This window comes from Myotis nattereri (assembly GCF_964212035.1).
Source record: "Myotis nattereri genome assembly, chromosome: 8".
NCBI lineage: Eukaryota > Metazoa > Chordata > Mammalia > Chiroptera > Vespertilionidae > Myotis > Myotis nattereri.
Window position 1 is genome coordinate 31,929,896 of NC_138083.1, and position 287,267 is coordinate 32,217,162.

Genomic DNA, 287,267 nt, shown 5'->3' on the forward strand with positions numbered 1-287,267 from the left:
CCCCCCACTCCCCGGAGAGATCGGGAGACGGACAGACCCCGAGCGCGCGAGAAAGAGAGCGGGGCGGCCGGCGAGAGGCGGCAGGAGAGGGAAGCAGACCAGGGTAGCCAGGCAGAGAGCCAGAGACACAGGCAGGCGAGGGGAGGGGGGAGCGAAAGGAGGGGGCGCAGAGAGAGGAGCGCGCGAGGCGGCGCGCAGAGCCAGACGCGCTGGAGAGGAGGACCGCGAGCCGGGGTCCAGGGCAGCTCCGCCGGCCGCCCCCGCCGCTGCCCACCTGCCCCGCCCGCACTCCGCGCGGCGCCCGCGGCTGGTCTCGCTCCGGCCGCAGTCCGGGCCGCGGCCCCCGCCCGCCGAGCCGGGCCCCCTCCCGCCCGCCCGCCCGCCCCCTCCTCCCGGCTCCCTGCTGCCCGCGCGGGGGCTGCGGGGCTCCCGCCGCCCGGCGCCCTCTCGGCGAGCGCCCGCCTGCAGCGCGCCCGGGGAGGGAGCGAGGACTGGGGTCTACCGCGCGGCCAGGAGGCCGGGGTCGCCCCTCGCCTGCGCCGCGGCCCGGCGCCCACCCCCGCCCGAGCCCACCGCGGCCGCCCCGGGAGGTGGCCCGCCAGCCCCCGCCGCCGGCGCGCCCCGCTCGGTTCGGGACCAGACCAGCCTCCGCCTACAACAATGTCCCAGTTCAGAAGCCCGCGCGGCTGTCAGCCGCCCCGACCCGCCCCCCTCCCGCTCCCTCCCGCCGCCCGCCGGACCCGGACCTGCGTGGCGGCGCGGGCTCGGCGGCCGCGGAGGTAGCGCCGGGGCGGCCCGGGTCCGAGCCGCACTCCACTTAGCGCAAACTTGTTTGTCTCCGGTCGGCGCCGCGAGCCGGGCACCGCATCCTCTTAAGGTGGACTGGGGAAGTTGCGGCCGGCCTCCCTGGCCTCCTGGCTCCGGCCGCGGTCAGTCCCCGCTTCCCTCTGCCGACCGGCTGGAGGCGGCGGAGGAGTGGGGGAGTGGTGGGGCCTCGGGGTGTCCGCCTTTGCCCCTTCCCAAGTGGCCCCGCCCCTGCTCCAAAGGAGGGCCCAGTTGGGGGTACGCTGGGGCCATAGGGGCCCCGATTCTGTCCGAGCTGGGCCTCGGTGAAGGAAAAGCAGGAAGTAAGTGAATGTGGGGGGAAGGGGGAGAGGAAGGAGAGAGTGATGGTACAAAAATAGCGTGTGTGTAGGAAGGATTTCAGTGCCGCCTGGAAAAGAGGCGCAGGGGAGAGGAAGAATGCGAGGAGGGCTGTGGCCAGGAAACTAGAGGGGAAGGGTCCTCACCTCCCTGGGGAGGTGGGCGCTCTCTGCCAGGTGCCTCCCTGTGGCAGGCTCAGGGGGTGCGGGGACCGGGGACTTGAGTCCTGGGCTCCAGGAACATGACAAGTAATGAGTAATCAATCATATGAGGGCAAAGGAGGGGGACAGAGGCAAGAGGCTTGGGGTTGGAGAGGACAGAGCCTCAGGATGTCTCTGTCTTTCAGGCTTTCCGTCCCCCTCCCCTCCTTCCTCTTTCTCTCCCCTTGTTCTTAAGCTGAGCTGTGTGCCCAGTGGCAGCCAGGTCAGTGACGGGAGTAGGAGTGCTGGTCACCTGGCGAAGGTGGCTCAGGACAGTGGGAGGGAACGGAGTCCAAGACTCTCTGCTAATGGGGCTTGGAAAGCAGCCACATCCCATTTTGCTTGGCGGCAAGGCTGTGAAGTAAAGAATATGAATGAATCCACAAAAGGGAGCCCAGAGAGGGAGCGGACTTGCCTCAGGCCACACAGCAAGGCCAGGGGTAGAGACAATTTTGACTTTCTGAATCCCAGGCTAAATAGAGACCTTTGCAAAGAGATACCCTCACTCCCATCCCAGCCTCCCTGTCGGATGCTGGTCCTGATCTTGTGCTAAGAGAGAGGCAGGCTGGGTACAGCTTGAGAGCAGGAACCAGACTCCCTGGTTCCAATCCTGCCAGCTACCTCTTACGAGCTGTGTAGATTTGGGGAAATACCTTAACCTCTCTGTGCTTCACCTTCCTCATCTGAAATGAGGCCAACCTGAGTATCTACCTAAAAAGGCTGGGGTGGGCATTGGGTGAATTAATACTTGCACAACACTTTAAAGAGTGTCTAGCATGTCCCAAGTGCTCCATAGCACTTGACAAATAAGTAAAGTGTTTGACAACAGTCCTGGGGAGCCCACAGGGTTCTGGGCAGTATTTAAAGTACAAGGCGATTTTTTTTTTTCCTGTGGGTATGGGAGATACAGCAGGAACCCTCACAATGTTCCTGTCCATGAGGCATTTACATTCTAGTGGAGAGACAGATAAGTAGACAAGTAGAAATAATTAATGAACAACAGAAGATTGAGCTCAGAGAGTGAGAAGGGTGTGCTAATTTAGATAAGGGTGAGGCCTCCCTGAGAAGCTGGGAGCTGAATCACAAGGGGTAACAGGGTGAGGATTTGGGGACTTGCTGTTCCAGAAGAGGGAGCAGCATAGATAAAGGCCCTGGGGCCAGTTTGGTTGGAGGGGAATGAGTGAGGGATGGGGAGAGTGGTCCAGGTAAGTGGTCTTGCAGGCCTTGGTAAAGCAGGCATTTATTCTGCAGATAGGAAGTCATTAGAAGGTTTAAGCAGGAGAGCACCATGGTGTGATCCATATGTGTAAAAAGCCAGGCCAGCCTGGCTTCCAGTGGAGAGCGGGCTGCAGGGAGGGGAACACGGAATCGGAGTACCAGTGAGGAGGTTGTCCTGGGGTCCTAGTATCTGAGTGGGAGGTAGCGAGTCTCTAACTCTTCAGGCCACATCTGGCGGAGACCATGAAGGTGACCAGCTGAGACTCCTGGGGAAATCCATTATTAGATTCCATCTGGGTGGGAATGGGGGCAGGGGCTGCTGATGAAGGTCAGAGATGAGGCAGACTCCTGGCCTTGGCTTCCAGAAGGTTCTGCCATTCCCCAGGGCAGACACACACACACACACACACACACACACACACACACCCTGCCTGGGATTAGGACATGGCGGATTAGGGAAGGATAATCATTGAACCACCTGCTATTTATATATAGCACCTCCTCTGGCAAAGGACCCAGCAGGGCTTCCCAACACTAGGGCAGTTTCACTGTCCCAGGAGGGGGCCTAGGCCTTGTTTCCTTGCTCCAGCATCCATAGGATCATCACCCTTGGCCAACCATCAGGCCTGGGAGGTAGCTGAGACCAGTGGGCAGCCGGGTAGCCTGAGGTCGAGGGGATTTGTTTTAAGTCACAGAGTGAGATTATGGCAGACATAGGAGGCCTCTGGGCTGCCCTGGTTTAAAATTGAATTGCCTCATACATATACAATTCATTCATGCAATCAACAGTATTAATTATGCGTCTACTATGTGCCAGGCTCTGTGCTAGGCACTGAGGATGCAGCAGGTGGGGAGAAAAAAAAACAACAGACAAAAACTCCTTCCCCAAGGGACTGACATTCGAGCGGGGACACACAAGCAAATCAGTTTGTACACTGTTTAGTCTGTCCGATGGGGATAAAGCTATAGGAGGAAAAAGAGCAGAGAAAGGGCCCAGGAGGGCCAATGAGAGGGAAGGGGGTCCGTGAAGGCCTCAGAGGAGGTGATATTTAAGCGACTACCAGAAAGACTCGACAAGGGAAGCCAGAGGCGGCCGCATCCCTGCATTGCTCCGACTCCTCTCTGTCACTCCTGGTGCGCCATCTGCCAGCAGCACATCCCACTGGCTGGACCAGCCCCTCAAATCCAGAACCAAACCCCTTCTCAGCGCCTCCACAGCTGCTACCGCCCTGGTCTAAGCCTCCACCATCTCCCTCCTGGGCACCCTCTTCCTCCATCTATTCTCCACTCAGCAGCCAGAGGGATCTTTTTCTAGAAGCCGGACCATGTCCCTGCCCTGCTGGAAAGAACTCTGGAATGAGCAGGAGGAGGGGAGCACCAAGGGCTTTGAAGCCAAGACTCTGCCCACTTGACTGATGAGACTTGGGGGAAACATTTTTATGAGCCTCAGTCTCTTCATCTGTGAAATAGGAATAACCAGGTCTCCCTGGTCCCAGGGGCAGTGCTGGCACAGGCTGGCACAGGCGTGAAAGCAGCCATAGTGGGAGCATCTAAGGAGTTTGCCTCTGGGGGGGGGGGCAGGGTGATGGTACCCCTGTGTGTGCCTGGCCCTTCTACATGCCTCATCTCCCTGATGTCACTCCAGTGTGCTCCCAGAGGTAGGGAAACAAGGCCAGAGGCGGAAAGTGACTTGACCAGGGTCACTCTGCCAAGGCATGCTGGAACCTGCAGGGGCCCAGTTCTGCCTGGCACCAGCCCTGCCCAGGCTCGGCTCCTCACTTCCTGGAACCCTGGGCTGGCGTCAGCAGGCAGGCCCGCCAGGCCGCTTTTGTCTGGGGCCTGTCAGGAGGCTGGAGCTGCCAACGACCTATTTTTCTGGGCAAGAGGAGCCATTTGGAGTGAGAGGCCTCAGCTTTGGAGCCAGAACAATAAAAATAAAAACAGCTAGGACTCCTGGGCAGCCTGGACCAGGGAACCAACAGCCCCAGAGAGGAGCTGCTGGCAGCCTGGAGAGTAAACAGGGCGGGGGCAGGAGGTGGGGGGGGCCCTACTGCACAGCGCCCCCCACCCCCGTTTCGGTTCTGTTCTCTGACTTTATCTCCAAGGCTCCTGCCCCCCATTTTACCATAAACTGCAGAAACCAACGTTCGGAGTGATAGTGACTTGCTGGGGACACATAGTTACGGAGGGGCTGAGCCCGTTAGGGTTGGAACTCAGTTCTTCAAGTAACAACAATTCCTATTTGTTCGGCGTCTACTGTGTGTGCTTCACAGGCATGTCCGGGGGACATTCACACCGCACCTGGGAGGGCTGCTAATAATTCGTTTTACAGATACGAAAGCTGCTTTAGAGAGAGGTCTCTGCTCACAGGTCACCCCCTCAGAGAGGCCTTGCCAGACCACCCACCCAGTTAAAACAGTCACCACCCCCACCCCCAACCCCATCCCAATGCACTCTATCCCCTTCCCTATGTTATTTTTTGTCTTCAAAGCACACATCATGACCGGCCTGTGTTGTCTGTCTGTATTGCATTTTGTCCATCTCCTTAACTAGCCACAGCTCAGTGCAGCCCCAAGGCCCAGCACCTGGCCCTGGAAACACATGTATGGCTCAAACCTCAATGCTGCTTAAAACTAGTGGTGGGACAGGTTACATTGCCCATCTGTGCCTCACCTGCCCAGAGTCAGGTAAGCATAGGACCTTGTAAGGGTTAAATGAGTGAATATAGGAAAAGATGTTTTCTCCCAGCAATGCAGCCCTAGGGCCTTCAACAGCAAAGAGTAGGTTTCAATAAATATGTATTCATTTTAAAAGTGACCTGTGCAAGATCACATGGTAAGACTTCAGCAAGTCTGGATTTGAAGGTGGGTGGGTCTCTCTGAGCCTGTGCTCAACGCACCTCACTTTATAATCACCTCTTCACAGCATGCCCCCCCCCCCCCCCGCAATCGCCACCACCATAGCTGCACAGGACTCAGAGCTGTGGTTTCCCAAGTGAGCAGGCATCAGTGTCACCTGGAGGGAGCTGTTAAACTGGGATCCTAGAATTGCTGATTCACAGGTCCCGGGGGAGGTCTGAAAATCTGCTTTTCTAACAGTCCCCAGCTGATGCAGATGCTGCTGGTCTGAGCTCAGCCTCTGAGAACCACTGAATAGACGGGTGGGGATGGGTCATGAGCCCAGCCCCAGTTTTCCTGTTTGTCCATCTCTCTGTCCCTGTTTTCGGTCCTCCCCCTGCCAGGCAAAGCAAAAGGGTGACAGTACTGGCTCAGAGACAGCGGCCAGTGCCCCGAAGCGGAGGGGCTGTGACAGGTCACAGAGCCAGGGCCCAGGGGGCCAGGCTGTAATTAATGCTTTCCTGGGGAAGTCGGCGACTCAGCGGCAAGCAGGCAGCTCTCCGAGCTCCTCGGGGGTGGGACCACGCTGTCAGGCCCTAAACACTGATCTCAGGCTCTAGGGATCTGACTCTGCCAGGAGCTGAGCCCAGCTGTGCAGAGCTGAGCCTCCCCCTATACTCCTGGTCCGGGGTCCCCTGCAGGGTGGTGATGCAAGAACTGTCGTCAGGACAGAGAGCTGATTGCCTCACTATACACTGGGAGACCTGAGTTCATGTGCTGACTCTGCCCAATGACAATACTAACCATAGCACAATGGAGGAGCACTTATTAAGCTCCAAGCCTAAAGGATTTTAGTGGCTTCTCCTATGCTTTCCACTCCCTATAATTCTTATCCCCACTTAACAGATGAGAAAGCTGAGGCACAGAGAGGTTAAGGGACTTGTGCAAGAGCACACACCTTGTGAGTTGCAGAGCTAGGCTTTGAATCCAGGTGTTCTCATTCCCCAGCCCCTGCCCCCAACCTCTATACGTTCTGACTTTGAGCCTGGGTGGCCCCACAGTGCCCGCTCTGGTCTCACTCAATCAGCAGGGGCTGGCTGGTGATTTCTGGGCCCCTCTGGCTTGACTGTTGCTGGGCCCGCTGAGGCGCTGTAGGCATGGAAGGATCTGGTGAATGAAATGATGGATGAACAAATGAGTCTCACTCTCTCAGTTGTGATGAGACGCCGGAGCTCAGGGCTGAGAGCTCCGGGCTGTGCCCCTCACCACCTGTGGGATCTTGGGTGGGTCGCAGCCTCCATGCTTCTCTGAAAACAGGTTGAGGGCAAGATTCATGGCTACAAAGGGAGGGGGGGCAGAGATGGAGGGAAGCGACGGACAGATGGAATCAGCAGACTGCAGCTGAGAACCATGGCTGGCGCCTGCCTCTGTCCCATCTTCTCCATCCCATTTTCACTCATGCAGTTGCTCAGGCAAAATTCCTTGGTGTCTCCCTTGAACCCTCTCTTTTTCTTTCTCTCCACTCACAGTACTGCCAGCCAATCACCGGGGCTTTGCCTTCAAAATAAACTCATTATCTGACCAGTCCTTACCGCTGTATCCCCTCTGGTCCCACCCACCTCCATCTCTCACCTCCTCACTTGCTTCCTGCTTCCTCACTGGACTCCCCAGCTTATCCTTCCTTCCACCTAAACCTCCAGGTCTTAATGTGGCCCACGAAGCCCCTATGATCCCACCCTCTGCCCCCTCTCTGACCTTGCCTCCCTCCTCTTTCTCTGGCTCACTCCATTCCTCGAACATTCCCCAGGGCCTTTGCACCTGCTGCTCCCTGTGCACAGAGTCCTCTCACCCAGCTGGCAGCCTGGCTTGCTCTGTCCCTTCCTTCGGATCTTTGCCCAGAAGTCCCTTCCTTGGAGAAGCCTGTCCCGACCACTCTATCTAAAGGGGACCCATCATATCTCACCCCCTTACCCCACTGGATTTTCTTGAAAGCATACAAGTCTGACAAATCCCTTGGTTGCTGTGCCTTTCCCCCACTCAAATGTGGGCTCCGTGCAGGGTCTTCGATCTCCAGCGGTGCCTGCACAGAGCAGGGCCTCCGCGAACGCGTGGAAGATGCCGCCAGAGCCAGCAGATCTGTCCGCCAGCACTGGCAGCTCCGCCAAACGTGCAGGCTCCTCTGCCCTGATGGCCCGGCTTGGCCTGGGTTTCCTGGAGGAATAGATGCCCTCGTTGAACTTGGGTTTCCTTCCCAGGCAGGGACGCCAGGGCTCCAGTTGGCCTCATTCCTGCTCCTGAGAGGAAGTATCTGTCCCGCGGCGGCAGTGGCCCTGCTCTCAGGGAAACCAAAGCAACTCGCCCGCTTTCTCCGCTCCCAGCTTCTGAGGAGCCCGCACTGTGGCCTCAGGGAAGCAGGTGGCCTTTATAGAGCCATTGCCCCTGGAGCGAGGGGGAAGGTGGGGGAGGAGGCGCCTCCAGAGGTCATTTCCTGAGCTCTTGGGCCTGTTACCTCGATGGACTCCCACAGTCGGCTGTGTGAAGGCTGGGCGTGGATGCTGGCCTCACCTGACTGAGGTCTGCACCATTCACGGCCCCCCATTTGTACAGATGGGCAGACAGAGGCTCCGTGATGGGCAGAGACTGACCACCTGGGCTGCATATTGGGTCCATGGCAAGCAAGGGGGATGAGCCCAGATCTTCTGCTACGAAATCCCTTATTCTCCTCCTTTTCCTCACTCTACCCCTCTCCAAACGCCAGGGGCACGGCGTGCTTCATACCTGCGATCCCACCTTTGGCGTTTGTCCGGCCAAGAAAGCAGTGACTGACCCCGAAATGGATAAGAAGACTGAGGCAGAGAGGGCAATGGGGCGGCCCTGTCTCACCGCCTGGAAGTCTGACGGGCCAGATTGGAACACGTTAGCCTGTGTTTGTCCTCCTAGTGTTTCTCCTCCCCAGTTTCAAGCAAAGACCTGGGCTTCGTACGTAGGTGCTGCGGGCGTTTGGGCAGAGGGTGCCATAGTAAGGCCTCTTGGTTTTTGGTAAAGTCTAAAACTAAAGGAATCACTAGATTTGGAAGAGACGGGGGAAGAGGCAGGACATGTTGGAGAAACTGGAGGGTCCCAGACTGGTGGGGGTGCTGCTCCTCCCTCAGTGAAACTGGGGTGTGGGGGTGCAACCTTGGGGCAGGCCTCATGATGGCCCCAGGAAGCCAGACCCAGGTTCCAAGGCCTCTGCCTCACCACAGGCCCAAGGGCCCCCCTTGGGGCATGGCCTTCATTCAGTCGACATATTTATTGAGCACCTACTATGCGCCTTGGCTGTTCTGCGTTCTGGAACAGCCTGTCTGGGCCCGGGTGGAGGAGGGAAATGAAAAATAAATACATGCATACTATGTAGGCAGTGAGAGCTGCTGAGGAAAAGGAAGCAGAGTTAGGGCCTGCGATTCTGCATTTCTAACAAACTCCCAGGTAAAGCCAAAGCCGCTGGTCCACAGACCGCACTTTGAGTAACAACTGTGCCCAACTGTGCCTGTGGCCCGAGAATCCTACCTGCTGCTCAGTTTGAAGGCCAAATGCTTTGGGATGTCATTTGAGGCTCTTGACAAATTTTACAGTCTCTCCCACTTACCTGAAGCCTGGAACCTTAACCGTGTGACTATTGCCTAAAAAACAGAATGGTTCTTCCCGCCCTCTGGCACGCCCCACCCCTTCCCTGCAAGCCCTGAAGCCTCTGGGTGGAGCACTGGGATCCAGAGCCAGCCTGGTGGGGTCCAGATTCCAGCCCTGCCAGCTATATGCTGCGTGACTTTGGGAAAGAGACTTTGCCTCTCTGTGCGTCACTTTCTCATCTGCACAAAGGAAACACACACACACACACACACACACACACACACACATTACAATTCTTTTCAGGGATATTTTGAAGATTCAAGAAATAATATTTATCAGAAGTCTGGTACACAGGAGGTACTCAATAAATGCTACATCACTCTCCTCCAATTCTCCCTGTCCTTTAGGGTAGCGATCTATGTATTTTCATCTCATTATTTCAAATTTTTCTATTTTTGTTTCTGTTCTATAAAGTACATATGTGTCCAAAAAGGATATAATGCATTTATAAATAGACAAATAAACATACATTGGGAGTGCATGTTGAAAATGTTTTTACTAACAGGGAATATGATTTTAAAAAATTCTGAAGCCCAGTAGGGTTGATAGGAAAAGAATATTAGCGCTGGGAGGAATTTTAAAGGCCTTCAGCTCCCCCCCAGCACTCCTCTCCCACCTGATGTGCAAACCTCTCTGTTCCACTAAATTGCCTCTAGCAATGGGGAGCTCACTGCCTTTCTGGGCAATCCATTTGTATTGTTCTGGGAGGGGTTTTCTGAACTCACTGCCCCATGTGTTCCAGCTGCTTCCATGGCCTCCCAATCCACCGTGTCTTAGCTCTGGGATGTCCCAAGGGCCCAAAGCCAGGCTATGTGCATAGAAGTCCTTCAATAATGTGCCATAAACAAGTGGGAAGAGTAATTCTTATTTGGAGGGTGCACTAACAACTCAGTATCCTGTCACCCTGGGAGTGTGTTGGTCTCTGTAATTTGCATCTTTATTTGGGTTTGTTTACATGTGTTTGTACATATATGTATGTGTGTATGCCACTGTGTTTCTCTGTGTGGCTTTGTCTCTATGGATGTGTGTGTGTGTGTGTGTGCACTACAAATATCCATGTGTGCTATGCATGTCTTTCTCTGGGTCTTTGCATATCTGTACATTCAGGGGTGTGTGTGTCACTGTGGGTCGTGTGTCTGCCTATATCTGTTTGGTTTGTTTGCATGTGTGTGAATGCGTGCTGTCTGCAGATGTCCATGTGTGGTGTGCATGTCTCTCTCTCTGTCTTTGTATGTCTGTGTGCCTGGAATCTTTCTTTGTGTGTTTCAGTGTGTGTGTGTGTGTGTGTGTGTGTGTGTGTGTGTGTCTGCATGACTGTGTCTCCCTGCTCAGCCCTTTCAGGGAGCTGGGGGTGACTCCTTGCAGCCTGGTCGACTTAAGGCCGTCTGACTGGCAGGCAGCAAGGGCCCCACACCCCTCCTCTCCTGCTCAGCTGTGCTAATCACTGGGTTATATGCAGATGGCAAATGTGTGGCTGCCAGGCTTGGAGGAGGGGTTGTGAGGGGTGTGTAGATGAGCAGACACTGAGAAGCGAGAAGACAATTTAAAGGCAGAGGGGGGAGATAAGCCTGCTCTGGAGTTAGGGTGTGGGGGTCTCTCCAGAGGCATGAATTTCATTAAGAGAATGTTAGCCCTCCCCAATCAAGCTCGTCTTAGAATCACAGAATTCTAGCATCCTAGAATGTTGGATCTAGAGAATTCTAGAATCTCAGCCTCATGCCACGCTAGGCTCTTAGAATCCTATCCCAGGACTCAAATCCTCCTGCAATCTTAGCATCTTCAAACATTGCTCTCTCCCTCCCCCTTCTCTTGCCTGTCTTTCTATAGAATCACGCCCAGGGAATGACCTGGAAAGTTCACCCCTCCGCCCCCTGGCGGGGGCAGGGCAGTGGGGGGGCAGCCCAGTGAGCTGGACATTCTTGGGATGTTGATCTGGAACCCTCCCTTGGCAAGGACTTGTCCCCTAAGCGGTCTGGGCTCTCGTATTACCCCCGCGACTTTCTGCAGCGACGGAGACAAAGGTGCCTGTGTTCTCAGGATGTGTTCTCAGCCATTCAGGAGCTGGCACAACAGGCTGCAGGTGTGAGGAGAGCCAAGGGGCGGGCTCCTCTGCGGCCTCACAGAGGAGGTTTAGGAACCCAGCGGGGGTGGGGTGGGCGGCTCACCAGGCACCTCCCCCAAGAAGTCCACTGGGTGTTTCCTTCCTTACAGGCTTCTCAGGATGGTGACTTAAAAGGCCAGACTAGCCCTATCTTAGGGATCTTGGGAGCCATGGATTGTCTCTGAGGGAGGTCACTCCCGTGTACCCTGACACCCACCAGGACTCACCCAAATTTTCCAATGTGGCAGCTTTTCAGGCCTTGACTGCTAGCCACTTCCCCTTCCCCCCTCCCCCATGTCCAGCCACACTCAGCCTTCAATATAGCTTACCTTTAATACATCACATGGAGCCTTTCATGGATCTTACCTTCAATATATCTTATTTTCTCATGCCTCCAAATCTTTGCAAGGGCTTTCCTCTCTGCCTTTTCTTTATGGTGCAAACCCTTGTCCATCAGTAGAATGCAGGCTCCCGCTCAATTAAGCACCATGAGAGAAAGTGTTTGACTTAGGTAATACTTTATTTCCCAGAATCTACAGTAATGCTTGGCACACAGTAGGGATTCAATAAATGCTTGTTGAATTTTGAACTGATTGCACATTTCCCCTTTGAAGCCTTTATTCCCCACTCCCGTACAGGTGTTTCCCCGGGGCCCACTCCACCCATAGGCTTACCTGCAGCCCAGAATTTACCAGCCTAGGCCGTCTTCATTGCCACACTGGGGACCCCTTTGAGCTGAGGCCATATCTGGTCAATCTTTATACCTGCAGCATCCAGTTCGGAGCCTGGCACCCAGCAGGTGCCCAGTAAATGTAGGGCTGCTATGAACAGCCTGGCTTGGGGACTTGAAATCCCCTGTTGGTCCCAACTGTGAACGCTGGTCCAAGCTGTTGGCAACATCTGTTTCAAAGTCTCATTTGCAATTATACGTTCCCAGGCTCTTGCCTCTTAATATTTAATAACCAGGCAGCTAGCCTGTTCTGGCAGCCACTTAAGCCCCTGATTGCCTCTTGTCTGAACTTGGCCATGAGTGAGGCAAGGGCCACACTGGGGTTAAGTATAAAGCATGTACCCTGATTCTGGGGCCAGGAGAAGGAGCCACAGGAAGGAGGAAGGAATACCTAGGTGCTGGAGGCTCCTGGATGGCCTTACCATCAAGGCAGGCTGGGCATTGGCTCCAGCTGGCTCCGCCCCCCACCCCCACCTCCACCCTCACCTGGTGAGGCGGTGCCTGCTCATGCCTTTGTGGGCTGGGGTAGAGGAGAGAGGAAGATGTCATGGGACCTTCCCTGACTCATGTCCAATCTGGGCGAGAGGGAAGAAAGGGGGATTCCGCTGGGCCGTGTCCCAGCAGGAAAAGTGGCTCTATCCTGTATGGCTCGGCCCCCAGGAGCCAGGGCCAGTCCACGTGGGGACCTGTGGTGCCACAGAGTGGGTGCTGGCAGCCACGGGGCCGGGAGTCCTTCCAAGTCAACTGTGGAGGGAGATGAGACAATGGTAACGGCCTGACCCTTGGGATGGCCGAGCTGCTGGGAAATCCTGCGACCGAGAGGCCTGGGTCAGCTCTGCAGGCCGACCTCGGCGGGACCGCGGGGCCGGGCGGGTGAGGAGCAGTCACGGGGAGGCTCAGGAAGACAGAACAACAAGTGCACAGGCTACGAGGCTAGAGGGCGGCCACTGAAGGAAACAGCCTGCAGGGCCAGTTTCTCAGCGGATGCGGGAGGAAGGTGCTGTCGGAATTCCCGCCCGGGAAGTCAGACTTTCCGGATCCCAGAGGGGATTTTACAGCATCAGGTGACTGGTTTCCAGGTCCTGCTCTGCTCCCAACCAGCCCAGTGACTTTGGGCAAGTCCCCGGCCGGTGCTCATGCTGTCACCGCACACCTTGAACAACAGTGGTCACCTGGTCCAACCCAAGGAACTGGGACCAGAAACATCCGCCTGCACGGCCTGCAGGGTTGATCCTGGGAGAAGGTCAGCCACGGTGCAGAGCGCTCGGTTCCTGTGGGCAGTATTTATCCAGTGTGTGTGCAAAGTGCCACCCTCAGTAAACCCTTTGCCCACATACATGATGTCACGTAATCCTGGTCCTCTTCGTCCTCTCTTTCCCTCACCCCCTTATCCATTCTCAAGTCCTGTCAATAGCACCTTTCAACCCCAGTTCCACCCCATTTGCCTCTTCCCACCTCCCCTGTGCCACCCTCACTGACCACCATCTGCACCAGGACGCCACACCAGCCTCCTCCCTCCCCGGCCCCTGCAATCCATCCCCCACCGGCAGCCAGGAGGCCTCTGAACAGTCTAACTCCATTCAGGTCCCTCCCCTGCCTTTGAACCTCCAGGGGCTGCCATGGCGCTTAAAATCAAACCCAGACCCAGACCCTAGAGCCCACGGTGCTCTCTCTGCTCCCGTCTTGAGGTCCTGAGGGTCATACCGTCCTCACTGCCCACGCTGCTGCAGCCACACTAGGCTCCTTCCTGTCCCCGGTGCCCTGGCCAAGTCCACCCCGAGGCCTCCGCACTCGCTGTTTCCTCTTGCTGAGATTCCCTGTGCCTGCTGGGGTGGTGGTGCCCAGGGTGGGGATGGGCTTCTTGATTTTGTTTCCAGCTGGGTCACCTGCCTTGAGGCTGAGGATCTAGGGTGGAGCCAGCTTCATCCACCCCGCTCCTCCCAAAGGCCACCCCTGTCCAACACCTTCCTGTCCAGGCTGTCGGGCCCTCTGGAAGCCCTGGGCCTGGTTGCAGGTCAGCCATCTCAGCCCCTGCCACCCTGTGGTTTCCAAATCTCCCTTCTCTCTGCGGCAGTCCGTTGCTACAGAAGTTAATGAAATAACAAGACCCATTATCTGATGCAAATACCTTTTGTTGCCAGCGCCAGCCCGTGGCTCAGATCTCCCTGAGACCAGGCTGCCTCCTGCTCCAGGCTCTAGCCCTGACCAGGCCCAGGCACCCTCCCACCCCTACCCTCACCTCCACCCCCCAACACCCCAGCCAGCAATCAGCCCCTGCAGCTCCGGCCCAGGAAGGCACCAATCCTTGTTCCAGCCACCTTACAGCAAGGCCCGCAGTGTGCAGGCCGTGGGCATATTTAATTTTCACATGATTCCATTCAGGTTTGACTCCTGACTGTGCAGACTTGGAGATGGAAGTCTGTGTTGCCCTCTAATGGGGTCCAGTGGTGTCTGGATATGCCCTCCAGCACTTGACCCACCCATCCATCCATGCCTTAGGGCTTCATCCATGTGATCCCTTTAGGCCCTGTTTCTCTATTAGTTACATATCAGCATCTCTATTTACAGATGAAGATGGGAAAGGTGGGTGGCGATGTGCTCGTAGCCACACTGGTGTAAGTGGGACTCTGTGCTTGTCTGGGAGCCAAGGAAGGTGGGTGTGTGAGTGTGGGGTGCGGCGGAGAGCTCCCAAAGCGTGCCCCCTTGAAAGCCTTCATCCCGTGACCCCACACCGCCAGACACACCCCGCCTGGTTCACCCTTAGTATCTCAAGCTGTACCGGCCCCCGGAAGGTGCTGAGGTCACTCAGAGAGAAGACGGACTTCGTCTAAGTGCGTGTGAGCCTCAGAGGACAGCCGGACAAGAGGCACCTCCCTCCTCCCAGCTGAGGCCATGGGGGGAGAGGACGGGTGTGACATGAGGCCGGAGAGGGGTCTGGTCAAGGCGGGACACCTGGTGTGCTCAAGGGCCTGTCCCAGGTCATTGCCCCTCTCAGCAGTGCCCTCACCCATCTCCAGGCTGGACGCTCTGCCTCACCCAATGCCTCCCACGCAGGCCTCTCTCTGGCTTTTCCCTGGACACCCCTCCTGGATGCCCCACAGGCTCCCAGATCCAACGTGCCTGTGAAGACACTCGCTGTCACCCCCACCTCCTGGGTGCCTTTGTCCCCCCAGTTTCGCACACCCTTTGCCTGCCTCCCTCTCCTTCATCTCCATAGCCACCCGACCTCATCCTGTCTGGTCTCTCACAAGTGTTCCTCCCAGCAGTCCTGTCCGCCCCATTCTCACTGTTGCTAGCCTAGCTCAGCTCCACCAGCCCCTGCACCATGGATCCTCCCACCTGCAGGCTCTCCGCCTCCAACCCCGCCTTCCCAGGCCACAGGTTGGGCTTTCTGAAGGCAAAGATGGCACCCTCCATCCTTCAGCGGCACCTATGCCATCCTGCAGTCTGATCCCTACGCCAGGACTGCAAAGTCGCCAAGTGTCCCCCAGCCCCATGTGACGCCACATGGCAATTGTCTGAGTGTGCCTCCTGATGTTTGCCTGGCCACCTCCTGGCAATCTGCCAGAGCCCAACCCTCAGGCGCCTCCTCTCAGGAGGCTTACCCAACAAGCTCCCTCCTCTGGGTGAGGGGTCCCTTTCCTGCACCTCCCAGCCCAGGCACGCCCCTCCCTTAGGGAACGTCCCCCCCTTAGGGAACGTCCCCATGAGGTTCGTGACCTGTGCATTCATCCTCCTTCCCCGCTAGCCTTTGGGTTCCAGGGTGGGGGTGGGCGGGAGGGCTGGGTAGGTAGAGGTAAGACCCTGATGTTAGCTTGGCGGCAAGAGAGGCAGCTTTGAAACCTTCACCGGAGTTGGCCTGGGTTCAAATCCTGGCTCTGCCCCTTTCTAGCTGCACAACCTTGTACAGGGGCGCTTACACTCTGTGGGCAACTAATCGCATTGCCTCCGCTGTGGGTCTGTGTGAGAATGAAATGAGCTTGAAGCACTTAGAAGAGGATTTAGCACACAGTAAACACTCAATAGACAGTAGCTCCTGTTGTCCCCTCCAGATCCCAGTAGGCAGCTCTTCTAAAGGCCTAGTCGCCTAACAAATAGAGTGACTTCTGTTTAGGTCAGCGTTGACCTAAGCCCATGGTTCTGAAACTCAGGTTGCGAATCAGAATCAGCATCCGTGGGCAAACTACGGCCCGCAGGCCGGATCCGGCCCGTTTGAAATGAATAAAACTATTGAAAAAAAAGACCGTACCCTTTTATGTAATGATGTTTACTTTGAATTTATATTAGTTCACACAAACACTCCATCCATGCTTTTGTTCCGGCCCACCGGTCCAGTTTAAGAACCCATTGTGGCCCTCGAGTCAAAAAGTTTGCCCACCCCTGAACTAGGATCTTGTGAGAAGGCAGGTTATCGAGCCCCCGCAATCCAGGGGGGCCCGGGAACGAGGTTTCCCACACACCCCCTGTACCCCGAGGTCAGGCTCATACCCACTGCTCTGAGGGCCAGGAAGGAGGCCTTTGCCGTGGAAACATGATTCCAGGGATCAGCCCCTCCTCACCCCCATCTGCTGCCCCAGCAAGGAAGGTTCGGGGTGTGGCCGAGTCATCAAGGCCCTGCCTCTGGAGTCAGGGGGGCCTGGGGTCTAACACTGACTCCCCATTTCTGGCCAAGTGGCATCCCTTCCCTGTGCCCCACGCCCCTCTCTGAGACATGGAGACCCCATAGCTCCCTGTTGTGAGGGTTGCATGCGTCCCCATTGGAGACGCCCCCGGAGTGAGACATCGTGAACGCTCAGCAGGCCACGGCGGCTCTCACCCTCGGCCCGCAGCCGTTTGTCTTCCGAGCCGGCTCTCCCTGAGTGTTTTATTTTCTGGTGATGGATTCCAGCTCATGTGCGGGGCCTGCACCTGCATACAAATGCCAAGAGGACAGGGGCCCTCGGGATCTGTCCTTGCCTGCTCTCCGCCAGGCTCAGGCTGTGAGTTCCCAGCGGGCCCGGAAGTCCCAGGGCCTCCTGCGAGGCGGGGACCACCGGGCCCTGTCGTGGCCGGAAGCAGCCAGCCCGCCGGCCCCTTTGAGAGCAGGCGTCCCTGTGAGACCGCGGCCACTGGGAGGTCTTCGGGGGACTTGGGAGCTGCTGGGACAATCGGTGGCTGTTTGGGGGAGGGAGGTTGGCAAGGCCTTGCCCCTTGGCACTGAGCCCCTTGCCAAGCCCCTGCCAAGCCTGGGTCTGGTTTCCCACCGCCTGCCAGTCCCAGGGCTCGGGGAGGGGCCAGGGCCACGCACTGCCCCTCTCTCCAGAGTCTCAGCTGTGGTCATGGAGGAGGCCTGAGCAGTTGCGGGGGGTGGTACGTAGGCCCCGCTGTCTGCCAGGCTAAGGGCAGAATGCATAGAACCAGCTGCTCACAGACACCTCCACTGGCTGCGGGGGATGCACAGCCACAGGGAGACAGAAGGCCTGTGTGCTCCTGTGGCCTTCTCAAGTGCCTTGGCTGGGGGAACAAGTCTGCCCTCCTGCAGCCTCTGCTGTTGTGCAGGGAGGTGGCAGTCAAAGCTGAAGATGGTGCGAGGGAGCAAAATAAAGCGCATGAGGGGACACGAGGCGATGGTCAGGGCTGGTTTTACCAGGATGATGGTCTCCTGAAAAGGTGATGTTTGAGCAGAGACCCAAAGAGCGCAGTGAAGTGAGAGACGTGCCTGGAGGAAAAGTGTTCGGGCAGAGGGAAAGGCTTGTGCGAAGCTGCTGAGCAGGGAGAGGACCTGGCATGTTTGAGGAGAGCCTGGAGGCCAGGGCGGTTGGCCTGGAGGGATGAAAAAAGGAAGGGGGAAGGCAACAAGGCCAGAGGGATGAAACTCCTCATAACCATCCTGGTCCCACCATCATCCCCATCTTGTAGACAGGGACTGAGCTCAGAGAGGTTAGACTACTTGCTTGAGGTCACACAGCCAATAAACAGAGGCGCCTGGCCAGATGCCCGCTCCTTCTGATGCCAGAGCCTTTTAGCACTATGTTAGTATGATGCTCTGCCATGAGGCACAGGCGGCACCTTATAATGGGCTCACTGGGAGCTTCCCTTTCGCATTCAGTGGGGCTGTGTGCTGGGCACCCAGGGGCTGGGCCATCTCTGAGGACCTTGCTGGAGGGCTGGAGGCTGGCCGGTAGGGTTCTTGCCCTGCTCTGCCTCACTAGTCACTGGGCTTTTCTGGGCCTTGGCTTGCTTACCTGCAAGCTGGGGCTAATTCTCTCTACCTTAGAGACCTGGCAAGAGCTCAGGACAGCCCTAACCGGTTTGGCTCAGTGGATAGACAGAGGATCGGCCCCATGGATTGAAGAAGGGTTCTGGGTTCAATTCCGGTCAAGGGCATGTACCTTGGTTGCGGGCACAATCCCCAATAGGGGGTGTGCAGGAGGCAGCTGATCGATGTTTCTCATCGATGTTTCTAACTATCCCTCTCCCCTCCTCTCTGTAAAAATCAATATAAAGAAAGAGCTCAGGACATGGTGGGTGATTAGAAAACATTTACCCCCACTCCCTCCAGGCCTCTAACTCTGGCCCTCACACCTCAGAGCAGCCTTCCCGGGCAAGTGTTCAGGAGGAAGCCTGCCCCGCTAGCCCGCAGGCCTGGGGGCTGCACCGGCCTCCCCAGGGGGTTCTGGTGCAAGGGGCTGCAGGAGCCCCCTGGGGCAAGGCTGCAGTAAAACCTTATACACATGGGAGAGATTGGCGGCTCCCTCCTGTCCCCTCCCAGGGCTCCGTCTGCTTTTCCTCAGTGGCATCCATCATGCTTGTAATTACTTGTTTAGCATCTGTCTGCTTCTCTGGGCTGTGCGCTCTCATTCTCGTCTGGCCTTGTTCATGGCTGGGTCCCCAGCACCGAGCAGCCTGCCTGGGGTGTAATAAGTGTTTGTTGGGGAAGCAAACAAACAGACGCCCGGCTGGCTGAGTGAATGTACGGATGCTCTTTGGAGCAGCTGGACTCGGAGTCCTCTTCCCACACCCCCCCCCCCGCCGAGGCCGGGGTTCTAGCACAGGCTCTGCGGCCACACACTTCTTGTGTGATCATGGGCCAGTCACAGTGTCCTTCGGGAAATTAGACGAATGGGTGCGGAAGGGTGGGGCTCTGGGGATCCCAGAGAGTTCTGGGGGACCGTAAGGGCGCAGATTCCAGGGAGAGGAAATGGCACAAGCAAGGACGGGAGGCGTGAAAGTGCAGGGCCAGGCTTCCACGGGGCCAGAGCTCGCCCTGCACTGCGGTGTGTGTGGGAGGGCGCCATGTCTCGGCGCGTGCAGGTGTGTGTTACACAAGCGCAGCGGGCGTCTCGGTGAATGAGGACGCGAAGGCACAGAGAGGGTCAAGCCCTGCCTAGCGCCCCTCGGGGGCGGGGGGCAGGCAGTTCTCACCCCCTCATCGGGACCAAGTTGAGGGGGTGATGCCACGGAGCAGGGAGGGGGCAGGCCTTCTGGAGGAGCCTTTCAGGCTGTGGCTGGGCGTCTCCAAGGTCAGGCTGATGGGCCCAGACTTAGGCCGGAAGACCCGAGGAGCTCAGCGCAGTGCCCTGGCTGCTGGTGCTGCGGTGGCAGCTGCAGATGGAGTACTCAGCCAGCCCTCCTGCTCACTTCTCCCTCGCTTCCTCACAGAGGAACCACAGCGCGAAGGTCCCCGCGCTGTTTGGGCAGCTTAGCTCAGTGGCTGGGGGGGGGGGGGGGGGGCGGTGCATGTGGAGGGAGGGGTGGGGGCTGTTTGAGGGTGACTCAGAGCGGACCCCACGCCCCTTCAAGAGGGAATTCTATCATGGAAATCGTTTCGTGGTCCTCAGGTGGCATGGGGTCGCACAGCAAGCTGGCACCAGAATATTTCGAGCTCGCAGTAATGAAAGCAAATGGCAATTTGCTGTGTCTTCAGGCTTGAAGGCCTCGGCGCGGCATTCAGTCATTGGCGGCCGCATTACCTGCCGCTAATGGGGGCTGCTGCTCCCCGGCTGGTGAGGGAGCGAGGGCTCAGAGAGGTTAAGTGACTTGCCCAGCGTCACAGGGCCGGTAATAGGAGGGCAAAGTTTAAGGGGCCGAGTTTGGCCTCTCCCCCTCCCCCAAGGCCAGGCTGCTCCCCGGAATGGATCAGCTCTGAGTGGTTCCTAAGCGCTGGTTTCCATAGCAGCAGGGCCATCCATTCCTGCACACGGATCCCATCTTCCGCGGGCTTTGCTACGGCGGGGCTGCAGGTGTGGGAGAGGCTCTGACTTGGAGGGCAGCCGGGCTGTGAGCCAGGAGGAGCTGACAGGCCATTTGGACCATCTTGGGGCCCCTAGCCCTTACCAAAAGGCCACTCTTTTCCAATTCTTCCATCAGTTCTGGGGTTGAGTTCACTTTCAGGTAGAGAGTGGTGAGAGAGGTGAGAAAAAGAAATTTAAAACACACACACACACACACACACATACACACCAGAACAGAGAATAGAGAGAAGACAAAGACAAAATAAATTCTACAAAAGCCAAGATGGGGGGGGGGGGGGAGAGGAAGACACATGTGCTATTTCCCAGATAAATCACTTCATTTCATCTTTACAACCGTGGAGGTAGATTCTGTTTGCTCCCATTTTACAGATGAGGAAACTGAGGGCAATGCAGTGCTTCCCAAAGGTTAGTGCAGGAGCCAGCCCACCTGACCTGGGAGGTGGGGAGAGGGAGATGGATAAAAGGCGGGTTCCCTGACCTGCTCTGGACCAATGGAATCGGGATCTCTGGAGCGGGGCCAGGAATCTGCATTTGGTGAATTCCCCGGGAGAATTTTCTAGAGAACAAAGTTTGAGAGTATCCACTGTCAGGATGACTGCTCCACACTCTGCCTACGTGTATGCAGCACATACACACAGAGCCAGGATTTAGGACCCAGAAGGGAGCAAGAAAGAGGGGAAAGTGACAAAGAGAAGCTTTACAAAGCAAGATAGATATGCTGCAGAAGAGAAGGCAGAGAGGCAGAGAGAAACAACATAGAAAGAGACACCTGAGGGCGCAGCCGGTGTGGCTCAGTGGTTGAGCATAGACCAGGGGTGGGCAAACTTTTTGACTCGAGGGCCACAACGGGTTCTTAAACTGGACCGGAGGGCCAGAACAAAAGCATGGATGGAGTGTTTGTGTGAACTAATATAAATTCAAAGTAAACATCATTACATCAAAGGGTACGGTCTTTTTTTTTTTTTAGTTTTATTCATTTCAAAAGCGCCGGATCCGGCCTGCGGGCCATAGTTTGCCCACGGCTGGCATAGACCCATGAACCAGGTGGTCACGGTTCAATTCCCCGTCAGGGCACATGCCCGGGTTGCAGGCTCAGTCCCCAGTAGGGGCATGCAGGAAGCAACCCATCAATGATTCTCTCTCATCACTGATGTTTCTATCTCTCTCTCCCTTTCCCTTCCTCTCTGAAATTAATAAAAATATATTTTTTTAAAAAAGAAGTAGACACCTGAGGAAAAGTCCACAAAACTCAGAGAAGGAGCAACTAGGTAGGACCAGATTGAGCTTTACCGACTATGACTGCCTGGCAGTCCACGCACAGCCCCTCCCCTGGTCCTCACTGTAGCCGGATCAGATGGGTCCTACGGCTCCCATTTTCTGGATGAGGAAACCGAGGCCTGAAGAACAAAGGGGCAGAGCCAGGCTTTGAGCCCAGTGCCTGGCTTTGGAAGAGCTCATGGCTGTAGCCATAGAGCGAGGCTGCCTCGTAAGTGGGAAGCTGCTAGGGAGAGAGGAGAAACCAGGAGGAGAGTCAGGCTTCAGCTCCAAGGGGCAGCAGAGCTCACCCACAGCCCAGGCTGGAGTCGGGGCTCTGCCTGGAGTCCCGGAGGCCCAGCTGGCAGGGAGCCGCAGGCTGGTGCCTGTCTGCTCTCACTCTCCCACCAGGCAGACAGCTCAGACCTTTGCCTAAATGTTGGCTTCATCACTTACTTTCTGTGTGACTCTGGACAAGCAACTTCGCTTTTCTGTACCTCAGTTTCTCCACCTGTAAATTGGAGATCGTAATAAGACCTACCAGTATCTCAAATGGTTATTGAGGGGCCTCATCTGAGATGGAACATGAGAAGCACAGCAATAGCTGGTCCTAGTAAGTGCTCAGGAAGCACCTAGAAGCCCAGGGGTCACATGGAGGTCCTCACAAATGGTGGGTTTCTTGGGGCTCTCTTTGCCCTGAACTGGGTCAAGGGAGGGGGAGAGGCTCCCTCCCAGTGAGTCCTGCCCTTCGCCGAGCCCAGGGCAAACCTACCAAATACAGAATCATCGGTGGAGCAGAAACAATGGCTCCACTCAGGCCCTGCTGCTGCCAGGCCCAGTCCTGAGACCCTCACCCGGTCTTACGGGGAGTCCTCAACCTGTCACTCACCGGAGCTCACACCCACGTCAGCTCTGCCCAGATGCTGCCATGGCTCCACTGCACGGCTGTGTCACCGGGGCCCCTGCAGGTGTCCCCCAGGTGTCTGGGAGAGGACCCAGCTGAGGTATGGGGGCCCAGGGACACCCCATCCACCTCCCAGGAGGAACGCGTCCTCCCATTTTATAGACGAGGAAACTGGTTCTGAGAAGTAGAGTGACTCACCCCAGATCACACACCAGGAAATGTGCAGGCAGGACACCCACCTACCTCTATTTGTGTTCTGTTGCCTCCAACAAGCATTTATGGAGCCCTTGCTGTATACCAGGCATTGGCGAGACATGTGAGCACGTTCACTACCCCCCTCTTACAGGCTGGGGGCAAGTGGAGGACGAAGGAGGTCTCCCCATGGGATGGGCAGCAGCTGGCATTTACCCAGCCCACCAGGGCACTCCCAAGGATGTTTCCTGTGCAGACTCACTACCCTATCCACAGGTGGGTGGTGATGAGCACCTTGGTCCAGCACCTGCTCTGAAACATGGGTGGTCTTGGGTTGCATGGGGAGTGGGGTGGGGAGGGTAGGAAACAAGCCTGTGGCCCCTAAGCCCTCTCCAGTGGGGCGGGGAGGGCGGGCAGTGAGAGTTTCCTGTCTTTGCTCTTGTGACAGTGCAGACCAGCTAGCGCTCTGATGTCCATTAACGCTGAGCTGACCCCTTGCTGCGTTCCGTACGATTGGACTTCCAGGGTTCCACTCACTACGGGAGGTGAGTCAGCCATCAGGGGTCACCCCATCGTACAGATGGGGACACTGAGGCACAGGGGTTCTAAGCTGGGAGGATTTGAAACTGGTACTTAGGTGCCAAGACCTGTCCATTGATCCTGCTTCTTGGCTCTCCGGGAAAGGAGGGACAAGGGCAGGTTTATGGCTCTGGGCTGGTTTCACTGAGGAGCTGGGATTTAGGCTAGACCAGGAGACAGGCAGGAGACAAGAGGAGGGAATGGGGAGAGAGCCCGGGGCCTGGGAGTGTGGAGTGCAGCTGGCAGGCAGAGGGCGGGAGGGCCGAGAGCCCCTCCAAGCGCCCTCCTGCGGGTGGAGGAGGCTGCAAGCGCATGTTGGCACTGGGCTGCGTTCTGTCAAGAAAATGACAGTGAGGTCATGCCCTCCTCTGCTCAGAACGCTCCTGTGGCTCCCTGTGGCTCGCAGAGAAAAACCAAAGTCCTTCCAGTGGCCTGCGAGGCCCTGCCCTGCTGACCCCCGCAGCTCCTCAGACCTACCCCGGCCACGTTCCCGGTGCTCACATGGCTCCAGCCACAGGCTCTGGAATGTGCAGGGGCTCTGTGGCCCTTCTGGCGGCAAAGCTCTTCTCTGAGCCATCTCTGTGGCCCCCTCACCTGGCCAAATTCTTTTTTAGAGAAGCCTTTTCCTGACCAGCCCATTTTATTATTTATTTTTTTGTTAATCCTCACCTGTGGATATTTTCCCCATTGATTTTTAGAGAGAGTGGGAGGAAAGATGGGAAGAGGAGAGAGAGAGAGAGAGAGAGAGAGAGAGAGAGAGAGAGAGAGAGAGAATTGATTGCCTCCCACATGCACCCTGGGGCCGGGGATCAAACCTTCAATCTAGGTATGTGCCCTTGACTGGGAATTGAATCCACGACCCTTCCGTGTGTGGGCTGACGCTCTAACCCAGGGGTCCTCAAACTACGGCCCGCGGGCCACATGCAAATACAAATATTGTATTTGTTCCCGTTTTGTTTTTTTACTTCAAAATATGTGCAGTGTGCATAGGAATTTGTTCATAGGTGTTTTTTTTTAAACTATAGTCAGGCCCTCCAACGGTCTGAGGGACAGTGAACTGGCCCCCTGTTTAAAAAGTTTGAGAACCCCCCCTGCTCTAACCGCTGAGCCACACTGGCGAGGCCCTGACTATGCTATTTTAAGTTGTACCTTCCCCACTCCCCATTCCTTCCTTGATTAACTTATTACTTTTCACAGCACTTATCACCATCCAAGACACTATGTATTCTACTTGTTTAGTGTATGGCTGCCCCTATGAGGTCATCTCCATCAGGACTGGGTCTTGTCTGTATTGTTTGCGGCTATATCCCCAGAGCCCAGCACAATTCCTGGCACACAGTAGGTTGCTCAGCACACACAATTGTTGACTTAATACAAACACCAACGATAATCTCACTTCATCGTCATCCCTCTATGAGTCATTTCCTCTATTTTGTTGATGAGGAAATTGAGGCTCAGGAAAGGACAAGGTCACACAGCAAGGAAGGGGGCATGGTAGGCGCCCACCTTCCCTGTAGGAAGAAGGACTTACCACCCAGCTGCCCGGACATAGCAGTGGGATCCCAAAGATCCAACCACGTGCAATGCAGTGTCGTGCCGTCACAGGGTGAACAAACGTCAGGGCTGTTGACTGGTCTGCACAGCTGAAGAGTAGAGCCTGGAAACTCACACGGCCCACCTCCAAGTGCCAGAGGCCCAGTGGTCACAGGGCATCATGCGCCTGACGTATATTAGCTCATTTAATCTTCCCAATAACTTCTAGTGCGGCTACTATTATCATCCCGCTTTATAGATGAGAAAACCGAAGCTCAGATGAGCTAAGTACTAGGACATAGTCCAAAATCTCACAGCTAATAATCATCCAGAACCAGGATCCGAGCTCCAGAGCTCAAGCAATTAACTAGCACATACTACATAGGTGGCGTGGACACCCCCCACCCCCACCCCAAGCACAGGCGTGCAGTTTGGACGAAATCCCTGAAGCTGGTCTATCCCTGAAGCAGATCTCCAGCAAATAGAACTGGATGCAAAGAGTTAACCTTTCCTGAGATGGTATTTCAACCTGTGAAAGAGAAGCTTCACCCAGAAGCATATCAGCATCCCACACTCACGTGCACGAGGCCAGGGTGAGAAGTCTGCTCCCACAGCCAAAGCCTTCAGAATGTGATTTCCTGACGTGGTGTCATCCCATCCCCACCAAAGCCCCAAAACCCTCTGAGGCAGGGCCTCCCTCTGAGAAGCACGTGGTCCGCCCCCCCTGTCCTGCTATGCAGGGCTCCGCCTCCCCGGTGGAGTCCGGGCGCAGCCAGGGACCAGAGAGAACAGACTCCGTTGGCTTTGGGGTAGGCTAGAATCTGCCATCCCCCTGAAAGCCTTTCCTAGCCCTCATTGAAGCCATTCTTTCGGCTTCAATGGACAAAAACCCAAGTCAAACTCACTTAAGAAATGAAGGGTATGTGTTGGGTCCGGTCAGGGAAGGCAGGTTCAGGAATGGCTGAACAGAGTGTCAGGTGTCTTTAGGCCGCTCCTTTTTACTCTATGGGTATTTGCTGAGGACCTACTGTGTGCCATGTAGCATCACAATCAGTACCTCACTTAAGACTTCCAACAAATTTGTGCATCTGGCCATTTTGCTAAGGCAATGAATTGATATTTATTGAGCATTTACTAGGTGCCTGGCATTAAACAAGACACCAGGGACACCACATAAAAGAAGGCAACGACTTGGCTTTGGGGACCTATGGTCCAGGCGGAGAAGACAGACAGATGAGAAAAGAGGCGATCGTGGGCAGAGCAGAATGAAGAGAAATGCAGGGGAGCTCTGTAAGCACAGAATAGGCAGAGCTCAATATATATCTGTGCTGAAATGCGAAGCTCTGGGATTCCTGCAGGATCATTGCTCTTGGGTAACTCTCCAAAGTGCCACCTTCTCGTGAAGGGCGGGACCACTGCGGTGACCAACATTCCCCAAGTCCCAGAGGCTCAGCACAATCTGCTTGTCACTGAGTCACAGTCCTCCATGGGTCAGCTCCTCACAGCCATCCAGAGATCCAGGCCCTTCCACCCAGTGGCTCTGATAGCCTTTGGGGTCGGGGTTCTTTTCTGGACCTTGTACATCCCCCATCAGAGGAGAGGAAAGAAGAGGCATGGAGGACCATGTGGGAGGTGTCATGGTCTTAGAAGGGACTCGTGGCCAACTCACCTGGGGTGTTTGGGGATCCAGGTAGTGCTGGAGAAGTAGAGGGAGTGGAGTCAGCACCCAGAAATCCCTCCAGATATTTTCAGGGGGAGAGACAGTTTTCCTAAATAATGAGGCTGCTTAGAAGGGTGCTTAGGGTATGAATTTGAGTGGCCACACACTTCCAACCAACAGAGGTCCACACCAGTGTGCGAGGCAGGATTCTTTCGGCTTCAGGGGACAAAAACCCAAGTCAAACTCACTTAAGAAATGAAGGGTATGTGTTGGGTCCGGTCAGGGAAGGCAGGTTCAGGAATGGCTGAACAGAGGAACTCAACAGAGCCGTCTTTCCACTGGGCTTTATGCAGCGACAGGCTCTCGACGTGTCGTAGGGAAGACGGTCACCAACACGCAGGCCCAGATTCAAGTGCCCCAAGGCCAGCAGCCGGGCTGGAGAGAGAGCTCCTTTCCACAAGTCGTCGGTCCATGCGCTCGTCCTAGCCAAGCCCAGAAAGTCGCTTTGGTTTTTGCTTGGATGGTCTTGATGGAAGTCCTGCGAGGCCCACATGGTGGTGGTGGTGGTTGGAGGGCGGGGGAGGCATTTCACAAAAAGGGACTCAGATCATACCATCAAGTCCACTATGGGAGACCCAGTAGAATTTTCCAAGAGCATGGGGCCTATCACATTGTTCCAGATGTCAAAGGGGATCGGGAACAAGAAAAATTGGTGGCTAATATCTGTATGAATAGGCAATTTCTCAGATCGAGGTGTGGACCTTGTGATTTTATGGTGTCAGCATAATTCTTTTTCTCTCCCACTTAAATTCAGAAACAGTAGAAGGAGAGCTAAGAGCCAAGAGATGAAGAACAAATGCCAGCGGGTAGGCAGAGCCGTGTAGGAAATGCAGGCAGACGCAACCGCCAGGCTTGCCCTCTAGGCACGGTCTATGGACAAGCACAGACCACTGTCCTCAGACCCCAGGGCCAGAGCCCGTCTTCATGGGCGGGCAGGCGGGTGGGTGGGTTGCAGGGAGCTCAACTCTCCTCTCTCCTCACAGATCAGTCAGGCCTCCCACCCAGGGACTCGCTGGGACCCTGGGACCCTGGGACCCTGGAACCCTGGGAAGTACCAATGAGCATCCCCTGATGGGGGGAGCGCTGCTTCCCGAGAAAGCAGATGGCATTTGTGAGGAGCAGGGAGCCAGAGAAAGAAGTGTGCTTGTTTCCCTTTGCTTTTGGAAAACGACTACTCAAATAATACAAGCTACTGTGAACTTTTAAAAGAAGAAAAAACAAAAACAAAACAAAACAAAAAAGAATTGTTAAGACATAAACCCCCTTTAATTCCACCATCCAGTGTTAACTGTCATTACATGTGGGTATATGCCCCTTGGGCCTTTGTGAGTGTGTGTGTTTAAACGAAATTAGAAACATGCTTTATGCACAAGTTCCCATTCTGCTCCCTTTAGCGTTCCGCATGAAGCGTTTCAGCATGCCCACAGGCTGCGGGCGGCACAAAGGCCGATCGGGGACCGTGTCTGGTGGCCACTGTGTCCCTGGGGCCTAGCACGGGCGCCACGCTCAGAAAATACTGTCGAAAATAACAGTAAGAACAGCCAAAGTACTTACTGGATGACTTTTAGGCTTCCTGGTGCATCATCTAACATCCTCGCACAAACCTATGCAGTGGGCACCTCTATGACCCACATCTTACCACGGATGAGGAAGCTGAGGCCGGGACAGGTCACACCTCCGGCTGCATCTCCACATGCCCACAGCCTTCTGTGTGCGTTTTCTCACTTGGCGCTTTCTTGCCATATTCTACTTTGAACCAGGGGGGCAACTGAGAGGCAAGTCTGCCCCCCTGAGCTAGGACTCCCATCGGGAAAGAAGGTCCGGCCCACCCCAAGGCTGTGCTGGGGCACCGGCCAGCATGTGGGCAGTTCCCAGGTGACCGGCCTTAGCCAGCCCAGACCCAGGACAGCCTTGGGTCCATCCTTCCTCGGGTCCTGCTGCCCTTACCTCCTCTCCCCGTATCAGGCTGCATGTGCCAGTGAGTCTGCCCGGGCTCCCAGGTGCTGGGTCTTCTGTTAGGCCCACTCACTACCTTCTAGAACAGCCGTGGGCAAACTACGGCCTGCGGGCCGGATCTGGCCTGTTTGAAATGAATAAAACTAAAAAAAAAAAGAGACCGTACCCTTTTATGTAATGATGTTTACTTTGAATTTATATTAGTTCACACAAACACTCCATCCATGCTTTTGTTCCGGCCCTCTGGTCCAGTTTAAGAACCCATTGTGGCCCTCGAGTCAAAAAGTTTGCCCACCCCTGCTCTAGCACCTCACGGGGCAGCTCCTGTGGAACCCCACCCACATCCCTGTGGCCTTCCTTTTCCATTTCAGGGCGCGCTGGCCCTGTGTGCAGCTGCCAGCACCCGAGTCTGTGTGGAGACTCTCTCTGCCAGGGCAGCCTGCTCACTCCCAAGCCTGCATGGCAGGTCAGAAGTGCCAGGGAATAGACCTTCTGGGAGCAGCCCTCAGCCACCAGCAGCCATTTAAATAGCCAGCTCCCTTGCCCTCAGGGGGCACAACTCTGAGGCCCTGGCTCCCAGAGCTCCCCAGCAGGGCTCAGCGTCAGTCAGTCACTGGATAACAAACACTCATGGGCTTCCTTCCCTTCCCTGCCTGCCTTCCCCAGCCCCTTCACTGCTGCCTGGGATGCTCCTACAGAAGCTTGAATCCTTGGCTCAGGGTCTGTTTCTTAAGGAACCAAGCTACGACTTCCCTGCTGCCGTCACCCACTTCAGGCCTCTCCCACCTCTATCCCCACAGGCTCTGCCTCCACTCTCTCCCCTCCAGTCCATTCCCCACTCTTGTCCCCAGAGCCACCTTTTTAAAATGCGATTTGTCCCCGCCCATGACTTTGCTGGTGTGCCCCGGCCTTGAAGCAGAGTCCACACATAGTGGGCCAGGCTCCGTGTGTTTCTGCTCCGCTGACCTCACTAGCACCCGCTGAGGCACACCCTCGCCCTGTGCAGGTGGGTCCTTCTAACCTGTCTCTTGCACTTGCTGTTCCCCTGCCCGGCACGCCCTTTCCTATCTTGGTCACTCAGAAAAGTTATACTCATTCAGCAAGACCCACCTCGGAAGTCACCTCCTCTCCGAAGCCTTCCTAGACCACTCTAGCTTCGACAACCCCTCCATTCTTTTGTGCCCATTTGTACATTATTCACCCAATTTATGCAAGACTTGTCTTACCTTATTATAATGATCTATTTATACGTCTTCCCCACAGGACTGTGGATTCCTTGAAAGTTGGCTCCGTCCTCCAGAGCTCTCCCTGCCTCCCATCCCGCCTTCCTCCCCCCGCCCCCACCACCCCCCCACCACCCCCCCAAAGCCCAGGACTGTCCCTGGGGCAAATTAAGCTTCGAATGAATACAGGTGTCCCTTGCTAGCCAAACTCTTGCTCTTATCTATTCAAAGCTTAGGAACCAAATCAGTGGGGATTACATGGAGTCCCTCATGCTTCCGAACCCATGGCCCAACCTCCTGCACCCTGCCCTTAGGAGTGGCATGGATTTGGATGGCAAGAGATACTTGTGTATGAATGAATGAATTACTTAATGAATGAGGGAGTTTGAAGCTGAGCATGTTCGTCAACTCTGGGCACAGACCTGCGGGAAGTTGGAAGAGAGGACGCAAGGAGAGAACATGGAGATGCCGAGCCAGAGCCAAGAAAGTTGTTTTGCTTTGGAATATATTATTTTTGCAGGTTGCTATAGTTACCGCTGTGAAATTAAAAATTAAAACCTTGTGAAAGAGAGAGGGTTGACTGAGATGAGGCAGTTCCTTGACAGGCTGAGTTATTTATCTTTTCTCCATGTAACATCTGGTTATGTGCTTGCAAATTTATTTTTAATTCAGAGCTCTAAAAAGGATTTCGTGGTGGTGCGAGGGGCCCGGATGAGCAGCTCCCGGGGGGAAGGTGAAGCGGGTGGTATCCTGGGGCTGCTGGTGACTCCGGTTTGTCCCAGGCCCTTGTCCCCTGATTCTGGCTCAACCTCTAGGAACCAGGGGCTTCAAGGCATTCCGAACCCCCTGCCAATCAAAAGGCAGCGGTAACCATGGTTCCCAGATGCAAAGCCAGGATGAGAGCTATTCTCTCTGTTTGGTAGTTCTCTGAGCAACAGCTGGGGGAGGAGGGAGACTTTGAGTTTTTCTCTCTCCAGTCTTTCTCTGAACCTGTGTCCCTCTGGGTCTCTTGGAATCTTCCTGAACTCCTTTATCTGACACCCAGAGAGGCAATGAGTAACTTCATGGAGACAACACTGGCTAGAATGAGGAGATGTGGGATCTGGGTCCAGTGCAGCCATTACTGGCTGTGTGACCTTGGGAAACCAGCTTTCCCTCTCTGGTCCCTGTTCTCCTAATTCTTAAGAGAGGGGTGAGAGTCTGGGAGAGTCTCTAACACCCCCAGGTCCCTATTCTAGAAGGCTCAGTGAGTGTAAGGGAGTTGGCAGGCATCATTGGTGCCTATTTTTATGCTTATGCCTGACTTCCCCCCCTGGCAGATTGGGAATCCTTGGGCTACCTTTCCTTGCCAACCTACTTCTTGCTTCAGAGCTTTGCATCTTCTGTTCCCTCTGCCTGGAACTTCCCCAGAAGTTCACAAGGCTCCCCCCCCCCCCCCAGGTCTCTGCTCAAATGTCACCTGCTCATAAAAGCCAATCTGAAATGGCCTCCCCACCTCACTCTCTTCTAGCACCCATCACATCTGGGGTATAGTGACCTGTCTGTCTGTCTTCCCTTCTGGGATGAAAACTCCATGAGGGCAGGGACTTCATCTGTCTTAGCTGCAGGAAGTGCTGACACCCTGTAGGACTTCATACATGTTTGTGTAGCAAATGAATGGGTGAGTGAGTGAGTGAGTGGATGAAGAAAACATTTATTGGATCCTGCTAAATGCCAGGCTAGGTTAGGACTCAGGGGAAATGAAGGAGACAAAAAACTCACAGGCTAGAAAAAACGAATGTTAAAGGCACTTCGAAGGAGGAAATAAATTCCCTCCAAATGGCCGGCGTGTGTGTGAGTGTATGTATGTGCGTGTGTGTGTGTGTGTGTGTGTGTGTGTGTGTGTTTGTATGTATGTGCGTGTGGGTATGTATCTGTGTGTGTGTTGTGGGGAATTCTTTTCTGCTGCGGTAAAAACGATCATACAGGGTGGATGATAGAAAATAATTGTATATATAAAGCCTAAATTCTCTTACCATAGCAAGAGTAACAATAACAACTGTGTATCGAGTCCTTATTACATAAGGGACACAGAGCTTTGGATATATTAACTCCGATTTTTACAAAAGCCCCACTGTGAGAGCAGGGACCGGCCCACTATTTCCAGTCTATGTTCCCTTCCTGGTGCATATTAGGGGCCCAGCACACATTTACGGGATAAATGAGTCTCGGTTTTATATTCAAGGTGCCTGATTAGGAAGGTGAGTGATTTGTCCAAGGACACATGGCCAGCAAGTGGCAAAGCCAAGATTTAAGCAGGTCGATGTGGCTCTGCCCATGTGGAGAAGAGAGGCCTTCTTGTCTGGTGGCTTCTTCGAGTCACTGCACCCACCCCGAAGACGTGACTCCCTCCATCTCTCATCGCCACCGATCCCCACAAGTGGCCTAACCCTCTGCTTAGCTCAAAGCCTGAGAGATCCTGGGCTGAATAGAATGGAAATCAGTCCAGGACATTTCAGCCATCAAAGCTGCAGCCCCACCTGGGCCCTGGTGTCGCTGAGGCACCCTGGCTCATCGTCACCCGCCGCCGTACGTGACGGGGCGGGTGTGGGAGGACCAGGGAACATGTTGTGGGCAGACAGATTCCAAACTTCTTGACAGGTCTGGACTCATTACCCAGGCTCCCTCATGGGTGAGATCCAAACGCATGGCTGAAGCCCTAGGCCGTGTTCAGTGGGGATGAATAATTAAAGAACCATCGGGTGCCAACCGCTTGACGAGGGAGTTGCTGTGTAGCTGGCAAGGCTGCGTCCCAGCCTGACTCTGTTTGGGGGCTGAGGCTGTTGTTCCCGACGCCTGTGTCAGTGGTGCCGGAGCAGCAGATCCCTATGGCAGAGGGGCCTGATTAGACTGTGCCAGGGGACAGAGGGCATGGCATGCCTGGGGGAGGGCGTTGGCAGCCAGACCAACCCAGGGCCACAGCCTTGTTGCCTCTGGACACAGCTGGTGGTCTTGGGGAAACCGCTTCTTAGTTCCCATTCGGCCGCCTGGGTTTCTTCCATCAAGTAGGGGGAGGGCCCCTACTCTGCAGGCAGGGTCATCGGGCGACGAGGTTGGGGGATGTAAATCGTGAAGGGCCTTGTAAAAGCCAGGGGCGGTGTTCAGAGGAATCGCCCATTTGCTTGCTTATTGTTTGCCTCCGTGGCTGGGAGGTGAGCTCTGACCGCAGGGCCTGTGCTGGCTTTTGTTCGCCTGTGAGCACCTGGAACACGGCAGGCCCTCCATCGATCTTTGTTTAATAGTCAAATGAAGGGTGGGTCCATTTGTCAGATGAATGTGGGTCAGATCAAATGTGGCGCCTGGGCGTTCGATGTGTTTGGACACTTGGAATGTTCATGGTGGTGGGGGCAGGGCACGACCCCTGCTCATTCCTGGGTTCCACTGACCATGTGGCCTGAGGGGCACTTGCTCAGTAGCCTCTTCTGAGCCCTGGTCCAGGCAGAGGTCCGATGCGGGTGCATCTGGCGGGGAGAGAGGAAGAGAGACAGTGCGACGCCGGGACACAGTGTGTGAGGTTCCACAGGGGAGCAGGCAGTTCTTGGCTCTCCTCTGGCCCCGCCATTAGGAAAGGTGGAAGTGCACGCAGCTCCCAAGAACAGAAACCTCACGCAGGAGGCATGGCCTGCTTGCTGCTGCTTGTCCTCGGTGGCAAGAAACCCAGGGGAGGCTGCCAGGTCCAATGTGGCTCTCACTGAGGCCAGTGGGGACCTAGGCCCTGTTTGCCAACATCGTTGCCATCTTTGGCAAGCAGCCCTTTGTTCTCATTTCTGGTGCCTCGTGGTTTCAAAATAACCACCAGGTCTCAGGCATTGCACCCTTGTTTCCTGTAGGAAGAGGCGGAAGGCAGGACTGCAGAGGAAAGGGCCCTTTACTTGTGGAGGGATGCGCTTTCTGGGATGTCTACCCAAACCTCATTGGCCAGGTCAGTGTCACATTCTACTCCCAGCCACAAAGGAAGCTGGGAAAACTGGTTTTCGGGTTTTTTGTTGCTAGTATGGCAGGAACTATTGGCAGCTGCCCACACATGTTCCGACAGCTCTCGAGTGGTTCCCCAGACCCCAAAGTCCCTCCTTGCTCACTAACGCTTGAACTTCCGGAAGGACGGTCCTCCCCCCTCTGACAGAGTCGCCATGCAATCCCGCTCCCCCAAGGACCAGCTGTGTGGTCGCAGGCAGGTCCAGCCTCAGTTTCCACACCTGTAAAATGGGGGTCATGGTCCTGCCCCGTGGGGTTGTTTTATGAGGACTTAGACTTGTGCCTTCCCTGCACCTCAAAAAAGTGTAGCTCTGAAACGATTGCTGTTACACATACCATGACTGTGGTGACGAGGCTAAGGCTATGATGCCAGTGGACAGTGAGGCCCCAAATGTCTGAGGGGTGGCCCCTCCTGCCCCAACCTGCCGTGTGGCTTTGGCTACGCTGCTGTCCTTCTCTGGGCTGGGGTCCCCTCTGTGCAATGAGGGTCTGGAATCCGATGGTCTCTACAGGCCTCCCCTGATGGGACGCAGACAGAATCCTCTCCCACATCACACCTCAGGCAGCCTGTGACCACCCTTCCCTGCAAGTGGGTCTCATTACAGAGGGCAGCAGGGGCCTGGGAGGGAAATTTAGGCAAATCAGGGGCCGGGGAGGCCTCTTCTAGGTTTGCTGATCCCAGGTTCCCCCCTCCCCGGCTTGGTGGTGCTGGGCGGAGCCTCTCTCTGCCTCTGGGAGGGTGAGCTGCCCACCCTCCTCCAGCCTCAGCCTCAGCCTCAGCCTCAGCCTCAGCCTCAGCCTCAGCCTTCTCTCCTCTTGCCACACTCAGTCTTGGCTCCTGCCACCCCGCTTTCCTTCTCTAAATGTTACTTCCTCCTGCTGCCTTCCCAGCAGCAGCTGAGCTCTGCAGCCGCTTCCTGCGTGGGAGGAGGGAGCCTCCTCAGGCCTCTGGGGCCTGTGTCTGTGCTTTCTGGGAGGGGGCTGACGGGCCCCCCGCCCTCCCGGGAACCTGTCCCTCGATTGGCTGATGGCCTCGGCGAGCTCCCACTCCTCTCCAGCCCTCAGTTTCCCCACCTGTGGAACCTGGCAGCGGGGTGCCATCATTTGAGAGGCCCAAGCAGTCCGGCCTTGGATGGTAGGGAGCCTGCGAGGTGGCGGGCCAGCGGTGGCAGAGGCTGTGGTCGGCCCCACAGCCCCCTGACGTGGCGTTGAGACTACCGTGGGAAGGGGGCAGATCTGACACACTCTACCCCCAGCCCCCACCTTCTCACATGGCAGCTTCTCTTTGATCTGTATTGGCAGCCACTGAAGTTTTGATTGGAAGATGGGACTCCCAATGTTAAAAGTAAAAGTTTGACAGTAATAGCTAAGGCCTTACAGACTTACCATGTGCCAGGCTCGCTGCTCAACGCTTCACCCATGTTAACTGGTGTCACCTCACAGCAATGCCACGAGATGGGTCCTATTACTAGTTCTGTTATAAAGGCAATGACATTGAGCAAAGAATAAGTTAACAACTTGCCCAAGGCCACACGGCACAGAAAGTGGGATTCGAACCCAGGCAGTCTGGCTCGTCACTGCTGTTTTCTCCCAGAAAGCCACCGAGTTAGCTCATCCTCTCTGCCTCCCCATCTGGTGTCGGAATCCGTGCTACAGCATCCCCCCAAGTTTATTGTCTGGCATGAGCTTACACACTGGCAGGGATGGGGAGCTTACCACCTCTCTGGGGATCTGTGGTCAGCTGCACCGTTTTGAAAACTCTTTCCTAAGTTCGTGGACTCCTTAGCAAGTCTACGGGGCTCAAGATGGTTTCCTGGGAAACACAGCAGTTTGCGCAGCCCGCGGGGACCTGGTGTGGTCTGGCTTACAGATGGAGAAATTTAGAACGCGCCAATAAGCCTCATGGTTTGGGACCATGGGAGAAGACGTGGGGTGTACATCAGAGCAGTAGTTCAGAGCATGTGTTCCAGGATCACTTCCAAGATGAGCTTTAATCTCATCTTCTATGAAATAGCGCTTACAATACCACCTTCTTCCTAGGGTTGGTGTGAGGATTAAAGAAGATAATCTACATTAAGCGCCTGGTACATAGGTAGCATTAAGACAATGTTAGCTAGTACTTGGTATATCTTCCTGTCACCACCACCATCATCATCATCATCATCACTTAAACATCTCGCTCCGAAGTTTAGAAATGACTCAGTCAGTGGTTTAATCATAGAACTAACGAGGTCCGGAATTTGATACTGGGGTCCAAACAGTCCTCTTTGGGACAGAGAAGAAATTGAGTCCCAAAGAAGGGTAGGTAGGTTCTTTATAAAAGCTCAAGGCCAGACAGTGGCAGAAAAGACTAGAGTTCCGTGTGTAGAGTGAGAGGTCAGTCCCACTTGATCCTCTTGGAAATATGAGGTCAAAGGTGAGAAGCAGGCCCAGTGGGAGGGTGACGCTGGCTCCTGGGTACTTGGTTCTGGGAGGAGCAGGGAATTGCCTTTAAACATGGCATAGGTGGGCTGGCCAGCTGACCAAACCCAAACACCCTGATGTGTTGTCTGACTAGGTGTTTCTACGCTATGTCTGGGGGTGAGACACCGTTTGGAGGCGGGTAGCCTGAATGGGACAACAGTCGTAGACTTTCTGGAATATTTTTAGATGCTTTGGAAACACAAGAGGCAGAGGCAGGACACCCTCGGGGTCCCGTGAAGAAAGCAAGAACTCAGGAAGCTTGAATCCCAGCTACTCCACCCACTTGCTGAGTGAGTGACTCTGAACCTCAGCTTCGTCATCTAGAAAAGCGGTTCTCAACCTGTGGGTCACGACCCCTGTGGGCGTCGAACGACCCTTTCACAGGGGTTGCCTAAGACCATCAGAAAACACATATATAATTACATATTGTTTTTATGATTAATCACTATGCTTTAATTATGTTCACCTTGTAGCAATGAAAATACATCCTGCATATCAGATATTTACATTATGACTCATAACAGTAGCAAAATTACAGTTATGAAGTAGCAACGAAAATAATTTTATGGTTGGGGGTCACCACAACATGAAGAACTGTATTAAAGAGTCGAGGCATTAGGAAGGTTGAGAACCACTGATCTAGAAGATGGAGATGGGGTTGTTGAAAGGATTAACTGTGACAATGGCACAGTTAATTAGGCGATTTGATACTTTAAATCCAGTTTACCTCTGTCTCTTGGAAAAGCAGGACCATCCTGGCACGTTGGACTTACCTCAAAAGGCCCAGCGGGAGCATCTCTGATCCCCTAGAACTGAGTGGGGGAGCAGTGCTCTCTGGCTGTCAATCACCCCACACCTGCACACAGGTCAGAAGTCAGCTGGCCCACCCCTCTGCCCCGAGAAGCCTGCCCCAGGCTGTGGAGGCAGCTGCCCTGTCATGAAGTCAATGACATTGAGCAGCAAATGCTCTCCAGGAGGGGGAATCCCTGGGACAGAACATGCCTCTGCCCCTGGAGGTGTTTGCTCAGGGCTGCTACAGGATGAATATTTCCTTTCATAATGTTGCTAATCACTTTCCCCTCCAGGCAAGAGTAGAGGCTCTCCCAAGCTCCGCACAGCTGCGGTGCCCTATGGGTTCTTAATCAATGTTACATGCTAATTAATAATAGATCCTCCTGCTCCAACTCCATCACTCCCAGCTCCTCGCTCCCTCTGACAAGCTGGCATCTTCTTGGCCAGATGAGGCTCAAATCAAAGGCCTGGAACCAGAGCTGAAACGTCTCCTCCAGTGGCTTGTGGAGGAGAGCTTGGACCCCGGCTGGCCCGGTGCTGGGTGAGAGTTTCACTTCACTCGCACCGTGACTCGCCTGGGACATCCCCCTGCTTTAGGGATGGGGCAACAGACTAGGGGTGTCCATTCATTTATCCACGTGGCTCCCACACTTTAGGCGCACACTGGTGTGATCCAATAGGTCTACAGCGGGACTCAAAAATCAACAGTCCTAACAAATTCCCAATGATGCTGCTGCTGGTCCAGGGCCCACACTTTGAGAACCCCGGATTTATTTCGGTCATCCCATCCAGAGCAAGTTACTCCGTGCCAGGCACAGGGAATGCAGGCCTGAATAATGCAGAGTAGCACCTGCCCACTCGCTGGGTGGAATCCACCTAGAGCTCCATGTGGTGGGTAGGGAAGTAGGTTCTACAATCACATGGGCTTGATTCAGGCTCTGCTGGCTACACTCTCTGATTCTGGGGGCTTTACCTGAGTTTTCGGAGCCTCAGTCTCTATCTAATGGGGCTAATTGTGTTTCCTGCCTTGGGTGGTTGGTGTAGGGATGACACGAGGAAAGGAATGTAAAATACGTGCTCAGAAATATGAGCTGTAATAATAATGTACCATTAATGATTATGTTATTACTGTTGTTGGGTCACCATCCAAGGTTGTGTAACCAGGTCCTGAGGGAGTTGGGATTCATTAATTCGTTCATTATTTATTCATTAATTCATTCGCTACATATGTCTTGAACATCAAGTACGTACGTGGTGTTAGAAACACAAAGGTGAATTAGAAGGCTAACCTCCCTACTCCCATGGAGCACACTTTCTTGCCATAAGCAAAGAGACATATAGCAGGTCCTGGAATAACGTTTCGTTTGAAGTTGCTTTGTTATAATGTTGATGAGAAAGAAAAATTATTCCCGGCGGGGCCACTGTCTGTGTGGACGTTCTCCCCATGCCTGTGTGGGTTTGCTATGGGTACTCGGGTTTCCTCCCCCATCCCAGAAGGGTGCACGTGAGGTGATTAGCCCAGTGATGGGGGGTGCCCCGTGATGGACAGGGGTCCCGTGCAGGGTGGGTTTCCACCTTGCACCCTGAGCTGCTGGGACAGGCTCCGGCCTCCCTCGATTCTGAGCTGGAATAAAAAGGGGCTTAGAGAATCATCATCTGACTTGTTTTTATTAATCTTTCTTAAATTATATAGCTCACATTTATTTCAGTGTTTAGTAATAGAAGTAATTGGGGTATTTATGTAGAAGTTTGGTGATGCTTTTGTGGCCAGAAATATGCTGTAGGAGCTTAACTCTCGTTTCTATTAATTAGCCCCGGGTAAAGTCGGTTCTGTTATATGTCCCCTTGCTTAACGCCACAGCGTGCAAGAACCCATCAACAACATTAAGGAGGACTGTATAGCAAGTCGGCGAGGAGGTGAGTGCTGTGAGGAGAAGCTGAGCCTGGTGGGGCAGAGATGCAGGGCTGAGAGGTACCATGCTCTCTTAGGTAGTCAGCTGAGGCCCCCCTGGCAGGTGACTTTGGAGCAGAAAGCTGCCTGGGGAGTTAGGGAGAGCCAATAGGTGTTACAGGGAGGTTGTTCTACGCAGAGAGCACAGCAAGTGCGCAGGCCAGGTGAGGACCACGGTCTGCACATGCATCCCATCTGGGTGTCTCATGGCAATATAACCGGGGTCCAGGCCTTTGAACTGGCCCATCAGAAGCACCGTTTCCTTGTACTCCAGGGCAGTCTAGTTCTGGTCCCAGACTGGCAGCTGGCTGATCCTTTTGGGACCTTAAGAAGGTCACATCCTGCCCTAACTGGTTTGGCTCAATGGATAGAGCGTCGGCCTGTGGACTGAAAGGTCCCAGGTTCGATTCCGGTCAAGGGCATGTGCCTTGGTTGCGGGCACATCCCCAGTAGGAGATGTGCAGGAGGCAGCTGATCGATGTTTGTCTCTCATCGATGTTTCTAATTCTCTATTCTTCTCCCTTCCTCTCTGTAAAAAATCAATAAAATATATTTTAAAAAAATAAAAATAAAAGAAGGTCGCATCCTTCTCTGAGCTCCATTTGACCCACCTGCACAGTGGGAGGATCTTCTAACCTGCACCTCAGGGTGTGGCGATGGTCAGAAAAGCTGCAGGCTGTGCAACTGCTTTGCCAGCTGGACACATGGTAGGTACTCAATGAATGATGGCCATCGCTACTCCTTCCTCTCCCACTTCCCTTCCCACCTTGGCTCTGTGAGACCCAGGAATCCAGGTAGGAATCCAGGTGGGAGCTTAGACCCAGCATTCTCGCTTACCCAGAGTGTGATTTATTTGCATAGATTTGCATAAGGCCTGGAATGTATGTACTTCTTCTTGCCTTTAGTTCCTGTGCGTTCACATCACCATTTAAAAATAGGGTGTTGATCTTCCCCTTTTCCCACCATTCCCTTTGGCTGTTGAAAGATTTCAGGCTATTAATCAGATGTGTCAGGTTTGGAAGCTGTTTTTCTTTTGGCCCCACGCTGACGGGGGTCACTCGCTCTAGGAAGCCCTTGATTATTTGCTTTAGTGGAGGGGAGAGGACAGCAATGGCCTCACACAGTGGAGGATCCTGCAAGCTTTAAAAAGTCAATTTTGTTCTTTCCGCTTACAAAAGCAGAACATATAGGCAAAATGGAAAAATGTAGAACAGCAGGAGAAACTTCCCCCCAAAGTACTCATAATAACCCCAAGCAGTCATAATCACCGTTACCATTCCAGTGCATTTCCTTCCCAGTTTATTTTTTCCCACGCAATCTTTGTATAATTGAGATCATACCATATATATATAAAGTGTTGCAGCTGGTTTTCTCATTAACAACTGGCTTGAACATTTCCCCTTGCTATTACAAACTTTGTAAACATCATTTTTCATGTCCATGTAATATTTCATCGAATAGTTTCTTAATTTCCCCCCTGTTGGAGGACATTTAGATTTGTCCAGTTTTTTGGGAGGTGGGGGGTGGGGTGGGGAAGGGAGGGATATTTTTTCAGGAGGGATCCCAGAAGTGAGATGACTGGAATAAAAGGGGGAAATAAATGTAAGGCTCTAGATAGATTTTGCTGTACCCCAACCAGTATCTGGATTCAAGAATGTGCTTTTGTGTTGGTGTCGCTGAAGGCCTTCGAAACCAACCTGAAGCAACCCAGAGGCACCCGGCAACGGGTTAGGTAAGGCAGTGGCTGCCTTCTGCAGCCTGCTGCCTCATGGCTCCTGGCCCCTCACTCAACACAGGGAGCACTCGACCCTCTGCTGGACTGGATGCAAAGCCCTGGGTACTCTGCCTTCTCACGAGCATTGCCGGAGGCAACATGTGTTTCAGAAACAATCTGACACTTGAGCTGTGTCTCCAAGTTTGCATAAAATGTTGCATTTGTTCGTTTTATGGTTGTTAGGGATGCCCTTGTCTCAAACAAATATGAATTTCTAATTTTTTCCTTAAGATGGCAGTCCAGCGTATGCTGTCTGGACCTCAGGCTCCATCCGTCTCTTCTGCCACCTCTGGGACCACCGCATTGGTTTTTTACAGTTGCTGCCTCATGGTCCCAAGATGGCTACCACACCTCCAGGCATCAAGTCTTCATCCTAGGTTTGAATATGAAGGAATGCTAGCTGGGCAACGGGCCATGCCAGCTGGGGTTGTTTTTATATCAGAAAAGCAAAAGATTTCCCGGAAGCCCACCCAGCAGATTTTTGCTTGCATCTCATACAGCCATTCTTGAACCAATTGTTAGTGAAGATGAGTAAGGTTATATGACATCAGACCAATCAAGATTAACCCCCCCAAACCCTCCACCCCTGGCCAGGGATCAGGCAGGGCCTACCTTCCTTGAGATCAGTGGATGGCTGGGAACAAATCAAATTGCTTTTTAGCAGAGAAAAATGGGGTGGGGGCAGGTGGAACGAGTGTTACTAGGTAGAAGATGTTGCCATACGCTTTGTGGAAGATGCTATGGTTTTCATCTCCGGGGTGGGCTCTCATTGGCCAATGCCCATGCCTCTTGCCCAGAGATGGGCTTAGGGGCGAACGCCACATGATCTAAATAAGGCCAGACAACACATCCACAACGGGGAGAAGAGAAGGTTTCTCTTTCTCTGTGCAGTGGGCACTCAGATGTGATGACCAGAACTGTTGCAGCTGTTTTGTTGCCATAAGAGAAGCCAGACTGAGAATGAAACTGACAAATACATGGAGGACGAAATAGAAATCCCAGGGGAATCCCCGAGACATCAAGCCAAAGCCTTGATCTAACTATTCCCGAGGCCCCCGTGTCTACGAGACTTTTAGTCACAAAAGCTAACATATGCTCCTCTTATATAAACTAGCTTGATTGAGGTTTCTGATGCAGCTGAAAGAACTGTAACTGGTGGAGATGCAAACAGGAACTTTGCAAAAAAAAAAAAAAAGATTTGTGTAGTTACATAAGTTTGAAGAACCAGATGAAGTGAAGTTTGACAATTTTTTTTTTTTCTTGAGTGGGTTCTTTTACACGCCGGTATGTAATGTGAAGCTTCATTTCCAGAACATATTATCCCCAGAATCATTTTATCACGGGACAGGGAGTACCATTGGGAAATACTGTCTGCCTAGCTCCTTCCCTATCGATCTTGGCTTGTAACTGAGATGGATATGTTAATGTGGACAGGGGTTGGGAGGAGAGTCGACAGAGGGTAAGGGTTTCGGTTCCCCAAATTTTTCTCCGAATGGTCTGCACGTTTCCTCTTGAAGGAGGCCCCAGTGTCAAAGAGGTCAAACACAGGGGGTAACTAGAACCCGGTACAAAGTGGATTCCAGGAAGCTCAGTGTAGCCTCAGCTGGGAAGGGGCGGTGGAGGGGACTCAGGGCTCTGGTCCTGGGAGGGCTGCTTGTCTTTTAGAGTAGCTTTGGGTGGATGCCTTCTCTCCAGACCTGGCCTTGTGGCTTTTCCACTAACTGGCTGTGAGCGCTCATACCCCAGGACCTCTGCACTAGCTGCTCATTTTGCCTGGAATGCTCTTCTAGATCATCACACGGTTCCCTCCATTTCCTCCTTTAGGTCTTTTCCCCAATATCACTCCTTACGGAGGCCTCCGGACTGCCCTATCTAAAATTGCTTGGGTCACTGCTGCTTTCCCTGACCCTCTCCTGTGCTGTCCCCGCCAAGGGCACATCCCACCACCTAGCATACCCTCTGCTTTACTTATTTATTAGTCTGACTCCCCCCTTAGGCATTTGCTCCATCAGGGCAGGGGCCTTGGTTTTGATCACTGGGAGATCCCAGTCCCTAGAACTCTGTCTGGTGCATAGTAGGAGCTCAATGCATATTTGTTAAATGAGTGAAAGTATGCTGGCACTGGGCTACAACCATCTTAACAAATCTAGGTAGCTCATACTATGAATTTTTATTCTCACTTTCTCTTTTCAGTTTGGAAAAGTTCATCACCAAGTTCACTTTCCTCTCTTGGGCCCAATCTGCTGAAAATCTCATCAAAAGAATTCTTTTCCTCTGATATCATATTTTTTCTAGGATAGTGCTTGTACTTCCAGCCAGTTTTTCTTTTTTTTTAATAGTTTCCTTCTTTCTTCCTAAACTTCACATCTGTTTATGCATGTTGCCTACCTTTTCTACTAGATCCTTTAATCGATTTATTTTAGTTATTTTAAATTCCTTGTTTGAGAGCAGATGATCATTTATTGACCACTCTGGGCATTGGGCAGTGACTTTCATCTCCCCAACAAATTAATTCAGATGAGAAACTTGAGGCTCAATAACATGAGGAGACTTGCCCCAAGGTCCCCTGGCCAGAAAGCAAGGGCACTGTGGTTCCAACCCCAGACCAACTGCAGAACGTTTGTTTTGACCAACTCTGTTAATCCACCTTCAGCCATGAGCTCTCCCAGAGACCTGGACTCAGCTCACCAATTTATCCACAAAGAAGGATCCAGGTGGCCTGTCCCCATGGCACCTCAACATGGCCAGGTCTCTGAAGAGTGAAGCCAGCTCCGATTCAAGCCCCTCTGCTTGGCCTTCCAGACCCCCACCATCTGGCCCCATCCACCTTCCCCTCCCTTTCCCGGGGTTTCCCAACAGGGTGCCAAGCTGGTCCCCTCCTTGGCCAGACTCACTTGCCACTTTTTTCTCAGCCTCTTCTTCCTACCCCCAAGCTCGTTCTTCTGTCTCTTGTTCACTGATGCTCTCATTTAACATATACTTACTTATTTGGTGAATTTAACGCAGCACGTGTAACTCAGTGAAGGCAACATGACCTAAGATTGCCGCTTCCGGGGTCTGACAACTAGGTTTGAATTCCGGTCTCTCCACCTACCAGCCGTGTGATTTAAGTAAGCAGTTCATCAACCTGTGTCTCAGTTTCTCCATCTGTGAAGTGGGCATGACGGGAGGGCTATCTCAGAAAACCAATGTGAAGACTGAGTTAGACCATGTATAGCGACCAGGGCCCGACACTCAGCCAGCCCTCGGTAAGTGTCAGCTGTCACGATGAGTGAGTGCTGTGATGTGGGGACACAGGGGGCTCAGACCTGACGCTGCCTTCTGGGATCCCCCACATCCCCAAGGGCATCAGCCATGTAAATGCAATCCTTGTGGTCAGCTAGAGATGACTCCAGCACAGGCCCTGGGCAGCCCCGGGGAGGGACCACTCCTTCGCCCTCCTGTCTAGCCGCTTGGCTGCTCAGAGGGACAGAGTCACTGGGCTGTGAAAAGTCCAGCTGGCCAGGCCCTGGTGGGAGCCTCTTCCTGCCAGCCCCGCCCCGCCCCCAGCCCAGTGGCACGTTCGCTCTCATCCACCAGGGAGGAGACTGAGCTGCAAATGCAGGACTGGGACGGAGTCTGCGCCCACAGACAGATACACAGACAGCACACTCTCTAATGTGCCTACTTGCATGTGATTAGGCAGAGCAATGTGAGTGAGCATGCTCAGACACACACACAGACAGACATACAGACATGCAGACAGAGCCCTAACATCATAGCAGCTCACACTTTGCTTAGAATGTGCCAGGTGTCCTTCCAATATTTCACGTATATTAATTTTTTTGCTCCTCACAACAACCTTATGAGGTAGGTCTCATTAATATCCCCATGTTACTGATGGGGAAAGTGAGGCAGGGAGGGGTTAGGTCACTTGCCCAAGGTCGTACCAAGTAAGCGGCAGAGCATAGATTCCAACCCAGGGAGTTACGCTGCAGAGGCGGAACTCTTCACCATCGCGCATGCCCATGACGTACACATACGATGACACACTCTCATTTTTAGACATGTGGACACAGACACCTGCTCCCTGATGGGCATGGAGCCTTTCCAGGATGCACGAACACTCCCAAGGGCAAGGCCAGGGTGCACACACCACCCAGAGGAGGGGGGCGAAGTGAACCTCTGTTTCCCCCGAGACCCCGTACAGCCACCTAGGAGCACGTGCACTCCGGGGACACCCTTAAGGGTTAGGCACACACAGGCTGTGAGCACCTGTGCCTGGATCCCCACCCCCAACCCCGCAGCACACACAGGAATGGAAAACAGCCATCACATGGATTCTTGTAGAAACTGGCCTAGCTCTCAGCTGGCTTCTGCCAGCCTCCTCCCCTCTCCCCTTTGGAGCAGCAGTCCCAGGGTGGTGGGGGCTTCACCCACGAGGTTCCCCGAGGTGTCTGTTGCGATGCCTGGCACCTAACACCTGCTTAACCCCTAGGCTTCCCTCCCCAACAACAGTGTCAGGCCCTTCATGGCAAAGAGGCCTGACAACAAGCAGACAGGCCCAAGATGCTGCCCTTGGCTGTCCTGCTTTCTGAGCATCCCTCCCCTGGCATGCCCCAGCCCCAGGGCCTCCTGGGTGGTGCTCCCACAGGCCTCAGGCCCTTTGCATTTACCTTTGCCTGCACAGGCTCCCTCGCTCCCTCACCTCCTTCAGATCTTTGCTGACATGTCACTTTCCCTGTTGGAGGTTTTCTTGCCTCTACTTCAGTTGCAACCCCTCCTCCCCTGCTCTCCCTTCTCCAGTCCCATCACTCTGTTACACTTACCCTACGCTATACACTTATGCTATGAAGAGCCATCAACTCAGGTAAGGGGATAAAAAATGTCAGGAATGGGGGTGGGGGGGGGGTTGTTATTCCAGGTGCTCCGGGGGCACCTCCACGGAGGTGATATCTGAACCAGGAGTTGGAGGATGAGAAGGAACAAGCCCTGTAGAAATCTGGGGCAGAGCCTTCCTGGCAGAAGGAACAGAGGGTGCCAAGGCCCTAAGGCTGGCATGAAATTAGTGGGATGGAAACAGAGCCAGGAAGCCAGGGAGGCCAGAGCAGAGTGAGCCAGGGGAGGGGGAGCTAGCTGGTCAGAGAGGTTGGGGGGTGCTGCATGTGGGACTGTGGGGGCTCAGGGAGCCACCGGGAGATGCTGTTTAATCTGGTGTGTGTGTGTGTGTGTGTGTGTGTGTGTGTGTGTGTGTGTGCCCGTGCGCGTGCGTAATTTGTTATTGTGATAAAATGTACATAACATTAAATTTATCATTTTAGCCATTTTTAAGTGTAAGGTCAGTGGCATTAAATGCATTCACAGTGTTGTGCAACCGCCATCCATTTCCAGGACTCTTTTCATCTTGAAAATCCAAAACTCTGTACCCATTAAACAACAACTCCCTGCTCCCCAGCCCCTGGCAACCACCACTCTACGTTCTGTCGCTAGGGATTGGACTATTCTAAATACCTCATGTGAGTGGAATCATACCGTGCTTGTCTTTTTGTGACTGGCTTATTTCCCTTAACATCATGTCCTCGAGGTTCATCTGTATGTAGCCTGGGTCAGAAAGTCCTTTCTTTTTCAGGCTGAATAATATTCTATTGTATGTATATATCACTTCTTCTTCTTTTTTTTTCTTTTTTGTCTATTCATCCGTCAATGGACACTGAGTTGCTTCCACCTCTTGGCTGTTGTGAATAATGCTGCTATGAACACAGTGTACAGATATCTGTTCCAGATCCTGCTTGCAGTTCTTTTGGATTCAGACCCAGAACAGCTGGATCCTGCGGTCATTCTCTGACCTATCCCGGGGCTGCCGGGGAGAGGTCCCCAGGGAAGGGCAGAGGCGGGAGACCAGCAGGCAGGTGGCCGCATGGCACTCGGCACACTCACCCTGTGGCCCACCTGTCATTTTTATGATTCAGGGCACTCCAGCCTCCACCCTTGAATTCACCTCGTCCTGTCTCTGGGAGTCAGGTGCGATCAGACAGACAGGAATGAGGCTGAGGGGTGGGGGGGCATCTCAGCCAGCCGCCTGGTACCCAGGGTCTGCCTTGGCGCTGATGAAGGAAGATGAAGTGGGGAGGATGAGGGGTGAGGGGGTGTGGATCCCCTCCTGTTTCCTGCTCCCACCGGGCAGGGCTGGGCAGCTGGGAAGCTCACAGCCAGAGAGGCTCTGCTTGGCTGTGCCAATACACTACTAACGAGCCTGAAATCCAACCCAGGGCATCCGGGGACCTGGGGACGACGGGAGGCAGTGCCCTAATTAACCACCTGCCGCCCAGGAAATCCGTTCTGCTCACTGGCAGCTTAAGGGGCTCACCCCTGGAGATCACCTGCTGCCTGCATCAAGGCTGGGGCGTCTCTAGGCAGGGTTAGGTGCCCCAAGCCCAGCCACCGCTGGCTGTGCACCCCATTCTGTGCCTTCGAAGGCCCCACGAGACCGGTCCACGGTAAGGTATCCCTTGGGTAATGGAGGGCCCCAGGCGTTCACTGAGCTGTGGGTCAGGGCCTTTATGTGCATGCTCCCACTCCATCCTGATACTCCAGGGAGGAGGGTATGGTCCGCCAGCAGCAAATGCGCTGGGGGTGACACTGGGAGAAAGAGCTGGCGGGGCTCCAGGCAGGCATCCTGGCTCTCCTCCCCACTTCCCCCATGGCCTCCCCTTTGCATCCTGAAGGAGGAGGGAGTCTGAGAGCCACTGGGAGAGTCCCTTCGGACGGGGCCGGAGGAGGGTAAGGGCACAGTCCCAGTAGTCTTCCATTCCTGGGGACAATATTGCCTTCCTGCCCCTCTTTTGTTTTCACTGTTTGACTGATGAAGATTTAGAGGATAAAAGGAAGAGATGGTGTTTTCTTGGGCCAGGGCCCCTTGGGCAAATGGAGACTGGGGCCAGGCCTGACCTGGAGCTCTCGCCTCCCCACGGGCTTCCCTCCCTCCTGCATCCCTCCAGGTCCCCTGATCTCTCCTCACCATTTGCCCCTCCCTTTCTCCTCCTTCCTTCCCTTCCCTGTGTGACCTGCCTCCACATCTTACTTCACCACAGTGACATGGACCTCCTTGCTTCCCTCAAACACTGGCTTTCCTCAAGCCCTTGCTGTCCTTGCCTGGAGGAATGCTCTTCTCTGGCGTGCACCTCCTTGCTTTCCTCAAACACTGGGGCATGATCCTGCCCCAGGGCCTTTGCACTTGCTGTCCCTGCCTGGAGGAATGCTCTTCTACACTCTCCCATGGCCAGCGTCATCTCGTCCATCTCAGGCTAACAAGTGCCTCCTCGACGAAGCCTTCCCTGACGATTAGTTCTCTACAACTCACTCTCATTTTGTTTTCTAGGCTCCATGGCAAGTCTCACAATTCAAACTTGTTTTGTTTATTGTCTCCCTGACTAGACTGTGAGCTTCCTGAGAGCAGGTCCTTATTAGCTCACTTCTTGCAGCTCAGAGGAGATACCCGGCACACAGTAGGTTCTCAGTACATACTGGCTGACTGTGTGGATGGAGGTGTCTAAGCACTTGTAGGCATTTTCCTTGTTACTCCTCCTTGTCCTCACAAGCTGGACATTGTGATGCCCATTTGACAGATGATATGACTGAGGCTCGGAGAGGTTCGACAGTGTGCCTGGGTCACACAGCTGGTGAGGAGCGTATGTCTGTATGTCCCTTGGTGTGTCTGTCTGCATGCGTCTCCGGGTGTCCTGTGTGTGTGACTGTCTGCATGCGTCTCCGGGTGTCCTGTGTGTGTCTCTGGCTGTCTGCATGCGTCTCCGGGTGTCCTGTGTGTGTCTCTGGCTGTCTGCGTGACTCTGGGTTTCTGCATCCCTCGGGATTTCTGCGTGTCTGTGTGCATATTTCTCCGAGCCACTGTGTGCATATCTCTGTTTCTGTGTGTGTGAGTCTGTGTGTCTGTGTATACCATTGTGAGGCCCTTCACGTGGGCTGCTCTTGTGTCTCTGTAGGTCCCTGAGCACGTGAGTCCACCCCTCCAGCTCTGTTGGCTTTCCGTGCCCCCACGGGGTGGCCCATCTTATCTCCCAGTCAGCCCAGCCCGCCCAGGGCTCCAGCAGCCCTGTGATCTCTCAGCCAAGCGGCTCTGAGCTGCGCGGCATCTGGGAGCTGAGCAGAGCAGAGGGGCGGGCGGGCGCCGTGCATCCCCGGGGCCCCATAGATCCCAACCCTTGGGCCCCCACTGGCCCCTGGGATTGGCTCCTGACTTAAAATTGCCAATCCCAGATCAAGCTGCCAGGAGTCCGCACTGGCTGGTTCCCATGGTAACACTGAAGCCGCCAGGCCGCGCTCATAAAACAGGTCATAAAGCAGAGGGATGGGAGGAGGAACAGGGCTGCAGGCTGAGGTAGGGGCCCGCTGAGTGGGAGTGGCGCTGGGGCCGCCTCTTTCAGAGACCTCACCATCCACCTGGCGGGCAGCCAGCCCCAGGCCCTGCTTCTGCCCTGTGCGAGTGCCCTGGGAGAGCTCCTCGGTGTCCTGAGCCTCAGTTTCCTTCTCTGTGAATGGGAGTTAGGGTCCCCAGTGCTGCCTCCGGGCACCACGTTGCCTGGATTCAGGAAGACCTGGTGGGTGAAAGGTCCATCACGACTTGAGCCTAAGATCAAGGTCTCTGAGCCTCAGCTTCCCCATCAGTGAAACAAAGAGCTGAGGGGAAACGGCATGGTGAGTGGACAGAACCAGGCCCGAGAGAGCTGCAAGCTGTGTGACTAGAGCAAGTGGCTTGTCTCTGAGCCAAACTTGTTCATCTCTAAAATGGAGACAAAATGTCATAGGATTTTGTGAGAATTCAGTCAAAGTTATAAAATACTTAGCTTGGTGCCTGGTCCACAGGCAGTGACTGCAACGATAAAAGCCACAGTGATGATAGTGGTTTTTCTGTGCCAAGCATTTGTCTAAATGCTTTGCTCTTAGATTTCATCCTCACAAGTTGTAAGTATTCCCATTTTATAGATAAGGACACCGAGGCACAAGAGATTAAGCAACTCACCTCAAATCACAGCTCCCAGAGGAAGAACTGCAGTTTAGATCTGGGATCTGCCCTCTCAGACACAACCTAGTACTGTCACCCCATCAGGGCTCCTCTGGACCCTCCCTCAGAGCCAGTGAAGATGATGGAAGAAGGCAGCATGCAGCTGAGCGGGTCCCTTGGCCCTGGGACCTCCACAGTGTGCTATGCAGAGGGTTTGGGGAGCATGGGTTTGGTCCTCTGGGAGGACTTGGGAGGCAAGCTGTAAGGACATTGGAGACTACCTCCTTCAAACCCCCTTCTCCCATTGCTCAGATGGAGAAGTGGAGGCTCAGAGAGGGCTACTGACTTGTGCAAAGTCACATGACAAGATGGCAGCTGCTAGGATTCAAGTCCAGGTCTCCTTTCCTTGAAGCCTCTTATACTCTTAACTAGAGGCCCAGTGCACAGATTCGTGCACATTGAAAGGAAATTAATTAGAAGGTGGCCGGTGGGGCGGGACTGGGTGAGATGGGTGGGATGCACCCTGGAGCCAACCTCCCATGGTCCCTCCCTGGATGGCCACACCTGGGGCAACTCTGGGGCTTGAAGGGCATCTGCAGAGTGAGTGGGGTCCCTCTGGCAAGTGGGGTCAGTCGGCCTGGCCTGCTGGGATCGGCCCCAAACTGGCAGTCCAACATCCCCCAAAGGGTCCCGGAGTGCAAGAGGGCACTCTACAAAGTTGCTGTTGCTCAGTAGCTCCTGTTGAGCATCTGCCCCCTGGTGGTCAGTGTGCATCATACCTACCGGCCAGCCACTTAGCCTTTTATATATATTGATAATCCTGCCTGCTGCCCAAGTACCCTAGGTCCATGGTCAGCAAACTGCGGCTCGCGAGCCACATGCAGCTCTTTGGCCCCTTGAGTGTGGCTCTTCCACAAAATACACAAAATACCATGTGCGGGCGCGCACGTACAGTGCGATTGAAACTTCGTGGCCCATGCGCAGAAGTCGGTATTTTGTGGAAGAGCCACACTCAAGGGGCCAAAGAGCCGCATGTGGCTCGCGAGCCGCAGTTTGCCGACCACTGCCCTAGGTCATTGGGTATTTGGGCAAAAGAGAGCAAAACAATAGCAATAGTCATAATAGCAATTCCTATGCCTCGAGTGCTTAGTAGATACCAGGTGTTTGTGCTGCACCCTTCACATGCACCTTATCTAGTCCTTGCAGCAGCCCTGTAAGTTATAAGGTACGCATTACCATCATATCCCCCATTTTAGAGATGAGAAAACTGAGATCAGAGAGGTGATGTGACTTGCCCAAGGTCACAGAGCTGGACTGTGGGAAAGTAGAGGCCTGAATGCAGACCTGCTGACTCCAGAGCTGCCCTGGAGCCCAAGCCCTTAATCTGGGGGTCCTTCTGCCACGTTAACTCTTGGGAGTGCCCAGGGGGGATGGCCTTGTGCTGGCTGTAGCCAGGGCTCTGCATGGGGCAACATTGATAGGAGGGGCAGGGAGGGGAGCCAGCATTTACCTGTTGGTTGGTGGTTTTTTAAATTAATTAATTAATTAATTAAATCACTCAAGAAAGATTCATTGAGGTCCTACCAAGTGCCAGGCAATTTTCCAGGCCCTGGGGATAGAGCAGAGAACAAAACAGGCAGTCCCGCAGTCCGGGGCCTCCGGGGGTGGGGAGAGGCAGACAACAAACAGAGACACAATAAAGATGTATGTCAGGTGGTGTCAGGGCTACAGCAGAAAACGAAGCAGGAGGAGGGGACACATATGAATGGTGATGTGCAGGAGGTGAGGGCCCAGCCGAGGGGCTCCTGGGAGGGGCTCCTGGGAGGGTGTGTGGCAGAGGAAGCAGCTGGAGCCCCCTCCCCCCCCCACCCCCCCAGCTGGGCGCGTGTCTAGCATGTTGGAGGAACAGAGGGCAGGTCGGTGTGGCTGGAGCAGAGGAGCCGGGGGAGGGCGTTGGCGGGGGAGTGGAGGGTCAGTGGGATTCGGACCCAGCAGGGCCCCGTAGGATCTGCAGAGTGAGATGGGAATCATCGGAGGTTCTGAGCAGAGGCGTGGAAGAGTCTGGTTTTGTTTTGAGAGAATCCTCTTGGCTCTGGGGTGAGGAGGTGCTGCAGAGTGGGCGGGCAGGAAGGCGGCTGGGAAGCTGCTGCAGATGGAAGTCCGGGGGAGGGTGGAGGCCGGGCCTGGGGAGTGAGGGACGTGGTCCATTTTAAAACACAGAATCGGGGTAGGAGAACCCTGGCCCAGGATGACTCCAGGCTCTTTGGCCAGATGAGCAAGAACGGAGTTGTGGCTTCTGGAGGTGAGAAAGCTGCAGGAAGAGCAGGTGTGTGCCCAGCTTTGCATCGCAGTGTGTCTCAGCGTCACCTTAGAGCAGCGCTTCTCACACTCGGGGGAGCAGCAGGCTCGCCTGAGAGGCTTGTTTAAAGCAGCGACTCCGGACCTCGGGACAGATTTCCATTCATTTCCGCGGGGCGGAACCTGGGAACTTGCATTTCCCATCCGTTCCCTGGCGATGCTGACGCTGCTGGTCCCAGGACCTCATCCCGAGACTCACACGGTGAGGAGACTGTTATAGCCGAGGAGACGGAGGCTCAGAGAGCTGGCGTGACCAGTCCACACGGCTGGAAGGCGTCTGGTCAGAAAGCCAGTGAGTGAGCCAAGACCTCTGAGGTACTTGGCCAGCTTCTGGTCCCGGAGAGGGAGAGGGGGAAACTCCTGGAAGGTTATCACCACCCCAATCCCTTGCACACACACATGCGTACACACACACACGCACACACACGAACACACATACGCACCCATGCACACGAGCACGCACACACATGCACACATACACATGCACACACACATACACACACGCGCGTGTGCACACGCACACACTTCAAGGCTGAGTCCTAAGGAAAGGACCCAGGGACCCTCTGGTCACAAGACTGTCCTGCCTCTGTTTCCAGAGACACTATAATAAAGAGGGGGCCAAGCCTGGGGTGCCATGCCAACCCTCCAGTTTCTCCTTCTGGCTTATTGGTCCTGCCTGGCTTAGCCTGCGCCCAGTAGGAGGTCTGGTGAGGTTCCCTGCAAAACACGGCGGCCTCCCTCCTTTGTTTCACCACGTTTGCCGCCTTCACCGGCTGCGGTTGTCAGGGGTGCTGCCCGCTGTCTACTTCGGTTCTCGGCCGGCAGGGCACATGGCAGGATTGCGCTTCCTGCCCCCTTGGCGTTAGGCCGGCCATGGGACTTGATTTAGGCAAAGATCCGTGCCCAGCAGTGAGGCATGCCTTCCTGCTGGGGGCGCTGGTGAGCACTGGGTACCTCTGCCCTCTCCCAGGGAGACGGTGGGCTCGCCACCTGGGTGGCTGACTGGGGATGGCATGGAGCAGGGCTGACTGAAGATGGACATGAAACATGAGTGAAAAGCAAACCTTTGTTTTTTGAAAGCCAGGGGTTGGCAAACGTTCTTGGCCCGTGATGAATATTTGAGGCTCGCTGTGGCCACTCAGCTCTGCCATGGCCGCAGGGACGCGATCCGGGACAATGCAGAAATGAGTGCTGTGGCTGCGTTCCAATCAAGCTTGATGGACACGAGTGGCAAGCTCGCAGGTCATGAGCTTTCTACCCTATTTGGAGTCTGGAGAATTGGGCTTGTTTCTGCATCATGACCCAGCCACACTGACCATTGTGCATTCAGCGGTGACCTTGCTGGTAGAGGCAACAGAACCCCACGCCTGTGCAACAGAGGCAGTAAATAGGGAAAGAGCATTTGACTTTGGTTGGGGATCACCCTCTTCCCCCCCTGCTCCCTGCTGTCTGTCCTGGGCGTTTGGCCTTCAGGGATCATGTCTGTGACCTCCCTTGTCCTCTGGTCTCCAGGTGGAGCTGGCCCACGGGAGCACATGGGAGGGAGGGGGGAGGTTGGCTTTTTATTCCCAGCTCCCCCCCCTGCAGGGTCACAGCGGCTCTTGGGGCGCTCTCTCTGTCTCCTGGGGACAGCAGCTTTTCTCTCTTCTCACCCCTTTGACTGATAATAGCGCCACTCACACCAGCCCTGGGGCCCGGCCTTATCCTTTATGGGTTCCTAACCCTGTCCACCCACTTATAAATAATCACTTTATTAAACTGGAATCAAATGACCCAGCTGGGTGGTGCCGTGGGCTCCTGCGGGGACCCTGACTGGGACCACTTTGAGGCGCTCATGTCTGGGTTCAAATGCTGATCATGCCGCTGCCTTGGGTGAATCATTTCATCTCTCTGAGCCCCTGGGTTCTCTCTTCTGCACAAAGGAGCAAAAATAACCTCCAGAAGAGGAGGAGGGGTTTCACAAACGATGATGTCTGTGCAATGTCAGGACGCATCAAAATTAGTTAGAGAAGATGGAGGGAGGGGGAGGGAGGGAGAGGGTAGAAAGGAGGAGGGAGGGGAGGGGAGGGAGAGTTGGAGGGAGGGAGGGAGGAATCCTCACAACAGCTTGAAGAGGGCAGGGCCATTAGCCTCCTTGCCTCCTGGGAACCGAGGCTAAGGCTGGGTGTGATGGCGTGTTTGGAGGCTTTTGAAGGGATCTGAGTCCTGGGAAGACACCAGGACAGCTATCTCTGGTCCCTTCTGGAGATATTCTTTTAAAAGGTTCCCTAGCTCTGGCCAGTGTGGCTCAGTAGGCTGGAGTGTCATCCTTTAGCACCAAAAGTTCACTGGTTCGATTCCCGGTCAGGGCACATACCTAGGTTGTGGGTTCAGTGTATAGGAGAGGCAACTGGTCAATGTTTCTCTTTCACATCGATGCCTCTCTCTCTCTCTCTCTCTCTCTCTCTCTCTCTCTCTCTCTCTCTCTCTCCTCTGCCTCTCCCTCTCTTCTTCCCTCTCTTTAAAATAAGTTGGCATATCCTCGGGTGAGAATTTAAAAATAAAAGTTTCCTAAAAGCAGAGGATGAACCTCAGCCAGGACCAGGCTCAAATGTGGGCTTTGCCCCTCCTTTGCTGTGTGACCTTGGGCAAGTGACACCACTTCTCGGTGCCTCATCTTAATATGGGCATAAAATGGGGGTGAAAATACCTGCCTCACGTGAGGATTCGCACATCAGGAAGGCAGGCCTCCCGCTCTCTTTCTGATGGCTGCATGCCCAGTGTCTGATGTGTAGTAGATGTCCGGTGTTTATGGGATAACTACTTTACACAGTCATTACGTGAGTGAGCGCATGTACACGGCGCACTTAGCACAGCACCTGCCTTAGCGGTGCCAGGGAATGGCAGCTTCACAGGAAGCGTCACAGGAGGCAGGTGCCTGGGGGTTCGCGGCCCAGGCCCTGGAGCCTGTCTGGGCTCGGTTCCTGGTTCTGCCCCCTCCGGCTCTGCAGCCTTCGGCACCTCATGTCAACTTCCTGTGTAGGGACGGGATTCACAGTCATACCTGCCTCATGGCTTGCTGAGGACTCCATGGATCTCCCCATGCGCCTGGCCCCGAGGCAGCACGAATGTGCAGGAGCCTTCGTCCTTCCCTCTTGCTCCTGGAGCAGGCTCCAGGAGCAACAGGGGGTTTGCTGGACTTGCCCTGGCCTGGGGGCAGGAGACCAGGGCCCCTTGCAGTGGGACATTGGACTATCACTGCCCTCCAAGAGCCTCAGCTCTGCCGTCTGTGAATGAGAGGCGGGGGTGCAGGAGGGGGACCTCGGACAGCGCCTGCAGCTTGCACCTGCACACAGGCCACTGGCCTGGCCAGGCCCGCGCTCACCATGCCCTCTGCATGGCCCAGGATGGAGCATCTGGATGCTAATGGCCCCTGGGCAGAGGGGACCAGAGCCCTCCTCGAATACCTGGCCCAGGGACAGGAGTAATGACGTCACAGTCAATGCTACTGATGGTAGCCTTGTCATCATTATCATTTCAAGGCTTTGAGGTGGGAGGAAGGCCTCTTGGGAGTGGGGTCCCTGCCCTTTCTTTTTTAAAAAAATATATTTTTATTGATTTCAGAGCGAAAGGGAGAGGGAGAGAGAGAAACATCAATGATGAGAGAGAATCACTGGTCGGCTGCCTCCTGCATGCCCCCCACCGGGGATCGAGCCCACAACCTGGGCCTGTGTCGTGACCCAGAATCAAGCTGTGACCTCCTGGTTCATAGGTCAACACTCAACTACTAAGCCACGCTGGCTGGGCCCTGCCCTTTTCTGGTCCCTCCTCCTCTGTGCCCAGTTCCCCCACCACTCCACCCGCCAGTGCCCACCTGCTGGGTGCAAAGGTAGGCGGCAGCCCTTGGCACCCCAACTGGGAGATGCGCTCTTCACAAGTGCCCACGGGGCTTCTCTTTTTACCACCAGGTGCTGACTGATGCCCAAGAGTGTCAGTCCCTCCTCCTCCGGGTGGCCGCCAGGTGCCCCCGAGAACAGGGGGGTGAGGGGGACTAGCCTGGGGGAGAGATGGCTGCGGCCTTCAAGAGCTGCCAGGATGAGTCCCAGCAGCTGAACCCAGCCATTGGACATGCGTGTCCAACCCTGTCCCTCGGTCAGGGCTCCTGTCTCCTGAGCCCCCACCCCCTTTTAAGCTCTCCTACTCCTCTCTGAACCTCAGCCTCCTTTCTGAGTCTCCGCATCCTTTCCTGGATGTCATCCTGCCCCCTCTCTGAGCCCCGTCCATCTACCCTCTCTGGGCATCTGCCCCCTTTTTGTTCCCCGCCCCCATCACCACTTCCCAATAGCACAGCCTAGGTAAGCGGTAAGCATTAGCGGGGTTGGCTATAGAGGACCAGCCATGCCCGAGGGTCTGAATCCTGCTCTAGACTCCGTTCAGCAGCTTGTAACTCTTAGGGGACGTTGTGCGACTCTTGTTGGCATTTGGGTCTCAGTTTCTCCATTCTTGTGATCAGAGGTTGGGCCAAATGAGTGAAAGGCCCCTGTCCACACTGAGCAGGGAAGTGTCCCTGGAAACCCCAGCCCCTGCGGTCGGGCGGGATCCAGGCACCCCACCCACCTTTCTCCATGATGGTGGCACCCTCACCAGTCCAGGTCCCTTGCACAGCAGGGCTGGCTCTCAGAGCTGTCTCCCTGGCGTATTTTTGGATTTGCCTTACTGTCACACGAGTATTTCCAGCGTCCCCTTCCGAAGTCAGCAGTGTGTGGTCCAACGGGGCCCTCCTTGGGTCTGGCTCCCGTCATATTTTCCATCTTGCACAACCTCACACTTGTCCAGGACGTGTCTCTCGTCACTGGCCAAGCACCTTCACCATAGTTCCCCAGCCAGTGAGCTCTTCATGCCGAGGGCAGAGCACATGGTGCGGACCCATCTCCATGGGCTGGGGCGGGCCTGGGGGAGTCTGGCTCTGGGGCCAAGTCTGTTTTGTGGCAGCTCTCCCGCCGCAGGGAGCATTTTGACTGACAGCCCCAGCTGCTGCCCCTTGGGAGGCACCACCTTGTTCTCACTGCGCCCTGCTTCCTGTGGCTGCTGCCAGCCCATGACTAAGTGATGGGGAGACTGAAGCCAGCCCGTCCCGGAGAGATGGAGCTCCTCCTGCAATGGCTTTGGCTCAAGGGCTCCGCGTGGGCACAGCTGAACTTTTATTGCAATGATGCTCCAGGCCAGACTCTTCTTACCCAACCTGCGTTCTCTCTCCTCTCCACCCCCAAGTGTCAGACCTGCATCCTCACAAGTCTGCAGACTCTCCCTGGCGCCTGTTCCCTCCCTGAAAACCTCTTCTGTGTCTCATCCAGTCTCGACATCTGTTTCTCAGTGGGCCACGCTAACAGTGATCAACGAGAAGGCTGTCGAAGGCATGTGACTCACCGCCAACGACAACAGCTAGTGTTTCATGAGCACATACTGTGGGCCAGGCCCGCTCTTCACTAATCCTCACGGCAACCTCGCGAGGGAAGAACTCCAGCCATTCCGTTTAATAGTCAGGAAACTGAAGCTCGAGAAGGAAGTCGCTAACTCAAAGCCGTAAATAGAAGGTAACGGCAGCGTCTCCAGAAATGCGTGCTATTTGTCTCACCCTCTGCTGTGTAAGCCAGTGAGTGCGGGTGCCAACGTCACTTTGTGGTCATCACTGTCCCCTGCTCCCCAGAGCCTCGCAGAGTCCCTGGCATGCGGAAGGCTCTCGATAAATATGTGCTGAAATTGCAAATGAGGAAATGAGCAGCAAGGGAGCTGCGGACAATGGCCCAGTGGGCCGTCCACATTGCAAGAAGGCTGTGTGTGCTCAGGCTGGAAAAAGAAGCAGCTTTTGTGTGAGAGTCCTCAGCCCCAGTCAAACACGAGGATGCGAGTTTGCGTTTCTATATTTATTAAAACACACTTAGCTTCTCTTTCTTTCTCTTTCACTCCCGTTGTCTCCATCCTTAGGAGGCAGAGGAGAGCAATGCAAGGAATTAGTCAATCCTAGTAGGACTCCTGGCTCTGCCACCCACAACTTTTGGGGCCTCGGTTTCCTCATCAATAAAGTGGGGATAGTAATGTCAACTATCAAGTGCCTGGCGGAGGGAGGCGTGGGTGGGCACACAGTGGGTCCTGGTCTCTTGCCCGTGTCTTCTGTTAGGCCACCGAGGGGGCACAGCCCTGCTGCCAAGCTTGGCTGAGTGGGAAGGCCTGGTGGCTGCAGTGGCTGGAACAGCAGTTCCCAGAGGGGCTCAGGAAGCCCAGGGCTGGCAGCCTGCTCCCTTTCCCCAGCTGTGTGGTGGCACCCTGCCAGCCTTCCAAGCCTGCGGGCAAGTCTCGGGCCCCTGGCTGTCCCAGTTTCTGCCAACAGCCGAGGGACCGAGCGTGAGTCACTGCATCAGCACCGGATTCCCACAGCTGCCCTTGGACCCGCAGGACGGACGGGATTAGTAACTGGATCACAGGGCCCGCCTCCGAGAGTGTCCGAGGCTCAGGACTCAGGGCCGCCGTCCCTGCTGCAGGCGGCCTCGGCGCCCGCCGCGCCAGCATCCTCGGGCCTTACCTGCAAAGAGGAAACGGAGGGAGAGGGATTTGCCCACAGTGTCGCTGAAACTCAGTGGCAGAATGGGGACTGGAACCCACATTTTCTACCTCCTCAAACGTTCACCCGTTTGTTCTTTCTCCCTTCCTCCCTCCCTTCCTTCCTTCCCTCCTTCCTTCCTCCCTCCCTTCCTTCCTTCCCTCCTTCCTTCCTTTCTTCCTTTCTTCCTTTCTTTTTCTTCCTGCCTTTCTTTCTCTCTTTCTTTCTCTCTCTTTCTTTCTCTCTTTCTTTCTTTCTCTTTTTCTTTCTTTCTTTCTTTCTTTCTTTCTTTCTTTCTTTCTTTCTTTCTTCCTTTCTTTCTTCCTTTCTTTCTCCCCTGCTTTCTTTCTTGCTTTCCTTTTCTCATTCATATTCTATGTCCTAGCTCTAAAAAATATATCTCAATTCTGTCCACTCTCCCTCCTACCACTGTCACCCCTGTGGGCCCAGCCACTGATACAGGTAGTTCTCACCTGGACAGCAGGCTCTATCCAATCATTGTCACACAGCAGGCAGGGGGGGGGCCTTTTTATTTTATTTATTTATTATTTTTTAAATAATTCTTTATTGTTGAAAGTATTACATATGTCTCCCCCCCACCCCCCCACCCCCCGCCACTGACCCCCTCCAGCCTACCCCCACCCAGGGGCCTTTAAAAAAAATAAAAATTAGACCATGTTATTCTCTTTACGCATTCTTACACTTTCCCATCTCATTCAGAATCAAACTCCCAGGAGCCAGCAAGGCCTCCGGATCCTTGTTCCTACCACTCTCCCCTCACCCACTTGGTCCCAGTCACATTGCCCTCCTCAGTGTAGATTCCAGGTCAGTCCTGCCTCGCAGCCCCCTTGTGTGCTGCTCCCTGTGACGGGAACACTTGTCCCCACACCCCTTCCACCCTTCCCATCTCGGGGCGGGGCGAGCACCCGCTCCTCGGAGAGCCTGGTCAAAGCAGCTTTCCCACCCCCACGCCACCAGCCGCTCTCCAGCCCACCACCTGCCTCACTTCCCGACGCATGCGGCTGCATTGCCATCAGGACGTTAGCTCATTTGCTTACTTGTGTATCCACTGAAGCCCCTGTGAGAGCGGATGCTCCCTGAGGCAGGGTCTTGTTCTCCATGGGGACCCAGACCCTACAGAGCCTCTGGCATAGAGGAGGTGCTCAACACGTATTTCCTGGTTGGATAAATGAGTGAATGAGTGAGTGAAAAGATGGAACAATGGAGTTGGTGGATGTGAAGGGAGAAGGGCTGATCTTGAGAAAAAATTATTAAGAAAAAGTCTCCTTATATTTCCTCACTCGTTTACACGTCATCTGTGAGTTGTGCCCTCCTCCTGTCTCCTCTGCCCCCTCCGCCTAGTGGCCCCCTGCTTGCTGCTTGCTCTTTCTTGCTACTAACTCACCCTATTCTAAAAACAACAAAACAAAACACACCAAAAAACGACTTCACACTTAGGGGAATGACGGAACACTCCCATTCAAAGCTTTTATTTTTAGCTGCCTTCGAAGGTTAAAGCCAAGCAAATGAATAGCTAATGGTGGAGCCTCTGCCACTAGTGAGATTGGGCGGCTGTCTTTACTCCCCGACATCACGGTCAGGGTGCAGCGATCCCGCTGCCTCAGGTGAGGGCTAGGAGCCTACCCCCCCGCCCGGCTGGACCGCATGGTCCTCTGGATTATGCCGGTCTCTGTCACCTCACTCCCCGCCCTCGCCCACCACTTTCCCAAGATAAATCAACCAGGTCAGTCAACACGTTTTGATGAAAAAGAAACAAGTTAGTCTTTTGACTCGACAAAGTGGGCCTTTCTCAAGGCAGAGGGGCTGGGGCAGTCCGGAGCATGTGGAATAAGCGCCGCCGGGTGAAGACAAGGCCCCTTTTGTGTCCAGGGACAAAGATAGAGTGTCCCGGCAAGATGGGGCCAGGGCCTTTCCAACGCCAGCTCCGGCAGCCTGGATTGGCTGGCCATCAGACAAGTCCACCCCGTGACGGGGCCGCCCAGGCTCCCAGCCACCAGCCACCACCGCTCTTCCCTTCAGCAGACAATAGGGTGGGAGGGAAATAAATCATGAAACCAGACTGTCTGTCCTGTCCTGGCCACCTGGCACTCATGGAGTTGGGAATGTTTACATTCTACAGACCTGGGACTCGCGGGGTCAAGGGGCCTCGAGGTTTCCTCTGCCTTTGGAGATGATCAGATTCCTTGGGTTTGGTTCCGGGTTGGATGACCTCGGACAAGTCACCCCACCTCTCTGAGCCTCTGTTTCCCCATCTGCAGAATGGCACAGCAATAGTTCCCCTGCAGCTGTTGTGTCAGGTCAATGAGATGGCATCTCTAAAAAACAAGGCACCTGCCTGGCACAGAGAGGAACTCATTGTGATGCATGGCACTTTACAGTTTATATTTCACTTTACATCTATTATCTCATTATACGCTCAGAATACCACCTCCTCAGGAGGCAGGACAATCACCCCACTGACTAAAGAAGACACTGAGGCTTGAAGGAAATTTGGAGAATTCGAACTCCTGGGGAGTGGAGGTATTCTGGAAGGACACCGGCAAGGTTATGAGTGGCACAGGCTGACAGATCCTGAGATGGTAAAAGAATCTTTGAGGCAGAAATATTGAGAGAACAGAGACCACTGCTGGGTCATACCTCAGGGCCTTTGCACATGCTATGCCCACTGCAGGAAATGCCTTTTCCTCTTTTTTTTGGCCAGGTTAATGCTGCCTTGCCTTTTAAGACTCACCTTTGCCTAGAAAAGGAGAAAATTAACTTTTCATTGGGAAACCTTTGTACTGTTTAAAATGTTTGCTCAGTAAAATAATTTTTTAGTGAAATATTTTGTTGCATGTGTTTTATTTGCTTAACTGATACTTACTGATCACCTACTATTCATCAGACATTGTTAAACAGAAGAGATCCTGGCCCCCGGGGCTGAGGTTCTGGCTCAGCGGTTCTCAGCCACGGACACATTGGAAATAACTTGGGGAGCGTTAAAATCCCCAGTCCTTGGCCCCACCCCAGGCTCCTGAGTCAACTGGTCTGCTGTGGGGGGCGGGGATTTTAAACAGCTTCAGTGTGACTCCAGTGTGCAGGGGGAGGTGAAGAACCACAGGTTTGGGGAGGAGACAAGTGAGCAAAAGGCACATCAGGCAGTGGTAGGAGAGCTTAGCAGGGACCAGGGCCCAGCGAAGACGGGGCTGCTGTTTAAGACAGCTTGCTTAGAGAGGCTGCTCAGGGAGGGGGCAGTGGAGCAGGATGGACCCACAGAAAGTGAGAGAATGAATCATGGGAAACATGGGGCAGGGGAAGAGGGGAGCAGCCAGGGTAAGATTCTAGAGGAACAGATAGGATCTTGGCCAAGAAAAACTTTGAAACTATTGCTTTCATGGATCTTAAGCTGCAGCAGCCTGGTTCCCTCAGGCCTGGAGGGGTTAGTGCTGGGCTGAGGACCTGGCTCTCTTCCTCCTTCCCGGCTCTAACTTCCTGGCAGACCCTCTTACCCTGGCTCTTGTAACCCAGTGGAAGGGGGCAAGGAAAGCCTGATCCAAATATTGGGATCGTCTTCACCTGTCCCGCTGTGTTCATATGGGATCAGGACCAGCCCCTCCCTCCTTCTCGCTCACCACCCCCACCCATAGAAGCACGAGGCTTAAAGGAGAGGGGAAGGTAGAGGCATCCATCAGAGGTCAAGGAGCCCGACCCCATACCTTGATGAAGGTGTGTCCTCTCTGAGCCTGGGCTGCTGGACCCATCTGACCGGGGGGCTGCTCCGGCCTCACAGATGAGGAGCAGGTGGGGCGTGGCCAAAGGCGGAGGGCAGAGCCCGGTCTGTAACGAGGCCAGGAGCACCATTCAGCGTGACTGCGCTCCGTGTCACCTTGTGCGGTGGGACTCGGAGGCTCAGACTCTCAGAGTCCTCAGTGTTAGAGGAATAAATTAGGAAGTTATTTCAGAGTCTCGCATTCGAGTCGTGTTCAAGTAACACAGAAATGTCATATCGTTTTAGCAGCGCAGATTCGAATGTTGTTCTCCGACGTCTTAGAATATTGTAGCAGGACGTTATGTAATGTTATGTGTTAGAATAGTATGTTGCTTTAGAGTGTTAGATTAGACTGTGGGTTGGGAATGGGCTGAGATGTTGAATTAGAATATGAAGTTGTCCCAGAATGTATTTCAAGGTTATAATAGCATATTAGAGTGTTATATTAAAATACCGTGTCAGAATGTTTTGTTAGTATGTTTGCTTAGGATGGCATGTTGAATCCTAAAATCAAAAGCCGATTCATGGGCCCTGGCCGGTGTGGCTCAGTGAATAGAGTGCCAGCCTGCACACCGAAAGGTCACTGGGTTGATTCCTGATTCAAGGGCACCGTATCTGGGTTGCAGGTTCGATCCCTGGTCTTAGTAGGGGTGAGTGTGGGAGGCAACCAATCGATGTATCTCTCTCACATCAATGTTTCTCTCTCCCTCTCCCTCCCACTCTCTCTAAAAAAATTAGTGGAAAAATATCCTTGGTGAGGACTGAAAAAAAAAAAAAGCCAGGTCATGGGATTTGGGGATGCTTTGATGGGGTACAGAATGATGCCTGGCCTGGGAATCTTGGAAGGACTGGATTGGGGTCCCCCTCCTAGGGCCTCAGTTTCCCCACTTTAAGATGGGCTGTTGATAGTGTGCCCTCTAAAGCCTCTCTCACACTGACTTTATGGGACTCTGTGGGCTGGAATCTCCCCCTTTGCCTCCACCCTGGGCAGGAAGTAAGAATTCCCGTTAACAATGAGTTTGATCTTATCAGGGAATGAATTACTTTCTGGGAGTAAACAGCTTCCTCACTGACAGGAAAAGTAAGAAGATCAAGTGACCAGGGTGAGAGAAACTCCAGGCAGCCAGACCTGGAGCTTGGAGCCAACTGCTCACTGAGGGCACAATAGGCCCTCCCCAAGGATGAACCAGGGTCCCTGCCTCCCCCACTTCCAGGGGACACTCCCCACACCCTCTCACCTGCCAGCCCTCTCCATACCCCATGACTGACCACAGTTCTGGGGTCCCCACCCTTGGCTAGAGAGGGGAACTGCTGACTTCTACCCACCCGCCCCCACCTTGGCCACATCCCCATCATCTCGCAGTTCTGCCCCCTTCCCTATGTGGGTTAGGCCCCTTCAGAAGTAAGCCTTGAACAGGTGGTTGGAGCAAAAATACCCTGGGGCTCCTCAACCCCAACCCTTCCTGGTCCTTACTCCCGAAAAGAAAAAACAAGTGATGCCAAGGTGCCCTGGGAAAATTCTCTCGCTCACACATACTCCGTTGCATACATTTCCAGAGTTTTCAAGCACCCCCACCCAGACAGTCCAGTGGTCTATGACCTAAGACAGTGGAGCGGTTGAGAGCATGCCCAGCAGATCAGCTCAGGACCACGAGTGCTCTTGTAAAAGCCACTTCCCCTTCTGACCCTGTGTCCTCAACTGCAAGAGGGGGTGAGGGCTTTGGCCTTATTGGGCATCGTGGCAGGACCTTGAGGTCATGTCTGCACAGTATTTCACTCAGCACTCAGCACCTGTCAAGTGGCAAGGGCACTGAGCTGGTTGAGATTCAGATTGTCTAGACCTGGGCACACCCCATGCCCTCGCCCATGCCTCTAGCCTAGGCTCGGGGCCCAGCCTCCCTGCAAGCTCCAATTTGGAGAATAACATCCATTCCCACGGTCATCCTAAGGTGAAAGGGGAAATCCGTAGGAGAAAGTGAGCAGGAGTCTTTGGTTTGGAAGGAGGCTTTGCTAGGAAGCTGGCTGTGAGCACAAGGTTTTTGCTGAAATAAGTCTGTTGATACCTGCAAGGGCATCTGATAAGGCAGACAAGGCCCTTGACTCTTGGAGTTAAGAGGCTGGGCAAGATTCTAGCCTCTCGTTCTTCAATGGCTGACCTCTTTCTATCTCAGGACGTAAGTCATCTGTAAAATGGGGCTTAAAAGGGTACTTCAAATTGTTAGTTACAAAATAGCCACGGAGATGTAAAGCACAGCACAAGAAAAAGAGTCAAGCCTGGCTCAGCGGATTGAGCGCTGTCCCATGCACCAGGAGATCGCTGGTTTAATTGCCGGTCACGGCACATGCCTGGGTTGTGGGCTCTGGCCCCAGTGGGGGGCATGCAGGAGGCAGCCAATCGATGGGCCTATGTCTCTGCCTCTTCCTTCCTCTCTCTCTAAAATCAATACATTTTTTTAAAAAAAAAAAAGAAAGAAAAATACTCAACAGTACTGTAATAACTATGCATGGTGCCAGGTGGGTACTGGAATTATCAGGGGGATCACTTCATAAATTATATAACTGTCTAACCACCATGCTGTGCACCTGAAACTAATCTATATATATAAAAGCCTAAGCAACCAGCTGACTGGCCAAGTGGCTGGTAGCTATGATGTGCACAGACCACCAGGGGGCAGATGCTCAATGAAGGAGCAAAAATCACAGGCATGGAAACATGGAACAGACTGATGAATCTCAGAGGGAAGAGGGGAGGGGGGAAGGCGGAAAGAGATTAACCAAATATCTAATATGCATACTAGAGGCCCAGTGCACGGATTCGTGCACCAGTGGAATGCCTCGGCCTGGCCTACGGGGATCAGGCCGAAGCCGGCTCTCTGACATCCCCCGAGGGGTCCCGGATGGCGAGAGGGTGCAGGCCAGGCTGAAGGATCCCACTGGTGCACAAATCCGTGCACTGGGCCTCTAGTGTAAAATAATATTGAATGTCAACTATAATAAAGAAGAAAGACACTTCTTTTACAGACCATTGTAAGAGTCAAATAAATGGTTAAACTTTTAAATCCAGAAAGGGCCATAAGACGCCTTATGTAGTTATGGGGTTGGAGAATGAAAAGTATCACGATGAAATGGAGAAGAAAGGGAAGAGTGAAAAGGGAGGGGGAGGGAATAACATAGAGGAATTGCACATACGGGCAGTCCCTGGGACAGTCCCCAGGGCAACTTACAGAAATGGTATGTGGTTGAGCAGTCAACAGATTTAAATGTAATACCAGCTGTGCCATTAGCTTGCTATATGACCTTCATCTGGCCACTACCCTCTCTGGGCCTCAGCATCCCATAGGTAGCATGAGTCAGTCAGATGAGATGACATTCAATGAGGCACCCAACCCTAGGCCTTCAGATTCCCTTAGTGCAGCCACAAGCCCATGGTTCCTGGAAGCACTTCATGGGGCTCTGGGTGCTGGAATCTCCCCCTTTGCCTCCTCCTGGGCTGGAAGGGGAGACTTGAGTTGCCCACAATTTCTGAACACCTTCATTCTCAGCTTCATGATTGGCCCAAAGATGGCAAAGGAAGGATCTCAAACTCCTAAAGGAAGAGTTGAGGGCAGTCCGTGGTCTGAGGCTTGGTGACAATTCCCAAATTCTACTTGTCTGCTTTTTCTGTGGTCACTTACTGGAAACAGTGGGAATTGAGCAAATGTGTGCTAGACACAGTACCTGGCACTGAAGCAAAGCAATGAACAATATAGATCCAGTCGTTGCTGTCACGGGACTAGCATTCAGGGAGTGGAATAGACAATACATCAGAGCTCTGTTGTTTGGTACGTATATGTTTATTATTGTTATACTAGTGGCCCAGTGCACGAAATTCATGCATGGGGGGAGGGGGATGTTCCTCAGCTCGGCCTGCACCCTCTCCAATCTGGGACATCCCTCTCACAATCTGGGACTGCTGGCTCCTAACCACTCACCTGCCTGCCTGCCTGATCACCCCTAACCACTCTGCCTGCCGGCCTGATCGCCCCCAACTGCCCCCCCCCCACTGGCCTGCTGGCCCCCAACTACCACCCCCTGCCAGCCTGATTGCCCCCAATTGCCCCCCCTGCCAGTCTAGTCACCCCCAACTGCCCCCTCCCCCTCCTGGCCTGATTGCCCCTAACCACCTCTGCCTAGGCCCCGCCACCATGGCTTTGTCAGGAAGGACGTCTGGAAGGTCTCCCAGAAGGTCTCCTGGTCTAATTAGCATATTATCCTTTTGTTAGTATAGATTTTCTTGTTGAATTGATACTTTTACCAGTATATACTGTCCTTCTTTGTCTTTTGTAACAGTGTTTGGCTTAAAGTTTATTTTGTCTGATATTAGTATAGCTATCCCAGCTCTCTTTTCATTACTATTTGAATGGACTATCTTTTACTATCTTTTCACTTTCAACTTGTTTTGTCTTTGGATCTTAAGTGAGTCTCTTGTAGACACCATATAGTTGAATATGTTTTCTTTTTATTTTATTTACTTTTTAAATATTTTTTAAAAATCTGCTTTGCCAATTTATGCTTTTTGATTGGAAAGTTTAATCCATTTTCATTTAAAGTGATGACAGATAAGGAAAAACTTACTCTTGCCATTTTGTTCTCTTCTGTGTTTTATCGTTCTTTTGTCCCTCATTTATTCCATTATTGCTTATTTAGTGTTTAGTTGATTTTTTTGCAGTGATTTTTTTTATTCCCTTCTCATTTCCTCTTGTGTATCTCCTATAGACATTTAAAATATCTATAGAGATATTTATAAAATCTATAGAAATATATTCTATAGGTAATTAGAAATATCTATAAAATTGTAAATTTTTAATGGTTATCATGGGGATTATATATCACAGCCTAAAATTATATCAATCTAGTTTGAATTGATACCAACTTAACTTCAATTACATACAAAAATTCTACTTCTATACAGTTCTGCCCTTTCTCCCACTTTATGTTATTGATGTCACAGATTAAATTTTATATGTTGTGTACTTACTAACATAGATTTATAATTATTTTTATTCATTTGTCTTTAAATCTTGTAGAAAACTAAAAGTACAGGTATAAACCAAGATTATAGTAATATTTGCTTTTATATTTACCCAAGGATTTACCTTTACCAGAGATCTTTTTTTTTCATACAGCTGGAGTTACTGTTTAGTATCTTTTTATTTCAATCTGAAGGCTTCCATTAACATTTCAAATAAGGCAGATCTAGTGATAACAAACTCCCTAAGCTTTTATTTTCCTTGAAATATCTTAATTTCTCCCTAATTTTTAGAGAATAGTTTGCTGGACATAGAATTCTTGAGAGGTTTTCCCCCATTTCACGCTTGAAATACATTCTCCCACTGCCTTCTAGCCTTCAAGGTTTATGCTCAGGAATTGGCTGATAATCATATTGAGGATCCTCTGTATGTGATGACTCACTTCTTGCTGCTTTCAAGATTTTCTCTTTGGCTTTGACTTTTTACAAGCTAATTATAATACAGTTCAGTGTGGGTAGTTAGAGTATGTACTTGGAGTTCATTAAACTTCTTGGATTTGTAGATACATGTATTTCATCAAATTTGGAACGTTTTACCCATTATTTCTTCAAATATTCTCTCTGTCCTTTTCCTTCCTCCTCTTTGGGACTCCCTTAATACATATATTGGCCATTTGATGCTATCCCCCAAATGTATTGGTCTCTGTTCACTTTTCTTTATTTTTCCTTTCTGCTCTTCAGATTCAATCATTTCAGTTGTCCTGTATTCAAGTTCACTGATTCTTTCTTCAGCCTGCTTAAACGTATTGCCCATCATAGGCAGCAAAATGGCAGACTAGGAAGTCCAATCTCTTGTCCCTCCTGCAGAAGCATCAAAAACAACAAAAGCAAAAGCAAAAGACTGCACTGAACTAATACAGGAGCTCTAGGAAACAGTCAGTGGTTTATAGCAAACCAGTGCACATCCAATCAAGATGCCTGGGAGAAAAGATTATGGGTGGACACAGACAATACCATGCATGGACCCAAGTATCTGTGTGTCTATAGTTCCCCTGCAGCTTTCATGAGCAGTGTCTGCTGCTCTTCCCGCCTGAGATCCAAGTTAGACAACACAGGGACAAGTCCTCAGGCAAACCTCATCAGGTTAGAATGTTGCAGATAACCTGGTTTGCCACCTCTGATTTGAGGGAGGGAACTGGGGACTGGGCTACCACCTCCTCCAGACCGAGACCACCATTGTGCCAGGAAGAGAATGGAACAGGAGCTGGTAAAACCACCACAAAATGTTTCCTACTGCTTTGAAGGTGGCCTTTTCTTGAATGGGTGTTCATTTGGTTGTTGTAAACCTTTGACTATTTTCCAAAGTGCCTATATTCGTTCAGTCCAGTTTCTGAGTTTTTATTCTTGTTTTCTGATGCTTCCGTGGGAGCAATGAGAGCTTAGAGCTTCCTCGTCGGCCATTCTGCTGTCCTAGATGGACAGTACATTAGAAACACTCAGATGCCTAGCTGCACAATACAGGGAAACGAGCAGCATTGCTGGTGTGAATGTGTCCAGGGCAGAAGCTGCTGCAGATCATGGGAATCAGGAGCGGCCTTAGGGAAAGGATGATTTTTGAACTGAAGGAGGAGAAGGAAAATGCCAGGAAAGAAACTGAGAAAAGCGCAGGAGCAAAGACAAAGGCCCTGAAGTAGAAAAGAACCTGGTTTGTCCTGGGCCCTGTTGGCAGGCGGAGGTGCCTGAAGCCGGGAAAGCCTGGGAGCCGAGCAGATAGGGCCTGGGGCCAGGACGTGCAGGTGGGCTTGACTCCATGGTGAGTTTCAAGGACCAACGAGATCTTATGATTTTTGTTTAAAATTCCAAGGTGGTTTGGGAGGTAAGGCCTAGAGTGGAAGCAGGGAGGCCAGTGAGGGGGCGGATGTAGATGCCCTGGTGAGAGATAAAGCCGGTCTTGGAGTTGGGGGCTAGCTCCTGGCAGGAGTCGTGGTGAGTCTGAGAGTTTCATGGGAACGGCCTGGCAGCATCCCTGAGGGCTTTCGGAGATGGGGTAGGGAATACCTCTGGCCAAGTCAAACCAAGTCTGGTGCCGGGGCAGGGGAGGGGGCTGTTTTTGCCCTGTGGACTTCTTCTGAAGTTCTGTGCTCTGCCCCTACCAGCTGTGCCTTTGTTCAGGGAAGAGAAGACAAGCTGTGACCCTGGGGTCCGCAGAAACAGCATCTGAAAGATCCATGTTATTTGAACAGGAACTAGACCACTCGGAAGATGGAGAAGCTGGGGCCCAACAAAGGGGACGTGGCTGCGGCCTCACAGTGAATGGGCCTCCTCCTGCTGTGGTGAGTCAGGGACTGACTCATTCAGTTCCTGCTGAGTTTGTGGAGTCAGCATTCTCAGTGTGTTTGTGGTTAAACACAAGGATTCCAGAGTCCTGACCCTCAGAGCCACAGTGTGATGCTGTGCAAGCTGCTGCCCCTCTTGGAGCCTCAGTTTCCCCATCTGTACCACTGAGGTGATACCAGTCCCCACAACATTGGGTCATCGTGAATTCTGTGAGCTAATGTGTACAAAGCACTTAGCAGGTACCGGGCTCCTCGTCCGTGTTGTATGTGCTCAGGAACTGATCTTTGCAAGGACGTTGCTCATCGCTGTGATAACTGCAATCATTAGCAGGGGAGCCCCGCAACAATTTCAGGTTCCCAGCAGAACCACAGAGTCCAGCCTGGTCTGGCTTGGGAGAATGTCAGAGGGAGGGATCCTTTTTTCTTGTTCCCTCTGCCTTAGCCACAGAGCTCACCTGTTCCCAGGCCCTGCAATCCACCTCATGTTGAAAACGAGACGTCACGGGTCACAGAGAAGAAAAGAGAACCTGCAGGAGAGAGGACTAGGAATGATTACACCCAGGTCTCGTAGGCAGGTGGCATTTGCGCTGGACCTTGTGGTTAGGTTGGAGCCATGCATGCTAAATTGCACAGGTGCATTCTGGGGGAAGGGAGGAGCCTTGGCCAAGGTTTGGGGGTAGAAAAACGTGTCCTATTCCTTCTGGGTAGACAGAAAAGGAGTGGTTTATTTTGGCCACAGTGGTGTTTTTGATGGAGGGTGAGTGGTAGGCTGTGGCTAGGCCATGGGTGCTGGGGTAGGGGAATTCGGTCTTTACTCTGCAAGTGATGAGGAGCTGTGACTGCTCCTGAGGAAGGGAAGACCGTACTCAGAGCTGGGCTTGGGAAGACCGTTCTCTCTCAGCCCTACCCAGGCCCGAGCCTCCAACCCCCCAGGGCCGCCGCCGTGGTCTAGGCCAGGGATGCTGAGGCCTAACCTTGGGCAGTGAGAGTGTGGATGGAAGGAGGTTCCAGATAAGGTGGTAGAATCAACAAGGCATGATAAGTAACTAGATGTGACCGGGGGAGGGAGGGTCCAAGGCCAACTCCCAGATCGACAGCTTGGGCAACCGGACAGCTGAGATGAAGGCCAAGGATGGACGAGGTTTGGGGAAGAAGATGGTGGTGGCAGCCCCGGACACGCCTTGCTTGGGGAGCCCGGGAGGGGCCCTCGGCACAGCAGTGGACTCTGCAGGACTTAGAGGCCTCAGGTGGGGACGGGTACTTGGCAGTGTTTCTGCCCTGGCTGGTCTGTTGAGGGACACAGGCAGAGGAGAGGATGCTCTGGCAGGGGCGCTCCTCAGTCCGAGTGCACCCCTGTCTGGCCCTCCCCTCGGCTGCCATTCCCCCCTTCTCATCTTACACTTCCTTCTGGCCCTCACTTAACTGCGTCATTTTAGGGAACTTGGAAACCAGGCCTCGCGTCTTTAACTTACAAAATTATACACTCCAATGAGCCGGAAAGGGGCTTTCGGAATAATTCTATTGAAAATATGTGGGTTTTCGCCTTGAAATGATCTTCCTGAAATTATCCCCTTTCTCTCTTTATAAATATTAAAAAGAAGAAATCAGAGCTTAGTGCTTTAAATCCCTATTCAGGGGCTTTCTTGTCTGCCTCCCAGGAAAGTAACCAGTCATCTCTGAGGAGGAAAAGGAGACTGGCCGGGTTCCCTTTAACACGCCACCCAGCCAAACCCCCCCTTTTGGGGCCCCCCTGGCCAATCCCTCCGTGCCCCCGTACAGCCAAGCTGGGACTTGCTGGAAGATTACGTGTCCGTGTGGGGGTGTAAGGGAGAAGGGTGGGGAGCGGGAAGGTGAGGAAGGCTGCAGAGAGATGGAGGCAGCGAGACAGAAAAGTAGGGAGAGGGAGAGAGAGAGAGAGGGAGAGAGAGAGAGAGAGAGAGCAGCAGAGAGAAAGCAGGGAGGATTAGGAGAGAGACAGTGGGAGTGAGAGAGAGAAATAGGTCTGGGGAGAAAGACAGAGACATAACGACGCAGAGATAGATGGGCTGGGGCAAGCGTGCAGACACAGAGCCCGGAGATTAAAGGAGACAGAATATGGAGCGGTCGGGAGCACACAGACACAGAGGCGACTAGAAGGCAGAGGCATAGAGAAAGTGGGAGGGCTAGCGGAGGCGACAGGGAGCCGGAGGCAGAAAATGATGCAGAGAGAGGTCCACGGGGTGGAGACGACACAGATTGGCAGGTGGGGTCGAAACGAGCCATGGGGAGAGGCACAGCCGACAGTGACACACGGCAGGGGAGTGGGGAGGTGACAGGGAGATGGAACGGGCCCCTGCCGCCCTGGGGCTGGAGGCCAGCTGGTGCTGGGGACGAAAACGTGACTCATGTGCGGATGGCATCTGATGGCGGGAACTTCCTCATTCCTGGCTCCTCGGGCACCTGCCTCCGTCCATGATACATGAGGCAGGGGTGGGGGCAGAGGGGAGAGGCGGACAGGGGCTAGGCTTAGAAGACAGGAGGACCCATGTTCCACCTCAGCTCCGCCCGTCGCTGCTGTGTTACTCTGGGCTCCCTAGCAGTCTTTGGAGCCTCGGGTTTTCCCATCTGGAAAATGGGGATAATGATGCCTACGTCATAGGATTGTGTCCCCTGCAGGAGGCATCACCTGTGAGGGGCATGGCACAGCCCCTCAAGGATCTTCCACAAGTGAGAGTATGCTCTCCACCTCACACGAGTCGAATCGGTTGATGTCGTCCATCCTGGAGTCCACCCTCAACTCCAGTCCTGTGATCTTAGAACTGTCCCGGGCTGACCCTGAAGACCTGGAGGTAAAAACTCTACCCACAGGCATCGCAGTAGGGGACATCTACAGGAGGAAGGATTGGGGGAACAGAAGATTTTGTGTCTGGAAGATTCCTGAGAAGGCTTTCCCAGGCAGCAGTGGTGGGTGTAAGAGGTGTGTGTGTGGGGGGGGGGGGGGAGGGCGGGGGGAGGGACTGGGTGCACATAACCACACAGCTGGCCTCTGACTCCCTGAAAGGGGCCTGAGGAGCACTGGCCGGGGGCTCCCTGTGTGACCTTCCGTCCCCTGGGGCTTCTGTTTGCCTGTCTGACCAAAAGGGTATCAGTTCCAAGCTCTGCAGGGCCTTGAGACCCTACCACTCAAAGTCTATGATGGTAAGCAGCCGACCTAGGTGGGGGTGGGGAGGGTGTCCCCCGCCCCCCCCCCCCCGCCCCCGGCCCCCACTCCCCAAAAGAAACCTGCACGGGGAACAGAGGCCTGTCGCCTTCTAAAGGACCTGTCAAAAGCGCTGTAGTTGGTTACCGGTTACCACATGAGCCAAGCCTTGATCTGCCTGTTTGAGGAAACCCTTTGTTCCTTTCAAGTCTCTATTCTCCCAGCTGGGGCTGGTGCAGAGACCGAAGCAGTGAGCTTTCTCTTTCCTCCTTTTCTTTTTGGATTTTTAAAAATAACCGGCTTGTGCATGCAGGCAGTGTTCCAGAACTGGGTTCCCAGGCCGAGGTTCAGGGCAGGGACTCCAGCACCCCATAGTCCCGGACCGCTGGGAGAAGGGACAGCTGGAGGGCAGTGGGTGGGGGTGGGGGGGGTGGATACTAAACCCCTGCCCGAGAGCAGCTCAGGCAGCAGCACTGGGAGGTGAGGCTGGGGGGTGGGGGGTGGGTCTCATCTGGCTGCAGCACCCCCACGACCCCACGTTGGCTGACCCTGGTGCCCTCCCATCCCCTGCTGGACCTCGGGTGTGTTAAGTGTAAGATGAGAGGCCAGAGCAGAGATGCTGGGTCCATGCCAGGCCCTGCTCATTGATCACCCTCCCGCAGGGAGCTTGGATGAGCCTTGAGAACCCTTTCAGCACAATGCTCTGGTGTTTACTGCAATTGGATTAGGGTTGCAGAATGCGACCCACCTCCCATCCTGGACAAGTTCATCTCCAAGGGGACATACAAATACTTGTGGGATGCATGGATGATTTCTTTCTTTCTTCCCTTTTTTTAGTCCTCACTCAGGCATTGTTCTAAATACTTTCTAAACAGTGAGCAAAACAAGAGTTCCTGACCTCAATCCAATGTGTGGGAGAGGCAGGCAATCAGCAAGTAAGCAGAGAAATGCATCAGATGTCAGGTGGTGATCGGGGCTATGAAGAAACGCGAGCCAGAGTAAAACAGCAGTGAGGGCAGAGTGTGGGTGAGGTGGGGGGCACAGCGTAGAGAAGGTCACCACAGAAGGTCTTCTGCGAAGGAGCAGAGAACTCAACCGAGTGAGATAATCCCCGGATTCCATCTCGCTAAGACTTTGAGTCTAACCTGGTGTGAAACTAAGATGCTATTTTCTGTTGCATAAGATTCTAGAATCCCATGAATCCAGGAACCTGTAACTAACATCACAGATTTTTACTGCCCTCACATTCCACAACCATGAATCTAGAAATTCTAGGATTCACTGAAGCATCTTTTTGCTTGAATAGACCAGGATTCATCTCCTACCCCCTTCCCGCTGCCCCTAGGAAACAGAGCTGAAAATAGAAACCATCAAAACAACAAGCCATTCCCGCTCTAAGTGCCATAGTAAACAAATGGTCCAATGTTGCGCTGATGGTTTAATCGCAGCAGTTCCAAACAAGCCCATTCATGAAGGATCTTCAATTGATGGAGAGGGGGAGTGAGCCTTGGGGGGAAGGGTGGCTTGTGGCTACGCTGGAGGGAGGTCCCTACCACCACCCAGATGAGGCTGATGGGATGCTGTGGGGAACCCCTTGGAATTCAACAGCCAAAGCCCTGGTTGTCTGAACCGAGCCCCCTTTGCCTTGGGGGATCAAGACGGTAGATATTTTAATGAGGAAGGTAAAGAAAGGCCTCGCTGAGGGGTCACAGGAGAGCCGGGCCTGAAGACTAAGAGGATTCCAGGTTCACAAACACCGAAGAGAGAACTGAGTCGGGGCGACAGAACAGCAGATTCAAAGGTCCTGGGATGAGAGAGCCTGGCTGGTTCCCAAAGCAGTTGGGTCATAGGAAAATAAGGAGATAAGATCGGAAAGGCAGGAAGGGGCTGGATCCAATAGGGATTTGTCAACTAGGGTTAGGAATGTGGAAGCTACGGGAAGGTTTTAAATAGAGGAGTGACATAATGCAATTCCACATTTAAAAGGTTCCTGGGCGCTCTAAATAGAATGGACTATTGAGGGCAAGAATAAAAGATGCACCGCAGTGAGTGACGGTGGTGTTTGTCCCAGTGAGAAATGATGGTGGCTTGGATTTGGATGGTGGCAGTGGATCCATCTGTTTATCTGTTCCTTCTTTCTTCCCTCCTTTCCTTCCCTCCCTCATCCATCCACCCATCCATCCATTCCTCCATCCATTAACCAAACATTTGTTATCTATGGGAGTCCGGCACAATGCTGGGATTACAAGGATGAATTAGATATGGTTCCCATGAAGGAGCTCACGAAATGGCAGGGTTCATGACACTGCAATGTAATCATGAATCCTCCAGCCAAGGAACGCACAAAGTACTGTGTGAGCTCAAGGGAGGAGGGCACTGGGAAGTTGGAAAAAGTCCTCATGGAAGAGATGTTGATGTTTGAATTGGGCCTTTGAGACATGGAGGAGTTGGTCAGGCAGGAGGAGGGGGTTCCTGGCAGGGGCGCAGCTTGAGTAAAGGCAATGGGTGAGCAGGAGTGAGCATGGCCTGCGTGTCCTGGAAATGTGAAGATGTCCAGGTCGGTGGGATGAACAGGCGTGTGGAGGGCCACTATGGGAGAGGAGTGAGGGTCAACCTGGGGAGAGGTGGAGTATGTGCTTGGGACTGGGTCTACCCCTCCTGCTCAGCTCCGCTTGCCCCAACCAGAACCGAGTAATTTAATTAAGTGCCAGCTCTTAAACAAGATGCAGCTGTTTAGCAGATGTTGCCTTCCACCCCAGATGGAGGTGCATCTTGGCGGCGGGCACAGCATTTCCAGGGTGTCTAATTTGTGAGGCTTCGGAGAGGAAAGAAATTCAAGATGCTGCCATTATTATTTAATGACCATTATTCATTACGCATCCTCCTCCCCTTAGTGCCACTACCACATGTCACACATTCCTGCCGGCTTGGCTTGGAGATAGAGGTGGGCTGGTTGATTTGCTGGTTCCCACTCAGAAAACAAGAACAGAAAAGTGAATGATAAAGTCACCAACCCAGAGAGCTCTCAAGAATTTTGATGATGGTGGAAAATGACTCAGTGGCCATTTTTCATGAAAGGGACACAGTAATCTGCTGCCTACACAGGTGCTGTGCCAGGTGCTTCACACACCTTGTCTCTGGTCTCTGATCCTCAACTGCTATGCCAGGGCCTACCTCAGGGCCTTTGCCTTCCTTTCTCCTCTGCCTGGAATTGTCTTCAATTCCCCCAAGTCCAGCAGGCCTCAGGTTAAGTGTCACCTCTTCAGCCACCCTGACTGCCCTATACAAAAAGCTGTCTTCTCATCATTCTTTACCCTTTTTTATCTTTATATATATTGCTTGATTTCAGAGAGGAAGGGAGAGGGAGAGAGAGGTAGGAACATCAATGATGAGAGAATCACTGATTGGCTGCCCGCTGCAAGCCCCACACAGGAATCAAACCATGACCTCCTGGTTCATAGGTCGACGCTCAGCCACTGAGCCATGCCAACCAGGCCCTTTTCTCTTTCTTCATCACCCAATATGTGTATATGCATTGTCTCTTTCTCTCCTATAGAGTTTAAGCTCCCAAGAGCAAGGATTTTTGTCTGTCTTATTCATTGCAGCTTCCCCAGCACTCAAAAGAATGCTTGACTCAAGACAGAACCCTGTAAACATTTGTTCAATGGGTGGATGAATGATCAATGGATCGCATTGAACATAGAAGAGTGTCAGGGAGATAGAATCACTTTCCCAAGAGTTATACAGGCAGCCAAGGTAGGTCTGGGATTTGAATTTGGGTCTGTCTGACTCTAAAGCTCTGTCCCTTGCATGAAGGGCATTTTTTCCCTTTTCCGTCTGTGTGTCCCCACTTATTTATGATGTATCTGTTTGTCTGGTTGGTGCCTATTTTCCCCACTGGCATGGCAGCTCTACTGAGAGCAGAGTTCATCTGTTCTGCACACAGCTGACTCCTCAGCACCACACAGTGCCTGGCAGCCAGGAAGCACTTCATAAATACACTGAGTGGCCAGATTATTTGACCACCTGACGTTGGTAGGCAAATTAGCCGTACACTGCATTGTATGGGATAAGGAAGCCGAAGGCCTGTTCGAACACCTTTGCTGTCTGCAGTTACCAAGATAAAATGTCTCCAATTTGCACAGGAACACAAGGATTGGACAGTCGAGCATTGGAAAAAAGTCATGTGGTCCGATGAATCACGTTTCCAGTTGCATCATGCAGATGGCAGAGTGAGAATTTGGCGGAAACAGCATGAAAGCATGCACCCCACATGCATGAGTACAACCCTTCAAGCTGGTGGTGGCAGTGTTATGGTTTGGGGCATGTTTTCCTGGCATGATTTGGGCCCTTTAATACGTGTGGAGCAACGTCTGAATAGCACAACATACCTAAGTATCGTTGCTGATCAAGTTCATCCTATCATGTTGATGGTGTATCCCAATGGAGATGGCTTCTTCCAACAAGACAATGCGCCATGCCACGGTACTCATATTGTGCAGGAGTGCTTTCAAGAACATGAGGGAGACTTTACCTTGCTTAGGTGGCCCCCACAATCACCAGATGTCAATCCAATTGAGCATTTGTGGGACGAAGTTAAAAGAGCCATCAGGCAGCTGGTTCCACAACCATCAAATCTCACAGAACTGGACAGTGCTATTCATCAGGCATGGTGTCAGATTCCTCGCATCACCTTTCAACATCTGATGGAATCAATGCCAAGAAGAATTGCCGTAGTACTGAAGGCAAAAGGTGGCCCAACGAAGTACTGATGCGGTGGTCATAATAATCTGGCCACTCAATATATATATATCCCATGTTCAAAGGCTGTTAAATCGTGTTGTTTACCCATATCTTCAGAAAAAATCACTTCTACTGTCGTGGTAAACAACCTGCTTCCCTATTTATAATGGTCTGGCCCTCTAGCAACTTCAGCACAAAATTATAGCTAATTTGCCTACAAATGTCAGGTGGTCATAACAATCTGGCCACTTGGTGTGTATGCTGAGTCTTGGGGGGAAGAAGGCCTGGGACCAGGGCCTGGGCTCACCCCACCCTGGCTGTGCCTCCAATTGGCTGGGAGGCTAGGGAGCTCCAAGATGTTTTCTACTGTCCTGCCTCCTCCCACATACATATTTCTTCTTCAGTCTTGGAAGCAACTCAGCAAGGCAGGTCTCATCCATGTCACTTGACAGATGGGGAAATTGAGGCTCGATCAGAGCACAGATTTGCCTTGCCCAACAGCATTCGGGTAGTGAGTGAAGAACTGGGATTGGAACCCAAGCCTCCAGAGGGTATTCATCATGTAAAGGGGGACCCCACCCCCCGTTTAACACTTGCTGGCTCTGTCCACCCAAACATACAGCTGCCCAGTTAGAGGCTGAACTTACCGCCAACCAGGGCCTGTATTTCCCCCTCAAGGTCAACAGTATCAGGGTCAACGTGAAGCTTACCCTTAATTCACGACTCCCTAGCTTTGTCCATTTAAGCGCAAACTTTGATGCTATTTCAACCCAAATCCCCCGTGGACTTCAATGGGAGCTTTGAATCCATGAAGAACATCACACAGAGCTTTTGGAGGTAGCACAGGCACCCAATGGAAATCACATTAGCATACTCATTATCATCAGGCCCTTTGAATGTGTTTTCCGGCTGTTCCTTTAAAGTGATTCCCTACCAATGGGTCCTTTTGGTTAGTGTGGCTGAAGTGGGGCTGTGGGCGACTGCTCCGTATTCCTCTGCACTCTCCGAACAGTGGCACGAGCCATGTGGCATCGGGTGATGGAAGAACCTCACCCACCCGACAGGAGGTGTGAATGACACATACTCTCTGGGTTGGGAGGAAATAACTCCTGAAGTCACTCTGGCAGTTGTGATGGGACCCCAGGGGGTGGGCTCGGGTAACAACAACAACATGTTGCTAAACTACCTGCCAAGGAGGCCAGACCCTGTTAATAGGAGGCCCATGGGTGCAGCAAAGAGTCAGGGATGAGTCGGGGTCAACTCAACTCGGGAAAGTGCCAGAATCACATGGAAGTCTCTACCAACACTCAGCGCCCACACCCCCACCCTGGACCGTTTGGTTCTAAAACTTGTGGAGACAACTGGGCACCAAGGGGGTTTTAAATGCCCACATGACTCCAGTTTGCTAACAGGAAGTTGGTTAGTGGAGCTAAACTGCTAACACGAGCACTAGCTGGTCAAGCCAGACCAGAGGGGAAAAGAGAAGTTGTAGGGTGCGTGATGGTGAGGGGGGGGCAATAGGAAGTCCTTTGGGGGGGTGTGGGAGAAAAGGAACTGCAAAGAAAACACTTTTTTTTTTTTTTAGTAAAAGAAATTTTTAAAATACAAAAAAGTGGCGAGAACAGTATGATGATCCTATGATCTGTTACCAGCCTCATCATTTGCCAATACTGAGTCCTTCCCGTGGGGAGTGGGGGGGAGGGGGTTAAGGAGTGGGCCGCAGGGAGGCAATGTGCCCCGTGTCCCTGGGAACCTCCTGTAAAGCCCACACTGCTCACTGGTGACCCGGTGACATTGGATCCTTGGCAGAAACACAGAAGCCGGCGCCAAGCTCTCAGGGCAGGACAAGCTTTGACAGGAGAGCCAACAGCTGGGACACAAGGACTTTTGTATGAAGGGGGAAAAAAGTTATATTTTAAGAGAAATCCCCACCCATTTGGACCAGTCTCCTACATTCTTAGGTGTTGGGACAGGGCCTGGAGGCTTACCCCTAAAAGGATCAGAGGCGAGGGGGCTAGCCTGGGAGCACCCAGGGGTGGCAGCTGGGCCGGGATGTCCCCAGGAAGTCAAGTCCTCTTGTCATCGGACCGAGCTTCCCTGTGCACCTGCCACATGCCAGACGCTGTGTTCTAGGTTGTGGGGACGCTGACAACAGCTCACACTCTAGTGCTGGAGATGGACAGTAAAGAGGAAGTGGAATATGGAGCGTGCCAGATGGCCGTAGGTGCTACACAGAAGAAAAGCAGGGAAGGCGACTGGGGGGGGGGGCGGATAATAAGGCGCTCAGGACAGGCCTGTCTGCTGAGGTGACCAGACGAGAAGAGGGAGAGAGACACCTGGGAGGAGCGTGACAGGCAGACGGGACAGCCAATGCAAAGGCCTGGGAGTGAGAGCTCCTCCCACTCTGTGCAGCTGGTCAGTGGGGCAGCTGGGGACAGGGGCGGCAGGTGAGGTCAGGGAGGCGGGTCTCTGAGGAACACCGGTGAGAACAGCACATGAGACCGTGAGGCTCTGTGTAGAGACCTTCGTTCCTGAGTGAGAGGGGGAGCGACTGGTAGGTTTTGAGCTAGAACAGCACTGTCCAGCCTTTGCCAGCTCATGGCACACGTAAACGAATTACTAACATTCAGCGGCACACCAAAAATATGTGATATTTTTTGCCGATCTGACAAAAAAAAAAAAGGTATAATTTTGATTCATTCACACCAGATGGCTGTTGTCGTGTTGGCTGTTGTCACTTTTTTAAATTTGACAATCTAAGGGAAAAGAGGTCAGTGCCCCTGACTAAATAGTCAGGTATTGCACATTTTAAGGATTCTTGCAGCACGCCATTTGGAAATCGCTGAGCTAGAGGACTGAGAGATCTGGCTGAGGTTGCAATGGGACCCCCCCTTGTTGAGTGCAGGACAACTGCAGGAGGCGAGGACAGAGGCAGGAGAAAGCTGTTGCGGTCACCCCAGGTCACAGGGGATGGCAGTCAGACCAGGGCGGTCGTACTGGGCATGGCGAGACGTGGTCAGTTCATGGCTATGTTAGGAAGGTAGAGCCAACAGGATATGTTGGAGCCTGAGAGGAGGAGAGAGGGGAGGAATGACACCAAGATGTTTGATCTCAGCAGCTAGCTTGTGGGCTGGTGTTTCCTGGGCTGGAGATCCTGCTGGAGTCGGGGGCTTGGGTGGTTGAGAATTCCATTCTGAACAGATTAGATTTTAGTTGCCTGGGCAACACAACATGCAAATGCCAAGTCCTCCACTGGACACAGGAGTCTGGAGGGCAGGGGAGAGGCCTGGCCTAGAGTCCGCTCAGGTGGTCATGAGGTCACCGAGAGCGTGATCACAGATGGCGAAGTAGATCAAGGACTGACCTGGGGTTCTGCTGTCACAGGGAGGGGGCCAGGCCTGGGATTGCTCGGAGGGTCCTAGTGCTATTCCTCCTCTCCATTGGCCACTTCCAATTCTTCACATGTGCCCTGAGGTTAAAGGTGAAGGCTGAGCCAGCCTCATTTTAGTTGAAAAGGGCAGAAACTCTCAGGTCCACTTGAGCCATAGGGATTGCAGTAAAGCTACAGGCAGCGATGGGAAGGCAGGGCTTTGACCAGGCCCCACAGAGTGCAATTTAACCACCGGGAAATCGTTCCGGACCTGGACCCGTGCCCTAAGGACTGAGCTCATTCATGGCCCGCTCAGCACCGGGCCTGATATTCCTTCACCTCCTCCTCCTCTCCGCTCTCTTCCTCTCTGCCCCCTGAGGTTTTGGCTTACTCGTTGCCCCGGTGCCTCCACGTTGTCTTTGCATTATCTGATCTTGTTAGGTCTTTCAGCTTTGATGCATTTTATGCCCTAACACTCCGTGATCCAAATTCAAACTGGCAGCCCTGATTGGTGATGATTAGTTCAGTTAATTGCACTCAGCCCTGCTGGGTGGAGCTTTTGCATCAGGGCTGTCTCATTGGCTGCTGGCTAGCCTAAATCTTTGCAGCCTTTGGGTCAGGTGACTTCTACTCCAATCAGCTATTGCAGTAGTTGTGGAGGTGCTATTGGGGACAGAATATAAGGTCCATGACAATGTGTGGTGTATTGATTAAGGTGGGCTCTGAATCAGACAGCCTGGGCTGAGGTTCAAACCCAGCCTCCACCATTTATTGTGACCTTGGACAGCTTATTCAACCTAACTGTACCTCCATCTCTATCTCTCTAGGTGGAGAATAATAGTCAACTACAACTTAAGGTTGTGATGAGTATATAAGTTAATCAATGAAACACATAACACAGCATTTAATTAGGACTCAAAAAATGTTAATTCTTATTGTCCTAACTTCCATTTGGATAGTTCATCTCACTATGTTAGATGTTTTGTTTGTTTTTGTTGATTTCAGAGAGGAAGGGAGAGATAGAAACATCAATGATGAGAGAGAATCATTGATCTGCTGCCTCCTGCACGCCCCACACTGGGAATCGAGCCCACAACCTGGGCATGTGCCCTGACCGGGAATCGAACCATTACCTCCTGGTTCCTAGATCAACACTCAACCACTGAGCCACGCCGGCCAGGCGAAGTTAGGTGCTTTTAAGACATATTCTCATTCAGTTCTTCACAAAGTGCAGATGAAATAAGCTGTCTTTTCAGTCCCATCGTCCAGATGTGAAAATGAAAATGCAGAGGTTACGTTGCTTGCCCTAGAGCCCTCAGCAAGTAGGAGATGGAGTCAGGATTCAGACACCCGTTTGTCTGGCTCCAGCACCACTGTTCCGAACCACTACGCCCCTGACAGGGCATCTATGTGCAAATGCCCCGTTTGGCCACTTCCTCTGTGAGGCTGTGGACAGGAGCCCCCCAGGAGTTAACCCTGCTCCCCTCTGCCCTTCCTATGCTACAGGGGATAATGCCTAGTTCCCTAAATGCAATCTGCTGAAGCGGGACTTGTGCCTCACCAGCTCCGGTCTGCAAAGGCAGTTCCTCCCTGTCCAATGCAGGCAACACCTGGATAAGTTACAGAGTACGGCGTATTCCTCCCATTTGACAGATGCAGAAACTGACACTCGGCGAAAAGATAGAAGCAGGATTTGAATCCAGACATGTCTGTCCCTTTCCCCTTCTCCATACTCCCCCATTTTATGGGGCAAAACTGAACCCCAGGGGATCTGGGAGCCCCTGTAAGTTCCCAAACAGAGTGAAGTAAAGGCCAGAAGAACCTGGGGTCAGAACAGAGAACCTCAGAGCTGGAAGGCACCTCATTCAAGGCCAGGAGTCGCTGGGCCTCACTCTGACCACTGCTTAGTAACGTAGCCAGTTCTGCAAAGTCTCCGACTCATGGCCCGAGGGTCATTCAGGGTTTAAGGAAGCGAAGTGGCGTGAAATCCTGGTGCCTGTTTGGTTTCATGAAGTAGGCCTGTCTGACCCCGGGGGAAGGAGCACAGCAGGACAGGGCACCTGCAGATTCTTGGCTCACACTTGCCTCGTCTAACACACACCGTGCAGGCCTTGCCCATGCTCCAGGGTGGGTCACCAGTAACCGTCCCTGGGCTTCACAGGTGGGTGCCTCGGCACATCCCTGGGATCTGACAGACAAGGATTTGAATCTCCACCGTGCACCTACTCACTGTGTGGCTTGGGGCAAGTCACTTAACCTCTCTGGGCTTCCGTTCTCACATGTATGATCCTCTTTCATGGAGTTACTGAAGATGGAGTAAAATATGTTCCCGTAGTGCTTGTTGCAAATGCTCCTGTTGTTATTTTAGACATTACAATCCCACGGCCCCATACAAAAAACTTCACACACTCGCTGTTGGCATGGGAATGACTAAAATAATCACCTTTTAGGAACATACAAAATAATTAGAAGGAAAGATTATTTTGGTGACAGTGTGGAGGATACATTAGGAGGGAACGATTGGAAATAAGATATATTCATTAGGAATATGTTTAGCTGTTGGTAGCAAAAAAATTCAACTGTGGCCAGATTTCTAATTGTTCTTTAATATCCACTCTCCTCTCCTTCTTTAGTGACTAGAACCCCTGCATTTCAGCTGGACCCATGGCAACCTGTAATGAAGATTACATATTCCCTCCTTCGTTTTAAGTACGGCCATGTGAGTTCTTGCCAATGAAAAATATTTTGTGTGACTTCTAGAAAATGCCTTAAAAAGGAGGGTATACATCTTATGCCTCTCTTTCTCCTTGCTGGCTGGAATTGAGATGTGATGACTGGATCCCAAGCAGCCATTTTAAATGGACCACGAGGTAAATTAAAGATGGGTGCTGATTCTTTGACTCTCCTTCCTTCCAGAGGAATTGTCTATTTGAAAGAGTCTATTTCCACTCCACTTGAATCTGGACTGACCTGTGACTTCTAGGACCAACAGAGTATAGTAAAAATAATGCTCTGCCACCCTAACCGGTTTGGCTCAGTGGATAGAGTGTTGGCCTGCGGACTGAAGGGTCCCAGGTTCAATTCCCATCAAGGGCATGTACCTTGGTTGTGGGTGCATCCCCAGTAGGGAGTGTGCAGGAGGCAGCTGATCGATGTTTCTTTCTCATCCATGTTTCTAACTCTCTATCCCTCTCCCTCTCTGTAAAAAATCAATAAAATATATATTTTTAAAAAATAGTGCTCTGCCAATTCTGGGCCTAGCCCTTAAGAGAACAGGCAGCGTCTGCCAAGGCCTCTTGGATCCATGCGCTGCCACGGAAAAGGTCAAGCCACTCTGTGGAAGAGACCACCTGGAGAGGCCCAACGACTGCCTGGAGAGGGAGAGGAACCTATTCGAGCTCAGCATCGCAGTCATCCCCACAAAGCACCAGGCATTCCAGCAGAGCCATCTCCAGCCTCAGGTGAGCCCAACCTGAATACAACCAAGTGACTAATGCCTGTAGATCAATCAAAAGATCCCCAGCTTAGACCTGTCCAAATTTCTGATCCACAAAATTGTAGAAAATAATAAAAATGGTTGTTGTTTGGGGGTAGTTTGTTATATAGCAATAAATGACCAGAACCGACCATGAAGTAGAAGCTGTTTGCTGAGGATGTTGCCACAATGACACCAGCTCTGATCTGGCACGCCCAGATTTTTTTGTTACATGAGAAAAGTAGACCCTATTTGTTTGAGCCTGGCTGATCCCTGGGGCTACAGCTCAGGGCCTCAGTTTCCCACAACTGTTAAATGGAGCATTAGCTTCTGCCCTATTACCTCCCAAAGTGCCCGAGAGGACAGAATAAGAATCAAGGCCTTTCTTATCCTCATATATGAAAAGCCAGGGGCCGCCACGACAGAAACAACCAGATGGATGACCAAACACAGGCTGTGTGGGGCAACAAGGCCAGCGGGGGATGGGGTGGTGGTGTGGGGCAGTTGGAGGCGACCAGGCTGGCAGAGGGGGGCAGTTGGGTTGACCAGGCCAGCAGGGGTGGGGTGGGGCAGTTAGGGGCAATCGGGCAGGCAGGCAGGTGAGCAGTTAGGAGCCAGCTGTCCCGGATTGTGAGAGGGATGTCCGACTGCCAGTTTAGGCCTAAACCGGCAGTCGGACATCCCCTGAGGGGTTCCTGATTGGAGAGGGTGCAGGCTAAGCTGAGGAGACCCCCACCCCTGCCCCATGCACAAATTTCATGCACCAGGCCTCTAGTGTAATATAAAGAGTCCTTGTGTCCAAAGAGACTGAATGACATGCTCAGGCTGTTATAATATATTTAATGTGCTCAAAATGACTGTGAACTTGTCATGAGACAATTGTAAAGGATTTTGGAGTCGGATACATTAGGGCTCAAGGCTCATCTCTGTTACTTTCCAATGTGACAAATTGGGTCAGTCGCTAAATTTCTCCACGCCTTGGTTTCCTCATCAATAAAACACAGACGGTGCTATTTCCCTTGTAGAGTCTGCATGAGGAATAATTTAAATGAGATTAATTCATCTAAAAGATAAATATCTCTTATGTGCTTGGCCAGACCCAGTCCTGGTATTGGTGGGACCCGGGGGCCACTCACCCCCCAGATCTAAGTATTTAAAAACTATAAATCAAGCTAATACATTGTTTTAAAATGTCCTCTCTTTCTCCTCCATGAATATAACTTCAGAACACCCTGGAAGGCCAGGTTCAATTTGAAACCTCAGACCCCTCCTAAAGCTTTGCTGAAATGTAGAGTGGGGGTGAGGAGAGCTGGCCTCATCCCTCCCGTCCCAGCCTGCTCCCTTCCCTTCTTACCCTCAGCTCTGCCCACACTGTGCAGATCCCACATGTAGGTGTGTAGACACCTCAGGCTGCCTGTCCGATTTCCCGCCACCCCCGGCTCCACACTGCCCTTTGGCTACATCCTGGGCCTGGTGTTTTGCCTCCAGAGCACAGACCCTAGAAGCAGGCTTGGGACCTTTGGGCAGGAAGCACAGAGGTCCTGGGACCCCGAAGTACATCTAGACGGGGGGCAACGGCTTGGGTGGGTATGTCCCTCTGGCCTTGTGTGGACATATGCAGCTGAACAGAAGGGACTCACTCCTTCAGTCTGGACCTCAGTCTCACTCCAGTCTGTAAGATGCGGGCTTAGCTGATCTGACATCTCCAAGTCTGTTGGAGACCAAGGGCTGGCACTTGAAAGGGCCTCCGCCATCTAGTCCAGCCCATTCACCCACACTTCCCTCCAGCAGTCATAGCAGCAGGCCTCCCCATCACACCTGCAACAAACGCTCATCGCCAAGCCTGCGGGCCTCTGGTCATCTCCACTCTCCTCGCCCCTCACTCCAGCCCTTGCTCACTGAGCCCCAGGCCCCTTGACCGTCCTGTGTGTATGAAACACACGGAGTCCATGCGTGCCGCCCACCTCAGGCCTTGCTCTTGCTGTTCCCTCTGCCTGGGCACCCAACTCCTTGCAGGCCTGGATCCTCTCCTCATTCAAGCCTCAGCTTAAATGGCCCCAGGACATAGAGAGGGTCACAGACACCCTCTTGGGGACAGCTCTCTTCCAGGCCCAGCACTCTGAATGTCACCATCTTACGTCCTTCTTGCAGAGCCAGAGGTGGTAGAGTGGAGAGGTTAAGAAACCTCACTCGCAGCCCAACTATCTGCACCCGAATTTGGTCTCCTCCATCCACTGGACACTTTTGTAAATTGTTCAACCCGTTTTCCCAAGAACACAGATGCTCCTGGGGTTACAATGGGGTTGCACCCTGATAAACCCAGCGCTAGTTGAAAGTATCGAAGTCAAAAATGCATTTAACGTGCCTAACCTAGGGAACCTCGTAGCTTAGCCCAGCCTACCTGAAACGTGCTCAGAACACGTACGTTAGCCCACAGTTGGGCAATTATGTTGGGCTTCATCTAAGTGCCTTCTTCTTCTCACCAGAAGCAGGAAACACAGATGGGCATTTGTAGGGCGTGGCTATAGGGCTAAGCCTCAGACTGACCTGTTGGCAAAGCCACAAACAAGTCCCAGCTTAGAGGGCACAGTCCTCTTAGCATAATTAGGCTTGACCTTATGACACTCCCTAAATCTTATCTGGGTGGCTAATGGGCTGAGGGAGATGTAGCAAGTGCTGCCAAAACAAGTGAAACTCACAAGAACATCGTAGCTATGGTGACCACTACCTCCTTTACCTCCGGCTATAAAATAAAGGCTCAGCTTGCCTCTGGATCTCCCTTTGTGGCCTCAGCCAGACACAGGAAGAGCCATCTAGACCAGTGGTGGCAAACTCATTAGTCAGCAGAGCCAAATATCAACAGTAAAACGACTGAAATTTCTTTTGAGAGCCAAATTTTTTAAACTTAAACTATATAGGTAGGTACATTGTTATTAACTTAATTAGGGTGCTCCTAAGGCTTAGGCAGAGCCACACTCAAGGGGCCAAAGAGCCGCATGTGGCTCGGGAGCCGCAGTTTGCCGACCACGGACCTAGACCCAGCTTATTCTCTTTGTCATTTCTTCATCCTTCACCGCCCTCACTCAGGCTTGCAGAACCCTTGACTGAGCTGGCTCGGCACAGGCATTTTGTAGACATGATGGAATGTGGAAACAAAACACAATATACAAAAAACCCTGGCAACATGGTAGATGGTTATTTACCTTCACGATCCGGTGGCTAACTGAGAGCAGAGAGTGTTAGAGCTGGCCTGGGGGGGAAGAGGGGGAGAGGGAATCACAATTCAAAATTCTAGGTATGGTTTCTAATGACTGCATATCACTTTCAAACCTTCCTAAGTCAACCCATCATAATGTAAGTGGGGACCGGCTGTGTATGATTCAACTTCTCATTTCCCTTGAACAGATGATTCAACCTCCACGTTCCCATCTGAGAAAGGGGGTGATAATTACTCTATCTCTTAGGTTTATTGTGAGATTAAAAGAACCAACGCCCATAGTTATAGCATTTAGAGCAGAGCCTGGCACAGGCGGTACATCTGTTTGCCATTATATGAACACTTGTTATTTGAAATTATCTTGTCTGCTTATTTCTTTACTTGTTTGCTGTGCCCTTTCTCTCTGAAAGGCAAACTCCTCACAGCAGCCCCTTTGTCTGCCCGCCCCCCCCCCCCCCCCCCCCGCCCCCTGCCTCCCACGGTGCCCCAAACGAATTCAAACAAGGAGCTGGCAGGGGGCTGAGCCCTTGTATACACAATATCCCAGTGCAGATGGCGACACTGAGGCAGGGGCGGAGCGGCGGGAGCAGGGCCTGCAGGAACCGTCCGGCCACGTGCAGGGCGCCTCGCCACCGCCTCTCACCCGCGGGCCGGACTCGCGCGCGCTCAGTGTGGGCCTCCCCGGCGTTTTGGTTCCTGCGCGTTTGCCTTTCAAGGCCCGGGCAGAGGCCACGCCGGGCAAAGCGGCCCGCGACCCGAGGCAGCTGCGGCCCCGGCCTCTCGGCCCCCAGTGGGCGAACAAAGGCATTTGCATGAAAACAGGAACTCCCTTTGCAGGAAGGACCCGTTGTGGGGTGCATCGCGCGCTTCAGCGCCCCACAGCTGTGCGCCCCTCCTGGGACGGGGAAGGAGGCGGGGTGGGGGGACCGGGCCACCGAGCGGCCCCGGCACACCGCCCGCTCCCGGGCTGGCGGAACAGCCGTCTGGGTGCGCGCTTCTGCCGACGCATCGCATTATTTACGGAGACGGGGACACCGGGCTCGGGGCCCCTCGCACGGGGCAGCGGAAAGCGGGGCAGTGGCGGCTGCGGGTCTCAGGTCCCAGCCTTGTCCTCCGCAGCCCAGGACCTCGATCCCCGCACCTGTCCGAGGGGGGCGCATGGGTATCACCAGGCCTGGCTCCCCCGGAAAGCAGCTTCCCGGAGGGGTGCGCGCCCGGGACCCAGAAGGGGCTCAGAGAGTGTGGGCTCGGACCCCCCTTTCCAGCGCTTTTCCTTAGCCACATCCCTCCCGGCAGTCACTGGAGGCAGGATGAGCTAAGTGGTCAGAGCAGGGGATCAAGATTCGGGGAAACCTGAATTCGAATCCTTACTCCGCCCCTTGCGGGCTCTGTAGCCATGAGCAAGTGACTGCCTCTCGATGCCTCAGCTGCCACATCTGCCAAACGGGAATCAAATAGCCATAGGCTATTAGCTTCATCGGTGTCACCAATCCAGTGCTTAATTTATCCTTGCAGCCACCTCTCCCAGTGTGCAGATGTGCAACTGGCCCAAGGTAGGAAGGGGCTATTTCAAGGTCGCGCAGAGGGTCAAAGGCAAACCGTCCCGGTCTCCAGAGTATAAGGAGAGCTAGCCTTCAGCAGCCCGAAGGGCGAGTTCGTAGAGCCCGGTAGGGGTGAGGGGCAAGGAGCTAGTAGTCATCTCTCTCCTCTCCCCCCACGTCCCCCCACCCCAACCCCCAGAAGGCACACAGGTTCTCCTGGGCACAGGAAGGGTAATGGCTGGTTGCTCCGGGGCCTGGAATGGGGCTGTGGGATAAGTTTTTCTCCCAAGCTGAAACCCATTATTATTTTTTTATCTTAATTTTTGTTATTTTTAATACAGAAGGCCGGACCCTTTCTGCAGGAACCAGCCGGCTGTTTAGGGCAGACCATAATCTCTGCGCAGCTCCTTGCTGGGAAGGCAGCCCCACGCTGCCCTCCAGTGGCCGGCGAGGTGGTGCCGCCGGAGAAGCTGAAAAACAAGGGGATCAGGGAAGGGAGCTCTTCCCTGGGCACGTGGTGGGGGCTGCCAGGGAGAGGGAGGGAGAAACTACAGCTCATCCCCTCCCACCCTCACCCTGCTATTCGCGGTGCAGGTGGATCTTGGGAATCATGGGAATCGAGAATAATAGACTGAATTTGAAAGGCACAGCAGTTTTTTCATTCTGCTTTTATTTATTTCTGAATAGATAACACATTTACATGATTCAAAAGATTAAAAAGATGGTGGAGTGAAAAGGAAGTCTCCCTTCCACTCTTGTTCCAGCCACCCAGGCCCCTTCCTGGAGGGAGGCAGCCATTGTCATATGCTTCTTGTATATCCTCCAGCAGAAAGTCTATGTGAATAAAAAGGTTTTACAGGATCAGTCGTTCCCTCCATATCCTCTTGCGCATCTTGCCGCTTTACCTAAACATGTATCATGGAATATGTTCCATATTGATTCACATGGAGCTGCCTCATTCTTTTGGACAGCTGCATAATATTCTATTGTATGAACTTCATAATTATTTGATCGGTCTCCTATTGATGAGCTTTTAGGCGGTTCCCAAGCTTTTGTAATCATAACATTACAACAAATAACCTTGTACTAGTGCATACACTGTTAGACCCAGGTAGGAGTGATTCACTTAGCTGTTGTTGTATAATGAACAAAAGGCTTTAAACAAAAAAGCTTCGTTATTGCTCATATGAATCACCGGTGGCCCTGCTGGTCTGGGCCAGGCTGGGCTCACTCTGCCCTGCCTCCTTGTTCTGGGTCAGAGGGCAGGCCAGCTGGGAGTTTGCTTGTCAAGGGAGAATGGGTCAATCACATGTCTGGAAGTTGGCTGGCTATCGGCTGGGGCAAGAAGGGTGCCCGGGTCATGTCTTTCATCATCCCGAAGCATCAAGGCCTCCTGAAATTCCATGACTGGCATCGTATTTCATCACATTCTGTTGGTCCAAGTGAGGAAGGCCCTAGCCCGGATTCAGAGCTGTGGAAATGGAAAAACCCCTCTGCACGGGAGGAGTGGCAAAGTCATATTGCAAAGGCACGACCAAAAGGACATGAACTATTGTGGTCGTTAAAAAATACATTTAAACAATGCTTTCATTTGATAATAGATTTACAGAAAAAGTTCCACAGACTGTACAGAGGTCCTATTTACCCCAGTGTCCAGTTTCCCTCACTGTTAATATTTTATATTACTGTGATCCATTTGTCACAACTGAAGAACCAACAGTGATACATTACTGTTAGCTAAACTCCATACTTTATTCATTCATTTTTCCTCAGTGTCTTTGCTCTGTTCCAGGACCCCATCCAGAATACCGCATTGCATGTAGTCATCCGGATCCCATCCAGAATACAAGATATTGCATTTAATCACCCCAGCTCCTTAGGCTCCTCGTGGCTGTGACAGTTTCTTAATTTCCTTGGTGTTTTGTTTTTTTGACAACCTTGACAGATGACCAGCACTCCTCAAATAATCAGGTTTTCTGTACAAGGCCCGTCAATTTGAGTTTGTCCAGTGTTGTTCTCGTGATCAGTCTGGAGTTACGGGTTTTGAGGAAGACCTCAGAGGTAAAGTGTCTTGTCAATGCGTTATATGGAGAGAACATGCCATCCACATCACTTATCATGATGATGTTAACCGTAATCACCTAGCTAAGGTGCTGTTTGCCGGGTTTCTCCAGTGGAATGCTACTCTTTCCCCCCCTTTTCCATCCTGTTCTCTGTAAAAGGGAGTCGCTGTGCAGAGCCCACTGAAGAGGTAGAGAACAGCTCTCCACCTCCGCCTCATTGAGGGGGCACTAGCAACATATGTTCTTTGGAATTCTCCTGTTTTGTGTTTATTATATCAACGTGGACTCGTGGATATTTGCTTTATATTTTGCACCATCTACATACTATGTTATTTCTTTTGTTGCCCAAATGGTTCCAATTTTGACTATTGGGGCAAATGTTGGCTGCTGTGTCTCTTTGTTACATCCTCATCACTTCCTTGCTTTCTGACACTTATAAGTATCTGAGTCTGCTTCTGATGATTGTTTTTTCTCTTGAGCCCATATTTGTTCTATGCCCTTTGGCATGTGTGGAAGACTGGATAACAGATCGAGAGGGAGAAGATTATCCCGATTATCCAGGCAGACTCTGAATGCAACCACATGTGTCTTTATAAGAGGAGGCAAAGGGAGCTTTGACACACAGAGGAGAAGGTGCTCTGACCATGGAGAGAGAGAGTGATTGGAGTAATTCAACCAGAAGCCAAGGAATGCTGGCCGTGACTGGAAGAGACCAGGATGGGATTCGCCCCCAGAGCCTTCAGAGGAGCGCAGCCCTGCAGACACTTAGGGTTTAGCCCAGTGATACTGACTGATTTTGGATTTCTGATCTCCAGAACATAAGAGAATAGATTTCTGTTGTTTTAAGCCACCAAACTTTGCGGTGACTTGTTACAACAGCCTCGGGAAACTAATACAGCCTGCCTTCTAAATTTTTCTGGAAAGCTGGGCATTTTGTATAGGAAATAAGTAAGGAGGGGAACAGGCCTTTAACGTGAGGATTGATGTTAATCTTGCCAGGAGTTGGGCTGCATGTAATGCTCGTTGTAGCTCTAGGCACCCGGCTTCGCATTCCTTTGTACCCTTGTCTTCTCCTCCCTCTTTGGCTATGGAGGCTCCCTTTGTCCTGGCCCCGAGTCTGTGTCCTGCACCTCTTTCAGCTGCAATCGCTGTTTTTTGCTGGAGCTTTATTGCTGTGCTGGTCCAGTGGGGGCGGTCCAGGCTTTTAGTGGGCTTGCCTCTGGTCTCAGGAGTGTGGCCTTTTGCAAGAGTTTCTGTTCCTCCTCCAGGGGTGGAGCTATGCCCTACCCCCTCTCTGGTCCCTTCCCCAGCTACAACATCCCAGCCTATTTCCTCTCTTGTCTATGGCTTCTGTACCCACCCCATCCCACACACATGCCCTCCTTTGGGTGAAACAGGAAGTCTGGAGAGTTTCCAGTTCCTTTTGCCGTAAGTGCAATAAAGCCTCTGAACTGCCTTCTGGCAACGTCCTACCCACTGGAGATTGGGGAAGGGAAGGGGTGGGCTTCACCATGGCTATGCTTTGCCTTCTCTCTGTCTGAGTTACATGGTGCGCCCTGTCAGATCCTCCACATCGGAACCCAGTGAGGTTCCTGGAGGAAGAATCTGCAAAATTATGAGGTCTTCCCCCACTCCCCCATAACTGGGGACCCCAGGAGCTCCTGACTCTTATGCTGGTCCCCACTCAGCCTTTAGCAATTCAGCAGAATTACCACCTACGTGTTCCCACCGGTTTATGGCATCGCAGCAGGGAGGCCAATCTTGGTATCGTTGGATTTTGGGGTGGCAGTTTGCCTTGCAACCTCAGTTCTCTGATGGATTCAAGGGAAATCATTGATTTTCAGCTTGTCCAACTTTTTCTTGTTGTAAAAACTGGGGTAATGGCTTTTAAGCTCTTCACATATGGGAAGTTGAAACCAGAAGTCCCTATTGTGACCATTTTTATATCAACCCACCACAGCAAGTAAGAAATATTAAGGTTCACAAAGTCATTGGACTATATATAATCTTGGAATCATAAAGACTGCAGCACATAAACTCAGGTTTGCAGCTGAGAAATCATAAATTCTAAGAATAAAAATTCCCTAGATTGAAAATCTCCATGGACTCTCCACTTCTTCCAGGCTGACATGACATTAAATATTTTTCATTATCTGTCCTGTTCCACCTCTCCTACCTCACTTTTCACCATCTAGCTCACCTCCCACAAAATCCTCCCCCCTCACTTCTCCCCCCTAGAAAACAAACTTGACATCACACTCAAGGTTCCAGCTAAGTATTAAGCTAATTGAGAGTCCCTGATGCACCTTGGACATTCCCTAGAATCGTGGTCGGCAAACTGCGGCTCGCGAGCCACATGCGGCTCTTTGGCCCCTTGAGTGTGGCTCTTCCTAAGCCTTAGGAGTACCCTAATTAAGTTAATAACAATGTACCTACCTGTATAGTTTAAGTTTAAAAAATTTGGCTCTCCAAAGAAATTTCAATCGTTGTACTGTTGATATTTATTTGGCTCTGTTGACTAATGAGTTTGCCGACCACTGCCCTAGAACATGGCAAACCTTCAACAATCATCTGTTAATCTAATTAGTGAATAAAATTACAAAGCTCTTATCATAGCATGGAGCACATAGAAGTATTAACAGTGGCCAATCTCTGTCATGCACCTAATTTGTGCCTGATAACTCTTCTAAACTCTTCTAAGCACTGTATTAATTAATTGTATTTTCATAACTTTATGTGGTAGGTACTATTATTAGTCCCATTTTACAGATGAGGAAACTGAGGCAGAGAGAGGTTAGTCACTTGCCCAAGGTTACCCAGATGCTAAGTGTCAGAGCTTAGGGAACCTCACTGATGGGTTGTAATCAGCATGAAGCTCATCCTATTGGCCAGGCATTGTGCTAATGCTAGACACATTACGTACATGAGCTCTCTAATCTCATGATAATTCCCATTTAATGTGGAGAAATGGAGGCCCATGCAGGTTAGGTGACTTTTCCAGGGTCACACAGCTAGTAAAGCTGAAGCTAAAGTTCAAATCAGGTCTGCTTGCTCTAAATTCTACACTCTCTCTTATCTTCAGCATCACTTCTGGGCTGTCCATTGAGGAAAGGAACACTTTAACCCCCCTGTCAAGCCATCGTCCCTACTCTTCCTTCAAGACATAGCTCAAGGGTTCCTTCTGCTGTGATGCTTTTCTCCCTCCCCTACCCCAGCTGCTGTCAGTCCCTTCCTTCTTCTCTTCCTTCCTGTGACTCCGCCCCCATCCCTGTCCTCAGGAGGGCTTGGGTTCAATCACAAATCTGCTGGGGGACCTTGATGAACCCTTATTGTCACCATGTTAGCCATGATTCTTCTCTCATCTGCTAAATGGTGCTAAGGAAGTACCTCCCTCAGGGGGTTGGATGAAATATGCACCAACCTTAGCCAAGTGCCTTCCAGAGCACTTACCACACTGCATTATAATCACCTGTTTAAATGTCTGTCTCCATCACTTGACTGGAGGGCAGGGACTGATTCTGATCTATCTCTTTGCCTCTAGCTCCCAGTATGGCTTAGAACAGGAATTAAATAAATGTGAAGTAAAATAATAAAAAATAAAGAAAGGAGGCTTAGACTCCGAGTCTCATAATTCCATACATAAAATCTAAGAGCGTTGCCTCACATAACCGCAAAGTTGAAAGGATCTTAGATATCAACTTCCCAAGGCTTTCAATCTTTTTGACAACCACCCAGTTAGCGATACACTTTATATTCCCATGCAGTGCGCATGTACACACACACACACACAGAAAACTTCAGAGTGGCATTTTCCCTCACTGTGTGGCCTAAACCTAGATCTCTTCCCTTTCTCCTCTCCTATCTTTTCCATTAAAAAAAATGCTTGGTAAGTTTATTAAATTTATTTCATGACTCATGATTGTGTTGTGTCCTTTGGTTTGAAAAACACACTTCTCTCGGGAGGGAAAGCTCCGCCCACAGAAGATAAGAGGTTTCATTGCTGGACGGCACTAATTGTTAGAAAGTCCTTCTTTCTCTTAAGCGAAACAACCCTCCTGGTGACTTCCCCATTGGCCCCTCTGGCTTGCTGGTCTCTCTAGGTGCACGTTAGCAAGCTCCCTTCACTTCACTGTTTCACTTTCTCCCCCTGCTCCCGTACACGTGCCCACCTGGGTGCAGAGAGCCACCCTCTGGGCCTGGATCTTCACCCATCACCTCCCATTGTTGCGCTTGTTTGCTTTCAGGGGGGTGAGGGTCCCAGGAGCCAGTCCACCCACACAGTGGCTGAAGTCTTCACCTCCTGAAACAGAGAAGTTTGTTGGACTGGGCAGGTATCAGAGTCTGGAGGGGTGGGGGGAGGCTGGTGCTAGTGATATCAGGGACCCAGATGCCACAGAGGGGTCCATCAAGGGTCCTCCACCCTCTCATGCAGCCACCTGAGGGGCCTCCTGCCCACCCTCCCCGCCAGGCTGCCCAGTCATGCCTGCTGCCTCTGCGGGAGTTTGCCTCCTTCACCCCTGGAGGCCAAGGACAGGTGGCGGCACAGAATTAGCAGTGCCCGGTGCAGACTGAGAATGCACGGCCCCTTGTTCAAAACCATTACGTGTTTCCAGACAGTGACAGCAGAGCAGTAAATCAAGCATGAGTCCCTCTGAGTGACAGTCTTTGCAACTGCAGGGATCATACGCCCGTGGTGCCCACCTCGGCACGCTGCAGGAAGCGGGCTCAGCAGAGGTTGTGTGAGCGAGGCCTCGGCCCGGGCTGGGGCCCCAAGTGTAGGACGTGAACCCAGGCCCGTGAATATTCAAGGAAGAGAGTCTTTAGAGATATAGTTGTAGGTTCAGTTATAGAATCTGAGGCCCAGAAAGGTGTCCCCATGTCATCCTGCAAACTGATGTCCGAGTCAGATCACAGATCCCAGGCCTGGGACCCTCCCTCTCTTTTCTCTCCATTCTTTCCTGAACTGGGCTCATCTTTTGCAGAATCTTTCGAACCCTTTCACATGCCGACAACTTGCAAATGTCTGTCTCTCTCCCCACCATCCCCATCTCTCCCCCAACCTCCAGACTCCCGTGTCCAGCTGCCTACAGCTCCAGTGGTCTCTCACTTCCTCACCTCCCCCTGCCTCTTCCCTGATCCTCCTCCAACGTCATCCCCAGCCACCAGAATGTGCTTTTAATTTGCAAATTGGATCCTGCACACCGCTGTTCTCAGCCTACTGATGCATTGCACACAAATTGCAACCTGACCTCTTCCCCCAGGGCTTGTAAGATCAGGCCCTATGACCTGTTGCTGCCCCCTCTCCCTATACTGACCCACAGTGACCTTGCTGCTGCTCAGCCCACCCAGAGCACAGCTCCCCTGCCTGCTGCATCCCTTCTCTGGAGCACTCTTCCCCAGATCTCCCATTCCTCCCCTTCCATTCAGGGCTCCGATCACATGCCCCTTCCCCACAGGTCCTCCTGAACCCCTTGTGCCAGACATCTCCATCACGCTCTCCCCTCTGCCTCAGGTAACCCTCCCGAAAATTACATTGCATAAACACTGAGTGGCCAGATTATTATGACATTTGTAGGCAAATTAGCTATAATTTCTCGCTGAAGTTGCTAGAGGGCCAGACCATTATAAATAGGGAAGCAGGTTGTTTACCACGACAGTTACCCAAGCACAGGAACACAAGGATTGGACAGTTGAGCATTGGAAAGAAGTCATGTGGTCCGATGAATCACGCTTTCAGTTGCATCATGCAGATGGCAGAGAGAGAATTTGGCTGAAACAGCATGAAAACACGCACCCCACATGCATGAGTACAACCCTTCAAGCTGGTGGGGGCAGTGTTATGGTTTGGGGCATGTTTTCCTGGCATGATTTGGGCCCTTTAATTCATGTGGAACAATGTCTGAATAGCACAACATACCTAAGTATCGTTGCTGATCAAGTTCATCCTATCATGTTGATGATATATCCCAACGGAGAAGGCTTCTTCCAACAAGACAATGCGCCATGCCACGGTGCTCGTATTGTGCAGGAGTGGTTTCAAGAACATGAGGGAGACTTTACCTTGCTTAGGTGGCCCCCACAATCACCAGATGTCAATCCAATTGAGCATTTGTGGGACGAAGTTAAAAGAGCCATCAGGCAGCTGGTTCTACAACCATCAAATCTCACAGAACTGGACAGTGCTATTCATCAGGCATGGTGTCAGATTCCTCGCATCACCTTTCAACATCTCGTGGAGTCAATGCCAAGAAGAATCGCCGCAGTATTGAAGGCAAAAGGTGGCCCAACGAAGTACTGGTGGGGTGGCCATAATAACCTGGCCACTCAGTGTGTGTTTGTTTCCTGGCCTCCCTCTAGAAAGTAGCTCACGTCGCTTCATTGAGGGTGAGGACCTGTCTTGCTCATTGCTCAGTGGCTCAGTGACTTGAAGCGTGCCTGGCACATATAGGTGTTCTCTGTTAATGAATAAGTTGATAATGAAATGAATTCACTCAGCAAAGGTGTCCAGAGGCTTTTCTGTGTCGGGTACTGTGCTAGGCACTGAGGACTTAGACATGAAGGAGGTGAACAAGCAGGAGTCCTTACCCACAAGGAGCTGGGTCACCGTCTCAGGGAGAGACAGAGCTTTCGGGGAGCAGCAGGGTGACAGGGGTGGCTTGTCCAAGCTGCATATGAGCCCCATCTGAGAAGATGGGGTGAGGGTGACTGATAATGGGTTCTTGTAGCAAGGGGTTGGATTTTACATGGCAATTTGCCATTTAGGGGTCTTGACAGCTCCCCTCTTCCTAAGAAGCCATGTTGGAGGAGTTAACAGGTGGAAGAAGTATGAAGTGGGGAGCTGCACTTCTTAGGATAGAAACTCACATTTATTTAGCTCCATTTCTATGCTTCGGACTTAAGACCTTATATGCAGACGACTCGGAGAGTCACAGGTAGATGTCACTCGCCTCCTGCTGCAGATGAGGAAACGAATGCCCAGGTCTGACCAAGGGCCTGTGGCTGGTGCCACCGTGCCATTGAACTGTCTGCACTTGCAGGGTTGTCAGCCTGAGCTGCTTTTTACATCGACGTCCGTTTCCTGAAGAGCCTGGACCTCTGTCCCCCTCGGCCATTAGGTCAGGGCTGGGGCCCGTACTCATGACGAGGGCTCTTAGGCCCCCAGCACAGATGAGGCTGAGCTTACAGACTCAGGGAGATCTGCCTCCTGCTGGCACTGGAATCAGGAAGAAGATGGGCTTGGCTCCACTCAGAGAAAAACAAGCCTCACCCAGTGGGCATGTGGCCCAGCCTGGGTGAGCCCTGTGGGTCCCTTGGCATTCAGACCACCACCCAGAGGATCCCAGTCTCCCCACTTCTCTTTGTGCGACACCTCCCCCTGCAGTCCCACCCGCACTGTCACTGTCTCCCCGTCTATGTAAGTGGTGTGACCGGAGTTGCACAAGTCAAGCCACTGCCACAGGGAAGGCTTTCTCATTGGTCGTGCTTCCCCCATTTCCTTCCCCATAATCCTTCTTGCTTGTTTACCCAAACATCCAACTGTCTGCACGGAGCAGGGCGCCACCGGAACGGGTGCTGTTCCTCTGGGAGCACGCCCTCAGCTCAGGTCCCCCACGGTTCGCCTGCCCGCCCCTCCCTGTCTCCGAAGGCAGGGCCTGCCTGTCTGGACACTTTGGGAAGGTGCTCGACAACTGTTGCCAAATGGGCGACACGGGTGAATCATTTTACCAAACTTTCATGAAATAACTATTCTGTGTTAGGCTCTGCTTAAAGCCCAGCCTGAACTGGCTGTTTGCTAATGTCCACATTCCCGTGTAGGGCCAACATCACACCCTCCTTCACCCACAGCCAGCGCCCCCTCAAGTCCCTGCTGAGGGGTCTGGCAGGGGTGGAGATAAGGGGCCTTTTGTTTCTCCTCTTATCTCCAGGTTGGGTCCCAGGTGTGGATCCTTTGGGGGATCCCTGTGTGCGTGTGCGTGTGCATGTGTGGGTGTGCACATGTGTGTAGGGGTGCCCTGGGTGCAGCTCTCATGCATGATCTAATCCAGCTCCACAGCTGGGCCCTGCAGTCCATGCAGAGTCTATGCTTTAGGGAACTCTGGAGTGGGTGCCCACAGGATGCCACACTCCTCCACAGGGCTCTCCGAGAAACCCCCTCCTGCAATGCTGCATGGGGGTGGGGGAATTTCAGGCTGCTCCCCTGCCACCACCCACCCCCTCTGCCCTGCCTTTCCTTTCCAGTTCCCGTTTCTCATGCTCACGGCAGCAAGTCCACTGTCTGCCTCGGGAGACGCGTGGAGGGGGAGCCGGCCTCCTCTTCCTGCAGCTCCCCACCTCTAGGGGTTTCTTCTTGGGGTGCAGGGGCTTTGCTGTGAGGGGAGAGGGGAGGGGAGAGATTCTAGAGCTGTCTCCTCCAGGCTGGCCACTGCTTCCCTTCCCCCTCCGCGCCCCCCCACCCCCTGCCATGAGCCGAGTGGACAGAGCATGGGGAGATGGGATGGCTGGGAAGGAGGGGAGGGGGGCAGTATGCAGGTTGGACTTTGCTGCTTCTTAATCAGTCCCGAGCCCATACCTGGACCCAAAGGTTCATTCCTTATGATTGAGAACCCACTGTGTGTCCGGCACAGTGCTGGGTGCTGGGTGCTGATTACTGGAGTGTTTGAAAGACAGCAGTCCTCATACCCAATCATTTCTCATGGGAAAGCAGATAAAGACGAACAGTATGTATGTCCGAGCTAGCCACTGGGGAGCCAGAGAGAGTAGAAGGGTATGGGGGAGGGGGGTCAGAAGCAACCAAGGGGTGAAGCTGGGGGAATGGTTGTGCTTAACGTTCGCCTTTCCGAACTTGTGGCCTAGCGGACAATCCCGGGCCAGGGGCAAGTCCTGCCGACCCTGTGGGCACAGGGTGGTGAGGGGCAGGGCTGGCTTTCACAGTCTAGTCTGGATGCTTGTCTATTTGGTTGAATGTGTCCAGGCTCACTTCACCAGTCCTGCCCAGGCCACTTCCCATCCATCTGTGTCTCAAGAGACGTCCCTGGGCCGGGCCAGCGCAGGCCCCATGGCGTCTCCGGTGGGAGGAGGCCCCCCACCCCGAGGGGGCTCTGCAGCAGGAGCTGTGGGAGCCATGCCTGCCTGCTCTGCTGGCCGCACAAGACAGGCAGCCCCCAGGCCCGGGCAGCAGGCACTTCCCAGCTGGAGACCTCAGATCTGAGGGTTTGGGGTTTGGAAGGAAGCCTGGGCCACAGTGACCACTTCTCTCGCTGTGGCTCACCCAGCTGCTCCAGCCTGGAGGTGGGTGGGTGTCTGGGAGTTGGGGGCCCGCCCAGGCTGTGGGGAGACCAGGCAGTGGCTCCCGGGCTCATGTAGAGCTTCATCTGGGGGTTGGCACCCGCGCGGACCAGGGAAGCTGTGAGCTTCCCGCCATGACTGCCACGCTGGGGCAGGCCCTGGGCTCCCTCCTGCCTACCCTTCTGCTGGGACTCGCAGGTGAGTTCTGAGAGCTGCCCACAGGAATCCTCAGGTCTGGGAGGGAACACCCGGGGGTTCCGAATCCAGCCACCTCGCGTGTGAGGTGGGCAGAGGGCTGAGGCCAGAGGACCTAGCTGAGCTGCGGACCCCCTCCCAGGTGCTGGTAGCTTGCTTTCCTCAATGAGGGCCTGTGGGGAACCGATGATGGGAGCTTTGGGGCCAGGAAGAGCAAGATGTGACCGGCGGGTGAGGGGCTGGGAGTGAAGGAGGAGCCCACCTCCCACCCAGTTTCTTTGATGCCAGCTCTGGTTTGGGTGGCCACCTGGTCCAGGTCAGAGAGGGTGTGAGGTTGGGAAAGACAGAGGGAGAGAGGAACCCCTGAGTGATGGAGCCGCTGGCATTGCGGGAAGAGTGCTGGACCCACAGTCAGACGCACCTGCGTAACCTCCCTGCTTCACCACCAACAGGCTGTGTGATCTTGAGCCGTCACTAAACCTCTCTGAGCCTGTTTCTTCTGGGAAGTGAAACACTAGCATTTCTCAGTTGGGATGTGGATGACGATGAGCACACCCACCCGAAAGTGTTTCATAAACCACAGGGTGCTGCCAGATGGGTGATAATTATCCTGAGGGCTCACTCAGGGGAGAGAGAGCGCTATGCAGAAGGTACCAGAGCTCACTGCTGAGAGGACATGCTCTCTGGCCCCCGCAGCCGCCTTCCATCACCTGTCACTCCCTGTTGTCATTGCTGGTTTACTTGTGCCCTTCCGCACACACACCTGGCCAGGGGCTCCTGTGTCTCCGGCTGACACCCTGGCTCAGAGCAGGGGCTCGGGGAATGCAGCGAAGGCTTGGAGAGGTCTGGCCCGCAGATCTCCGCAGACCATGCCACGGGGGCGGACGAGTCTGGCCCTCAGTTGTCCTGGGATGACCCCAGGAGTCAGATCCTCGGTCAGAAGCAGAAGTGCTTTGTCACAGTCCTGCCCTGTGAGGGGGAGGAAGCTGCCTCCGGTGGAGAGAGCCGCCCATCCCCGGGGGCGAGCGAGCAGAGGGTGGGCGCCACTGAGGCAGCTCCACTGTTTGCCCAGGAGATCCTGGAGGGGGAGCGGGCCTGCCATCCTTGCCTGTGGGGATCCCTGGCTTCACACTTATGTCCCAAATGGAAACCTTGATTCCTCACCACCCCTCTCCCATTCCAACTCGTCCAGTTTTCTCCTCAAAACCTAGAACCACCACCCACCCAGATGCTCAGGAGAGAACCCCGAGAATCACTTACCCATAATTCATTGTGTCTCCTCTCCCACCCAGTCCATGACCAAGTCCTGTGGGCTCTACCTTCCAGATGTACCTCCGTTTCTCAGAACCCCAGCCTGGGGAACCACCACCTCACCCGATGTTGGCAGCAGCCTCCTCGCTGGCCTCCCTGCTCACAAAGCCACCCTCCTGCCCATTCTCCACACAGACCCCCCTGTAAAGCATGTCAATGAGGCCACCTGCCCCTCTGCTTACAATCTCCCCCGGCTTCCCATCAGAATAGGATCTTCTCATTGCACCGCTTTGCCCACATGCTGCAGACCCCAGGCATCTCAGTTTCTCAAGCCCAACAAGCTCTTCCTGCCCGAGCTATTCTCACCTGCTTCCCCACTTTCTAGAATGTGATTTCCCTGCCCCAGGGCTGGCTCCTATCCGTTCCTCAGTTTCAGCTCAAAATGTCACCTCCCTGGGAATCCTTTTCTAACTTCTAGAATAATTCCCCCCAGCATTTTCCATCTCTGTACTCTGGGTTTCCCTTAGGTCATTGAGCCCCAGTTGCAATTATATATTTGCTTGTTCCCTTGTTATCATCTGTGTGTATGATCCATGGAGGCAGGAACACACACGGTGCATAGTAGGTCCACAGGGCCTGAGAGCACAGGCGCCTCTGACAGGCTGTTGAGTGCTGGCGGCTTCCCGCCCTCAGAGTGCAGACAAGTGCTCTTTTTCGTAGCTGGGCAGCCGTTCATCACCCTGACGGGCCCGGCGGAGAGGGCAGCCCCTGGAAACTCGGTGCCTTTCAACTGCACCGCCGGCCCCTTCAGCTCCCAGGACATCAGTGTCACCTGGATGAAGGACTGGGATGAGCACCCAGCCTCCGCTCAGCGCCTGGTGACTGATGACAAAGGCAATTACTCCATCACCAGCAAGGTGTGGCTGACGCTGGTGCGCCAAGATGTCTCGTCAGAGATCACCTGCGAAGTCACCCACAGGGACCTGGCAGCGCCCCTGCACAGGACCATGAACCTCTCCCAAGTGCTCCGAGGTGAGTGGGCAGTAGGGCGGGGGGCATCGTTTTCCCTGGCATGTTGGCGACCCCAGTCTTCCACCTGAAGCCCCAGTTCACTCATGGGAAACGGAAGCGCCTCAGGGCCACGGCTGACCAGGCAGTGTAGCCATTAAAGGCACCGGTCCCAGAGGCTGACCATCTGGGATCAACCCTCTGCACACTTCACAGCTTGTGAGATGTTGTGGAAGCTCCTTAACCTCCTTGGGCCTCGATTTCCTCCTAGAATGGAAATAAAATGAAGACCCACCTCATAGGTTTCATGTGAGGATCAAATGACTGATTCCTCATAAAGCACCTAGAATAGTGCCTTCTAAATAGTGCCCGGCACACAGTAGGTTGTTTGTGCATGTCTATTATTATTATCTGGCTCAACTTTCCATTCCAAACATATTTATTCTATAATATCATTGCTGTTATTAATCTTAAATATTATTCATTCGACAAAGGAATATCGACTATGGGCCAGGCACTGATCCAGGTGCTGAGCATAGAGCAATGAATAAAATTAAGTCCCTCTCCTCATGGGCATTGCGTTTGAGTACATCTGACAATTAAATTTCATGATTTGAAATATTTGAAACACAGAATGTAAGATCCAAGACACCCATGTACCCTTAACCCATATTTAATGACTATTAAGATTTGGCTCCATTTGCCTTGCACTGAGCATACAAGGGAAAACCATTTCTTAAAAAAAAAAAGTCACTGATGAAAGAGTGAGAGAATCTGTGGCTGGATCCTTCACAAGCCGGCCAGGGGGTCAGATGTGATTTCAACAAGACGTTTCTCTCTGTCGCTCTGCCAGTCGTTCCCACCGTGAAGATCACCGCCCAGCCCTCCGAGGCGAACACCCCCCATCATCAGAGAGTGAATCTCACTTGCCACGCCAGCCACTTCTATCCCTCCCACCTGCACCTCACCTGGATGGAGAACAGGCACACCGTCCACACCGTGCCGGCCCCCCAGGTCACCAGAAACGCAGATGGGACCTACTCTCTGGCGCACACGTGGCAGGCAGCGGCCAAGCCCAACGGGAGCGAGTTTGCCTGCTGGGTGGTCCAGGATGAGCAGCCGCCGGTCCAGGCCAACATCACCCTGCGGGCTCAGGCGTCCCGGCTGAGGAAAGGTGGGTGCCGCGCCGCCCAGCGCCCTGGGCAGCATGGCCGCGGGGTCAGGGTGGACCGTGAAGGAAGGAAGGACGCCCTGCGCTGGAGATAAACCTCTCAGGCACTCCCCCCTGACGTCCACTCCTCCCTCCCTCCCTCCCCCACACCCTCGTCATGGGAGGAAGGAGTGGGACTCCCCCTCCAGCCCCGCGGCCTCTGCAGCCTGAAAGTTCTCCGCTCTAACACTGGACTGCGGACACCGCAGAGGTTTGACTGTGGGCGCCAACGTCCCTCCTAGGGGGGCTTTTAATCACGACGGGCTCCGCTGGAAGTTTCTGGAAGTCGATTTTAATGAGATTAGACAGGGTGGCCGCAGGTGCGAGATTCTCATTCTCTCTACTGCTCGGTGCGCCTTTTCTTTCTCCTTCCTCTGCCTCTCCCGCTCCCCTTCTCATTTTCCCCGCCTCCCATTCCCCTCCTCCTCTCCCTTCCCCCTCCCATCCTAACCCTTTCTCCGCCTTACTGATCGCATCCTTGGTGGCGCAGATGACTTTGACCACAAGGGGGCGCTGCCGGCCAGCAATTCAGACAGAGAAGGGCGTTGCTTTCCAGGATCAGATGATAGATGGGCGGAGGGACTGAGCCACGAGGTGGGAATGGAGAGAAGCGGGGATTATGATTGGCCAGGCCTGGGCCAGCCCTGGCTGAACCTGAGTGTGGACTGACCGCTCTCCAGAACCACAGCGGGCGGGGAAGGACAGACAGGTCCCTCCAGGAAGTGTGGGGTCTGCGCCTGTGCACGTTTTAGAGCCCAGTCACTGCCGAGAAAGCGTGGTCCAGGTGCAGCGGCGACACTGCGCATCTTCCAGCAGGGACTCGGGCCCACGAGCCACCCCTCCCTGACAGAATTTGCCCCTATCTGCCTGCTGGAAGGATTCTCGGGGGGCGGGGGGGGGGGGGGCGGTCCCTCCACCATTCCTTTTCTACACGCCCCAATGTTTCTTGTCCAACAGAAATAAGAAAAACGGTCACCCAGAGGGACATGCAGATTTGAATGAAAAACTCCAAGCTGGTCCTTTCCCATCAGAAGCAGGTTACATTACTTCTCTATTGACTCACTTCCCTATGGACTCACTCTGAGTCCTTTCCTCTGTCTGTTGTTCTCCTTTGCCTGCACGCAGTGTGTCTGCCCACTGCTGCCAGGTGAAGCCCCTGAGAGCACCCCTTTGATTCAGCTGTTGGAAGCGCCCTGTGGTCGCGGGAGAGAAGGGCAACCTCCTCTCCTGGCACTGGGTGCCACACCTTTGCAGCGACACCTCCCCAACCCGGCCCAGAAAACCCTACCTCGGCACTCACCCTCCTGCACTGCCAGCTGTGCCTGTTCACGCTGGCACCCGCAGAGCACTCACTGTGCACCAGGTGTCCTCGCACGCCTGTGACATAAGACAGCTGGGAAAGGCAGCAGACGACCAAGTGTCCGATCTCAGAGCCTTCATCAGAAGGCAGGGCTGTCTCTTCACAAACTCAACGTGCTTTTCCTGTAGTTTTCTCTTCCATCCTGCCTGAGAACACACATCCTCGCTATCTCACGCCTCTTCTCAAATCAACCTTAAATACTCTGTTTCTGGTATTTATTTCTTGAATGGTCACATCTGCCCACATTCACAATTGCCTCTTAAACTTTGGGGCCTCCTGTAAACCCATGATGGGGGCTGCCTGTTTCCACCTCTCCTCCACGGCGAGAATTTCAGCCCTTGAAGCTAACTCTGGCTCCTATGTGTGGAGTTTGGTGGGAGTCCAATGGATCAGTATCACGTCACAGGGCTGCCACTGGCCGTCTGCCTCAGGCAAGGCACTGCCCCTACTCAGCTCAGTCTCCTTGTCTTTATTTTTTGTTAATCCTCCCCTGAGGATATTTTATTGATTTTTAGAAAGAGTGGAAGGGAGGGAGGGGGGAGAGAGAGAGAGAGAGAGAGAGAGAGAGAGAGAGAGAGAGAGAGAGAGAGGTGAAGAGACATCAATTGGTTGCCTCCCACATTCACTCTGACTGGGGCTGGGGATGGAACCTGCAAGTCAGGTATGTGCCGTTGACCAGAAATGGAACCTGCGACCCTTCGGTGCACAGGCCGACGCTCTAACTACTGAGCACAGGGGCCAGGGTTCAGTCTCCTCATCTCTGTAACGACAACTGTTGTGCCTGCTGAAGATTTGTGCCCTGACCCCTGATTGACCATGGGGCACACAGTAGGTGCTCTATGATGCCTGTTTTGCAATCTTCAAGGTGCCCAGTCCAGAGCAGGGCTAAACGAACAATGTTAAACTTACAGTAAGTATACGATGCTAGACCACTTAGAGAGTGGTTAATATGTGCCACATATTCTATACTAGTTACTTAATTTATTCGTTAATTCTCAAAAATAAGAACCATCCATGTTGCAGATGAGGAAACTGAGGCTTAGAGAGTCGAGTTGCTCAGGTTCACCTAGTGAAGGGCCTGGGAATGCAAACTTGGGTTGAACATGACATGAAAGCCTGTGCTCCTAGCCCCACTCTGTGCCACTTGCTTTCACATGCCCTGGTCTTGAGCAGTGAGGTGCTCCTATCTTCTGAGGGACTGGGGGCAGAGCCGAGCCGTAGTCATGGGTACAGACCCTGCAAGCAGACTGCTTGGCTAAGAACCTCAGCTCTGCCCGTGCCTAGCTGTGGGCCCTGGGCAAGTTACCTAGCCTTCCTCATATGTGAAATGGGAGAGTCCTAACTCCCATCTCCTATGGTTTGGGGGAGAACTTGGTGAGGTAGGCAGAGCCATCAGCAGGGTCATGTGACATGGGTGTGGCTGTGAGATGTGGGTGGTAGGCAGCTTTCATACACCCTGCTGGGGCTCTCTGGGGCTTCATCATCTGGCTTCTGGTATCAGCTTCAGAAATTAGCTCTTTTTAGAATGTAACCTTTAACCCTTTGGACAAGGAGCCAACGAGACTTCTGGGTAGAGATGCTGAGGATTTGTTCTCACTGGCATATGGGCCCCTCGGCGCCCTCTCACAGTGGGGGTGTCTCCTTGCAGGCGGGAGCAGCTACTCTTACACCTTGCAAGGCCCCCCTCAGCGATCAGAGCCGGGCACAAGCATCCTACTGAAGTACACGTCCTCCGGATTCCACACGCAGCACGTCACGGTGGCCTGGCTTAAAAACAACCACACGCTGCCGAACCCCCAGACCAGCGTCCACCTCAGCAGAGACACCTACAACGTGAGCAGCAGCGTGCGCGTCCCCCTGCAGGCTGGGGACGTGCGCTCCCAAGTCTTCTGCCTCGTCATGCACAAGTCGAAATTGGCTTTCCAGAAAACCATCGCCCTGGACCAGTACCTCCGTGGTAAGGAGCTTGTTTCTCTGTCCAGCCGGGCTGGTTGGGTTGTGGATGTCTCTGAGCCCCGTTACCTCATCTGAAAAGTGGCTCATCCCTCCCTTGCTTGTGGCAAAGATTCAACCCAACGATCCCTGCTGAGCACATGCCTCGCTCATATGAATCTTGCAGAAATGGCCATTGTTGCTTTTTCTTAGTGTTACTATTCACATCACCTCTCAGAACTCAGTTTTCTCATCTGTAAAACGGAGTCAAAATCCTTCCAGGAATAAATCATAAATTTAATTTTATTATTATTTCTATGAAGAGAATGCGAAGGGCTTTGAAACTTCTAAATTGAAGCGGCTAATGATGGCTTCTGATCATTGCCCATTACTTGGTGCGTTAGGCAGGGTCGTGTGACACGGGTGTGGCTGTGAGCTGTGGGTGGCAGGCAGCCTTCTCCTCACTGCTGGGGCTCCCTGGGGGTTTCTTCATCTGGCGTAAGGGCCTAATTTCTCATCAGATATTTTTGGTCGATTTTTCTGGCCTGAATCAATTCTTGACCGGTGTGTAAATTCCGTGAGGTCATACTGTATCATGCCTGGAGGGAGTCTTAGTGGTCGCCCATCCTTAATGACAACTCTAAAGCCTTAGAGAAGGCCAGTGAGTGGCCCAAGGGAGACAGCAGTGAAATTAATTCCTCATATGTCTGTAAGACTTTAAGGTGTACAATATATTTTTCTCTTTATTTTGTGTGCTCTCATCATGGAAGTAAACACATCACTTTACATCAGACTATTGATACTGACGTCTCAGATGAGCACAGCACATGGTCAAGAAGCACAGCCATGTGGGTGACTTATTTACGTATACAGCCGCCTGGTACTGTTCATCCCCTTCATAGTTTATGGAAGGAAACAGGGGTTCAAAGCTGTGAAGCCTCCCTGGGTTTGTAGGGCTGGCGAGTGAGGGGCCTTGAACGTGAACTCTGGCTTGACTCTGCTGCTCAGTAGCTGCGGGATCTCCTGCTAGTTACCTGCATTCTCCCAGCCTCAGTACCTTTCCTGTAACGTAGGGAACTGATAATTCAGGGGGTCCTCCTTATCGGAGTATTTATTATATAGTTCTCTGCAGTTAGGACAATTGTGTAGAGAAGCAAAAATCATAGAAAATGCATTTTTCACAAATGAATTGATTACTTAGAAAACCAGGCCCCACTCAAGAGCCCTTCTTGCTCAACATGGCTTGCATCTCCGGTTGGGTTTCCTGTCACAGAAGTGTCTTTGTGGGTGTCTTTATCTGGGTTCCCCTGAAAGCAGAACCTGCAACTAGGAGTTGGGTACAGGTAGAATAAGGGATGCGGAGAGAGAGATACACAAGAAAAGGGGAGATGTTGAACTGCGTGTCCCTGTGGATGACTAAAAAGGGGAGATATTGAACTGGGTGTCCCTGTGGATGACTGAAGTTCAGCGCCATGGGGACTCTAAGGAACTATGGAGAGTGTATCTGAGGGTTGTCCCCACAAAGGAGGGGAGGCTGGGATGGGCCTGCATGAGCTGGGTGGCATTTCGTGGATATGCAGGAATCCTGAGGCAGAGAATCAGGGAGGCGTTTGAGATGGGAAGTGGCACCACCCAGCCCCACTGCCAAGCACTAAGACAGGTTGGCGGAGGCCTATGGGAGCCCAGAAACCCTCTGCTCCAGGAGGCGGGTCTTGCCTTGATTGAAGTGTGGCAAACATCAGACCATACTGTGCACACAGAATCACATCCATTGCAAAGTGAAATCAGAGATCTGGCAAAAGTTATTTCAGAGCATTGACACAAATGATGGGGAGCTTCTGAGATCATGGGCAAAGCCTCTGAGTGGTTAAAGATGGGAAAGAAAAGCTGTGGTTCTAACAATTCTATGGACACTTCAAAAGAGGACACTTTGATTAAAAAGAGGCCACTGTGAAAATTGATAGAACACTCGAATAATTTTTCAAAATTTCCTGTTAATGATTGTGCTGTAAGTGTGAAATTTAAAATGATGGATTTGTTGAGACTGTAGTATATGATTCTGGGAAAAAATTATGCCAACTTTCTTACACTCCCAAGAGTTGTTCCTTCTAAGAGTTGGTGCAGGGTTTTGATAATATTCCATACTTAATTTAAAACATAAGCTAACAAAATTGTTTTTATTATTGAAATATTTTTCAAGATGTAGTTTCAACCAATTCCTTTGTGGCAGTTTCTATGAAAGTAGGCCCTGATTTTGCATAGGTTCCTTCTGAGCAGCTTTTCGTTCTGTTTTCTGATACCAAGCAGCCTCATTTTGTTTTGTGAGGATTAAATGAGATAATACATGCACACTGCCTCTGTGCCTGGGTCTCTATCCTCCCCGCACTTCCATGGACACTGGAGAGCCAGGGGAACTTGCTGGTGGCTGGAATGGGCCATCTGAGCATCTCTATCCTTTTATTGGTCCTTGCCACCACCTAGAGCCATGACACTTGCTTGGTGGTACCTTAGCCTGGACTGTCCTCCGTAGGTAGCACCCTACTTACCAGCCCTTCACCATCCTGGGTTTCTCCTTCTCAGCGTCCTGCTCTTTGCTTGGTATGAATTCCTGCTCTTGTGCTGAAGAGGAAAGATGGATTATAGATCATGACCTATGGGGATGATGTCTTACTGTGGCTGTTCTATTTATTGATAGAATTTAACAGGCCTGGGAGGGTTGAGTATGAAGAAAGGATATTTCGGACTCAGATGCCCTTAGTTCCTTCAAACTGCACAACACGATTTCTTGACTCTAGACCCAGAACTGAGGTTTGTCTTCACTGGCCCTGTGAGAGCTGATCCACCTTAGACAACTTATAATCTAAGATTCTTGAAAGCAGAGGGGAAGTGACTTACACAAGGTCTGGCCATTGGCTGTGGTGTCAGTAGGGACCAGGATCTGGAGCTCCCATCCTTTGGTGTAGTGTTAGAACTACACTATGTTGTATGTTCATGTGAATTGTCCTGAAATATTTCATGTTTTTTTTAGAACTACACTATGTTGTATGTTCATGTGAATTGTCCTGAAATATTTCATGTTTTATAGTATTTAAAATTTTTTCTCATTATGAATATGTCCTATTGCACAGCTGAAAATCTGGTTGAAAAAAGTCTAGAAGTCATTAGATCAAAATTTCAGAAGCAAGGAATCTTAAATTCTACAACCTTAGAGTCTGGGTGTCAGAATAACAGACTAGTAAAACATACTGTCTCTGACAGTCCCAGCTACTCGTGACCTTGTGCAAGTTGTGGCAGGCACGTCACTTAACCTCTCCACACCCATCTTCCCGCCTATGTAAAACCTTAGTATCTTGAGTCATAAAGATTTAGAGTGTATGACTCTTTAAATCTTAGCATTACCAAGTCATACATTAGTCAACTGGTTCATAGGTTCTTAAATGGAGTTCAAACTTCATTTTATCATCTTTAATGACCAAAATGGAAAAGAGAGGAATGATTAGGATGGCTTTCATTTTTCCCATTCATTCTTCCATGCATCCATCCATTCATCTATCCAAGCATGCATTCCCTCATGCATGCACACTCTTATTCATTCATCATGCATTTCCTTATGCATGCATCTGTTAACCCATATCTAAATCCTCCTCTTCGACAGGCCCTGGGAAGATGACCCCATCCTCAAGGAGCTCTCAGGCTCCCATTGTAGACTTCCTAGAGTAATTGTCTGTTTTCTCTGACTGTGTCAGTTTCCCCTGCAGTGACAATGTCTCAGGCTTCAATGTCCTTGGACTTGGTAGCAATTACTTGCCACGTGCAGAGATTCTATCCACAAAGTGTGCAACTCACCTGGCTGGAGAACTGCGATACATTCAAGGGAGCTGAGCCATCCACACCCAAGAAGAATGTTGATGGGACCTACACCCTGGAAAGCTTGCAATGGGTGAATGCATCAGGGCATGGGTCGGAGAGGGTATTCACCTGTAAGGTACAGCATGAGGCACAACCTCCCATCTGGGCCAACCTCATACTGTCCCCAGCAGCCCACGGGACATACAAGCCCATTGAAAGCCCAGGTAAGCTGACTTCTTCTCCTATGAAAAGTGGGTTCCTAAAGGCATAGGGAGGGGGCGTAATGGTTAAAGTCTTGCCCAATTTAAGACTCTGTGATTCCTTGCTAACCAGACTGGCTTCTGGCCTGCCTCTTCCTTTAGATGTGGCCATCATGAAAGATTCTTTCATTTCTGAGGAGAGAACAGTCTCCCAGCTCAACCTCCTTGAAAATTCCCAAGAGAACTCAGCTTAGGATGCTCACTAGTTATTCTGAGATCGTCTTTAGCAATGATCTCTTGTTAAAATAGTGTCTTTTGGGTGGGAAGAGACTTGTCCACCAAGCTTACCCTGTGAACCCCATGATGTCTGCTCTGATGACAGAGCAGGCTTTTTCACTATATTCTTGTCCAGGTACTTAACCTCTCTGTGCTTCCTTTCACTCATCTGTAGATGAGTCAAATGTAGTGTAGATGGGTCACATGAAGGCTCCTAACTAATAGAGTCCTTATGAGGATTAAGTGAATTAATATATGTAAACTCTACATATGTGTCTACAATAAATGTCAGCTACTATTACTACTTGAATTCCAACAAAATTATTTTAAAGGTTAGTTTACAGAAATTATAGCTTTGTAAACTCAGGGAACTGAGTCAATTATCCTCTCAGAGCCCCAGATAATTCATCTATAAATGGTGTTAGTGATACCAACCTCCTAAGTTTGTATAAAAGTTTAATTTGAATGACCACAGGCCTGGAGGACACGCAGCTTTATACTTCCAGAGGTTTTTACCTCTGGACATTGACACATTAGCTGGCCATATGATAGGTGTTCAAAATCAATATTTGTTGACTTCAACTCAAGGTGAGGCTAAAAGATCAAGATCATCACTTATTTCCAAGCGGAAGCTGAGTGTAGAGAAAAGAACATGGGCTTGAAACCAGATAGAATTGGGTGCAATTAGTGGTTCGGAAACTTCCTGGCAACATGACATCAGAGGATGTATTTAAACTCACAGAGCCCCAATTGATGTCTCCTTCTGCCCATGTGGTATTTAGGTCCAGAGACACCTGCCCTTATATTTGTGGCTTTCCTACTGGGCCTCAAGCTGCTGCTGGTGACGAGTTTCACAGTCACCTACATCCACAGGTGGTGGAACCTGTAACAGGTAAATTGGGGGGAGGCCTTAGTCATGAGGGAGGAGGTCAGGGCCATTGTCAGGGGCTGGCAAGAGGAGTCCAGGGCATACCCACAAAGTCACATGGTTTCTACAAGGTGATCCAGCTTCAAGAAGTTTGTGAACACTTATTTTCTCCAAACGGCTCTTGGAATTGTAAGAGCTTTTAACTCTCATGCATTTTGTAGTGCCCTGGTGTTTGAAGGTTTTCAAATTCAGTTCCTTGGGACCCCAGAGTGTACAAGTGGGATGAAGGCCAAAGCTTTGAGACCCAGTTTGGGTCTCAAAGAATCCCCCATAAACTATTATATATTTTGGTTTTTATATATCTTCGGAATGAATAAGAAAGTATTGGCAACATCAACTAATACAGCGGTTCTCAACCTTCCTAATGCCGCAACCCTTTAATACAGTTCCTCATGTTGTGGTGACCCCCAATTTCATTGTTACAAATTGAACATAATTAAAGCATAGTGATTAATCACAAAAACAATAGGTAATTATATATGTGTTTTGTATGTGTCTTAGGCGACCCCTGTGAAAGGGTCATTCGACCCCCAAAGGGGTCGCGACCCACAGGTTGAGAACCGATGAACTAATATATAGAACTTTGCAGGAGCGGACTAGAGGCAAGGAATGGAAGAGAGTTCAGATCTCAGAAAGAAGTGTTGGAGTGTAGTGTTTAGGGGCTTCGTTTCCGATCTACATCATGAACTCAGGCCAACCAGAGTGCCTGTCATTTAGCAGATGCTCAATAAATGTTTATGAAATGAATGAATGAATGTTTTTCCCTACAGCGCCCCCTGCCTTCACCAAAGGCCTCAGTTGGAGGGAAGAAGCTGCAAGGACCTGCCCCTTACCCGAGACCCCTGCTCCTCACTCTGCCAGCCCCACCTGCACAGGAGCTCCCTCCACACACCTCTTGATGTTGCTTCTCTCTGATAATAAAGCTGAGTCAAGGATGGGCTTTGGTCACAGAGACTCAGGGATGTCTGGACCTTGATGCATTGAGCTTCACACTGGCCCTGCCTCCACCCAAAACAGAACCAGGAACATGAAGAGAACAAGTTTCACCTCCCCTCATCATAAACAACCCTTAATATTCCGAGCAGATTTTACTTTTATCCAGAGCTCTGCCAGTATACTTTTATTTTAACAAACAGATATTTGAAATCACTAAGTTGAATAAGCATTTTACTATTTTGAAATATATAAAGAATATTAATGGTATCCATGGACCTACCATCTCTCTTTGCAAAACATTCACATATTTCTATTATGTTCTCTGTTCCTTTTGAAAACACTGTCCTAAATTGTGTGTTAATCATTTTCTAGCATGATTTTATACTTTTACAACATATATGTATGTGAAAGGCCGAGGCCAGCATGGCTTTCGGGTTCAAAGGCTTGGAGAAAGAGCTGATGCACAAATTGGCACACAAGACAAGAAAAATTAATTTTGAAATTATGGGGGGAAGCCAGGGGAAAACTCGACTGGAGAAGTCAAGTTCCACTGAGTCTCAGTTCCTGTCTGCTTTTATTTACTAGAATACACAATTGCCTTTTAGGAATGCAAACCGACATATCAATGGTAATGTTTAGTAAACAGTAAGATTATCAGGGTTGGGGGAGTTTGCTTTAGGCCATTGAGTCAGCAGTAGGTAATAAAATGCAAATTTACCCTGTGAATATCAAAGCCCAAACTCAGCCTTCTAGTGGACTTCTCACATTTATATTAATTACTGTTGGTCTTGGTTTCCAGCATATGTAAATCCTTAAGCAATATTTAATATTTCTTTGCATGTTTTAAATTTTAGGTAACTGCTATTATACTGTATACAACATTCTGGAACTTTATTTGTATGCTTCACACAGTTCTGTGTGTTTTAATAATGTTGATATATGTATCAGTAACTCCATTTTATTAATTTTCCATGCTCTACGGTTTTCTATTGTAAGATATGCTGCAATTTATAGATTCTTCTCAAGATGGTAGTAAAGCTCTATCTAAAGTTTTGCTAGTGCAACTTTGCAACCAACATTATATCTTTGCTTCCCTGGCACATATGCAGAGCCTTCTGGTTCCTCTTGTTTGGGCCATGAGCGGCAGTGTTGTTATCATTTGGGAGCTTTTGTTTTATAAAGAAAAGTTTTCAGTTTTTTATCGAGTTTTGCTCTTTGCACGTACGCCTTTGACCTAGCCATGTTTTTTCTGGTGTGTGTGTCTGCGTGTCAGTTACATTTGATGTTAAACATAATTGGTTTCAGGTGTACAATATAGTGGTTAGACATTTATGTAATTTACAAAGTGATCCCTCTAATAATTCAGTACACACCTGGCACCATTCATAGCTATTACAATGCCATTGACTATACTAGTGGCCCGGTGCATGAAATTTGTGCACATTAAAAGGGAATTAATTAGAGGAAATATCTTAATATTGCAGTTTGCCCTTTCTCTATAATAGAAGTGTCAGAGATGAGAGAAAAGTAGTAAAATGTATATGAAAATCTCCCGCTTGTCAGAGTCTGGGGTGCTCCGCGGGACCCAGAGTCAAGTCCCTGTCCACCCACACTCGCCTCAAAATCATGCGAGACCCAGACCTGGCCAGCCCCATCCCCGTCAAGCCCCACAGGGCGGGGTGGCACAGCCTCAGACCCCCCAGCCCAATGCTGGTCGGGGTGGGGAGCAGCCTCAGGACCCCCAGCCTGGCCTCAGGTCCCCCGGCCCTGGCGCAAGGGAGTGAGGGCGCGAGGACATGAGGGCATGATGACCATTTGCATATTAGCTCTTTATTATATAGGATTCTATTTCTTAAACTATACTTTACATCCCCGTGACTATTTTGTAACTACCAATTTATACTTCTTAATCCCTTCACCCTTTTCACTCAGTGCCCTGATCCTGTCCCATTTGGCAGCCATCAGTTTGTTCTTTTTCTTCCACAAAGATTATTTACCCAGCGCTCAATGATTGGCGCTGCCACCTTTGCCATTTATCACGTTTCCATAAAGATGTGGTTTTCTTTGTGAGGTTTCTGTTGCTTTGAGCTGCTTGCCTGTCTCTCTGTCAGAATAGCCCTGTCTTAATTAGGGAAGCTTTATAATAATGTTGGAGCTCTTTGGGGAAAGTCTTCCTACCTTTTCTTGTCAGGCTATTCTTGACCCAAATGCATTTTAGAATGACTTTGTCAAGTTTCACCAAAAAGTCCTTTTAGAAACATTATATAATTGCATTGAATTTATATAATATTAATTCAGGCAAACTGATATGTCTTCAATATTGAGTTTTCCCATCCATGGATATAATATACCTCTATTTATTTAGGTTTTTAAGTGACTTTTACAATTTCATGTGTTCCCCACCGCCCCCCCAATAATGTTCTTATGCATCTCTAATTAGAGCTATCTCTAACACTTTCTAGTTTATAGAATCTTTTAAAAGCATAATGAGTGTTTTTAGTAGTTTTAGACTACTCTTTAGGATGGTAATTGATTTTGATCATCATTTTTACAACCAACACTTATAAAAGTCTTACTAATTAAAATAGTACTAGAGGCCCGGTGCATGAAATTTGTGCACACGAGGGGGAGCCTCAGCCTGGCCTGTACCCTCTCCAACCCGGGACCTCTCAGGGGATGTCCCTCTTGCAATCTGGGACCACTGGCTCCTAACCGCTCACCTGCCTGCCTGCCTGATTGCCCCCTAACTGCCTCTGCCTGCTGGCGTGATTGCCCCCTAACTGCTCCCTAACCAGCCTGATTGCCCCCTAAGCCCCTAACTGCTCTTCCCTACCAGCTGATTGCCCCCTAAGCCCCTAACTGCTCTCTCCTGCTGGCCTGATCTCCCCTAACCACCTCTGCCTTGGCCCCCGCCACTGTGGACTTTGTCCAGAGGACATCTGGAAGAAGGCCCGGTCTAATTAGCGTATTGCCCTTTTATTGTATAGATGGGCATTCTTTTATGTTTAACTCTTTTTTAAAAAAATATTTTTTTATTGATTTCAGAGAGGAAGGGAGAGGGAGGGAGAGATAGAAACATCAATGATGAGAGAGAATCATTGATCAGCTGCCTCCTGCATAATCAGGGATGGAGCCCACAACCCAGGCATATGCCCTGTCAGGGAATCAAACTGTGACCTCCTGATTCATAGGTCGACACTCTACCACTAAGCCACCGTGGCTGAGCTTTGTTTAACTCTTACAACATTAATCTAGTTATCTAGAGTTGGTTTCTACTTTTATCAAAGTTACATATGCACATGGTTCTGCAAAGTTCTACATGTAAAAACTGGAGTCTCCCTAACCTCCCACGATTTTCTGCCTCTCAGAGGCAGCCATTTTTAGCTTTTTTAACTACTTACTTTAGCTTTTGCAGCCATACCTCATATAGTGTGCTTCTATTTCGCTTCTTGATTTTTCTCTCTCAGGCATTATTTATGGACTTCCCACTGAGGAAGATGCGGACACAGGTTCTGTTACTCCTGACCTCATCTCTCTCTCTCTCTCTCTCTCTCTCTCTCTCTCTCTCTCTCTCTCTCTCACACACACACACACACACACACACACACACACACTCCATTCCCCATCACCCTACTATCATTATATCATCATTTTGGGTAACTGAATAGTATCTACATCATAATGACCATGAGACTGGCATTTACAGCTGAATCCTGAAACAGTCCCTTCTTTGCTCTGTTGAACCCTCATGTGTGTTTGTGTGCCCACCACCAGGAGGCAGACCACAGTGGTCTCCCAGTGCGAGCCCTTTATAGTGACCCCACCCTCACTGTACCAAACCTCTCGAATGTGGATCTGCTCTCCACTCTGTCATTTCCAGGATGTGATATAAGTGGAGTCATGCAGTCTGTGACATTTTGGGATTGATTCTGTTCAGCCAACATAATGCCTTTGAGAAACTTACAAATTGTTGCACATGTAAATAATTCATTCCTTTTCATTGCTGAGTAGGACTTCCGTGTATGGATGCACCACCGTTTGTTTAACCATTCACTTATTATTGGACATTTCCATTGTTTCAAGGGTTTTTTTTTTGTTATTGCAAAGAAAACTGCTATAACATCATGCACAGATTTTTGTGTGGACTTAAGATTTCATGTGTCTGAGATAAATTGCTGGGTCATAGGACCTGCTTCCTTTCCCCAAAGAAGTCAGGATACTATTTCTTTTGTAGCACATACCAGTTCTGAGGTCTACCTCACACTTGCATTTGGGCTAAGTTTTACCAGTTACCTCAATAAAGGGTTAAGATACGGAGTCAGTCATTCAGGAGCAGACCGGTTCCATCCCAACCTGACCAGGCTCTGGTGAACGCTCTCCTTCCTCCAATGAGTAGCTCTTGCTGCGGCTGAAGGAGATGTGGCCACAAGCCGGCCACATCCCATGAAGACCTCATACGGGCTGAGGGGCCAGTGGAGAGCAGACGCCCTGAGCACTACTGCCTGGAGGCCTGTCCTAGTTCCTCTGAGAACTAGATGAGTAACTGCTCACCCTGAGGTTGCTTCCCTGACTGATTATTTCACAATCAGGAACTATTTAGAATATAGAGGCAGGCTACTGTGTCACAGCCTTGCACCCCTTCCTGGGCGCTTCCTCTTATATCACACAGCTGGGGCCTCACTCCTCTCACACAGCAGAGAGTCTGGGTCCTCCGGGAACACACCTGGACACAGCAGGCCCCTCAGGCCTCCAGGATGCCCGTCCCTGCCTCCTGGCCCCGCCCTCCTCCTTGCCTGCTGCTGACTCTACTGCTGGGCCTCCCAGGTGAGCACTCCTTGGGGTAGAACATTCTCTCCCTGCCCCTGGACTTCTTCCTTCCCCTGGAATTGGAGTCTCCAGGAAAACAAGGTGCATCACCCAGTGCTGCCAACAGGGCAGTATCTGAGCACATGAAGTCAGGGATCCGAGCATTTTCTCTGTGTGTCCATCGCCTGCACCTGGTTACCAGAGGCATCAAGACAGATGATGCTTAAAACTGCAATTGCGACAACTCTGTGTGCATGAAACCCTCTGGTCATCACAACATCCCTGTGTGAGAACCATTACTCTTATCCCCGATGTGCACATGAGGAAACTGAGGCAGAGAAACATGTCCAGTGTCACCTGAGTAAGGCAGTGGTTCAGCCTGGATTTCAGCCCAGACCGAGCAGCTCCAGAGCTCACTCCTTTAACCATGTTTAGGGCTTCGCAGTGGAAGCTGATTGAGGAAAAATCAGAAACACAGAAGTAAACCCAAGAACAGTCATCACCCATCAGGCCGCTCAGAGACCGAGTTCAGAGGCCGCTGTTTACTCAGGAACTTCTGTTAATACGTTGCGTGGTTCCTATGCGCCAAGTATGTTGCTGAGCATTTACTATGTATTATAATTTTATTTTTTTAAATATATTTTATTGATTTTTTTACAGAGAGGAAGGGAGAGGGATGCAGAGAAACATCGATGAGAGAGAAACACCGATCAGCTGCCTCCTGCACACCCCCTACTGGGGACGTGCCCGCAACCAAGGTACATGCCCTTGAACGGAATCAAACCTGGGACCCTTCAGTCCTCAGGCTGATGCTCCATCCACTTAGCCAAACCGGTCAAGGCTATGCATTATAATTTTATTTAATCCTCACAAAAACCTGTGTACTAGCTTGCGAGGCTATCCTCCTATATATATTTGTGATGCATGTATCTGTGTGTGTGTGTGTGTGTGTGTGTGTTGGTGTAAGGGAGTGCATGCACACACACACACACACACACACACTATATTTTTGAAAAGCCTTTTATTTTTGTTCTCTTCAAATCCTCTTCATGAAATGCATACGAACAGATGTTTAGTTCCCTCTGTCTCTCAGACACCCTCCCTTCTTTCTACTTCTCTAAACTTACTACTGACCCTCCCCAAACTGTTAAGATAAGCAAGCTCCTCTCTTGGTGAAATAAGTAGAATTTTGTTCATTATTAATGTGGCATCCCTCTCCCATGATGGAGGGGGGTGAGGAGGAAAAAAAGGGGATAAAAGACACAGAGACTCCTGTCTATATCTGTAACTCTATCTATGTCAACATCTATATCCATAGCTCTCTTTCTACATCTACACCTACACCTACATCTACATCTGCATCTGCATCTGTGTCTACATCTTTATCTATATCTACACATGCCTATATCCATATCTATACCCTCTAATGTCAGTTGAAGCATCAAGGCCCCAGGAAGTATAATGAGTAGTAACTTTTCAATTTCTTGAACACCCACCATGTGCTGATACTGTTAGACATTCTAGTGTCTGTTTTCTCATGTTAGTACTCTATCCGAGGCTGATTCTGTTGTCGCCCTTGCCTACAGGAGAGAAGGCAGAGGCACAGAGAGTTTCAAGGCCACCCGGTGGTAAATGGTGGAGCTATTATTTGAATTCAAACAGTCTGATCCTAGAGCTCATGGGTTTCATCTTTACCCCAGGTCCTTTCCATGAGATTTCTGCTGCCTGTGACAATGGGTGTAGGGAAGAGGAGTGGGTGGGGGAGAGAGTTTGTGGTTTTCTGCTCTTGGGTTCTTCTGCTTTCTGCATACGCACAGAATGCTTCTCTCTCTCTCTCTCTCTCTCTCTCTCTCTCTCTCTCTCTCTCTGTGTGTGTGTTTTAACATCTAGTTGAGAAACTATGTTTCTGACATAAGTTCCACAGACTTGCCCACTTAAAACAGGCTTTAGAGTTTCAGAGAGGAGTCTGACTGGGCAGTTCACACATATGATACACATATTTATTGGATACTGACTATGCACCAGGAGCCATTATAGGAACTTGGGGTGCAGTGGTGAATGGAAAAGCTAGAGTAGCTGTCCTCATGCACCTTATATCCCAGTGGAGAAATGACAGTAAATAAATAAGTAAATAATACAGAATATTAGAAAGTGATCAATGTTAGGGTGAAAATTAAAGCTCTGCTGAACAGGAGAATTGGGGGATCTGTATGGTGGGATGTGTTTTAACCAGTGTAGTCTGGGTGGGCATCACTGAGAAGGGAAATTCTAAGCCAAGATTAACAGAAGGTTGGGAGTGAGCCATGCGGTTATAGGGGGAAGAGCCTCCTGTCCGGGAACAGCATGGGCAAAGGCCCCGAGAGTAGAGTCCTCCTGCTGTGTTCAGGTACATAAGTTTTTGCTCGGAGTGAAAAGGTTGTCGCTGCCAAGTTTTGAAGAAAGAAGTGACATAACCTGACATAAGTTTTAAGGGATCATAACATTTTGTTGAGTGTAGGCTATAACTGCACATAGAGAGAAGCAAAGCAACAGAGCATTCATGCAATCCGGAAGAAGTGACTTGTACCAGGACCATAGCCAGTGGAGACAGCAGAAAGCTGTAGGCGGTGGGTGCATGCTGAAGGGGAGCACGGCAGCTCTGGTGCTTAGGACGGGGGCGGGAGAGAAAGACTCCAGTTGTTTGGGACCTGAGCATCCAGAGGAGTGACAGTGCCTCGGGTGAGGTACAGAGAGTTGCGGGGAACTCAGGAGTCCAGTTTAGACATGTTAGCTGTGACATGTTTGTTTCCATCCAAAGAAAGATGTGAGTGGAGAGTTGGACACACGAGTCCAGAGTTCAGGGGAAAGGCCATGGTCACAGAGTTGCTGCCATTTCCTGCTCCTCTCCACACTGATCCCTCTTTTCTCTTCCCTCCTCTAGTCCCTCCCCTTCTCCCTCCAAGATTCATTCCTATTTTTCCCATTTTTGTCTCAGCTGTTCAGCTTCCTCATCCCCAGTCTTCTCCTCCAGAATTAAAACCCCAAACCTTTGGTACCAGAGGACCTGCCCTGTGACAGCAGGCGGCCTCCTTAGAGGCATGTGTGGTTGCAGACAGTGTAAGGGGGTGGGTCTCACCAGCTCGCACTCTGCAAAGGCGACCCACAGAATTTCTCCCTGAGGAGAAGCTAAGAAATCAAAAAGAACGCTGGACTTTTCTGTGGTGCCACAGCTGCCTCCTCCTCTGAGTGACACTGTTTTATCTTTGTAGCCTGTGCTTTGGGTGTCATATCCAAGAAATCATTGCCACACACAAAGTCAGGAAGAGTTTCATCTATGCTGGGGTCTTTTCCTAAGAATTTTATAGTCTTAGTTCTCATATTTAGTAAGAGGCCCAGGGCGGGATTGAAATCGCGCGAGGAGGCGCCCTGCCTCCCGCTGTGTGAGGAGGCACCCCACGGGCCACCGCAGGAGTCAGGCCGGACCCACGCTGCAGGTGGCTGGGACCCACGCCTGACTTCCGCCCCAGGCCCCTGCTGCCCGCTCCCCAACCTGTGTCCACTCCAGGGCTGCCTGAGCAGGCGCAGTGGCGTGGCCAGCCCCAGGCCTCCCTGGCCCCCTGCCTGTGTCCGCCGCTCTGGGCCGCCGGAGCTGCTGTGTCGGCTCGGGCAGGCCCCTCTATGTCTGTCTCCGTCTCCACTCCAGGCCTCACCTGCCACGCAACCTCCTCCTGTCTGGTCATGACCCGTTATGGTGTCCTGGCCTAATTTGCATATTACCTCTTTATTTGTATAGATGTTGACTAAGAAAATAATGGAGAAGATGCAAATAAGTAAAATCAGAAAGAACATTCTGTGGGTCACCTTTGCAGGTTTCTGATTCATGTTGCATTTTCTTTTGTTTATAAGATAAAGGTCCCACTTCATTCTTTTGCAGGTGGACATCCAATGTCCCAGCACCATGTGTTGGAACACTTCATTCAATAACCTTGGGGTCTTTGTGGAAAATCATTTGACCATGTATGTGAGGGTTTATTTCTAGATTTTCTATTCTGTTCCATTTAACTATCTATTTAATGACAGAACAACACTTACTTTGGTTGCTGTAGTTTTGTACTATGTTTTAAATCAGCAAGTGTGAGTCCTTGAGCTATCTTTATTTTTCAAGATTGTTTCATTATTTGGGGTCCCTTGAGATTTTACCTGAACTTCAGAATAGGCTTTGTATTTCTTCAAAAGACGCCATGGGGATTTTGATGAGGATTTTAGTGAATCTGTAGATTGCTTTAAGCCCCATTGGCTTCTTAACAGCACTAAGTCTTCCAGTCCACGAGCACAGATGTTTTTCCCTTTAAGTCTGTGCAAATTTATTTCAGCCATGTTTTATACTTTTCCACTTACAAGTCTTTATCTCGGTGGCTAAATATACTCCTAAGTATTTTATACTTGCTGTTGCTATTGAAAATAGAATTGTTGCCATAGCCCAGGAGTCAGCAAACTGCGGCTCACAAGCCACATGAGGCTCTTTGGCACCTTGAGTGTGGCTCTTCCACAAAGTACCGACTTCTGCGCATGGGCCACGAAGTTTCAATTGCACTGTACGTGGGCACCCGCACGTGGTATTTTGTGGAAGAGCCACACTCAAGGGGGAAAAGAGCCGCATGTGGCTCGTGAGCTGCAGTTTGCCAACCACTGCCCTAGCCGGTTTGGCTCAGTGGGTTATCAACCTGGGGACTGAAGGGACCACGGTTCTAGTCCAGTCAAGTGCATGTACTTCGGTTACAAGCTCCAGGCCCTGGCCCTGGTCAGGGGCATTTAGGAGACAACAAATTGATGTGTCTCTCTCACATCTGTGTTTCTCTCTGTCTCTCCCTCTCCTTTCCACTCTCTCTAAGAATCAATGGAAAATATCCTCGGGTAAGGATTAAAAAAAAAAAAGAAAGATAATAGAATTGTTTGCTTAATTTCATTTTTGGATTGTTCATCACCACTATATCTTATAAAAATGTAACTAAGTTCTGTTTCTGTAAAATTATTAGGAATGTTCTTTTCTTTCTGATTTTATTTATTTGCATCCTCTCCATTATTTTCTTAGTCAACATAACTAAAGGTTTGTTCATTGTGTGGAAGTTTTTGCAGACCCTCTCTTGGTTTTTTAATTTTCTCTGTGTTTTTTTTTTAATTCACATTTTATTTACCTCTGCACTAACTTTTATTATTTTCTTCCTTCTGCTACTTTAGTTTAGGGTTTATTTTTCCCTTCTTTATCAAATTTCTTTGATATGCAATATGTTATTGATTTACGATTTTTTCTCTTTTTAAATGTATGTACTTACAGCTATAAATTTCCTCTTGCACTGCTTTGTCTGCATCATATGTTTTGATGGGTGCTGTTTTCACTCTCACTTTCCTCAAGGTATTCTCTGATTCCTCTTGTGATTTCTTCTTCGAGCCATTGGTTTTTTGGGTGTGTTGCTTGATTTCTTTTTATTTGTGGGTACTTTATTTTCCTTCTGTGATTGATTTCTAGTTGTATTTTGCAAACTGCTCCCCCAGTTTACTTCTTGAATAGTTCTTACGTAGATTCCAGTCATGGCCTTGTCATCCATACTCTGTGACAATGCTGCATGCACAGGTGTTTTTATTTATAGCAGTTTCTATAACAGTCAGAAGAGATGTGTGTGGTAAACAGAGCAATGTACCCCACTCCACAAAAGGAGTTTATTCCTTAATACCCAGAGCCTGTGAATATTTTACTTTATATGGTAAAGAGATTTTGGAGAAATGATTAAATTAAGACTGTTGATATAAAAATACTAGAGGCCCAGTGCACAAAATTCATGCACGGGGATGGGAGGTGGCCCTCAGCCGGCCAGCACCCTCTTGCAATCCGGGAACCCTCGGGGGATGCCCAACTGCCAGTTTAGGCCCAATTCTAGCAGTCAGACATCCCTCTTGCAATCCGGAACCAATGGCTCCTAACGGCTCGCCTGCCTGATCACCCCTAACCATTCTGCCTGCCTGCCTGATTGCCCCTAACTGCTTGCCTGCCTGCCTGATTGCCCCTAACCACCTCTGCCTTGGCCACCATGGCTTTGTCTGGAAGGACTCCGGAATGACATCTGGAAGGTCGTTCAGCTATCCAGTCTAATTAGCATATTATGCTTTTATTGTTATAGATTATCCTAGATTATCAGGTACGCACAATAGAATCACAAAGGTCCTTACAAAAAGGTAGTAAAAAATCGAAATTAGAGAAGAGCAAGTGACAATGGAAGCAAGAGGTTGGAGTGCTAGGCAGATGCAGAACAAGAGGAAAGGTGTGCTGACAGCCTCTAGAATTTGGAAAGGCAGAGAACAGAGCCTCCAGAAGGAACGTAGCTCAGCGACACCTTGAATTTACTCCAGTAGCATCAACTTCGGATTCTGACCTCCACAACTATAAAAAAACAGATTTCTGTTGTTTAAAGTATTTTCTTAAATCAGCCTTAGGAAACTAATCCTATATAATAAAAGGGTAATATGCAAATTGATGGAACAGCTGAACTGAAGGACCAGTCGCTATGATGCACACTGACCACCAGGGGGCAGATGCTCAATACAGGAGCTGCCCCCTGGTGGTCAGTGTAATCCCACAGGGGGAGTGCTGCTCAGCCACAAGCCAGGCTAAAGGCTGGCAAGTGCAGTGGCAGTGTTGGGAACCTCTCCCACCTCTGCGGCAGCACTAAGGATGTCTGCCAGTTGGACATACCCCAAGAGCTCCCAGACAGCTAAAGGGTGCAGGCTGGGCTGAGGGATCTCCCCCTGCCCCAGGTTGTGCAGAATGCTGTGCACTGGGCCTCTAGTATAACATGATTTGCTATGTGAAAAAATCTCAGGAACTTAAAACGTTGTTTTACTTTTAATTTAAATGACACATTCACAGTGTGTTGGGAGCTCTGCACGTCACTGCCACTCAAGTACCCAGGCTGATGAAGTTGACCCCATCATGACATGTGGGTCTCCAGGGAAACGGAAGTTGATCCATAGTGGTTCTTGCAGTTAAATGCAAATCCCACACAACACAGCCATTATCTCTGCTCACAACTCAGTGGTCTAAGGAAGTCTCCTGATCCCACTTGGCAATGGTCTAGAACAGTGGTCAGCAAACTGCGGCTTGCAAGCCACATGCGGCTCTTTGGCCCCTTGAGTGTGGCTCTTCCACAAAATGCCACATGCAGGTGCACAAATACAGTGCGATTGAAACTTCGTGGTCCATGCACAGAAGTCAGTATTTTGTGGAAGAGCCACACTCAAGGGGCCAAAGAGCCACATGTGGCTCATGAGCCACAGTTTGTGGACCACTGGTCTAGAAGTACGACACTCCATGAGGCCAGAGAGTGGAAAGCAGAAATATTTGGGGAAGAGTGACACTTCCAGAGATGACATGGCACTTAAACGCACCCTTTTTAAAAAAATTCAATGTTAATCATTTTATTATTATAATGATAATACAGATGACATTTTTTCAGTTCACCATTACATTCATGCTACAGATAACAATGTTTCCTCTATTATGAATGTTACTTGATCCTTTAAAAACACATTATTTACGTCCTGGCTGGCTTGCTCATTTGGTTAAAGCATCTTCCTGATACACCAAGGTTGTGAGTTCAATCTCTGGTTATTGCACATACAAGAATCAACCAATCTACATTAATAAAAGAGAAAGATGCAAATTGACCATACCTTCACAATGCCCACCAGCCAATCAGGAGTGATTATGCAAATTAACCCAACAAAGATGGCAGGTTAATTTGCATACACTGGTGCCAAGCAGCCGGGGGTGGGACAGGGTGCTTGAATTGTTGCTGTGAAACGACTCAGGCATTCCACACCAGCCCAGCAGCTCCGGGCCTCTGGGCAGCGTGGGAAGGTAGAAAGGTGGCTCCCTCTGGAGCGAAGGCAGTGCCAGCAGCCAGGGGAAGGAAGGCCTATTATTGCATGAATCTTCGTGCATCGGGCCTCTAGTTAATGGGTAAATAAGTGGAACAACAATATTCTCTCTCTCTCCCTTTCTCTCTCTATTTGTCTCTCTTTTGTTCTCTCTATCTCTTAAGACAATAAATACAATAAAATAAAATACAATAAAATAAAACATGTTACTTACTATGCTTGGATATTTGGGCATGATTAATAGAATAAACGATTATAAGACTTTCCAAATTTTTTTACTAAGTAAAGTATCTAATTTCTTACAATTTACACTCACCTTTCCATTTTAATAATGGAAACAATGAAATTATTTCACTACTTGATATGAAACAATAACAAGTATCAGGCATTTGTTTTTTGTTTTTTGTTTTTAGTGAATAGAGAATATTACAAACAGTTCTCATTTCCCTTTCTTACTTATTATGACTTTGTAGCATTTCCCATCAGAACTTCTTTTGTGAAGAAAAACAGTCTCAATATGAAGGCTGTGAGGGCTCACAGGAGCAGCAGGTGACACCAAGTCCTGTAGGGAAGGACAGGGCCTGCCTCTGGGGGTGTAGGATCATCCTGAGATGCAGCATCCTGATGTCTAGATGCATCGGGTTTCCGAGGAGCTAACTGCCACAGATGGTGCTCATCTGTTTGGCTCTCCTCAAACGCCCATTCTTTTCCTCCTTCTCCATCCAGAAACAAACGTGTTTCTTTATAAACCTGGCCTGTCGCCAGGTTTAAGGGGACATATCACATTCAAGCCATTGAGATTCAAACCCTAGTCCAGCATCTATGACTTCTAAGAAGCTTTCCTTCAGGGCCAGTGCCCATAGAACATATGCAGGCGAGTCCATTCGTCCTTTAAGCTTCTGATTGCTTCCCGTTCTTTGTTAGTAAACTTTTCTTTCATATTCAGAAGGCATTCTGAAGTTGAGCCACGACCTGGTTCAATTCCAACTTGTAGCTCAGGTTCAGCAGCAAGTGCCACCCAGTCCCTTTAACGAGAGACGTTAAGGATGAAACTGGGTAAGGATTTGATGAGACTTTTGCAAGAACTGGTTTCCATTTTGCAGTTCCCTGCAAATGAATCTTATTCCAAGGAATGTTCTATTTCTCTGCACTAACTTCCTCGTCATCAGACGACCAGCCATGGCTGCCAGAGCATCCCTGGCAGAAATGAACTCCTCGGGCTGCTGGTGGTACCCCCAGGAGCCATTTCGCTCAGCTGGGCAGCCAAGTGTTGCAGGAAAAGGCCCAGTGCACCACCTCCATTCCTGGCACCAAGCAGACCCACTTGATGGGGGAAACTTAAACCCACTCTTTGCCACATCATGTTACCTCTCTGTGCCTCAGTTTCCTCATTTGGTACAGGCTCTCACATTACAGGCTCGTTGTGAGGGTTACATGTATGACACATGCAATGTGCTGGGCTCAAGGCCCACTCAGGGTGTGCACTCGGTCGATGAAAGCTGTTGTTGATAAATACTGACCGAGCCCACAGGCTCCCAGATGCTGAATAAATACCTGCTCTGTGCTTCCCTCCAGGAGGGGCAGGTGAGGAGCTGCAGGTGATTCAGCCTCAGAAGTCAGTGTCCGTCGCAGCCGGAGAGACGGCCACTCTGAGCTGCACCGTGACCTCCCTGTCCCCCGTGGGGCCCATCCTGTGGTTCAGAGGGACAGGGCCAGGCCGGGAGTTAATCTACAGTCTCAGAGGAGGCCCCTCCCCCCGAGTAACATGGGTTGTAGACGTCACGAGGAGAGACAACATGGACTTTTCCATCCGCATCAGTAACATCACCCCAGCAGACACAGGGACCTACTACTGTGTGAAGTTCCAGAAAGGAGGCGATGACACGGAGCTCAAGTCTGGAGGAGGCACTCAGCTCACCATGAGTGGTGAGTACAAGGGGGATCCTTTGTCCCTCATGTGTGACAACAAGTAGTAAGAACAACTTCCATACTTTGAGCAACAACTAAGAGTCAGGTGCGGAGGTGGGTGCTATACTCACGATCTGATTCACGGTCTGATTTCACCCCGTCTGCAGACCAGGGAAGCTGAGGCCTGGAGATGTCATGCTATTTGCTCAGCCACCACGGCTGGTCAGTGGTCAGAAAAGTCTGGAACCCCCACTTGTCTGGCTCCCCCGCCCTGGCCTTTCAATCCTGTCAGCCCCTTGGTTGCAAGGATGAGGGAACTGAAGGGCTGAGTGACTTGCCCATCACAAGGCCAGACCTCACCACCTCCAGGGAGTGCTCCCCTCAATGGGCCTGAGGCTCCTCCTTAGTGACACCCACTGAGCACCTGCTGTGAGCCAAGCTTTGCGCTGGGAGCTGAGGCAGCTGCAGAACAAAGCAGGCAACAGCTATTCCCCTCGAAGCTTCGTCCTCTTTCGTCCAGTGGGAGAAACTCACTGAGGGCAGGGAGTAGGGAAGGTGCTGCTTTATCTCAGCTTCAGAAACATCACAGGAGAAGGTAATCCTGAGAGGCTCAGATTCACTGTTCACTCTGGCAGCCCCACTGGGAGGAGATGCCCAGAAGTGGGCGATCACTGTGGGTCTGTCGGGAAACCCCCTTTATTCCAGAATCCCAGTCACTGTCATGAAGCCTCCAAGCAGAGTTGCGTCGTCTCAGAAAGTCCCTCACACATGGAAGAGGCTCCCCATGTGGGAGCCTTAGGGGTCGTCCCATTGAGGCAACACCGTTCTCACTGAGGGTGTTTCACCAGAGGCCCAGGATCCTGAATCCTGGACTGTGAGCACGTGGGGACCTTCAGACCGTCCTGCCTGACACCCCATGTACAGAGGGGCGCCTGAGGTCAAAAGGTGAACAGTGGCTGAGGAGAGCCCTTCGTCCTGGGAAACGGGGTGCGGCCGGAAAGGGGGCCGCTCCCATGCCCTTCTCGCAACGCACATTCGTGGGGAACCTGGCGCTAAACCATTCGTAGACGACCTGCTTCTGGGTCGGGGTTTCATAGGTAGCAGAGCAGCTCCCTCGCTGAGATCTATTGAAAGTCAGCCCTCGACTACGGGTTTGAGAAAAAAAAAAAAAGGTGACAGTGGCTTTGCCCAAAGTCACATGGCCAGAGACTGAGGAGATTGTTCCAGGACCCCATCTGATTTTAGTGGCTTTTTCCTGCTTCAAAGACAGATGCTCTTTCATCAAAAGCCTGGTGAATGCAGGCACTGAATAACGTTCATTCCAGCACACCATTGATCAGGGAGCCAGCACATCTTATGTTCACTAGTACCCAGAGCTTCACTTGCCCCTCACACTCAGACTTTCAGGCCCAGGTGATTGGGAGCCTCTCCCTACCTCCAGCCACATCGCCCCAAACGGAGCATCCACATCAGCACCTAGAGCTGCCCCTCCTTCAACAGCTGCCTCCCTCCGGCCAGTGGAGACAGCATCGTTCATTCACTGTCTTCTGTTGGATGGATGTGAGTTGTTCCCAGCCTTGGGCGATTCACACAGTGACATGGGATACCTTGTCCATGGGTCACCCTACTCCAGAGGGAGGCGCTCTCTAGAAGTGGCATTGCTAGGGCACAGGGTGTGTGCATTTTAATTTGTGTGGGTATTGCCACATTCTTTCCTAGACATGGTGGCAATGGGGTCTCCCCACCACTCCTGGGCACAGGCAGGGAAGTTGGCTTTATCCTGAATTTTCAGGTATTACAACAGTTCCCAACAGTGTGGCCCTTGCGGAGGCCATCACAGGTGTCAGTGGCTCCGTCACCACTCAGATCTGCCGCCTCCTGGTAGAGAGCTCGTTCCCCTTCCCTGAGCTACGTGCCCAGGTGATGCCCTGGCTGAGAAAGCAGGAGGTGGGAGAGGTCAGAGGCCTCTGCTCTCTGCAACACCCCACTGTGCTTGTCAAAGTGTAGAGAAAGCTCCACCTCTTTTTTTTTAAAGTTCTGTTTCATTGGTTTTTAAAAAGCATATTTTTCATTGATTTCAGAGAAGAAGGGAGAGGGATAGAAAGACAGAAACATCCATGTAGAGAGAGAATCATTGATTGGCTGCCTCCTACACGCCCCCTAGAGAGATGAAGCCCACATCCCAGGAATGTGCCCTGACCTAGAATCCACAGTGACCTCCTGGTTCATGTCTTGATGCTCAAACACTGAACCACACTGGCCAGGCTACGATCCTTTTCTTAGAATCATGTATTGCTATGTTCTTCACACACACACACACACAAACCGCACAAAAACACATTTTTTAAAAAAGTCCTGTGGGGGAGGCAGGTGCAGCTTTCCAAATGAGATGAGACAAATTCTGAAATGTCCCATGACATGACCTGAAACTATTCCTACAGGACATGGCTCTGCCTGTGGAGGCATCCAGGAGGCCTTTCCCTTTTTGTGGTGTTTTTCTCACTGAGCCGTCACAGGAGCCGCCTGGCACAGTGGCCTGGACAGGGCTGAGCCCCAGCACCGCCATGGGCAGCATCCCTGTCTCTGCAGACTGAGGAAGAGGAGGGGCCATTTCCTAGGGCCCTGCGGCCCCAGTGAGCAGGAGTTCATAGACTCACTGTCAGGAGCCCATTCTCCCATTTATTGCTGCAGGGCCCCCGGCCTGGGCACTGGAGGGCACTCCTCCCTGGAGCAGGTGGCGGTCAGGGTCAGGCTCCTGAAGGTGGGCACTGGCTCTGCTGATGGACGTGAATACCTGGGAGGCTACAGGAAATACCCGTGGGGACAGTCGTGGCCGATGGGACAGTCCCTTCCTTTCTTTCAGTTTTAATTTTCTCTTCTCTGAATGGTGATGATCATGGAATCCTTTCAGGAGAGTAAAAAGGATTTGAGGTGCTCTGTCTGAATCACCCAGCACAGAGTTGCACCCCCAAATCAGGGTGTTATGTCAGTGTCATGACCCACTTAACTTAGCTGGACCTCAGCTCCTCACCTGCAGAAATTGTGTAAGATACGTAATACTAAAAAATCACTGATTAATCAAATATTGATGATATAATCCAATCTGCCTTTACAGAATGTTTCAGGTGAGCCTGTTGAGAGGACAGACCCTCACTGAGCCACGGCATTGTCATCCCACAGCTGTGTGCTCTGGGCAAGTCTCTGTCTCCCCCAAGTCCTCAGTTTCCCCACTTGATGAGGATGATAATCATCGCTCCATTCGCTGGTCTGTAAAGATTGGGGACCAGCTATGAACAGCCAGTGGACAAAAATGAGACTGACCAGGAACTCTGTCGGTGGGCCCAGACTGTGGGAAATCATCTGGAGGGAAAAAGTTGACTTTGAACGCAGGCCTAGAACTGCTTGTCGGCCCTGCCCCTCACTCAGAGTTCACCTTTGGGAGCATGAGTGTCCTCCTTTGCAACACGGGGATGATGACACGCCCTCCCAGCATTAATAGAAGGATAACACACAGTATATGATGAGGTTTGACAGTGCCACATGCTTGGGGTTAGTGGTGAGAGTCACAATCATGTTCATTGTTCATTATGTTCCTTCTACAGCCAAACCCTCTCGCCCTGTGGTGTCGGGCCCCACGGGCAGGTCGCCGCCTGGGCAGACAGTGAGCTTCACCTGCCAGTCCCACGGCTTCTCCCCCAGAGACATCACCCTGAAATGGTTCAAGGATGGGAATGAGCTCCCAGCCTCCCAGACCACCGTGGACCCAGAGGGAGACAGCCCTTCCTACAGCGTCTCCAGCACAGCCAGGGTGCCGCTGGCCCCGGGGGATGTTCGCTCCCAGGTCATCTGCCAGGTGGCCCATGACACCCTAAAGGGGGACCCTCCTCTTCGTGGGACTGCCAACGTGTCTGAGGCCATCCGAGGTAGAGCCCCTCACACCCAGCCCAAGCCACTCCTGGCCCCTGTCCTCCCAGCCTGCTCCTCCCCCTGCTCTTTGCTCTAGAGTTTGACTTTCCTGGAATCTAATTACCTGACAATCCTTCCCTTCACCAGGCACCTGGGTGTGCCTGTCCCTCACCATGTTTAATGGCAGCTGTCAGGTGAACATCCACCACTGTACTTGGTAGTTTTATCTGCTTTACCAATAGCAACTCCAATAACTGAGCACCTACTATAAACCAAGTCCTATGTGCTTGGCAATTTCATTTAATTTTCTACAGTTATATTTCAATTGCATGCGGCTGTGCTTGTTTACTTTAGCCACATTACTCTCACAGGAGCTGGGATCCCTGAGCACCTACTGTGTGCAGGCTCCTGTGCTTAGTGATTTCATTCCTATGAAAGAGCACCATCGGTGTCTGAGCACCTGCCCTCTGAGATCCCCTCCCTGTGGTGGGGGAGCTCAGGTTGGAGCCGCCTGGGTGGTCTGTGTCCCATGAGGTCAGAGCTGTGCCCTGTGCTGTTTCAGTTCCGCCCACCCTGGAGGTCACCCAGCATAATGTGTCAGAGAAACAGAACGTCACCTGCCTGGTGAAGAACTTCTACCCCCGGCGCCTACAGCTGACCTGGCTGGAGAACGGGAACACGTCCCGAACAGAAATGGCCCCGACCCTCGTAGAGAACAAGGATGGGACCTTCAGCGGGAGGAGTTGGCTCCTCGTGGATCTGTCTGCCCACAGGGAGGATGCGATGTTCACCTGCCAGGTGGAGCACGATGGGCAGCCGGCCGTCACCAAAACCGTCACCGTGGCGGCCCCTGCTCACCAGAAGGACCCAGATGAACCCTCTGGTGAGGCCCCCACTTTAACTGACCGGCTCTAACTAGATTTTATCTTTACTGTTATAAGTAGTAATTCATGCTTATTATAGGATAACCTAGAAGTCTATAGATAGAAAGTAGCATGTTGAAGTGAGCTCCCCTCCCCACACCCCACACTCCATAGTCACCACTGGTAAGAGTTTGGTAGATACTTATAGATCTTTTAACATCAATAAACATTAAAGAAAGAGGGAGGGAGGCCACCCTGTTCACAGTGTCCTGCTTCTTGCTTTCTTCACCTGGCAGTCACCACGTTCACCGGCCATGTCAGCCCCTGCCTCTTCCAGCTCTTTCTAACCCCATTCCCATCTCCATTCCATCCTTGTCGTTCTCAACTGGACCAGGCACCCAGGTGGCATTGAATGGTCACAGCATGGGCCCCTGTTGTCCCCGATTTATGACAGTGAAACAGCAATCATAACACCTGCTCACTGAACAATTCCTACATGCAAATCTCAGTCCTTTAAGATCTTTGTTGCAAAGTTCAGTCCTTTAAGATCTTTCTTCCTTCACCCATGTTAGTAGTTTCGAGTTTTGCAGAAGGGACTCCGGGAGCAATGGAGGGGTGTTGGGAAGACCTCTTGTCGTAACACCAAATAACTGGGCTAAACTAATTGGGTTAATCTGAGTCCCAGAGGACAGGGCCTACCAGCCTTTAGAACACGTATAGGATAGAGACATGTTCCTGCTCAGTTGGGCATTGCCCAAGGGCCTAAAGAGTCCCTTTTTCTATGAACAAAACATGTCTTATTTCTCCCTCATGTAACATCAGGTGGGGGTTGGGTCAGTTTTCTAAGAGTCTTTACTCTAGAAGACCTTTCAAAGTCCCACATTCTGCCCAACAAGTCCTATGCTGTTGTCCTCATCTGCTGGGTCCATGCTGGGTCACCCAGTGTCCATGTCCCTGCCTGCTGGAAAGTAAACACAGAAGGAAAGGACAATTTCCCTTAAAAGAAGAGATATATAGAAGTTGCATAATGTGTCCACTCATAACTTAGTTGTGTGTGCATATCTGGTTACACGTAAAGTCCATAATTGTGCTGTCATAGGATTAAAGACATTGGTTTTTCTACAAAACCAATACCTTCACACACAAGAAAATTAACAGTAATTCCCTAATATCATCTAAAGTAGTGCACATACTGAAACACCCAAATTTCTTTAGCGGTTTCTTTGTGTTCCAAAATTGGCTTCAATTCAAATATAAATACTTGGTAAAATCTTCCTGTGAAACATTCTAGGCATTGAAAAGTCTTTGGGGGAATTTTCCATTGTAATTAAACTTCCTTAATACTTTAGAGCTTTACACATTATTCATTTCATATTAAGCGAATTGTGGTTGTGCTTTTTGAGGAAGTTGTCAAATGCCTGCCTGTAGAGTTGGTGATAACACGCCCTCATTATCCTTTTGATGTCCATACGATGTGTAGCGATATCATGTTTCATTCCTGATATTGGAAATGTGTTATGTCTTTCTTATTCTTTATCAAGCTTGCTAGAAGCTTTGCATTGTGTTGATCTTTTCAAAGAACTCACTTTTTCTTTTATTGATTTTCTCCATTAGTTCTCTGTCTTCCATTTCATTGATTTTACTTATCCTTTCTCTATAATGTTTTCATTCTATTTGCTTTGTGTTGGTTTCATTCTTCCTTTTCTGATTTCCTGAGGTGGAAAGTTAGATTACTGATTTCAAACATTTTGTGTCTTCTAATGCCACACCTGAGTTGCCCCTTGACCTTGGGAGTTAGGACAGTGCAACCTATGATGCCTAATCCCAGGGTTCCTCCTCCAGTCCTCAGGTCCTGAGCCAGAGCCTTTCCTTCCACCTCTCACAGCCCTCCTATGCTTGTCCCTGCTGCTATCTCTAGGGGTCATAGTTGTCGTGAAAAGGAAGAGCAGGAGAGGGGAGTCTCTGGCATCTTGTCTGGACCACCTTGGGCCTGCATTTTAGTTTCTGTCCATTTCTGAGGCTCAGACCATGGCTGTTAATTGCTTCCTTCACCTGTCAGTGTGCCTGACCCAGCACACCTGCTAAATACTCAGGCTGGAAATGGATTTTTGGCTTCTCTAGGTTGATGAGCTGGAGCAAAGTGCAAGATGCCCATGTGACCCTCTGCATTGGGATGCCACAGCCTATCCCAGCGTCTGGTGGTTCAGGCCACTGCAGAGGTGGCCAATGAGCTTGGCTTGAGGATGTACAGCATTTTCATCATTTTTATGGTACTGGGCTGTTTTACAATATTTCTAGGTGAATGAACCTCTCTTCCATCAGGATAGCATCATCCACATATGTTCATGCAGATTTATGCTGTATGCTTGGTTTCAATAGTGGGAGAAATATTCAGAGTTCTCAGATGTTTCAGTTCTTTTAGTCTTTTAGAACTCTAAACTCCCTCCCCACCATTTCCTTTTCTTTTTAATACTTATTTGCCACAAGGCACTTTTCCTCCTTTATTTTTTTCCTTTTACACAGAAAGAGTGCACTTTAAATTGTGCCTGTTCCTTCCATCGCATCTGTCCTTTTAAAATGTCCCTGACTTGCCCAGCCTTGGTGGCTCAGTGGTTGAGCGTCAACCTATAAACCAGGAGGTCACGGTTGGACTCCTGGTCAGGGTACATGACTGGTTTGCAGGCTCATTCCCCAATAGGGGTTGTGCAGGAGGTAGCCAATCAATGATTCTCATTATAGATATTTCTATCTCTCTCTCTCCTGCTCTCCATCCCTCTCTAAAACCCATAATAATATATTAAAATCCTATATAAAAAAAAAGCATAGTGTGCAAATTGTCCCCTCAACCCAGAGTACATCCAGGAGTTTGACCAGGGGTTGGGGCTGCTGGGTGAACGGAGGGAATACCGGCCTGAAGCCACTAGGGACCCTCCAGTTCATGAATTTCATGCACTTGGCCTCTAGTCCTATCTAATAATAGAGAAACATGGTAATTAACCATAACTTCGCTACTCTTCCCATTGGCTAATCAGCAAGATATGCAAATTAACTGCCAACCAAGATGGCAGCGGCAGCCAGGCAGCTGAAGCGAACAGGAGGCTTGCTTGCTCCAGTGAAGGAGGAAGCCAAGGTTCCCCGCCTGCCGCTGCTGGGCTCTGAGCTGCAGTCTAAGAAACAATGTTGCAATTATAAAAGCTAAACAATCCCCAGAAACCTGCTTTCAGCCAGCCGGCCTCAGAACTGGAGTTGAAACAGTGCTTCAGTTATAGAATCCAAACAAACCCAGAGACCTGCTTTCAGCAGCCGAGGTCTCAGAGCTGGAGCTGAGCCTCAGAGCTAAAGCCAGCTCTCAGCTCCAGTGACAGCCATAGAAGGTAAATAAATCCCAGAATAAAAAAAAAGAAAAAGGAAAAAAGGAGAGGCTGGGAGCTTCAGTCGCCTGCCAGCCTGAAAACGGCCCTCAGCCCCTCACCCAGACTGGCCAGGCACCCCAGTGGGGACCCCCACCCTGAAGGGGGTGTGACCAGCTGCAAACAGCCATCATCCCCTCATCCAGGCTGGCCAGGCACCCAAGCGGGACCCCCACCCTCATCCGGGACACCCTTCAGGGCAAACCAGCCGGCCCCCACCCGTGCACCAGGCCTCTATCCTATGTAGTAAAAGGGTAATGTGCAAACTGACCCTAACAGCAGAAAGACTGGGAATGACTGGTCACTATGACACACACTGACCACCAGGGGGCAGATGCTCAATGCAGGAGCTGCCCTCTGGTGGTCAGGGCGCTCTCACATGGGAGGCCCACAAGCCAGGCTGATGGCTGCCAGTACAGCGGTGGTGGTGGGAGCCTCTCCTGCCTCCTCAGCAGCACTAAGGATGTCCAACTGCAGCTTAGGCCTGCTTCCCGCTGGCAAGTGGACATCCCCCGAAGGCTGCCGGGCTGCCAGAGGGATGTCTGATTGCCATCTTAGGCCCAATCCCCTGGGGAGTGGGCCTAAGCCAGCAGGTGGTCATCCCCTGAGGGGTCCCAGACTGCGAGAGGGCACAGGCAGGGCTGAGGGACCGCCCTCCCCTCCAAGTGCACAAATTTTTGTGCACTGGGCCTCTAGTATATATATAAAATAAAATGACTTTTTCTCCTTGTATGGGTTCCTATGACCACTGAAATATATTACCACACATTTAGTGCCTGAAAACACCACAGGTTTATTGTCCTATGTCTCCAGAGGCCAGAGGTCTACAATGGGTTGGCAGGACTGGGTTCCTCTGGCTTTAGCAGAGAATCCATTTCCTCACATTTTCCAGCCCCCAGAGGTTGCCCACACTCCTGGGCGGAGGGCCACCTCACTCTGAGCTCTGCTTCTGTCATCACAGCACCTTCTCTGACTCTCCTCACTGCTGCTTGCACTGAGTCAGATCTTTGTGTGTGAAAATGGCTCTGCTTGGGAAATCCAAGACAATGTCATTTCAATTATTAACTTAATCGGTATGACTAGTTCCTTCTTCCAGGAAATGTAACATATTCACAAACTTTCAAACAGGCACACTTTAACCTTTTCCAGTGACCTGTGCTCTGACCTGCGGACAATACTCAATGTGTCAGATGCAGGGTGGGTTGAGTGTTGGTGGTGGTGATGTTCCCAAATAGCCCTCAGGCGCCTTTGCCTGCTGCCCTTCTCCTCATGGCTGAGTGAGGTGGGGTGGCAGCCTCCTGGCAGAGTGTGCACTAGGATTTGCTGGTTTTTCTGTTTTGACTCTTAGCTATTTTGATGTTTTCTCATTTTTCTCTTCTAGTAACAGGGAGAGCCAGTTGTGTGTAGAATTTAATTTCCCTTTTGTGTTTTTCTTGGGTTTGGAGAGGCCCTATTTGGAGACCAGTAGCTGTACTGCTGCCATTGTCCTCAGCAGCCAGAAGGGGACAGAAGATTGTGAGCGCAATAGCCCATAGGTCCCTCTCTCAGGGTCCCTTCTTTCTTCATCAGGCGCTACCCTTGCTGAGCAGGCCCTTTGACCTGGAGAACTCAACCTCCTCTCTAGCTCTGCTATGCCTAGAATTATGTCCTTGGCCCACATCTCAGCTTTTCCTGCCCTCTGCCTCTTGAAGAAAAGAATCTGCAATGCCATCAAGGACTCTGGTGGCTCACACTTAACTTTTACCTTGTAATTAATCATGCTTAGCTTCTCATTGTTTTTCTTCAAATTACTGATGTCCCGGCAACAGCGATCCAATCTTATAGTTGTATAATGACCATTTGCTCACTCCTTTTAAAATTCTTAATGCCCTAGCATTCCTTTCCTCCTGTTATACCATCCCAGTTCGCCACCAGTGAAAGTGTTAACAGTGGCACCATGAGGGCCGCCTGGGGGCGCCCCTGCTCCACCTCCCTCCAGTGCTGATGAGTGATTGGTTTTCTAGTTTGCATTTTAGAGTTTTTTAAATTGTGAAAATGTTATCTTCAACAATGTATACACAACGGTATGGGTTCCTAAGAATTAATAAGGAATAATCAGTATCTGTCCTGAAATCATTTTTTTCCTGACAAAATTGTTTGATGGTGTAATGTAATAATTTTCTTTTCACACTTTAACTTTGCACATTATAAAGAGCACCATCCTTGTAAAAATATTTATGGATTCTCCAATTTTACCAAAGTCTTCTCTAAAAGTTTTTTTTTCCCTCTTACCTAATAGATTTTTTTAGTTAAGTATAGCCCTAACTGGTTTGGGTCAGTGGATAGAGGGTGGGCCTATGGATGGAAAGATCCTGGGTTCAATTCTGGCCAAGGGCACATGCCCGGGTTGCGGGCTTGATCCTAAGTTGGATAAATGTGTTTTCATGCAAGAGGCAGCCAATCAATGATTCTCTCTCATCATTGACATTTCTCCCTCTCCCCTCCTCTGAAATCTATAAAAAATATATTTTAAAAAGTTAAGTATAACTGATATACAGCATTATATTGGTTATATTTGTTTCAGGTGCATATTATAGTGATTCAACATTTTTGTACCTTACACAGTAATCACTCCACTAATTCTAGTAATTATCTGTCACTGTGAAAACTTATCACAATATTTATTCCCCTTCACTTCTTTCAACCATCACCCCGCCCCTCCCCACCCATTCCTTTCTGGTAACCTTCCCTTTGGTCTCTGTTTCTATGAGTCTGTTTTGTTTTTTTATTACATATATAAATGAAATTATGTGATATTTGTCTTTCTCTATGCGACTTATTTTACTTATAATAGCCTCTAGATCAGTGGTTCTCAACCTTCTGGCCCTTTAAATACAGTTCCTCATGTTGTAACCCAACCATAAAATTATTTTCATTGCTACTTCATAACTGTAATGTTGCTACTGTTATGAATCGTAATGTAAATATCTGTTATGCAGGATGTCTTAGGCGACCCCTGTGAAAGGGTCATTCGACCGCCAATGGGTCGCGACCCAGAGGTTGAGAACCGCTGCTCTAGATCCATCTCAGCTGCAGAAAATGGCAAGATTTCATATATGTACACACACATACACATATGTGTTTGTGTGTGTGTGTATATATATATATAGATAGATAGATAGATAGATAGAGAGAGAGAGAGAGAGAGAGAGAATATATATCACATCTTCTTAATCCATTAATTTATCCTGCCACATTGTGGCTATTGTAAATAAAATGCTGTAATGAACATAGGGTACATATATGTTTTCAAATTAGTGTTCTTGTTTTCGTTGGATAAACACCCAGAAATGGAATTGCTGGGTCATATGGCATATCTATTTTTAATTTGGGGGCAGCACCAGTTTGCAGTCCCAACAACAAGTACAAGGATCCCCTTTTCCCCACATCCTCTCCAACACACGTTATTGTTTACTTTTTTATAATAGCCATTCTGACTCGGGTGAGTTGGTATCTCATTGGGCTTTTTATTTGTATTTCCCTGATGACTAGTGATGTTGAACATCTTTTCATATGTCCATTGGCCATTTGTATGTCCTCTTTGGATAAATGTGTTTTCATGGCTTCTGCCCATTTTTATTTTTATTTTTTTAATATATTTTATTGGTTTTTTTTACAGAGAGGAAGGCAGAAGGATAGAGAGTTAGAAACATCGATGAGAGAGAAACATCTATCAGCTGCCTTCTGCACACTCCCTACTGGGGATGTGCCCACAACCAAGGTACATGCCCTTGACCGGAATCGAACCTGGGACCCGTGAATCCACAGGCCGATGCTCTATCCACTGAGCCAAACCGGTTAGGGCAACCTCTGCCCATTTTTAGATCGGATTTTTAAAATTTTTTTGTTGTTGAGTTGTAGGAGTTTCTTATGTATTTTGGATATTACACCCTTACCAGATGTGTCATTTGTGAATATATCGTCCAAGTCCGTGGGTTGTCTTTTTGTTTTGCTGAAGGCTTCCTTTCCTCTGCAGAAGCCTTTTAGTTTGTGCAGTCCCATGGGCCCATTCTTTCTTTTGTTTCCCCTGCTTGAGGGGTGGTGTCCAAAAGGATAATACTCAGATTGATGACAGAGAACTTGCTTCCAATGTTTCTTCTAGGAGTTTCAAGATGTACAGTATATTTGAGTATTTTACACACTTTGAGTTTATATTTGTGTGTGGTGTAAGAGAGTGTTCCAGTTTGCTTTTCTGATCACTCCCAGTCAAACTCCATAGGTCAGTTTCCCTGGGAAGCAGACCTAAAGGGCGATAAGAATGTGGGAAGCTTATTGTGGGCAGCTGTGAGGACCCACATGCTGAGGGTGTGAAGGAGCAGGACTGGCAGAGGGAGCTGCTGAACCCTGAGGCAGCACCAGACTTGGCCACTCTACAGAGACCGGGCCAGAAGAATAGGCTGTGAGAGCTGTGCAAATAGAGGGGAGGGTGCTGAGCCTTTAGGCTCCCAGTCCAGCCAGTCCTCTGCCACGGTCTGCCCGCTAGGAGGGGATGCAAACATGGCAATGAACTCCCATCCACTGAGGAGTGTCCCAGAGAGCCTCTCAGTTGAGGATTGCCGTTCTCCAACACCCCACAGGAAATATGGCGCGGCCTCCAGTGCCATTTTAAGGATTATTTATTTATGAGAAATTGTTGTAATACATTGTTTTTTAATTTTAAAAACAAAAACTTCTTGTTGTAAACCTGCAGATCTGCATTTCTGTGTCCAAGAGAAGGATATCACTGACATGGGGACTGGCTCAGGGTGGGCTGGGTGGCGGTGGAGCCTCTCCCAAGCTTGTGGCCCCATTTCATTGACTCACCAGGAGCTTTTGAGGCAGCTGGTCTTGTGAGGCCAGGCCACTGTGGGTTCTCCCTCAGCACTGAGAACATGGGGTCACCCAGCCTTGTCTGTGGCGCCATCCAGGTCTGCCCTGTGACCCTCTCACTGAGAAGCCTGTCCCTATTCCTCTCAGATTGCCTGTTCCCTTTCATTACTATGTCTCCATGGGTTAGACTAAGTCTAGCGGGCAGCTGGTGAGCCTTGTAGGTACGGGTGAGCCTTGGGGGCAGTGGGTGAGCCTTGCGGGCAGTGGGTGAGCCTTGAGGGCAATGGGTGAGCCTTGCGGGCAGCAAACTGAGAACATGGGGTCACCCAATTTCTGCGCATGGTCCACAAAGTTTCAATCTCACTGTACAGGCGTGCCCGCATGTGGTATTTTGTGGAAGAGCCACACTCAAGGGGCTACAGAGCCGCCTGAGGCTCGCCAGCTGCAGTTTGCCGACCACTGGGTTAGACTTGTCCTCATCAATAAGGAAAAGGCTCAGTGTCATTCGATGGTAAAAAGGATGTATTTTTCCAGCTTTGAATCTGCACTAATCTGAGCCCTTGTTAACTCTCTGAGCCTCAGTTTCCTCATCAGAATGAGAATAATACTACCTGCCCCATAGGGTGTGAGGACCAAGTCAGTACATCAGGCGCCACACTATGGGTCACTGAGTACTTATTTCGCCACCACCGCCCTCAAGGAGAACGACTCCGGCAGCCTACTAACGGGGTCACTGAGGATAAAGAACCTCTTTACCCGATTGCTGCCTCAAGCGGGAGCCCATGGGTTCAGAGTGGTCGCGGGTGCAGGTAGCCTCGGATGGAGGGGGTCGAGGACTCTGGAAGGGTCTCCTCTAATGGCTTCCACTGTCCCTTGATTTGCAGGCCCAGGACTATCTACTCAGGTCTTCTTGGCTGTGCTCCTCGGCCTCCTGGGCTGCAAGGTGCTGCTGATGGCTGCTGTCTCTGCCATCTATGTCCACAGGCAGCGGAGAGCCCGACTGTAAGTTGTGGGACAGGGAGGGCAGGCTAACGTCTGTCCCAGAAGGAGCAGGTCAATAGGAGCGGTCAGCCCACAGGGTACACATGGTGAGGGCCCAGGTGGAATTTAGACAAGGTGACACCCCTCTATTAATACTCCCAGGAGACTTGCAGGTGCCTTTAAGAGATTCCTACCTCCCAGGAAATGTGTGGCGTCCTGTAGAAGGAGGCTGACTCGGTGGTTTTGAAAGGTGTTCACAGAGTCTCAGGGCACCTGCAGAAGAAGTGGGCAGAGGAAACTGAACAAGACCAACTAGGTGGGCGGTTCCCTGGGAGACCACATCTAGTTGAATTGATGGCCGGGGCTCCTTGGGCAGAAGGAACCCACATTCACAGTAATGTTGAGAAGCCCCGGTCAGCTGCTCTGATGGCTATTCTCAGTCTGACGCTCTGTGTGACAGAGGGGAGGGATGCGGGAGGTGGACCAGGACCTGGGAGGAGGACCAGGGGCAGAGTCCGATGCCAGAGGCCGCGTGTGCTCTAATGACCAGCATTCTTGAGGAAGACAGCCCAGGACATAGGAGACACGCAGGGAACTTTCCTTGAATGATGAGCAGGTAATTAAAGGTGGACACATTTCCCACAGCTCCTTCCTTTCTCCCCTGTTACGTGCTACTCTCAGCTCTGCTGCCTCCTTTTTCCACGAAGGGCCCAACCCAAGAAAACAAGTTGACTAGAAGCTTCTATGGACTCTGCTCCAAATGCCTCCCCCGACCCAGAACTGCTGCCCACAGGCTCCTGCTCCTTCTCGTGGTCCCTGATGCCCCAGAGCTGGGTATTCACACAGGCTCCTCTCAGACACACAGACAGAACCCAAATTATCACAGCTCAGTTATCCCGTACACATGACTTAGATGGGATAGGAGTGGGAGACGGGATGCTAGGAATTGAGGGCAGTGAAAAGACGGTGACCTCAAGTGCAATCAGACCTTCAGGAGTCACCACTGACCTAGAAGCTGGAGGAAGGGAAAGCAATACTATGGCCAAGTTCTGCAATTGGATAGTTTCCTACTCACATTAACTTTGCCATTGGTTAAATAATGGGTGTGCCTTTAAGAACTCTTTGTGGTTGCCCTTTAAGGATGTTATGTAGCTGAGGTACAGTGCTTTCAGGTAAGTTGAGGATTCCTGAAATATTTCAACTGGGGCAGGGGGCAGCCCTGTGTCCTGGCTGTGCAGTCGGAGGTTGTTCTTGTTGAGCTGAAGGAAGAAGAGGCAAGAGGATCTTCATTCAAATGCCACACTCTCACTCTTCATGCCTGTCTCAGTAGATTTTCTCAGTATGGTTTTTTTTCAAGTATTGTAAAAAAAAGTTCCTCTTAAAACACACACGCACACACACACAGAATTCCAATTATCATGGTTTAGGATTATTTATAGAGATGTTAAGTGATTTTTCATAATATATACCCAATGAATATATCTTGAATAAATAAAGAAGTTAATTATTATCTTTCTGTTTTCTTGGTATTAAAATACCCTTTCTCCTGTGGAATGGCATTTACATTCACTGGTAGGTGATTCGAACATTATTTTTTTTCTTTTTTTTTTTGTTAATCCTCACCTGAGAATATTTTTTTCCATTGCTTTTTTTTTAAGAGAGAGTGAAAGGGAAGAAGGGAGCCAGAAAGGGAGTAGGGAGAAAGAGAGAAAGAGATTGATTAGTTGCCTCAAGCCCCACTCAGGGCCAAGGATTGAACCTGAAACCCAGGTTTATGCCTTTGACCAGAAATAGAACCTGAGACCCTTCGGTGCTCTGGCCGACACTCTAACCACTGAGAAACACTGGCCAGGGCTGAAAATTATTTTTCTTGATAAATATAGTATATAATTGTTTTTCAAAAAAGGTTTTACCTAGAATGACTAAGTGTAGAATCTATGGACCACAAGACCCATTAAGACCACACAATCCTATAAGATACCAGACACTGAGTGAGATGTGCTCAAAGTCCTTTAGACAAATCGCAGGGGAGAAGTTCCGCTCTGAGGTCTTATAGGCATAGAATCGTGGGTTCAGATACTGGAAAACACATACCAGCTACGTGAGCTTGAGCAACTCACTAACACTCTCTGAGCCTATTTCCTCCCCTGTAAAATGGGAAGCATGCTACCCCAAAGAATTGTGGGGCTTGAGAGGAGAGAGAAATCTATGAGCGCACGCAGGGTCTGGAACAAGACTGTGTGTGATACAGACGCTTTCTTCCTTTGCTCATTGAGGAACTTGCACCCTCCGTGTTTCCCAGCTCGGTGAAGTAATCACACTGAAAGCTTTTCCAGGGGCCAGGCTGCCTGAACACGTTCTCAGGCTTTTCTGGGGAAAATTACCCCACTTGTAGTCTGGCACCTGCATCCACGAATCTATTTGAAGACAGCAAGATCCACATTTGCTTCAGAGTTGGTCACACGCTTGCTAGCATGGGCAGGAACTGAAACAAACCCTAATGTAATGAAAAACAATCCCTGATACTAAACCACACCTAACAGTTGTTGTTCTTGTTGTTGTTGTTGTTTTCAGAAGAGAACAGCAAGACCCCCCCAACAGTGCCTAAGGACCACTGAGTCAGACTGGTCCCAGAGCCATGCAAAGGCGCAGAAAGCCAATTAATGACTCCACCAACCCCGATGGATGGCCGAAACCAACATTTACCCTTTGCCAGATCCTGTCTATAGATGGAGGGGGCTCAGGAATTTGCTCTTGGCTGGGCACCTACCTCTCACCCAATCTGACCCCACCGTCTAGGAATGCCTTTATACCTTCTGTCGCCTTTCTCATTCCTTACCTTATCCGACTTAGTTTCAACACTGTCCTTTCAAGACTCCTGATTAGAATGAACACATATGTATACTTTCTCCTTCCCCTTAAATGTGCTCGCAGTCTGTAGTCCAGGGCGAGGGAGGAGACGGAGCTGAGCCCTGTCTCTGTCTCCTGGTTTGGCAGCTGGACGAATACATCTTTTCTCTATGAGACGCTCTTGCCTCAGATGAGGCTTCTCTGTGAGCTGGGCATCGAACTCACTGACTGTGTTGCTACATCATGACCTGAGAAAAACAAGGTCCTTTTTCTTTAAAGCAAAACCACTTTGGTTCAAGAGGATGACTTAGGAGGCACCTGACCTCACCTTTGCCCACAAACTTACTGAAACTGCAGCTACTAACACGACAATTCTGGAAAGATACACAGAAACCAGCTGAGCAACTCCCAGACCTTGGACACACACACCAAAAACACCGAAATCAAATAAAAGAAGATGAGCCACAACCTCAGGTTGTTACCTGACACAGTCTCTCCATAACTCCATACCCCGCACGGTGACATATAATCAGGGGAGACCCCCCCCCACACTTCTCCTTGAGGAGTGGGATTCAGACCCAACATTGAGCACCCCAAATTTTAAACTTCCCCATGAGGGATGAGCCTCCAAATAAAGTATGTCTGAGAGCCAACAGGACTTGAGTCCACAAGGTCCAAGGACGACAGCAAAGCAGCAGTTCTCAGTGGCCTGTGAGGACTCCCTGTCGCTAACCCCCCAGGTCTCACCACGAGGCAGCAGAGAGAAATGCCCAGCGCCCAGTCTTTCCCTGAAAGAGGCCTATTTGCTTCTCATAAGGCTGCCGCTGAGGGTCAGCTTCTCATCTAACACACGTCAGGGGCCCCAACCATCCTCTCCAGAGCCAGGGAGCTGAGAGGGTGTCATGTGCACATGCTCCTCTGTGGCCCCCAGGTGGCTGGTGCCTCCCTGAGAGCAGCTTGTGCACAGGGTGAGAGCCCTGACTTGCAGCTGCTGCTCAGGGGACACTCCCCTTGACCGCCTGGCTCTTGCGGCCAGTGGGGCTTGTGTTAGTGGGGCCCACGGGATTGTAGAAAACAAAAAGCCAGTTCTTCCCTGGCTATTCCCAAGAGCTTAGCTCCCACCTCCCAGCCTTTCCTGATAGAGGTCTACCTTCATACTTAAATGCTGCTGCCTGAGGATCCAGCTTCCCATCAGCCTGCAACTAGTTGCAGACTGAATTCCTCCCCTCGGGACACTGAAATGGCGCTATTGGGAGCAACAGAGAACAAAGAAGGCAGTTTGGATAATCACAAAGTTGGGAGAGAATGCGAGTGCTAGAACAGGGCTGACAATGTTTATCTTCTGCAACAGAGCAAGCCACCAAGATGGGAAGAGGCGCCTCTTTTATCTCAGGCACAGAAACCAACACAGAAAGTCAAGGAACATGAGGATGTGGAGGAATGTGAACCAAACACCACAGCAAAGAATAAAATAAAACTCCCGAAATGCATCTTAATGATTTACCTGGTAGTTTCATAAATGCTCATAACGATGCTCACCTATCCATGAGAACAAGGCTGCACAATGTGAGAATTTCAACAGACACAAAATATGAAAACCAAAGAACATATATAGTTATGTGCATGGCCCCTGGACACAGGCAATAGAGTAGTGAAGACCTGAGGGTGGGTGCTAAGCTCTGGGTGGGGGGAAGTAAAGAAGGGGAAATAGGAGATATCTGTAATACTATCAATAATAAAATTTGTTTTTTAAAAAATATGAGAGGAACTGGAGAGCATTATGCTAAGTGAAATAAGCCAGTCAATGAAGGAAAAATACCACATGATCTCACTCATTCATGGATAATAGAGACCATTATAAACTTTTGAACAATAATAGATACAGAGGCAGAGCTGCCTCAAACAGATTGTCAAACTGCAGCGGGAAGGCCGGGGAGGGTTGGGGGGCAGGAGGTAGGGGGGTAAGAGATCAACTAAAGGACTTGTATGCATGCATATAAGCATAACCAGTGGACATAAGACATTGGGGGATAGGGGAGGCTAGGGGACTGTCTAGGGCGGGGGGATAAAATGGACACATGTGTAATACCCTTTGTAATACTTTAAGCAATAAATTAAAAAATATATATATGAGAAAGTACCAAACAGAAATGACAAAGGTGAAGGATACAATCACTGAACTGGGGAATTCAATAGAAGGGTTCAACAGCAGATTAGATGAAGCAGAAAAGAAGGTCCAGAAACTTAAAAAAAAAAAAAAAGAACATAAAATTCATTCAATTAGAAGTTTGGTGCAGCCACCATGGAAAACAGTATAGAGGGACCTCAAAAAATTAATAGAACCTTCATATGACCCAGCCATTCCACCCCCAGGTCTACATCCAATGAAATGAAATCACTACCATGAAGAGGAATCTGCAACCCCATGTTCATTGCACCATTATTTACAATATACAAGTCAAGCAAGTAATGTAAGTGCCCATCAGTGGGTGAATGCATAAGAAAATGTATATATGGAAGAAGGAAATGTTGCCATTTGCACAACATAAATGGAATTTCAGGGCATTATGCAATGTGATGAGTCAGGCAGAGAAAGTCAAATACTGTATGATTTCAGTTATTTGTGGAACCTGGGGGGTGAGGGGAAACTCATAGACACAGAGAAAAGTTTGGTGGTTGTGAGAGGCTGCGCATTAGGTGGGGGAATAGGTCACGATGGTCATATAAACAAGCTTCTAGTTACAAGATAAATACGTTTTGAGGATATAATATCCAACATGGTGACTACAGTTAGCAATACTAGTTTGTATATTTGAAAGTTGCTAAAAGAGAAAATCCTTAAAGTAGGATTTATTTCACTCACAGCATTTGGTATGGACATAAGTTGCATTTCTCTGAGAAAAATCCCTGGGTGTATAAATGTGGTCATATAATACACATGCTTTCCGGAAAAATGTGTTTATTATGTCTTTTGTTGCATGGAGGCACATACCAGTTCTGAGGTCCCCACACACACTGTGCGTTTGGGTGGAATTTTTCCAGGCCCATCAGTAAATGGTTGGACTAGAAGGTCTTTCGGAGGAGGACCTGGTTCCATCCCAATGCTGACCAGGTTCTGGTGAACCCTCTTCCTTCCTCCAATGAGTAGCTCTTGCTGAGGCTGAAGGAGATGAGGCCATAAGCTGGTAACATCCTAGGGTCCTGGGCTGGGAAGTGTGGCACACAGCCCACACCGCACACCCTTCTTGTCCTGGGCCCCCAAGGGGGGCATCACCATGAAGACCTCAGGTGAGCTGAGGGGCCAGTGGAGAGCAGAAGCCCCAGGTAGGGGGGTGGGGGGGAGCACTACTCCCTGGAGGCCTGTCCAAGTCCCTCTGAAAACTAAGATGAGTAACTGCTCACCCTGTGGTTGCTTCCCTGACTGACTATTTCACAATCAGGAACTATTTAGAATATAGAGGCTGGCTACAGTGTCACAGCCTTGCACCCCTTCCTAGGCGCTTCCTCTTATATCACACAGCTGGGGCCTCACTTCTCTCACTGAGCAGAGAGTCCGGGTCCTCCGGGCACACTCTTGGACACAGCAGGCCCCTCAGGCCTCCAGGATGCCCGTCCCTGCCTCCTGGCCCCGCCCTCCTCCTTGCCTGCTGCTGACTCTACTGCTGGGCCTCCCAGGTGAGCACTCCTTGGGGTAGAACATTCTCTTCCTGCCCCTGGACTTCTTTTTGCCCCTGAAATTTCAGGGCCTCCAGGGAAGCATGGATGTGTCACCCAGGGCTGCACACAAGGCCAAGGCTGCACTCTATCAGGGCTTTATCTGAGCCCTTGAAGTCAGGGATCTGAGTGTTTTCTCTGTGGGTCCATCCTCTACACATGTTACCAGAGGCAACAAAACAGATGATACCTGGAGTCTTAAATGCTGAACAGGAGGTAATGCTTAAAATGCCTTTGAACCCAAGAACCTAGCAGGGAAGATAGTCTTTGGTCAACTAGTGGGAGAGTTTGACGTATTTCACCAAAGTCAGGAGGCAGAGTCAGTCTGTAAACTACCCAAAATTCGCCTGCCCTGGAATCATCCCTGTCACATAGAAATATAGGAGTCTCTACAATATCCAACAGAATTGCAAATAAGGCACCTCACATTTTTAATTTGTAATGCGTACTTATATATTGAATAGAATTCTCTAGTCTGCCCTTTAAGCCACTCACATCTGACTCTCTTGGATATTAACGGACCTCCCATCTTTAAAGAAAAAAGGGAGGGTTAGGGGGAATCCAGAAAGATCTTTTTGGCCCAGATAGGACAAGAGAGCCCTGCATGACCAGAGGACAAAGGCCTCTGCCAGCCCCTCCTTAACAAGGACAAGAGCAAGCAGGATTTCTACAAAAATTTCCTCCTTTTCCCTGTAAATTACTAACATGGGGGCCCCTGAAGCCAACTGCTGCTAGGTCGGACTCTGGAAAAATACTCGCGGGCCGGGGTCATGAGATCACCACATTCAGTGCCCGTGACTGTCGGCGGAGGCAGAGAGCGTGTGCATGCGTGTGTGTCTCGCCACGACCCTATGTGACAGCGTGGGGCTCCCCAGCCCTCCAGGCACCCAGCACCAGGGCGCTGCGTGGGTTGCAGGCGATAAGCCAGGCCTCCTGCTGGAGAAAGGACCTAGTGAGCCTCACCAAGGAGAGAAAGAGAGGCGCTTCCCCTCGTTGGCTGGGCAGCGATTGGCCCTGGCTGCGGGAAATGCTCTCCTCCCTGACAACTCTGAGATGGGAGAGGAGAAATGGCCTGTCCTGACTCTTAGATGCAATTCTGTGAAGATGGGAAGCTGACAGTTACAGCAGCAGCTTCCTGACCATGAGACAGGCCTGAGGCAAAACAATCTGAGGCTGAGGCAGGAGCGTGCCCTCAGTGACACCTCTGAGCTGGGTGCTGGGTGAGACCATCAATGCCCTTGGTTACTTCCGTCAGCGGTTTGCACACTTACCTCTGCTCCAAGCGTCCTACCTGATATTAGCCCCGCAACAGAGCAGTTTAGAGCCAGTGAAAGTCATGCCACAAGATTATTTATTAACACCGGCTGTGCAGCTCAGAGAAAAGAATTACAGAATAATATGTCCCCATGTTATAAAAAAGTGGATTCATTTTCCAAGGAAAATGTTTTAGAAATCGTTATCTCTGATGTAGTTGTGTCTGAAAGACAACAAGTTAAATGCTTCCTTACGGCATCTTTTCATTTTCCCTTTGTTTCTACAACAAGCATGTAAGGCCTGCCTCAGAGATATTGCGGACTCAGTTCCAGAATTCTGTGATAAAACCAGTCATAATCCTTTTGCTGGTGGAGGGTCATTTAAAAAGAATTATCATTATTGTCAAAAGTAGTACAGATGTCCCCTTTGTGTGTGTGTTTCCCCATTGACCCCCTTCACCCAGGCCCACCCCTCTCAGGCCCTCACCACTCTATTGCCTGTGTCCATGGTTATGCACAACGCATACAGGTTCCCTGGTGAATCATTCCCCTCCCACACCCCACTCACGGCCTTCCCTGGTGGAAGGTCTTCTTGTTTTCCATTTGTAAAACCGCCAACACCTGTGAAAGCGCAAATAAAGTGAAGCGCAATAAAGCAAAGTGAAATAAAATGAACTACGCCTGTATCAGCTCAGATGCTGCCACCGTGTTCCATTTCTCTGTCAATTCAGAGTGATTCTGGGGAGGAAGAAAGGTAAACATGTATTCTACTAAGCTTTCTTGAACTGGGAGTGCGCTCTCTAAGTATGGAAAGTTGTGTGTGTGTTTTTTCAAGCTGTTTTATGAAATGAAATTTGATAGTAATGGGCTTTTTTTTTTAGTGAGAACAAAATATTACAGTTCTCATTTTCCTTTCTTACTTATCATGACTTTGTAGCATTTCCCATCAGAACTTTTTCTGTGAACGAAACAGTCCCTACATGAAGGCTGTGCAGGGCTCACAGGAGCAGCAGGTGACACCAAGTCCTGTAGGGAAGGACAGGGCCTGCCTCTGGGGGTGTGGGATCATCCTGAGATGCAGCATCCTGATGTCTAGATGCATCGGGTTTCCGAGGAGCTAACTGCCACAGATGGTGCTCATCTGTTTGGCTCTCCTCAAACGCCCGTTCTTTTCCTCCTTCTCCATCCAGAAACAAACGTGTTTCTTTATAAACCTGGCCCGTCTCCAGGTTCAATGGGGACATATCACATTCAAGCCATTGCGATTCAAACCCTAGTCCAGCACCTACGGCTTCTATGAAGCTTTCTTTCAGGGTCCGATGCCCATAGAACATATGCAGGCGAGTCCATTCGTCCTTAAAGCTTCTGATTGCTTCCCGTTCTTTGTTGGTAAACTTTCCTTTCATACTCAGAAGGCATTCTGAAGTTTAAGCAAGTCCTGGTTCAATTCCAACTTGTAACTCAGGTTCAGCAGCAACTACCGCACAGTCACTTTAACAGGTGAAGTTAAAGATGAAACTGGGTAAGAAATAGATGAGTCTTTTGCAAGAACTTGTTTCCTTTTTGCAGTTCTCTGCAAATGACTGTTATTTCAAGAGACGTTGTATTTCTCTGCACTAAAATCCTCATCATGAGACGACCAGGCATGGCTACCATAGATCCCTGGCAGAGACGAACTCCTCGGGCTGCTGGTGGTACCTCCAGGAGCCATTCCACTCAGCTTGCAGCCAAGTGTTGCAGGAAAAGGCCCAGCGCACCCCCTCCATTCCTGGCACCAAGCAGACCCACTTTGGGGGAAACTTAAACCCACTCTTTGCAACATCAAATTACCGCTCTGTCCTTAGTTTCCACATTTGGTACAGGCTCTCACATTACAGGCTCGTTGTGAGGGTTACATGTATGACACGTAAAGTGCTGGGCTCAAGGCCTATTCAGGGTGTGCACTCGGTCGATGAAAGCTGTTGTTGATAAATACTGACCAGCCCACAGGCTCCCAGATGGTGAATAAATACCTGCTCTGTGCTTCCCTCCAGGAGGGGCAGGTGCGGAGCTGCAGGTGATTCAGCCTCAGAAGTCAGTGTCCGTCGCAGCCGGAGAGACGGCCACTCTGAGCTGCACCGTGACCTCCCTGTCCCCCGTGGGGCCCATCCTGTGGTTCAGAGGGACAGGGCCAGGCCGGGAGTTAATCTACAGTGTCAAAGGAGGCCCCTCCCCCCGGGTAACATGGGTTGCAGACGCCACGAGGAGAGACAACCTGGACTTTTCCATCCACATCAGTAACCTCACCCCAGCAGACACAGGGACCTACTACTGTGTGAAGTTCCAGAAAGGAGGTGATGACATGGAGCTCAAGTCTGGAGCAGGCACTCAGCTCAGCGTGAGTGGTGAGTACAGGGGGATCCTTTGTCCCTCATGTGTAACAATAGTCAATAAAGATGCCCTCAGTTCTCTAAGCAACAACTAAGAGTCAGGTGCGGAGGTGGGTGCTTACAGTCCTGCTCTGATTCATGGTCTGATTTCACCCCGTCTGCAGATCAGGAAAGCTGAGGCCTGGAGATGTCATGCTATTTGCTCAGCCACCACAGCTGGTCAGTGGTGGGAAAAGTTCGGAACCTCTGCTTGTCTGGTTCCCCAGCCCTGGCCTTTCAATCCTGTCAGCCCCTTGGTTGCAGAGATGAGGGAACTGGAGGGCTGAGTGACTTGCCCATCACAAGGCCAGACCTCGCTGGCCTCCAGAGGGTACTCCCCTCAATGTGGCTGAGGCTCCTCCTTAGTGACACCCACTGGGCACCTGCTGTGAGTCAGGCTCTGCACTGGGTGCTGAGGCAGCTACAGAACAAAGCAGGCAATTGCTCTTCCCCTCGAAGCCTCATTCTCTTCCCTCCAGTGGGAGAAACTCACTGAGGGCAGGGAGTAGGGAAGGTGCTGCTTTATCTCAGCTTCAGAAACATCACAGGAGAAGGAAATCCTGAGAGGCTCAGACTCACTGTTCACTCTGGCAGCCCCGCTGGGAGGAGATGCCCAGAAGTGGATGATCTCAGTGGGTCTGTCTGGAACCCCCCTTTATTCCAGAATCCCAGTCACTGTAACACAACCTCCAAGCAGAGTAAGATCGTCTCAGAATGTCCCTCACCCATGGAAGAGGCTCCCCATGTGGGAGCCTTAGGGGTCGTCCCATTGAGGCAACACCGTTCTCATGAGGGTGTTTCACCAGAGGCCCAGGATCCTGAATCCTGGACTGTGAGCACACAGGCACCTTTAGACCATCCAGCCTGACTCCCCAAATAGAGCAGCGCCTGAGGTCAAAAGGTGACAGGGGCTTTGTCCACGGTCAATGGCCATAGACTGAGGAGATTGTTCCAGAACCCCATTTGATTTTAGCAACTTTTTCCTGCTTCAGACACAGACACTCTATCCATCCAAAAGCCTGGTGAATGCAGGCAATGAATTAAAGTTTAGTACAGCACACTGTTTACCAGGGATCCAGCACCTCTTATATTCACTGCTACCCAGAGCTTCACATGCCCCTTAGACTCAGAACTGTGGCCCAGGTGATGGGGAACATCTCCCTACCTGCAGCCACATCGCCCCAAATCCAGGATCCACATCAGCACCTACAGCTGCCCCTATTCAACAGCTGCCTCCCCTCCAGCCTGTGGAGACAGCATCGTTCATTCACTGTCTTCTGTTGATGGATGTGAGTTGTTCCCAGTCTTGGGCTATTCACACAGTGACATGGGATACCCTTGTCCATGGGTCACCCTACTCCAGAGGGAGGCCCCCAATGGAAGTGGCATTGCTAGGTGCATTTTATTGGTGTGGGTCTTGCCACATTCCCCTTCTAGACCTAGTAGCAATGGAGTCTCCCCACAGCTCCTGGGCACAGGCAGGGAGGGTGGCTTATCCTGATTTACATACGTTACTAAGATGCCAGACTGTGTCCCTTGCCGAGGCCATCGCAGGTGTCAGTGGCTCCGTCACCACTCAGATCAGCCGCCTCCTGGTAGAGAGCTCCTTCCCCTTCCTGAGCTATATGCCCAGGTGATGCCCTGGCTGAGAAAGCAGGAGGTGGGAGAGGTCAGGGGTCATGTCTTCATGGTGGCATTTACTCCCACAGCCAGTGCTGCGAGGGAGGGGCCATCATTGCTCCTTTGTTAGATGAGGACACTGATGCTCAGAGAGGGGACCTGAACTAAGCAGCAAGGGGAATTAAGATTTGAATCCCAAACAGCATAACTCACAACACCTGCTCGCCACAATCCTACTCGGTGCTTGTCATAGTGTAGACAAAGCTCCAACACTTTTCTTACAATCATGCATTTTTATGTTGCTCAGAAAAAAAAAATTTTTTTAAAAGGGTCCTCAGTGGAGGCAGGTCTAGGTTTCCAACTGAGATGAGACAGACCCTCAAATGTCCCATGATGTGGCCTGAAACTATTCCTACAGGACATGGCTCTCCTATGGGAGCATCCAGGAGGCCTTTCCCTGCTTTCTGGTGTTTTCCTCACTGAGCAGCCGCAGGAACAGCCTGGCTCAGTGGCCTGGACAGAGCAGAGAGGGGTCGCTGAGCCCCAGCACCTCCATGGGCAGCATCCCCGTCTCTGCAGACTGAGGGAGAGGAGGGGGCATTTCCTAGAGGGCCCTGCACCCCCAGTGAGCAGGAGCTCATATTCTAGACCAGGGGTGGGCAAACTTTTTGACTCGAGGGCCACAATGGGTTCTTAAACTGGACCGGAGGGCCGGAACAAAAGCATGGATGGAGTGTCTGTGTGAACTAATATAAATTCAAAGTAAACATCATTACATAAAAGGGTACAGTCTTTTTTTTCAATAGTTTTATTCATTTCAAACAGGCCGGATCCGGCCCGCGGGCCATAGTTTGCCCACGGCTGTTCTAGACTCACTGTCAGGAGCCCATTCTCCCATTTATTGCTGCAGGGCCCCCGGCCTGGGCACTGGAGGGCACTCCTCCCTGGAGCAGGTGGCGGTCAGGATCAGGCTCCTGAAGGTGGGCACTGGCTCTGCTGATGGACGTGAATACCTGGGAGGCCCCAGGAAATACCTCTGGGGACAGGAGTGGCCAAGGGGACAGTCCCTTCCTTTCTCTCAGTTTAGTTTTCTCATCTCTAAAATGGTGATGACCATGGCCTCCTTTTAGGAGAGTGGGAAGGAGTTGAGGTGCTCTATCACCCAGCACAGAGTTGCACCCCCAAATCAAGGTGTTATGTCAGTGTCGTGGCCCAGTTAACTTGGCTGGACCTCAGCTCCTCACTGGCAGAAATTGTGTAAGATACATAATACTAATAAAATCACTGATTAATCAAATATTGATGATATAATCCAATCTGCCTTTATAGAATGTTTCAGGTGAGCCTGTTGAGAGGACAGACCCTCACTGAGCCACGGCATTGTCATCCCACGGCTGTGTGCTCTGGGCAGGTCTCTGTCTCCCCCAAGTCCTCAGTTTCCCCACTTGATGAGGATGATAATCATCGCTCCATTCATGGGTCTGTACGGATTGGAGACCAGCTATGAACAGCCAGTGCACAAAAATGAGACTCTGTCCGTGGGCCCAGACTGTGGGAAATCATCTGGAGGAAAAAAGTTGACTTTGAACGCAGGCCTGGACCTGCTCATTGGCCCTGCCCCTCACTCAGAGTTCACCTCTTGGGACATGAGTGTTCTTCTTTGTAAGATGAGGACAATGACAACCCCAGCATTAATAGAAGGATAACACACAGTATATGATGAGGTTTGACAATGCCACATGCTTGTGGTTCGGGGTGAGAATCACAGTCATGTTTGCTGGTCATTGTGTTCCTTCTACAGCCAAGCCCTCTCGCCCTGTGGTATCGGGCCCCACAGGCAGGTCACCGCCTGGGCAGACAGTGAGTTTCACCTGCAAGTCCCACGGCTTCTCCCCCAGAGACATCACCCTGAAATGGTTCAAGGATGGGAATGAGCTCCCAGCCTCCCAGACCACCGTGGACCCAGAGGGAGACAGGCCTCCCTACAACGTCTCCAGCACAGCCAGGGTGCTGCTGGCCCTGGGGGATGTTCGCTCCCAGGTCATCTGCCAGGTGGCCCATGACACCCTACGGGGCGACCCTCCTCTTCGTGGGACTGCCAACGTGTCTGAGGCCATCCGAGGTAGAGCCCCTCACACCCAGCCCAAGCCACACCTGGCCCCTGTCCTCCCAACCTGCTCCTCCCCCTGCTCTTTGCTCCAGGCCTGGAATTGCCTGGAATCTAATTCCGCACTGTCCTTCCCTTCACCAGGTACGTGGATCTGCCCATTACCCACCCCTGTCTAATGGCAGGTGAAAAATCTACATGCTAAGCCATGTACTTGATACTTTTATCTACTTTACCAATAGCAACGCCAATAACTGAGTGCCTACTATAAGCGAAGCTTTTATGTGCTAGGTAATTTCATTTATTTTGCTGAAGTTAGTATGTTCTAACTGCATGCCAGGGGCTGTGGTGGTTGATTTCAATCAGATGACCCTAATAGCAGCTACCAGTCCTTGAATGCCTCCTGGGTTCAGGTCACGGTGCTTAATGATTTCAGTCATATGAAAGATCCCTGGGTGTCTGAGCCTGTCCCCTGCGCGGCGGGGGAGCTAAGTTCTGGAGCCCCCTCTGTGATCTGTCTTCCATGAGGTCAGAGCTTCTGCCCTTTGCTATTTCAGTTCCGCCCACCTTGCAGGCCACCCAGCACCTCATGGCAGGGAACCAGGAGAACATCATCACCTGCCTGGTAAAGAACTTCTACCCCCAGCGCCTACAGCTGACCTGGCTGGAGAACGGAAAAAAATCCCGAACAGAAATGGCCTTGACCCTCGTAGAGAACCAGGATGGGACCTTCAGCTGGAGGAGCTGGATCCTCGTGGATCTGTCTGCCCACAGGGAGGATGCGACGCTCACCTGCCAGGTGGAGCACGATGGGCAGCCGGCGCTCACCACAAACCTCACCCTGATGGCCTCTGCTCACCAGGACAAGGACAAAGGTAAAGTCCAGGGAGAGGCCTCCACCCCAACTGATCCAGCTCTATTTAAATTTTACCTTTAATTTTAATGTTATAAGTACTACTTCATGTTTATTATAGAATAATCTACAACTGTAGATTCAATAGAAAATAGAATTTTGAAGTGAGCTCCCTCCCCCAAACCCCACACTGCATAGTCACCACTGGTAAGAGTTTGGTACATACTTATATATCTTTTGACATCAGTGTACATTAAAGAAAGAAGGCGAGTGAGGGAGACCACCCTGGTCACAGTGTCTGCCTCTTGCTTTCTTCACCGGACAGTCACTGCATCCACTGGCCATGTCAGCCCCTGCCTCCTCCTGGCCCTTCCTAACCTCCTCATGTGTCTATTCCATCCTGGACTTTTCCATCCCCATCATAAGGTCACCCCAGCCAGTGCCTGGACCTACTGCTCTGCGCAGTTCCACAGGGGAGCCCTGAGGACGTGCACTGAGTCTGAACAGGGCACCCAAGTGACCCTGAGTGGTCACAACACAGGCCCCAGATTTGTAACAATGAACCAGCGATAATGACAAATATCTGCCTGAGGAGTTGATCACATTTCCTTCTTCTTCTGAGATCTGTGGGGTCAATAGCAATAGCCTCTGTTCTATTTCTGATCTTGGAAATGTGTCATTTCTTCTTTTTCTTTATAGGTCTTGATAAAAGTTTTTCAATTGTATTGGTCTTTGTAAAGAACCTGCTTTTTGTTTCAAGGATTTTGTCTATTATTTCTCTGTTTTTGTTTCATTTATTTTTCTCCTCTTATAAATTTCTTCCCTCTGGGTTTTGGATTGATTCTGTGCCTCTTTTACCAAGATGGGGAACTTAGATGACTGGTTTTACACTTTTCCTTTTTCAGAGCCATATGGAGTCACCTCTGTGCCTGTGGAGTTAGGAGAGGGTGACCCATGATTTCTGGCCCCTGTGTTCTTCCTGCAGCCTCAGGTCCTGAGCCAGGGTGCCTTCCTCTTCCACCTGTTAGAGTCCTCATCTGCTTGTACCTGGTGGTATGTCTAGGGGTCAGGTTGTACTGAACAGGGAGAGCAGGGCAGACGAGTCTCCATCGTGTCTGGACCACCTTGGGTTTGGGTGTGAGTCTCCATCTCTGCCTGGGCCCCAGGGCCGTCAGCTCCAGGCGCTCTCAGCGTGCCTGACCCAGCACACCTGCTAGTGCTAAGGCTGGCAGGGGTTCTTTGGCTTGTCTAGGTTAGGGGGCTGCAGCAAAGTGAAAGAGGCGTCCATGCCCCTCTGCACCCGGATGCTACACCCTACCTTGGCTTCTAGTCTCTGGCCTCTGCAGGCCTGGTCCAATGGGCTTGGTGTATGGATGCAGGTCATTTTGGTCATTCTTATGATACTGATGTGTTTTACACTATTCCTAGGTTAGCTGACCTCTCTCTGTCAGTTCAGCATAGTCCATGTATGTGGACAGAGCTTTGGGTTTGTTGGTTGGTTTTGACAGTGGAAGAATGGTTATGATTCCTCGCATTTTTTGGGTCTCTTTGTCTTTCAGGACCCTAAATTTTCCCCTCCCTTTTTTCTTATTTCTCTTTACCACTCAATTGTGAAACACCATGGGGTTTTTCTGTTTGTTTGTTTGTTTGTTTGTTTGTTTTGACTTCCCCACAACAGATTACGTACTTTAAGTCAGGCCTGTCCCTTTAGTTACATCTATCTTTTAAAAATCTTCCCATCTTTCTGATTAGATTCCTATTGCCACTATACCCACATGTTTTGTGGCTTAACACAAGAAAATGATATTACCTTACAGTTCTAGAGGTCAGAAGTTTACACTGGGTTGGCAGGGCTGTGTCCCTTCTGGAGTCTCCAGGGGAAGTCTCTTTGAGTATGACTCCTCTGACACCTCATATACATATCACATAGTATTTGTCATTTTGTGACTAACCTATGTCATTTAGCACAGTGATCTCAAGTTTGATTCATGTCACAGCCTGTGAACAGAATTCAACATTGGAAAAGATATGGAAGAGTACAATGACTTTTCTCCCATTCATTCTTCCATCCATGCATCCATCCATCTGTCCATCCAAACATGCATTCACACTCTCATTCATCATGGATTTACCTATGCAGGCATCTGTTAACCATTACCTAAATCCTCCTCTGTGATTGGCCCTGGGAAGATGAGGTGTCCTCAAGCAGTCCCCAGGCTACCACAGTGGAATTCCCTCAGGGATTGTCTGCTTTCTCTGGGTGGTGTCAGTTCCCACTGCAGGGACAGTGTCTCAGTCTTCGCCGTCCTTGGACCTGGTGGCCGTTGCCTGCCATGTGCAGAGATTCTAGCCATAGAATGTGCATCCACCTGGCTGGAGCACTGCCGTGTTTCAGGGAGCGGAGCCGTGAGCCTGGAGAGCTTGCAGTTGGTGAATGTGTCACTGCAGGGGTTTGAGCAGCTGCTCGCCTGTTTGATGCAGCATGAAGCACATCCTCCCATCTGGCCAACCTCATACACTCCCCAGCAGCCCCCGCCATATACAAGCTCATTGGGGGTGCACACAAGTTGCCTCCATCTGCTCCTGGGAGCAGCTGGGTTACCTCTGCTCCTGAATGAACAAAGTTATTTAAGCTCACAGCTACCCAGTTGATGTCTCTTTCTGCCCACTTAGGTCCAGGGACGTCTGCCGTTATCTTTGTGGCTTTTCTCCTGGGCTTCAAGGTGCTGCTGGTGATGAGTTTCACAGTCACCTACATCCACAGGTGGCGGGACCTGTAGCAGGTGAGTTGGAGGCAGTTTTTAGGGAGGAATATCAGGGCCAACCTCCTGTGCTGGCAAGTGGAGTCCAGGGTGTGTCCACATGGTCACGTGGTCACCACAGCCTGCCTTAGCCTCAAGAGAAGGTTCTGAATGCTCTTTTTTCTCAGAAGCTTCCAACTCTTACACACTGTGTGGTGCCTGGAGTTTGAAGGTTTTCAAATTAAATTATGTGGGACCCTGAGGATGGTGGTCCAAGGTGGGATGAAGGTCAAAGCTTCAAGACCAAAACTGCAAAGAGTCCCCCATAAACTGTTATATATTTCAGTTTTCATATGAGACATCTTTGGAATGAATAAGAAAGTATTGCCAAAGGCAGCTACTAGAACCCACCTGAGAGGCTAGTGGTGAAGATGAATGTGGGAATGGAAGAGAGTTCAGATTCCAGAAGGAGGTGTGGGGGTGTGGTGAGTAGGGGCTTCCTTTCTTATCTGTGCATGAACCCAGGCCAAACAGAGTGCCTGCCACTTGGCATGTGCTCAGAAAATATTTGTGGAATTAATACAGGAAGGAATGAGTGATCCTTTTGCTTCTGTGAATGAATGAATGAATGAATGAATGAATGACTTTCCCTACAGCTCTTCCCTGCCATTGAATATATTGCCTCCTGACCTCTCTGAGGGGCTTAAGAAGGGAGAAGAAGCTGCACAAACCTGCAGATTATCCAAGGCCCCTGCCCTTCACTCTGTCAAACCCACCTCCATCACCAACATGCTCCTTCCCACACCCTCCTGATGTTGCTTCTCTCTGATAATAAAGCTGAGGCCAGGATGGTCTTCGGTCACGGAGACTCAGGGATTTCTGGACCTTGATGCATCGAGCATCACACTGGCCCTGCCTCCACGCAAACCAGAACCGGAACATGAAGAGAACAGATTTCACCTCCCCTGACCATAAACAACTTTTAATATGCGGAGCAGATTTCACTTTTACCCAGAGCTTCTGCCAGTATACTTTTATTTTAACACACAGATATTTGAAATCACTGTTGAATAAACATTTTACTATTTTGAAATTTATAAAGAATATTAATGGTATCCATGGACTTACCATCTTCCTTTGCAGAACATTAACATATTGCTATTATGTTCTGTTTCTTTTGAAAAAACTTTGAAATTCAGTGTTTTGATTCATGGTTTTTACATTTTTACAACATGTGTGTAAATCCTTAAGCACTATTTAGTATTACTTTGCCTCTTTTCAATTTTATTGAAATGCTATTTTTCTGTATAAAACATTCTGGAACTTTATTTGTATGCTTAACACGGTTCTGTGTATTTTAATAATGTTGAAATATGTAACTCCATTTTATTAATTTTCCATGCTCTACAGTTTTCTATTGTGAGATATGCTGCAATTTACAGATTCTTCTCAAGATGGTGGTAAAGCTCTATCTCATGTTTAGCTGGTGCAACTTTGCCACAAACATTCCTATACAGCATTTACTTTCCTGGGACATACGGGACTCCCCTCCCCCTTTTGTTCCTCTGTGTGGTCCAGCAGCAGCGCTGGTTTCCTCTGGAAGCTTTTGTTTTACCACAAGCTGTTTCCCACTTTTGATCCAGTTTTGCTCTTTCTTTCCTTTGGGGGTTTCTTTGTCTACCCATGTTTGATCTCACTGACATATCTAGACGTTGAGTCGTTCAGTGGCTGCTCCCTGGGTGGCAGTGGCTCCTTGGGCTGTGGTTGCTCCTCGGGCGGTTGTGGTAGCAGCTGCTCCTCAGTTGGCAGCAGCTCCTCTGGTGGGTGCTGTTCACAGCTGTGGTGGCTCTTCTGGCTGGTGAGGGGAGGCTTCACATACAGCTGCTGTTCCTCAGACAGAGGGTGTGGTGCTCAGGAGGCTGCTGTGCTTGGATCTGTTTTTTAATCCAAATGGTGAATTTCCTCCACTAAGAGGTTAACCTCGTGTTCCACATTCATTGCTCTCCACCTCCCTAGCTAGTCCATAGAAAACCCAGCGCAGTCAGCGGGGGCGGGTTGTCTGGTGAACTGCTGCGAGGAGGAAGAGGCTGAGGTAGGAAGTCCAGTTTTGCTCTTTCAATGTTTGCTTTTGAACTGGGTATATTGCCCATGCATGTGTGTGTGTGTTGTAGGTAGTGAGGACTTTTTCCTCCACAAGGATAAATTACCCAGCACTCAGTGATTGCACAGCCACCTTTGACATATGTCCACTTTCCATAAATACCTGGTTCTATTCATGAGCTCTCTGTTGCTTTGAGCTACTTGCCTATCTCTGTCAGAACTAGCCTGTCTTGGTTAGGACAGCTTTATCATCAATGTTTATACGTCTTTTGGGCAAATCTTCCCAATACTTTTTGTTGTTCAAAATGGTGTGCGACTCAGGGCCCAAATGCATTATAGAATGATTTTGTCATGTTTCACGAAAAACCATATTGGAATTATTATTTTATTGAATTGAATATATATATATATATATATATATATATATATATATATATATATATTAATTCAGGCAAAGTGATACCTTTTTAATATTGAGTTTCCCCATTCATGGACATGATATGCCTTTATTTAGGTCTACTTTTTAACTTTAAATTCACAATTTGACATGCTTTTCCCCATAATTGTTTATGCATCTCTAATTAGAGCTATCTTTAACATTTCCTCGTTCATGAAATCGTTAAAAGTTACCATGACTATTTCCAGGGGTCTGTGGCCACTGTGTAGCCTGGTGATTGACTGTGATCAGCACTCCTATCCCCCGGCCTGTGAAACACTGACTGCTGCTGACAGTGTGGGCAGTCTTCTTATTTGCAACACGGTCAACAGTAATGATCTAGAATTAGATCTTGCCTTCTTCAGGGTTACATATACAGGTGTTTTCAGAGGAAAATAGTTCTACAAGTTCGACAGATGAAAAGTGGGGTCAGCCTCACCTCTCACTATTTTCCTCCTCCCAGAGGCAACCATTTTCAGCTCTGCTAACAGATTATTTTAGATTTTACTGCCAGACCTCACATAAATACTCCTGCGGCTCTTCTTGATTTCTGACTCTTAGGATTTATTTTACTTACAGCATTTGGTGTGGACATAAGTTGCATTTCTCTGAGATAAATGCCTGGGTGTATAGGTGTGGTCATATAATACACATGCTTTCCGGAAAGCTGTGAGGAAATTACGTCCTTTGTTGCAAGGAGGCACATACCAGTTCTGCGGTCCACCCCACACTGTGCGTTTGGGTGGAGTTTTTCCAGTCCCATCGGTAAATGGTTGGAATAGAAGGTCTTTCAGAGGAGGACCTGGTTCCATCCCAATGCTGACCCGGTTCTGATGAGCCCTCTTCCTTCCTCCAATGAGTAGCTCTTTCTGAGGCCGAAGGAGATGAGGCCATAAGCCGCAACATCCTAGGATCCTGGGCTGGGAGTTTGGCACACAGCCCACACCGCAGACCAATATTGTCCTGAGCCCCAAAATGGGGCATCACCATGAACCTCAGATGAGCTGAGGGGCCCGTAGAGAGCAGAGGCCCTGGGCACTACTCCCTGGAGGCCTGTCCAAGTCCCTCTGAAAACTAAGATGAGTAACTGCTCACCCTGAGGTTGCGTTCCTGACTGTGATTATTTCACAATCTAGAAGCAGGAACTGTTCAGAAAACAGAAACTGGCTACAGTGTCACAGCCTTGTCACCCCTTCCTGGGCGCTTCCTCTTATATCACACAGCTGGGGCCTCACTCCTCTCACTGAGCAGAGAGTCCGGGTCCTCCGGGCACACACTTGGACACAGCAGGCCCCTCAGGCCTCCAGGATGCCCGTCCCTGCCTCCTGGCCCCGCTCTCCTCCTTGCCTGCTGCTGACTCTACTGCTGGGCCTCCCAGGTGAGCACTCCTTGGGCTAGAATATTGTCTCCCTGCCCTTGGACTTCTTTTTGCCCCTGAAATTTCAGGGCCTCCAGGGAAGCATGGGTGTGTCACCCAGGGCTGCACACAAGGCCAAGGACAGGGCTTTATCTGAGCACATGAAGTCAGAGATCTGAGTGGTTTCTCTGTGGGTCCATCGCCTGCAGCTGGTTACCTGATGCAACAAAACAGATGATGCTCGCCTGGCCAGCATTTCTCAGTGGTTGAGCATCGAAATATGAACCAGAAGGTCATAGTTCAATTCCCAGTCAGGGCATATGCCGGGTTTCGGCCTCGGTCCCCAGTGTGGGGTGTGCAGAAGGCAGCTGATCAATGATTCTCTCTCATCATTGATGTTTCTATCTCTCCCTGTCTCTCTGAAATCAATACAAATGTATATTTTTTTTAAAAAAAGATGAGGCTTCAAACTGCAATAGGGACAACTTTGTGTGTATTGACTCGTGCCACACTCAAACATCCCTCTGTGAGAGCTGTGAGTATTATCCTGGATGTGCAGATGGGGATCCGAGACAGAGAGAGTAACTTGCCTGTATCATCATCTAATTCAGTAGAGCAGCCAAGGTTCAAGTCTGGGCCACCCGCTTCCAGAGCTCTTTCTTTTGTATTTTTTTAATATATTTTTATAGATTTCAGAAAGAAAGGGAGAGGGAGAGAGAGATAGAAACATCAATAATGATAATCATTGATCTTCTGCCTCCTGTATGCCCCCTACTGGGGATCAAGCTCACAACCTGGGCATGTGCCCTTGACCAAAACCAAACCCAGGACCTTTCAGTCTGCAGGCAGACACTCTCTCCACTAAACCAAACCACCTAGGGCCCAGAGCTCACTCTTTTAACCATAGTATGCTGCTTGGCTTGGCAGCAAAGTCTGTTAGCAGAAAAATCAAAAAACCCAGAGAAGTAAACTGAAAAATAGTCATCTACTATTGAGACACTCAGAGACACTGAGTTCAAATTCCACTATTTGTATTCGCAAACGTTTGATAGTTATATGTTGCATGTTTCTAATGTGCCAAATATTTTACTGAGCTTTTAATATGTGTCTAATTTCATCAATCCTCAATACAATCTGTGTCCTGTCATGCGAGGCCACACTTATATATATACTTGTGATGCATGTATCTATGTGTGTGGGGTGTGTGCGTGTAGTTGTTGTGAGGGACTACATACACACACACACACACACACGCGCGCGCAAAATTTTAGAAAAGCCTTTCCCTTTTGTTCTCTTCAATCCTTTTCAGTGACTACATGAAATGCACATGTACAGATGTTTAGTTCTCTCTCCAGACACCCTCCCTCCTTTCTACTTCTCCAAACTCGCCCCATACCCTCCACCAAACTCTTAAGATAAGCAAGCTTCTCTCTTGGTAAAATGAGTAAAAATTTCCATCAATAAGTGAATGGATTAAAAAGATGTGGTGCAGATATACAATGAAATATCATCTATACTAATAAAAGAGCAATATGCTAATTAGACCAGGGGTATTCCAGAAGACCATCTGGACATCCTTCCTGACAAAGCCAGCAGGGCGAAGCTGCCCTCCAGCAGTCCCCGGCACTAACGCCTGCAGCTGGCTGCAGCCCAGGAGATGGAGAAGCCGCCCACCCCACAGTCCTGGGCCACAGCCACCCAGAGAAGCCACCCGCCACATGGTCCTGGGGGAGACGGAGAAGCTGCCTGCCTGAGGTCCTGGGCCACAGCCAGCCAGAGAAGCCACCCGCACAGTGTCCCCAGGGGAGACAGAGAAGTTGCTCGCCTTCAGTCCAGGAGCCAGCTCCCGAGGCTGGCTACTGCCCGGGAAACAGAGAAGCCGCCCACCCCAAGGTCCTGGGCTCCAGTGCCTGCGGCTGGCTGCAGCCTGGGAGAAGGAGAAGCCACCCACCCTGCGGTCCTGGGCCACAGCCAGCCAGAGAAGCCACCTGCCCCGCAGGCCTGGGCACCTGCAGCTGTAGCCAGGGCGAAGCCACCAGCCCACTGTCCCCTGTGGCTGCATCTGACCCAAGTGAAGCTGGCCTGGGTCCCGGGTGCCTGTGGCCAGCCAGAGGAAGGGAAGCCCTGGTCCTGGGTGCCTGCAGCCGGCTGGAGGAGGGAATCCTCGGTCCTGGGTGCAGGGCCAAGGAAGAGATTATTAGGGGCGATCAAGCCAGCAGGGTAGCAGTTAGGGGCGATCAGGCTGGCAGACAAGCGGTTAGGAGCCAGTGGTCCCGAATAGTGAGAGGGATGTCTGGCCTAAACCCGCAGTGGGACATCCCCCAAGGGACTCCAGATTGGAGAGGGTGCAGGCCAGGCTGCGGGACACCCCCCATGCACGAATTTCGTGCACCAGGCCACTAGTTTAGTGATATAAAAAATAAAATCTTGCAACTTGCAACAACACAGATGGACATAGATGCTATTACCCTAAGTGAAATGAGTCAGAAAGAGAGAGACAAATGCCATATGATTTGCATTGTGAAATCTCAAAAGACAAAAGAGAAGCAAAATCATGTATAGAGAAGAGCTGAATTGCCAAAGGAGAAGTGTAGGGGGATGGGCTGGGAAAATACGTAGAATTCTGTTCATTACTGTCTTGGAGTGCCTCTACCATGCTGGATCAGGATGAGGAGGAAACAACAGAATGAAAGATACAGAGAGTGCGGCTGGGTGCTCCATACGTATAAATATACCTACTTCCATATCTGTATTCTCTGATATCAGTTGAAAACTCAAGGCCTCGGAAAATCTGCTGAGTTATACCTTTCTAATTTTCTGAACACTCACTCTTCTCACATGCCTGTGGCATCTGACTCATGGATTTAACCATGACTCTCCTCAAATGCCTGTGGCCCCACATCCAACCCATGAGATTCCTGCTGCTTCTGTCACTGGGTGTGGGGGAGGTTGGGAGGAGGAAGTAGTTTGTGTTTTTCTTCTCCTGGGCTCTTCTGCTTTCTGCATATGCTCAATTTGCTTTTTCTCCCCCAAGTCATCCACATGGGAAACTCAGGTCTGACATAGTTTCCACAGGATTACCCACTTAAAACAGACTTCAGGGTCCCAGGGAGGTGTTGCACTCAACAGTTCATACGTCATCAATATATTTACTGGATACCTACTATGTGCAGGAACCATTATAGGAATGAAAGAGACAAAGAAGCTGCCCCCTTGGAGCTTCTATCCTAGTAGGGAAATGACAGTAAACAATGGACATAGTAAATATGAAGATAATATAGAATATTAGAAAGTGGTAAGTGTTAAGGGGAAAGTTAAAGTGTTGTTGAATAGGAGCTTTCAGGGAGTCTGTGAGTTGAGATGTATTTTTAAAAGTGTCGTCTGGGTGGGCATCACTGAGAAGGGGAAGTTTGAACAAACCTTAAAAGAAGTTGGGAGTGAGCCATGTGCTTATCATACAGAACCTCCTCATGGGAAACGGCACTGCAAAGGCCCTGAGTCTGGAAGCTTCTTGCTGTGTTCAAAGATTAAGGCTATTACTTTGAGGGAAATGTTGCCATTGTCGGGTTTTGAAGAAAGAAAGGACATGACCTGGCATGAGTTTCAAATTATTCCAGCATTTGGTGAAAAGAGTCTACAACAGGATACAGAAGGAAGCAACTAGAGCACATAAGAGGTCATGGCATTCATACAAACAAGTGCCTTGCAACGGGACAGCAGCAAGTAGAGACAGAGGGTTATGAGCAGATGTGGGTGCATGTGGAAGGGCAGATGTTGGTGGGAATTGCCTTGAATCTGTAGATTGCTGTAGGTAGTACTGACATCTCAACAATATTAAGTCTTTCAATCCATGAGCAAGAAATGTTTTCCCATTTATTTTTGTCTTTACTTTCTTCCAGCAATGTTTAGCACTTTTCAATGTGCAAGCCTTTTGCCTCCATATTTAAATTTACCCCTGCATATATTATACCTCTTGTTGCCATTGAAAATGGAATTTCTTTTTTGGATTGTTCATCACTAGTGTATAGACATGCACTTGAGTTTCGTGTGTTGGTTTTGTATGCCACAGATAGGCTGAAATCCTTTATGAGTGCTAATAGAGTTTGGGGGTATGTGGAACCTTTGGAGTTGCTACATATACACTCATGTCATGTGGAAACACAGATAGATTTACTTCTTCCTTTACATTTCCAATGCCTTTTATTACTTTTCTTGTCTAATTGCTTTTTCTGAAACATCCAGTATTGTGTTCAACATTTGTGGCAAAAGTGCATATCTGTGTCTTGTTTCTGATATTAGGGGGGAAGCTTTCACACGCTCAGCATTACGTGTGATATTAGCTGTGAGTTTTTCATGTAAGATCTTGTGGAAGGGCTGCCGCAGGGAAAAGGCAGAGGCAGAGGCCACTTTGGATGGGCTCGGGTTCCCACTGCCTCCCTCACCACACCCCCTCCCTGCTTCTCACACCTGCCAAATTTGAGCCCCACAAGGCAGCTGCCCCTCTCATGGGCCCTCACTCACCCCCCCACCACCTGCCTGGCATCAGCAGAGCGCACTCCTCACCAGGCCCCTTGCCACCTCCTCACTGGGCCAGCACCCCACACCCCCCCCCCCGCCACATTCCCTTCCTCTCCTCACTGCCACCCCACCCCACACACAGCACCGTGAGCAGCCTGAAGCCAGACAATGAGCACCTTACCACCACCTGCACGGGATCAGAACCAGGCTCCGGAGGCTCCCTGGAGGAGGAGGTCTAGATACAATTCTGTCTCCCTGTGGACATTAAACAAAGAGAACTCTACCTACTCGTTAGGCATTGAAGGGATATGAAGGGTCCTTGATCGTCGAGACCCTGTTGGTTTTGTGATCCCAGATAGCCAGGCAGGAGCAGAAGCAGCAAGGATGCATGGAAAGGTATTCCCTTTGATCCTGAGAACCCGCAGACCCTCAGGCTAGAGTTTGCCAAAGCCAACACCGATTGGCCAAGAACAAGCTCATGGCTACGCCAAGTCCCAGCAGCGCTCACCTCTCCCAAAGAGCACACTTCATTGGAGGGAGCCCATAGGACCTGATGGGGGCGCTCTGTCCCCATGTCCCCTGAGGGCTATCTCCCCCGCTGCACTCACCTACCAGCCTCCCCACACGCTCAGGGTCGCTGGGTCCCTTCCTCTGATCCCACCCAGCAAGGGTGGCAATTCCATCAGCTATGTTAGTGCTTCAGTCTTGTTCCCACAGCTGGAAGCCCCTGCCCTCACACTGGGGAGGGAGCGGCCCCAGCTCCACTGCCTCCAGGCGCCTGTGCAGAGGTGCTGGGTCCTCCTAAGACTGTGGATTCTCAGCCTCACTCAGTGGCCTGCTTCCTGTTTCCTTTCTCTCTCTTGTCTTCCTCAGCCCTGTCTGGCCCACAGCCTCACGGGAGGAATCAGGGCCCTTCTCGCTTGGTCAGCCAGACCCCCTCCGAGGCCTCCCTGGGACCCAGCAAGGCCTGATCCCCGGTCCAGACTTGCTTTTGTAGCTTCCCCTCAGAGAAACAAAGCACCTGATTTTACATCTTTTCTGGCATGAATTAAGACACTTAAACGTGTGTATATGTGAGTGTACAGCTTGTTCTCACACTGTGTCACCATGGCAACAGGTCCTGGTCTTTAATGGTTTATCATTCCTGGTCCTTCTCTCCACACCCCTCCCCTACACCTGCCCTGTTTCCCTGAGGCCTGAGCCCTGCACCCTGCAGCCAGTTCCACCGCCCCACACACTTCCAGACTGATCTCCAATGACCATCACAAAGATAGAGTGTTTCCTTTTGCATTTCAAACCAGGGTCCTCCGCTTCCTCGTTAGATGGGCCAACAACTGTTCAGAGCATCCCTTCTCTGCCCATTTTGCTTCCTCGCCCCAACGCCCCCCATCCCTGCCCTTGCTCCTCATTTTTTCTAAACTTGGAAACCAACGAAAAAGTGAAAGTATTTTTGTACCCTGTGTAACAAAATATTTATGCATCGTGAAGAATTTTTCATGTGAAAAAGAAAAGATTTTGTGGACGTTTCCATATATTTTAATTTGTTGGTTGTATTTATCATGAAAAATGTTGACTTTTGTCAAATGCTTTTTCTGCATCAAATGAGAAGCTCATGTGGTTTTTTTTCTCTTCATTCTGTTAATGTGATATAGTACACTGTTTGACTTTCATATGCTGAACCATCCTTACATTTCTTGAATAAATCTCAGTTGGTCATAATATATCATTCTGTTATTTTGCTGTTGAATTTGGTTTGGCTTAATGTTTAGTTGAAGATTATGGGATCGATATTTATGGAAGATATTGGTCTGTAGTTTTCTTATAGAGCCTTCATCTAGCTTTGATGCACCCAGATAAGGGTGACTTATAGTGAGTCTCAGAATGACTCTGAATAAGTTAAGAAGCCTTTCTCCCATTTTAATTTTTTTGTGGGGTTTGAGGAGGATTAATGTTAGTTCTTAAATGTTTAGTGGAATTCACCAGCGAAACCAAACAGTCTGGGCTTTTCATTATTGGTTGATTTTTTATTGTTAATTCAATCTCCTTGCCAGTTACAGGTCTATTCATATTATTTATTTATTTGTAATTTCTTCTTAATAAGTCATGTGCTTCTAGAAATTGTCCATTTTATCTGGGGTATCCAATATATTGATGTTCAATAGTTCATAGTACACTTTTGTAATCCATTTTATTCCTGTGAAATAATCAATAATGTCCTATGTTTATTCCTGATTTTAGTTATTTGATCTTCTCTCTGTATTTCTTGTCCATCCAGTTAAACATTTGTCATTTTTTTTTTAATCTTTTGAAGAACCACTCTGGGTTTTGTCCATTTTCAGTTGTTTTTCTAGTTCCATTTGATATATCTGCGAACTAATCTTTTCTCTTTCTTTCCCTCTGCCAGATTTGGGTTAATTGGCCCCTACTTTTTCTACCATTAAATTAATGTGAATAGTTAAGAGTTAATTCATGAACTCTTCTCTATTTAAATATATGCTCTTAACACTCTAAATTTCCCTCTAGCACTTTCACTGCATCTCATACACTTTGTTATGTTGTGATTACATTTTCATTTGCTTTAGTATTTTCTCTACTTTCCCTTGTGATTTCTGCTTTGAACTATTGATTCTGAAAGTGTTGTTTCATTTCTTTGTATTTGTGATCATTTCATTTCTCCTTCTTGTTACTGATTTCTAGTTTCATTTGCAACCTCGTTTCCCAGTGCACGGCTAGAATAGTCCTTCTTCCACATTCAGTAACCTGTGCTGTCCTTCACCCTTGCGACAAAGCCACAGACATAGGCTTCTGTCATGGCAATGACTTCTCTAACAGTCAAGAAACATGGGTGTGTCACACAGAACAATGGCTCCCCAAAAAGGTCTATGGGTAATACCCAGACCCTGTGAATATATTACTTTATATGACAAAAGAGATGTAGGAGAAGTGATGACCTTAAGACTCTTGATCTTGAAAGATTATCCTAGAGACTAAGGGCCCAGTGAATGAATTCGTGCACCTTGAAAGGAACTGTGGGCTACAAGGCTGCAGTGGGCACAGGGGCAGGTCTCAGCCCATTCTCTGTGCTCCTGCCCAGCCCCTCCCACAGTGGCCACCAGTCCCCTGTCTCTCTGCAGCCCCACTCCCACCGCCGCCACTCCCTCACGCTGACGGCACAGTGCGATTTGGAGGAGCTATTTGGGCCAGCACCAGCAGCAAATGTGTGCAGTGGCTGCTGCCCCGATCACCCCTCAGGATCAGGGGGAGGTGGAAAAGCCCTCAGAAGCAATAGGAACCGGCCTCCACCGCTTGCATCTGCTGACGGTGCCGAGCAATCCAGGCACCAGCAGAGGGTGCAAGCAGGGCCAGCGCCAGCAGCAGGTGCGAGTGCTGGGCAGAACTGCAGCACACAGGAGCAAAGAATATTCAGTAACCACCAGAGGCTCACCCCAATGACAGCGATCGGCATCCTGCCTTGGTCTGGCGGCCCCGCTCACCTACTCCACCATCCCGCCGAGGACAATGCCCGCCATGTTCCGCACTCTGCTGCCTTCTGCTGACACCTGCCATGTTCTACACGCACCCCCTGGTGGTCATCACACGTCATAGCAACCGGTTGTTCGGTTGTTCATTTGTTCCGCCATTTGATCTATTTGCATAGTAGCCTTTTATTATACAGGATATTCCAGGTGGGCCCAGTATAACCACAGGAGTCCTTACGTAAAAGGTGGCAGAAAGTCTGAGTTAGAGAAGGACAAGTGACAACAGAAGCAAGAACTTGGAATGACAAGAAGACGAGAACCATGAGAAAAGGAATGTGGGCAACTCTACACTCTGGAAAAACACAGGACAGGACTTCCAGATGACATGCAGCTCAGTTAAAACCCACAGATTGGCCCAATTACATTAATATTCCGGAACTTCTGACTTCCGTAACTATAACATAATCAATTTCTGTTGTTTTAAGACACTTAGATTTTTGTAATTTGTAAAGCAGCATTAGTAAACTAATAGAATGTAGTTATGCATAAGGGAAAAAACACTTTTACTCCTTATTTGAATGACATGTTCATTGTGCGCTGGGGGCCCTGCACGTCACTGTCATGTACCCAGGCTGATGAAGTTGACCCCATCATGACATGTGTGTCTCCGTGAAAGCCGAAGTTGATCCATACAACTTCTTGCAGTTAAGTGCATATCCCACAAACCACAGCCACTATCTCTGCTCACAAATTAGTGATCTGAAGCTGTGCCAGGGTCCCACCCAATGGTGAGCTGCAGATGTGTGACTCCTCCTGAGGCCAGAAAGTGGACAACCAGGAACCTTGGGGAACCATGACCCTTCCAGAGAGGGATCAGGGCTCAAACCCACTCTTTCCCACATCACTGAGCCTCTCTGGGCCTCAGTGTCCTCATTTGCAATAGGCTCACATTACAGGTTGGTTGTGAGGTTACATGTATGACACATGCAAAGTGCTGGGCTCAAAAACTGCTCAGCGTGAGCACTCGGTCGATGAAAGCTGTTGTTGATAAATACTGACCGACCGAGCGCACAGGCTCCCAGATGGTGAAAAAATAACTGCTCTGTGCTTCCCTCCAGGAGGGGCAGGTGAGGAGCTGCAGGTGATTCAGTCTAAGACGTCAGTGTCCATCAGAGCTGGACAGACGGCCACTCTGAGCTGCACTGTGACATCCCTGTCCCCCGTGGGGCCCATCATGTGGTTCAGAGGGACAGGGCCAGGCCGGGAGTTAATCTACAGTGCCAGAGGAGGCCACTCCCCCCGAGTAACAAGTGTTACAGACGTCACCAGGAGAGACAACTTGGACTTTTCCATCCGCATCAGTAACCTCACCCCAGCAGACACAGGGACCTACTACTGTGTGAAGTTCCGGAGAGGAGGAGGTGATGACACGGAGCTCAAGTCTGGAACAGGCACTAAGCTCAGCGTGAGTGGTGAGTACAGGGGGATCCTTTGTCCCTCATGTATGACAACAGTCAATAAAGATGCCCTCAGTTCTGTGAACAACTAAGAGTCAGGTGCGGAGGTGGGTGCTTATAGTCCTGCTCTGATTCATGGTCTGATTTCACCCCGTCTGCAGACCAGGGAAGCTGAGACCTGAAGATGTCATGCTATTTGCTCAGCCACCACGGCTGGTCAATGGTGGGAAAAGTCTGGAACACCCACTTGTCTGGCTCCCCAGCCCTGGCCTTTCAATCCTGTCAGCCCCTTGGTTTCAGGGATGAGAGAACTGACAGCTGAGTAACTTGCCCATCACAAGGCCAGACCTCACCACCTCCAGGGAGTGCTCCCCTCAATGGGGCCGAGGCTCCTCCTTAGTGACACCCACTGGGCACCTGCTGTGAGCCAGGCTCTGAGCTGGGTGCTGAGGCAGCTACAGAACAAAGCAGGCAAAGGCTCTTCCCCTGGAAGCCTCATTCTCTTCCCTCCAGTGGGAGAAACTCACTGAGGGCAGGGAGTAGAGAAGGTGCTGCTTTATCTCAGCCTCAGAAACATCACAGGAGAAGGAAATCCTGAGAGGCTCAGACTCACTGTTCACTCTGACAGCTCCACTGGGAGGAGATGCCCAGAAGTGTGCAATCACTGTAGATCTGCCTGGGACCCCCCTTTATTCCAGAATCCCAGTCACTGTCATGATGCCTCCAAGCAGAGTTGCGTCGTCTCAGAATGTCCCTCACCCACGGAAGGGGCTCCCCATGTGGGAGACTTAGGGGTCGTCCCATTGAGGCAACACCGTTCTCATGAGGGTGTTTTACCAGAGGCCCAGGATCCTGAATCCTGGACTGTGAGCACGTGGGGACCTTCAGACCATCCAGCCTGACCCGCCAAGTAGAGGGGCGCCGGAGGTCAAAGGTGACAGGGGCTTTGCCCAAAGTCACAGGGCTAGTGAGTGAGGAGATTATTCCAGATCCCCATCTGATTTTAGCAACATTTTCCTGCTTCAGATATAGATACTCTATCCATCAAAAAGCCTGGTGAATGCAGGAAATGAATTAAAGTTCAGTACAGCACACCAGCACCTCTTATTTTCACTGATAGCCAGAGCTTCACATACCCATTACACTCACTTTGTGGACCAAGGTGATTGGGAACCTCTCCCTACCTCCAGCCACATCGCCCCAAATCAAGCATCCACATAAGCACCTAGAGCTGTCCCTCCTTCAACAGCTGCCTCCCCTCCAGCCTGTGGAGACAGCATCGTTCATTCACTGTCTTCTGTTGATGGATGTGAGTTGTTCCCAGCCTTGGGCTATTCACACAATGACACGGGATACCCTTGTCCATGGGTCACCCTACTCAGAGGCAGGCGCCCACGGGAAGTGGCATTGCTAGGACACAGGGTGCGTGCACTTTAATTTGTGTGGGTATTACCACATTCCCCTCCTAGACATGGTGGCAACGAAGTCTCCCCACAGCTCCTGGGCACAGGCAGGGAAGGTGGCTTATCCTGATTTACATACATTACTAAGATACCACACTTTGTCCCTTGCCGAGGCCATCGCAGGTGTCAGTGGCTCTATCACCACTGAGATCTGCTGCCTCCTGGTAGAGAGCTCATTCCCCTTCCTGAGCTACTTGCCCAGGTGATGCCCTGGCTGAGAAAGCAGGAGGTGGGAGAGGTCAGGGGTCCTGTCTTCATGGTGGCATTTACTCCCATGGCCAGTGCTGCGAGGGAGGGCCATCTGTTGCCCCTTAATTAGATGAGGACACTGATGCTCAAAGAGGGAACCCAAATGAGCAGGAAGGGGAACTAAGATTTAAACCTCAAGCAGCAATAACTCAAAGCCCCTGCTCGCCACAATCCTACACGGTGCTTGTCAAAGTGTAGAGAAAGCTCCAACCCTTTTCTTAGAATCATGCATTTTTATGTTCCTCTGAAAAAAAATTTTTTTAAAAAGGGTCCTCAGTGGAGGCAGGCCTAGGTTTCCAACTGAGATGAGACAGACCCTCAAATGTCCCATGATATGGCCTGAAACTATTCCTACCGGACATGGCTCTGCCTGTGGAGGCATCCAGGAGGCCTTTCCCTTCTTTGTGGTGTTTTCTTCACTGAGCAGCCGCAGGAGCCGCCTGGCACAGTGGCCTGGACAGAGCAGAGAGGGGTCGCTGAGCCCCAGCACCACCGTGGGCAGCATCCCTGTCTCTGCAGACTGAGGGTGAGGAGGGGGCATTTCCTAGAGGGCCCTGCGCCCCCAGTGAGCAGGAGTTCATAGACTCACTGTCAGGAGCCCTTTCTCCCATTTATTGCTGCAGGGCCCCCGGCCTGGGCACTGGAGGGCACTCCTCCCTGGAGCAGGTGGCGGTCAGGGTCAGACTCCTGAAGGTGGGCACTGGCTCTGCTGATGGGCATGAGTACCTGGTAGGCCACAGGAAATACCTCTGGGGACAGGAGTGGCCGAGGGCACAGTCCCTTCCTTTCTCTCAGTTTTAGTTTTCTCGTCTCTTAAATGATGATGATCATGGACTCCTTTTAGGAGAGTAGAAAGGATTTGAGGTGCTCTGTCTGAATCACCAGCACAGAATTGCACCCCCAAATCAAGGGGTTATGTCAGTGTCATGACCCAGCTAACTTCGCTGGGCCACAGCTCCTCACCTGAGAAATTGTGTAGGATAATATAATACCAATAAAATCACTGATTAATCAAATACTGATGATATAATCCAATCTGCCTTTACAGAATGTTTCAGGTGAGCCTGTTGAGAGAACAGACCCTCACTGAGCCACGGCATTGTCATCCCACGGCTGTGTGCTCTGGGCAGGTCTCTGTCTCCCCCAAGTCCTCAGTTTCCCCACTTGATGAGGATGATAATCATCGCTCCATTCGCTGGTCTGTAAGGATTGGAGACCAGCTATGAACAGCCAGTGCACAAAAATGAGACTGACCAGGAACTCTGTCCCTGGGCCCAGACTGTGGGAAATCATCTGGAGGGGAAAAAGTTGACTTTGAACGCAGGCGTGGAATTGCTAGCCTGCCCTGCCCCTCACTCAGAGTTCACCTCTGGGAGCATGAGTGTCCTCCTATGTAAGATGAGGACGATGACAAGCCCTCCCAGAATTAATAGAAGGATAACACACAATATATAGAAGGTTTCACAGTGCCACATGCTTGGGGTTAGTGGTGAGAGTCACAATCATGTTCATTGTTCATTATGTTCCTTCTACAGCCAAACCCTCTCCCCCTGTGGTGTCGGGCCCCACGGGCAGGTCGCCGCCTGGGCAGACAGTGAGCTTCACCTGCCAGTCCCATGGCTTCTCCCCCAGAGACATCACCCTGAAATGGTTCAAGGATAGGAATGAGCTCCCAGCCTCCCAGACCACCGTGCACCCAGAGGGAGACAGCCCTTCCTACAGCGTCTCCAGCACAGCCAGGGTGCCGCTGGCCCCGGGGGATGTTCGCTCCCAGGTCATCTGCCAGGTGACCCATGACACCCTACAGGGGGACCCTCCTCTTCGTGGGACTGCCTACTTGTCTGAGGCCATCCGAGGTAGAGCCCCTCACACCCAGCCCAAGCCACTCCTGGCCCCTGTCCTCCCAGCCTGCTCCTCCCCCTGCTCTTTGCTCCAGAGTTTTTTTCCTGGAATCTAATTTCTGACAATCCTTCCCTTCACCAGGCACCTGGATGTGCCTGTCACTCACCATGTTTAATGGCAGCTGTCAGGTGAACATCCACCACTGTACTTGGTAGTTTTATCTGCTTTACCAATAGCAACTCCAATATCTGAGCACCTACTAGAAGCCAAGCTCCTATGTGCTTGGCAATTTTATTTATTTTTCTACAGTTATAATGTCCCACTGCATGCAGGCTGTGCTTATTTACTTTAGTCACATTACTCTCACAGGAGCTGGGTCCCTGAGCACCTACTGTGTGCAGGCTCCTGTGCTTAGTGATTTCATTCCTATGAAAGAGCACCATCGGTGTCTGAGCACCTGCCCTCTGAGATCCCCTCCCTGTGGTGGGGGAGCTCAGGTTGGAGCCCGCCTGGGTGGTCTGTGTCCCATGAGGTCAGAGCTGTGCCCTGTGCTGTTTCAGTTCCGCCCACCCTGGAGGTCACCCAGCATAATGTGTCAGAGAAACAGAACGTCACCTGCCTGGTGAAGAACTTCTACCCCCAGCACCTACAGCTGACCTGGCTGGAGAACGGAAACACGTCCAGAACAGAAACGGCCCCAACCCTCGTAGAGAACAAGGATGGGACCTTCAGCTGGAGGAGTTGGCTCCTCGTGGATCTGTCTGCCCACAGGGAGGATGCGATGCTCACCTGCCAGGTGGAGCACGATGGGCAGCCGGCTGTCACCAAAACCATCACCGTGGCGGCCCCTGCTCACCAGAAGGACCCAGATGAAGCATCTGGTGAGTCCCCCACTTTAACTGACCGAGCTCTGAATAAATTTTATACTTTTACTGTTATAAGGAGTAATTCATGCTTATTACAGAACAACCTAGAAGTCTATAGATAGAAAGTGACATTTTGATGTGAGCTCTCCTCCCCAAACCCCACACTCCATAGTCAACACTGGTAAGAGTTTGGTAGATACTTACAGATCTTTTAACATCAATAAACATTAAAGAGAGAGAGAGGGAGGCCACCCTGTTCACAGTGTCCTGCTTCTTGCTTTCTTCACCTGACAGTCACCACGTTCACCGGCCATGTCAGCCCCTGCCTCTTCCAGCTCTTTCTAACCCCATTCCAATCTCCATTCCATCCTTGTTGTTCTCAACTGGACCAGGCACCCAGGTGGCATTGAATGGTCACAGCATGGGCCCCTGTTGTCCCCGATTTATGACAGTGAAACAGCAATCATAACAACTGCTCATGAACAATTCCTACATGCACATCTCAGTCCTTTAAGATCTTTGTTGCAAATTTCAGTCCTTTAAGATCTTTGTTCCGTCACCCATGTTAGGAGTTTGGAGTTTTGCAGAAGGGACTCCGGGAGCAATGGAGGGGTGTTGGGAAGACCTCTTGTTGTAACACCAAATAACTGGGCTAAACTAATTGGGTTAATCTGAGTCTCAGAGGACAGACCCTACCAGCCTATAAAACACGTATAGGATAGAGACATGTTCCTACTCAGTTGGGCATTGCCCATGGGCCTAGGGCAGGGGTGGGCAAACTTTTTGACTCGAGGGCCACAATGGGTTCTTAAACTGGACCGGAGGGCCGGAACAAAAGCATGGATGGAGTATAAATTCAAAGTAAACATCATTACATAAAAGGGTACGGTCTTTTATTTCAATAGTTTTATTCATTTCAAACGGGCCGGAACTGGCCCGCGGGCCGTAGTTTGCCCACTGCTGGCCTAGAGAGTCCCCTTTTCTATGAACAAAACATGTCTTATTTCTCCCTCATGTAACATCAGGATGGGGTTGGGTCAGTTTTCTAAGAGTCTTTACTCTAGAAGACCTTTCAAAGGCCCACATTCCTCCCAACAAGTCCTATGCTGTTGTCCTCATCTGCTGGGTCCATGCTGGGTCACCCAGTGTCCATGTCCCTGCCTGCTGGAAAGTAAACACAGAAGGAAAGGACAATTTCTCTTAAAAGAAGAGATATATAGAAGTTGCATAAATGTGTCCACTCATAACTTAGTTGTGTGTGCATATCTGGTTACACGTAAAGTCCATAATTGTGCTGTCATAGGATTAAAGACATTGGTTTTTCTACAAAACCAATACCTTCACACACAATAAAATTAACAGTAATTCCCTAATATCATCTAAAGTAGTGCACATACTGAAACTCCCAAATTTCTTTAGCGGTTTCTTTGTGTTCCAAAATTGACCTCAATTCAAATATAAACACTTGGTAAAATCTTCCTGTGAAACTATGTAGGCCTTGAAATTCTTTGGGGGAATTGTCCATTGTAATTCAACTTCCTTAATACTTTAGAGCAGTGGTCAGCAAACTCATTAGTCAACAGAGCCAAATATCAATAGTACAACGATTGAAATTTCTTTTGAGAGCCACATTTTTTAAACTTAAACTATATAGGTAGGTACATTGTTATTAACTTAATTAGGGTACTCCTAAGCTGGCCTTTGCTAAAAACGTCCTCAATCTGATTGAGGTACGTTCGCTGAGGTCTACCCCTTCCAACTCTCCCATCCACACTCGTCTTGTATACTTGTTTCGTCTATCTCAGTGGTTGGCAAACTCATTAGTCAACAGAGCCAAATATCAACAGTACTTCCTCAAAATAGACTCGCCCAGGCCGAAAACCGACTTCTGGGCCACGAAGTTTCAATCGCACTGTACGTGCGCACCCGCACGTGGTATTTTGTGGAAGAGCCACACTCAAGGGGCCAAAGAGCCCCATGTGGCTCTTGAGCCGCAGTTTGCCGACCACTGCTTTAGAGCTATACACATTATTCATTTCATATTAAGTGAATTGTGGTTGTGCTTTTTGAGGAAGTTGTCAAATGTCTGCCTGTAGAGTTGGTGATAACACTCCCTCATTATCCTTTTGATGTCTATACAATGTGTAGCGATATCATGTTTCATTCCTGATATTGGAAATGTGTTATGTCTTTCTTATTCTTTATCAAGCTTGCTAGAAGCTTTGCATTGTGTTGATCTTTTCAAAGAACTTACTTTTTCTTTTACTGATTTTCTCCATTAGTTCTCTGTCTTCCATTTCATTGATTTTACTTATCCTTTCTCTATAATGTTTTCATTCTATTTGCTTTATGTTGGTTTCATTCTTCCTTTTCTGGTTTCCTGAGGTGGAAAGTTAGATTACTGATTTCAAACATTTTGTGTCTTCTAATGCCACACCTGAGTTGCCTCCTGTGCCTTGGGAGTTAGGACAGTGCAACCTATGATGCCTAATGCCAGGGTTCCTCCTCCAGTCCTCAGGTCCTGAGCCAGAGCCTTTCCTTCCACCTCTCACAGCCCTCCTATGCTTGTCCCTGCTGCTATCTCTAGGGGTCAGAGTTGTCGTGAACAGGAAGAGCAGGTGAGGGGAGTCTCTGGCATCTTGTCTGGACCACCTTAGGTTTGCATTTTAGTTTCTGTCCATTTCTGAGGCTCAGACCATGGCTGTTAAGTACTTCCTGCAGCTCTCAGCGTGCCTGACCCAGCACACCTGCTAAATACTCAGGCTGGAAATGGATTTTTGGCTTGTCTAGGTTGATGAGCTAGAGCAAAGTGCAAGAAGCCCATGTGACCCTCTGCATTGGGATGCCACAGCCTATCCCAGCGTCTGGTGGTTCAGGCCACTGCAGAGGTGGCCAATGAGCTTGGCTTGAGGATGTACAGCATTTTCATCATTTTCATGGTCTGGACTATTTTACAATATTTCTAGGTGAATGAACCTCCCTTCCATCAGGATAGCATCATCCACATATGTTCATGCAGATTTATTCTGTATGCTTGGTTTCAATAGTGGGAGAAATATTCAGAGTTCTCAGATTTTTCAGTTCTTTTAGTCTTTTAGAACTCTAAACTCCCTCCCCACCATTTCCTTTTCTTTTCAACACTTCTTTGCCACAAGGCACTTTTCCTCCTTTTTTTTCCCTTTCCCACAGAAGGAGTGCACTTTAAATTGTGCCTGTTCTTTCCGTCTCATTTGTCCTTTTATTTTTTAAAAATATATTTTATTGGTTTTTTACCGAGAGGAAGGGAGAGGGATAGAGAGTTAAAAACATCGATGAGAGAGAAACATCGATCAGCTGCCTCCTGAACACCCCCTACTGGGGATGTGCCCACAACCAAGGTACATGTCCTTAACCGGAATCGAACCTGTGACCCTTCAGTCCACAGACCGACGCTCTATCCACTGAGCCAAACCAATCAGGGCTCATTTGTTCTTTTAAAATATCCCTGTCTTGCCCAGCCTCGGTGGCTCAGTGGTTGAGCATCAACCAATAAACCATAGGTCATGGTTGAATTCCTGGTCAGGGTACATGACTGGTTTGCAGGCTCGATCCCCAGTAGGGGGTGTACAGGAGGTAGCCAACCAATGATTCTCTCTCATTATAGATGTTTCTCTCTCTCTCTCTCTATCTCTATCTCTATCTCTATCTCTCTATCTTGCTCTCCCTTCCTCTCTAAAATCCATAAAAATATATTGAAATCCTATATAATGAAAGCATAGTATGCAAATTTTCCCCTCGACCTGGAGTATGTCTGGAAGTTTGACAAGGGGGTAGGGCTACTGGGAGAAGGCAGGGAGTACCCCGCCAGAAGCCTCTCGGGCCCCTACCAGTGCACAAATTTCATGCACTAGGCCTCTAGTGTATATATAAAACAAAATGACCCTGCCTCCTTGGATGAGGTTCCTATGACCACTGAAATACTTTACCACACATTTAGTGCCTTAAAACAACACAAGTTTATTGTCTCACATCTCCAGAGGCCAGAGGTCTACAATGGGTTGACAGGACTGGGTTCCTCTGGCTTTAGCAGAAAATCCATTTCCTTAACTTTTTCCAGCCCCCAGAGGTGGCCCACACTCCTGGGCTGAGGGCCACCTCACTCTGAGCTCTGCTTCTGTCATCACAGCTCCTCTGACTCTTTTCACTGCCGCTTTCACTGAATCAGATCTTTGTGAGTGAAAATGGCTCTGCTTGGAAAATCCAAGACAATGTCATTTCAATTCTTAATCAGTATGACTAGTTCCTTCTTCCAGGAAATGTATGTAACATATTCACAGACTATGGGGATTTGGAGCCAACATTTCGAAAGGCACACTTTAACCTTTTCCAGTGACCTGTGCTCTGACCTGCGGACACTTCTCAATGTGTCAGATGCAGGGTGCATTGAGTGTTGGTGGTGGCGATGTTCCCAAATAGCCCTCAGGCGCCTTTGCCAGCTGCCCTTCTCCTCATGGCTGAGTGAGGTGGGGAGGCAGCCTCCTGGCAGAGTGTGCACTAGGATTTGCTGGTTTTTCTGTTTTGACTCTTAACTATCTTGAAGTTTTCTCATTTTTCTTTTCTAGTAACAGGGAGAGCCAGTTGTGTGTAGAATTTAATTTCCCTTTTGTGTTTTTCCTTGGGTTTCGAGAGGTCCTATTTGGAGACCAGTAGCTGTGCTGCTGCCATTGTCCTCAGCAGCCAGAAGGGGACAGAAGATTGTGAGCGCAATAGCCCATAGGTCCCTCTCTCAGGGCCCCTTCTTTCTTCATCAGGGCACTACCCTTGCTGAGCAGGCCCATTGACCTGGAGAACTCAACCTCCTCTCTAGCTTTGCTATGCCTAGAATTATGTCCTTGGCCCACATCTCAGCTTTTTCTGCCCTCTGCCTCTTGAAGAAAAGAATCTGCAATGCCATCAAGAACTCTGGTGGCTCACACTTAACTTTTACCTTGTAATTAATCATGCTTAGCTTCTCATTGTTTTTCTCCAAATTACTGATGTCCCAGCAACAGCGATCCAATCTTATAGTTGTATAATGACCATTTGCTCACTCCTTTTAAAATTCTTAAGGCCTATGTATTACCTCTACAGAGACCTAGACAGAAGAATAGCCTGTGAGAGCTGTGCAAATGGAGGGTAGGTTGCTGAGCCTTTAGGCTCCCTGTCCAGCCAGTCCTCTGCCACGGTCTGCCCGCTAGGAGAGGTGCAAATGTGGCAATGAACTCTCGTCCACTGAGGGGATGTCCCAGAGAGCCTCTCAGTTGAAGATTGCCGTTCTCCAACACCCCACAGGAAGTATGGCACGGCCTCCAGAGCCCTTACAAGGATTATTTATTTATGAGAAACCATTGTAATTTCCTTATTTTTTTAATTTTAATAACAAAAACTTCTTGTAAACCTGCAGATCCGCATTTCTGTGTCCAAGAGAAAGGTATCAGCTGACATGGGGACTGGTTCAGGGTGGACTGGGTGGAGTTGGCATCTCTCCCAAACTTGTGACCCCATTTCCTTGACTCACCAGGAGCTTTTGAGGCAGCTGGTCTCGTGAGGCCAGGCCACTGTGGGTTCTCCCTCAGCACTGAGAACATGGGGTCACCCAGCCTTGTCTGTGGCGCCATCCAGGTCTGCCCTGTGACCCTCTCACTGAGAAGCCTGTCTCTACTCCTCTCAGATTCCCTGTTCCCTTTCATTACTATGTCTCCATGGGGTTGGACTTGTCCTCATCAATAAGGAAAAGGCTCAGTGTCATTCGATGGAAAAGAGGGTGTATTTTTCCAGCTTTGAATCTGCACTAATCTGAGCCCTTGTTAACTTTCTGAGCCTCAGTTTCCTCATCAGAATGAGAATAATACTACCTGCCCCATAGCGTGTGAGGACAAAGTCAGTACATCAGGCGCCACACTATGGGTCACTGAGTACACATTCCGCCACCACCGCCCTCAAGGAGGACGACTCCGGCAGCCTACTCACGGGGTCACTGAGGATAAAGAACCTCTTTACCTGATTGCTGCCTCAAGCATGAGCCCATAAGAGCTTCAAACCTTCAGAGTGGTCACGGGTGTTGGTAGCCTCAGATGGAGTGAGTAGAAGACTCTGGAATGGTCTCCTCTAATGGCTTCCACTGTCCCTTGATTTGCAGGCCCAGCACTATCTACTCAGGTCTTCTTGGCTGTGCTCCTCGGCCTCCTGGGCTGCAAGGTGCTGCTGATGGCTGGTGTCTCTGCCATCTATGTCCACAGGCAGTGGAGAGCCCGACTGTAAGTTGTGGGACAGGGAGGGCAGGCTAACGTCTGTCCCAGAGGAGCAGGTCAACAGGAGCGGTCAGCCCACAGGGTACACACGGTGAGGGCCCAGGTGGAATTTAGACAAGGTGACACCCCTCTATTAATACTGGCAGGAGACTTGCAGGTGCCTTTAAGAGATTCCTACCTCCCAGGAAATGTGTGGCATCCTATAAGAGGCTGACTCAATGGTTTTTGAAAGGTGTTCACAGAGTCCTAGGCTCCTGCCGAAGAAGTGGGCAGAGGAAACTGAATGAGGCCAGCTGGGTGGGCGGTTCCCTGGGAGACCATATCTAGTTGATTTGATCACCTGGGCTCCTTGGGCAGAAGGAACCCACATTCACAGTAATGTTGAGAAGCCCCGGTCAGCTGCTCTGATGGCTATTCCCAGTCTGACGCTCTGTGTGACAGAGGGGAGGGATGGGGGAGGAGGACCAGGGGCAGAGTCCAATGCCAGAGGCTGCGTGTGCTCTAATGACCAGCATTCTTGAGGAAGACAGCCCAGGACATAGGAGACACGCAGGGAACTTTCCTTGAATGATGAGCAGGTAATTAAAGGCGGACACATTTCCCACAGCTACTTCCTTTCTCCCCTGTTACGTGTCACTCTCAGCTCTGCTGCCTCCTTTTTCCATGAAGGGCCCAACCCAAGAAAACAAGTTGACTAGAAGCTTCTATGGACTCTGCTCCAAATGCCTCCCCCGACCCAGAACTGCTGCCCACAGGCTCCTGCTCCTTCTCGTGGTCCTTGATGCCCCAGAGCTGGGTCTTCACACAGGCTCCTCTCAGACACACAGACAGAACCCAAATTATCGCAGCTCCGTTATCCCATACACATGACTTAGATGGGATAGGAGTGGGAGACGGGATGCTAGGAATTGAGGGCAGTGAAGAGACGGTGACCTCAAGTGCAATCAGACCTTCAGGAGTCACCACTGACCTGGAAGCTGGAGGAAGAGAAAGCAATACTATGGCCAAGTTCTGCAATTGGATAGTTTCCTACTCACATTAACTTTGCCATTGGTTAAATAATGGGTGTGCCTTTAAGAACTCTTTGTGGTTGCCCTTTAAGGATGTTATGTAGCTAAGGTACAGTGCTTTCAGGTAAGTTGAGGATTCCTGAAATATTTCAACTGGGGCAGGGGGCAGCCCTGTGTCCTGGCTGTGCCAATCGGAGGTTGTTCTTGTTGAGCTGAAGGAACAAGAGGCAAGAGGATCTTCATTCAAATGCCACACTCTCTCACTCTTCATGCCTGTCTCAGTAGATTTTCTCAGTAAGGTTTTTTTTCATGTATTGTAAAAAAAAGTTCCTCTTAAAACACACACGCACACACACACACATACACACACACACACAATTCCAACTTACCACTGTTTAGTATTATGTATAGAGATATTAAGTAATTTTTCATAATAGGTACTCAATATAGCTTGAATAAATAAAGAAATTAAGTATTTTCTTTCTGTTTTCTTGGTATTAAAATACGCTTTCTTCTGTGGAATGGCCTTTACACTAACTGGTAGCTGATATGAAAATTATTTTTCTTTCTTTTTCTTTTCTTTTTTTTTTTTTTTGTTAATCCTCACCAGAGGATATTTTGTTCATTGATTTTTTTTAGAGAGAGTGAAAGAACAAAAAAGGAAGAAGGGAGAGAGAGAGAGAGAGAGAGAGAGAGAGAGAGAGAGAGAGAGAGATGTGAGAGAGACACACGAATTGGTTGCCTCAAGCCCCACTCAGGGCTAGGGATTAAATCTGAAGCCCAGGTACATGTATTTGACCAGAAATAGAACCCAAGACCCTTCGGTGCTCAGGCCAACACTCTAACCACTGAGAAACACTGGCCGGGGCTGAAAATTATTTTTCTTAATAAATATAGTATATAATTGTTTTACAAAAGTTTTTTTACCTGGAATGACTAAGTGTAGAATCTCTGGACCAGACAACCCATTAAGACCACACAACCACTCCCCAGACACTGAGTGAGATGTGCTCAAAGTCCTATAGACAAATCGCAGTGGAGAAGTTCCGCTCTGAGGTCTTATAGGCATAGAATCGTGGGTTCAGATACTGGAAAACACATACCAGCTACGTGAGCTTGAGCAACTCACTAACACTCTCTGAGCCAATTTCCTCCCCTGTAAGATGGGAAGCATGCTACCCCAAAGAATTGTGGGGCTTGAGAGGAGAGAGAAATCTATGAGCGCACACAGGGTCTGGAACAAGACTGTGTGTGATATAACCCTTTTCTTCCTTTGCTCACTGAAGAACTTTCACCCTCCATGTATTCCAGCTCGGTGAAGTAATCACACTGAAAGCTTTTCTAGGGGCCAGGCTGCCTGAACACGTTCTCAGACTTTTCTGGGGAAAATTACCCCACTTGTAGCCCGGCACCTGGATCCACTAATCTATTGGAAGAAGGAAGATCCACATTTGCTTCAGAGTTGGGCACATGCTTGCTAGCATGGGCAGAAACTGGAATAAACCCTAACGTAATGAAAACCAATCCCTAATACTAAACCACACCTAACAGTTGTTGTTCTTGTTGTTTTCAGAAGAGAACAGCAAGACCCCCCACAGTGCCTAAGGACCACCGGGTCAGACTGGTCCCAGAGCCGTGCAAAGATGCAGAAAGCCAATTAATGACTCCACCAACCCCGATGGATGGCCGAAACCAACACTTGCCCTTTGCCAGAACCTGTGCGCAGATGCAGGGGGCTCAGAAGTTTTCACTTGGCTGGGCACCTAGATCTCACCCAATCTGACCCCACCCTCTAGGAACGCCTTTATACCTTCTATCACCTTTCCCATTCCTTCCCTTAGGTGACTTAGTTTCAACATGGTCCAATCAAGACCCCTGATGAGAATGAACACATATGCACATTTCTCCCTCTCATTAAACGTGCTCGCAGTCTGTAGTCCAGGGCGACGGAGGAGACGGATCTGAGCCCTGTCTCTGTCTCCTGGTTTGGCAGCTGGACGAATACATCTTTTCTCTGTGAGACGCTCTTGCCTCAGATGAGGCTTCTCTGTGAGTTGGGCATCGAACTCACTGACTGTGTTGCTACATCATGACCTGAGAAAAACAAGGTCCTTTTTTTTTTTTAAAGCAAAACCAATCTGGTTCTATATATTGACTTAGGAGGCACCTGACCTCACCTTTGCCCACAAACTTACTGAAACTGCAGCTACTAAATGCACAATCCCTGAGAAAGAAACCCAGAAACCAGCTGAGCAACTCCCAGACCTTGGACACACACACCAAAGTCACATCTGAAGCAAATAAAAAAGATGAGACAACCTCAGGCTGTTACCTGACCCAATCTCTCCATAAACCCCACACCTGGCACAGTGACATATAATCGGGGGTGACACACAACTCCCAGCTTCTCCTTGAGGAGTAGGATTCAGAGCCAACATTGAGCACCCCAAATTTTAAACTTCCCCATGAGGGATGAGCCTCCAAATAAAGTATGTCTGAAAGCTACAGGACTTGAGTCCACAAGGTCCAAGGACGACAGCAAAGCAGCAGTTCTCAGTGGCCTGTGAGGACTCCCTGTCGCTAACCCCCCAGGTCTCACCACGAGGCAGCAGAAATGCCCAGCGCCCAGTCTTTCCCTGAAAGAGGCCTATTTGCTTCTCATAAAGGCTGCCGCTGAGGGTCAGCTTCTCATCTATCACACGTCAGGGGCCAACCATCCTCTCCAGAGCCAGGGAGCTGAGAGGGTGTCAGGTGCACATGCTCCTCTGTGGCCCCCAGGTGGCTGGTGCCTCCCTGAGAGCAGCTTGTGCACAGGGTGAGAGCCCTGACTTGCGGCTGCTGCTCAGGGGACACTCCCCTTGACCACCTGACTCTTGCGGCCAGTGGGGCTGGCCATAGTGGGGCCCACGGGATTGTAGAAAACAAAAAGCCAGTTCTTCCCTGGCTATTCCCAAGAGCTTAGCTCCCACCTCCCAGCCTTTCCTGATAGAGGTCTACATTCATACTTAAACGCTGCTGCCTGAGGATCCAGCTTCCCATCAGCCTGCAACTACTTGCAGACTGAATTCCTCCCCTCCAGACACTGAAATGGCGCCTCAGCTATTGGGAGCAACAGAGAACAAAGAAGGCAGTTTGGATAATCACGAAGTTTGGAGAGACAGCCAAGTGCTAGAACAGGGCTGAGTGACAATGCTCGTCTTCTGCAACAGAGCTCGCCACCAAGATGGGAAGAGGCGCCTCTTTTATCTCACACACAGAAACCAACAGGGAGAGTCAAGGACCATGAGGACATGGAGGAATGTGAACCAAACACCACCCCAAAGCATAAAACTCCCGACATGCACCTTAAGGATTACCTGGTAGTTTTATAAATGCTCATAACGATGCTCACCTTGTTCACCTCTCTAGGAGAACAAGGCTGCACAATGTGAGAATTTCAACAGAGATACAAAATATGAGAATAAAGATCTTATATAGTTACATGCATGGCCCATGGACACAGGCAGTAGGGTAATAAAGACCTGGGGTGGGTGGGTAAGTGCTTGCGGGGGTGGGTGGAGGGTATAGGAGGGGAAATGGGAGCTATCTGTAATGCTATCAATAATAAAATATATTTTTTAAAATAATATGAGAATGTACCAAACAAAAATCAATCACTGAACTGGAGAATTCAATAGAAGGGTTCAACAGCAGATTAGATGAAGCAGAAAAGAAGGTCCAGAAACTAAAAAAAAAAAAAAGACATGAAATTCATTCAATTAGAGGTTTGGTGCAGCCACCATGGAAAACAGTATAGAGAAGCCTCAAAAAATTAATAAAACCTTCATATGACCCAGCCATTCCACCCCCAGGTCTACATCCACAGAAAATGAAATCACTACCATGAAGAGGAATCTGCAACCCCATGTTCATTGCACCATTATTTACAATATACAAGTCAAGCAAGTAATGTAAGTGCCCATCAGTGGGTGAATGCATAAGAAAATGTATATAGGCAATGGAATATTATTCACCCAGAGAAACAAGGAAATGCTGCCATTTGCAACAACAGAAATGGAATTTCAGGGCATTATGCAATGTGATAAATCAGGCAGAGAAAGAAATACTGTATGATTTCAGTTATTTGTGGAAACTGGGGGTTGGGGGGAAACTCACAGACAGAGAAAAGATTGGTGGATGTGAGAGGCTGCACATTCGGTGGGGGAACAGGTCAAGGTGGTCAAATGAACAAGCTTCTAGCTATAGATAAATACGTTCTGAGGATATAAATCCAACATGGTGACTACAGTTAGCAATACTGGGTTGTATATTTGAAAGTTGCTAAAATAGAAAATCCTAAAATAGGATTTATTTTGCTCACAGCGTTTGGAGTGGACATAAATTGCATTTCTCTGAGATACATGCCTGGATGTATAAATGTGGTCATATAATACATGTGCTTTCCGGAAAGATGTGAGGAAATTATGTCTTTTGTTGCAAGGAGGCACATACCAGTTCTAAGGTGCACACCACACTGTGCTTTTGCATAGAGTTTTACCAGTTCCATCAGTAAGTGGTCATTTAGGACCTGGTTCCATCCGAACGCTGACCAGGCTCTGGTGAACCCTCTTCCATCCTCCAGCTGAGTAGGATCCTGGGCTTGGGAGTTTGGCACACAGTCCACACCACACACCCTTCTTGTCCTGGGCCCCCTAAGGGGGCATCACCATGAAGACCTCAGATGGGCTGAGGGGCCAAAGGAGAGCAGAGGCCCCAGGAATGGGGGTGGGGGAGCACTACTCCCTGGAGGCCTGTCCAAGTCCCTCTGAAAACTAAGTTGAGTAACTGCTCACCCTGTGGTTGCTTCCCTGACTGACTATTTCACAATCAGGAACTATTTAGAATATAGAGGCAGGAACTATTTAGAATATAGAGGCAGGAACTATTTAGAATATAGAGGCAGGAACTATTTAGAATATAGAGGCAGGAACTATTTAGAATATAGAGGCAGGAACTATTTAGAATATAGAGGCAGGAACTATTTAGAATATTGTTGGGAGCCATTAAAGATATTGGCTTAAACAAAGCCATCTTAAGAATTATAAGTTTCTGGTTCCTCCAGAAACTCCTAATTACCAGAAACTACCTGTGTCTTGCAAATTGGCCAGCAGTTACAGATAAACTACCCTCACACAGCCGCTAAATCACACATCTCCACTGATAAACACACAGCCATCCGGAGGCTGCTAAATCACACATCTGCGCTGATAAGCACAGCCATCAGGAGCCTAATAAATCTCTAGTAAAAGGTTACTGCCCATAGACCCCTTTACCCACCCCCCTTCCCTAAAACAGTATATATCCTGCCGCTGTGAGAATAAAGTTTGAGGCTTGATCAGGACTTGTCTTGCCTCCATTTTTTCGTGTCCCTTGTTTGTCTCATTCTCCTAGGGTGTCTCTTCGTTCCCCCGTTGTTGTCCCGTGGGTCGGGGCAGTCTGGCGCTCAACGTGGCAACTTGGGGACCCCCTGCGAGAACGTCTGCTTGAAGCGCCTGGCCAGGCACCCCTTAGAGTCACCACGCAGTATTGACTCGTGAGTGAAGACTCGGCATCTTGATCGCCACGGTTTCACCCGCCCGTGAGACAGATCATTGTGAAGGTAAGCAGACGAAACTTTTCAAACAAGAATTTCAAAATACCTCTTGAGAGCCCTCACCCTCTTTGGCTGGCCTTTTTAGTTTTCTTGATCTCCCTCCAGTCCACTAATAAGCACTTCACCTCGCCGTTCGGGGAAGAGTGAAGGGTACCCGACACCGGCAGTGAAAACTCTGAATCACTGGGAAAAGTAATTCTTCTCTGGCCCGACCTGTGTCACCCTCTCTGGCAAACTCTGAGCTCGCTAAGTCTTAGTGGTTGCCATCCTGGTATGGGGCTTATACATCCCGACCTATGACACGCGAGCAGAGGCCGTAAGGTAAAAGGAGAGCGGTTACATAAGGATCACCAGAGATTTAAGAAATTCCCAGCTGACCTGGCACGGGTTTATACGTCCCAGAGGCTTACGTGGAGGAGGAAATCTTGAGAACTACCCAGCCAAAATAATGGGCAACTCATTGAACTTTCATGAGGTATTTCTAGATGGGCTCAGGGAGTCCCTCAGGACACGGGGAGTAAGGGTTAAGAGAAAGATTTAAGAATTTCTCAGAGGGCTCAGGGAGTCCCTCAAGGCTCGAGGATTTCAGGTTAAAAAGAAAGATTTAAAGAATTTTTTCACTTTCGTCACTGACCTTTGCTCATGGTTTATTATAGACTTTTGATTTGCATGTTTAAAGTGTTAAAATTTTAGAAGGAAATCTTTTACAGTTTTTACATGTTATTATAGAATATAACCTTTGTTTTGCTTGAAAAAGGTATATTAGATCTTAAAAGTTTGCCAAAAAGTTAATCAGAACTTGCCAAAAATTGTTTCCCCTAGTGGAACACGGCATTTCATTTCCTAGAGGCTTTAGGAGAGGTCAAGGAGGATGGATCTCCTCCCCCTTGCACCATCCGCTCCTTAAGAGGAGCAGAAAGAAAAAAAAAAAAATGAGAGAAATGGCCTTCATGGCTCCCTCCACCTCCATGTCCTAATCCTGAAATGTTTAATTTGCCGTTAATAGAATCACCTGTGCAAAAAGGCCAAATTATAAAGAAATTGGAATATTAAAAGGTACTCCTTAAAATCAGGCTGAAAAAATAGTGCCATGGTCATCTTAACATGTTTTCTTATCTTAACTTGTATTTGGAATCTAAAATCTGTAATAAGAAATGAAACCCCACTGTTGAATCCGCCTCTGGTGTGGAGAGATTCAAAGGTGGCAAGAGAGAGCAGAGTTACAAGCTCTCCCGCAATGAGATTACTTAATGTTTTATTTAAAAATTACCGGAGAACATCTTATGACAACCAAACTTTGGCTAAGATAACTTTGGGTGCTAGCCATGACTTTAGAAAGCAAAATAGGAAAAAATTTAAAATGTCTTTTTCTATAAGCATGACTTTGGGAAAAATACGCCATCTGAGTCATTTGCTGAAACTTCCCCCAAAAGCAGGGTGTGGGGGAAGGGAAGAAGGAGCACGTGGCGATCCAGTGTGGACGCCCCCTCCCCAAGTATTCTAAAATTAAAGTTCTTATAATTGAATAGCTTTTACTAATTCATAAATGCATCCAGGATTTCTGTGCACATGTAAAGGGAAAAGGCCAGTTTAAAAACGAGTGCGCATAGTTTTGAGCTGAACTTGACCTTTTGCTGAGTACAGAATAAAAACCCGAGACTGTTTTGGTCTTAAAAATGGCAAAGATGAACCTGAGAAAGAAATGCAGACAGGTTTCCCAAGGCGATTTAAAGTAGCTCTTTTGAAATTTCCCGCCCTGAGGCAAAGTACCACCAGGAAGTTGACAGTCAAGTTTACATATGAATAGCTATGGCTGGAAACTTAAAACTTTTAAGTTCAAATCATCTAAAAGTATTGAAATTTATAATACTGAAATGTTAATCTGAGTATGCCTAGTATGAAGTCTACATGATAGAAGTTAATCTATTAATTGAAAATGCCTTATATTTTGTTTGAAATGTATCCTTAAATGTAAAAGTATTGATTTGAAGAATGCTAAATATTTAATTTGCTTTAAATTTAATTGATATCTCCTAATAATTATAAGAAGTATATAATTTTTAAATTATATATATATTTGGTGGTCTCTCAAGTTGGATTTCAAAACTATAACTAAGGAATGACTTTGAGAAATTTCACGGGCTCTGAAATGTTTTTCAAAAGTCTATTCTCTCTTTTTAAGTTTAGCTAAATTTAATATACTTGAAATCACATGGAAAGCTTTATCAAATAAAAATTAATAAATATATATTTTAAGTTTTTGCCTCTGAAAAAGGGCAAAACAAGTTATTTTGTTTAATATTTCTTAAAATACAGCAGTGAAATTTTAAGATGTAATTTGAAATACAAAAGCTCCTCACTACTGCATTTTAAATTAGGCTGGAGGTGGGGCAGCGTTTGCACCTCGTGTATCAGACATAAAGCTTTACTGAATTTACTAATCCTTGTAAGCAATTGAATCCTAGTAAAGTAAAAATCTTCTAAAAAGTTACTGAAGGCTTCCCATGATCCCTCTGTATATGCAAATAAGCCGAAAGGGAACGCTGTTTAAAAACATTATTTTAAATTTAATAAAAAGGAGAAATTTTAATATTTTGAAATATCTTCCACTAACATTTACAGATTGTTGTTAAAATACTAAATCTGACAACAGTTAGTCACCATAAATGAAAAATCACTTGAAATATATAGCTTTGCGACAGTATTTGTTAAAATCTCAAAAGGCAACCATGTTCCTTACATTTGTTGCTTGTGTGAGAAAGAAAGCTGTTTAGAAGAAAATAAAAAGAGGTTTCCTTCAGATGTCTAACTAAAGTTAAAAATCAATATATTGGGCTTCATAAGCTAAATTAAATAATTTGTATTTTGCCTCCTTAAACAAAGTTTATGTAAATTTACTTAAAGACTAATACCAGAAATTTAATTAATGTCATTTACTGTTCATAACTTAGGACAAGTAAAGTTAAAAGAATAAACGTTATTTCAAACTGACTTAAAATTGGCAAATTGGGCTAAGTGGATATTTTGAGAATGTGAAGGGATTTATCCCCTCCTGGGGAAGGCACTTAAACATTCTGTATTGACCTCTCTTGACCTTTTTTTAGGAACAGCATTGCATACCTATAACAAATTATCTAACCAGCTAACTGATGATGTCCAAGCTCTCTCAGGCACTATCAATGATCTCCAAGATCAGATAGATTCATTAGCTGAAGTAGTACTACAAAATAGAAGAGGGTTAGATTTGCTCACAGCAGAACAGGGAGGAATATGCTTGGCCCTACAGGAACGCTGCTGCTTCTATGCCAACAAATCCGGGATCGTCCGAGACAAGATAAAGAAGTTACAAGAAGATCTAGTGAAGAGACGGAGAGAATTATTCGAGAACCCCCTTTGGAGCGGATTGAACGGACTCCTGCCCTACCTGCTTCCGATTCTCGGCCCCCTTATAAGCCTTCTCCTAATCCTAGCTTTCGGCCCCTGGGCTTTTAGGAAATTAACAGACTTTGTAAAACAACAGGTTGATAGCGTCCTGGCCAAACCCATTCAGGTACACTACCATCGTCTAGCCATGTTAGACAGTGAATGTGATTATAATAACTGCTAAAACTCCCTCCCTGCGGGGACAGCATGACACCAGAGGGATGCTTGCCTACTCCCCATAGAAGGAGAAAGGCATGGGCACCGACCTGGGTGCACGGCAAAGCACTGCAAGGGAAGGTCACAAAAAATTTTTTTGACCTCCTCTGGATTTCCCTGTGAGCACACCTGGTTTGCATAGAGGTTGATATCCATACATAACTATCGGCTCTGCCTCTCCTCCCCAAAAGATACCAAGAGCCACTGGCGGTGGGATCCCACCATCCCACGGGAGGAACCAGGTCCCTACTCCCCCAGTCGGTTAAAGCCCACCCTTAATAAAGAAAAAGGGAGGAATTGTTGGGAGCCATTAAAGATATTGGCTTAAACAAAGCCATCTTAAGAATTATAAGTTTCTGGTTCCTCCAGAAACTCCTAATTACCAGAAACCACCTGTGTCTTGCAAATTGGCCAGCAGTTACAGATAAACTACCCTCACACAGCCGCTAAATCACACATCTCCACTGATAAACACACAGCCATCCGGAGGCTGCTAAATCACACATCTGCGCTGATAAGCACAGCCATCAGGAGCCTAATAAATCTCTAGTAAAAGGTTACTGCCCATAGACCCCTTTACCCACCCCCCTTCCCTAAAACAGTATATATCCTGCCGCTGTGAGAATAAAGTTTGAGGCTTGATCAGGACTTGTCTTGCCTCCATTTTTTCGTGTCCCTTGTTTGTCTCATTCTCCTAGGGTGTCTCTTCTTTCCCCCGTTGTTGTCCCGCGGGTCGGGGCAGAATATAGAGGCAGGAACTATTTAGAATATAGAGACAGGAACTATTTAGAATATAGAGGCAGGAACTATTTAGAATATAGAGGCAGGAACTATTTAGAATATAGAGACAGGAACTATTTAGAATATAGAGGCAGGAACTATTTAGAATATAGAGGCAGGAACTATTTAGAATATAGAGGCAGGAACTATTTAGAATATAGAGGCAGGAACTATTTAGAATATAGAGGCAGGAACTATTTAGAATATAGAGGCAGGAACTATTTAGAATATAGAGGCAGGAACTATTTAGAATATAGAGGCAGGAACTATTTAGAATATAGAGGCTGGCTACTGTGTCACAGCCTTGCACCCCTTCCTAGGCACTTCCTCTTATATCACACAACTGGAGCCTCACTTCTCTCACAGAGCAGAGAGTCCGGGTCCTCCGGGCACACACTTGGACACAGCAGGCCCCTCAGGCCTCCAGGATGCCCGTCCCTGCCTCCTGGCCCCGCTCTCCTCCTTGCCTGCTGCTGACTCTACTGCTGGGCCTCCCAGGTGAGCACTCCTTGGGCTAGAACATTCTCTTCCTGCCCCTGGACTTCTTTTTGCCCCTGAAATTTCAGGGCCTCCAGGGAAGCATGGGTGTGTCACCCAGGGCTGCACACAAGGCCAAGGACAGGGCTTTACCTGACACATGAAGTCAGGGATCTGAGTGTTTTCTCTGTGGGTCCATCCTCTGCACCTGTTACCAGAGGCAACAAAACAGATGATACTTGGAGTCTTAGGTGCTGAACAGGAGGTAATTCTTAAAATGCCTTTGAACCCAAGAACCTAGCAGGGAAGATAGTCTTTGAACGACAAGTGGGAGAGTTTGATGTATTTCACCAAAGTCAGGAGGCAGAGTCAGTCGGTAAACTACCCAAAATTCGCTTGCCCTGGAATCATCCCTGTCAGATAAAAATATACAATATTCAATAGAATTGCAAATAAGGCACCTCACATGTTTAATTTGAAATGCATACTTATAGAATAGAATTCTCTTGTCTGCCCTTTAAGCCACTCACATCTGACTCTCTAAGGTATTAACCGACCTTCCATCTTTAAAGAAAAAAGGGAGGGTTAGGGGGCATCCAGAAAGATCTTTTTGGCCCGGATAGGACAAGAGAGCCCTGCATGTCGAGAGGACAAAGGCCACTGCCAGCCCCTCCTTAACAAGGGCAGAGCAAGCGGGATTTCTATGAAAAATTCCTTTTCCCTGTAAATTACTAACATGGGGTCCCCTGAAGCCAACTGCTTCTAGGTCCGTCTCCAGAAAAATACTCGGGGGCCGGGGGTGTGAGATCAACACACTCAGTGCCCGTGACTGTCCGCGGAGGCAGAGAGCGTGTGCACGCGTGTGTGTGTCTCAACACGACCCGCTGTGACAGCGCGGGGCTCCCCAGCCCTCCAGGCGCCCAGCACCAGGGCGCTGCGTGGGTTGCAGGCGTTCAGCCAGGGCGCCCGCAGGAGAAAGAACCTGGTAAGCCTCTGCCCAACTGGCCCGAGAGTGCTGGGAAGATGGAGTGGGGGGTTGCAGAGGAGGAATAAAAGGCTCTTCCCGGGGCTGGGCAGCGATTGGCCCTGGCTGCGGGAAATGCTCTCCTCCCTGACAAATCTGAGATGGGAGAGGAGAAATGGCCTGTCCTGACTCTTGGATGCAATTCTGTGAAGATGGGAAGCTGACAGTTACAGCAGCAGCTTCCTGACCCTGAGACAGGCCTGAGACAAAACAAATTGAGGCTGAGGCAAGAACGTGTCCTCAGTGACACCTCTGAGCTGGGTGCTGGGTGAGACCATTAATGCCCTTGGTTACTTCCCTCAGCTGTTTGCACACTTACCTCTGCTCCAAGCATCCTACCTGACATTAGCCCCGCAACAGAGCACTTTACAGCCAGTGAAAGTTATGCCACAAATTATTCATTAACACCGGATGTGCAGCTCAGAGAAAAGAATGTTCCCATTTTAATAAAAAGAGGATTCATTTTCCAAGGAAAATGTTTTAGAAATCGTTATCTCTGATGTAGTTGTGTCTGAAAGACAACAAGTTAATGCCTCCTTATGGCATCTTTTCATTTTCTGTGGATTTTTTCTACAACAAGAATGTAAGGCCTGCCTCAGAGATACTGCGGGCTCAGTTCCAGTCTTCTGTGATAAAATGAGTCCTAATCTTTTTGCTGGTGGAGGGTCTTTTAAAAATAATTACCTTTATTGTTGAAAGTATTCCAGATGTCCCCTTTGTGTGTGTGAGTGTGTGTGTGTGTTTCCCCATTGACCCCCTTCACCCATCCCCACCCAGCCCAGGCCCTCACCACTCTATTGCCTGTGTCCATGGTTATGTACAACGCATACAGGTTCCCTGGTGAATCAATGCCCTCTCACCCTCCACCCACTGCTTTCCCTGGTGGGGGAGGGTCTTCTTGTTTTCCATTTGTAAAACCGCCAACACCTGTGAAAGCGCAAATAAAGTGAAGCGCAATAAAGCAAATGGAAATAAAATGCCTGGATCAGCTAAGACTCTGCCACCCTGTTCCATTTCTCTGACAATTCAGAGTGATTCTGGGGAGGAAAAAGGTAAACATGTATTCTACTAAGCTTTCTTGAACTGGGAGTATGCTCTCTTACTAGGGAAAGTTGTGTTTTTCTTTTTCAAGCTGTTTTATGAAATGAAATTGGATAGTAATAGGCATTTTATTTTTTAGTGAGCACTGAATATTAGTTTCATTTCCCTTCCCTTTGATAATACAAAGGCATTTTATTTTTTAGTGAGCACTGAATATTAGTTTCATTTCCCTTCCCTTTGATAATACAAAGTTTCATGACTTTGTAGCATTTCCCATCAGAACTTCTTCTGGGAAGAAAAACAGTCCCAACATGAAGGATGATGAGGGCTCATAGGAACCGCAGGTGATACTAAGTCCTGTAGGGAAGGACAGGACCTGCCTCTGGGGGTGTGGGATCATCTTGAGATGAAGCATCTGATGTCTAGATGCATCGGGTTTCCTAGGAGCTAACTGCCACGAATAGTGCTCATCTGTTTGGCTCTCTTCAAACGCCCATTCTTTTCCGTCTTCTCCATCCAGAAACAAACATGTTTCTTTATAAACCTGGCCACTTCCAAATTTAATGGGGACATTCAAGCCATTATGATTCAAACCCTAGTCCAGCACCTATGGCTTCTATGAAGCTTTCTTTCAGGGCCTGATGCCCATAGAGCATATGCAGGCGAGTCCATTTGTCCTTGAAGCTTCTGACTGCTTCCCGTTCCTTGTTGGTAAACTTTTCTTTCATACTCAGAAGGCATTCTGAAGTTGAAGCAGGACCTGATTCAATTCCAACTTGTAGCTCAGGTTCAGCAGCAACTACCGCACAGTCACTTTAATGAGAGACGTTTAGGATGAAACTAGGTAAGGATTCGATGAGTCTTTTGCAAGAGATAGTTTTCCTTATGCAGTGCTTTGCAAATGAATATTATTCCAAGGGATATTTGGTTTCTCTGCAGCTAACTTCCTCATCTACAGACGACCAGCCATTGCTGCCTTAGCATCCCTGGCAAAGATGAACTCCTCGGGCTGGCTTGATGATACCACCAGCAGCCAGTCAGCTGAGTTGGGCAGCCAACCTTTGCAGGAAAAGGCCCAGTGCACCCCCTCCAATGCTGGCACCAAGTAGAACCACATGGTGGGGGAAAAACATAAACCCACTCTTTGCCACATCATGTTACCTCTCTGTGCCTCAGTTTCCTCATTTGTTACAGGCTCTCACATTACAGGCTCGTTGTGAGGGTTACATGTATGACACATGCAATGTGCTGGGCTCAAGGCCCGCTCAGGGTGTGCACTTGGTCGATGAGAGCTGTTGTTGATAAATACTGACCAGCCCACAGGCTCCCAGATGCTGAATAAACACCTGCTCTGTGCTTCCCTCCAGGAGGGGCAGGTGCGGAGCTGCAGGTGATTCAGCCTCAGAAGACAGTGTCCGTCGCAGCCGGAGAGACGGCCACTCTGAGCTGCACCATGACCTCCCTGACCCCCATGGGGCCCACACTGTGGTTCAGAGGGACAGGGCCAGGCCGGGAGTTCATCTACAGTCTCAGAGGAGGCCACTCCCCCCGAATAACATGGGTTGCAGATGCCACGAGGAGAGACAACATGGACTTTTCCATCCGCATCAGTAACATCACCCCAGCAGACACAGGGACCTACTACTGTGTGAAGTTCCAGAGAGGAGGTGATGACACGGAGTTCAAGTCTGGAGCAGGCACTCAGCTCAGCGTGAGTGGTGAGTACAAGGGGGATCCTTTGTCCCACATGTGTCACAACAAGTGAGTGAGAACGAATTCCATCTTTAAGCAACAACTAAGAGTCAGGTCAAGAGGTGGGTACTTATAGTCCTGCTCTGATTCATGGTCTGATTTCACCCCGTCTGCAGATCAGGGAAGTTGAGGCCTGGAGATGTCATGCTATTTGCTGAGCCACCATGGCTGGTCAGTGGTGGGAAAAGTCTGGAACCCCCGCTTGTCTGGCTCCCCAGTCCTGGCCTTTCAATCCTGTCCAGACCCTTGGTGCCAGGGATGAGGAACTGAGAGGCTGATTGACTTGCCCATCACAAGGCCAGACCTCACCCACCTCCAGGGAGTGCTCCCCTCAATGGGGCCGAAGCTCCTCCTTAGTGACACCCATGGGCACCTGCGGTGAACCAGGCTCTGCGCTGGGTGCTGAGGCAGCTGCAGAACAAAGTAGGCAGCGGTTCCTCCCCTCGAAGCTTTGTTCTCTTCTCTCCAGTGGGAGAAACTCACTGAGGGCAGGGAGTAGAGAAGGTGCTGCTTTATCTCAGCCTCAGAAACATCACAGGAGAAGGAAATCCTGAGAAGCCCAACTCACTGTTCACTCTGACAGCCCCACTGGGAGGAGATGCCCAGAAGTGGGCGATCACTGTGGGTCTGCCTGGAAACCCCCTTTTATTCCAGAATCCCAGTCACTGTAACACAGCCTCCAAGCAGAGTTGGGTCGTCTCAGAATGTCCCTCACCCACGGAAGAGGCTCCCCATGTGGGTGGCTTAGGGGTCGTCCCATTGAGGCAACACCGTTTTCATTGAGGGTGTTTTACCAGAGGCCCAGGATCCTGAATCCTGGACTGTGAGCAGGCAGGGACCTTCAGACCATCAGGCATGACTCCCCATTTACAGAGGGGCACCTGAGGTCAAAAGGTGAAGGGACTCTGTCCGAAGTCACATGGCCAGTGAGTGAGGAAATTGTTCCAGAACTCTGATTTTAGCGTCTTTTTCCTGCTTCAAAGACAGACACTCTAAAAAAAAAGGATAGACACTCTATCCATCAAAAGCCTGGTGAATGCAGGCACTGAATAAAGCTCATTCCAGCACACCATTGAACAGGGAGCCAGCACCTCTTATGTTCAATGGTACCCAAAGCTTCACATGCCCCTCACACTCAGACTTTGTGGACCAAGGTGATTGGGAACCTCTTCCTGCCTTCAGCCACATCGCCCCAAATCGAGCATCCACATCAGCACCTAGAGCTGCCCCTCCTTCAACAGCTGCCTCCCCTCCAGCCAGTGGAGACAGCATCGTTCATTCACTGTCTTCTGTTGGTAGATGTGAGTTGTTCCCAGCCTTGGGCTATTCACACAGTGACACTGGGGATACCCTTGTCCATGGGTCACCCTACTCAACAGGGAGGTGCTCACAGGAAGAGGCATTGCTAGGTCACAGGGTGTGTGCATTTTAATTTGTGTGGGTCTTGCCAAATTCCCTCCTAGACATGGTTGCAATGGAGTCACCCCACAGCCCCTGGACACAGGTAGGGAGGGTGGCTTTAACAGTTCCCAGTAGTGTATCCTTGCCGAGGCCATCACAGGTGTAAGTGGCTCCATCATCATTCAGACCTGCTGCCCCCTGGTAGAGAGCTCCTGCCCCTTCCCTGAGCTACTAGTCCAGGTAATGCCTGGCTGAACAAGCAGCCGTGGGAGAGGTCAGGGTTCATGTCTTCATGGTGTCATTACTCCTATAGCTATGAGGACACTGATGCTCAGAGAGGAAACCTGAACTGACCAGGAAGAGAAAGTAAGATTTAAACCTCAAACAGCATAACTCACAGCCCTGCTCACCAGTCCTACACTGTGCTTGTCAAAGTGTGGAGAAAGCTCCAACCCTTTTCTTACAATCATGCATTTTTATGTTCTTCAGAAAAAAATAATTTAAAAAGGGTCCTCAGGGGAGGCAGGTCTAGGTTTCCAACTGAGAGGAGACTGACCCTCAAATGTCCCATGATATGACCTGCAACTATTCCCACAGGATATGGCTCTCCTATGGAGCATCCAGGAGGCCTTTCCCTTCTTTGTGGTGTTTTCCTCACTGAGCAGCCACAGGAGCAGCCTGGCTCAGTGGCCTGGACAGAGCAGAGAGGGGTCGCTGAGCCCCAGCACCGCCGTGGGCAGCATCCCTGTCTCTGCAGACTGAGGGAGAGGAGGGGGCATTTCCTAGAGGGCCCTGCGGCCCCAGTGAGCAGGAGCTCATAGACTCACTGTCAGGAGCCCTTTCTCCCATTTATTGCTGCAGGGCCCCCAGGCCTGAGCACTGGAGGGCACTCCTCCCTGGAGCAGGTGGCGGTCAGGGTCAGGCTCCTGAAGGTGGGCACTGGCTCTGCTGATGGACGTGAATACCTGGGAGGCCCCAGGAAATACCTCTGGGGACAGGAGTGGCCAAGGGCACAGTCCCTTCATTACTCTCAGTTTAGTTTTCTCATCTCTAAAATGGTGATGATCATAAACGCCTTTTAGGAGAGAGGAAAGGATTTGAGGTGCTCTGTCTGAATCACCCAGCACAGAGTTGCACCCCCAAATCAAGGGGTTCTGTCAGTGTCGTGAACCACTTAACTTGGCTGGACCTCAGCTCCTCACTGGCAGAAATTGTGTAGAACAACATAATACTAATAAAATCACTGATTAATCAAATATTGATGATATAATCCAATCTGCCTTTACAGAATGTTTCCAGGTGAGCCTGTTGAGAGGACAGACCCTCACTGAGCCACGGCATTGTCATCCCACGGCTGTGTGCTCCTGGGCAAGTCTCTGTCTCCCCCAAGTCCTCAGTTTCCCCACTTGATGAGGATGATAATCATCGCTCCATTCGCTGGTCTGTAAGGATTGGGGACCAGCTATGAACAGCCAGTGCACAAAAGTGAGACTGACCAGGAACTCTGTCCCTGGGCCCAGACTGTGGGAAATCACCTGGAGGGGAAAAAGTTGACTTTGAACGCAAGCGTGGAATTGCTTGTCTGCCCTGTCCCTCACTCAGAGTTCACCTCTGGGGACAAGAGGTCCTCCTATGTAAGATGAGGACAATGACACCCCCACCATTAATAGAAGGCTAACACAAAGTAAATGAGAAGGTTTGACAGTGCCACAGGCTTGTGGTTAGTGGTGAGAGTCACAGTCATGTTCATTGTTCATTGTGTTCCTTTTAAAGCCAAACCCTCTCGCCCTGTGGTATCGGGCCCCACGGGCAGGTCGCCGCCTGGGCAGACAGTGAGCTTCACCTGCAAGTCCCATGGCTTCTCCCCCAGAGACATCACCCTGAAATGGTTCAAGGATGGGAATGAGCTCCCAGCTTCCCAGACCACCATGCACCCAGAAGGAGACAGCCCTTCCTACAGCGTCTCCAGCACAGCCAGGGTGCTGCTGGCCTCGGGGGATGTTCGCTCCCAGGTCATCTGCCAGGTGGCCCATGACACCCTACAGGGGGACCCTCCTCTTCGTGGGACTGCCAACGTGTCTGAGGCCATTCGAGGTAGAGCCCCTCACACCCAGCCCAAGCCACACCTGGCCCCTGTCCTCCCAGCCTGCTCCTCCCCCTAATTTGCTCCGGGCCAGGAATTTAATTCCTGACAATCCTTCCCATCATCACTCACTTGGATTTGCCCATCACTCACCCCTGTCTAATGGCAGCTGGCAGGTGAAAAATCTACAACATGCCAAGCCATGTGCTTGATCGTTTTATCTGCTTAACCAATAGCAACTCCACTTACTGAGCGCCTACTATAAGCCAAGCTTTCATGTGCTTGGTAATTTCATTTATTTTGCTGAAGTTAGTATGTTCTAACTGCATGCCTGGGGCTGTAGTGATTGATTTCAATCATATGACCCTAATGGCAGTTACCAGTAAGATGAAAACCACAAAAACAAGACAAAAAGCTGGACTCCGTCTCTACCCCTCCCCAGAGACAAGGGGTGGGGGTCCACATGGGGAGGTGGAGGTGTTCAGTGATTTCATTCAAATGCAAGTACCCTCAGTGTCTGAGCCCGTCCTTTGTGCGGTGGGGGAGCTAAGTTCTGAAGCCCCCTCTGTGATATGTCTATTTCTTGAGGTCAGATCTTCTTCCCTTTGCTATTTCAGTTCCGCCCACCTTGGAGGTTACCCAACACACTGTGTCAGAGACCCAGGTGAATGCCATCACCTGCCTGGTGAAAAACTTCTACCCCCGGCGCCTACAGCTGACCTGGCTGGAGAACGGAAACATGTCCAGAACAGAAACGGCCTCGACCCTCGTAGAGAACCAGGATGGGACCTTAAGCTGGAGGAGCTGGATCCTCGTGGATCTGTCTGCCCACAGGGAGGATGCGATGCTCACCTGCCAGGTGGAGCACGATGGGCAGCAGGCTGTCTCCACAAACCTCACCCTGATGGCCTCTGCTCACCAGAAGGACAAGGACAAAGGTAAAATCTAGGGAGAGGCCTCCACCCTAACTGATCCAGCTCTATTTAAATTTTATCTTTAATTTTAATGTTATAAGTACTAATTCATGCACTAGAGCAGGGGTGGGCAAACTTTTTGACTGGAGGGCCACAATGGGTTCTTAAACTGGACAGGAGGGCCGGAACAAAAGCATGGATGGAGTGTTTGTGTGAATTAATATAAATTCAAAGTAAACATCATTACATAAAAGGGTACGGTCTTTTTTTTTTAGTTTTATTCATTTCATTCCGCGGGCCGTAGTTTGCCCACGGCTGCACTAGAGGCTAGGTGGACTAATTTGTGCATGGTTGAGGTCCGGCCAGCCTGCCCCAATCAGGGCCAATTGGGCGGGCTGGCGGGGGGTGGGGGGAGTGAAATGCCGGAGGTTTGCTGGCCAGCCCCAGCCCTGATCAGGGTGGGGGGCCAAGTGGGGGTGGGGCTGGCTGGGGGAGGGGCCGAGTGCTGTTGGCCGGCTGGCCCCGCCCCCTGGTTGAACTCCCGCCCAAGGGAACAATTTTCATATTAGCCTTTTTTTATACAGGATAATCTAGAAATCTATCCATAGAAAGTAGAATTTTGAAGTGACAGTTATGTTGACATTTTCACATTTTCTCTTCAAGTAATACTGAGAGCCAGTTCTGTGTAGGGTTTACTTTGCATTTTGTATTTGGTTCTGAAAGGCCATATTTGGAGACAAGTAGCTGTCCTGCTACCATTGTCTCGGCAGCCAGAAGGGGACTGAAGATTGTTGAGTTCTTTGGCCCATAAGTCCCAGGGTCCCCTATCGCCACATCAGGGTCCTACCCTTGCTGAGCAGGCCCATTGATGTGGAGAATTCAACCTCCTCTGTAGCTCTGCTGCTCTGAGAATTGTGTCCTTGGTCCAAATCACAGCTTTTTTAGCCATCTGACTCCAGAAGGGAAAAAATCTGCAATGCTAGCAAAATCTCTTGTGGCTCACACGTAACCGTTAGCTTGTAATTAATCAGTCTTAGCTTTTCATTGTCTTTCTCCAAAGGATTGAAGCCCCAGCAGGAACCATCCAATACCATAGTCCTTATAATTACCATTTCCCAACTCATTTTCAAATGCCTGATGCCCAGGTATCCCCTCCTTTGGTTACAGCATCCCAGTACACCAACAGTGAAAATTTAAACAACTGCTCCAATACAGCCAGCAGGGCCGACTTCTACTCCAAGTCCAGCCAGTACTAGGACCTTTTGACCAGCTAGCTGATGAGTGATCTAATTTCTAAATTGCATTTTAGTTTGCTCTCCAGAAAACCCCCAAACTCCATAGGTCCATTTCCCTGGGGAGCAAACTCTAAATGGCTATAAGAATGTGGGAAGCTTATTGTGGGCAGCTGTCAGGACCCACATGCCTGAGGCAGTAAAGGAGCAGGACTGGCAGAGGGAGCTGCTGAACTACAAGGCAGCACCAGACTGGGCCACTCTACAGAGAACTGGACAGATAACAGTTTCTGAGAAATGTGTAAATGGAGGGAAGAAGGCTATGTCTTTATTTTATTTTATAAATATATACATATTCTTTTAAAATATATTTTATTGATTTTTTACAGAGAGGAAGGGAGAGGGATAGAGAGTTAGAAACATTGATGAGAGAGAAACATCGATCAGCTGCCTCCTGCTCACCCCCTACTGGAGATGTGCCCTAAACCAAGGTACATGCCCTTGACTGGGAATCGAACCTGGGACCCTTCAGTCCGCAGGCCGACGCTCTATCCACTGAGCCAGAACAGTCAGGGCAAATATATACATATTCTTATTGATTTCAGAGAGGGAGAAGGAGAGATATAAACATCAATGATGAGAGAGAATCATTGATTGGCTACCTCCTGTATGCCCCACACTGGGGATCAAGCCCACAACCCAGGATGTGTCCTAACTGGGAATCAAACCATGACCTGCTGGTTCATAGTTTGACCCTCAACCACTGAGCCACACCAGCCAGGCTATGCTGTGTCTCTATGCTCCCAGTCCAGCCAGTCTTTTGATACAGGGTGCCCTCTGGGAAGGGATGCAAACTTTGCAATTAAGCTCTCTTCAACTGAGGGTAAGTCCCAGTAAGCCTCTCAGTTGAGAATTGCCATTCTCCATCATATGATGAAAAATGGTGAGATCTTCAGTCCTACCTTAAGGATTATTTTAATTATAGTAAATCATTTAATTTTTTATTTAAACAAATACTGCTTATTGTAAATCTGCAAAAAATACAAAAGTGTGCTTTCCCAGGTTCAACTTTCTGTGTCCAATTGAAAGATTCAGCTGACATTGACCCTGGGGTCAAGGTGGGCTGAATGTTTTTTGAGCTCCTCCCAAGCATGTGACCCCTTTCCTTGAATCACAGGGTGTTTTCCAGAAAGCAGGTGTCATGAGCTCCCCCTCAATTCCTGAGAACATGGGGTGGACCCAGCCCTGTCCATGGTGCCAAGCAGAGCAGCACCACAACTCTCACTGAAATCTGTCCTCACTCTACTCAAATGCTCTGTTGACATTTGTTCCTGTAACACTGAGAAGGTGGACTTGTCCTCATTCAAAAGACAAGGTCTTAGGGTCATCCTATGGGACAACAGTGATGTATTTTTTCTAGGCTTTAATTCCATTAATCTGTGACTCTCCATAAATTCCCTGAGCCTCAGCTTTCTCATCAGAATGAGGATAATACTACCTGCCCCATTGGGTGTGAAGACCAAGTCAGTTCATCAGGTGCCGCACTTACCTGTTCTTTGGAATACATATTCCATCCATCCCTTCCCTCGAGGAAGACAACCCTGGCAAGCTAAGTAGACTTTGATTGAGGATGAACCCCATTACTCTGATTTCTGCCTTGAGCCTGAGACCAGATCAGCATTCAAAAGCTATTTCAGAGTATTGATGGGCACAAGTAGCATCAGATAAAGTGGAGGACCCTGGGAATGGTTTCCTCTAATGCAGCAGTTCTCAACCTATGGGTCGTGACCCCTTTGGGGTTTGAACGACCCTTTCACAGAGGTCACCTAAATACATCCTGCATATCAGATATTTACATGACGATTCATAACAGTAGCCAAATTACAGTTATGAAGTAGCAACGACAATAATTTTATGGTTGGGGGTCCCCACAACATGAGGACCTGTATTAAAGGGTCCGGCATTAGGGAGGTTGAGACCACTGCTCTAATGGTTCCTCCTGTCCCTGGATTTGCAGGCCCAGTACTATCTACTCAATTCCTCGTAGCTGTCCTCCTAGGCCTCAAGGTGCTGCTGGTGATTGGTGTCTCTGCCATCTATGTCCACAGGAAGTGGAGAGCCTGACAGTAAGTTGTTGGGCAGGGAAGGAAGGCTAATGTGTGTCCCAAAAGGGGCAAGGTTAACAAGAGAGGCCATCCCACAAGGTCAGGGTCCAAGAAGAGTTAGAAGGTGACACACCTCCATCAATAACCTCAGGAGTTTTAAGGATCCCTCTAAGAGATTCCTACTTCCTAGGAATTATGTGGGGTCCTGTAAGAGGTGGACTGTAAAAAGGATTTCAAAGGATATCCACAATGCTTTAGGGTTTCTGTGGAGGAACTGGGCAGAGGGAACTGATTGAGGGACAGCTAAGTGGGTAGTTACCTTGGAGACAATCACCAGATTATTTGATTGCTGATGCTCCTTGTGGCAAAGAGAATCCACAGTTTAGTGTATTATTGAGAACTCCTGAATCGGCTGCTCTGATCCTGTGTGACAGAGTGGAAGGGATGAGGAAGGAGGATCAGGACCTGGGGAGAAAGGCTGAGGAGGCAGAGTCCTCTGCCAGGTGCTACATGTTCTCTCATGACAGGAATGTCAAGAGGAGGACAGTCCAGGACATTGGAGACATACAGTAAACATTTCCTGGATGATGAGCAGATAGTTAAACATGAACACGCTTCCCACAGCTCATTCCTTCTTCTCCTGCTACATGCCACCCTCAATCTCTGCAGTCTCCTTCCTTCTATGAGACTCAGCCTAAGAAAAAAGTTGACTAGAAACTTTCACAGACTCTGCTTCAAACGCCTCTCCCCAAACTGGATCTGCTGCCCACAGGCTCCTCCTGCTGTTCCTTCTCACAGTTCTTGATGCCACCAGAGCTGGGTCTTCATACATGCTCCTCTCAGAAACACAAGCGGGCCCTAGCTGGTTTGGCTCAGTGGATAGAGCGTTGGCCTGCGGACTGAAGGGTCCCGGGTTCAATTCCGGTCAATGGCACATGCCTAGGTTGTAGGCTCGATCCCCAGTAGGGGGGGTGCAAGAGGCAGCTGATCCAATTATTCTCAGCATTGATGTTTCTCTCTCTCTCTCTCCCTCTCCCTTCCTCTCTGAAATCAATAATAAATAAAAGGGGAAAACGAAACCACCAGGAAAGGAAGCACCACTGAGGCTCCGTTATCCTGGGATCCGCATCCGCACGCCATCTGCTCCGCCCCGGCCCCATGAACCCCAACTCCCAGCCCTTCTTCTCTGGCGCCCGCGCCGGAGTGACCCCATCCTATGAGGTGCTCAAGGAGGAACACGAGGTGTCTGTGCTGGGGGGTCCCCAGAGCTCGATGGCAGCGAGGACGACGGTGATCAACATCCAGACTGACACCGTGGTGCCCGACCACATCGTCTGGTCCCTGTTCAACACCCTCTTCTTCAACCCCTGCTGCCTGGGGTTCGTGGCCTTCGCCTACTCCGTGAAGTCTAGGGACCGGAAGATGGTGGGAGACATGATTGGGGCCCAGAGCTATGCGTCCACCGCCAAGTGCCTGAACATCTGGGCTTTGGTCTTGGGCCTCCTTGTCACACTTGCGGTCATCATCGCGGTCGTCGTATTTTACGCCTCTGCCCTGAATCGCGGCTACGTGGGTTCCTATCACCTGCCCCAAGACTGAGGCCCTCCCCCTTTCCCAGCTGCTCCACGCACATGTGCACAATGGCGTTCAATAAAGCACATGTATGTGAAAAATAATAATAATAATAAATAAAAAAAGACACACAGAATCCCAAATTACAGCTGCTCTGTTATCCCATACACATGACTTGAATGTGATAAGGAGGAGGAAATGGGCTTCTGGGAATTGAGGGTATAGAATGCACTGTGACATTAAGTGCAATCAGACCTTTAGTGATAACCATCGACCTAAGAGCCAGAGGAAGAGAAAGCAATACTATGACTAAGTTGTGCAAGTTAATGCAGTGAGATAGCCATGTTGATTTTGGCATTGACTTGATAATGGATATGTCTTTTCAAAAATCTTTTTAGTTGCTGTTTAAGGATATTATGAAGCTGAGGATCAGCAATTTCAAGTAAGTTGAGAATTCCTCAATTATTTCCACTGGGAGTTGGGGCAAGAGGCAGCCCTGTGTTCTGGCTGTATGAGTCTGAGGTGCAGTTGATCTTGTTGAGTTGGAAGGGGCTGAGGCAAGAGGATCTCGATTCAAACACCACAGATTCATATTTTTCTTCCCTAGTTTTTTATTTATACTAGAGGCCCAGGGAGGGGTTCTTCAGCCCAGCCTGTGCCCTCTCACAGTCTGGGACTCCTCGGGGGATGTCCACCTGCTGGCTTAGGCCCACTCCCTGGGGGAATGGGCCTAAGCTGGCAGTCATACATCTCTCTGACAGCCCAGGAGCCCTCGGGGGATGTCCAACTAATGGCTTAGGCCACCTCAGACATCCTTAGCACTGCCATGGAGGCGGGAGAGGCTCCCGCCACCACCGCTGCCACCACCACTGTGCTGGCCAGCCAAGAGCCAGCTTCTGGCTGAGTGGCACTCCCCCTGTGGAAGCGCACTGACCACCAGGGGGCAGCTCCTGAATTGAGCGTCTGCTCCCTGGTAGTCAGTGCACATCATAGCAACTAGGTGTTCCACCATTGGGGTCAATTTGCATATTACCCTTTTATTATATAGGATTTTCTTAAATACATGGTTTTCCCTTTTAGGATTATTTCTAGAGATTTTAAGTGCTTTTTCAACATAGAGAGTCAATTAATATATCTTAAATGAATGAAAGAATTCTTTTCTTTGTATTTTCTGGAATTAAAATATCATTTCTTGGGTAAAATGACATTTACAGTATCTGGAAATTCATTTGAAATTATTTTTCTTTGGAAAAATAAAGTATACAATTATTTTTTAAAAAGTTGTTGAGCCCTAACCGGTTTGGCTCAGTGGATAGAGCATCAGCCTGCAGACTCAAGGGTCCCAGGTTTGATTCCGGTCAAGGACATGTACCTTGGTTGCAGGCACATCCCCAGTAGGGAATGGGCAGGAGGCAGCTGATCGATGTCTCTCTCTCTCATCGATGTTTCTAACTCTCTATCCCTCTCCCTTCCTCTCTGTAAAAAATCAATAAAATATATATTTTTAAAAAAAAGTTGTTGACCTACAATGCCTTAAGTGTAGGAATCTCTGGACCACAGGACCCATTGAAGACCACACAATCTTGTAATCCATCAGACACTGAGTAGGGATGTGTTCAAAGTTCTGTAGAGAAGTCAAAGCAGAGAAGTTCCCCTCTGAGGTCTTGTAGACAGAGAGACATGGGTTCAGATAACAGAAAACATATACCAGCTATGGACCTTGGGCAACTCACTAACACTCTCTGAGCCAATTTCCTCCTCTGTAAAATGGGAATCATGCTACCCCAAAGAATTGTGGGGCTTTAGAGAGAGCAGTTTATAAGCGTACACAGGGTCTGGAACAAGACTGTGTGTTATACAGACCCTTTCTTCCTTTGCTCATTGAGGAACTTTCACCCTCTGTGTTTTCCATCACGGTGAAGTAATTACATTGAAAGCTCTTCAAGGGGCCTGGCTGCCTGAACATGTTCTCAGACTTTTCTCAGTAAAAGTTCCCCACTTGTAGGCTGGCATCTGAATCCAAGAATCTCTTTAAAGACAGCAAAATCAACATTTGCTTCAAAGTTGGGGACATGCTTGCTAGCATGAGGGGAAGCTGGAACAAACCCTAATGTAATTGAAACCTGGCCCTGATACTAAAATCAGACCCAAATTTATTTATTTATTTATTTTTACCTTTCAGGACATAACAGCAAGCCTCTTCAAAGACCTCCAGGGACACAAGACCAAGCCATATCAGACTGATATTAAAGGCACAGGCAGGTCCAAAAAGCAGACAAATGAAATCCAACTATCTTTTAAAATTCATTTGGATAAGTTAATAAAACATGTGAAGCCAATTATACTTCTTTGTAATATAAACTAGTTTAAGGAAGAAAAAGACAGTCCCTTATTAAACTAATAAAAATGTAAATAGAAGTAAAAAGAAAGGAGAAGGCAAGTGACTAAGAACATGACTTTTACCGATATTTTATTTTTAGGGCCCATACTCTGGGCCTGAAGCTTCTTGGTTTTCATGTTGTACAGGCACAATCAGTGGGTCCAACACACTCATCAGGCTAATGTTTCCCTCAGATGCCTCCTCACACCAGAACTACCCAAAGCATCCTTTTCCTGGTGTATCTTTGTGTCTTTTTCACCCTCTATTCTGTCTTTCACATTTGTTCAGCGTTTTCAATAATCCCAGTTGGTGACTAGTGAACACCTCTAATAATCATGGCTGTTTCCCAACTGTCAGGCCCAGGTTTGCACAGATAAGGAATACAAAATACCCCTGCAATTATCACAAAAATGTAAATCCTAGATTTTCACAACATTCATACATCTCTCAGGAACCTGAGCACAGTCACATCATAGCTCAGTAGTGCGACCAAGATACAATGAACTTTTGCCCCAGTAATAAAAAAAAGTGTTAAAATGCCTGTGAAATAAATTTCATTTATTATGCAAATACGTATATAATCTAAATTTTCTTAATACTTACAGTAGAGAAGTTCAAAGTCTTTGCTACATAAAAGAATATGTCCTAAAACAATATAAAGAATATGGAGTAGTATTTGAGTGTGTAACTTTATAAATGAACATATTAAGTGCACACATACTCTAAACAAAGCACTGGGGGGGGGGAAAGAGCATCGCAAACACACTGTATTGCCACTGCTCAAAATACACATTATAAGCATTCAAAGAATGATGAAATGAATTTATATATAAACCACAGTAATACTTTTCTTTCAAAAAGTCACAAATAACTATTGTAATAAAAAAGGATGCTGTGGATTTGTCCTAAAATTCATCCCCTTGGTATTTTGATTCATACTAGAAAGTCATGTAGCTTTCCTTAATGGATTCACTAAAATAAGTATTCTGATTTAATGTCATATTTGAAAACTGTTATTGACTTAATACTTTCTACTGTGAATTCTCTGATATTTTACATTTAATTTTGATTAAAGTCACTTTCAAGTACAAATTCTGTGGGATTTTCTGAAATACGATTTGGGGAAAAGGTTTTTCATCATTTTTCACAAAGGTAGAATTTCTCTCCAGTATGCATTGTCTGATATTCAGAAAGGCTTTAGGTCCAGGTAAAGGGTTTGCATATTCTTTAACATTTTAAGTTTTTCTCCAGTATGAACACTCATATGGCAGTTAAGATGTAAATGGTAAAAACAGTCTTTGCTGAACTTTTTACATTTGCATGGCTTCTCTGCACTAGGAAACCTCTAAAGTACATTGAGGCTTGAGCAATGATTAAAAGTTTTGCCACATTGTTTATATTTTTATTCTTTCAATAAATTATGTGATATTGACTAAGGTTTCAACACTGAGTAAAGGCATTATCACAAGCTCTACACTTCTAAGGCTTCTCTTTGGTACAAATCCTTTAATATTTAGTGAGGTTTGTGCAATGGTTGGAGGTTTTCCCGTATTTATATTTATGTTGCTTCTATTCACTGTGAATTCCTTAGTATTGAGTAACGCTATACCGAGGTTAAAGACGTTGTCACACTTTATCTAAAAATATGTTCCTGATTTAGGGAAAAATGGCGGAGGTATAAGCGGACGTGTCCTGTGCCTTGTCCTGGAGCAGATAAGGGTGAGCAGCTGAAACGGGTAACATTCAGCCCGAATAGGTAGAGGATTTTCAGCTGAGAGATTGTCTGCAGCTAGGAAAGACTGAGAACCCCCCAGGGAAAAAAAAGGACGGTTGGAGACTGCGGCTGAAGCCTCTCCTGGTGCGCCAGCTGAGCAGCGGAGACTGCGCCATCTTGGGTGATTGTTGCCGGCATCCAGAGACCAGCTACTAACCTGGAAACAAGGGATCTCAAGCAGCGTGACTGCGTGAACTCAGAAGAGCACTGCTTCTTCTCACGGAAAGGTTGGACATCCCCTAAAGGTGCGGTTTGCAGTTCGGGTTGGAGGGAGGACCGAGCTCGCGCGCGCGGGGCGGAATCTGCGCCCCACAGAGTCCGCAGCCGCTGGGATCAGCGTGACCCGCGAGTGGGGAAGGGGCCCCACAGGGCTGCTGGCAGAAGGGAACGCGAAAAATGAGCCCATAGCTGGACTGGATGTAAAGGAGCAGCCTTGGACTTTGCCAATCTGCTGGCTGCTTGGTGCCAGGGGCGAGTGGGCGCGCGGAGACTGCGCGCGGAGACTGTGCGCAGACCTGGAAGGTGGAGGCTTGCGAATTCGCACAACTATCAGGCTCTTGTTACAGTTCCCCTTAGATCCGTGCATTTGATTATTAAACCCAGCGCATGGGATTCCCCAGTTGGGGTCATTCGCAGAGCCTGTAGGGGAAAGTTCTTTTTGGGGAGCCTGGGAAACAGCGGACAGTGGCAAGGAACCAGCTCTGGGCAGTGGTCTTTCCTGAATCAGTTCGGAAATACCATAGAGGACAAAACCCTACTGATAGAGAGGACTTAGAGCCTCGGTGGTAAATCCAGACACACTGCCACCCAGAGGCAGAGCCACGAACTGTCTCTTTTGCGATCACAAATAAAGACAGTCTGGTAAAAAAATACAACCTGCCTTAAAATCAGGTCTGTGGTTTACTGCACGGAGGGACAGTGTATCGCAGGGAAGTTCAACACTCCCCTGAATGCCTGGCAGGACTGAGGTGTGCCAAAAAGAAGAGTGGAAGATCTGAAGCACCTTCACTTCCGAATATTTTTATATATTTTTTTTTAATTCTTTTTTCATCATTTCATTAAGAACCTATTTTATTTTTTTTTTATTTTTTATTTTTTCATCACCTGATTTTACCTTTTTAATTACTACATTTTTTAACCAGTATTACTGCTATCCTTTTACCATTTTTTCAAGTGTCATTTTATTTTTTATTATTTTTTTTTATTTTTCTTTATTTTATTTTGGGATTAGTGTTCTACACTCTATTTTCATCGTTCCTTTAGCATCATTTCTCTCTATTTCACATTTACCCTTAAGCCAAAACTCTCTTCCTCACTTTTCCCCTTTTGTTGTCCTGTTTCTCTTACCCTATTCCTGCTTTGGATTTTACCTATTCCTTCTTTCTACCCACTGTCTAAATTTCACCCTACTTATATATCTAATTTCCAATCCCTCGCTCTCCCCATACAAATAGCCTCTTCCCCACCTCTATTTCATTCTCTTAATTTTTTTTGTTTTTTTTGTTTTTGTTGTTGTTGTTTTTTTTTGTTTTTTTTTTTTTTGGTCTTTTTGTGGTTTTGTTTTGTTTTTTTTTTCTCTCCCTTTTCCCAATCTCATTTCAGCACTCCTTTTTGTTTTTTATTTTTCTCTCTAATATTTTTCTCTTTTTTCTTCTTTATCCCCTAATTCTCATCGCTCGGGGGGGTCACCTTTATTTGGGGTTATTAATATTGTGAATGCATTTAGTTTGGTGCCTTGTACGTTGTGCCTTGTTGTGTTGTATTTTGTGCCTTTGAATCAGCGCAACAGAGAGAGATCTACATAACCAAACACCTTGAGAAGAGAAATCATGGTAAAACAAAGAACCAACCCAAATATGAAAGAAAAACAGGCATCTTCAGAAAAGGAAGTAAACGAAATAGAGGCAATGGAGGCAAGCAACCTGTCAGAGAAAGAATTCAGAGTAATGGTCATAAGGTGGATGAAAAGAATGGAAGACCAATTCAACAATATGTGTAGGAACCAAGAGGAAATGAAGAAGAACCAAGAGGAAATGAAGAGAAACCAAGAAGAAATGAAAAACGACATCACTGCCATAAAGAACTCAATAGAAAGCATCAACAGTAGACTAGAAGAAGCAGAGGACCGTATCAGCGAGCTAGAAGACAAGGTAGAAAAAAATACCCAAACAGAACAGCTTCTAGAAAAAAAAATTAAAAAGCAGGAAGAGAGCCTAAGAGAACTCTGGGACAATGCTAAACGAAACAACATCCGAATAATAGGGGTGCCAGAAGGAGAGGAAACTGAGCAAGGAATAGAAAACCTGTTTGAAAAAATAGTAACAGAAAATTTCCCTGATATAGGGAGGAAAAAACTCACACAAATCCAAGAAGCTCACAGAGTCCCAAACAAAATGAACCCGAAAAGACCGACACCAAGGCACATAATAATTAAATTGGCAAACACCAACGACAAAGCAAGAATCTTAAAAGCAGCCAGAGAGAGACAGAAAGTTACCTACAAAGGATCCCCCATCAGACTAGCGACCGATTTCTCAACAGAAACACATCAGGCAAGAAGGGAATGGAATGAAATATACAAAGTCATGCAAAGGAAGGGTCTGAATCCAAGAATACTATACCCAGCGAGGCTATCAATCAAAATTGAGGGTCAAATCAGGAGCTTCACAGACAAAAATGGTCTACGGGAGTTTATTACAACCAAACCAGTAATGCAAGAAATGCTAAAGGGTCTGCTGTAAATAGAAAAAACAGGAAACAAAGAAGGAACGCAGCGGTAAAGAACAAAAATGGCGACTAACAAGTTTCTATCAATAATAACTTTAAATGTAAAAATATGTTCCTATTGATGTTAGGGACAGAGGAGAAGAAGGGAGAGAAAGAAACATCAATGATGAGAATCACTGATTGGCTACCTCCTGCATACCCCCTAATAGGGATAGAGCCTGAACCCGGGCATGTACCCTGACCAGGAATTTAACCATGACCTCCTTGGTTCGTAGGTCCATGCTCAACCACTAAGCCACACTGCCAGGCTTTGTCACTCTTCACATTTGTAAAGCTTCTCTCAGGAATGCATTCTCATATATTTGGTAAGGTCTAATCAATGTATATGGGCCTTGCCACATTCTTAATGTTCGTAAGCCTTCTCTCTAGTATGACTCCTCCAATGGCTAGAAAGGTTTGAACATAATTTATAGGCTTTGCCACATTCTCTACATTTATCAGGGTTTCTGTTCTATATGAATTCTCTGATGTTTAGAAAGGGCTGAATACCAACTAAAGGCTTTGCCACATTCTCTACATTTATAAGGCTTCTCTCCAGAATGAATATTCTGATGTTGAGTAAGAAGTGACCCCTGGGTAAAGCCTTTGCCACACTCTCTACATTTATAGGGCTTCTCTCCAGAATGAATTTTCTGATGTTTAGTAAGCTGTGAGCCCTGGGTAAAGGCTTTACCACATTCTCTACATGTATAAGGCTTCTCTCCAGAATGAATCCTTTGATGTTGAGTAAGATTTGAGTTGCGCATAAAGGTTTTGCCACATTCTCTACATTTATAAGGCTTCTCTCCAGTATGAATTTTCTGATGATCGGTAAGGTTTGAACACTGACTAAAAGCTTTGCCACATTCTCTACATTTATAAGGCTTCTCTCCAGAATGAATAATCTGATGTCGAGTAAGATGTGAGCTCTGGATAAAAGCTTTGCCACATTCTTTGCATTTATAAGGCTTCTTCCCAGAATGAATGATCTGATGTCGAGTAAGATGTGCACTCTGGATAAAAGCTTTGCCACATTCTCTACATTTATAAGGCTTCTCTCCAGAATGAATGATCTGATGTCGAGTAAGATGTGACCTCTCGATAAAAGCTTTGCCACAGTCTCTACATTTATAAGGCTTCTCTCCAGAATGAATGATCTGATGTCGAGTAAGACGTGAGCTCTGGATAAAAGCTTTGCCACATTCTCTACATTTATAAGTCTTCTCTCCTGTATGCATTCGCTGATGATGGGTAAGTGTTGAATACCGGCTATAGACTTTGCCACATTCTCTACACTGATTAGGTTTTTCTCCAGTGTGAATTGTATGATGTTTCATAAGGCATGAACACTTCTTAAAGGCTCTGCCACATTCTTTACATTTACAAGGCTTCCCTCCAATATAAATTCTTTTATGTCTAGTAAAGCCTGAATAACTTTTAAAGGCTTTCCCACATTCTCTACATTTATAAGGCTTTATTTCTGTATGAATTCTCTGATGATGGGTAAGGGTTGAACACCACCTAAAGGCTTTCCCACATTCTCTACATTTATAAGGCTGCACTCCAGTATGCACTGTCTGATGTTGAGTAAGATGTGAGCCCTGAGTAAAGGCTTTGCCACATTCTCTACATTTATAAGGCTTCTCTCCAGAATGAATTTTCTTATGTTGAGTAAGATTTGAGCTTGAGGTAAAGGCTTTACCACATTCTCTACATTTATAAGGCTTCTCTCCAGAATGAATTCTCTGATGTTTTGTAAGATTTGAACTCTGGTTAAAGGTTTTCCCACAATCTCTACATTCATAAGGCTTCTCTCCAGTATGAATTCTCTGATGATGGGTAAGAGTTGAACACTGGCTAAAGGCTTTGCCACATTCTCTGCATTTATAAGACTTTTCTTCAGAATGAATTCTCTGATGTTTTGTAAGGCTTGAACACTTGTTAAAGGCTTTCCCACATTCTTTACATTTATAAGGTTTCTCTCCATGATGAATTCTCTGATGTCGAATAAGGCTTGAATAAGAGTTGAAGGCTTTGTGACATTCTCTACATTTATAAGGCTTCTCTCCACTATGAATTCTCTGATGTAACACAATATGTGCATGCCACTTAAAGGCTTTATCACATTCTTTGCATTTGTAAGGCTTCTCTGCAGTATGGATTTCCTTATGTATATTTAACTTAGAGGACTGACTAAACACTTTCACATAGTGATTACACTGGAAAGACTCCTCCTCAATATGAGTATTTTTATGTTCAGTAAGATTTGATGATTGGTTGAAAGACCTGGCACATTCACTAAGTCTTTCTGTCTTCTGTACAGTATGAATACTCTGAGGTATAAAAATATTTGAGCTTTTGTCAAAGACTTTCGGACATTTATCATTGTTCTGTGAAAGCTGAGTTCTCTGACGGTTATTAGAATTTAACCTTTGGTTAATGTGTTTCTGAGATTCATTGCATTGGTGACGTCTCTCTTCATTATATGTACTCTGATAATGATTTAAGAGTGAAAAAGTTTTAGTTAGGGCTCTAGTATCATTGCACATGTACAGTTTTTTCCAATTACCTATTCTGATACTATGACAGCTATATATATATCCTCGCACATTTTTGGAAATTAAAGACTCTGGAAAAATAAATATTTCCCCATGAAAGAATAATACAAAATTGCTTAAGGGATTTACAAATTCATTTATAACTTGTATCTCCATTTTTAAAATATCTCATTTTTAGAAATATTTGACTGTTTAATCAAATGCTACATTAAATCATTCAAAAATTATTTGCATAATGGACTATGTGACTTCTCTGTAATTACAAATTTTACTTCAGAGAATATGTATTCATCTATTTATTTTAATTCTCATATGAGGGCATGTTTATTGATTTTTAGAGAGAAAGAAAAATCGTTGTGAAAGAGAAACACTGATCGATTGCCTCCTGCCTGCACCTAGACCAGCAACTGAACCCTAAACCTACATGTGTCCCGACCAGAATAGAACCCACAACATTTCACAATATAGGGTGACACTGCAACCAACTGAGACACAGCAGCCAGAGCAGAGGATATGTACTTTTAAAAACATTTCTTTAGTCTTTATGTTCAGAAACACATTGTTCTGCCAATGAAACTGATATCAAGTAGAAATTTTCAAAATGTTTAAATCCTTAATCTCTTTAGGCAACAAGGATTTTATTAAGGGTAACTGTCCCACTTTGGCCACATCCATCATGACTAACAAGCTTTTTTCTCTTCATATTCCCCTGCATATTACAAAACTTTCATTCAGTGTAAATTATCAATGCCACATCAGTGATATCTTACCTGTAGCATTTTCTGGAATGACACTTCTACACCTGACTTTGGCAACAAATCCTGAATAACTTGAGAAGACATAGCTGAAATATAACAAATTAATTATAAAATACACTCAGGTAAATATTCTTTAAATTTTAATGTACAGAATTAATACCTGCAAGAAGACTTCAGTGAGATTGAAGAACAGGAAGCACAAAAACTTTCTTCCTCCATGGAGATGCTAACTTACCAACAATTACTAACCCAATTATCTCCTAAAGTACTTCAGAAGCCACTTCAAAGACCACAATATCCACCAGAAAGCATAAAATAAAAATATTATAACAAAGAGGGGGGAAAGTTACCTACACTTACCCACAATAACTGCTCACCCTTTCTGACACACTACAAAATATCTGTGAAATAACTCCCAATTCTCAGTTTCTCCCAGAAGAGAAATAAATGAGTGTACTGGGTTTCCATTTGTCTGGATTTTTTGTAAATGCCTGAGGGATTTTTTTCATTTTTGAATAAAACAGATTTCTATAGAAATGAAATATAATGAGCATACATTGTGGTGGACTAACTAAGTAAAAAAGTTAGTAATTGTTCAAGCACCAGAAATACTGCAATGCCGAAGAAAGACATCAGGAATGGGAAGATATCATGAGCTCTAAATAAAAGCAAAATATGTTTTAAACTGGGAAGTTACACAAAATCCACACAGGCTCTGGTCAAGATGGTGGTATAGGTAATTATAGCATTGGCAACTTCCCACAACCACACAAAAAATACAACTAAACTACAGGAAAACCATCATTCAAAACTGCCTGAAACCTAGCTGAATGAAGTTCTACACGTAAGGACATAAAGAAGAAGGCTCATCCAGACTGGTAGGAGGTGCAACGCCACAGAATGGACTGGGCCCATGTGCTGGATTAAAATCACCAGCTATATGTTTCTATCTCTCTCCTTCTCCCTTCCTCTCTGAAATAAATAAAAATATATTTTTATAAAATAAAAATCACCAGCAATATGTCAGCGCAGAAGTCACATCTGAGGAGGGAAAGGTCCCAGCCCCACAGAAGGCCTGCCAGCCCGGGGTTCCAATGCCAAGAAGAGATGTCCCCATTACTCTGGCTGTAAAAACTAGCAAGGATTGTGTCTGAGTGAAACAGAGAGCTGATGGAGTCCTAGGCAGTTCCTCTTAAAGATTCATGCTCTGACTTACTCATATTCATACCCTGTGAGCTCCAGCACTGTGGTAGCAGCTCGAATGGCACCAGGGACATACAGGTTGGAACTCAAGTCTCTGGTATAAAGACAAGAGCTACAGAAGGTGCTTTCTCCCAGGCATAAGTCTTGGTACAAGCCTTTGCTCCTTTTCTGAGCCCTTCACCCACAGAGCTGGCAAACAAGAGCCATAGCTACGTCTCCATCAACCTGGCTCACACTTTTCAACCCACCCTGAAGATTTCCTGAGATCCACCCATCAACGTCTGGGACCACCAAAGCTGTTTCCAGTGGCTTTTCCATACAAACAGCCCGAATTGCCTTATGCTTCAGTCTTTACAACAATTTCTCAAACAAGCAGGATCTGGCCCCAGTGTACCACATAACTCTTGCTAAGTAGCCCCAGCATGGAAACTATGGAATGTCTAATTACTGGGGTGTACACCTGAAATAAATATAATATATTGGCAACTACAATTGAAACAGTAAAAAAGGAGTTATACACACACACACGCACACACACACTGATTACACTTTCTAGAATAGGTTTGACAGGCAATGAACAATCTATCACAGCTGATTGTTATTTGTTTTCTCCTGTACAAAGCAGGTTCATAAAGAATGGGATGGCAGCTGTTTCTAATGACCTGGAATAGTAACAAAAGATCACAAGGTTTAGGAAGAAACAGAAAAACAATCCAACCAGAGGAACAACATAAATCTCCATAAATTGGCCCTATGTTAATGAACATCTGTTAATTACCTAACAAAGCTGTGAAAACAAACACATCTTAAAGAGGCTCAACTGGAAAATATAGCAAAAAATATATATATATATATATTACCATCAAAACTATGCATGACAAAAATAAAAATACAAACAGATGAAAAGTATAAAAAAAGAACCAAACAGATATTGGGAGCTGAAGAATATAGTTAGTACCTGAATTAAAATATACAATAGAAACATCAGAAACAGGCTTCATCAAGCAAAAGGAAGAATAAGACAACTTGGACTGACCCACAGTATTCCTGGGACGTGGGAACCAAATTCCAGTATCTCAACCACTTCCCTCCCAAAGTACTTACATGGGGCAGAAAACAGAACTTTAAACATAGTTTAACGTAAAATTCCTCAGCAACATGCACAGACTTCCCCAGGTTCACCAAGAAATGCAAGAGCAGCCAGGTCATGCCACCCTCACACTGTTAGGGCAGGTCTTTGGCTCTCACTGTAAATGCGAAGGAAGATCACAGGAGCACTAGGAGAACCTTTACATGATGCCAAAGAGTAAGTGGGTTTTTTTGGTTTTTTTGTTTTGTTTTGTTTTTATATTTTATTGAGTTTTTACAGAGAGGAAAGGAGAGAGATAGAGAGTTAGAAACATCGATGAGAGAAAAACATCGACCAGCTGCCTCCTGCACACCCCCCACTGGGGATGTGCCCGCAACCAAGGTACATGCCCTTGACCGGAATCGAACCTGGGACCCTTCAGTCCGCAAGCCGACGCTCTATCCACTGAGCCAAACCGGTCTCGGCAAGAGTAAGTGTTGAAGAGGCTCTGTCCCTTGGAGACAGAAACAGAAATAAAACTGACCCTCTCCAAAATCATGTCTATTGCAGCAGATCTTTCCAAACCATATTATATCCGACTTCCTCCATAACCTTGGCCTCTCACTTGGGTTATCCGCTTCCTTGATTCCCACCTACCTGGCTGGCTGGATATTGTCTTTTTCCTCTTCAACTCCCAGGGCCCCTTCATGTGCTCCAAAAAGGTGACCAGGTCTGGCTTAGACGCACCTGTTTATTAGAAAAGGGAACATGAGTTCAATGGAGATTCTCCCATTTACAATCTAGTACTGTGCTCACGTGAGAAAATAGGACATTGTAGAATATCAGAATATTCTAGAAAATTATTTCCCAAAATAGTATTTTCTGAAAGCACCTTTACTATACTCGAGACAACATTTAAATTTTTTGATCCTGTTGCAAGAATCAAGTCAAAGATTTGAAATACAAAGAAGCAAAAATGACCCGACCGGAAAAACAAAAAGAAAAAAGAATCCAAGAATATGAAGATAGTGTAAGGCGCCTCTTGGACAACTTCAAGCGTACCAACATCCGAATTATAGGGGTGCCAGAAGAAGAGAGAGAGCAAGATATTGAAAACCTATTTGAAGAAATAATGACAGAAAACTTCCCCTACCCGGTGAAAGAAATAGACTTACAAGTCCAGGAAGCACAGAGAACCCCAAACAAAAGGAATCCAAAGAGGACCACACCAAGACACATCATAATTAAAATGCCAAGGGCAAAAGACAAACAAAATCTTAAAAGCAGCAAGAGAAAAAAAGTCAGTTACCTACAAGGGAGTACCCATACGACTGTCAGCAGATTTCTCAACAGAAACTATGCAGGCCAGAAGGGAGTGGCAAGAAATATTCAAAGTGATCAATACCAAGAACCTACAACCAAGATTACTTTATCCAGCAAAGCTATCATTCAGAATTGAAGGTCAGATAAAGAGCTTCACAGATAAGAAAAAGCTAAAGGAGTTCATCACCACCAAACCAGTATTATATGAACTGCTGAAAGGTATCCTTTAAGAAAAGGAAGAAGAAGAAAAAGGTAAAGATACAAATTATGAACAACAAATACACATCTATCAACAAGTGAATCTAAAAATCAAGTGAATAAATAATCTGATGAACAGAATAAACTGGGTGATTATAATAGAATCAGGGGCATAGAAAGGGAGTGGACTGACTGTTCTCGGGGGGGGGGGTACGGAAGGGGTGTGGGGAGTGCGGGAAGAGACTGGACAAAAATCGTACACCTATGGATGAGGACAGTGGGGGGGGATAAGGGCAGAGGGTGGGGTTGGAACCAGGTGGAGGGGAGCTATGGGGGGAAAAAAGAGGAACAACTGTAATAGTCTGAACAATAAGGATTTAATTAAGAAAAAATAAAAAATAAAAAAATGTTTTGATCCTGAGTTCCACTTCCAAATACATCAGGAAGCCTTTCTGTTCTCCACCAGTAAAACAGTAAAGCCTTTCTGTTCTGCACCCCAATTTCATTCCTTAAGAACATGGGGGTGTCTGAAATTCTATCATAAAAAGCAGAGGCTCTAAGCAGACACTGTACTAATGAAGAAAACAAAACCCTATGGGTGGAGTACAAAATCTTGAAAGTGATCCTCACCCAGGAACACCAGGTTCCTGTAGTTCTGCAACATCACATCCACGTACAGTTTCCGCTGAGCTGGGTCCAGGCACGCCCACTCCTCCTGAGAGAATTCTATGGCCACATCACTGAAGGTCAACTGCCACTGAAATTAAAAGGGGGAAAAAAGCATTACTCTATTGAACATGGGCAGAGGTCATAAGGTCACCCAAAATGAAAACAGAGTTAATGGAATTGGTGTGGTGTGTGTGTGTGTGTGTGTGTGTGTGTTTCTTTAATAGAGCTGGTTTTGATCTAGGAAAGTATCCTGAGTTATCCAATGGCATCACTTTGACACTAATATTCTCTAATGTATTTTGAGAAAGGATGGCATATGATCCACAAAACCACTGTAGAAGCTTTACTTTTCTGGAAGAGGAACTTTAAAAATAAAGACACCAACACAGGCATATCCATTTTTAGTGCTTTGTTTGAATCACACAGGATCAAGTGTTTATATTTCTTAGCTGGAGAAGTCATTCTGAGTGAGCAGTGTAGCACTTTTAAAAATTTTAATGAGTTCTGGATGCGGTCTGAGCTTCCACATGTTTAACCAGCTCACTTATAACTATAGATGCCAATGTGCTGGTACATGTGCCAAACCCTTAGACAGCACAGAAGGAAACACAGGAAAAAAATTCATATACAAGACTTTGACTGAACAGTTTTAAGGAATTTACAGGTCTCACAGATTAGTAAGCCTAGCAACCACAACTGTTTTAACAGTTTTTTATATATTAACTGATAAATCTCAAAAGTAATCAAAGAATAACATTATTGTTCCCTTTTTTTAAATGTATTTGTTGACTTTAGAAAGAGAGAAAGGGGTAGGAGAAAGACAGACAGAAACGTTGGTGAGAGAGAAACATCAATAAGCTAATTCCTGCACGCCTCCTACCAAGGATTGAGCCCTCAACACGGCATGTGCCATAACTGGGAATTGAATCAGTGACCCTCAGTGCATGGGTCAACGCTCAACCAACTGAGACAGGGCTATTCATCCTTTTTTATGAGAATATTTTGTAAAACATCCAGAAAATGGTAGAGCCTGGGTGTTATTCCAAACTTTATCTGGAATCTGTCAAAAAGAATACAGACCAATACATAGACTCAACCCTCATGAATGTTCACAGCTGTTGTAATTGTAAAGAACCGAAACAATGCCCTTGCTGGTTTGGCTCAGTGGATTGAGTGTCAGCCTGTGGACTAAAGGGTCTCAGGTTCGATTCTGGTCAAGGGCACACACCCAAGTTGCAGGCTTGATCCCCAGTAGGGAGCGTGCAGGAGGCAGCCGATCAATGATTCGCTCTCATCATTGGTGTTTCTATCTCTCTCTCCCTCTCCCTTCCTCTCTGAAACCAATAAAAATATATATTTTTTTAAAAAGAATAGAAACAAGAATGTAAGAAGAAAAAGCTCAAATAATAACTTTTTTTGCAAAAAGGCAGACATAGAAATGGAAACTCTGTACACACAAAAATACAACATAAAATAATATTTTCATGTCAATAATATTACCCTGAAATAAAATAAACATTAATGTCAATGTGTTAATCTCACAAATCTCTTTGTGAATCATCATCTTGGTACTTTAGAAACACAAAAGGGAGGTAAAAACACCATAATATAAAATATTAGCGCTATTGGTTCTTAGCCTATTGTTTGATGTGTTGTCTTTGGTGCTGATCTGTATTTTATAAATTTAACACACTTGAACATCCATTACTATGATGCTTGTAAACATTTTTGAAAATTCAAAGTAGTGATAAAGAAGAGTGTGTCTGTGACATGTCAGTGGAATACAACAAAAATGTACAGGTCTGAGGCCTGCCTGATAAAACCCTCCATTTGCAAATCTAGGATCTCCAGTGAACAACAACAATAAGCCTTTATTTCTCAAAGCAACCTAAACATAAAGAGAAACCGAAAAGCAATGGAAGTTTCCAGATGAAATGTGATCGTTTATGCACATCTCACAAATTTTTTTTGAAATCCTTATTAAAGATTTTTTAAAATTAACTCTATGGTTCAGGAACTGGGCAGAGAACACCCACACCAAGTGAAAATCAGGTGCAAAGGAAGTGACATCAGGTGACTGAAGGACACAGAACACATCATCACTAACACCAATTTTATACAAAATTCATCCCACATATACCTCCACATTCTGTAAATCTCACAGTACATTTAAAGAGTAAGGCTTCCATGCCAATGTAGAGAGCAAGTCTCTGCTAACGAGTTTTCTTTTTCAGCACATTCTGACCTAATCCCAGCCACTAAGGCCATCCTGTTAAAGGTGCTTTGTCTCAATCCTGTTCTGCAGAGCAGATGCTGCAGTCATACAAAATCTAAAACCTACATTTCCCTTCTGCAAACACCATCTCAATAGGGATCTTGGCTATCAATGCCTTCCCATGTTGATCTGTCACAAAGAAAATGTTCTGAAGAGTTGAAGATGGGGTTTCAGAACAAGGCACCCTAAGATGTGCTTCAACGGTACATGCATTATGTTGACCTGAAGGCACCAAGACCTAGAGAACCTTCTGCTCTCCCCATGAACTACCTAGAAGAATTTAAATGATGAGTTTGGCCCATGATCTGTGTTAAACCAAAAATGACATTTGAACTACCTAGGTCAACCGTGTCAAACTTGCGGGTCACAGGACACATGTGGCCCACAACAAATTCTCATTAACAATTACTCATTTATTTCAGCCCTTTGTATTCAGCATGTCTCTATCTTAATAAACCTACATTTCTATGACATTTGAAGCTTTTGGGGGTTTTTCCGGCCCACATAAACTTAAACCTTCTTTATTTTGCACGTGTTAGCCTTTGAGTTTGACATGCTTGATCTAGGTGGTAGGCAAACTAGTATTTCCTGAACATGTGATCTCTTGGCAACGATATTCTGAAATCCCAAGGTGCAGTAGCTCATCCCAGGTTCAGAATGTCTCATATACCAATTTTCCCTTTCAATCTCTGAGCCTCTCTTGCATGTGGAGTCTCTAACACTGCCATGTGTGTGGAGCTCCCATACATATCACGTCTATCCAATTAGGCCAGCTGAGAGAACCTTGAAAGTAGAAGAAAGTATCTTCCTCCCACACAATGGCCATTAATTTATGGTGAGAGTTCTTCATTTCCTATGGGGGACCTGGATGGACACAATGGACAGAAAGCTGTGGACAAAAACGCAGAGGTAGCTGACTTTATCTGCCTCCTAAAGGCCTGCTTCCTTGCAGATGTTGAAACTGCTGACCCACATGAGCAGTTGATGAAGGCTTGACTGCTACATGACCTTCCTCAGGTGGCTCTAGTGAACACACTGCCATCTTTCCCCCACAGCGCAGGCACTAACAATCAGACAACCCTGTTGGAAAAGGAAGTAACTGCACCCTGAAATGGAAATCTCCACCAGCAGGCCTTTTTCAAACCACCCTCCTATGTGTCCCAAGCTTGTCAGAGCCGCCAAGCAGTGCCAGCCCCTCAGCAGCTCAGAGGACCTTCCTTTCTTCTGTGTTGTCTCCCTTATGATCGAGCATAAACCTAAGAAAATTTCCCAAGAAATTTCTCTGGAGGTTCCTCTTGATTTCTACCTTGGGGAACCCAAAAAACCCCAAGCGACAGTCACATTTTAAAGAGGGAACTTGGCTTGGAGAACCAAGATGGCGGCATAGGTTAACGCCGGAGTTTGCTGCTTTGAACAACTACTTCAAAAGTGAAACTAAAAGACAGAGGGACATCACCCAGAACCACTGGAACGCTGGCTGAGTGGAGGTCCTACAACTAGGAGGAAAGAGAAACGCATACGGACACGCAGAGGAGGCGCAGTGCTGAAGTCAAATTCTGAGGTGCGGAGTGCGCGCGCGGAGCGGGCTGGCGGCGGAGGGCGCGGTTGGCGTTTTCAATCGGGAGGGAGTCGCAGACTCTGAGCTCCAGATCCGGGCGAGTCTTTAGGGACCCAGACTCAAACGGGAGAAGCGGGTCTGCCTGGCTTCGGTCAGAGCGAGTGCAGCTTTCTCTCCGAGCTTTGCAGCGGGTGCTGGGACTCAGAGAGGCAGAGCCACTGGGGACAGGACTGAGAGCCACCATCACTGCTCTCTCCGGCCCACCCTGTTGATCCTGTGCGACCCGCCCCGCCCAAGCCCTGCACAGAGGCATTTGCCGGATAGCCTCAGGCAAACGCCAGATTAGCACCTCCCTAGAGGACAGAAGTTCTCTCACTGCTGACACAGCTGATTCTCATAGCCACTTGGCCTGGAGGTCAAACCCTCCCTGGAATTAGCTACAACAATCAAAATTTAACTATAAGACCACGAACAAAGACCACTAGGGGGTGCATCAAGGAAGCATAACAAAATGCGGAGACAAAGAAACAGGACAAAATTGTCAATGGAAGATATAGAGTTCAGAACCACACTTTTAAGGTCTCTCAAGAACTGTTTAGAAGCCGCCGATAAACTTAATGAGACCTACAAGAAAACTAATGAGACCCTCGATGTTATATTGGGGAACCAACTAGAAATTAAGCATACACTGACTGAAATAAAGAATATTATACAGACTCCCGACAGCAGAACAGAGGAGCGCAAGAATCAAGTCAATGATTTGAAATGCGAGGAAGCAAAAAACACCCAACCGGAAAAGCAAAATGAAAAAAGAATCCAAAAATGCGAGGATAGTGTAAGGAGCCTCTGGGACAGCTTCAAGCGTACCAACATCAGAATTATAGGGGTGCCAGAAGATGAGAGAGAGCAAGATATTGAAAACCTATTTGAAGAAATAATGACAGAAAACTTCCCTCACCTGGTGAAAGAAATGGACTTACAGGTCCAAGAAGCGCGGAGAACCCCAAACAAAAGGAATCCAAAGAGGACCACACCAAGACACATCATAATTAAAATGCCAAGAGCAAAAGATAAAGAGAGAATCTTAAAAACAGCAAGAGAAAGAAACTCAGTTACCTACAAGGGAATACCCATACGACTGTCAGCTGATTTCTCAACAGAAACTTTGCAGGCCAGAAGGGAGTGGCAAGAAATATTCAAAGTGATGAACACCAAGAACCTACAACCAAGATTACTTTATCCAGCAAAGCTATCATTCAGAATTGAAGGTCAGATAAAGAGCTTCACAGATAAGGAAAAGCTAAAGGAGTTCATCACCACCAAACCAGGATTATATGAAATGCTGAAAGGTATCCTTTAAGAAGAGGAAGAGGAAGAAAAAGGTAAAGATACAAATTATGAACAACAAATATGCATCTATCAACAAGTGAATCTAAGAATCAAGTGAATAAATAATCCGATGAACAGAATGAACTGTTGATTATAATAGAATCAGGGACATAGAAAGGGAATGGACTGACTATTCTTGGGGGGGAAAGGGGTGTGGGAGATGCGGGAAGAGACTGGACAAAAATCGTGCACCTATGGATGAGGACAGTGGGTGGGGAGTGAGGGCGGAGGGTGGGGCGGGAACTGGGAGGAGGGGAGTTATGGGGGGGAAAAAAGAGGAACAAATGTAATAATCTGAACAATAAAGATTTAATTAAAAAAAAAAAACGAGACATATGTACTACTATCCGTAATACTTTAAATAAAATAAAATTTAAAAAAAAAAAATAAAAAAAATAAAGAGGGAACTTGGACAATCACAAGAAAAAAAAGTAAGCAGTTGAAAACAAATTCCTGTTGCAGGATCATCAGAAATAGAGAAGCAAAGGTCTGCACCACCTACATCCAGGAACTTGAGAAGGAAAAGCAGACACAGAACTGAGCCAAGACAGAGCGTTTACCTGAGAAGCAGCCATATTGTCCTCTTCCTCCTCCTGCTCTGGGTTGTTTTCTCAGGCGACTTTATGTTGACCAATCACACCTGCATCTGGAGAAGATGCCGTGCTTCCACCACACTCACAGGCAGAAGGACTTGAAATGCTGAAAAATGTCATACTCCCCTGCCCTTTGTCACAGGAGAGATTAAGAAAAAGTGAGATTCTACATTAAGACCAACATGTAAGTTTTTCTCTCTTATATTCCTGTGCTCTCCCATTCCACAGACATGCACAATTTCCAACCCAGCAATAAGAATGTGGGCTGTACTTCTGTTCTTCCAAACTCAAAAAAGAACCCTGTTACCTCCCCTGGACCAAAGCCAGCTCTCAACTCTCACAAATGCACCGGGGCAGATAGTTCTTCTGATAAACACTAGCCTCCCTTTTGAATCACCTGGAGCACCACACTAAACCAACAACCCAAACCAGTTGTTCAACTCTGTGGGGGAGGGCACAGTATTGTTACTTCTTACAATTCATCAAATGGTCTAATGAAAGGGACCATCTAGCTAAGCATTTCTTCTGAAGCTTTAATGTGCATACAGAACCGTTGGGGATCCAGGTCCCACTCTAAAAAGTTATGATTTTGTAGGTCGGCAGTGAGGCCCATGAAATAGCATCTTTACCTAGTGCCCTGGTGCAGGTGACCTGCTTTAGGTAGCAGTGGGTTAGAGATACTAGACCAGCCGTGGGCAAACTACAGCCCGCGGGCCGAATCCGGCCCGTTTGAAATGAATAAAACTAAAAAAAAAAAAAAGACCGTACCCTTTTATGTAATGATGTTTACTTTGAATTTATATTAGTTCACACAAACACTCCATCCATGCTTTTGTTCCGGCCCTCCGGTCCAGTTTAAGAACCCATTGTGGCCCTCGAGTCAAAAAGTTTGCCCACCCCTGGGCTAGACCCAACATATCTGAGACCTATGAGTAGTGTGAAGGATTGGGGTAGGAACTTCTAGAGGGCAGGCTCCTAGGCTGGAACCCTGGAGATGGGGTTGTCCTGGAATGGGTTTAGCTAGGTCTGTAGCTACTGTGCAGATGCAAACAGGGGAGGGGGAAAAAACTTGGTGGCAACAGGATTCTGTGAAAATCCTGTCCTCAGAATTCTTCCAAAATGACCCTCAGTCCCCAGTTCTTTGCCCACACCCCTCCCATGGGACACATGGTATAACAGGCCTCATCCCGTCCATAGGTGAATGGAGCCTCAATCCCTAAGGGACAAGGGGCAGAAAAGTGTTTCCATCATAGCTGCATTTGCAAATGAACTAAAGGAGCATACTCTAGAAGCCTCTCAAGACATGAGATTCCTTATACCACATTCATGTTCACTTTCTCTAACTGAACCCCAAACACATTTTAATCATTGTTCTTATTAGTGTTTTATTATAGTAAGAACACTTAACATGAGATCTTCCAATAAAATTTTTGAAAATATATTTTTATTGATTTTAGAGTGGAGAGAGATAGAAACATTAGTGATGAGAGAGAATCATTGATCTGCTGCCTCCTGCACACCCCCTACTGGGGATTGAGCCCACAACCTGGGCATGTGCTCTGACCATGAATCACACAGCGACATCCTGGCTCATAGGTTGATGCTCGACCACTGAGAAACACTACCAGAATCAATAAAATTTTAATTTTGCACAAGACAATAATGTTAACAGTAGGTAAAATGTTATACCATGGATTTCTGAAACTTATTTATCTTTGATAAATCAAAATCTGTATCCCTGAATAGCAACTCCCATTTCCACTCTCCTTTGCCTCTGGCAATGTTAATCATTCCTCTAATCTTTGTTCCTGTGAGTGTGACTGTATTGTAAGAATTCTGAAGCTGGATTTATATAGGGTTATATATTAAAAGTACTTACTAAGTTTAAAATCTATAAACTTAATAGTCATATTATGAAATTTGAGGAAAATATGATTAAATTAATACAAATAACTCCCAACTTTGATAGAGTTTAACAAACAATTATTATGAAAAAAACAGAAAACAAATTCCTGAAACATAGCAGATTCACTATAATAAAACCTTAGAGCAAGCCCTACTAGGTGTACCTATTAATAATAGCGGATTTTGTAATAAAAAAAAAACGATAATTTCAAGAGAAACATCAAAAGTGCTTTATTCTAAGTAATGTCCATCACTAGCTACACATTGCCCCATCTTTCAGGTAATTTGTGGATACCGTTCCAATAAGAACTTTTCTTGTTTTGAGGCAAACCATTCAGAGACCCAATTTTCCACTTCTTCATATGTTCTCAAGTGCTGCTCAGAAAGTGCGTGTGCCATCTATTGGAACAGGTGTTAATCTGAAGGAGCAAAGTCTGGTGAATACAGTGGGTGGGTTAATACTTCCCAGGCAAGATCTTTTAACGTGTTTTTCACTTGTTTTGAAGTGTGTGATGTTGCGTTATCATGAAGCAAAATTACTTTGCCCTGTTTTCTGGCACATTCTGGTCATTTCACTATCAAAGAGTGGTTCAAATTGATTATTTGTTGTCAGTAGTGATCAGTACTAATGGTTTCACCTGGTTTTAGAAACTCATAATACACCACACCTTCCTGATCCCACCAAACGCAGAGCACTGTCTTTTTTCCGAAGCGATTTGGCCTTGCAGTGGATGTTGATGGTTGACCTGGATCAACCCATGATTTTGTGCATTTGGGATTCTCAAAATAAATCCATTTTTCATCGCCAGTCACAATTCGATGCAAAAAAGACTTTCTTTTGTGCTGTTGAAGCAACATTTTACTGATGACTTTTCAGTTTTCCATTTGTCTTTCGTTCAGTGGATGTGGCACCCATTTTCCTTCCTTTAAAATCTTTCCCATTTCTTCTAAATGATCGGAAATTGTTTGCTGGGCAACGTTTAATCTTTCTGCAAGTTGTTTTTGAGTTTGACATGCACCTTCATCCAATAATGCTTGGAATTGTTGGTCTTCAAACTTTTTCGGTTGACCTGGGCGTTCTTTGTCTTTCACATCGAAATCATCACTTTTAAAGCGTTTAAACCAGCGCTCACAAGTATCTTGAGACGGAGCATGTTCACCATAAGCTTCCCGAAGTATTCAGCAGCACTTTTCTTCAAAATAAAGTAATGAATTAAAACTTCCCGCAAATGCTTTTTTTGGCATGAAATTTGACATTAAGTGTAAAAATATCTATGATGTTAACACCTTCAGAAAATTTGACATATGAAGTTTTTAAGCTTGTTATCAATACAACAAAATAGCATACATATCAAATCGCATATATAACAACATATGTGTAACCCCATCTATTGAAAAAAATCCGCATTAACCGGTACATCTAGTAAATCTTCATGGGGAAATTTATGCTTTTAATAGCAGATAAACAGGTCAATAGGCACACATTATTATCTTACTAACATTGTTCTCAAGACTAAAAAATTGCTACCTTATCTCTCTACACATATCTGTGTCCAGATTTCCCCTGTTAAGAAGGAAAACAGGCATATTAGAGGAGGGCCCACTATTAATGCCCTTATTTTAAGTTGATTATATTTTGTTTTATTGATTTCAGAGAGGAAAGGAGAGGGAGAGAGGCTGCCTCCTGCATGCCCCCTACTGGGGATCAAGAAAGCAACCTGGGGATGTACTCTTGACCGGAATGGAATCCGGAACCCTTTAGTCCTCAGGCCGATGCTCTATCCACTGAGCCAAACCAGCCAGGGCAAGTTGATTATCTTTTTAAGGTAATCTTTAAATAAGGTAATATCCCTATTTTTAAGGTAATTTCTTAAGTAGGGTAATATCCCAAGGCAGTGGATAAGATTTCAACATATGATTGAGACCCAACTGAAGCCTTACATGATAAGTTTATGGGGGTGGGTGTCTAAGTGTGTGTGTCTATGAAATTTTATTAACCATGTAGTTTTGTTTAAATCAGAACCACAAACCAGATCCTTAATTGGAGCTGCTTTCTAACAACTCCTATCCCTAACCCAGGACAACCACTAATCTGTTCTCTATACTGATCTGGTTGGATTTAATTTTGATAACTTTATAATTTTCAAACAATTAATTATTAAATCACAAATTTGAATTAACCCAATCTTTTATTTAACTGAATATATATTTACCATAAATAGTTCTATTTCAACAAATAGTCAATATTTAAAGAAACTTATGCCAGGTATTTCACATCCTTCCCCCCTACTGTGTTCTGAAGAATCAGTATGTATCCTCCACTGAAAGCACATCTCAACTGAGACTGGCCACAGTTCACAAGCTCAACAGCCACAGGAGGAGACTGGCTGCCATACTGGATGGGCCAGCACTACAGTATCAACAAGAAAGTATTTTATGCAATATGAGGGCAGACTGTGCCTGTAATACTCAACCTTTTCATTTCTTTGATGCTTTCTTTGAGGTTATGTATATAATCACCTTTGTAACTAAACATGGTCTTAGGAAAAGAAAAGATTTTTTTTTTTTGTAGGATCAGAGTCAAGTGGGTGTGTATATATACACTCCCAACCTTATATCATGGTGTTACTCAGTCTTTTTGTCCTTGTTGTATTTGTCTAAAGATGTGTCAGGTTCTGAGAGAGGAATTAAAAAGACTGTCACTCTCACTCTAACTCTAAACATATGTTTCTCAATTTGTTCCCACATACCCATTCCTTTATGTCGTTCATCTTTAGCTTTGTCAATCACTTGTACATACATTTACTCATCCAAGATTAACCATCTCCTTGGTGCCTGGCATTAGAGACACAGACCAGAACAAGACCAAGGCCTTGCACATGTGGGCAGCCACCTTAATCACGAGACAGATAATAAATAGGCAAACAAATAAATAAACAGGAAAGCATCTGAGTCCAGAGAAGCCCAATGCAGACAAGTTAAAACAGCGTGGAAAACTCACTGAAAGTTAGGAACAAGGGAACAGCCACGACAAAGGCCCTAAGTAAGAACCCTGCCTATGTGTTTAAGGAACAGTGCGGAGGCCCCTGTGCCTGCAGCTGATGCAGGGAGTGGGAGAGAGCAGGAGATGGAGTGTGAAAGCAGCAAAGGGAGCCTGATCTGTGGGCTCCAAAGGGCCATCTTAGCTTCATACACTGCATGTTTTATTATGTATTCATTCACTGAAATATTTCATTTATTAAAACTATTATAAGATTATTTAATGAGCTCTAATAGGTTCAGGCAATGAATTAGACAGATAAGGTTCTTGTCACCCATGTAACTCTCACAGAATATTAGAGAAAGAAGAAGAATAAACAATTTGACAGAAAAGCAATAGAAACACATTTTTCCAATTACAAAATAAAATGCAACCATCCTAAGGCCCAGGCTGTTCTAAGCTCTTTCTGCAGAGTCATTAATTCTTGTGACAACATTACGTGGTAATGACTGTGCCCATTTTACCAATGTGGAGCCTAAGCCACAGAGCGTCAGGAGTACTCCCGAGGTTACACACCCAGCACCAGGCAGGCCTTTCTTTCCTTCCCTGTCCTAGCACTTCTCCTCAATCACCACCTACCCCTCTCCTCTCAGACTCCTCCTCCCTATGACCCCCCCGAAAAAAACCCAGGGTCTGGGGGAATGCAGCCCTTACAATCCCTCAGGCCCCTCTGCTCCTCCTGCTGCTAGTACCTGCTTGGTGCCTGCACTGATCAAGGAAGAGGTAGAGGGGCCCAGGAACCCAATGCTGCCTTATGGCTGCCTACCTCCTGCGGCTCGTGGGTGCTAACTTGTCCTGGTGAGTTCCTCATTAAACTGAGGACCCTGGACACTGTTGAAGGGACAGGTGGAATGAGAGGGCTGTAAGCAGGGGAGGGTAGGTCAGCTCTAAATAAAAACCCCTTTGAGGCCATGAGATTGGTAGAAACAGACTTGATGGTAGAAACTTGAGACCAAAGAGGAGTCTAGAAGAAGCCTGAGGGACAGAAGATAGAAGCTAAACCAGCTGAAACCATGGAGATGGAAAGGAGAGAATGGGTCAATTCAGGGGTCTGAAACCAGGAGAAAGAGGGGTACAGATCAGGAGTGGGGCACTTGTTGGCACAGAGGACCCTGGGTCTTGTCCAGTGACTGAGTGGACAAAGGGGAAGCTGGGTAATGAGAAAGGTGAGGAAAAGACAGTGAGCTCAGTGGGAACCGTGAGTGTGAAGGGCCACCAGGGAGATATTTGGGTCCAACAGTCTATAAGCCAGGAGAGTGTGGGAAGGGAAGGGAACGCTATGCAAAGCCCTCCAAGAGTGACAATGCTCAGGGTGTTCCAGGAACTTTGGTCAGACTGCGCTGGGTGTGTGAGAAGCTTTGAAAAATGCCACAGGAAAACCAAGGCCTCAAACACCAGGCAAAGGTGCCGGGACTTCCTGCCCAGGGCAGCAGCATCATGGGACGCCTGTGATGGAAGATAGAACCTGGGAACAGGGGTGGGGGCAGGAGGCCGGTGGATTGAAGGGGGCGCGGGTAGGAAAGTCCCAGTGGGTTCCTGATGAGCACAGGGAGCTCTAACAAGAAGCACTTTGTAGTGATCACTTGCACACACAGCACCTCAGTGACACAGGTCTTGTGCTGGGCTTTCTACAAATTCACTCACTTAGTTGCAAAGCTGGAGCCTTTATTATCCTACTTCAGAGGCTGAACCCAAAGCACCTGGAGGTAAATAATTTGCAAAAATTCATAGATTTGACTTGACTCTGAGCCTTTTGCTTCCAGCATCTAAGCCTTTCACTCTTCTACCTCAATTTCCTGATCTGTCCAAAAGACATTGATAATACCTCTTCCATTATAGAATTGTCTGTCCCCAGATCTATTAAAGAAACACAATCATTTTCTGCATCTTTTCCAGGAATTCACCGAGAATTATTTAAAATATATAAAATGATGCACACAGATTTTGGCGCTTAAAACTTTGAAAAAAATGTTAGCTATCGAAATAGGTTGATCAAATTCCTTCACCATAAACAGATGAGCTCTCTTGGAACAAAGTTTCATGTCCATCCTTCAACATTTTCAGAGAATGGAGAAAAGGGACTTAAAGGAATATCATGGAAGCTTACAGCTCACTAATTTAACAAATCATATAAATGGAATTTTAAAAACTGTGACTATTAGACTAACTCACTAAAACTAGGTTCTGACTGTTAACAACATAGCCATCCTTACCAAGTGTACACTGAAATAGCCTAATATATCATTTATATGCACCAATGGATGTTCCCACATGTTATACAGGAAAGAAAAAATACAAAGCATATAATCTAAAGTAGATACAATATATTCAGAAGGGAAAAAATTCTAATTTTTAAAAATATAATGTCTTCCAGGGTTAATTGTGTTTTTCTAAGCTACCTTGTATTTAGAAAAGAATGGTAAGAGCTAATTATGAGATGTCACCAATGCTTATTTCGGAAGTAAATGAAAGTTTACAAAAAAAGGGAAATTCAACAAAGATTTATTTCAAATGCTTTTTATTTTTTAATTCTTTTTTTTTTTAGTCCTCACCCGAGGATACTTTTCAACTGATTTTTGAGAGAGTGGAAGAGAGAGAGAAAGACAGAGAGGAATATCAATGTAACAGAAACACATTGATTGGTTGCCTCCTGCACAAGACCCGAACAGGGCCCCGGCCTGTGAGGAGCCTGCAGCCGAGGTACGTGCCCTTGACTGGAATCGAACCCAGGCCCCTTCAGTCAGCAGGCTAACGCTCTAACCACTGAGCAAAAGTGGCTAGGACTAAATATGTTTTTTAAAAACAATTAAATAAATATAACAGCAGTAAAAAGGAAAGAGTAAATCTATTTCAAAGAAATAAAAAACCAACACTTTTAATATTCCTTGAAAAAGCACCATGTAGGGATAGACTTGGTCATTCTTGTCCCAGTTCACTTCGCTAATCCCATCCCAGGAAATGGGAAGAGACCCAGGACTGACTGAGACAAGATTCTCCCCTCTGGCTGAATAAGGGTTGCAAATGAAAGCTATCTGCTGACACAAATAACCATTTTATAATTTATAAAATGAGCAAGCCTTATAAACTGGACCTTTGCAATTCTCATTTTCATCTGTATAACTGAAATACAAATATTAAATTAAATAGGTCATAAAGCCACAAGTCAACACATCACAACTTAATCCCCACATCCATCAGTTTTCCACTCACCCAGAAATGGGTTCCCTTCTTTCTCCACTTCTGTTTCTCAATCCGTTTAGGTCGCTCTCTTTCCTTTGTTTCTCTCCACTGTCCTTGCCTGTGTTTCCCCTCGCTCCTGTCTCCCCTTTATTCTATTCCTTCCCTATACCCCTTCCGCGAAATTACTGGAACCGTCACCTACAGGAGCCCTTTCTCCCCAATCTCTCCAATTGTTCCCCACCTCCATACATTTCACCTTTCTCCCCCATCCCTGTGTCCCTTCTGCTTCCCTTCTGTCTTTCAGGTTCCACCTCTCCTGCCAGACTCCTGGCACCACCGCCTGGCTAAGCGCAGAGTGCTGATTCTTTTTTTTTTCTTTTTTTCCCTTAATATTTTATTCATTTTTTACAGAGAGGAAGGGAGAGGAACAGAGAAACATCGATGAGAGAGAAACATCAATCAGCTGCCTCCTGCACACTCCCTACTGGGGATGTGCCCGCAACCAAGGTACATGCCCTTGACCGGAATCGAATCTGGGACCCTTCAGTCTGCAGGCCGACGCTCTATCCACTGCGCCAAACCGGCCAGGGCCACAGTGCTGACTCTTGCTGGACTCGGTCATCCTTTCCTCCCTTCCAGCCCCTGCACTGGCCTCATCCACCTTTTTCTCCTGACTCTCTCCATCTCAAGGGCCTCGCCCTTCGGGGCCCCACCTCTGCTAACCAAGGGCTCCTCACCCTTTTGCTCCCCTTCACGTCTCTAGGGCTCCCCTTCACCTTTCCTCCATGGTCTCTATTTGTTCTCCATTTACTACTTTCCCCGAGTTCCTCTTTCATACTTACAGTCGATTTGCAAGGACCTTCCACGTCCTCAACTTTGCGGACTCCTTATGGGCCCCCTCACTGATCCGGCCTCCTACCTACTAAGTGGGGCGTGGGGGGGGCGGTGCATCTGGAAAGGGGGGTGTCTATACTCCCAGGCCAGGGAGGAATCCCGCTCTACAGGCCGGGAACTGCGAGGCTGCGGAGGGAGAGAGGGTTTCATTCCATCTCCCAACACTTTAATGGCCTGGGGCGGAGGGATGCCCGTGAACGGTTTTAGCAGGAAAACCACGCGCGGACCTGAGCAGGGGCCCCGGGAAGGCAGACCGCAGGCAGAGAGGGCTCCACAGTTTCAGCCAAAGGGAACGCGGGTCTCAAACCCGCAGCGAAGCCCTCGGGGTCAGAGGTCTCACCGGGACGCGAGGCTTACCGCTGATGGGAGGTGGGTTCGAGGTTTCAAGGTCTCCTCCGCCCTCGGGCTTCACACGTGCAGGGCTGTGGGCTGAGATGCGGAGGTTTAAAGGAGAAAGACCAGAGGCCTCAGATGCCACCGTTACCTTCCCTCTGCACCAGCCGCTTCCGGGTCCGGGAGTAACTGCGCGTGCGCGGGGCGGCAAAGGGGACTTAGCGGGGCTCGGGGCGGCCGGGGCTCCGGGGACAATGGGAGCGCGGGGCGGGGCCGAAGCGCGGGGCGTGAACAAAGGGGTTTGGCGGGGAGGCTGCAGCTGGGGCGCTTGGTTTGCGCTGAGCCCCAGGAACTGGGAGGCGCTGGAATGCGCTGTGGCTAAGGGTGGGCGTTGCGTGCAGGCGGAAAAGGTGGTCGGGCTGCGGCCCATGGTCGGGTTGCCGATTCGAAGGTGGAGCCCAGCCCCCAGGATGATGACCAGGATCAGCATCGCCGGGGATGCTAAGTGGTCCTGACTCCTGTCCGCGTGCCTCACAGTTTGTATTTTCTGAATTCTGAACCTGTGCAATTTCTTTTGTGCCCTGTAAAGCAGGACTACTCCCTGCCCCTTTTAAGTTGATGTTTCAAACAGTTTAATATAAAATTTCGAGATCAGTGGGCCACTTACGTTGAAAGCTACAATGTCTTTAACAGGCTGAGAACGAATTTGCTCAGAACTTCTATTGGGAAGTGGTGGACTCGCCGGTGGGTATTGGCAGAGATGCCAGCTGAACTCCAGCTCTGGGTTCTGGGAACCTGGACATTCAGTTGTGGTGGAGCAATGACTGAATCGAGCAACGACCCAAATAAGTAATTTAATAAAGCAAGGAGTGCAGTTGTCTGTGCAGGAGATGCAAACTTGCATGTAAAATTCAAAATTGTATCTGTGAAATTCAAAATTCTACCTTTGGGGAACAGGCCATCGCAGACCAACATCTATCAGAACACCATTTCCATTCCCATTCCCCACTCACCCTGTGATGTCCTGGGTCAGTTGCAGAGAATTGTATAAGGACAAAACCTGGAGGGATGAAGCATGTCATAATTTAGGTCACCATCCAGGCTTTTTAAAAAATATGCAGCAATAACTTTTACAAAATAGATATAAATTGTATTGTTTATATGTTACGAGGGGAATGATAAATTCAAACACCTTTATTGAGATAAATGTTTGTGACATGGTAATTCATTTGTTATTGACTTCTCTATACAATTCAATTCCAAATTTACTTAATGTTTATTCAGGAAAGAATATTTTTACCTATGAATTTTTTTTTATTTTTTTTTTACATTTTAGCTGTTTCACTTGTTTTCTACTTATGAGGTTCTCTCGGGTGTGGACAATAAACTCTGTAGAATAAATGTACCCTTTAGAAGACAATAGAATTTGCTTTTACCTATAGAAAACTTTTACAATATTCCTAAAGACATTTGGTAGAGATATCTATCCTCTTTCAGATGAATCTTAAAGAAAGTAAAGCAATCTGGTCAATTTCCAGAGAGGCCCCATTCAAACCTTCAAGAAACTTTAAAGCAATATCTATGACATCATATCCATCATGAATTACATTTTTCTCTCAAATCCCTACATGTGCAACATTTCTGTCCAGTAAGAATTTTTAATGAGATAAAGGCATTTTGGATAAACTCTCCTTTAACATATAATAAATTGATAAGTTGTCACTGCCATATTCATATGTGATGTTTCCCCAGGTTATGCCTTTGTTATACTTTTTTGACATTCATTACATTTGACATACCTAATATTTTGTAAGATTTGAAGATCATTACTCATAAAATGTGTAAAATTTCATTATAAACTCAATATCATGATTATCCCCCAACTATTGACATTTGGATAAGAACTTTGCAACACAATGTATTTTTAAGATTTCTTTTACATGTATATTTACTAAAGTTTGACTCGTGGTAAAATACATTGTCCAATGCTTTATGTTTTAAGACACCTTCCATAAGTAGGAGATTCTCATACTTACTCATGCCCTTACCCTCCTGGTGTCTGTGTCCATTGGTTAGGCTTATATGCATGCATACAAGTCCTTTGGTTGATCTCTCCCACTTACCCTTCTCTCCTTTACCTTCCCTCTGAGTACTGATGATCTGATCAATGCTTCTCTGTCTCTGGATCTGTTTTTGTTCATCAGTTTATGTTGTTCATTATATTCCACAAATGAGTGACATCATGTGATATTTATCTTTCTCTGACTGGCTTATTTCGCTTAGTTCCATCCATGCTGTTGCAAATGGTAAGAATTCCTTCTTGTTTACCACAGTGTAGTATTCCATTGTGTAGATGTACCACAGTTTTCTAATCCATTCATCTGCTGATGGGCACTTAGGCTGTTTCCAAATCTTAGCTATGGTAAATTGTGCTATCAACATAGGGGTGCATATATCCTTTCTGATTGGTGTTTCTAGTTTCTTGGGATATATTCCTAGAAGTGGGATGACTGGGTCAAATGGGAGTTCCATTTTTAGTTTTATGAGGAAACTCCATACTGTTCACAGTGGCTGCACCAGTCTGCATTCCCACCAGCAATGCATGAGGATTCCTTTTTCTCCACATCCTCGCCAGCACTTGTCGTTTGTTGATTTGTTGATGATAGCCATTCTGACAGGTGTGCGATGGTATCTCATTGTTGTTTTGATTTGCATCTCTTGGATGATTAGTGACTTTGAGCATGTTTTCATATGTCTCTTGGCCTTCCTTATGTCCTCTTTTGAAAAGTCTCTATTTAGGTCCATTGCCCATTTTTTGATTGGATTCTTTATCTTTCTTTTGTTAACTTGTATGAGTTCCCTGTAAATGTTGGATATTAAACCCTCATCGGTGATAACATTGGCAAATACGTTCTCCCATGCAGTGGGCTTTCTTGTTGTTTAACTGAAAGCTTTAACCCATCTTTTTATCAAACCATTCTAAGCATTGGCTTCCTGAATATATATGTGTTTTTAATACAATGTTTGACTTAGATTTGACAATCTTGACAAGGTAGATTATGTAGATTTACTGTATGTAGTAATATCGCCAACCAGCCATGTTGCCACAAAAGAGCTTTCAACACAGGCTCCCATTTTCACATGCAAATGGATATGAACTTTTTATCTAACTCAGAACTATTTGGGAAAACCCAATTACAGATCAAAGTCAAGCATCCATTTTGTTCACAGGGAATTTTGCTGCTTATAAAATTTACAAGGGAGTGAAATGAACATATGCACACGAATAAAAGCAGTATTTCCTTATTTACTAGAAGTTTTGACATATATCTCCCTGTAATCTACATATATAAAAGCCTAAGCGACAGTTACAACCGAAAGACCAGAACAATAGGTTGACCAGTCACTATGACGCACACTGACCACCAGGGAGAAGATGCTCAATGCAGGAGCTGCCCCTGATATTCAGTGCGCTCCCACAGCCAACGTCCCATGGCTGGCCAACCTCCCACTGTCCCACCCCCCCACCCGCCAACTTCCCGTGGTCCCTACTCCCATCTGTCCCCCTGCTGGCAGGACTCCATTGGCCCAGCCCCAATCGGTCCGGCGCTGATCGGGACTGGGCCAGATGTCCCTGATAGACCCTGATCTCCAGCCAAGCCTAGGGACCCCACCAATGCAGGACTTTGTGCACCAGGCCTCTAGAATCATTATAAAAGAGACACAAATAATTAGGTTATTAAAAACTTCAAAATGATTGAAGACTTCAAAAAACTGAAAAATGTAAAAGTTAGTTTGACCTTGTGAATTAAACTCTGTATCACAAAGTCACAGACAATATATATAAATTTTTTAATTATTTTTTTTAGTGAATGAGATAAAGGAAGGGAGAGAGAATGGAAACATCCATGAGAAACACCAACATCAATCATCGGCCTCCTGCACACCCCCTGCTGGGGAATGAGATTGAAATCTGGGCATGTGCCCTGACCAGGAATCAGACTGCTGACCTTCTGGTGCATGGGTCAACTCTCAGTCACTGAACCACACTAGCCCGGCGAGACTATGTTTTTTAAGCACACGTGGAACACATATTTAACACTGTCAACTAAAAAAAATCTGGGTTTATTTAAAGAGAGACTTTAGAGCACTGGCCTGCAGACTGAAGGGTCCCCAGTTCGATTCCAGCCAAGGGCACATGCCTGGGTTTCGGCCTCAATCCCCAGTAGGGGGTGTGCAGGAGGCAGCCAATCAATGATTCTCTCTCATCATTGATGGTTCCGTCTCTCTCCCTCTCCCTTCCTCTCTGAAATCAGTTTAAGAGAGAGAGAGAGAGAGAGAGAGAGAGAGAGAGAGAGAGAGAGAGAGAAGAGAGAGAGAGATTACACAAAAGATGATTTCAGTAGGGAGAATGCTCTGACCATGAGATTAAAAAGGGTCTCAAACACCAGACAGAAAGGGCTTTTCTTTTATAAAGAGTGGTTGACAAGGCTAGAAAGGACAGCGGGTTGGGGAGTGGATGAGCAGGGAGCCCAACCCACCCTTGTGAACACCTTTTACCCTGAGTTTGCCTGGTCTAGAAGGAGGCGTTGTTCCTAATTATACTGTGCAAGGATGAGCCACAGTTCAGGGATCTGGGGAGATGGAGAGAAGATTGATTAGGTGTGATTTAGTCATGTCACAGCAGTTTGTTCCAACTGATCAATGGGGACAAACAGTTCAGCTAATTATAAGATGAAAAATGGCGTTGGTAAGATTTGTGCCTGGCTTTGTTCCAGGTAAGCAATGGTGTTGCCCACAATCCTATCTAAGTAATAATATAAGAAAGGGCGTTTCTATTTTCACCAACACAAAGCCTTGAGGGAACTTCTTTAACAGCTGCTGGGTGTCAGGATGAGAGGGCTCAGTGTTGTCACTTCCGATTATGACACCAAAAAGTTAAAAAATAATAAATACCAAAATATTATATTATAATATAAAAAAACACACTCAAATCCTAGATTAAGGATAAGCATGCTCAAGGATTCTGATATATATGACTTTGAATGGTATTGAAGAACCCGCATCTTCATTATGACTCTTAGGTGGGTTAAATCTGTCAAAAAATGTATGTGGGGAAAAAAAATGTATGTGTAGCCCAAAGGTGCGGTTCAGTGGTTGAGCGTCGACCTATGAACCTGGAGGTCATGGCAGGGCACGTGCCTGGGTTGCAGGGTTGATCCCCAGTGTGGGGTGCACAGGAGGCACTCAATCAAGGATTCTCTCTCATCATTGATGTTTCTCTCTCTCTCTCCCTCTCCCTTCTCTGTGAAATCAATAAAAAATATATTTAAAATACCAGAGTCAGATTCTGTGTTACTGTTCTGTTGGACAAGGAAAATGCAGAGGTTATGTTAGAAGAAAAAAAATCATTTTCCCCCTGGGGTTAATGAAATAAATCAACAGACAACACATGAATTTTTATAGCTCTGATTAGACAATAAGAGATGTAATTAAAATGTCAGACTCTGCCCAACTGATGTGGCTCAGCAATTAATCATGGACCTATGAACCAGCAGGTCACTGTTTGATTCCGTTTCAGGGCATATACCCAGGTTGTGGGCTTGAACCCCAGTGTGGGGCATGCAGGAGGCAGCCCATCAATGATTCTCTCTCATCATTGATGTTTCTATCTCTCTCTCCCTCTCCCTTCCTCTCTGAAATCAATAAAAATATATCTAAAAAATAAAATGTCAGATTCTTGTAACATTCAACACTTTAAATTATTGTGGCACCCTCTCTTCCACCAGCTGAGCGTTGCTGAAGACACTAAGGTCAAAAAGTTCTCTCCACCCCTCATCCTCCCTTCCTCTTCCTCATTGCATGGTTTCTATTACAGGGTTTTGTTCACTGGCTTCATCACTCTCTAGTCACCGCAGCTCAGCAGTAAACCAGATTCGGGCAGACTGTGCCCCAGCAAAACATAACCCACAGCCAAAGGTGGAATCGTGTGGCCCACGAGGAATCAGGCTCCCTCCTCTCTGGTTCTGAGGTGTATCACCCAAGAAGCACTGCTGCCAAGTCACCACAGCTCAGCAGCTCCTGTGTTGAGCATCTGCCCCCTGGTGGTCAGTGCATGTCATATGTACCGGACAGTCAGACAGTCACTGAGCCTTTTATATACTGGTATACAGATGTTACTAACATTTTTCCATTTCAGCTGAAGTTAAATGTCCAGGCATCCTCAAAACAGTCTCTTGCCCTAGCTGGTTTGGCTCAATGGACAGAGCATCAGCCTGCGGACTGAAGGGTTTCAGGTTCGATTCCAGTCAAGGGCACATGCCTGAATTGTGGGCTCGGTCCCCATTGTAGGGTGTGCAGGAGGCAGCTAATAACTGATTCTCTCTCATCATTGATGTTTCTATCTCTCTCTTCCTCTCTGATATCAATAAAAAAATATTTTTTTTAAAAAAAGTCTCTTAATTTCCTTTCCTTGTGACTTAGCCACACTTTTCTGTGTTTTTCATTCCTTCTAGCTTTTGTTGAGAACTGACACTTTAAATAATGGAATGTGGAAATCTAGAAATCAGAATCTCCTCTTTTGTTCAGGTTTGTTGCTGCTACGTGTTGTGGATTGTATTAGGTTAGTGCTTTTTCACAGTGATTTTGTAAGGACTGTCTTCATTACATTGTGTGGTCAGTGTAGTCTCTCTTCCATTAGCTTAGTAGTCATTTTGTGTTTCACAGAGATTTTACTGAGTGACTGGAGCCAAGACAGAAAGGAAAGAGGAAAAGAAAGTAAGTTGCTCTCCCAGTATTTGCAGATTGGCTCTGAGTTCTGACAGCTGATCAAATATTCAGCCATGCCATCTGCCACACGGTCTTCACCTTCACTTTCTGTTTGTGCAGAGCAAGAGGAGACAGCTAATGTCTTTACCCAGGTACTTCTATTCCCCAGTATATGGGTGCTGTTTGTAAAGCCCTTAGTTCACACACATTTTTTCTTTTCAGCCTCACCCCATGCTTTTGATCTTTTTAAAACTATATTTTTATTGATTTCAGAAAGGAATGGAGAGGGAAAGAGAGAAACATCAATAATGAGAGAGAATCATTAATCAGCTGCCTCCTGCACACCCCACACTGGGGAGTCCACAAACCAGGCATGTGCCCTGACCAGGAATTGAATTGTGACCTCCTTGTTCATAGGTGGACACCGGCTGGGAGCATGCTTTTGATCTTTCTATCATTTATCCCATTACCCCTTATCCTAGTCCACTGTGGCCAGTATATTTGCTTTTAAATTCTGGATGATTTTCACTGAAAGTTGCCAATGAGAAAAACCTGCATTGAATTCAAAGGCAAGACAGAAGCAGAAATGTCATTTTCAGGAGAACCCCATGACCAGATAAGACTTTGCAAACCTCCCCATTGGTTCCAATACATTTAAGGTAGCCAGAGCAATAACTCTCTCAGTCATATCCATGATCTTTGGCTTCTTCGCCCACCTTTGGTGTTAGCATGTAGGTTCCCAGTCTTCCATACAATTCACTGCTCAAATAATTGCATGTATGTTTCCTGACAAAATATAGATTCTTACAATCCCTCAGAGTATTATTTCTATATTTCAAAATTTAGAAATCTCAATCAGCATGTCTGTGTTGATTCCATGGTCCATTGGTTCTCCATATTTCACCTCAAAGAAAGTGTGATTTTGATTATATTTGGTTCTCCATTTTTCACCTCAAAGAAAGTGTGGTTTGGATTATATTTTTAAATTTGATGCCTGAAAATATTGAATAGATGGGACAACTGAATGCCTACATGGAAAGAATAAACTTGACACCATATATAAAAGTTAATTCAAAACATGTCCATAGAGTAATGGGAGTACAAAGCAGGTCCTCTATGAATGTGAGGAAAGAGGTTCCTGTATATCTTCACTCAATAAATGAGTGGCTACCATAGGCCAAGCTCATCCGTGCTCGTGATTTCATTTACTTGGTGCATTTATTATGTTCCTCCTGCATGCTGGGACTGTGCTTAGTGATTTCATTTAGATGCAAAGAGAACCCTGAGTTCTGAGCTCCTGGGGCATACCGAGCACTGTCAGTTCCCACCTTGCTGTAATGGGAGAGCCCTGTTCTGTGGTCTGTATCTCCCATGAGGTGCGATCTTCTGCCCTGCACTGGCACAGTTCTGCCGTTTGGGAGGTTCCCAACACACTGTGTTCTGTCAGAGAGCACAGGGAGCCTCACCTGCCAAGTGAAGCACTTACACTTCCAGCTCCTACTGCTGACTTGGTTAGAGGACAGAAACATCTCATACAGAAATGGCCTCGGCCCTCCGAGAACAAGGATGGCACCTTCCACTGGAGGAGCTGGCTGCTGGTGAATTTATCTGTCCACAGGGAGAACGCGATGCTCGGCTGTCTGGTGCAGCACAATGAGCAACTAGAAGTCACCAAACAACTTCCCCCAAAGGCCTCTGCTCACCAGGAGCCCCAGAACACAGGTGAGCCCTCTGGAGAGGCCTCTACTCCAACTGAACCCCCTTTTAAATGGTCTCATTTATAATGTTAAGAGTAGTCATTTGTGCTTATTATAGAATAATCTGGAAATCTATAGATATAAATTAGCAATTTGAAGTGTGCTCCCAACTCCCAACTCCCACACTGGTAAGAGTTCGGTACCTACGTTTATAGATCTCTTGACACCAATGTACATTAAAGAAAGAGGGAAGGAGGGGGACCATCCTGTTCACAGTGTCCTGCCTCTTGACTTCACCCAACAGTCATCGAGTTCCGTGACAGCCACCTCCCTCCTCCTTGCTCTTGCTAACCTCCTCCTGGTTTCCATCCCATCTGGGCTTTCCCATCTGGACCAGGCACCCAGCTGATTCTGAGTGGTCACCGCATGAGCCTTCTTTGTCCCCTATTTATGGCAGGGAACCAGCAATAATCACAGCCATCACTGAACATTTTCTACATCACATTTCACTTCCTCCATCATCTCCTTTCCTGACAACCACTGTGAGTTTGAAGTTTTACAGAAGGGGTGTGGAAAGACTTCTTGTCATCATACTAGGTGATTGGGCTAAACTAATCAAGGTGATCTGAGAAATATATGTGAGACTTTTGCTAAAATAGTTTATTCTTGAAATATTAATGTTTATTGCATGTAATATATTTCAAATCATTTTTCTTAAACTATTAATGTTTATTGCATGTAACATTATTTAAAATAGATTTTCTTGAAATATTTAAAAAAAGAATAGTTTATTGACTTTTAGAGAGAAAGGAAGGGAAAGGGAGAGACAAAAAAAACACATCAATGTGACAGTGGCAACATAGATCAGTGGCCTCCCACATGCCCCCTACCGGGGACCAAGCCTGAAACTTAGGCATATTCCCTTAACCTGGAATCAGACAGGCAATCTCCTGGTGCAGGGAACAATGCCCAACCAACTGAGCCACTGTGGCCAGGGCAGAAATGTTTGAGATTTTACTGCCCATGTTTCCCTTTAGGATTTAATCCATTTGTAGTTTATTCTTGTATGTGCTATAAGGAGATGGTCTAGATTTTTGCACATATTTGTCCTATTTTATCAACACCATTTGTTGAATACACTGTTTTTACGCCATTGTATGTTCTTGCCTCCTTTATTAAATATTGTCATATAAGTGTGGGTTTATTTCTGGGCTTTCTATACTATTCTGTTGATCTACATATCTGTTTTTATGCCAATACCATGCTGATTTTATTACTAAGTCCTTGTACTATAGTTTGATAGCATGTAGCGTGGTTCCAACAATTTTGTTCTTCTCAAGTTTGCTGGGGCTATTCATGATATTTTGTAATTCCAAATAACTTTGGGATTACTTGTTCAATTTCTGTGAAATACACCATTGGTATCTGATAGAAATTGCATCGAATCTATAGAATGCTTTGGGTAGTATGGACATTTTAACAATGCTAATTCTTTCTATTTATGAACACGGTATGTTTCCATTTATTTGTACTTCTTTAATTTTATTCTTAGTATCTTATAAATTTCTGAATACAGGTCTTTTATCTCATTTACTTTTATTCCTCGGTATGTTTTTTTTAATATAATTTTAAATGGGATAGTTTTTTAGTTTCCCTGATAGTCCATTATAAGAGGATAGGCTTGTCTTCACACAAAAGACAAGGTCTTAGGGTCATCCTATGGGAAACAGTGATTTTTTTTCTAGGTTTGAATCCCACTAATCTGTGGCCCTCCCAAACAAATACTAATTGACCTACAAAGTTGTGAGGGCCAAGTCAGTTAACTTACATGTTGCTGAGTACACATTCCCTCCACCTCTTTTCTTAAGGGCTACGTAGTTGGGAAAGAAAAGAAATAAAGGAACTGGAGATAGGTAGGAAATGAAAAAGTATAATGTATCTTAATTTCAGAATCAATATTACAGCCTAAAATGTACCATCTCTTTTCACATGCTACGTTCATATCCATTTTTCATCCTGGATATATTCCCTCTTGTACTTAGGACTGCAATATCATGACTATTGAAATATTTTTCTCCCAATAATAAAGTATTTATTACACAACCAGCACTGTCCTGTGTGTTTTTTCACTTCATATAACTGTCAAAACAACACCATAATTTATTATATCACCAAGTTTCCACCTAAACAAATTGGAAGACAGGACTGAAGATCTTTGGTGATATCAATAATAAGCAGTGAAAACAATAACCAAGAAAATGTTGACGTAAATAATCTGTATATATAAAAGCCTAATATGCAAAGTGTCCCCTCTGGAGTTCCACTGACTGGGAGTTCAATCACTCACTATCACTGTGCTAACCACCATGGGTCAGCGCGGAACAAAGGAAGGCCCCAGATGGCAGCTGGCAGCTGCTAGGGACCCCACCGGTGCATGAATTTCATGCACTGGGCCACTAGTTTTTCTATAATAGAAGAAACAAAGTGTACTAAACAAACTACAACCTAATATGCTCATTGTAAAATTACTTCAATTTTCAAGATATTTCAGTACATCCTAGAATTCACTGAAAGCCACTCTTGAAATCTTAAGAACAACATATAAGCAATATTTTATAAACTATGGAACAAGGAAAACATATGGTAGATCTTACATGAGACAGAAATGTAAACAAAATGGAATTGCCATGAGACTGTCAAACCCAGAGTCATCAGATAAGGAAGAAATGCAATGGAGTGCACAGAAGACAATTCACATTATAAATCTGTAAGGTTTGACTTTGTTAGTACATCAAGAAATATTTTTAAATCACCAATTTTGGTCCATTAACCTTTTCATCTGAAGATATGTGTATACACATTCACACCCACTTCCCTCTTGATAGTCATCTTATGCCTCAATTACATCTTTATATTACTATTTTTACATATTGCATGCATGCATGTCAAAACTATGTAAGTCTCTGTTATGTAGGCTCAGAAAAAGAATATATATATATTCAGGTGTACTGGTTAATAATGCCGATTCTGTAATCAAAGAAAACATGGTAATTTCAAGAGAAGCATCAAAAGTGCTTCATTCAAAGTAATGTCCATCGCTAGCTACACATTTCCCCCATCTTTCAGGTAATTTGTGGATACTGTCCCAATAGAACTTGTTTTGTTTTGAGGCAAACCATTCAGAGACCCAATTTTCCACTTCGTATGTTTTGAAGTGCTGCTCAGAAAGTGCATGTGCCATCTATTGGAACCAGTGGTAATCTGAAGGAGCAAAGTCTGGTGAATACAGCGGGTGGGTTAATACTTCCCAGGCAAGATCTTTTAACATGTCTTTAACTGGTTTTGAAGTGTGTGATGTTGCGTTATCATGAAGCAAAATTACTTTGCCAAGTGTCCTGGCACATTCTGGTCATTTCACGATCAAAGCGTGGTTCAAATTGAGTATTTGTTGTCAGTAGCGATCAGTATTAATGGTTTCACCTGGTTTTAGAAACTCATAATACACCACACCTTCCTGATCCCACCAAACCCAGAGCATTGTCTTCTTTCCAAAGCGATTTGGCCTTGCAGTGGATGTTGATGGTTGATCTGGATCAACCCATTGTTTTGTGCATTTGGGATTCTCAAAATAAATCCGCTTTTCATCACCAGTCACAATTCAATGCAAAAAAGACTTTCTTTCGTGCTGTTGAAGCAATATTTTACTAATGACTTTTCGATTTTCCATTTGTCTTTTGTTCAGTGGATGTGGCACCCATTTTCCTTCCTTTAAAATCTTTCCCATTTCTTGTAAATGATCGGAAATTCTTTGCTGGGCAACATTTAATTTTTCTGCAAGTTGTTTTTGAGTTTGACACGCACCTTCATCCAATAATGCTTGGAATTGTTGGTCTTCAAATTTTTTCGGTTGACCTGGATGTTCTTTGTCTTTCACATCGAAATCATCACTTTTAAAGCATTAACCAGTGTTCACAACTATCTTGAGATGGAGCATGTTCACCATAAGCTTCCCAAAGTATACGATAACATCCAGAAGCTCTTTTCTTCAAAATAATGAATTCAAACTTCCCGCAAATGCTCTTTTTTTGGGGCACAAAATTCGACATTTTTAAGCGTAAAAAATCTCTATGATGTTAACACCTTCAGCAAATTTAACATGAAGTTTTGAAGCTTGTGGTCAATACAACAAAACAGCATACATATCAACCTACGTGTAACTCCATCTATTGAAAAAAATCCGCATTAACCGGTACACCTGATATATATATATTATCAGGAAGCAGAATTCCAAATACAGGGCTTCTAATAAGACTTTCAAGCATTTTGTTAAATTGGCATTTGTTAAGAAAAGCCCACTGGTACTGGGCAGTGCCTAGCAATCACACAAAGACCACCGGTAAATCTGGGGGGGAAAAAGTATAGAATTGACAAGGCTGGACAAAGTACACAGTATGCCTGCAGGGGCGAACACAGGCAGGACAATACAGGATGCAGGAAGAGAGTGGCAGTACACAGAGTGTAGGTCTGATTTAGATCACTAAGTGGAGTGCCTTGGGGTTCTTGAGCTAGGTCCAGATTGTTCAGCTTACACAAAATCAGCAAGGCTTGGCTAGGTCTTCAGAAATCTTACATAAGGGACATACAAAATGAAGACCCTGCAGTGCAAAACAAACAAACAAACAAACAAACAGACTATTGTTCACAAGGACTGCTGGAGATGCCATATAAAAAACTTACATTCACTTGGAACACTGTAAGCTGGTGTCTGTGTGCACTAGGGTTTCATGGGAGTTCAGTACAAAACTTTTTAGCTACACAAAATAAATGTCAATGCTGAAACATCATACACTTTTTACTTAAACTTTCAAAAATACTCCTAGATATGTTTTTGTAACCATCATAATGTCCCCAGCAGGTATGATAAAAGGAAGGAAATATATAAATTATGGGTAAACTCTTTACATATTTATTTAAGGTTTAAGGTCTCTGGGTAAAGGATTGCTAATGATGTCATTCCATTGCGTTTTTACCTGAAACCTTGAATGAGGTGGGAAACGTTAACTTTGATGGCATATTAATACCTTATTCATTACACATCACTGATAACATATTTAAATTAAAACACTTTATTGCCCAGTTGGTTGAGTGTTGACCTATGAACCAGGAGTCATAGTTTGTTACCTGGTCAGGGCACATGTCCAGATTGCAGGCTCAATCCTCCAGTGTGGGCATGCAGAAGGCAGCTGATCAATGATTCTCTCTCTTCATTGATGTTTCTATCTATTCTCTTCCTCTCCCTTCTTCTCTGAAGTCAATAAAAAATATTTTTAAAAATAAATAAATAAATAAAACGTTTTATGAATGAGAATATATAAAGTCCACACACATTCTATGGAACAAGGAAAACATATGGTAGGTTTTACATGAGACACGAATGAATGTAAACACAATGGAATTGCCATGAGAGATTGTCAAACCCAAAGTCATCAGATTAGGGAGAAAGAAATTCAATAGAATGCACAGAAGACAATTCGCATTACAAACCCACTGGTCAAAATACACATTACAAGCATTCACAGAAGCATCAAATGAATTTAGATTTAAATCACATTACTATTTGTGTTTCAAAAAATCACAAATACTGTCATAATAAAAAGGATACAGTGTAGGAAATTACATTTTTTCAAACATCCATGCCCTTGGTATTTTCATTCATACTAGAAAATCATACAACTTTCTTACTGGATTCTCTAAAATAAGTATTCTGATTTAAAAGGCATATTTGAAAAGTGTTATTGACTTTATATTTGCATGGTTTCTATTCAGTATGAATTCACTAAAGTTCAGTGAGGCTTGATAAATAGTTAAAAGTTTTGCCACATTCTTTAAATTTGTATCATTTCAGTCGGGCATGAATCATGTGATATTGACTATGGTTCCAACACTGGGAAAAGGTGTTGCCAAATTCTCTACACTTGTAATGGTTCTCTCTGGTATGAATTACTTGATATTTAGTGAGATTTGGGCAATGGTTAAAGGTTTCTCCATATTCTTATATTTGTATTGCTCCTATCCAGTATGAATTCCCCAATATTGAAGAGCAGAGGTTAAAGGCTTTGTAACACTCTTCACATTTGTAAAGCTTCTCTCTGGTATGCTGCCTCATGTTTGGTAAGATTTGAGTGGTGGGTAAAGGCTTTGCCACATTCTCTACATTTATAAGGCTTCTCCCAAGTATGAATTTTCTAATGGTCCATGAGACTTGAAGAATTGTTAAAGGCTTAGTCACATTCTCTACATTTTAAGGCTTCTCTCCAGTATGAATTCTCTGATGTTGCATAAGTTGTGAGGGCCAGATAAAGGCTTTGCCACATTCTCTACATTTATAAGGTTTCTCTCCAGAATGAATTCTCTGGTGTTGAGTAAGATTTGAGCTCCGGATAAAGGCTTTACCACATTCTCTACACTTATAAGGCTTCTCTCCAGAATGAATCCTCTGATGTCGAGTAAGGGTTGAACACCGGTTAAAGGCAAAGCCACATTCTCTACATTTATAAGGCTTCTCTCCAGAATGAATCATCTGATGTCGAGTCAGATGTGAGCTTGAGATAAAGGCTTTGCCACATTCTCCACATTTATAAGGCTTCTCTCCAGAATGAATTTTCTGATGTTGAGCAAGATTTGAGCTCTGGGTAAAAGTTTTGCCACATTCTTTACATTTATAAGGCTTCTCTCCAGAATGAATTCTCCGATGACTGGTAAGGCTCGAAGATTTGCTAAAGGCTTTGTCACATTCCCTACATTTATAAGGCTTCTCTCCAGAATGTAGTCTCTGATGACTGGTAAGGCTTGAATACCATTTATAGGCTTTGCCACATTCTCCACATTTATAAGGCTTCTCTTCGGTATCAAATGCCTGTTGTAGAATAACATGGAAATGCAATTTAGAAACATTATCACATTCCTTTTTTTTTTTCCTATATTTTTATTGAGTTCAGAGAGGAAGGGAGAGGGAGAGAGATAGAAATATCAATGATGAGAGAAAATCATTGATTGGCTGCTTCCTGCAAGCCCCTTACTGGGGATCAGGCTTGCAACCCAGGCATGTGCCCTTGACCAGAATCAAACCCAGGACCCTTCAGTCTGCAGGCCGAAGCTCTAACCACTAACCCAAACCAGCCAGGGCCATTATCACATTCTTTACATTTGTAAGGCTTCTCTTTAATAATGATTTTCTTATGTATATAGCCATTGGATAATTGACTAAAGACTCTCATACTCTGATTACACCTAAAGGCTCCTCCCCAATATGAGTATTTTCATGTTCAGTAAGATTTAATAAGTTTGAAAGATGTGTCACATTCACTACATTTGTCTGTCTTGTCTACAGCATGAATTTTCTGAGGTATAACAATATTTGAGCTTTCATCAAAGACTTTCTGAAATTTATACATTATCTATGAAAACTAAGTTCTCTAATGGTTATTAGAATTTAACCCTTTCTTAAATTCCTAGATTTACTGCACTGACTTCTCTATTCATTATATGCACTCTAGTAATCAATGAAGATAGAAAAGCCTTTAGTTCAAGTTCTAATATCATTGCACATGTAAAGTTGTGTCCAATCACCTATTCTGATACCTATAAAGCCATAATGGTTGAATATAAAACCAAACACATTTATGAAAATTATAGCATCTGGAACAAGAAAGAATATTTTTCTGTGAAGGAATAATTCAAACTTGGTTAAGGGATTTACAAATTCAGTCACAATTTCCATCTTTGTGTTTTAAATGATTTATTTTTACAAACATTTAACTTAAATTCTACATTAAATCATCCAAAGACTTATTTACACAATGGACTAGGTGACTTCTCTGATGCTCTCAATTTCATTTCAGAAAATATGTATTTTTAAAAGGTTGCCTTTGGTGTTTGCATTCAGAATCACATTGTTCTTCCAAGGTAACTCCAAGTAAAAATTTCCAAAATCTTTTATATCCTTAACTTCTTTTGGCAGCAAGGATATTGTATGGGTAATTGTTCCAGTTATGCATCATAACATCTTTTTTCTCTTCATATTGCCCCAGACATTCCAAAACTTTGACTAAGTGTAAATTCTCAATGCCACACATTGTACACCTTACCTGTAGCATATTCCAATATGAATTTTCGATGCCTGGTTTTGGTAACAAGCCCTGGGTGACTTGAGAAGACATAACTGAAATATAACAAATGAATTATAACACACTACATGCAGATAAGTATTCTTCAAATGTAATGTACAGAATTAATACCTGTCAAATGACTTCAGTGAGGTGGCAGAAGAGGAATCACCTACATTTTTTCTCCATGAAGATGGAAACTTAATAACAATGACTGACCCAATTACCTTTCAGAGTACTTAAGAGGTCAAAGACCACAGCACACGCCAGAGGGAAAAACAGAAAAGGGTCATGTCAAAGAGGGAAGAAAAGTTGCTTGTATTTGCTCCCAGTACCTGGTCACCCTTTCTGGCACACTACACAATGGCTGTGGGATACCTCCCCATCCTCAGTTTCTTCGTGCACTGTGTGTCCAATTCAGAATGGTCTGGATTTTTTGCATCTACCTGTGGAACTTGCTTCTGTTTTAAATGACATAGACTGCTAAGGAAATGGTAATTTACCATGAACACATTGTGGTGGCTGCTAAGAAAGAGAGTAATTATTCAAGCACCAAAGAGGCTGTTGTGCTGAAGAAAGACATCAGGATTGGGAATATCATGTGTTCTAAATAAAAGCAAAATATGTTTTAAACTGGGAAGTTACATGAAACACACCCACGCAGGCTTCTGGTCAAGATGGTGTGTAGGTAATTGCAGCACTGGCAACGTCCCACAGCCACACTAAATAAAACAACTACACTACAGGAAAACCATTGTTCAGAATGTCCAGAAACCTAGCTGAATGAAGTTCTACAACTAAAAACATAAAGAAGAAGCCTCAGACAGACTGGTATCAGGTGCAAAGTCACAGAACGGGCTGGGACCACATGATGGATGAAAATCACAAGAAGTATTTCAGCTGCAGAGGTGAAGAGTGAAGGGTCCCCGCCCCACAGAAGGCCCGCCAGCCCAGGGTTCCAATGCCAAGCAGAGATGTCCCCATTACTATGGCTGTAAAAACTAGGGAGGCTTGTGGCTGAGTGGGATGGAGAGCTGATGGAGTCTCAGGCCCGTGGTCGGCAAACTGCGGCTCGCAAGCCACATGCGGCTCTTTGGCCCCTTGAGTGTGGCTCTTCCACAAAATACCTAGTGCATCACAAAATACCACGTTCAGGCACGCACGTACAGTGTGACTGAAATTTCGTGGCCCATGTGCAAAGTCGGTATTTTGTGGAAGAGCCACACTCAAGGGGCCAAAGAGCCACATGTGGCTCGCGAGCCACAGTTTGCCGACCATTGCGGCAGTTCCCTTTAATGGGCTCATGCTCTGACTTACTCAGACTCATGCCCCCTGAGCTCCAGAACTGGGCAGCAGCTTGAAAGGCACCGGGACACACAGGAAAGAACAACAATATCTGGCCTAAGGATGAGGCCTGGAGAAGGAGCTTTTTCCCAGACATAAGTCTTGGGAGAAGTCATTCTTCCTTTTCTAAAACCCTTCACGCACAGAGCGGGCAGACAGGCTCCATAGCTGAGTATCAACCTGGCTCAGACTTTTCACCCACCCTGAAGGTTTCCTCAGACCCCTCCCCATGAACTTGCAGGCCCGCCCAATCTGTTTCAAGTGGTTTTCCATGGAAACGGCCTGAATAAGCTTATGCTTCAGTCTTTACTACAATGTCTCAAAGAATCAGCATCTGGCCTCAGTGTGTCTTGTACCTCTTGCTAAGTAGCCCCAGCCCCAAAATAATGTTTAATTACTGGGGTGTACACCTAAGACACATGTAATATTGATGTCAAGTGTAAATAAAATATTAAAAAATGATACACACACACACACACACACAACCAATTACACTTTCCAGAATAGGTTTGACAGGCCATTAAAAACCTACCATAGCTGATTGTTATTTGTGTTCTCTTCTACAAAGGAAGCTCTTAAAGAAAGGGATGGCGCCTGCTTCTAATGGGCTTACATAGTAACAAAAAATCACAAGGCTTATGAAAAAACAGAGAAACAGTCCAACCAGAGGCACAAAGTAAGTCTCCATGTGTTGGTCCTAACTTAACGGCAATCTGTTAATTACCTGACAAAGAATTCAAAACAACCATCTTAAAGGGGATCAATCTGATCATAGAGGAAAAACACAGAAAACTAAATTACCATCAAAACTATGCATGACAAAAAACTAAATTACCATTAAAACTATGCATGAAAAAAAATACAAAGGCAGAAAGTGTAAGAAAGAACCAAACAAATATTGGAAGTTGAAGTACTCAGTACCTGAATTTAAATATACAATAGAAACATCAGCAACAGACTTGGTTAAGCAGAAGGAATAAGAGGACAATTTGGCCACCTATCCCCAGCGCTCCTGGGATGTGGGAACCAAATTCCAGCATCTCAACCACTTCTTTACAAGCTACTTACATGAAGCAGAAAAGAGAACTGGTTTAACATAACATTCCTCACCAATGTGCAGTTTCCCAGCGTCCGCAAGAAATGCAAGAGTAGCCAGGTCATGCCACCCTCACACTACCAGGGCAGGTCCTTGGCTCTCACTGCAAATGTGATGGCAGATCAAAGGAGCACAAGGAGAACCCTTACATGATGCCAGAGAGTAAATGTTGAAGAGGCTCTGTCCCTTGAAGACAGAAATAGAAGTAAACCTGACCCTCTCCAAAATCATTTCCCACTGAAGCCAATCTTCCCAAAACATATTTTAAAGCTTGCCTTCCTCTGTGACTTTTGACCTCTCACCTGGGTTGTCTGCTACCTTCATTCCCCCCTACCTGGCTGGCTGGATATCGTTTCTTTTCTCTTCAACTCCCAGGGCTCCATCATGTGCTCCAAAAAGGTGACCAGGTCTGGCTTAGACATAACAAGACCTGTTTATTTAAAAAAAAAAAAAAAAAAAAAGGAACGTGAGATTTTAATGAAGATTTTCCAATTTCCAATCCAGCCCTGGGTTTAAGTAAGAAGATAGAACATTGTAGAATATCAGAATATTTTAGAAAATTATTTCCCAAAATTTTATTTTCTGACAGCACCTTTATTATACCAGAGACATTTAAAGTTTCCAAATCCTGAGTTCCACTTCCATATACATCAGGAAGCCTTTCTGTTCTGCACCAGCAAAACCCCAGTTGCTTTCCTTGGGAACACAGATCTGAAACTCTCATACAAAGCAGAAGCTCACCACTGACACTGTGCTAATGAAGACAACAACACCCTGCGGGTGGAGGAGAAATTCTGGAAGGAAGTGGTCCTCACCCAGGAATACCAGGTTCCTGTAGTTCTGCAACATCACGTCCACGTACAGTTTCCGCTGAGCTGGGTCCAGGCACGCCCACTCCTCCTGAGAGAATTCTATGGCCACATCACTGAAGGTCAACTGACCCTGAAATTGAAAGATACAAAGCAGAACAAAAATTAAACATCACTCAAGTAAACATGGACAGAGGCCACAATGTGACCCAGTAAGAACCCAGAGTGAACAGAACTGGTTTTGGCCTAAGGGTACCCTGAATTATCCAGTAAGATCATTCTGACCTTCTCCCGTGTATTCTGAGAAAGGAGGATGGCATATCATTTACAAAACCACTGGAGAGGCTTTACTTCTCTGGAAGAGAAATTTTAAACGTAAAGGCACCAACACAGGTATATCCATTTTTGAGCGCTATATTTGAATCATAGAGGATCAAGTGTATATAGTGCTCAGGCAGAGAAGTCATTCTGAGTGAGCACACCAAAGTACTTCTAAAATACCAAATTGCAAAACAAGGAACCTTAGATCCACAGAATTCAGACCCTGAGTCAGGAGTGCGGGGGTGGGTCCTGCGTTTCCAGCTCACTTAAAACTATGGGCACCCATGAGTCTGCTGCCTGTGCCACACCTTTAGACAGCACAGAGAAAGAAAACACGGAAAGAAATGCGTATGCAGGACTCTGAGTGAAGTGTTTTACTGAATTCACAGAGCTCATACATTAGTAAGCCTAGCAATCACAATCCTTCTTTAATGATAACTATGTACTAGATATTATTCTAACCATTTTATATACATATATATATATATATATATATATATATATATATATCATGACAAATCAGAGAACAATGAAAATATTCTTCTTTTTGTAACAGAATATTTTGTAAACCATCCAGCAGATGGTGGAGCTTGGATGAAAACAATATACAAATGCAACCATCATAACGTGCAGTGTTGTTACTAGAGAATAGAAACAAGAAGGTAAAAAAGAGCTCAAATAATGTTAACATTTTCTGCAAAAAGACAAGACATAATAATGGAAATGATATACATATTAAATGTGACACAAATGATACATTTTCATGTCAAGAAAATTAGCCTGAAATAAAATCAAGATTAATTCCAATTGTGTTAATCTCACAAATCTCTTCATGGATGAGTCTTTGCATTTTATAAACACAAAAGAGAGGTAAACACACAGTGATGTAAAATAAGGTAGAGCTATTCTTTAATTACTATTTTTGTTTTAATCTTCACCTGAGGATAATTTTCCAATGACTTTAGAGAGAGTGGAAGGGACGGAGAGAGGAAGAGAGAGAGAGACAGAGACAGAGAGAGAGAGAAACATTGATTGGTTGCTTCCGGCACATACCCTTACATGGGTTGGGAATCAAACCTGGGTCATACCTGTGCATGGCAGGACACTCCAACCCACTGGTGTGCACTGGCCGGGGCACCTTTTATTTCTTGGATAATTTTTATCTCTTGTGCTGATTTGTATTTTATAAATTTAATACTCTTGAACATCCATTTGATTCTTATAAACTTTTATAAAAATACAATGTAGCATTAAAGAAGAGTGTGTTTGTGATGTTTGTTGAATACAATAAACATTTACAGGTTTGAGGCCTCACTGATAAAAGCCTCTATTTGCAAAGGTAGTATTGCCAGTGAACAATAACAACAAAAAGGCCTTTATTTCTCAAAGCAACCTACAAATAAAGAGAAACTGAAAAGAGAAAAAGGTTCCAGATGAAATGTGATTGCTTATGTGTAACTCTCAAAAATTTTTCCAGCCCGGCTGGTATGGCTCAGAGGTTGAGTGTTGATCTATACACCAGGAAGTCACGGTTCAATTCCAGGTCAAGGCATATGCTTGAGTTGTGGGCTTGATCCCCAGTGTGGGATGTGCAGGAGGCAGTCAATTGGTGATTCTCTCTCATCATTGATGTTTCTATCTCTCCCTCCCTCTCCCTTCCTCTCCAAAATCAATAAAAATATATTTAAAAATAATTTGTCCAAGACCCTTATTAAAGATAAAGAAAAAATATTAAATCTATAGTTCAGGAACCTGGCAGAGAACACCTGCACCAAATGAAAATAAAGTTCAAAGGAAGCAGCATCAGGTGACTGAAGCACATAGAAGAACAGATTATCAATAACTTTAGTGTCCACATATACCTCCCACATTCTGTAAATCTAACAGTGCATTTAAAGAGTAAGGCTTTCAAGAAAATGGCAGCCAATTAGGCAAACCTGTGGTGCATCTTGTCCCAGGGCAAGACTGGAAATACAACTAAAATGGAGAATACTGAGGTTAAAAACGGCAGCAGAGTGAGTGGATGCTGCATGGACATGCTCCCAGGAGCAAACTGGAATTACAACTGAAACACACAAAAAAACACCCTGAATAGTTAACAGAAGACTAGCAGGAGAGAAACCTGATCCCCAAGGATGGAAAGTGGAGACCGAATAGATAGGTAGGAGGGGCTAAGGTGTGAAGGGGCTGACGAGGGCCCCACTGAAAGCAGCTGAAGTCCCAAAGAGATATCTCAGCTATGGGGGGGTTGCCACTGAGGACTCTGGGAACTAATCCCCAAGCTGGGCCCCCCAGAAGAGAGCACCAGAACTGAGAAGGGTACCTACCCAAATAACATCTGGCTGTGAAAAGCAGGAGGGTTGCTGTCTGCCAGGGAGAGATGGCTGGAAAATCAGGCACCCTCTTAAAGGGCCAACACTCAAATTCCCTGTGCAGCCACCCACCTTGTACTTTGGCAGAGGGAGGGCAGAGTGGACTAGAGCTGTGTGAGCAGAAGCCAGGATTGGGGACTTGGAGGTTAGAGCTCAGAATGCAGACAGGAAACCGGAGTTTCCTGTGTGGAGTTATTCCCTCATGCAGTGGAGGACATCTTTCCCACACAGACATTTGCTTTACCTGGGGGGAAGACAGTTGACCCACCCTATTGGAAAACACTTTGTCCTGGGGCCACCTAAGATATTAAAAATAACAAAGAGCCTCCAGGCAGAAGCAACTGCCCCACCCTGCTGAAAAAATCTCTCACCACACCTGAGGACAAGACAAGAGGAATCCTATCAGTCTGCAGGCAGAGGCATTCTCTGGAGGCTTTGAGTCTTTGCCTGACCTAATTAGTCAGAAACAGTGTTTGAAACTATCCTGCATGAGAGATTAAGAGACGTAGAGGATCTACCTAATACATAATCACAATCCAAACAGGCAGCCAAAATGAGGAGACAAAGAAACAACCCCCAAATAAAAGAACAAAAGAATTCTCCAGCAGAAGAGATAAATGAAGCAGATATAAGAAATTTATCTGAAACAGAGGTAAGAGTAATGATGGTAAAGATGCTTAACAGCATGAGAAAAGATATAGTAACTATGAAAACAGAAATAAAGAATGATATAGCACAAATAAACACAATGCAAGGAATACAGAGCAGATTAGGGAAAGCTGAGGATCAAATCAGTGAATTAGAAGACAGGGTATAAAAAAATTTACTCAATCAGGGGGGCAGGAGGTAGGGGGGTAAGAGATGAACCTAAGGACTTGTATGCATGCATATAAGCATAACCAATGGACATAAGACACTGGGGGATAGGGGAGGCTGGGGGACTGTCTAGGGCGGGGGGATAAAATGGACACATATGTAATACCCTTTGTAATACTTTAAGCAATAAAAAAATAAAATAAAATAAAATAAAATAAAAATTTACTCAATCAGAGAACTGAAAAGAAAAAACAATTAAAAAACAGGAGGACAGCTTAAGGGAGCTGTGGGACAACAAGAAACACAACAATATTAGAATAGCAGGTGTTCCAGGAAAGGCAGAAAAGGAGAAAAGGATAGAGAATGTGTTTGAAGAAATAATGGCAGAAAACTTCCCTAGCCTGGTAAGGGAAAAAGTCACACAAGTTCAGGAGGCACAGAAAATCCCAAGCAAGAAGAACCCAAACAGGTCCACACCCAGACACATCATAATTAAAATGCCAAAAATTGCCGAAACCGGTTTGGCTCAGTGGATAGAGTGTCAGCCTGCGGACTGAAAGGTCCCAGGTTCGATTTCAGTCAAGGGCATGTACCTGGGTTGCGGGCACATCCCCAGTAGGAGATGTGCAGGAGGCAGCTGATCCATGTTTCTCATCGATGTTTCTAACTCTCTATCTCTCTCCCTTCCTCTCTGTAAAAAATCAATAAAATATATTTAAAAAAATAAAATAAAATAAAATGCCAAAAATTAAAGACAAAGAGAGACTCTTAAAGGCAGCAAGAGAAAAGCAAACTGTTACCTACAAAGGAGCTCCCATAAGGCTGACACTTGATTTCTCATTAGAAACTCTACAGGCCAGAAGGAAATGGCATGAAGTACTCAAGGTAATAGAAAGCAGGGCTCTGAGACTAAGATTACTATATCCAGTAAGGCTATCATTCAAAATAGATGGTCAAATAAAGAGCTTCCCAGACAAAAAAAAAAAGGCTAACAGAGTACATCACCACCAAATCAGCATTACAAGACATGCTAAAGGGACTGCTGTAATGAAAAGAAATGGAGAAACCTAAGCATGCAGAATTAAAATGGCAATAAATAAGTACCTATCAATAAGAACTCTAAATGTAAATGGATTGAGTGCTACTATAAAAAGGCATAGGGTAGCTGAATGGATACAAAAACATGACCCAATTATATGCTGTCTACAAGAGACCCACCTTAGAACAAAGTACATACACAGGATGAGAGTGAAGGAATGGAAAAAAATTTTCCATGCAAATGGAAAAGAAAAAAAAAAGCTGGAGTAGCAATACTCATATACGACAACACAGACTTTAAAATGAAGGCCATCACAAGAGACCACAAAGGTCACTATAAAAAAAAAGAACTCTTACCATTTACAGCAAATAGATGGACCTGGAGAGTATTACGCTAAGCAAAATAAGCCAGTCAGAGAAAGATAGTATCACATGATCGCACTCATATATGGAGTATAATGAACAAAATAAACTGATAAACAAAAAAGATCTGAAGGCATAGAAGCCTAGAACAGACTGACAAATTTCAGAAGGAAGGCAGGGCCAGGGAGGTGGGTGAGGAGTGATTAACTGGGGAACTTATATGCATATATGGACACAGAAAATAGTGGTAAAGGCCTGGGAGGGGCGGGTTCAGGGTGGAGGGGGTCAATGGGAAAAACAAACAAACAAACAAACAAAGGAGACATCTGTAATACTTTCAACAATAACAGAGAAAAATGAATTCTTAAAAAAAAAAAAGTAAGACTTTCTTATTAATGTAGTGAGCAAGTTTCTTCTAACGATTTTTCCTTTTCAGAACTTTCTGGGGCTACTAAGGCAATCCTGATTAAATATGCATTTTCTCAATCCTGTCCTCAAGATCACATATTGCAGCCAAATAAATTTAAAACCTACATTTCCCTTCTACACAACCTATCTCAATAGAAACCTTGGATAGCAATGCCTTCCCATGTTGGTCTGTCACAAAGAAAATGTTTTCATAAGTTGACGGTGCAGGGGTTCAAAACAAGGCACCTTAAGATGTGCTTCAATGTCTAAGGATTATGTTGAACTAAAGGCACCAAGACCCTGTGGACTCAAGAGAAACTTCTGCTCTCCCTTTAAATAGCCAGAAGAATTTTAATTAGGAGCCTGACCCATGATACAGGTTAAAACCAAAAATGACTTTTTACCTATCTAGACGGTAGGCAAACTAATACTTCTTTACATGTGATCTCCGGTCAAAGATCTTCTGATGTCCCAAGGTGCATTAACTGATCCCAGGCTCAGAATGTCTCACATACCAAATTTCCCTTGCAGTCTCGGAACCTCTCTTGCATGTGGGGTCTCTGACTCTGTCATGTGTGTGGAGCTCCCATACATGTCACATGTAACTGATTAGACCAGAACATTTATGGTAGAAGACAGTATCTTTCTCCCCAACAATGGTCATTAATTTATGGTGAGAGTTCTTCATTCCCTATAGGGAACCTGGATGGAAACAATAAAGAGAAGGTTGTGGGACATAAGAAAAAAATATCCCTGAGACATATAGGGAAGTCATCACACCTCAGCTCCCTACTCAAAAATGCAGAGGTAGCTGACTTTATCTCCTTTCCAAATACCTGCTTCCCTGCAGATGTTGAAACTACTGATGCCCATGAGCAGTTGATCTGGGTTTGACTGCTACATGAACTTCCTGGGGTGGCTCTAGTGAACTACACTGCCATAGTTCCTCCATAATGCAGGCGCTAACAACCTGGAAACCCAGTTGGTAAAGGAAGTCAACCCACCCTGAAATGGAAAATTCCACAAGCAGGCCATCTTGAAAAAGCCCACTTTGTCCCAAGCTTATTAAAGCCAACAAGCAACCCTATGCGGTTCGGCTCAGTAGATAAAGCGTTGGTCTGGGAACTAAAGGGTCCCGGGTTCAATTCCGGTCAAGAGCACAAGCCCAGGTTTCAGGCTCATTCCCCAGTAGGGGGTGTGCAGGAGGCAGCAGATAAATGATTCTCTCTCATCATTAATGTTTCTATCTCTCTCTCCCTCTCCCTTCTTCTCTGAAATCAATAAAAAATAAAAAAAGCCAAGCAGCACAAGTCCCTGAATTGGTTTAGAGAACATTCCTTTCGTCTGTGTTTTCTCCCTTATCCTCAAACATAAGCTTAATAAAATTTGCCCAGAAATCTCTCTGCTTGATACTTTTTAAAAAATATATATTTTATTGATTTTTTACAGAGAGGAAGGGAGAGGGATAGAGAGTTAGAAACATCGATGGGAGAGAAACATCAGTCAGCTCCCTCCTGCACACCTCCCACTGGGGATGTGCCCGCAACCAAGGTACATGCCCTGGACCGGAATCAAACCTAGGACCTTTCAGTCCGCAGGCCGACGCTCTATCCACTGAGCCAAACCAGTTTCAGCTGCTTGATACTCTTGATTTCTGTATTCAGAAACCCCAAAACACCAAATGCCAGTAACATTTCAAAGAGGGAACTTGGACAATTATAAGAAGAAAAAAACGTTAAGTAGTTGAAAACTAACTTGCTTTGCAAGATCATCAGAAATAGAGAGTAAAGATTTGCAGTTTCTAAATCCACCAACTTTAGAAAGAAATGCAAACACAGAACTGACCCAAGACAGGGCATTTACCTGAGGAGCAGCCATATTGTCCTCTTCCTCCTCCTGCTCCGGGTTGTTTTCACGGGGGAACATATGTTGAGGAATCACACCTGTCTCTTGAGAATATGTCTTGCTTCCACAGTCATGGGCAGAAGGACCTTAAAATGTTGAAAAATGTCACACTCCGTCGTCCTTTGTCACAGGAGAGATTCAGAAACAATGAGATCCTACATGAAGCTTAAACTGTGAGTTTTTTCTCTCCTGTTTACCCCTGATATCCCCTGCCACAGACATGCACAAATTTCAACCCAGCAATGAGAATATGGGCTGTCCTCCTGCCCCCTCCATATCCAACAGAGCACCCTGTTATCTCCCCTGGACCAAACCTGGCTCTGAACTCTCACAAAAGTCTTGGGGCAAAGAGCCCTTCTGCTAAACACTGGCCTCACTTTTGAATCACCTGGAGCACACTAAAACAATGATGTTCCTCCCAGACCAGTTGTCCAACTCTGTGGGGGAGGGCACAATAATGTTATTTCTTATCATCAAATGATCTAATGGGAGGAGACCATTTAGCTAAGCATTTCTTCTACAGTTTTAATGTATAGGCAGAACCCTTGGGAACCACGGCCCCTTCTAAAAAGCTAAGATGCTGTAATCAGCAGTGAGGCCCATGAAATGGCTTCTTTAGCTAGTTCCTGCCAGAGGTAACATTGCTCCCCAAGATCTGTTTTCAGTAGCAGTGGGCTAGGGAGATACTAGACACAACACACCCGAGACCTGTGTAAGAAGTTGGGCTAGGAACTTCTAGAAGGGCAAGACCCCAGGGTGGCTTCCTAGTGTTGGAGTTGTTCTGGAATGGGCATGACCAGGTTCTGGGATATTTTTGCAGGTGCAACAGGGAGGGGGAAGCCACATGGTGGCAACAGGGTTGTGTGAGGTGCCTGCCTCAGAACCTTCACAAACTAACCTGAGTCCCCAGGAATTCGCCCCGTCCCCTACCATGGACCAAGTGGAACAACAGGAAAATCTTCTGCCTGACCCACTGCCCACAGATGAGTGGAACCTCAATCTCCAAAGGACAAGGAGAAGAAAGGCGTTAACATTACACCTTTTTAGAAAATAAACCAAAGGAGTATAACCTAGAAGTCTGTCAAGATATAACAGTATTCACAACCCACTCATTTTCACTTTCTCCAAATGACCCCCAAATACATACTATTGTTCGTGTTACTATTTTAATATGGTAAGAACACTTCGAATGGGCTCTACCCTTTCTATAAAATTTTAAGTGCACAATATAATAGTGTTCATGACAAGCATAATGTTGTACGAAGGATCTCTGGAACTTATTCATCTTCGAAAAATCAAAATGTGTAACCCTAAATAGCAACTCCCATTTCCAGTCTCCCTAGTCTCTGGCAACACTAATCTTTCCTCAAAAGTTTGTTCCTGTGGGTTTGACTATCTTGTGGGAATTCTAAACCTGGATTTATACAGGGTTAACACATTAAAAGTACTTACTATGACACCTAAGTTTAAAAATCTATAAACTTAATAGTCATGTGATTAAACTTAAAGGAAGGAAATAGGGTTAAATTAATAAGAGGAAAAGCCCCCGAATCTGATGCAATCTAACAAACACAATTGTTATGAAAGAAATAGAAAAGAAATTCCTAAAATACAACAGATTTCACTATAATAAATCCTCAGAGCAGCCCTGAATATTCATGGGGACGTTTATGCTTTTAACTGCCGGTAAGCAGGTAAATAGGTCCAAGTCATTATTTCTCATTAACATTGAGCCAGTTTATATCACCAGTGTTCTGGGGAAGAAAAAACTAGTACCTTTTCCCTCTATGCATATCTCTATGTCCAGATTTTTTCCCCAAAAATATATGTTTTAATGATCTTTTAGAGAATGAGAGGGAGAGAGAGAAACATCAATGCGTGAGAAAAACATCCATGCATAGCCTCCAGCCAACAAACATGAAACTTGCATGTGTTCCCTGACCAGGAATCAAACTGGCGACCTTTCGGCGCACAGGCCAAAGCTGAAACAATGCTCAAGCAACTGAGCCATACCAGCCAGGGCCAGATTTCTGCTTTTCATGAGGACGGGCCCACTATTAAAGCTCTTATTTTAAACTGATTATCTCTTTAAGGATCCTATCTTTTAAAAGGGTACTATTCCAAGGTACTGATTAAAGCTTCAAGCCCTGGCTGGTTTGGCTCAGTGAATACAGCGTCGGCCTGTAGGCCTAAAGCTTCCCTGGCTCGATTCCTGTCAAGGGCACATGCCCAGGTTTCGGGCTCAATCCCCAGTAGGGGGTGTGCAGGAAGCAGCTGATCAGTGATTCTCAATCATTGATGTTTCTATCTCTCTCTCCCTCTCCCTTCCTCTCTGAAATCAATAAAAACATATTTTAAAAAAACAAACTTCAATACCCCTACCTGGCTAAGCTCTCAGTGCTGTTTCTGCCTCTGCTGTGTCATCTCTTCCTCCCTTTCCATTCCTACACTGGTCTCACCCAGCTCGTTTTCTCCTGACTCCATCTGGATAGGGAGACTTATAATCTGATAGAGCACCTGAGTTCATCTGAAAAGTAATCATAGTATCTTACATCTTAAACACATATACTTATGTGAATAGGGGGTTAAGTTTTTCTTAAACTCCTTTGCAAGTGATTAAGGAGGTGACTCAGCTGTGAATCCAGCAAGCAGAACCAATAAGCAGGGTCAGACTGACCCACCAGGAGTCAAAGCATTTTCTCATCAACATCATCTCATCTCTGATGACAATAGCTGATGTCTGGGGACCTCCAGGGCTACCCGTAGCTGCATCCCTTCCCAGCCTCCCCCTCGCCCCTTCCCCTTTATAATCCTATCCCCTGCACCGTGCTGGAAGACAGGATTTGAATGCTTGTACTAGTAAGCGCCCTGTCTTCTTGGTTGGCTGGCCTTCTCAATAAACGCCTAATATGATTCAACCCTGCCTTCCGTACTGGCAGCCCGAGCCCAACCAGGGGTTTCCCTGTAACAATCTGAAGTGACTTGCCCTTTGTGGCCCCCACTTTTGCTAACGAGGACTCCTCTCCCTTTCTGCTCCCCTTCAAGTGTTTAGACTTCTCCCATTCCTCCATGGGTCTCTACTTTCTTTCTCCATTTGCTTCTGTCACACTTCCCATTGCTTTTACAAGGCCCTCCTGCATCCTCAACTTCGCCATCTCTCTATAGACCCCTCACTGACCGTTCTGCCCTCTCACTACTCGATTTCTTTCTCATTATTCTTTCTCATAATCCTCCTCTCCCTGAATTAGGCCTCTTCCTGGCATCCCCTGGGAAGGCACTGCTTCCTAGTTATAGGGCAGGGAAATTCCTTGACAAGTGGAAAAAGGGAAACTGAGACAAAATCATCAGACAAGGCCAACACTTTGAGGAAGGAACTCACAGCCAGCTAATATGTCACCAGGCTTTATCTTCCCTAACCCAGGACATTTAGGGGCAAATGACTTGCACATGCCGGACTGTCCCAGGGCCCTCACTCCTTGGTCCCAGCCCACCTTCAATGACATTCATGAAAACAAAACTAACCAGAAAAGAACCCTGGTCCCTTTTACCCACATTTTGATGAATCGGCCTTATGAAAGGACACATCGGAAAAGCTAATGGCTGTTAGGTAAAGACCCTCCCCTGAGACCTCCCCGAGGTCCAGCCGGCCAAGGACGGATTTTAAACAGAGCCTCAAGGCAAAGGATCCAGGAAAGCAGGAGAACGCACCTCCCACACCCACACCCACACCTTTCCCTTCCCTGACTTCCTCCTCCACAGGCAGCACCTCCTAAAAGCCGATGGGGCCACAGGAAAGGGAAGGAAGCGGGGCAGCAGCAGCTCGTCTGAGGTTCACCCCCTGAACCCGGGGCCGAGGCCGCCTTCCTGACCGACTTCTGTCCCTGACCTCCATCTCTCAGAGCCAACGCAGCCGGCTGAGGTCCTCCCCTGTTGCCTCCCTCACCCCAAGCCCTCCTTTCATCGCACTGTCCCAGCTTTAATAAACACACTCGCAAAGCCACCGGGCTCCTGCGGTGAAGTCTTCCTACCCGAAGCCACGAACCCACACACCACCCGTGGCCCAGACCCCGACGGGTAACACAGGGACACCCAGTGCTGTTCTAGCCCAAATCCCGTCTCACGGAAACGTGTGCCCTTCCTTGGCATCTGGCCTTTTAGATACTAAATGGAGAGTTGGGGGGAGTCTCTGGAAAGGAGGGGCTGCAGAATCCCAGGCCAGGGAAGAATCCCCGCCTTAACTGGCCTAGAGAGTCCGAGGCTGAAGGAGGGCGCAGAGGGTTTGAGTCCATCTCCCAGGACTTTAAATGGCCTGGGGTGGGAAGGCTCTCCAGTTGGAGGTTTTAGGCAAGAAAACCATCCGAGGCAGGCGGTGTGCAGTGGCCCCAAGAAGGAAAGTGTAGAGGCAGGGCGGATGCAGAAAGAATTTAACCAGAAATTAACGCGGAAACCTCAGCGCAAAGGCAGAGCCCTCAGGGCTCCAACCTCTCACGGGGACGCGAGACTCACCGCCTTGGAGACGCGGGTGTGGGGGCTTCAAGGTCCGCCGCGACCCCCGGACTCACCTGTACGGGACCGTGGGCGGAGATGCTGGGTTTAAATGAGAAAGACCAACAATCCCAGTTATCTTCCCTCTGCCTTAGCCGCTTCCGGGTTTACAAACAACTGCGCGTGCGCGTCGGGAGATGTCGGGAGGGGGCGTGGCCGGACCCCTGCGGGCGGCGGGCGGGCGGGGCTCGGAGACGCGGAGAGGGGGCGGGGCCGGGGGCGGGGCCGTGTTCCCAGGGACTGCGCGCCCAGGGAAGGGGAGGGCGCGGCTGCGCCCGGGGCGGGGGTCAACAAAACTGGCGTGGCCTCGGTCTCGGTTCAGCCGGCTCGAGCGTGTGGCCCGGCGGGCGAAGGGTGTGGCAGGGCCCCGAAAAGGACGTGGTGGAACGGGGCCCGGAGCCGCCTGGATGGCGGGCGGGTGGAGCCAGGCCCCGGGATGACGGCAGGCTCCGCGCCGCGGGGGTTATGGCTGGGCCCCGCCTCCATGTGTTCAGTGTCTTTTTGGCCTGTGAAGCAGGGCTATTCCCTGCCCACTTTAAGTAGATGTTTCAAACAGTTTAATGTAAAATTTTTGTTGGAAGCTAAAATGTCTCTCTCTTTTTTTAACAGGTTGACAACGGATTTACTCAAAACCGCTAGTGGACACACCTGCGCGCCTTGGCAGAGATGCGGCTGAACTCCCGCTCTGGGTTCTGGGAACCCGGACTTCCATAGCGAGTTGTGGGGGAACGATCATTGGATGGAGGAACCATCCGAATAAGCAATTTCATGAAGCAAGGAGTCTGTGCAGACGATGCGAACTTGAATGTAAAATTAAAAATTATACCTGTATGAAATTCAAAATTCTACCTTTGAAAGACATGCCATCACATACCAACATTTATCACGACACCATTTCCACTATTGGTCCCCACTCACCCTGTGCTGTCCTGTGCTCAGTTGCACAAAATTTTATAAGGACAAGACCTGGAGGAAGCATGTAGTAATTTAAGTCACCATCTATGTGAGTGTTTTTCTTTAAAAATACAGCAATAAATTTTACAAAATAGATATAAATTATATTATTCTTTGCATAGTCAACACGAGGGGAATGATAAATTCAAATTCCTATGTTGAGATAGACTTCTGTGTTATTGTAATTCATTTGACATTGATTTCTATATATAATGCAATCTCAAATTTATATTTATCCAAGAGCAACTAGAAAGAGTATTTTTATCTATTTTTTATACTTTAGCTTTTCGTGTTTGTTTTCTATTCATGAGGTTCTGTCAGTGTGGATAATAAACCCAGTGAAGTATATATATACCTTTCTAGTAGACACTTGAATTTGTTTTCATCTGTAGAATATTTCTGCAATATTTCTAAGGGCATTTGGTAGAGACGTCTATCCTCTTTTAGATGAACCCTACAGAAAATTAAGCAATCTTATCAAACTTCCAAAGGTCTCTTAAACTTTCAATAAACTTTAAGGGAATATATATATATATATATATGAAATAATAGCCATCATGAAATGCATGTTTCTCTCAAATCCCTACATGTGCAACATTTCTTGCCAATAAGAATTTTTGATGAGATAAAGGCATTTTGGATAAAAATTCCTTTAACATATAATAAATTTAAAGGTGTCGCTGCCCATATACATTATGTGATGTTTCCCAAGGTTATGCGTTTGTTATACTCTTTCAACATTTATTACATTTGACTTACCTAATATTTTGTAAGGTTTGAACATCATGACTCATAAAAGTTGTAAGATTTTATTCCAGACTTAATATCATGATGATCCCCCAAGTATTGAAATTTGTATAAGAATTTTGCCACACTATTTTTAGGCTTTCTTTTAGATATTTACTGAACTTCAATAATGTTCGACCCTTGGAAAAATACATTTCCCAATTCATTATTTTTAAAAATATTTTTATTGATTTTTCTGAGCAGGAAAGGGAGATGGGGAGAGAAACATCGATGTGAGAAGGAAGCATGGATTGGCTACCTCTTGCACACCCCCTACTGGGTTCTAGCCAGCAACCCAGGCATGTGCCCTGGTTGGGATTCAAACCAGCAACTCTTCAGTGTAAGGATGACACCCAACCAACAGAGTCACACCAGCCAGGGTCCAATTCATTATTTATTTTTCTTCTTTTTTTTTTTTCGGTTAATCATCAACCAAGGATATTTTCTCCATTGATTTTTAGAGGGAGCGGAAGAAAAGGTGAGAGACAGAAAGACAGAAACATCAATGTAAGAGAAAGAAATCAATGGTTTCCCTCCCGTAGGCACCCGACTGGGCCCAGGATTGATTCCAAAACCAAGGTAGGTGCTCTTGACCAGAATTGAACCCTTCACCCTTTAGTCCACTGGCCCACGCTCTAACCACAAGCAAAACCAGCCAAGGCCCAATTCAGTATATTTTAAGGCATCTTTCCATAGTAGGAAATTCTCATGCTTAGTGAAGATTCATCCTTCCTAAACACCTTCCAAATTCATTATATTTGTAAAAATGTTCTCCAATATTTATAACTGTGATATGTGTTTATTACTGAAGAGTGGATCAAAACTCTCCCATCTTTATTGTAAATGTTAGTGCTGATACTAGGAAGGATTCTTTCATGCTGTGAAACTAAGGAACCATTTTGATAGATTTCCTGACTTGATTATACTTATAATATGCACCAGAAATCATAGGTATAAATTATCCTAACATTAGACTGGGCAATGCATTCTTAGATATTAAACAAAAAGCTCACTCAACCCTTCCCAGAATAAAATTTTGTTAAAATTTAAAAGTTGTGTATCAAAGGACACTATCAAGAAAGTGAAAAGATAATCTACAACATAGGGGGAAATTGTATTAAATTTACCTAAACAAAGAATACTTAAAACAAGCCAAAAAAGATAAATTACCCAACATAAATACATATGTAACAAATGAATAATAGACAATTATCAAAACAAGATATGCCAGTGAACAAACACCAAATGAGAAAAAATGCTTACTATTATTAGTCATTAAAGAATGCAAATCAAAACCATGAGATGCCACGAAAAAGTTGAGAAATTAAAACCCTTGTGCATTGCAGGTGAAAATATAAAATGATGTGGCTGCTTTAGAGAAGAGCTTGGCAAGTCCTCAAAAAAAATAAAATTAACTTATTTTTATGACACAATTCCACCCATATACCCAAGATAATTTAAAATGCATGTCCATAGGTCCGACTGGTGTGGCTTAGTGGTTAAGCATGGGCCTATAAGCCAGAAGGTCACGGTTCAATTCCCAGTCAGGGCACATGCGCGGGTGAGGGCTTGATCCCCAGAGTGGGGCCTGCAGGAGGCAGCCAATTGATGATTCTCTTTCATCATTGATGTTTCTATCTCTCCCTGTCCCTTCCTCTCTCTCTTTTTTTTAAAAGATGTGAACTTTTTTTAAAATTTATTATCTAAAGCTTTACATATGTCTCCTTTTTCCCCAATTGACCCCCCCCCCCACCCTTCCTCTCTGAAATTATATATATATATATGAAAACTAGAGGCCCGGTGGATGAATTCATGCACCAGTGGGGTCCCTCAGCCTGCCTGTGAGATCAGGCTGAAATAGGCTCTCTGACATTCCCTGAGGGGTCCTGGATTGTGAGAGGGTGCAGGCCAGGGCAAGGGACCCCACCAGTGCACAACTGGGGCCAGGGAGGGACTCGGGAGGTTGGCCAGCTGGAGAGGAACTACAGGAAGGCTCCAGGGTGTGCCTGTCCTGTCTCGTTCAGTCCTGATTGGCAGGACCCCAGCAGCAAGCTAACCTACTGGTTGGAGCATCTGCCCCCTGGTGGTCAGTGCACGTCATAAAGAGTGGTTGAATGGCCTTAGCATATCATTAGCATATTACACTTTGATTGGTGGAACAGCTGATTGGACAACCCTATACTTAGCATATTAGGCTTTTATTATATAGTACTAGAGGCCCGGTGCACAAAAATTTGTGCACTTGGGGGGGTGGAGGGGGTCCCTCAGTCCGGCCTGTGTCCTCTCGCAGTCTGGGACCCCTCAGGAGATAACGACCTGCTGGCTTAGGCCTGCTCCCAGGTGGCAGAGGGCAGGCCCAATCCCTAGGTGCAGCCCCTGGTCGGGCTCAGAGCACGGCCGATTGGGGAGTTGGGGCGCCTTCCCCTGTCATGCACAGAGCAGGGCAGATTGGGAGGTTGCAATGCCACCCTCAGTCACGCTCAGGGTAGGGTCGATTGGGGGGTTGGGGCACCGTCCCCTGTCACACTCAAGGCAGGGTCGATGGGGAGGTTGCGGCGCCACCCCCTGTCACGCACATAACAGGGCCCATCAGGGGGGTTGGGGCTCCGGACCCTATCACGCACAGAGCAGGGTTAATCAGGGGGTTGGGGAGCTCCCCCTGTCATGCACAGAGCAGGGCCTATCAGGGGGTTGAGGAGCTCCCCCCTGTCACTCACAGAGTAGGGCCGATAGGGGAGTTGAGGAACCGCCCCCTGTCACACTCAGCGCAGGGCGGATCAGGGGGTTGGGACGCCGCCCTCTATCACCCACAGAACAGGGCCGATCAGGGGGTTGGGGCACCGCCACTGTCACACTCAGGGCAGGGCCGATGGGGAGGTTATGGCTCTACCCCATCACACACAGAGCAGGGCCCATGGGGGGTTGGGGGGGTTGGGCACCACACCCTGTCACACAGAGAGCAGGGCCAATCAGGGGGTTGAGGTGCCGCACCGTTACACACAGAGCCGCAGGGCGATCAGGGGGTTTGGGCGCTGCCCCCTGTCACGCTGATCCCGGTGCTGCGAGGCCTCTCGGCTCCGCTGATCCTGGTGCTGGGAGGACTCGCGGCTCTGCTGATCCGGGTGCTGGGAGGCATATTACCCTTTTACTATATAGGATAGAGGCCTGGTGCATGGGTAGGGCTGGCTGGTTTGCCCTGAAGGGTGTCCTGGATCAGGGTGGGGGTCCCCACAGGGATGCCTGGCCAGCCTGGGTGAGGGGATGATGGCTGTTTGCAGCTGGTCACACACCCTTCAGGGTGGGGGTCCCCATTGGGGTGCCTGGCCAGTCTGGGTGAGGGGCTGGGGTCTGTTTTCAGGCCGACTGAAGCTCCCAACTGCTCCTTTTTTTCTTTTTTTCTTTTTTTTTCTGGGCCAGCTTTAGCTCTGAGGCTCCAGCTCTTAGGCCTCCGCTCCTGAAAGCAGGTATCTGGTTTGTTTCGGTTCTATAATCGAAACAATGTATAACTCCAGCTCTGAGATCCCGGGCTCGCTGAAAGCAGGTTTCTGGGGTTTTGTTTAGCTTCTATATTTGTTACAGTGTTTCTTAAACTGCAAGCTCAGAGACCGGCAAGGCAGGCGGGGAACGTTGGAGTCCTCCCTCACTGAAGCAAGCAAGCCTCATGTTAGTTTCAAGCTGCCTGGCTGCCGGCCGCCATCTTGGATGGCAGTTAATTTGCATATCTCGCTGATTCGCCAATGGGAAGGGTAGCGGTCTTACGCCATTTACCATGTTTCTCTTTTATTAGGACTAGAGGCCCGGTGCACTGGGGGCTGGGGGGTGGAGGAGGTTCCTCAGCCTGGCCTGCACCCTCTGTCAGTCCAGGACCCCTCAGGAGATATCCACCTTCCAGCTTAGGACCTGCTCATAGCAACCGGTCATTCTGTCATTTGGTTGATTTGCATATTAGGGTCTTATTATATAGGATACCTCTATCTGTCTATCTACCTATCTATCATCTATCCATCTGTCTCCCTGCCCTCAAGGAACTTGCCTTCAGTTAAATATTTCATTTTTCCTCACATTAGGAATGACTGTTTCTGTGTGAGCTATAATAAAGCTATGCACAGAGCAGATTGAATATCAAAGGCTGTGTCAAATGGGAAGGCTTCACAATGCAGCTGCCAATTCTTTGAAGACTTGAAAGCAGAGTAGGATTTGAAAAGGGACAGACATTTTTTGAAAAGCCAAGTGCATGCAGTTTTGAAGATAGCCCTCTATTGCTACACAGAGGACCCTAGCACAGTGATTCTCAACTTTGCCTGCCCAACTGAAACCACCCAGGGAGCTTTCAAGGCAGACATGCCAGGCCCCTGCCCCTGAGATTGAGTTTGATCTCAGAAGAGGCCTGGTCATGGAGACTTTAAGAGCTCTCCGGGTGATCCTCATAAGCAGCCAAGATTGAGCGCCCTTGCCTCAGGTGATAGGCAAGAGGTTGTAGGTAGGGAAAAACTGGCTGTATTACCAGGCTGTTGTAAAAACCTCCTATGTATAGGGTGGGGCAAAAGTAGATTTACGGTTGTGAATATGCAAAACAGAGTTAATAAAGCTATTGTAATAATCATAACCTGCATGTCTTTTTCCATATGAACCACTGTAAGCCTACTTTTGCCCCACTGTGTATAATAATTTACACCAATTGTGGAAGTCATCTATATTACTGGCATACATTTGTTCATATCGTTCCTATAGAAAATTATAAAATCTTCTTGCTATGTATTTCATTTTGGCTTACATTTCCAGGGTATTTTAGACACTTCCTTTTATAGTATAAAATAATGTTACTTGTGAGACTTGAAAATAATTTTATATTTCCCATTCTTATGTGGATGAAGGCAAAATAAAATAAATTTACTGTCTTATGTAAGATACAAATAAAGTGTCTAATGCAGTGCCTGACATGTAAAAGATGAAGGAAATAAACTAATATTACTAAATATAAGTCCAGGACTGGGCTAGGTAATGATATATGTAATCTTAATTTATCTTCCATCAACTCATTTATGCCCACATAACAATTTTATGTGTGTGTGTGTATACATAGACAACAAAGTATAGGATTATTAAATTCACAACTTACACTAATAAACATTATTTTTCTGAAAAAAATATTATGAAAACACTTTCTTTTTAAGTGCAAAGTATACTGTTTAGCCCTAGTACAATGTTCTGACATACCTTAGCGAACATCAAGGGTCACGTAGATTACTACGACCTATTGTAACTACATTCTTATCAACAAATTACAGTGTTCACCTGGGTGGAATGCTGGTTAATCCCATTCACAGACGCCACGTAATCCTGGAATGATAATGGTTAACATAACTAAACATGACTTAGGGAAAACTCAGGCTGCAAGGTAATTTTTTAAAAATATTTTTTTATTGATTTCAGAGAGGAAGGGAGAGGGAGAGAGAGCTGGAAACATCAGAGAATCAGTGATCAACTGCCTCCTGCACATGCCTCCTACCAGGGATCAACCCGTGCATGTGCCCTGACAGGGAATTGAACCTCGATCTCCTTGTATATAGGTCCATGCTCAATCACTGAGCCATGTAGGCTGGGCATGCCAAGGTAATTATTTTAAGATTTATCTGAATAAACCATGGTGGGCATCTGGCCTCTGCTCCCTCTTTCACCTAATTTCCCACCCATCTCCCACTCCCTGGCTGCTCTCACTCACTGGACTCCTTACACCCTTGGGGGCCACATGCTGCTTATGACCCCAGGCAGTTTCACACTCTGTTCTATCTCACATGTTACCATCACCATCACCGAGAAGGTGTACCTGATTACTTTAATCTGAACAGGTCACACCTATTTCTTTTCCATGATATTTTTTTTCTTCTGTGAATTAATTCCAAGCCGCCAGCTCTCTTTTTCTCCTCTCCTCCTGGCGGCCTCCCACACTGCAAAGTTCTCCAAGCCACCCACTCTGCTCTCGCCCTGCAATGTTGGTCCCAGGGCCTGCAGCCGCCATCATCTCTGGGGCACTTGACACCGGGTGCAGCGGAGAAGCCAAGCCTCTTCAGTCTTCAGTCTTTTTCAGTCTTCAGCCTTCAGTCTTTGCTGGGGCAGGTGCCTTCAGTCTTCCCTCCGTGCCTGTGCATGCAAATTAACTTCCATCTTTGTTTAGTTAATTTGCATACTCACCCTAATTGGCTGGTGGGCATAGCGGAGGGATGGTCAATTTGCATGTCCCCCTTTTATTAGTATAGATAATAAAAGCTTAATATGCTAATTATACCAGACAGCCAAATGACCTTCTGGACATCCTTCCAGACAAAGCCAGGGCTGCGAGGGTCAAGGCAAACCGCCACAGTAGCAAGGGCCAAGCCCCTTGCATGAATTTTGTGCATCGGGTCTCTAGTATATATATATGAAAAGAAAAGGTTGAGGAATCCAGGCTGTGGGAAGCCCTGGCTAGGGGCTGTCAGGAGCCCTTGAGTGCTAGCCACTCAACAGTGACTTCTTCCAGTAAAAACAAATTAATAATAAAAAAAAAAACCTAACAACAAAACAGCAGGAAACAGCAAGAAAAGTCTCAAATCCTGCTCCCTGCACCTGTCATACCAACCAAACCAGATGGAGAAAGCTGTACACAACACAGGATCCAAGAACATACAGGAGCATACAGTGGGGAAAGGACTGTCTCTTCATAAAAATGTCCATAGAATAATGGTAGTACAAAGTAGGTATGCTACGATTGTAAAGAAAGAGGTTCTTTTATATCAATGAAAGAACTGGATTTTTTTTTATCCACTGAGCCAAAACACCAGGGCTATTTAAAAAAAAATTTTTAAGTCTGTACTTGGTTCAATAGTCACACAAATGCCATTGTATCAGACATTCTATTAATGAAACTGCATTCTTTTTTAAAAAATATATTTCTTTATTGATTTCAGAGAGGAAGGAAGAGAGGGAGAGAGATAGAAACACCATCGATAAGAGAGAATCATTGATTGGCTGCCTCCTGTACACCCCCCACTGGGGATCGAGCCCGCAACCCTGGCATGTGCCCTTGGCCGGAACTGAACCTGGGACCCTTCAGTCCGCAGGCCAACACTCTATCCACTGAGCCAAACTGGTTAGGAATGAAACTGCATTCTTAATCAACAGTAATGAAGGTTATGCTTTCATACCTCTAGAAGGAGATGTACTGCATGCCTAAAACACAGGTCTGATGGTGATTATGAATAAAACACCCTATTGAAACTCTTTATACAGTGACAGAGTGGAAGGTTTCTGTCTCCTGCTCTCACATGCACCGTGGAATGTGGATTGTTTACTTGTGCAGACATGGTCATTTGGGTGCTCCTGGGATATGAAGTTGTGTAACACCATGATTAAACATTCTCACTGCAGGTGAATAATTGCAAAATGGTTCTTGCAAATGCACTAGAGCCTAAAATTCCATCATGTTTCCCACGTCCACACATTTAATTTTAGAGCCCTTTTCTCATCTGTCACCTTTGTGTTTCCCCAAGGACAGAGTGGCCTAAGAACACAGAGATTTCACACCTCCTTTGGCCCCTCATTCGTCCAGGCCCACAATACACCCTGCCCTCCTTGACCAGACATACTCTTTTTATAACTCACCACAGTGCCGGCGCCATTAGAGGCCCCTCCAAAGGCTGGACATGAGCACATCTGACCCACAAGGGCCCCACCCAGGGGCAAATCCAAATCCTGCCGTCACATGCTCTCCCTTCACCAGCACTGACTCCCATCTCAACCAAGCCCACGTCCCAAAGTTCAGAGTTCAGCCGAGCTGGGAGCAGGATGCGTAGCATGAATCAGTCCTCCCTCATACTGGCATTGGTACTTCCAGGCTGTACACCCTCAACCATTAATTCCTTTTCCTTTTGCCAAAACCTTCACATGTGCACACCTGGGGAACTTCTCAGACTTGAGTCTGGCACTTCCAACAATACAGATGACCTAACAACAGATGGGGGATCAGGGGCTACCCACCCCCTCCACCCCCCGCCGCCCCAGAATCACCATGTGTAATATAAATACACAAGGCACCCATCAGCTCCTTACTTGGAGTGGCCCCTGTGATGTCTCCTGAATCTGATTCTATACTTCATTCTAACATGGCGGTTTCACCACTCATTGGCCCCTCTGCCTAATGAAGCTTGGAAAGCTTCACAGAATAACTTATAGTTCAGCTGCCTTCAAAAACGGCTCTCAGACCAAGTATTTGCTTTGCCATGGCAATTTTCAGATTACTGTCCTTGACAAAGCAGCCTCACATGCCTATGAGCACACAGAAGTTCAATTCTGTTCCTCATATATTTATTAAACTTATCTTTATTTTTGAAAGTATTAGATTTCCCCCTCTGCCACCCTCAACCCATCTCCTGCCCAACTCCAGGCCTTCAATACATTATTTTCTGTGTCTATGGACTATTCATATATGCTCACTGATTAATCTCATCCCTCCTAACACCCTCCCATCTGCCATCCGTCAGTCTGTGTTTTATGTAGCCATGTCTCCAAGACTTATTTTGTTCATCAGTTTATTTTGTTCAGTAGATTGCACATGAGTGAGATCATGTTATATTTGTCACTCTCTGACTACCTAATTTCGCTTAGCATAATAACCTCCAGGTTCCTCCATGCTGTCCCAAAAGGTAAGAGAGCCTTATTTTTTACTGCTGCATAGTATTCCATGGTATAAATGTACCACAGGATTTTTTACCCACTCATCTAATGATGGGCACTTGGGCTGTTTCTAGATCTTAGCTATTGGAAATAATGCAGCTATGAACACAAAGGTACAAATATTCTTCCTGATGGTGTTTTAAGATTGTAAGGGTATAGTCCCATAAGTGGGATGGCTGGGTGATGAGGCAGTTCCATTTTTAATTATTTAAGACAACTCCATACTGTTTTCCACAGTGGCTGCCCCAGTCTGCATTCCCACCAGCAGTGAACTAGGGTTCCTTTTTCTCCACCTCCTCATCAGCACTTGTTTGTTGATTTATTGATGCGTAGCAATTCTGGCAGGTGAGAGGTGATACCTCATTGTTGTTTTAATTTGCATTTCTCTGAAGATTACTGATGTTAATCATTTTTTCCTGTGTCCATTGGTCATCTGTATATTCTCTTTGAAGAAGTGTCTATCCAGGACCTTTGCTCAAATTTTTATTTGGGTTGTCTTCCTGGTGTTGAGTTGTGTAAGTTCTTTATATGTTTTGGAAATTAACCCCTTTCCAGATGTATCATTGAAGAATATGCTCTCCCATACAGTGGGTTCCCTTTTCACACACCAATGGTTTATTTTGCTGTGCAGAAGCTTTTTAGTTTGATATAGACCCATTCATATATTTTTCCTTTGTTTCCCTAACCTAGGAGATGTATCAGCAAAAATACTGCTTGGTGAGAAGTCTGAGATATTATGGCCTCTGTTCTCTTTTAGGATTTTTCTGGTTGTGTGGCTTACATTAAAAGATTTTATTCATTTTTCAGTCTATTCTTGTGTATGATATAATTTGATGGTCATTGCATTTTTTTTTTTTTTTGCGTGTACCATCCAATTTTCCCATTTATTGAAGAGACTGTCTATACTCCCTGTATGCTCTCACCTCATTAGTCAAATTAACTATATGGTGTGGTTATTTTCTGGGGTGTCTGTTCTTTTTCATTACTGTATATGCCTGTTCTTGTGCCAGTACCAGGCTTTTTTTATGACAATGGCTTTGTAGTATAGTTCAGTATCCCATGTGGTCATCCCTCTAACTGTGTTCTATTTTCTCAAGATAGCTCAGGCTATATGGAGTCTTTTTTGGTTCCATATGAATTTTTGGAATTTGTTCCAGATCTGTGAACTCTGCCATTTGTATTTTAATACATATTGTGTTGAATCTAGAAATTACTTTTGGGTAGTATGGACATTTTAATGATGTTAACTCTTAAAATCAATGAAACGGTATATGCTTCCACTTGTTTGTATCTTCCTCTATTTCTTTTTCCAGTGTCCTATAGTTTTCCGAGTAGAGGCTTTTTAACTCCTTGGTTAAGATTATTACTAGATACTTACTTACTTACTTTATTTATTTATTTATTTACTGCAATGGTAAACGGGATTGATTTTTTTAGTTTCTCTTTCTGAGAGTTGTTTCTTGTTGTATAAAATGCCACATGCCTATGGACCTGGACAAAACCCAGAAGGGATGGCTATGGGCACCTGTGAGGCAGACAGTGGGTCCTCCACTTCCCTTCTTGCTTCTTATTTTCAGCTTGGGCTTTCCTAGGCCTGCACACAAAAAAACTTAACTTTTATGGTTTGTATTATTTTATTCTGTTCAACCTAATAGTGTATTGAAATTTTTTTAAATATTTTTTTCTTGATTTCAGAGAGAAAGGAAGAGGGAGAGAGAAATAGAAACATCAATGATGAGAAAGAATCATTGATTGGCTGCCTTCTACACACCCCACACTGGGGATCAAGCCTGCAACGCGGGCATGTGCCCAGACCAGAAATCGAACCGTGAACTTTTGGGTTCATAGGTCGATGCACAACTACTGAGCCATGCCAGTGTGGCACTAATAGTGTATTTTAAAGCATAACATACAATTTCATGAATACACATAGAGGGGTTTTTGAGACTATTGTATTTGAAACTATTTTGTATTTAACTATGTAAAAGAAATAGAAATATGAATACTACTATTAAAAATAAACACACCTCTTCTTCCTGTTGATAGCCTTTCAAAAAGTGACATCAGTTCTCCCATAATAGGAAAAGGAAATTGACCAAAAATAAGCCAGACTCCAGGGGACCACCTCTTCCTGGCACTGACCCCACAGTCCTGAATTCAACCATTTAGTCATTTGCTCTAGACTGTAAGTTCCTGCACAGTAAGCACCATGAATGCCTCATTGTTTTTGCAATGACTAGCTGAATAGAAAAAATTGATTTATCTGTCATTTGCATTGCTAGACCTCCTCAGAATTCCTCACCTTTATACCAGAAAACGGAGCAACACCCATCTAGCTAAGATACTGTTCCTATGAATGTGTTCAGCCCTGTGCTTTGGGCTGTACAGAATAAAAATGGTGGAACAACTCCCCAGATAGTAAGTTCTCAACACAAAACTTCAGTAGTAGACATGAATGCTGCATACAGTAAGCATATAGCTATTTAGGAAGTACAGGACAGTATCCAGTATCTATACTTTATGTGATATTTGTGTTGTTCTTCTGAGCCAACATATGCACATAAACTCTCATATTAAACAGCATGTGCAAGATCCAGTACAGGACACTGGGTTTTTACTATAAGCTCTGCCCAGCTAGAAATCCTGGGCCCATGGTGATGGACTGGAAGATACTCAATGGACATATGTGCAAACAGACACAATTATGGCCATGCTGTGAACATACATAATAAATTTGCACCCAAAATCATGAAGAAAATATTTCAAATCAAAAGCTACCATGGTTTCTTGAATGCCTAGAAAGAATGATCAACAGCCCAGCTAGTATAGGTCAGTTGGTTGAGCATCATCCCATGCACCCAGAGGTCACGGGTTCGATACCTGGTCAGGGAGCATGCCCAGGTTGTGGGCTCGATCCCCAGTGTAGGGTGTGAAGAAGCAGCTGATCAATGTTTCTCTTTCATTTCTGTTTCTATCTCTCTATCCCTCTCCCTCTCTAAAAATCAATAAAACCATATATATTTTTTAAAAAGAATGATCAATGGTTGGCTATATTCAGATGAATTTGTCTGGGTTCCACTGCAGTAAAGGAGATGATAATGATGTTGCAGTAAATAAAAATTCTTCAGGATTCTAACAAATATTGAAACCAGGCAGATCATTCCCATTTTCAAATACACACATGCTACTCTGATGTTTTCCAGTATTCAGTATTCACATTCAGAAAGAAAGGCTTCATCATGAAATTGTGAGTTGTGAGCTGTCTTTTTCATAAAACATATAATCCAAATTTTTCAACACATTCTGATGCTTCTCACACCACTATATAAATTCTAAACTACTGATCAGTACCTACAATGATCAGCAAGGATGATGTGGGATGGGGAGAGTATTGAGATGGTATAGTCATAGCACTTCAAAGGACAATGGCTCTGATGTCCATGTAACTGAGAATAAAAAGAAATAAAGGAACTGGAAATAATTAAGAAATGAAAGAAATACAATTTATCTTAATAATTTTAGAGTCAGTTTTGCAGCCTGGAAACAGGTATCCCCTCCACATGTTTAATTCATATCAATTTTTCATACTGAATATTTTCCATCTACTTAAAACTACATCACTCCCACTGGAATATTTTCCTCCTAATTATGGAGTATCAATTACACACCAAGTAGTGTCCTAAGTGCTTATTCCCTTCATATAACTATCAGAACAGTACCATGATTTGGGACATTACCAAGTTTTCAACTAAACAAACTGGCAGAAAAGAGTGAATAACTTTGGTGACATAATAAGTAAAAAACAATAACCAAAGGAATGTCCACTTACATAGTTTCTCTTTAATAGAAAGAATGAAATAAAGTGTATTAAACAAACTACGACTTCATTTGCTCATTATCCAATTATTACCATTTTCAGGATATTTCTGTACACCATTGAATTCAATGAAAGCCATTCTTAAAATCTCCAAGCACGACATATAAGCAACATTTCATCCACTATGGAACAAGGAAAACATACGTTAGATCTTACATGAGACACAGAAATGTAAACAGACAGAACTGCAGTGGGAGATTCTCAGACCAAGAATCATCAGATTTGGGAGAAATTCACTGTAATGTATAAAAGATGATTCACATTATAAACCTGTAAGATTTCTAGCTTGCTAGTAAATCAACAAATATTTTTAAATTACTAATTTAGATCCTTTTTTTCTAAAGATATGTGTACACACATACACACCCACTTCCTCATTAATCCTCTTACTCCTAAATCACATCTTTGTTACTATACTTACATATTACATGCAGTATATATCAAAACCATGCAAATCTGTTACATAGGCTCAGAAAAAGGAAGTGTGAAAAATATATATAGGCTAAAATGTAATCATGAGGCAGAATTCCAAAAATAGGGCTTCTAATCATACTTTTTAAGATTTGTTAAATTAGCATTTGTTAAGCAAAGCTCACTGGTACTGAATGGTAACCAGCAGTAACTCAGAAGACCACAAGGTAAACTGGCAAAAACCAGTTTATAACTCATAGGCCTGGAGGAAATACACAATATGCCTGCAGGGGGCTACACAAGGATGCCAAGACAGGTTGCAGGCACAGGGTGGCAGGACCCAGAGTGCATGCCTTTGTTAGGAACACCATGTGGAGTGCCCTGGGGTTCTCAATTGAGGTCCAGATTGTTATATTCAAAGGAAAATCAGCAAGGTTTTGGTAAACTCTTCAGCAATCTTATATATACGGCATACAAAATAAAGACCCTGAGGTACACAACACTCTATAGTGCTCAAGGGCTTCTTGAGAAGTCATATCAAAACCTTACACATTTAATTGTGACACTGTAAGTTGGTGTCTAGTGTGTGCACTGGAGGGAAAATGGAGTTCAAGTCAAGGCTCCTTAGCTACACAAGACAAATGCCAATGCAGAAACATCATAAAGTATTTTAGCTAAACTCTTACAAATACTTCCACTAGATCTTTACTGCAACCATCATAATGTCCCTGTAGGTACAACAGAAAGAAGAAAACATAAATTCTGGGGAAACTCTACACAATATATAAGGTTAAAGGTCCCTGGGTAAAGGACTTCTAGTAATATCATTCCAGTGCATTACAAATTGTTACCCACAGCGGTGAATGAGGTGGGAAACATTAACATTCAAGGCATGTTAACACCTCATTCATTACACATCACTATTAATACACTTATGTTCATTCATTTTATCAATGAGAATATATTAAGTCCACACATAGTCTAAACATAGCATTACAAACCCACTATATTACCACTAGTCAAAATACACATTACAATCATTTATAAAATTATGAAGTGAATTAAGATTTTAAGCCAATAATACTTTGTTTCAAAAAAATCACAAATACTGTCATAATCATAACTTTTAAAAAAGGATACAGTGTAAGCAATTACATCTATTCAAACATCCATACCCTTGGTACTTTGATTCCTACTAAAAAGCCACATAACTTTATTTACTGGGTTCTCTAAAACAAGTATTCGGATTTACTCATATTTGAAAGTGTTGACATTACTTTCTACTGTGAATTTTCTGATATTTTAGATTTAATTTTGATTAGCTACTTTGCTAGATTTTCTAGATCTTTAAAGTCACTTTAAAGGGTAAATTCTGTGGGGCTTTCTGAAGTGTGTATTTTGGACAAAAATCTTTCTTCATTTATAACAAATATAGAATTTATCTCCAGTATGCATTCTCTGATATTGAGAAAGGCTGTACGTCCTGCAAAAGGGTTTGCCATATTCTTTAAATTTTTAAGTTTCTCTCCAGTATAAATTCTCATTTATCAATTAAGATATAAATGCTAAATACAGGCATTGCTGCATTTTTGACATTTGCATGATTTCTCTCCACTATGAACTCTCTGAAGTTCAGTGAGGTTTGTTTAACGGTTAAAGATTTTACCACATTCTTTTTATTTGTATTGTTTCAGTCTAACATGATTTATGTAATATGGACTAAGGTTCCAACACTGGGGGAAAGGCTTTTCCACGTTCTCTACACTTCCCTCTGGTCTGAATTCTATATACTTAGTGAGATTTGGGCAACAGCTAAAGGTTTTTCCACATTATTTACATTTGCATTGCTTCTATCCAGTTTGGATTCTCCAATACTGAGTAAAGCTATAGCAGAGGTTAAAGGCTTTGTCACACTCTTTACATTTGTAAAGCTTTTCTCAGGTATGCATTCTCATATGTTTGGTAAGGTTAAAGCAGAGGGTAAAGGATCTGCCACATTCTCAACATTTATAAGATTTCTCTCTAGTAAGAGACCTCTGATATCTGGTAAGAGTTGAACAGTGCTTAAAGGGTCTGCTACATTCTCTACATTTATAAGGCCTTCCTCCAGTGTGAAATCTCTGAAGTTAAGTAAGTTCTGAGCACTGGGTAAAGGCCTTGCCATATTCTCTACATTCATAAAACTTCTTTCCAGATGAATTCTCTGATGTTGAGTAAAGCTGGAATACCAGTTAAAGGCTTTGCCACATTCTCCACATTTATAAGGCTTCTCTCCAGTATGAATTCTATGATGATTGGTTAGGTCTGAACACCGGTAAAATGCTTTGTCACATTCTCTGCATTTATAAGGCTTCTCCCCCGTGTGAGTTCTCTGATGTCGAGTCAGGCTGGAATACCAGTTAAAGGATTTGCCACATTCTTCACATGTATAAGCCTTATCTCTAGTATGGTTTCTCTCATGTTTCATAAGGCTTGTACAATCATTAAAAGTTCTGCCACATTCTCTGCACTTATAAGGCCTCCCTACAGAATGAATTCTCTGATGTTCAGTAAGTTTTGAGCACCTGGTAAAGGCTTTGCCACATTCTCTA

At 47.8% G+C, this 287,267-nt stretch overlaps 7 protein-coding genes and 2 pseudogenes across 14 annotated transcripts in view; 4 read left to right on the top strand and 5 right to left on the bottom strand.

The window, feature by feature from the left end:
* SIRPA (signal regulatory protein alpha) overlaps positions 1-960 on the bottom strand; it is a 43,747-nt gene extending 42,787 nt beyond the window's left edge. Inside the window, exon 1 of the mRNA XM_081096981.1 lies at positions 747-960. The gene's annotated coding sequence lies outside the window, so the exon portion shown is untranslated. The remainder of the gene's footprint in view (positions 1-746) is intronic.
* Positions 961-57,734: 56,774 nt separating this feature from the next.
* LOC308523141 (KRAB domain-containing protein 5-like) lies at positions 57,735-238,479 on the bottom strand. Of its 6 annotated transcripts, XM_081096834.1 has the most exons (8): positions 238,317-238,479; positions 228,908-229,071; positions 223,087-223,213; positions 221,593-221,682; positions 218,676-218,749; positions 211,411-211,452; positions 87,503-87,549; positions 61,137-62,257 (listed from the first exon to the last, which is right to left on the bottom strand). In XM_081096834.1, exons 2-7 carry the CDS (start codon positions 228,920-228,922, stop codon positions 87,505-87,507), a joined length of 393 nt encoding a protein of 130 aa, XP_080952960.1. In that variant the 5' UTR covers positions 228,923-229,071; positions 238,317-238,479; the 3' UTR covers positions 61,137-62,257; positions 87,503-87,504. The 6 variants fall into 6 exon arrangements, with proteins under 6 accessions (XP_080952962.1, XP_080952964.1, XP_080952960.1 ...); XM_081096835.1 differs by lacking the exons at positions 61,137-62,257; positions 87,503-87,549; positions 211,411-211,452 and adding exons at positions 164,247-164,281; positions 168,322-168,395; XM_081096836.1 differs by lacking the exons at positions 61,137-62,257; positions 87,503-87,549; positions 211,411-211,452 and adding an exon at positions 57,735-58,402.
* LOC308523136 (signal-regulatory protein beta-1-like) lies at positions 118,245-146,784 on the top strand. Its single transcript, XM_081096826.1, has 6 exons — positions 118,245-118,374; positions 127,843-128,193; positions 131,778-132,098; positions 132,644-132,964; positions 142,087-142,204; positions 144,758-146,784. Exons 1-6 carry the CDS (start codon positions 118,305-118,307, stop codon positions 144,789-144,791), a joined length of 1,215 nt encoding a protein of 404 aa, XP_080952952.1. The 5' UTR covers positions 118,245-118,304; the 3' UTR covers positions 144,792-146,784.
* LOC308523611 (L-aminoadipate-semialdehyde dehydrogenase-phosphopantetheinyl transferase-like) lies at positions 126,802-127,659 on the bottom strand (annotated as a pseudogene). Its single transcript has 2 exons — positions 127,636-127,659; positions 126,802-127,590 (listed from the first exon to the last, which is right to left on the bottom strand). The product of its transcript is annotated as an L-aminoadipate-semialdehyde dehydrogenase-phosphopantetheinyl transferase-like (transcript).
* On the top strand, positions 148,554-160,825 carry LOC308523137 (signal-regulatory protein beta-1-like). Its single transcript, XM_081096827.1, has 6 exons — positions 148,554-148,708; positions 152,034-152,384; positions 155,830-156,150; positions 156,693-157,010; positions 159,662-159,771; positions 160,076-160,825. Exons 1-5 carry the CDS (start codon positions 148,639-148,641, stop codon positions 159,766-159,768), a joined length of 1,167 nt encoding a protein of 388 aa, XP_080952953.1. The 5' UTR covers positions 148,554-148,638; the 3' UTR covers positions 159,769-159,771; positions 160,076-160,825.
* On the top strand, positions 163,568-187,097 carry LOC308523139 (signal-regulatory protein beta-1-like). Its single transcript, XM_081096829.1, has 6 exons — positions 163,568-163,643; positions 172,738-173,091; positions 176,324-176,644; positions 177,191-177,511; positions 183,654-183,771; positions 186,349-187,097. Exons 1-6 carry the CDS (start codon positions 163,574-163,576, stop codon positions 186,434-186,436), a joined length of 1,272 nt encoding a protein of 423 aa, XP_080952955.1. The 5' UTR covers positions 163,568-163,573; the 3' UTR covers positions 186,437-187,097.
* LOC308523138 (signal-regulatory protein beta-1-like) lies at positions 195,232-208,523 on the top strand. Its single transcript, XM_081096828.1, has 5 exons — positions 195,232-195,324; positions 198,736-199,086; positions 202,295-202,615; positions 203,222-203,542; positions 207,923-208,523. Exons 1-5 carry the CDS (start codon positions 195,255-195,257, stop codon positions 208,015-208,017), a joined length of 1,158 nt encoding a protein of 385 aa, XP_080952954.1. The 5' UTR covers positions 195,232-195,254; the 3' UTR covers positions 208,018-208,523.
* LOC308523613 (L-aminoadipate-semialdehyde dehydrogenase-phosphopantetheinyl transferase-like) lies at positions 197,645-198,485 on the bottom strand (annotated as a pseudogene). The gene has a single exon. The product of its transcript is annotated as an L-aminoadipate-semialdehyde dehydrogenase-phosphopantetheinyl transferase-like (transcript).
* Positions 238,480-284,217: 45,738 nt separating the features above from the next.
* Positions 284,218-287,267, bottom strand: part of LOC308523142 (uncharacterized protein) — a 13,154-nt gene continuing 10,104 nt past the window's right edge. The window contains exon 5 of the mRNA XM_081096839.1: positions 284,218-287,267. This exon is cut by the window's right edge and continues 947 nt beyond it. Within this exon, the coding sequence (XP_080952965.1) occupies positions 286,628-287,267 (640 nt within the window). The 3' untranslated portion in view covers positions 284,218-286,627.

Excerpts from the sequence above, each read along its gene's own strand:
- LOC308523136 (XM_081096826.1), top strand. The coding sequence starts at position 118,305 with ATGCCCGTCCCTGCCTCCTGGCCCCGCCCTCCTCCTTGCCTGCTGCTG. Across the intron at positions 128,194-131,777 it reads CACTCAGCTCACCATGAGTG|CCAAACCCTCTCGCCCTGTG; the intron begins GTGAGTACAAGG and ends TTCCTTCTACAG. Across the intron at positions 132,099-132,643 it reads CGTGTCTGAGGCCATCCGAG|TTCCGCCCACCCTGGAGGTC; the intron begins GTAGAGCCCCTC and ends GTGCTGTTTCAG.
- LOC308523137 (XM_081096827.1), top strand. The coding sequence starts at position 148,639 with ATGCCCGTCCCTGCCTCCTGGCCCCGCCCTCCTCCTTGCCTGCTGCTG. Across the intron at positions 148,709-152,033 it reads TCTACTGCTGGGCCTCCCAG|GAGGGGCAGGTGCGGAGCTG; the intron begins GTGAGCACTCCT and ends GCTTCCCTCCAG. Across the intron at positions 156,151-156,692 it reads CGTGTCTGAGGCCATCCGAG|TTCCGCCCACCTTGCAGGCC; the intron begins GTAGAGCCCCTC and ends TTGCTATTTCAG.
- LOC308523139 (XM_081096829.1), top strand. The coding sequence starts at position 163,574 with ATGCCCGTCCCTGCCTCCTGGCCCCGCTCTCCTCCTTGCCTGCTGCTG. Across the intron at positions 173,092-176,323 it reads CACTAAGCTCAGCGTGAGTG|CCAAACCCTCTCCCCCTGTG; the intron begins GTGAGTACAGGG and ends TTCCTTCTACAG. Across the intron at positions 176,645-177,190 it reads CTTGTCTGAGGCCATCCGAG|TTCCGCCCACCCTGGAGGTC; the intron begins GTAGAGCCCCTC and ends GTGCTGTTTCAG.
- LOC308523138 (XM_081096828.1), top strand. The coding sequence starts at position 195,255 with ATGCCCGTCCCTGCCTCCTGGCCCCGCTCTCCTCCTTGCCTGCTGCTG. Across the intron at positions 195,325-198,735 it reads TCTACTGCTGGGCCTCCCAG|GAGGGGCAGGTGCGGAGCTG; the intron begins GTGAGCACTCCT and ends GCTTCCCTCCAG. Across the intron at positions 199,087-202,294 it reads CACTCAGCTCAGCGTGAGTG|CCAAACCCTCTCGCCCTGTG; the intron begins GTGAGTACAAGG and ends TTCCTTTTAAAG.
- LOC308523141 (XM_081096833.1), bottom strand. Across the intron at positions 218,750-221,592 it reads GACAATATCCAGCCAGCCAG|CTATGTCTTCTCAAGTTATT; the intron begins GTAGGTGGGAAT and ends GTTATATTTCAG. Across the intron at positions 62,258-218,675 it reads CATTCCAGAAAATGCTACAG|ACCGGGCTCTGCCCTCCGCC; the intron begins GTAAGATATCAC and ends GCCTCGTTACAG.